General features: G+C 33.9%; 17 protein-coding genes and 1 long non-coding RNA gene across 21 annotated transcripts; 9 read left to right on the top strand and 9 right to left on the bottom strand.

Moving 5' to 3' along the window:
* The first annotated feature begins 2,918 nt into the window (after window positions 1-2,918).
* Window positions 2,919-7,367, top strand: LOC126812400 (nicotinamide N-methyltransferase). Its single transcript, XM_050538778.2, has 3 exons — window positions 2,919-3,527; window positions 3,781-3,985; window positions 6,465-7,367. Exons 1-3 carry the CDS (start codon window positions 3,377-3,379, stop codon window positions 6,886-6,888), a joined length of 780 nt encoding a protein of 259 aa, XP_050394735.2. The 5' UTR covers window positions 2,919-3,376; the 3' UTR covers window positions 6,889-7,367.
* Window positions 7,368-10,739: 3,372 nt separating this feature from the next.
* LOC126812398 (vitamin K-dependent gamma-carboxylase) lies at window positions 10,740-54,724 on the bottom strand. The gene is made up of 16 exons (XM_050538775.2): window positions 54,571-54,724; window positions 34,309-34,522; window positions 27,961-28,116; window positions 26,892-27,057; window positions 24,259-24,337; window positions 23,598-23,704; window positions 21,104-21,267; window positions 20,383-20,567; window positions 16,239-16,361; window positions 15,603-15,734; window positions 14,604-14,755; window positions 13,850-14,031; window positions 13,295-13,425; window positions 12,843-12,993; window positions 11,850-12,006; window positions 10,740-11,478 (listed from the first exon to the last, which is right to left on the bottom strand). Exons 2-16 carry the CDS (start codon window positions 34,493-34,495, stop codon window positions 11,355-11,357), a joined length of 2,196 nt encoding a protein of 731 aa, XP_050394732.2. The 5' UTR covers window positions 34,496-34,522; window positions 54,571-54,724; the 3' UTR covers window positions 10,740-11,354.
* A 36,772-nt stretch (window positions 54,725-91,496) lies between these two features.
* Window positions 91,497-95,130, top strand: LOC126812403 (uncharacterized). The gene is made up of 2 exons (XR_007675914.2): window positions 91,497-91,548; window positions 94,928-95,130. It is a non-coding gene; the product is annotated as an uncharacterized LOC126812403 (long non-coding RNA).
* Window positions 95,131-109,151: 14,021 nt separating this feature from the next.
* LOC126810715 (phosphatidylinositol 3,4,5-trisphosphate 3-phosphatase and dual-specificity protein phosphatase PTEN) lies at window positions 109,152-128,431 on the bottom strand. The gene is made up of 9 exons (XM_050535922.2): window positions 128,040-128,431; window positions 124,403-124,487; window positions 119,616-119,660; window positions 118,795-118,969; window positions 118,405-118,512; window positions 115,673-115,814; window positions 114,627-114,793; window positions 113,835-114,017; window positions 109,152-113,270 (listed from the first exon to the last, which is right to left on the bottom strand). Exons 1-9 carry the CDS (start codon window positions 128,116-128,118, stop codon window positions 112,845-112,847), a joined length of 1,410 nt encoding a protein of 469 aa, XP_050391879.1. The 5' UTR covers window positions 128,119-128,431; the 3' UTR covers window positions 109,152-112,844.
* A 2,554-nt stretch (window positions 128,432-130,985) lies between these two features.
* Window positions 130,986-143,756, top strand: LOC126810753 (zinc finger protein ubi-d4 A). 2 transcript variants are annotated; one of them, XM_050535989.2, is made up of 10 exons: window positions 130,986-131,041; window positions 132,282-132,463; window positions 132,833-132,949; window positions 133,585-133,781; window positions 134,804-134,882; window positions 135,761-135,880; window positions 138,861-139,016; window positions 139,551-139,663; window positions 141,218-141,299; window positions 142,101-143,756. In XM_050535989.2, the coding sequence occupies exons 1-10, from the start codon at window positions 130,995-130,997 to the stop codon at window positions 142,166-142,168; spliced, it is 1,161 nt and encodes a 386-aa protein (XP_050391946.1). In that variant the 5' UTR covers window positions 130,986-130,994; the 3' UTR covers window positions 142,169-143,756. The 2 variants fall into 2 exon arrangements, with proteins under 2 accessions (XP_050391946.1, XP_050391945.1); XM_050535988.2 differs by having other exon boundaries at window positions 139,548-139,663.
* A 2,414-nt stretch (window positions 143,757-146,170) lies between these two features.
* Window positions 146,171-155,972, top strand: LOC126810694 (calcipressin-1). Its single transcript, XM_050535889.2, has 4 exons — window positions 146,171-146,481; window positions 147,361-147,534; window positions 148,337-148,505; window positions 153,905-155,972. Exons 1-4 carry the CDS (start codon window positions 146,392-146,394, stop codon window positions 154,030-154,032), a joined length of 561 nt encoding a protein of 186 aa, XP_050391846.1. The 5' UTR covers window positions 146,171-146,391; the 3' UTR covers window positions 154,033-155,972.
* A 5,944-nt stretch (window positions 155,973-161,916) lies between these two features.
* On the bottom strand, window positions 161,917-179,385 carry LOC126812492 (TBC1 domain family member 15). Of its 2 annotated transcripts, XM_050538911.1 has the most exons (16): window positions 179,247-179,385; window positions 177,028-177,126; window positions 176,448-176,571; window positions 176,021-176,237; window positions 175,380-175,491; window positions 173,600-173,791; window positions 171,680-171,808; window positions 171,327-171,430; window positions 169,252-169,346; window positions 168,895-169,011; window positions 168,538-168,638; window positions 168,230-168,329; window positions 167,743-167,840; window positions 166,929-167,045; window positions 165,699-165,873; window positions 161,917-165,015 (listed from the first exon to the last, which is right to left on the bottom strand). In XM_050538911.1, exons 1-16 carry the CDS (start codon window positions 179,262-179,264, stop codon window positions 164,987-164,989), a joined length of 1,827 nt encoding a protein of 608 aa, XP_050394868.1. In that variant the 5' UTR covers window positions 179,265-179,385; the 3' UTR covers window positions 161,917-164,986. The 2 variants fall into 2 exon arrangements, with proteins under 2 accessions (XP_050394868.1, XP_050394867.1); XM_050538910.2 differs by lacking the exon at window positions 161,917-165,015 and having other exon boundaries at window positions 165,027-165,873.
* A 196-nt stretch (window positions 179,386-179,581) lies between these two features.
* On the top strand, window positions 179,582-187,184 carry LOC126812494 (ras-related protein Rab-21). The gene is made up of 6 exons (XM_050538912.2): window positions 179,582-179,883; window positions 181,675-181,734; window positions 181,989-182,096; window positions 183,735-183,853; window positions 184,142-184,230; window positions 185,063-187,184. Exons 1-6 carry the CDS (start codon window positions 179,743-179,745, stop codon window positions 185,185-185,187), a joined length of 642 nt encoding a protein of 213 aa, XP_050394869.1. The 5' UTR covers window positions 179,582-179,742; the 3' UTR covers window positions 185,188-187,184.
* Window positions 187,185-187,585: 401 nt separating this feature from the next.
* Window positions 187,586-196,147, bottom strand: LOC126812491 (tuftelin-interacting protein 11). The gene is made up of 17 exons (XM_050538909.2): window positions 196,054-196,147; window positions 194,884-194,999; window positions 194,605-194,756; window positions 194,241-194,362; window positions 193,907-193,964; window positions 193,162-193,374; window positions 192,781-192,928; window positions 192,046-192,211; window positions 191,347-191,469; window positions 190,572-190,719; window positions 190,181-190,365; window positions 189,797-189,993; window positions 189,265-189,483; window positions 188,903-189,109; window positions 188,560-188,708; window positions 187,994-188,059; window positions 187,586-187,846 (listed from the first exon to the last, which is right to left on the bottom strand). The coding sequence occupies exons 2-17, from the start codon at window positions 194,990-194,992 to the stop codon at window positions 187,673-187,675; spliced, it is 2,436 nt and encodes an 811-aa protein (XP_050394866.1). The 5' UTR covers window positions 194,993-194,999; window positions 196,054-196,147; the 3' UTR covers window positions 187,586-187,672.
* Window positions 196,148-200,024: 3,877 nt separating this feature from the next.
* Window positions 200,025-202,900, bottom strand: LOC126810477 (26S proteasome non-ATPase regulatory subunit 10). Its single transcript, XM_050535564.2, has 6 exons — window positions 202,739-202,900; window positions 201,661-201,759; window positions 201,242-201,388; window positions 200,812-200,978; window positions 200,405-200,486; window positions 200,025-200,211 (listed from the first exon to the last, which is right to left on the bottom strand). Exons 1-6 carry the CDS (start codon window positions 202,838-202,840, stop codon window positions 200,140-200,142), a joined length of 669 nt encoding a protein of 222 aa, XP_050391521.1. The 5' UTR covers window positions 202,841-202,900; the 3' UTR covers window positions 200,025-200,139.
* A 57-nt stretch (window positions 202,901-202,957) lies between these two features.
* On the top strand, window positions 202,958-209,958 carry LOC126810476 (uncharacterized). Its single transcript, XM_050535562.2, has one exon. It carries the CDS (start codon window positions 203,584-203,586, stop codon window positions 205,810-205,812), a length of 2,229 nt encoding a protein of 742 aa, XP_050391519.1. The 5' UTR covers window positions 202,958-203,583; the 3' UTR covers window positions 205,813-209,958.
* A 2,982-nt stretch (window positions 209,959-212,940) lies between these two features.
* On the bottom strand, window positions 212,941-217,845 carry LOC126812395 (N-acetyltransferase 9-like protein). The gene is made up of 8 exons (XM_050538772.2): window positions 217,694-217,845; window positions 216,155-216,344; window positions 215,773-215,882; window positions 215,527-215,598; window positions 214,783-214,863; window positions 214,475-214,534; window positions 214,147-214,241; window positions 212,941-213,466 (listed from the first exon to the last, which is right to left on the bottom strand). Exons 2-8 carry the CDS (start codon window positions 216,229-216,231, stop codon window positions 213,350-213,352), a joined length of 612 nt encoding a protein of 203 aa, XP_050394729.1. The 5' UTR covers window positions 216,232-216,344; window positions 217,694-217,845; the 3' UTR covers window positions 212,941-213,349.
* Window positions 217,846-218,025: 180 nt separating this feature from the next.
* On the top strand, window positions 218,026-226,396 carry LOC126812393 (transmembrane protein 104). Its single transcript, XM_050538769.2, has 10 exons — window positions 218,026-218,264; window positions 219,173-219,294; window positions 219,631-219,703; window positions 220,527-220,590; window positions 220,716-220,756; window positions 221,089-221,119; window positions 221,458-221,557; window positions 222,639-222,747; window positions 223,582-223,675; window positions 223,976-226,396. The coding sequence occupies exons 1-10, from the start codon at window positions 218,220-218,222 to the stop codon at window positions 224,734-224,736; spliced, it is 1,440 nt and encodes a 479-aa protein (XP_050394726.1). The 5' UTR covers window positions 218,026-218,219; the 3' UTR covers window positions 224,737-226,396.
* LOC126812392 (nuclear pore complex protein Nup85) lies at window positions 226,383-264,819 on the bottom strand. 2 transcript variants are annotated; one of them, XM_056099173.1, is made up of 22 exons: window positions 264,461-264,819; window positions 236,622-236,721; window positions 236,244-236,345; window positions 235,939-235,999; window positions 235,773-235,843; window positions 235,485-235,598; window positions 234,576-234,697; window positions 233,804-233,929; window positions 233,129-233,254; window positions 232,740-232,871; window positions 231,904-232,010; window positions 231,407-231,496; window positions 231,202-231,267; window positions 230,923-230,973; window positions 230,400-230,500; window positions 230,120-230,205; window positions 229,650-229,681; window positions 229,206-229,306; window positions 228,666-228,765; window positions 228,107-228,158; window positions 227,843-227,932; window positions 226,383-226,779 (listed from the first exon to the last, which is right to left on the bottom strand). In XM_056099173.1, the coding sequence occupies exons 1-22, from the start codon at window positions 264,500-264,502 to the stop codon at window positions 226,675-226,677; spliced, it is 1,977 nt and encodes a 658-aa protein (XP_055955148.1). In that variant the 5' UTR covers window positions 264,503-264,819; the 3' UTR covers window positions 226,383-226,674. The 2 variants fall into 2 exon arrangements, with proteins under 2 accessions (XP_055955148.1, XP_050394725.1); XM_050538768.2 differs by lacking the exon at window positions 264,461-264,819 and adding an exon at window positions 238,458-238,519.
* Window positions 238,518-246,704, top strand: LOC126812394 (ketimine reductase mu-crystallin). The gene is made up of 8 exons (XM_050538770.1): window positions 238,518-238,716; window positions 240,412-240,562; window positions 240,905-240,967; window positions 241,268-241,369; window positions 242,508-242,685; window positions 242,997-243,118; window positions 244,304-244,388; window positions 245,751-246,704. The coding sequence occupies exons 1-8, from the start codon at window positions 238,550-238,552 to the stop codon at window positions 245,804-245,806; spliced, it is 924 nt and encodes a 307-aa protein (XP_050394727.1). The 5' UTR covers window positions 238,518-238,549; the 3' UTR covers window positions 245,807-246,704.
* Window positions 248,810-254,440, top strand: LOC126812397 (centrosomal protein 20). Its single transcript, XM_050538774.2, has 5 exons — window positions 248,810-248,907; window positions 251,760-251,957; window positions 252,679-252,763; window positions 253,596-253,714; window positions 253,986-254,440. The coding sequence occupies exons 1-5, from the start codon at window positions 248,880-248,882 to the stop codon at window positions 254,036-254,038; spliced, it is 483 nt and encodes a 160-aa protein (XP_050394731.1). The 5' UTR covers window positions 248,810-248,879; the 3' UTR covers window positions 254,039-254,440.
* LOC126812396 (mitochondrial glycine transporter A) lies at window positions 256,978-262,790 on the bottom strand. The gene is made up of 10 exons (XM_050538773.2): window positions 262,441-262,790; window positions 261,126-261,235; window positions 260,842-260,923; window positions 260,518-260,588; window positions 260,075-260,180; window positions 259,751-259,820; window positions 259,494-259,592; window positions 259,070-259,233; window positions 258,595-258,687; window positions 256,978-257,868 (listed from the first exon to the last, which is right to left on the bottom strand). Exons 1-10 carry the CDS (start codon window positions 262,456-262,458, stop codon window positions 257,839-257,841), a joined length of 843 nt encoding a protein of 280 aa, XP_050394730.1. The 5' UTR covers window positions 262,459-262,790; the 3' UTR covers window positions 256,978-257,838.
* Window positions 264,820-275,097: 10,278 nt separating the features above from the next.
* LOC126810972 (glucoside xylosyltransferase 1) lies at window positions 275,098-278,771 on the bottom strand. Its single transcript, XM_050536425.1, has one exon. It carries the CDS (start codon window positions 278,555-278,557, stop codon window positions 277,178-277,180), a length of 1,380 nt encoding a protein of 459 aa, XP_050392382.1. The 5' UTR covers window positions 278,558-278,771; the 3' UTR covers window positions 275,098-277,177.
* Window positions 278,772-288,358: the final 9,587 nt, after the last annotated feature.

The following is a 288,358-nucleotide window of genomic DNA, read 5'->3' as shown; positions in this document are numbered from 1 at the left end:
TGACCCGTGGAATATGTCTAGCCTCGTTCTTCGAGTCCCTTGTTACAATTGGGTAAGATCACAACATCAGTGTTGATTTAAATTGACAAATAGTTTGTGTTTTCAATGTCGAAGACTTCGGATGATAATGAGTTAGAGACTTAGCTACTTTAAACTACAAATAATATCGTGTTTCTAATGTTACCATTGCGTGTTAATCTTGTATTTAAAAGTACTAATATATTCGCTTTCTTTGTGAATTTTTGAAAATTTTGAAATACAATTAACTAATTTTAATGATGCAACAAATTGTCGGTTAGCGGCAAGTTATTCAGAAGCGGCATTTAGTTGATATATACTGAGCGCCATGGAAAACGCATCACTTAGTTTTTCGTATAATAAAATGATCCTGTAAACATATCTTATTTATTTTGCTTCTTATTGTGAACAATATTCAAATGGGAACACATCAATAACAACACATTTGTACATATTTGGATGTTTAATCTGTAATCAACGGTACAAAGTCAAAGGGGTCAACACCAAAAGTACGACACAGATGTCAGTAGCGCGTGTGTCCTCCACGGGCTCCTACGCACGCTGTGCAGCGACGTCGCATGGAATTAACCAATGTTTGAAAGAAGGCCTGGGGCAAATTGTTCCATTCTTGGACAAGAGCAGCTTCTAAAGCAGCAATGGTGTGCATCTGTGGTCTCATCCCAGACATGTTCTATCGGTGCCATGTCCGGAGACATGGCTGGCCAGTCCAAGACATTGATGTTGTTAGCAGCCAGGTAGTCCATACTAAAACGGGCGGTATGCGGACGTGCATTATCCTGTTGGAAGTGCTGAAGTTGTGGGTGCGCTCGGAACAACAATTGGTTGCAAGACATCATCACGGTAGGCTACAGCATTAACGCGACCCCTGCAAATGTGTAGGGCGGTCCGGTGATGAAATGTGAAGCCACCCCACACCATTACACTTCCCCCACCCCATCGATTCGTTTCGAAGACGCAGCAGTCTGCAAAACGTTCCCCAAGACGTCTCCACACACGTTGACGGCCATCAGCGTGATAAAGATGAAAGGACTCTCATCACTGAAGAGCACACTTTGCCAGTCTACTCTTCTCCATGCCTGGTGTCCTTGAGCCCATATCAAACGCCGCTGACGGCGATGATCCCTGAGGATTGCTCCAACATAAGGTCGTCGTGCACGGAGTCCTACTTCTCTTAGACGACGTCTTACGGCACATACTGGTCCTTGTCTTCCGACGACTGCTGCAACTGTTCGAGTAGCTGGGCGGAATCTGTCACGCAGATGAGTGACCCGGATCTAGCGGTCTTGAGCCTGAGTTGTAACGCGTTGTGGACCAGGACGTTGACGGTCAATTGTTGATCCAGTAACTCGAACACGTTCCACCAACCTTACAATAGTGGACTGATGACAATTGAAGTGTCTGGCAATAGCACGTGTAGACATGCCAACCCGGGACATTCCCATGGCTTCATTCCGTTGATTTTCAGTAAGTCTTGGCATGTCTAGCTCGATTCCTTCACACGTCCAACAACAAATTACGACAGATTGACGTTTCACAGTTCATGTACTGCACATTTGGTTGAAAACATGCTTTTAAAGGGCTCACACACAATGCTGCACGTGAATATTGGGTTTTTCATGTGCATCTCGTGCAATTTTTTTTGTGCGCACGGGCCGATATTGTTTGCGTTTGGGAGCATTGTGTGAAACAATAGTTCATAGTATTGCATAATATTATATATACAAAACCACCTAGTAATAAAATATTTGGGGAAAAAAGTGATGCGTTTTCCATGGCGCTCAGTATATTATTGCAAGGCAATACAGTAAACACGATTCCAACATGATCTGTCATCTCGTTACAACAACTCAAGAATATCGTAGTAATGGTTTTGCCAAAAAATAAGAATGGAAATCGGAGGATTTTCATGGTGGTGGTGACTGTCAAATACAATCTATTCTTTTAATCAGGTAGAAGAGATCCACGAATGATTCCCTTAACTGTCCAATCAGTTTCCCATAGCGACATCCAAACCGTTGTCTGCATAAGGCCAGTGGGTAATCAGCTGGTCCAAGATGACATTTAAGATGACCATCTACTATTAAAAATGGCTATTAGCCATTTACTCTTCACATCTGTGTTGTAACTGCGATGTTAAAGAAATAAAAAAGTAAAAAAGAAATGGTGGTGTAATTCATCTTATGTAATCAAAAAAGATATCGCACATGATTAATGCTAACCTTTAAGCACGCACAAGCCCGGGGATGGTACATGTATATGAAAATACATGTACCCGATAAATCTTTGGTTTGAAATTGGTTATTCTGCTATTTTGGAGCATTCTATGGTGGTACTTTTTTACAGTTTATAAAACGTTAGTTGTATATCTCACATGGTTTGGATATAAACTTAATGCTACGAACTACAGTATGAAACTGTCCTAGTTAACTAGATCTACATTAAAACCCATCAAAGCTAAATGAAGGGGTGGATGCAGTAACATGAACTTCGTGTCAAAGGGGAAATTGCACACCAACTGCACCTCCTTCTAAATAACATAACGGTGAAATCTGCCACCTCCATCATTATTTTAATTTTCAACACAAGCTAAGAGCAGGCCATAAATTATATTTTTACATATATACAGAATGAAATAAAAGTTATATTTTATTTTATTCAGGAGTGTTGACTTAATTAGTATCATATTCAGTTTGCGCATGTCTTGTCGCCCTAGTGTAATCAATATAAGAGGTTGGGGGAAGACCACCATTAAATATCACTCTAGCTGTAGTTCTAGTTCGTCTATTTATAGCAATTCCACCCCACCCCCACCCCCCTCTCTCTCTATCTCTCTCTCTCTCTCTCTCTTTCTCCCCTTTTGCGTGCCCATTTTTGTTGATTTTTGGTCTATGGTCTTGAATGGACGAAGGGGGTTTGAATTAACATTTTCTGCCAGGTTTGGGTAAATCTTCATGATTTAGAGACGGAAGAATAATATACAGAGTTAAAAGGTTGGTTATGGTTATATGTACGTCGAATAATTACATGTTTTTAGTATGCTACTTAAGGTTGTGTATCTCAAACTTTTGGTGATCAGCCTCATAAAAATTCTGGTGCTAAGACATGACCATTTGTTTCTCTGTCTGTAGTGAAAAGCATCCAGCCCAACGAAAATTTGGGGAAAAGTTGGAGCCGGGCAAAGAGACCAAAATGAACATTGACGTCAATGGGAAACTTAGTGGTGGTCTATCTCCAGTTGAGAGAATTCAATCCCAGCGCGTTTATAATAATATAGTATCCTCTCAAATGTGGGTCGGTGGCAGTTGTGGGCTAATAACCTCAATAGTATCAAACTGCAATGGAAGATAACGTTCTGTTCGGTGAACATTATAATACGCATTTTGATCCTGATGTATATGTTAAATCTTTTTTTACTGTTTTGGAAGATACTGTTGAGGGTGGATTAGCAGCCTTTATATTAAAAGGTCTACAGGATGTTTTTAAATCAGGTCAGTAGTTTTGTAAGTAACATCGAGACGTTAATATAATTGATATGGAAGCCTGTTGTCGACATTTTATAATCTCGACTTCATGTGTGCGGGAGTGTTGAACTTGAGGAAACAGGATGATAAATCTAGAATCTCACGCCGAGAACGCGAGATTAAATTTTTACTCGAATTCTCGCACAGGAACTTTAACTTTGAAAGTATTTACATGTATTTTGCACTGAAATGTTATGAATGCTGAATTTTTAATCTTTAGGTGATGTTAAGGGCACACGACTACTTGACATTGGAACTGGTCCTATTCCACATTCAGTTATTCCTGCAGTTCCGTTTGTTCAAGATATATACCTAACAGACTTCTCAACGGTTAATAGAAAATATCTACAAGATGCTTTGTTTGGATCTGGTAAACAAGACTATGAAAATGTATATGATTTTTTTGCAAATCTGGGCGATAAAAGGTAGCATTATAAATTACTTTTTAACAAAGAAATAATATACAATCTTTAAAAATGGAATTTGCTGGGACATATTCGTATCAGTTTTTGTCGAAAATTGACATCTCTATATCCTCAAGTGATTAGTAGCTAAAACTTTTACATTGTAACAGTATCACTTTAATCTAACGATGCATCATTTGCATTTTTCGCTTAATATCAAATTTCTAACGGCTTAATAATGTACGCTAATACAGTAGAGGTCGATGAAATTTCAACCAATATCTTACACAATATTGTACTTTTCCAGCAATTTATTTCGCTAAAATGACACAATGGGAGTTTAACTGACAACGTGTAATACCTGTATTCGCATGTGTTAGCCCAGAATACATATACATGTATACATAATACCCCCGTGGCGATGGAAATTGGTGTTAGAGCGCGTCAAGATCGCCATAACCGTGGTAGAAACGCCAGCTATCGTGCTGTGGTCTCCATGGTCGCCAATGATCGCCGGGTCACGCGTTTGTTTTGGGCATGAACTGGAAAGCTATGAGAATGCGACTTTTTTTCAAGTTTGTACGACCGCAGCAGCGCAGTAAGGACGCCACGCCGGTCTGACGGGGGCATTAGGAGGTATTTGGTCACACAGCAGTCGTTTACAGCAGTGTCATTTAGCTCTCGATTTGACCACATTTACTAAATTGACGAGCATTAAGTCTTCTGGGCCACCCTACTTTTGGGTAGATAGCATTTGTGACTTATTTGTCATTATATTCAAATCTCATTCAAAGGATCTAAACCTGTAACTCAATATTATCCATAACATTCAAAACTACAACTGCGATGCAGTGATGACGGGTTTCACTGCTGCCACTTTACTCTTGAACTGACAACATCATAGCGTTAAACAGATTTCCTTTGCAGAAATGTTATAAAATGGACGCAGAATTCACCAATAAATTCAGCAATATCAGATACATTTTCAGCGATTTCGGATAATTACTGCCAGAGTTGTGGCCCTTGATCACTTCAAAAAATCTTGTGGGCACTCTAGAGGCTAAAGTTAATATCCGATTGACTTTAAACTTATACGCAGTGTTTGAGGTCATGAGACGAAGAATCTTATTGATTTTCAACGATTTCCGATAATTACTGCCAAAGTTATGGCCCTTGATCACTTTGAAAAATCTTGTCAAGGCTCTAGAGGCTAAAGTTATCATCAGATTGACTTCAAATTGATACACAGAGTTCAAGGTCTTGAGACGAACAAGTATATTGATTTTTAATTAATTTTTATAAAGTGAACAGCTAAATCCATGATATTAAAAGTTTTGTATACTAAATGTTAGCATGGGGCAGAACTTTATAAAAACCAAACAAATACTAATGGTTTTCTGATAATTACTTAATGACTACCGGTGATGTGTGCAGTCGCAGTACTGATTATTTTCATAAGCGCAGAAGTGTTTCAGCCGAAGGATTTCGGCATTAATTTCGCTTAAAGTTGCATTTCGAAGTGACGTTTCAAAAGTACTCATCATATTCATGAAATCAAAAGATTCCCCGAGATCTTGCTAAATAAAGGTGTAAGCTAAGGGGGGAGAACTGGTGCAAGAGTGTTTTGATCAGTCATAATTATTAGACATTCAATTGCATCGGTGGCTTTAATTGGTCGATAAAACCAGGTTTTTGCAAAGTAATTCATTTTGAATACGCAATTTATGTCCATCGGCATAATTTAATTAGTGTGTTCTGGTTTGATAGAATCTTTCTGTCGACTAGCTGTGTTGGCGTGTGCGCGCTTTATTTGCATATCAACGTCGTTGCTGCGTGTATATACTATGCAGAAAGTGTAAATGAGATGTGGCTGAGCTCAAATTTTATTTATATTAAATGCATTGGATGAAATATTCCGGGGATATAGTCACGTTATAATAAATAAAATCGATTAGGCAATAAAATATATGTGGTTCGAAATACTGCGGCTTTTTAGATTTCACTTTGTCGTGGTCATTAGAGTCATTTTGACTTTATAACTTTAGTAGAGCACATAGCATTGGTAGGACGAAGAACCGATGAGGGGTAAGCGAAATCGCCATTGCCCGAGCAAAATTAACACACTACATAGTGTTTTTTACCCGTCTTCATTAGCCCGGTTGGTACAGAAACGTAGGATGTTTCATTTCTATTCTCAGTGCAACAGTGAATATATACTAAACTAGCCCTAGTCACAATTTTATTTTATACGATGTGCGGTAACTTAACCTGCAATATTGAACCTGCCATAACCGAGTCACATGCAATGTAAAAATTTCATGCCATTAAAAGATATGGGACGAAAGACCGAGGTCCCTTGTACACATTAGCGTGCACGTAAAAGATCCCTTGGAAGTAGATATAAGAGTAGACTGTAGTGCCGCTACCCGGGTACAATTACCCACATAGAACACAGAACAGTAGGACGCTAAACCCCATTTCATTTAATTTCTAATTTCAGTGAATCGTGGAGAAAACGTTCTGACGATTTGAAAGCCAAAGTTTGTGGTATATTTCCGTGTGATCTGTTGCAAGATGATATTTTTGGCGGGTCGTCCTTCCCCTTGTTTGACGTCATCACATCAAGTCTCTGTATCGAGGCTGCTGCTCCAGATGTAGAAACGTATGGAAATATTGCCAAAAAAATATCAAAATATCTTAAAGTTGGTGGGCATTTGGTTATCGTGGGGGTGCTGGGCCAAAATTATTATATTGTTGGAGAACACAAATTCTTTTCTGTGTCTATTAGTGAACATGAATTGAAATCATGTTGGGAACAGGCTGGTTGTACTATACAGGGTTGGAATCATCTAAAAGGATCAGAAGAAACTGAATACGCTGATTTGGGTTCTGTTTTTGTTATGGATTGTGTTAAAAAATCGTAATTGGAGACTGTAATCATTTTCTAATTTTACGCTGCCTTCACGGTTGCGTTTTCTCTTAAATTTAAAGGGACCTAATATATTTGCTATTTTGCAATCTGATTAAAATACAGATTTATATTTCGTTTCGGTTTTTTTTTATATACTTTCGATGGCCTACACTACATGAAGATCTGACAAGTTGTGTCAGTGGTCGTACGAGCGGCTTTTGATCCTAATCCATCAGCGTTGAAGTTTCTAGTGGTTTACCCACAGTCCCGTTCATGGCACGACAAGGAGTCGCCGTAACAGACTGTTTCATTGGCTTATCCCTCACTTTAACCAAAACGCCGGTAATATAACAACTCTTCCAGATCCTAGTGTAGTAAAGACAAGTAATTTTGAACTATAAAAAACGAAACGAAATGGGATCTGTGTTTTAATCAGATTGGCTTTTTTGGTGTGTTTCTCAATTGCAAATAAAATTCAAAACTTAAATGAAATGAATCTGTCTATTTATTGCAAATACGCTGTCCCTTGCGAGGCCCTTCTTCCTACACCACTGACAAAGAGCAACCACACCGGAAAATCAACTAGACAGCAAAATTTCAGAAATCGTCTATGCTGGCTTTTCGAGATATATTACCGTAAACAGACTAAAAATATGGGGAAATCGGGTTAGGGTAGGCTCGCTGCGCACACATTAACTTCTAAATTAGCTTTGGTGGCTCCAAGATCTTTGTTTCACCAAATGGACAGCTGTGTAAGGTGTGAACATGCCACATTTCATTAACTTTCTATATTGGCGTATCGAGTTATATCATCGCAAAGTTACTAGTACCCGGATTCGAGCTCACGCTGCATCACAAAGCACCCAAACAAGCTTTGGTGGCAAAATGTTGGGGGTTTTTATTTCACAGAATCAAGGGATGAATAATAAACTACTACACTGAAAAATTCCAGAAGCCTCCTATGCTGGCAGGCTCACTGCACACACATTAACTTCTAAACTAGCTCTGGTGGCTCAAAAATCAGCGATTTTGGCTAAATTAAATAGTGTCGGTCGGGGGACTTTGAAGTTTGGCCTAAGAGTGTGTACTATGTATTGGGTGATAAGACGCGTGCTGAAATTATTGACATTTAGAATGGATACGGTGCAAACACCAGAAACCACAAACTTTTCCTGAAATATTATATATACTAAACAGCAAAAAAAACGACTTACTAGATGGATAAAAAACAATTCCAAGGCATTAGGGGAAAGTTTAGAGTCTGTACACAGTCTATACATTAGTATCTGGTGTGTCCACCGCGTGTGTCAATAGCGTCTGTACATGGAGTGGACCAGACGATTGGTGACCCCCATTAGCACCCGAAATCACACTCTCAGAAACGCCTGGCGCAATCCATCGGCTGTGTTTGGTCTCGGTACGAAGTTATTAAGTCTCCTCTGAATTTCATCCCAAAGATGTTCAATCGGGTTTAAGTCCAGACTGAGGGCTGGCCAGTAGATAACGTTGACATCGTTCTGCTGTAGAAAGTCCCGAGTAACTCTGACGGTGTGGGCATGGGCGTTGTCATGCTGGAAAACGTTGTTTCGGTGACGTGCGAAATGTGGTATGACGTGGGGTTTGAGAGTTTGTTGTGATGCCGCCTCCTCTCCCTGGACCAAGATTTTGGAACACCACAGGATCCACTCTCTTGTTCGGGCCGATTCCACCCCAAACCATTATGCTTGGACCTCCCCATGAGTCTCGTTCCATGACGCATTTGTTGGAGGCCCGAAAGCGTTGCTGACGCCTGTAGATGGTCCGAACATTGACCTGGAAGTGATTGGCAACGGCTTGGGCAGTGTGATCAGCGTCGAGTCTTCCAAGCGCCTGGTTCCTCTGAGCTGTCTTGAGTTGTGGCATGCTGCTGACGTTGTAGTGTGAGGATTCAACCAGGTATGAGGGTGCATTTTATAGGGCTGGTCCCGGTGAACAGCACGTGCAGCAGGAGTTACATGAAAATCATGGAGAACACATTACCATCTCAGAACTCAATTCTGAGTTTTGGAAGGAGCCTTATTGCTCAGGTAAAGTTGGAGATGTGGTCACAAATATACAATAAAAACATTTGGCAAGTTTTATACAATGCGTCTATTCAGAGTAACATACCAAGCTGACGTTTCTCTGAAACAGAATGTCCTAGAATGCGGAAAATAACTCGGGGACGGATCTACACCACTATAGTGATTATCTAGGTTATGAGTAGTTAATCGAAAATTTTGATAATGATACCAACCAATGTTGTAGTTGCGGCTGCTGTTATTGTTCAGATACCTTTGGCCTCCCACGAGTACCTCTATATTCTGGTTTTGATTACTGTTATTCACTATAGAGTTATCTCCCCCGCACTCAACCTTCCCATGCAAGCTGGTTACCTGTTTTAATCTTTCATCAATTGATAATGTGTTGAGAAATCCCTCTCTGGTCATTGCTGGATTGGCTTCTTTTTGAGCTTTTGAGGGAGTGTGTCTATTCTTCCCGTTCAATCAAATCTCTCCCAAGTACAGGAACATTACTACAGCCCTTCGTTTAATCTGGGGTTGTATCTAAAACTTTGGACAGTGATTTAAAGTATTAAAAACGGCGAAAGTATTGTTCGTCTTCAAGCAGTATTGTTTCCATTGAGCCGTTTTGGTAGCCTCTTTTGTCACGCAATTAGGTTTTCTGAAATATTCCGCTATGCAGTGTTTAATTGGGCGCAAAATTTATCGTAACGTTATGTAAACATATCTGGGGCCCTGTTTAATTGAGTTAGGTATTGGGTTGTTAATCTGACTATTGACCAGTCATAATTTGGAAAAGAAATTTGCTTTCGTTACAGCAGTGTTTGAGTTGGATTAGGTCTAATCAAACGAAACACTGCGAGGAGTATGGATAGAGGCTAGTTCTCATCGATACTGACTGACCCACGAGGTTGGACAGGCGACCCTACTCCTTGTCACGTACAACCGGGGATTCGAAATCACGCCAGTCAACTCAATGACAGACTTTATGATACAGCGCGCGCACGTTAACCATTCAGCCTCCCACCTCCGTTTGAACCTATTAAAACATGAATTTGGGTATTGAAAAAATAAACGAATAGTATACGTGATGAATAAATTTCCTTTTTGATATATTGGGGTCTGATGGTCACGTTTTTTGTACCATTTCTTTGCTTGCTTAAAAATATTTCCTGTCAAAATCATGTACATCTGATTATTATTACATCAGTAAAACTAAAACATAGGAATTGTATTTGGTACTTCATATGTTGTGTTAGATATCAGTTTCTGTGTTTTAGCAAAGTGACCTCTAGTTTGTCCCAGGGCACGTAGGGCACGAAGGGTCCTGTTGCGGGCTCCGACTGTGACTCATCGGGTAGGACAGAGTGACTCATTCCGAAGGGCCCCATGATGCATTTTTTTTTTTTTTGAAAATCGCATTACCGCAGCGAGTTGAAGACCACTTTTCTGTCGGTTTAGGTGGGAATTTGTTATTGGCAATAGAAATGGTGTGTGTGTGTGTGTTGTGGGGGGCACTGAAGTCACAGGTCCTTTTCTGAGATTCAGGGGCCCTTTTCGCGGCCTTGGGGGCCCCTTCAAAGGATTCATGTCATATTGATGAGAATAACTTTGGAGTTTATTATACATGTTCCAAAAATATGAAAAGAATTAGTTTGAGTTCCCTATCTCTATTATTACAACACAAATGTGTCACTACTAATCAGTAAAGAAAACTCAAGAGATGGTAGAAGAAAACCTTTGGACCTAAGGCCAGTAGTCAGCCCTTCTTAAAAACCACTTGAACGAACCACCAGATTAGCTATTAACATAAAAAAAAATCTCTTATTAATATATATTTATTTCCAGCATATATACAATATTTACATACAGTGAATAAAATTAGGATTTCATAAATGGAATAGCCACTTTAATCAGTGCATATACAAGTAGGCCTATGTACATAATATATTTTATTAATTAAATCAATGAATTTCCATGCAAACATTTAATTAATCCTTTTACATTTGTATATATACATATGTTTAAAAACATAACAGATCTATAAATAACATTTACACTCATTCCAATATGTTGTGTATTTGCCACAAACTGACTAAATGTCTGACTCGTCTGTCAGATCTACTAAATATTTATATTAGCACATTCAATGATTATTTTCATTCTTTAGTATCAGAAATTACAATAAATTTCTATAACTATCATTAATGATTCTCTATAATTGTCATTCATTGCCATTATATTTAGGATTACATTTCTCTTTTTTAAAACATTTGGAAGCTGTCAAGTTCCTTTTAGGTGTGTTGAAGGCTTCATATCTTTTTCTAAATGTTCACATTTTGTCAATATATAATCTTTTCAGACAAAACAAAAATTAGGTCAGTTAATAATGTTTCCTTGAATGGAATGTACAATAATGGATGATATTGAAGCATTATTATAAGTCAAAATCAACACTTTGAATTATAGAGTCCCTCTCCAGTGAATATGTATCATTTAGGAATTCTTCAAAAGGCCTTTGTGAAAGAATACTATGTAATGCTCCTGTTGTAAACCTGAAACTAAATATACAATGAATATTGAAATTAATTACTGTTCTGTTCAAACATGTTATATGCTTGCCAAGGTGTCCATAAGAAGAAGCATGTGCATTTTATAAAGCACTGTAATTAATGGTTCGTCTTTTAAAATTTAAACACAAATTTTTTTTTATCAAACATCCACCTCATCATTCACATGGGAGGTTATTTAGTCCCTTATTTTTTTTATTTTCTTAATAAGAAAAAAATAATATTTCTTGAAAAAAGGTGCTTTTAAGTAGTGGTTTACATTAAATTATATTGTACAAATCGTCTAGAAATATAATAGATTTAATTTTGAATACATTATATTATAAATCCTTCTAAGGGCTTTAATTAAATGATATACAAACCTTCTAGAAAATATAATATATTTATTTTTAATAAATTCTGTTAATTTCTCCAATAAAGTCTGTTCTTCTTGTTTTTTCACAGCTTTTTTAGCAGCCAGTGCTTGCTTATATTGAGCTAATAATGGATCACTTTCAAATCTTGACAGAGCTTTGTCCGCTGTAAGCAAAGACAATAATAGTCAATACATAATCCAAGAGCCATATTAATTACTATCATCCTGATAACTTGGTATCTGCTTTAGATACAGGAAAAGTCAGAAAATTTCTGACCTTCAATATTGGCCACAGATGGGCAAGAAACTTTGGTCCATGTTTTTGATGTAATTTCCACACCTTCAGTGGTGTGTTATTTTTACACCTATTTTGTGGATGCTAATAAAGAAGACAACACAACAAATTATAAATATATCTATCAAACTTTATTCACAATCTTTAAATTCATATTCTCTGTGGCCAATTTTTTTTTAATTAAATTTTATTTTCAACAACTTTACAGATTTTGACATCATAGTTGAACTTCTTGCCTGAGAAGATTGCTTTATTTGTGTTCCCATTTTTTCAAAACTAATGGGGTACAATTATGAAAGTTGCCAAGTGCTGGACATTCCTTGCAGATAAATGAAATGTGCGATGATCTTCATATATAAACATGACAACAAATATTCTATTTGTTTACAATGATATGATAAGATGGTGATTTTTGGCTTTATGATATGTAACAATAATGATGCATTAAATCACATGCAAGCATTTTATTTTTCACACAAGCTTTGATTTCCTTCACAAGACAGTGTAATGGAATCAATTAAGTAACTTAAATGTATAATAAAAGTTGTCTTTAGAGTTTTTGTATAACACTCACATATTAGTCAGTATCAAACCAGTCATTTTTGTCACTCTCACTATTGAAAGAAAGACTGGAACCAAAATTCAGAAATTTTCTATAAATTTAAAATTATATACTTTCACACAAAATATAAGTAAAATACTTACCAATTCCAATATCTAAGGTACCATTTACTGCTTTTTCATATTCTATAAGATTTTCCATGAAATTAACATCTGTAGTATTAACATATATATACATATAACATGAAGGAGTACTGGATATGGTATGCACATTGTGGAAATTTCCTGCAGGCACCTGAATGAAAAGAAAATCCTTTTATATTACGATTAAATTCCTTAAAAAAAAAATTAAACAGACAATTCCTTAATTGCAGTAAGCTGCCGAAGATCAAATTTTAGGCAGTTCAGGTGTCAAATGGTCTTCTCTTTTTCAAATCCCAATTTAGCCAAATGAAGCCTTATAATTAGTTTTTCAAATTTTAAGTGCAAGGTTTATCATTTTATTCTTTGTTTTCTATAGCTTCCATAAAATGTTTTGTAGCCTTGATATTGAATTAAGATTATATAATACAATTAGTAAAATAAAGTTACAATACCTGCATGCTCTCGCCTTCCATTAATGTATAATTTTTATGTTTATCTACCAACTCGACTAAAACTTTTCCTTTTAAAACTGTTATACTGGTATTGCCTAAATCTTCCTGTACATAATTCTCTAAATATAACCCTTCAATAAGTAAAAAAAAAAAGTATTAGGCCTGTATGTTAACATAGGCTTACGGAAACAGCAATTTTTATATTAAATAAAAAGATATATATTAGTTTAAGCTTAAAAATGAAATATCAAGTTTCAATCGTTTATTGGGTAATGTTTGTAAAGACAGAATAATTGCAGACACAAATATTCTTAATGCCTATTGAAGATGTACATGCACTGAGTGACATGGAATCAAGAAATAATAAAAGATACATTTGAAGATAAAATGAAATGGGGTTTAACGTCCTACTGTTCTGTTCCGACTGGGCTAATGAAGACGGGAGAATAAAATGAATTGGATGACAAAAGATAATTAGTTTATGAAGAAACAATAATCCATACATATGAAAAACTAGTTACAACACTAATTTTTGAAATTATTATTAATTATTACCTGGAAAATCGGCAACAAACACTACATCTGCTGATTCTGAAGAATTAACTGTTAAACTTTTTTCTATTTCTGCCAGTTTTCCTCTCCAATCAGATAGATCTACCAATAAAGGCATTAACCAGGGAGTTTCTTTTAGTGGACTCCATTCTACTGATTGTATATCGACTTTAGGATCGAACATTCTACAAAATAAATTTAATATTCATATGATATCATTCAAATTAGTATTTCTAACAATATCATATAACTCATTCTGATAAAGTTCAAGGCTGAGAGCAAAGAAATTAACCAAAGCAGAGGAATTGGGTTACATCATGCAGTGGAAAACATTACATAATTTCACATGCACACAGGAATCTATAGAGGTGAAAGAAAGGTTAGGTTGTGTGATTTTGCACTTTGTCAGAGTCGGGTGAAACTCTGTATGCCTAGATGACAGATCCATTACCTACAGTGTAATATTTTAGAACCAACAAACCTAGCTTAAACACCAGCAACATTAGGCTTAATAGCACAAATATACATCGTCCTTTAAACTAGAAGTGACTGAATAACACATTTGGGTGAAACTCACTATGCATAGATGATAAATCCATCAATCATCCTAGCTTTAACTGCAACAACCTTATGCCAAATAGCACAAATACACATTGTCCTTTAAACTAGAAGTGACTGAATAACATTAAGTTACTGACTAACATTAAGTGATAGAGTAACGCCCATAAGAATTATTAGTTGTAAATATAAAACAAACCTCTGTTGAAATCTCTCATTTAATGATTTCCAGATATCAAAGTGTAAAGCTACATTAGTGATATTATATGTTTTAAGATGACCAGCTATACATTGAGCATGTTGTTTTAACATATCTGCATGAGAACTCCATCGTCGCGATCCAACCCAGGCCTGAAATGATTAAATAAATCCAATATGAATATAACTTACATTTAAATTAAAAAGTTAATATTCACATGTCTAAAACTTTGATACTAAATAATTTTATAACAGATTATACCAACAAGGATATTTATAAAACAATAAAACCACATCACTGTTGACATGTTCTTGGTGTTAAATCTTAAAGAGAAACTTATGGGAGATTAGATAAAGAGTTGACTCTTCTCGATATAATGGTTAAAAAATAGATAACGTAAATAAAATATGTTGAAAATTTCAGTCAAATTGATCCACTCTTAACTGAGATATTAGCTTTTGAATTTTAAGCCTAGCCTCGATCATCATTCCTAAAGTCGGTACGATAAAAAAAACATAGTCTCGATTATCCATTTTTTGATTTAATCATCAATGAGTGTTAAGCAGATCTGATTCAAATCCAGTGAAAATCTGACACATAAGATGACATCGAGAGTTGATTACGGATTGGATAAGTTAATTAATATCTAATTAATAGTTTATATAACATTTCAGGCCTAAAGAAAGATCTGCAATAGGCATATTTAGCTCTTGCATAAAGTATGTTTAAGCTTCATACAGACGCTTAACTTGAAAGTGTGTCCCTAATTCTTCAATCTAATTTGGATAGGTTTGTTGGTGAATCGTTCAATGGTACGTTTGGAAAAGGCAGAGGGTAGCAATATAAGAATTTGGGAATTTTTCTCCCAACTGCACATCATATGGCTTAATGTATAAACTAAAAACTTTACACAGTATTTAGCTCTTCCATATTTAAAACTATTACAGGGTTTCTTTTCATTGTGGATGAATTTAATAAATATTTCATAATAAATCCTACCTCAGGATTGAGATAACCAGCTTCTCCCGTATCTTTATTAACATAGGTTATACGAATATGTTGAACAGACCAGGAATGAACCATCATATCCCATGAATAACCATATAAACCATTTGTCCAATTATTATAACCCTACAACAAAATATAAACCGACAATAGAACAACCTATGGTATAAGTTTAAATAATAGAAAATATTTTAAAATGCTCTAAAGATTATGAACAAATTATGAATAAATTCTTACTAAATCACAACCAAAACTAACTGAGAAGTATTTGTATGCTTATTGAAATGAAATGGGGTTAAATATCTTACTTCTCTACACCAATTGAGCTAGTGATGAAGTCAAGCATACGCAATACAGTGTACTATGGGAAAAATTTTGCTTGGACAGCTGTGTTTTTGGCTACTCTTCATTGAATTCAAACTGTTAATGGAACCGAAACCGAGATCTCCTGGTTAGTGAGTGAGTGTAATGCTCACTGAGCCAATGTAGCTTATTTCAGTAAAATTTGTAAAAACAATGTCAGGTTCAGTTATAGTTAACTTCTGAGACAAAGAACTAGACACTTAATGAAATAAGAGTTATTAGTAGTACAGAGTTTTCAAATGTTGTAGTATTTTTAGAGTAGCCTACCTTAGTTATACCATGGGAATATGGTAGGATAAGTTGTAATATAATAAACAGGAAAGTAAAACAAGTTGATATCTTGTGATATAATGTTGATTTGGTTGGTGGAGCTTTACCACATTTCATCCCCTAAAATTGAGAAAAATCTTAGGTAAAAAAAAAAATGTGTCAAGGGAGATAACTTCTGAAAGTAATCAAAATAAAAAAATATACCAGTAAACTGGTTTATTCCTTAGAGATATTATTATAAAATATATACGAATAAAAGAACAATAACATTTACCAATTAAAGACTGAGCCGATTTTAGTGCTATAGAATCCCTTGCAAACTACAATATATTGTGAAAGTTGAATCTCTGATAGGAATATCAGTCCAGAAATCATTAAATTCTGCTCAGCTTTTACAAAAAGTATGACAAATTGAAAATTCCATCAATCTATGCTGCTCCCTATGTACCAAGACAGATGCCATCTTTATTTGCTGTGAATCTAACTAAGGGGCCTGTTTGAAATCTGATTGAATCCAAGTCTGGAGATTATCTAGCATTGGTATTTAGATTTTGTTTTTTTAATTAAACATACATTATGCAAGAGCTAAATCTGATTATTGCAAGTCTTTATTTAGGCTTCAGATGTCATAGAAATTATAAATTAGATCTTTATTTACACAACAAGCACAAAATCAACTCTGTAGACCCACGGATGGCTTGGATTCGGCTTGGATTTAAACAGTTCGATATATATATGAATTTTAGATCGAGGCTAAATGATAGAGTGTACGAAGCGAGGCCGCTGTTGAGCGAGGCGGCATGTCAGTAAATTTGATTGAAAGTTCGATATATATACGGCCTTGATATTATGTTTAGTTGTGGTTAAAATGAGAGTTTGGATGTCGGTATTATACGCACTTTTGTCACTTGCGTTTACAGAAAAATTATGGAAATTGATAAACATCGCAGCTAACATCACCCCAGTTGAATTGTAGCCCCATTGGATCACTGTTTCCTATATGTCTGCTTCGGGAGTTACGTAGGCCTACCAGTTACAGTACAAGAGTACACGCAGCTAACAAGAAGTCGGCTATAATTATGCCTCATTGATTTGGTCCATTCCTTTCAAACTTTCGCTTCTTATCTATATATTAAAAGTCTTATTTTTAATTTGTAGTAAAAATAAATGTGATACAAATTGAATTGCAACCCCGTCTCAAACTGAATATGCTAACGGTACCACGGCCATTGAAAACGTTACTTGATAATCGAGATTATGTAGGTGGAGTAAACGCCTGTCAATCAAACGATCGGCCATTCTCGAAGAAGGTGAAGACAGAGTTGACTCCTACTTTTAGTCAAAAATTACAATGGTGATAACTTTGTTCAGAATAAAGTAATCTGACTGAAATTTTGAATATATTTTTGAACTGATATAGCAAGCATGGCCATTAAAATCTCCCATAATGTATCTTTAAATTTTAAATAATCAATTTGCGTACAGTGTGGATTAAGCTGTGAGGAATTTAATATTTTTTGGAAAATGCAAATCATGCATCACTATACATAATCAACAACACAAATGGTTTTTCAACTACACACATAGAAAAAAAATCCATACTGTGACAAGGGAGGTAACTCTTTCAGAGTAAAGTCGCTGGAGTTCTAAACATGTTCAGAAGTTCTAGAACCAAGATCTAACAAAGCTTTTTAATCAATCTTTTCTTAATTACTGGTTTGTCTAGACAGAGTAAATTTATTTAGACATCTTGTTATATATTTATATTGTAATCAGGTCAATATTGACATTTTCATCCAGACTTGTTTTTCACAATTTCTAAGAAAAATTGTCACCATTTAATAATAGGGTAAAATAAACTGTCTACAAATTTGTAGTTCAGATAATAAATCATCATTTATCTATGTCAAGACCTTTAAATTCATGTCTAAAGTTTCAAATCAAATGCAATATTAGATACTGATGACGCATTAACATGTTGAAGTTTTTTTTCTGGCGGGTAAAATATTTTCAATTTACTGTTATTTGACTATACAATTACATCTGGGTGTTAAATTAAATTGTATGCCAAATTTGAGACTAATCTTTCAAACCATCACCAAGATATAGATTTCCCAGGAGTTTAATAAATACCTTGCTTGAATTTCTGTTGCATTTCTTCAATTTTCAACAAACTATTATTGGTAAGTCTTTAATTTGGTGTTGTATTTCTTATTTATTTCCAAATTCTACTTCTTTTAAAATTATGATTAGGTCTAGTACTGTACTGCATATTATGTATAAGCAGCATTTTACTTGCAAAAATATCACAGGCAGCTTTATTTGTAATTTTACGATAGGTTGCCAGGCAACAAAAATATCACGGACAGCTTTATTTGTAATTTTACGATAGGTTGCCAGGCAACGAAACATACGCCCACAGCAGCTAAATCGTACGGGCAGTCAACAAGTATTGTCGCATATTTTTACTTTTTTTGGTAATGAAACATTTATAATACACTAAAATCTGATTAAGATTAACAACTCATTAAGTAATTATCAATCTGAAGTCAATCGGATGATAACTTTAGCCTCTAGAAATGAAATGAAATGAAATGGGGTTTAACATCCTACTGTTCTACTCCTATGCTGGGCTAATGAAGACAGGCATACGCCATACAGTGTGCTATGAGGGAAATTTTGCCCGGGCAGCGGCACTATCGCCTACTCTTATATCGAATTCCAACTGCCAAGGGATCTTTTATATGCATTCCAATGTATACAAGGGACTCGGTTTTTCGTCTCTTCCGAAGGACTAGACAGCTGTCCTTGTCAGGCCCTCCGTCCTGCATCACTGACAAGGAGGAACCACGCCGGAAAATCTGGATGAACTTTCTCGGCCAATGCAGGGATCGAACACCCGACCTCCAGGCTTTAGCCTCTAGAACGTCACAAGATTTTTCAAAGTGATCAAGGGCCATAACTTTGGCGGTAATTATCAGAAATCGTTGAAAATCAATAGGCATCTTCGCCTCATGACCTTAAACACTGTGTATAAATTTAAAGTTAATCGAATATTAACTTTGACCTCTAGAGCGTCCACAAGATCTTTTGAAGTGATCAAGGGCCATAACTCTGGCAGTAATTATCTGAAATCGCTGAAAATCAATAGGATTCCTCGTCTCATGACATTAAACACTGAGTATAAGTTTAAAGTCAATAGGATATTAACTTTGACCTCTAAACCGTCCACAAGATTTTTCGAAGTGATCAAGAGCCATAACTCTGGCAGTAATTATCGGAAACCGTTGAAAATTGATAGGCTTCTTCGTCTCATGACTTTAAACACTGTGTATAAATTTAAAGTCAATCGGATATTAACTTTGACCTCTAGAGCGTCCACAAGATTTTTTGAAGTGATCAAGGGCCATAACTCTGGCAGTAATTATCGGAAATCGCTGAAAATCAATAGGATTCCTCGTCTCATGACCTTAAACACTGTGTATAAATTTAAAATCAATCTGATATTAACTTTGACCTCTTGAGCGTCCACAAGATTTTTTTGAAGTGATCAAGGGCCATAACTCTGGCAGTAATTATCTGAAATCGCTGAAAATCAATAGGATTCCTCGTCTCATGACATAAACACTGTGCCTAAATTTAAAGTCAATCGGATATTAACTTTGACCTCTAAAGCATCCACAAGATTTTTTGAAGTGATCAAGAGCCATAACTCTGGCAGTAATTATCGGAAATCTTTGAAAATTGATAGGCTTCTTCGTCTCATGACCTTAAACACTGTGTATAAATCTAAAGTTAATCGGATATTAACTTTAACCTCTAAAGCGTCTACAAGATTTTTTGAAGTGATCAAGGGCCATAACTCTGGCAGTAATTATCGGAAATCGCCGAAAATCAATAGGCTTCTTCGTCTCGTGACCTTAAACACTGTGTATAAATTTAAAGTCAATCGGATATTAACTTTGGCCTCTAAAGAGTCCAGACGGACGGACGGGGGCGACGACAATATACGCCCACATTTCAATGTGGGCGTATAAAAATGAAGTACAAGGTCAAACCAGGTATCAAGTCAAACCTCGACATTGGTTGTCATTTAGTTCTAAACCAACTGAGTAGTAAAATATTGAGTAAACAAACCTACTTGTTGTTTATTATCTTCAGATTTGACATCATCTTTACCATAAATACAGTGACTACTAGCATGTATTTCTTCTTCTTCTGGTGTAAACAGTTGTAAACTGGTAGGAATCATTTTAAATACACGTCTCGGCCAATCAGTGTGACAAAATAATACTTGTGTTGCTAACATCATCCATGGAAACATACCTAAATTAAATACAATATAATTGACCACACGAAAATAGTCAATCATTGGCCGCTGTTTGCCTAATTGGAGGAATAAACAATTCATTGATTTTCCAAGTGTATTTCTAGTAATCTTAGAAGTCTCAACCCAATGGAATATCTCAGAATCAAAATTTCGTCTATACTTTGTACAAAACATTTCTATTCACTTAACATAATATCTTTATTAGATCATAATATGTATATAAATTACATCACAAATACAAAGTAGTGTCCATGAATTTAAATATTCTAAATCAAGGACAGCTGTCTAGTCGTTCGGATGGGATGGAAAACCAAGGTCCCATGTACATATTGGCGTGCACATAAAAGATCCCTTGGCAGTTGGAATTCGATATAAGAGTAGTCCGTAGCGCCGCTGCCCGGGCAAAATGTCCCTCATATCACACTGTATGGCATATGCCCGTCTTCATTAGCCCAGTTTAGGAGCAGAACAGTAAGACGTTAAACCCCATTTCATTTCATTTCATTTCTAAATCAGTAAATAAATAATTTACCTATACTGAACATTTGAGAATTCATTAAATGAAAGCTGGAACAAACAAGAAATGCCAGGGGTCTAGTTTTGTCGAAGAAGAATAAAAAGCCAATAGATAAATCGATGGTCAGTCCTCCCAAATGTACTACAAAAAGGTCAATTTGCTCTTCAGTTAACATAAACCTGAAATAGATATATGATGTATAGACAGTTTCTCTGATGATAGATAGCACTGCTGATATCTCTGTACATGTAAGGTTTTAATACAACCATGGTTTGTTCCATCTCTCTCTCTTTCTCTTTCTCCGATCTGTGTTGAGTGTACTTAAAAACTCTCAGTCTCTCTCCCACTCTCTCTGTCTCTGAGAGAGTTTAAGTCTACTCAACACAAATCAGGGCCCTTATTCACGAAAACTTAAACTAAGATACAATCGAAATTTTAAGAAATACTGCAATTCGATTGACTGACCAGTAAAATCAATTTGCATATATGCAATGAAGTTGCAGTATTTCTTAAAATTTCGGTTGTAACTTAGTTTAAGTTTTCGTTAATAAGGGCCCTGGTCATTTTGGGACTGACAGTTTAGGTCCACTCAACACAAATCGGGTCATTTTGGGACTAACATATGGAACAATCTTATGTTAATAAATGTTGATAACCAAGAGAAAACCCACAAGGTTAGGCTGGTGACCCTACTCCTTGTCAGATCTAAACAATGTCACTTGCCAAATGACAAGCGTAGGTATTGGACCATTTGGCCACCCAACTCCCCTGGATAGTTCTAATGAGACACTTATGTTTCTTACATTTATAAGATTCTAATAAGAAAATCTACTTCAGAAATAGAGTATTCCTTTCATTTATAAAATTAAACTCCAAACTTTTTTAATTATAAAGAAGGGTTACAAATTGGATTGTACACTTTGTTCATTTAAGTAACTTAATTATATCAATTTCTAAACATGTAAACTAAGTGAGTAGCTGACTTCTGAACGCAAGTTGGACATTGACTGGCAAATACTAGTTAAATATGAGCCTTTTCTGAATATAAATATAGGTGTCTCCTTATACTTTAGATGCATTATTATTGAAATTTTCTCAATACAAAAAGAAATGTCTATCAGCAGCCAGTATCATGTTTTATGACAAAAGAGGTTCTGAATAATGCCATTGCTACAGTAGACATGAAAAGACTTATCAGCTGTTTTTATTAATGTAGTCTTAATAGAACTTTTATCTACTTCAAAATGGCTAAGTATAAGCTGTCGTTTGAAATATCAGAAATTATGATGTCATGTGAGCAGAAAACCGGAACAAGACATACTGTGTGATTCTATTTCATTCCATAAGTTTTGATAAAAACCCATATAAGTGCTTTGTTTCCTTCTATACAATATATTAATCCTGTTAACTTCGGTGTCTGAAAACAGTCTGAGAACTAAGAAACGATTTCATTAAACTAAACTACTGAAGGCTGTGATAACGTTGTTGCTTTGGCTACTATTAACAGCCTTCTCTAGTCATATTAACCTTTTAACCATATTAGAGCACTGGACAAACCGATATTCAATTAGCTTAAAGGTTAATGCTAGATTAACCAGAGAAATCTGCTCAAATGGGAGCACCACATGGGACTCAGTCATATAATTCAATAAATACTGAACTTCAATATGCTTAACAAGGTTTAGTAAGGTTTTATATCTGTTACTGTTTCTCAATGTTAAATCAATGATGGCTGGTGCTAATCCCTTGCAGAACAAACAATCTATATATAAATATTTCTATTAAATATTAGACATCAATAAACCACTATTGTTAATTTATTGGTCTGTGTGGCACAAATATGGCTCCTTTATCATAATATAATTACTGCCAAAAGCTATAAAGTTTGTTTAATTATGTATAATAAAAAGTAACCAAGAGAGAGAGATAGGTTTCACTGTTATTTTATTATAATGAGAAGAAAAAACAATTATCTATTATTGCATATTAAGTATGATAAATTAACTAAATATGTAGTGTGGAACAACTATATATTTTAATGTGTTCAATTACTAAATGCCATTCAAACAGAATATCTAAAGTCATCAAGTTTCTATTGCTTTCAAATCAAAATGCATATTTTTAGGCTTTTAAAACACTAGATGATATTCAATGTATTTTACCTGTTTATTAGATATACTTAAAAAAGACTTACTGAACAATTTACATGCATACGATCTTAAAAATAAATGATTGCTTTCGCAATGTAAATATCATAATTTACTGTTAAAAATCAATAAACTGAAGAGTACATACATCAGATGTATCCTCGAAGGTATAATTCATGTACCAATAATCAAAATAGATAAAATAACAGAATTTCTTTCGGACATGTAACATATTGACTGGTTGAAAGCTTAGATTAATACCAAGCAACTAGGGAGAAATAATATCTGGTTATATTCACTATTTCTAGACAAGCATCAAATTACAATAATCACAGTGATTATCTCAAACATAATAAACTTACTTTAACGGATCAAATACCCAGTGTCTGGAGAGATTCTGCATTGAATAACCATAAACCCAATCAAAATCTAACTTCTTCAAACCAGCAATAAAATATACTAAAAATACCTGAAATTATTACATATCATTTTGAAAAACTGCAGAACATTTTATTAGAAAAGAAAAATGATTGGTATTAAGTATTCACTTGATATAATTCAAACTATTTTTTCTTAAAGGGAGGGAGGGAGATGGGGGTTAACACCAACTCGAAACAAACTAGGTCATTTCGGGACTAACATATAGTTCAATTTTATTTCAACAAGATCTGTCAATGAGTTAAGCAATGTGTTTGCAGGGGTCAACTGTCCAACCTCATTGATTTTCTTTGGGTCATCTGGTTTCCTCCCACTGCTAAAGACCTATACCATATGTTACGCCTGAAATTAATGAAAGGTTCTGGTTTGTATTGAGTGGACATTAAAGCCCATTTCTCTCTCTCTTTCTCTAGCCTAATCAAGATGTCAATATCAGTCATCATGAACAGAACGAATACTAAATATTCAAATGAAATAGAAAATGATTGGTTTGACCAAAGAACACAGGTTAATTAACCATTACTAGATGATGGCTCTGGTACATGGTCTATATAATTCATCTTACATATTATAGTATCATCTTACCTGTAACCTTAACAAGGTATAGTTCCATAATGGTACATGGGTATTCCTCTTATTCTTCGAGAACAATCCATCTAATGACCTACAATTATTTACTAGTATCTAAAAATGGCACCATCTCTTTGATTATGGTCAAAAATAAAACAGTCTAATTAGTTTGATTTTGTGTGATGGTTTGATTATTAGGATAACCTTCTGTCTCTGTTGAAAATTTTACATCTACTGATAATGCCAGTGTTGAGATATAACACATTTTGTGTTCCGCTGTCGACACAGTAGCTTAAACATGCATTATGCAAGAGCAAAATCTGCTTATTACAAGTCTTTCTTTAGGCCTGAAATGTTATCTAAATTATCAATTAGATATTAATTAACTTATCCAGACCATAATAAACTCTCGATGTCAAGGCTTGCCTTCAATGTTGGCTGGATTAGATTCCTATATGCCGCTAACGGTCATTGATAATTAAATCCAAACAAGCCAACAGTGAGGCTGATGTCCCCCGCCGAATTAGGAAAATAATTAGAGGACACATATAAATTTATCACAAATTATCTTTTACAAAGTATTGAACAATCAAACAGTATATCTTTACTTATAGTCTAACAATCAAAGTAGGAGAGTTATTGTTTTCCAAAGTCTCGACCAATCAAATTGCGTATCGCTCTGCTTACCCTGAGCAGAAAATGCTCATTATCAAACTTAGTCAAGGTATTACTGTAATGAAACTATACACCAAGTTTCATCAATCTCACTTAATTAGAACTAAAGTTATCGTGTCCCAAAGCATCAACCAATCAAATTGCTTATCTCTGCTTACCCTAAGCGGAAAATGCTCATCTTCGAACTCCATCAAGGCATTGACCTAATCAACACATACACCAAGTTTGAACATTCTAGCTCAATTAGGAAGAGAGTTATCGTGCCCCAAAGTATCAACCAATCAAATTGCTGCTTACCCTGAGCAGAAAATGCTCATTATCAAACTTAGTCAAGGTATTACTGTAATGAAACTATACACCAAGTTTCATCAATCTCACTTAATTAGAACTAAAGTTATCGTGTCCCAAAGCATCAACCAATCAAATTGCTTATCTCTGCTTACCCTAAGCGGAAAATGCTCATCTTCGAACTCCATCAAGGCATTGACCTAATCAACACATACACCAAGTTTGAACATTCTAGCTCAATTAGGAAGAGAGTTATCGTGCCCCAAAGTATCAACCAATCAAATTGCTTATCTCTGCTTACCCTAAGCGGAAAATGCTCATCTTCGAACTCAATCAAGGCATTGACCTAATAAACACATACACCAAGTTTGAACATTCTAGCTCAATTAAAAGTTATCGTGTCCCAAAGCATCAACCAATCAAATTGCTTATCTCTGCTTACCCTAAGCGGAAAATGCTCATCTTCGAACTCCATCAAGGCATTGACCTAATCAACACATACACCAAGTTTGAACATTCTAGCCCAATTAGGAAGAGAGTTATCGTGTCCCAAAGCATCAACCAATCAAATTGCTTATCTCTGCTTACCCTAAGCGGAAAATGCTCATCTTCGAACTCCATCAAGGCATTGACCTAATAAACACATACACCAAGTTTGAACATTCTAGCTCAATTAGGAAGAGAGTTATTGTGTCCCAAAAAGTGTGACGGACAGACAGACGGACGGACAGACGGACAGACAGACGGACAGAACGGACAGACAGACGGACAGACAGACGGACGAACCCATTTTAATAGTCCCCTGCTTTCTTCGAAAGGCGGGGGACAAAAAGTGGATTATCGAGACTATGCTGTTTATATTAATGATTTTATTAATGATGACCGAGACTATGCAAAAATTTCACCCGCTTCTTTCTCGGCTCATAGGGGATCAATTTGACTGAAATTTTCAGCAAATTACCTTTACACTATCTAGTTTTTAACTATTATAGCGAGAACTGCCATCTCTTTATCTTATCTCCCATAATGTATCAATGTCAAAAATTAAACTAAAATCAGAAAACAAGCCAACTTCTGTTAAACCTTTCAAAACAAAAATTGAATTATAGAGCATGTCTAATTACTGATCGAAATAACAAATGAGATCTACCCAAAGAGTCAATATATATGGAGTAATAAAAACTGATCAGTATTTTTAAGTCTAAAGCCTGCCACAGACCAACTAACATTTGTTGGCGTCTAACAAAAGAAATGCTTTACACCTTTTTAAAGAATGTTCAATGCAAACCGACCAACATTTGTTCAAAAGAGACTGACGATGATGTCACATGATTGATCCAAAAATCATGAGTTCACAAAATGGTGACGACAGCCATTTCCATACCACATGATCGTTAATGAAACACTGACTGGATGTCCATATAATATGGTTCGCTCTTTGTAGAAATTCAACGCAAACAAGAACAACACAAACATTTGTTGGCCGAACAATGTTTTTGAAATCTAACATGTTTGACCTTGTGCTAACTTTTGTCCGAAAACATTGTTCGGCCAACAAAAAGTTTCAACTAATCATTTGACTATCAAAACAAAATGGTGAGAAATGGTAAGAAATTTGTGGTAAATGGGATACAAGATAATGGCATATCAAAATAATATACCTCAATAAAATGAAAGAAACTTACCAATATCTGTTAGCATCAGAAATGGTCAGTAAAAATCCCAGAATACCATATAAGTAACTATGATTGTTCCATGATGTTTTATCGAGAAAGAATATATACCAGTATGGTAGTAGAAAACATATACAACTAAAACGGAATAAAAACCCAACCATAATACCGGCAGCACCTAAAATTACAAAATAACATTTTTACCCATAATCATTTATACCTTGTATAATTCTTTGTACATGTGTCTCTATCTATAAAGTACAGAGAAGGTGTGGACTATCCAAAAGAAAATAGATATTGAAGAACATCTCAAGCAGATATCCATTTATTTCATACTTCAAAGCTAAACACACAACAATTTGAAAGACATTTATGACAAATTAAATATAGTTTATGGCGAATAACTCCTTAGTATAAACAAAATTTGGACAGCAGAAGGAGCACTTTTGGGCAAGGGTATTTAAAAAAGAAACACCCATGAATAATTTTTCTCATAATTTGAACTGCGTAATGCCCTTAAAGAACTGATTTATCACTTTCAGCTGACTTAAGAGCTTCCTCTCGAAAATGATCAGGAAAATCCTTTGGAAGAATAAATCAATGAATATTTTCGCAATCATACAGGGTTATCTATCATAAATTGTTTCTGCCTATCAAAAATTCTAATTATTTTGTTTAAGGTCTGTCAGAAAGGATACCATAATCGTTTAATATTACTTTCTTATAATTTAGACTTCCTGTTGACCTCACATGTTGATCAAAAGTAGAAACTAATGAGCAGACGATACACTTGTAATCAATACAGAATACCAGGAACCAGAGACAGAAGTAACCATTCCATAATTATAATGTAATTATAGATCAAGCGGTTTTATAATACTATTCTCAAATCACTCCGTCCACGACATAGCCATTTCTTAATCATGGCTTCATGTTTACTTTCTCATTATCTAAATATCACATTAAATAGATCGCTAGGTACCGACATTCAGACGGTAAGCCGAGTGGAATATATGCTGCTATCAAGCGTAAAATTTGTAATGATACCAAACTGTGTTTTAAATAAAATCGGAAATCTTACCTAATAACATGACAAAGTAGACAATATACATCCATTCTAATGGTAACGGTTTGAGAAAATTAAAGAGAGGGAACCGACATTCATCATTATTACCCCATCTTACATCAGCCATTCCAAGTCCTCTTTCTTGTGGTATGTCCAACAACATCAAAAAACCTGCAAGTAAAAATATAAAGAATTAAGATGTAATTGTTTTAATTAATCTAAAACTGTAATAATCACAATGCTTAAAAATTTGTTTCAGTTCTCAATATATATATACAGACTAAAGAATCCTGGTCGAAACGTTGTTCAGTAATAAGCAGTAATTGTAGTCCATAGAAGTGTGACCTGTGTAACCTGTGTATTTCTAGTTCAACTACCAAACGTCATGGAAACAAATTTTCTCATGTGTTCATTCAAGAAGCAGAATCGCACTGATTTACAACAAAATTATGAATAATCTTCATGAGATGCTTCAATTCAATTCGTGATGTGGCAAAATCTATACAAATAGATTTTCTAAAAAACTTGGGCTTAGTTTACCCATGTAATTTTTTAACGTGGAGCGCTTCCTTCTTCTCTTACAAAATAACCTGACAATTTCATTATACTTCTCTAATGTTGAGAAATTCCAACTGTGGTATAAATACATCAGTAAAATCATCTAGGGGGAATTTATTCGTAACCACAGCAGTTAGGATTAACTTTTTATTGGGACTCTCTGTATAATAAACAAGCGCAAGAAGTGCTTGGTAGCTTCAACGGGCTAGAGTTAGGGTTAGGTCATAAATGCTTCAAAAGTATTTAAGAGGTAACAGTAATTGTAATGCATAAATACAGTATTTATGAGGTAATCTTTATTCATAAACAGTGTGGTTATGAATAACCTTATCCTTATTTTAAACTACTGGTATACAGATTATAGTTATTTTTAGATCATTAATTTGATTTTTCTATAGATATATACTTTGGACAACCCACACAATTCAGTCTCGTTCCAAGACCTTTTATCTCAGTCAATTGTTGGCAATTATTTTTCTATTAAAGACAAATGTTTTAAAATGAGAAAAATATATTTGGTCAAAAGAGGCCGACAAATTTCTTTTTTGTCATTGCATAATAAACACTGGTTGCCAGGAAATGAAATATACGCCCACCCCACTACCAGTTAAAATCGTTATTTGTAGTTCGAATGGCTTAATATGTATATTCATATTGAATATTTGAAATAGAGAGAGAGAGAGAGAAATGGGGTTTAACGTCCACTCGACACAAACTTGGCCATTTCGGAACTAACACATGGTTCCATTTTATTTCAATAATTCGCTTGCGTGTAGAGGTCTTTAGCAGTGGGAGGACCTGGAGAAAACCCATGAGGTTGGACAGGTGACCCTACTTCTTGTCATGTACAACTGGGGATTCGAAACCATGCCAGCTGACTCAATGACAGACCTTATGATACAGCATGCACTTGCTAACCATTCGGCCATCCAACCCCCCTTATTTTAAAAAAAATAAAAATAAAAAAATTTAACAGCAGATAATTTACCGGATTGGATTCAATTCGATTAAAACGGGATCCATCAAATGTTTTGAGCATAAATTATATAGGTGGTATTGGCTGGTTTTTACCATTAATAATACCGCCTATAAAGTTGTAGCAAATTTCATAACAAAGGAGAATAACTCTGTAGGTGATTCTTGAAAAATGTTAAAGATAGGTTGCCAGGCAACGAAACATACGTCCACAGCAACTAAATCGTCCGGGCAGTCAACAAGGGTTGTCGCATATTTTTACTTTTTTCGGTAATATTTATAATACACTAAAATCTGATTAAGAGCAACAACTCACGAAGTAATTATCAGAAAACTATTAGAATTTGTTTGGTTTTTATAAAGTTCTGCCCCATGCTAACGTTTTGTATGCAAAGCTTTTAATATCATGGATTTAACTGTTCAAGTCATAAAGATAGGTTGCCAGGCAACAAAACACACGCCCACAGCAGCTAAATCGTCCGGGCAGTCAACAAGAGTTGTCGCATATTTTTACTTTATTCGGTAATGAAACATTTATAATACACTAAAATTTGATTAAGAGCAACAACTCAGAAAACCATTAGAATTTGTTTGGTTTTTATAAAGTTCTGCCCCATGCTAACGTTTTGTATACAAAACTTTTAATACTGTATCATGGATTTAGCTGTTCCAAGTCATAAAAATTCATTGAAAATCAATATACTTGTTCGTCTCAAGATCTTAAACTCTGTGTATCAATCTGAAGTCAATCGGATATTAACTATGGCCCCTAGAGCGTCCTCAAGATTTTTCAAAGTGATCAAGGGCGATAACTTTGGCAGTAATTATCAGAAATCTTTGAAATCAATAGGATTATTCGCCTCGTGACCTCAAACACTGTGTATAAATTTAAAGTCAATCAGATATTAACTTTAGCCTTTAGAGCATCCACAAGGTTTTTTGAAGTGATCAAGGGCAAAAACTCTGGCAGTAATTATCGAAAATCACTGAAAATGAATAGACTTCTTCGTCTCATGACCTTAAACACTGTGTATAAAATTTAAAGTCAATCGGATATTAACTTTAGACTCGAGAGCGTCCACAAGATTTTTCAAAATGATCAAGGGCCATAACTCTGGCAGTAATTATCGGAAATCGTTGAAAATCAATAGGCTTCTTCGTCTCATGACCTTAAACACTGTGTATAAATTTAAAGTCAATCGGATATTAACTTTGGCCTCTAGAGCGTCCACAAGATTTTTTGAAGTGATCAAGGGCCATAACTCTGGCAGTAATTATCGGAAATCGCTGAAAATCAATAGGCTTCTTTGTCTCATGACCTTAAACACTGTGTATAAATTTAAAGTCAATCGGATATTAACTTTGGCCTCTAGAGAGTCCACAAGATTTTTAAAAGTGATCAAGGGCCATAACTCTTGCAGTAATTATCGGAAATCGCTGAAAATCAATAGGCTTCTTCGTCTCATGACCTTAAACAATGTGTATAAATTTAAAGTCAATCGGATATTAACTTTGGCCTCTAGAGAGTCCACAAGATTTTTTGAAGTGATCAAGGGCCATAACTCTGGCAGCAAATATTGGAAATCGCTGAAAATCAATAGGCTTCTTCGTCTCATGACGTTAAACACTGTGTATAAATTTAAAGTCAATCGAATATTAACTTTCGCTTCTAGAGCATCCACAAGATTTTTTGAAGTGATCAAGGGCCATAACTCTGGCAGTAATTATCAGAAATCGCTGAAAACCAATAGGCTTCATCATCTTATGACCTTAAACACTGTGTATCAATTTAATGTCAATCGGATGTTAACTGTAGCCTCTAGAGCATCCACAAGATTTTTTTAAATGATCAAGGGCCATAACTCTGGCAGTAATTATCGGAAATCGTTGAAAATCAATAGGTTTCTTCGTCTCATGACCTTAAACATTGTGTATAAATTTAAAGTCAATCGGATATTAACTTTGGCCTTTAGAGCATCCACAAGATTTTTTGAAGTGATCAAGAGCCATAACTCTGGCAGTAATTATCGGAAATCGCTGAAAATCAATAGGCTTCTTCGTCTCATGACCTTAATATAATTTTAAAGTCAATCGGATATTAACTTTGGCCTTTAGAGCATCCACAAGATTTTTTGAAGTGATCAAGGGCCATAACTCTGGCAGTAATTATCGGAAATCGTTGAAAATCAATAGGCTTCTTCGTCTCATGACCTCAAACACTGTGTATAAATTAAAGGTCAATTGCATATTAACTTTGGCCTCTAGAGCGTCCACAAGATTTTTCAAAGTGATCAAGGGCCATAACTCTGGCAGTAATTATCGGAAATCGCTGAAAATCAATAGGCTTCTTCGTCTCAAGACCTTAAACACTGTGTATAAATTTAAAGTCAATCAGATATTAACTTTAGCCTCTAGAGCGTCCACAATTGCTTGTGGACGCCGGACCGACGGACCGACGGGGGCGACGACAATATACGACCACATTTCAATGTGGGCGTATAAAAATCAAGTCACCTTTACTTCAAGATACCTTCCCATGTCCAAATGAAATAAATTGAAATGGGGTTTAACATCCTACTGTTCTGCTCCTCTGCTGGGCTAATGAAGACGAACATACGCCATACAGTGTGCTATAAGGGAAATTTTGCCTGGGCAGCAGAACTATCGCCTACTCTTATATCGAATTCCAACTACCAAGGGATCTTTTATATGCATTCCAATGTATACACGGGACCTCGGTTTTCCGTCTCATCCGAAGAACTAGACAGCTGTCCTTGACAGGCCCTCCGTCCTGCATCATTGACAATGGGGAACCACGCCGGAAAATCTGGATGAACTTTCTCGGCCAATGCAGGTATCGAACACCCTACCTCCAGGCTAGCGAGCCAGCGTCTTACCCACTTAGCCACATGATCCCGCCCCCCCCCCCCACGACCAAACTGGGTAATTTGATGATATATTTGGACTACAAACGTATTTAAACTAATTAATCTGTCAAAATTTTGCTTCAAATCCTTTTCCAAACATTGTACGCCTGCTATCAAAAATCTATCAAAAGAGATCATGTTTGTGTCATGTGACTTGGCTGATGCGAAGCCGGAGGAAGGTACCCAGCAACGGGTGCGAAGCCGGAGGAAAATCATTGCATATAAGACGATGTTGTCTTTAATCACTGTCCATTTATCATAAATATTGAAGCCTAATTAAATTCTTGGATTATCCACTGCCCACGTCTTTTTCCATGGTTTTTTTCTCACCCACGCCGAGAGATTAGACAATCGTCACGTACAACATTTAACGTCACTCAAGAAGACATCCTTAATCGTCAGGCTGTCAGTTAGGGAAACCCTTACATTTTGTCCTGTATGCACTCCATGGAGGTTTTTCTGGGAATCCAGTATTTTTGTAATAAGATTGGATGTTTCTACTTTCCATATATACCAAAATTGCCATACTTTTATTGGAAACAACCACTCGATAAATACTTTTGTGGGAAAGTATCTTTAAATGAGATAGATAACCCAAATGAATTTGAAAAACACATATAGATTATTGTCACCTCTATTGTGCTAGAGATGTGAATGACAAATAAATGGATATTGTAGCCTCTATATGTGCTAACAGGTAATGTGAATGACATATAAGTGGACATAGGGGACAGCAATATACAACCACATACAAATCTTGGTGTATAAAAATGGTTTATCTATAGATTGACCTATCAAATACAAGCTGCTTAATTCTACAGATGGCTGCCTGTAAATTTATGAGTTTTCTCTACGTTCTCCAGGTTTTATATTAGACATGTAAATGAAAGACTGTCAAACAAAAACACAGAACAATATAGATAATTCAAAATGTCAAACTTAATAAGAAAGACCTTTAAAAGAAATATTGAGCAAAAAGTGATTATATTAATGCGATTCGAAAAAAAACCTCAAACATTAAAGAGCTCAGCTAGAGAAATGAAATGAAATGAAATGGGATTTAACGTCCTACTGTTCTGCTCCTAAACTGGGCTAATGAAGACGGTTCTCAGCTGGAGAACAAATATTTTCTCTCTTGACAGAATGGAAATGTTATGGGTTTTTTTTACCAGAAACATTTAGATATTTTCCCTTTTTTGTACAAACAAAAGCTTAAGGTTTCTCTGTAAATTGAATAACATGTACTTATCCCTATAGTCATTAATAAGTACACAAAGTATAATTGGATAAGCATCAAAAACGTGTTCGTCATCCCTATAGTAATTAATAACTGCACAAAGTATACTCGGATAAACATCAAAAACATTGACTCGATTAAATGCATTTATCTTGTATCTTTATATTAGGTAATATAATCAGATATATCTACCTAAGGGAGATAAATTCTTTTACGTAATATTGAAAAAAAAATAATCTACATTATATAGATCCCATAGGATTATAGTAAAGATGGCATAGTTAAAAGAAATAACTTCAATAATAAATCAAATCAACTTTTATCAACCTGATTTATGGCTACTTTTTTTAAAACTGGGAATCGTCTGTGCTTTTGATGATGTAATTACATGGGTAGATAAATTTCAAATACTTTCAGACAAATATATCATCATTTTATTCCCAAAGTTGCTTGATGAAGCAAATAATTCTAACGTTTCTTTATACCCTTGCCATTTATCAATAATGTTTGTATGTCACACAACTGAATACATCAATGAACAGCAACAGAAGTTAGATACCGCTTTTATATTTCTATTTACAAAGTCTATTATGTATTAAAAATTGATTTAAATATTTCTAATATCTAACTGTCAGCACACACTAACAATTTATATGGCTTTCTTACCAAAGAGAAACCTGACAACTCCAAGACAAGCTGGATCAGACGGCCTACACAACAACTTGATCACTGCCTGGGGTGATTTCAAGTCTGCTGGGGAAAAACCAAACATCTTGTTACACCAGCAGATTGTGCTGTCTGGGGTATTAGTGTCTGTTTTTCCATTCTCAGTTGACGGCTTTTTCTTTCCCATTTTTATATCACCATTTAACCTATCAACCTGGAAAACATAAAACCAATTACAGTCAGGATTTTTAATTCAAGTATCATACAAGAATATAAAGAATAACTAAAAACATATTAGTACAACAGTTGCCACAACAATCAGACAAGAAAAATGACAACCTTAAAAACATTAAAAGAGAGTATTCATCAATCTCTCTATTCTAATCAAAGACAGACAATGACAACATCAACTCAGATTTTCTTTTGGAAAAATTCTAGGCATCCTCATTCAAGTGCTACTCTTACCACCATTCAAGTGCTACCCTTACCACCATTTAAGTGCTACCCTTACCACCATTCAAGTGCTACCCTTACCACCATTCAAGTGCTACCCTTACCACCAATCAATTGGGATCAAGTTCCAAAGCTAGAAAATGGAAATGGTTAATTATAGTAAACCAGTCAAACTTATTCTCTGGGCATGTTTCTATGCTTTTCAATTACAAGTGGTGATGCCTTCAGTGAGGTCTCCAAGACAATCCACCATTGAGTGTGTAGTTGAATTGTTTAAAAGTTGATTCAAGTAACTGTCATCCTTCTCTATCTATTGTTAAAGCATATCCGTGGGTTTTTTTTCTGCCTAAGCACAAGAACATAGAATTCAAATATGTAAATATGTTTACATGAAATGCTTCAAAGTTACAATTCATATGCATCGATGCACTGACATAAAAAAGACTTGTATAGTTTTTCAGTCACTTGTACAATGTACCTATTGATCAAGATATAACTGATTATTACCATGGTGCAACTATTGCAGAATGAGAAATACAAAACAATTGTATCCATACATCTAAAGTATAATAGATAGAGAAAATAAATTTTGTATAATAAATTCGATTATATCAAGTAAATACATTAACAAATGTAAAGAAAATTCACATCAAATATAGTGCAAATGATGGGATTTGTAAAATGTGAACAGGAAAATTGATGTTATGATCCACGAAAAGATTTTTTTTTCTCAAAGAAACAAAACTGTGTAAAAATATTATTGATTTTTTTGTAATCTACATCCTTATATGACATGTATTTCATAACATTTGATTTGTGCTGTAAGGATGTCTTGAAACTTGTTTGTATATACAAGGTCATGGAGGGCAGAAAAGAAATGAAATGAAATGGGGTTAACCGTTTAACGTCTTACTTTTCTGCTCCAACTGGGATAATGAAGACAACATAAAAGAAAAGCTTCACTAAGTACAGGAACAGATGCTATGATGAAAAGCTGGTTGATATTTTAATTTTATATGTAGCAGTCTGGATCTTAAAACCAACCCTTGCATCCTGTACCACCTAGGTCAGGTCATTAGGCTGGCCAGTCTTACTCTTCAGATTAGAACCCCTTTACCCTCATTACATGCATCTAATCTTATTGGGTGACAAGACACTGGGATAGCTGTTTCCTTTGACAATAAATACATTTTCTACTGTTGTGTTAAAAACTGAAACCAGTTTTAGACAACTTCATTTTTATTTTTAAAAATCACATAATAGTGACGAAGGCAGGTGTTTTGAACATCCATTTCTATGTGAAACGGACTGTTCTGCTCCAGTAACTGAATTTAGTTTTAATCCTGTCTCATACATTTTTTGCAGAAATAATAAAGTGACAGAAAGAAATATTTGTACTTTTTGAAGATTTTAATATTTTTAGTTAAAGTTTTATTTCTACTCTTCTGGCGAAGGATTATAGTCACATTATCACATTCAAATAGTGATATTATAACAACATTATGGGTACATATTTTCACAGTTTGTTTTTTAAAAGGTAAAGGTTGAATCATTATATTCTTACGTTTATTGCTTCATCGCCTAATTTTTTAAAAAGAGCCTATGACATTATAGTGGTATCAAGAATTACTGTAATGACATTTATTAATGAACAATAAAAGAAATTGTTCGTATCTGAAGAGGTCAATCGATAGAATGAAACCAGAAAGACAATATGATTAATGGCCTGAATAAACAAACTGTTGTTAACATTAGATAATCTAAGATTGTCAGTGTAACATTCAATCTATGATAAAGCTACTACAAATTTTTGCATCAACCATCAATAACAACTTTCTGATAACAGGAAAGTTTTTGCATCCATCCTAGATGGATATCTTTGATGATCTGTCTCTACTAAGCCCTATGTTAGAAGAATAAATAAAACTTAGCTAGGAAATAATGAATTATTGTCTTAAAGGATTCGGACAAGAGAAAAATATTGAATTAAAATAGTCTAGCTGCCATGAATTTCTGTTCATTGGACCTAACTTAATATTTCACTCCCTGGACTGTCCTTGAGCATTTTTATTGTGTTAAAAAAGGAACAAACAACCACCCTGAACTTCATTGTTTAAGAAAGATATCTAGGGAGTCTTTTGGTTTTTTTTTAAATATAAGAAGTTTTATTTAATATAAATTTGATTGGTTGAACATGAATACAAGTGACTTGATCTAAACTAAGAACAATGCAAAATTGTTCAGAAATGGCATAAAGCTTTTAGAGGTACAGCTGATCAGTGATCAAGTTTCACTCAATTCAAGGAGAAATACTGCAAAACTTTTGTTTTAGTTTAAGCCTTGCCATACAAATGGTTGGTGTCACATTCTAGATAACTTTTGTGCTCTTTTGAAAATACCTAACACTGCTTTGTTTTTACTTTTATAGACTTTGAATTCAGTTTGAATGACCTTTTAGACCAATGGTACTTTTTTTTTATAGACACATGTTCAAGTATCAACTTAAATTCATTAACTCAAAGTAATGGTTTATAATATTTTAAAAATTTAATATCTTATATAACAATCCCTAATGGATACTTTCGTTCAGATATGGCTTTCCAAACACACTTCATTTGGTTAACAACATAAAATATCTTTGATCACGAAAGGTCTATTGAATTTGACATAGAAAATGAAATGTATTAAGGGTTCTTTTTATGTGTTTTAAACCGACTTTGTATAAACATCAAACGAAACATACAAACATAAACTGGTCAAATAAATCGACTCTTTATTACAATTGGAAAAGAAATCGGACATTGTGTTCGTGTTGCGTCAGAACTAATTCTTCTTGCTCCTTCAATTGCCAATTCAATCAAACCGAACAAGACACAAAACAATTCTCATCAAAGAAAGTAAATCAAATTGATTAACCTTCTATAAATTCAATTTGTAGACCTTATAGAAGCTTACATAAAACCGCTAAGTGTACATCAACTTTTATCATGAAGCACAGCTTTTAGAATATCCTCCATTTTCTATTTGTCTTGTAGCTGTCAACAAAGTTGAAATGAAAATGTCAAAATATTTTTCATTTGCGTTGATTGTGTTCTTAAAATCAATACTCCCTTCTGTAAATAAATGAAAGGAAAGCTAAATTAGACATGTGAATAAAAAGGGTTGGAACGGATGTCTTGACCATTGGTTTCTGTGAGACACAATTCATCAGTAACAACAAAGCAGTTCTGACTTACATGGCCCAGACTGCCTGACTCTCGCTCTTCTGGTGATGATTGATTTTCATATAATAATTCATGAACAAATCATCTATATCCACCCATATATTATATTTCTATTCTCTCTTTTGTAATTTATCTATTGTAAGTTTTATTGTTTCCTTTAAGTCTAGCTAAATAATATTCTATCTTTCAAGAATTCTTCCTGTATCTGACAACTGTATCATGTTCTTATAACTTAAGATAGCACAGTAGCTACAAAACACAATGTGCCCTGAGGAATACAAATACAAAGATCTTTTCTTTGATCAAGTCATATACATGTATGGAATAAAATATTTCCCAAGAATTCATAAAACTTGTGGTCATATTTAAATTGCGGTTACATTCAGAGTTCTAAGTCTAAAAGTATTGTTTCTTGAAGACAAAAAAAGAGATTTTATTTCTCAAAAGAGCACTGAATGCATACAAACTGATTAAGCTATACATTTTTAATATAGTTTAAAGGTTTACTTTTGCTCGCTTCCTCTTCACAATCTCACCTGCTACCAATGGATGTTAAAACAGGGTTCATGTAAAGTCAGGCAGATATTCACTGAGTGTTCTTGACCATTTATTTAATCAATCAACAACAGTTTTACAAGTGACATGTTCGAGCTGGTCAAAAGTGCCTTGCGTAAAGCATTACTTATCAGACCATTCCATTGCCTAACCATGAGGTTTATTTAAAACCCCTTCCAGATCCTACGAAATAGGAAATGAAATGAAATGGGGTTTAACGTCCTTCTCCGACTGAGCTAATGAAGTCGGGCATACGCCATACAGTGTGCTAATCAAATCCTAAAAAGATAGTACCGGTAGTTTATCTGTTTGTGTTCTACTCTTTATTACAGAATGTATTAGTGATGATGTCACTACTATCAGATCTTTTAAAACAGGTTTCTCCATGCTATTTGGTGCGTTAAAATTAACTGTTAGTTATGTTTCTACTCATTCCAATTATCAGGTGCTAGTACTGGCTATGCCAGCGACGACATCAACCATTGTTTTAGTGTGGGGATTTGAATGGAGTTGTCTTGAAAGTTTTTAAAAATTTGATCTCAGTAGTCATCTATATATCTATTATAGATATTTTAAGCATTTTCAAACATTTGTCATGATTTCCTAAACACTGATGTATTTTAAGTTGGGACATGCACAAGAATGTTGCTATATAAACATAAGAATTTCAACAACATGTCTATTTTCAGCTTCCTGTGTGTCATTCTTTGGTTGGTCATTCCATGTCAAGTGGACCAGTGCTTGTAAAGTGACCTCAGAAAATTATGAAAAAAATATATGTTATAGTTCATGCAAATTTATGTAAAACTGACTCTGGCATTAATATTGACTGAGATATGGCCTTTTCAATAGGGGTACCCTTTTGCAAGTTTTGAAATTACTATTACATTATGACTCGATTTTTGTGATCTGATTTTATTCCTTCTAGTCAGTCTATATTCTTGAGTATTTGAGGTAACTCTTTCAACATTCTAGGTCAATTTTCCAGAAGGGCAGGCACAAAGCCCCCCCCCCCCCCACACTCCCTCCCCGCTATACCCTGGTTGGAAATCTCATCAGATTTGAGTGTTATCAACCAATCCCGATTTCTTTTGTTTTTGTTAATAAACTTTTCTTATCCACGTCTATGTACCTTGTTACCGAAACAAAACTAAAAAAATGATGACATTCTGAGAAGCTTAAAATCTTCATAAATAATTTAAATTGTAAAATACAAAATCTTTAACCTCGAAAATAATATATTGGTTTAAGCAATACTGGTAATTTGGAAGATATTGTACAATTTAAACCAGCTAAAATCTATACTGTTATATAAATTTCAGGGTGATCTTTTATAATTCAATATTTGCGATCACTGGCCTTAGAATATTTTGTTTCATTAATACAGAACTTAAAAGAAAATAATGCTTTATTTTCTAATAGTGAATGGCTTGACAACCATATCATATCTGATCACACACTAATTGGAACTCATCTTCTTAACGTCCTCTAGTAGACGGGCAGAGAGACTAAAACAGATTCTATAGCTGTAGAAAATGGACAAACCTCTCCATTATCTTGAAATATCATCAATTGTAGGAGGAAAACTATCAATATTAAGTGATGCGTTAATGACGCTCTTTAAATCGTGTCTGTCTACAATATGTAAATCACCGAGATCACATGGTCAATCAATATTTCTACTAGTGTACGTTCGTATGTCATCGCTACCTAACACTAATACTAATAACTCACACCAGTTGACAAAATAATTGCCTTTAAAATGTTAAATGTCAAAGCTGACACAGTTCTGGATCATTAACAAAAAGCTGCTTGAAGTGTTTAGGTTGAATGTATAATTATCTACATTGCATGGACAAGAATATCCAAATTTTTGAGAGTGAGAGCTGTATCAGATGATTATGCCTTACATGTTTTGGAGAGAGAGAGAGAGAGAGAGAGAGAGAGAGGGAGAGAGAGAGAAAGAGAGAGAGGGGGTTTAAAGTCCACTTGACACAAACTAGGTCATTTCGGGACTAACATATGGTTCAATTTTATTTCAATAATTTGTTCGTGCGTAGGGGTCTTTAGCAGTGAGAGAAAACCGGAGGACACGGAGAAAACCCACAAGGCTGGACAGGCGACCCTACTCCTTGTCACCCTACTCCTTGTCACGTACAACCAGGGAATCAAAACCATGCCAGTTGACTCAATGACAGACCTTATGATACAGCAAGCAAGTGCTAACAATTCGGCCACCCAACCCCCAACCTGTTTTAAGAATGAGATAATTGCTATACTAAAGTAATGAGGACCTTTGAAAACTGTATACTAGTATCTAACATTTTTGTAGATGTATATATAGACAGTATTGTAATCCTTACAGTTGCATATTATGAATGAAACTGACTGATCAGGGTTATAGACTCTTTCAATCCTTTATCCATGTCTGAAGCTCTGTGATACCTTTTTCGAAGAAACACAACCTTTCAGTTGCATGTGGTGTTGGTCTGCTGGTACATTATTCAAAACCTTTTGTTTATCTCATTAAACTAATTTTAAAAATGTTTTGACCCCTAAGATCTTGCATATTGTGCCAATGGATCTTTATGTTATCGAAAATAATTCTGTGTGCATCAATTTGTTGGTTTCTTTGTCTAGAAGGTCAACTTATCTTAAATCCAAGAAAAGACAAAAAAATGCTATAGATAAATTTGTCATTTGAAATAATTCAAAACCACTTATTAGATTCTTCAAATTAAATTTTTACAACGAATCTCCAAGGGATTTGACGATAGTATATAGATCTGCAAACAGCCAGTGATGTTTCAAGTAGATAAATAATGAAACATCTACACTTGATCAATCAATCTGAGAGCAAAGAAAATTTTAAATAGAGTAAAGCTGAGTTGAAGGAGTTTTTCTACTATCTAATTTGATTGAATTTCATGATCTGAGAGATATCTAATAATAGACTATCAAAGACATTCGTAAGAAAAGCATGCAAATGAAAATTAGGAAAAACCAAAATTAAACTTCAACCAACTTTAGCATTTCAGAATTGATTCAAATTTGTAAATTCTTGTCAACAGACGGTTTAATTGCTCTCTATGTGGGTTGACGGCAACACAATATTACCATATCTTAATCAACTTTGCCATATTTTTACTCAAACTGCATCCATAATGAAGTGATTTCAATTTGTTCTAAACTTTCTTTGAGTGTAATCTTGAAAGCTTGTCGGCTCAGAAAAAAAAATGTTTGTGCCCTCTAAGTTTACTACTCAATCATATTAAATCGTTAGCGAATCTAACCTCCAACTTAATCAATTTAATTAACATCGCTCCGTCTCTTAATTTCGACAAATTGATTGATCAGAAAAAGTGGTCCCTGTACACAAGATAGATTATCCTGCCACCATTTCTCAACTTCTACAGGTCCAATATTGAACATCTTTCGTTTAACTAATGGTTTTTCTATAAGGGAAGCACAGCATCAAGGCTGCGGATTTAATCCATTGTACATGTTTGGCTGGGTAGTTTAGGGTTGGCGTCACAGTAGAAAATAATAACTCTGAATTAAATGGTTTCCATGGCCCGTATTCTTTCATTAAAATGGTCGGTCATCACTAAAAGAACTTTATTAAGAAGGAAAATGTTAACAATTGATCATTCTATAGTTTTTGGCTGGCTACCTGTAATAAATTTAATAAATTTGAAAAAAAGCTTTTTATTGGCTTTTTATTTAATAAATTTGAAAAAAAGCTTTTTATTGGCTAAAATAGTATACATTAAATAGTTTATATTCTCATAGCTATTACCCAAAACCCACAAAAGTCTTCATAATGCATTCCATCTAATTAATCACTACAAATTAAATCTATTTAAGACACCAAAGTTGTTAGATATAAAACTCCTCAAATGAGAAGTGGTATCAGATGTTTGTGTTCTTGAAAGTGTACCTTATTGTCATATAATACTTCAGTCCAAAACATACTTCTAAAGGATAATTATAAAACAATATGCACCTATTTACTGGAACAAACAATTATAAACATGTAGAATCAATAATGTGGACTATCAAAGTAGCACAATTTGCTACCGCTGGGTCAAATGTAAAAATATTTTCAAGGTCTACTACACAGAGAAGAGAGCAGAATGACCCAGATTTCCCTACTGGCAAATATATCATATCTATTTTGTTGATCATCAACATATTTTCTTGTATATATATAAAATGGAAATTTTTGTCTTGCCATTTTGGCACATCACGAGTATATAATTAGCAACCATAAATTATATAGACGTTTTTTTCACCTACTTTGTTTAAAAGGTAACACACTCGTCCAACTCAATCTTTTTTTACATGTCTGGTGACATGAAATAGATACTTGTAGTTGTAAAAGTTGTTTTTGATGCCAAGATATACATAAATATTTGGATTTTTCAGTTTGTCTGAATAACTTTCAAAAGATGAATCTGAATGTCAGGGCTGCCAAATCTCAATACTATATTATTCTTGCATGACAAACTACACAGGCTTTTATGGTTATTTTATTATAGTAATTACCATGACATTTCAGATGATATATTAAACAAGAATGCACATACAATGTAATTTTTAGACCATAATAATACTGTTATCTTGGCAGGATTGCATTTACTGTCATGGTTACTGGGCAGATTGGGAACTCAAATTCACTTTATTTTTGCAGTAGCAATTGGAATTTGGGGAGTCCTAGCACATATTAATTTCTGGATAGTGCTTATCAAGTTGATGTTCAAGTATCTGGGTATCAAATGGTTACACAAGTGCTGAGACAATCTCATCTCTACCCATTCTGATCATTCAAAAGAAAACTGGTTAGTTAAAAGATTGTGTATTTTGTCCAAATTAAACTGTCACAATCTGACTAATTGTTAAATGAAGTAAAAATATATATTATTTGCCGATTCAAACTCAAATTAATTTATTTTATATATAAATAATATTTTATTCATCATGAAGAACCGGCAATACTATATACCGGAAATAACCGGAAAACTACCAGAAAACACCATGTTATACTGAATACATGGGGAGTCCTAGCACATATTAATTTCTGGATAGTGCTTATCAAGTTGATGTTCAAGTATCTGGGTATCAAATGGTTACACAAGTGCTGAGACAATCTCATCTCTACCCATTCTGATCATTCAAAAGAAAACTGGTTAGTTAAAAGATTGTGTATTTTGTCCAAATTAAACTGTCACAATCTGACTAATTGTTATATGAAGTAAAAATATATATAATTTGCCAATTCAAACTCAAATTAATTTTTTTTATATATAAATAATATTTTATTCATCATGAAGAACCGGCAATACTATATACCGGAAATAACCGGAAAACTACCAGAAAACACCATGTTATACTGAATACCGGAAAACCACTAAATACTGGAAAACACATTAAATACCGGAAAACACCCTAAATGTTTGCGGGAAGTTAGGGTTAGGGTTAGGTTTTTCTGGTGTTTTCCAGAGGACCAGTGGTGGGTTAGGGTTAGAGTTAGGTTTTTCTGGTGTTTACCAGAGGACCAGGCTCTTAGTTACCTATTTAGGATGTTTTCCGGTATTTAGTGTGTTTTCCGGTATTTAGTGTTTTTCCGGTGTTTTCCGGTATTCAGTATAACATGGTGTTTTGCGGTTGTTTTCCAGTATATAGTATAGCCCATGAAGAACAGGCATGGCGTAAGATCATAAGGTCTGTCATTGAGTCAAGTGGCATGGTCTGAATTCCCTGCTTGTATGTGACGAGGAATAGGGTCACCTGCCCAATCTCGTAGGTTTTCTCCGGGTCCTCCAGTTTCCTCCCACAGCTAAAGACCCCTACGCGAAAGCATATTATAGAAATAAAATTGAAACACAAGTTAGTCCTGAAATGACCTAGTTTGTTTTCAGTGGACGTTAAACCCCATTTATCTCTATATATTCAAATTCAACCAAACTGTATATGTGTGTACGGTAGGTCCATTTGACTATTGATTTAAGTATAAACACAACAAAAAATCACTCGTTTAAAATTTTTTACCATACATGGATTCCGCAAATCTTTTATATTTTGACTAAATTGTGAATGCGAAATACTGATTTGCATCATTTGCCCGGAGAATTCCAGAATTTGCAGGATTATCATCAATAATTAAAAGAATTTCTTTCTGTAAATATGAATCAAATCAAGCGTGTTTAGCTTTTAATTAGGAATAGAACAGTGCTCAAGTTTGTTTCTATGGAAACCAGAGAGATGTAAGATAGATCTGTTAATGATTGTCATGATGTTGAGGCGCTGACAATTACCACTCCTCTTTACAAACTGCCACTAGGGCTCATGATTACTCATTGATTAACTGTCAATTAGAGATTATCTTATATATAGTAACTATCATCAATAAAACGGAGTGTAATAATAATAGTCAACATGTATATAGGTTTCCTGACAAATAATCTACCGCACCCCATTCATCATTTCTGGCCATTTAACCACAGGGGAAGGAAACGAAACAATCGCTATAAATAATCTAATTACCATTATACTTTAACAAAATCATAATATGCATTTTTCGGACAATATCCAATTTTTCAGGATTTAATCCATGCTAAAATGTACTCTGATTCATTAAGTAACATTTAATTAAGAAAACAAAATCTAAATATCAAATATAGATAATATCCAGGCTCAGATTAAGGATTAGAAAGAGGCCCATGAAATGATTTCATCAAAAATGATAGGTGGCGCTTGCTGGTTTTGATCATATTATATATCGTCTGCACTGGATGCCAAATCGTCAGTGAAGTGTCAAAAGGGTGTATCTTGGGAAATTAGTCAAATACACTAGTCAAAGCTGTGTATCTCTATGCCAATTAGAACTGTTCTGGGTATCATGTGTCCAAATGTTTTATCTCGATTTGTGGAAATTTTGAAATGCAAAAGGTTTTATTTCTTAATGTTTAGAAATTCTTAGATACACCTTTTGGACACTTCACCGACGAAATGTTGACAAAATTTCAATTCAGCATATCTTTGTACACACTGAAGAGAATATTAGGACTGATATTCCTTTAAAGGGACAATAACACTCTTGCCGGCTTGAAAGCTCCAGAAAATAAATAATATCTCTATCTAAGTACATGTACTAGGTGTTTAAGTGTCCTACCTGTTGTGTAAATTATCCATTACATCCTATTTTACTTGTCCAGAGGGTTCGAAAATATTTTTAAATCGAAGTTTCATTTGAAAAGGTTTACGTTAGACGTTTCAAACCATTATGTTGAATTTTTCAAAATTTTTAAATAAGGTGTGTTAAGATGAAATTTGTATCATCAATTAATTGAAATATTCTAAAATAGTACAATTTGTCGACCAGAATAAAGATTGGGACATATTATTCAGTTACAACAAGAGTGGTATTGAGCCTTTAAAAGACTTTAAATTGAGAGTTTACGCCAAAGACCACGTCTGAAGTACTATGAAATCAACTCAGTTAACAGAACAGTTGATCATAAAAGTTTTAACATGGACAATTTTAGCATAAAGGTTTAATAAAGAATGTTTTACCATAAAAGAGTTAACATGGACAGTTTTACTATAAAGGTTTAATAAAGAAGGTTTTATTATAAAAGGGTTAACATGGACAGTTTTAGCATAAAGGTTTAATAAAGAACGTTTTACCATAAAAGGGTTAACATGGACAGTTTTACCATAAAGGTTTAATAAATAAGGTTCTATCATAAAAGGGTTAACATGGACAGTTTTACCATAAAGGTTTAATAAGGAAGGTTTTACCATTTGAGGGTTAACATAACAGGGTTATATCATAAGTTTTATCATAAAAGGGGAAACATGGACAGTTTTATCATAACAGGGTTAATATGGGGAGTTTTATTATTAAAGGGATTAAAATGGACAGTTCTATCATAAATAGGGTAGCATGGACAGTATTATCATAAAAATAGTGGGTGGCAATAAATCAAATATAAATCTATAAAAGAGCACTATATTTGTAAGATGTTTTAACAGCCATAAATATTAGTATTTGTTATTTTTTCATCTGGCACCAAGACATATTCTGTCACTCCAACCTTCTGTCAATACGTTCAGTATGGTCTAATCAATGTTTCTCTAAGTGCTATTCTATGATTAAGTGTTAATAATGATTGCTTACAGGCCTTTGGGCCATACCATGTAGCAAGGCTTCTAGAAGATACAAATATAGTTTGCGTACCATCCACCCAAATCAATACACAAAACACGTTAGTACAATAAAAACTATTCGCTTCATCAACTGGAAAATCTATACTCTTTGCGGAAACAAATCTAGCTGTCTAAAATAAAAATCGTTGGATTCCGATGTGTCTTAGAAGAAAAATGATATCTTATCTTAGGAGTTTCTTGAAATGAATCTTGCAGAAAAAATTGCGTTGAAATGTTTTTTCGTGGAATTACCTTTTTCTAGTAGATTTATCAAATTACTGAAGTTGGTTTAAATAAGAACCCACAGGATTGTCAAGCTACAATAAACACTTTGAAATAGGATCAATTTATCACAATGACATTTGGTTCTTTATATAGAACAATTTACACAAAATATAATATTTGAGCTGAAAAAACTTTGGATAGAACTTATTACTTTTGACATTTTCATCTCAATATTTTTGGCAAGATCGGTTTAGATGTAGAAGGATTTTAGTGATAGATGTGTATTATGACGGTTAAACCATTCCTATCTTATAACTTATCATATAACAGTCCTATAAATCTGTCTTCACTTATATTTATTCAATATTTCCCACTTCTCATAAAAGATGATGCCATCTTTCCTTAGTTTTCTGTGTTCAAATATTAATAAATCATCCCTCTCACACTGCTATCTCTCTTGTCCATCCAAGAGTGAGCCAGTGGTCTGCTGCCTTTTCGAAAAGTACAAATGCACGACAAATGACCAAGAAGTCATGTGATGAGTTTAAAAAATGAGCTTATATTAAGCAATTTCTTTGCCAAAACATTATATTTAAAATATTTACCTAAATATTTATTTTCAGAGATCCTAGATGAATAAACAGATACTGGCACAAGTGACATATTGTTTTTACAAGTGGTATATTTTACTCATAAACACAAAAGCTAAATACAGAGTAAAACTCTTGCTGATAGAATTTTGATCTGTTCATTCTTCTACAAACCTTTTTTTTTTGTAAATTAGGAATAAAGCTATTAATCCTAACAACCTATATTGTACATCAATTAATAATTAAGACAGTGGAAAAAGGGGGAGAGAAATGGGGTTTAACATCCACTCGACACAAACTAGGTAATTTCAGGCCTAACATATGGTTCAATTTTATTTCAATAATTCGCTTGCGCATAGGTGTCTTTAGCAGTGGGAGGAAACCAGAGGACCAGTAGAAAACCCACGAGGTTGGACAGGCAACCCTACTCCTTGTCACGTACAACCAGGGAATTGAAACCACACCAGTTGACTCAATGACAGATCTTATGATACAATGAACAAGCACTACCATTTGGCCATCTGACAATAGATATATTTACAATTGGTCCAACTCTTTCCAACCGAACTATTGTTTTAGGCTTTATGCAGTACGTTATAGATAATATTCAATGTGAGAGCCATAAATGAAATGAGGTTTAACGTCCTACTTTTCTGCACCAACTGGGCTAATGAAGACGAGCATTCGCCAAGCATTTTACTATGAGGGAAATTTTGCATGGACAGCGGCGCTATGGCCTACTCTTATTTTGAATTCCAACTAGCAAGGGTTCTTTTACGTGCACACCAATGTGTACAAGGGACCTTGGTTTTTCATCCAATCCGAACAACTATACATTGTCCCTTGCCAGGCCCTCTGTCCTACACCACCGAGAAGGGGAGGGGGAGAAGCGGGCTCCCACCTTGATTCACCACTGCTCGCAAGAATAAGTTCTATAGTTGTTAATTGTATGTCATCTGTTTAAGTTAACACATATTATCATCTACATGTAGTACAGCATCACATATATTTGTAAATTGGTCCCTCAATCAGCTCAATGTATTTAAATATGATCTGTTTAAACAGAATAAGATAGCTAACTGTCTCTTTAATTTTATATCATCTGCATAACCTCTTTTTCCTGTGATACATAGAATCCAAATTAATATTTGTCCAGGCTATAAATCATACAGAAATTATCTTTTCTGGGGAACTTTTCACAATGTAGTACCAAGTGCGTATTGGGTATTGACAGTGTAAACTGTGCATTTTCTACAATAAAATTGCAGCCAGTTTCTAACTTGGTGTAACAAGTATCACTGAAATAAACTGTAAATATGGATGTCTTATTTAAAGTCAATCGGATATTAACTTTAGCATCTAGAGGATTATCAAGATATTTCAAAGTGATCAAGGGTAATAACTCTGGCAGTAATTATCAGAAATTATTGAAAATCAATAGGCTTCTTCATCTCATGACCTTAAACACGGTGTATTACTTTAAAGTCAATCAGATATTAACTTTAGCCTCTAGAGCATCCACAATGGCTGGTGGATGCCAGACCAATGGACCAGGACAACAGAGAGAAATGGGGTTTAACGGCCACTCGACACAAACTAGATCATTTCGGGACTAACATATGGTTTAATTTTATTTCAATAATTTGCTTGCGCATAGGGGTCTTTAGCAGTGGGAGGAAACCAGAGGACCCGGAGAAAACCCACGAGGTTGGACATGCGACCCTACTCCTGGTCACATACAACCGGGGATTTGAAACCACGCCAGTCGACTCAATGACAGACTTTATGATACAGCGAGCGCACGCTAACCATTTAGCCATCCAACCCCCCGACCGGGACAACAACAATATATATTCACATTTTACAATCCAACATATCAACTGCATTAAAATCTATTTATGATCAATTACCATCTGAAAGAACTAAATTTCAAATACCCTTCTATTATAATACTTTAGCTTCAGTACCAGTTTATAAATCTTTTTTATTTCTGATATTACAATAAATAGCATCAAGTTATATAAACAACAATTTAAATGTCATTAAGATTCTTGTGGGTTTGATAAGACGTAGGTTTAAGATTGGCATGGAATTGACACTTCTTTTATATTGTTGGGTTTCCCTATAGCAATTTCTCATAGATATTGCTGTCTTTCTGGCACCATAGATAGATGATCGATATTACTCAAGAAACTGGAAAAAAATTTAAAACTTAGGTTGGTGCCATAAGTGACAGCCATACTTTATTATTTGTAAAGGTCACTTCAAGGGGGGTCACAAACAAGGAGTAATTATGTGAAAATGACACGATATTAACTTGATTTAAAGAGAAAATCGGTGGATTTCATGCGATAGATCTCATTTTCTACTAACCTTTCCACTACAAAGCTATTAATCATTATTTCACCATTGATTATAAAATAAGTCATTACAGAATATTACACAACACGATCGATGTGCTTTCACATTTTTTTAAAACTTGCGCACAATCTGATGATGTAATTATTCTGCTATAGAAATGACAAAATGATTTTTATATTCACTTTAAGAAATCAATTAGATTTCTTCCTTGTATTGTTATGTACTTTACTATCAGTTTACCCTTGGGCTATGAATGTCACATCTTATAATGTTTTTGACATTCGTATTTCGTGCTATAAATGTAAGCTAGAGTATATCTGAGACACTACAGAAATTAGAATTTATACGTCCTATATAATTTAGTTCTTTCTTCCGCTTAATACCTATTATGTATGTAGCAAGAATGTAATTGTATATAGATGCTCACAGCAATTTTGTTTATATATCATCTGTGGATCCCTGGACTGTACTATCTCAATTTTAAATCGGCATCCCAAATTGGGCAGTGTCGATTCAGTTTGACTCATGATATGGAATCCAAGCAAAGAGTTGCTTGTTTGATTCTTTGCAGGGTCATCCCGTCACTAATAAAAATCAAAATGTAAACTCTATTATAAATAGGTGATTTGTTTCAAAAGATAAATTTTGTATTAATGTTGGCAAGACTTTTAACAACATTTTTATCAAATGAACGGAACCAAAATTAAACTCTTTGTTTCACATCATGGGGTCACATTGAGCAAGTCACAGCAATTGAACAGTCCAATGGTATCAAATCTCCTGAAGTAGAAGCATATCCCTCAAATATTCAAAATGATATTGTCTTTAAATAATTTTTAAACAACTCAGCACAACCACCCCCTGTTTAATATCAAATAAATTGAGGCCCCACTGCAAAGCATGTCAAATAATCTCAAATGTAAGTCAATAAAATTGGTAGCAATTTTAACTGGACATTCTGGATGAATTGGACTTCTGCTGCCATGGCAAAACACTATATTACTTATTACAATTTGAAAATAGCTTTCAGAATTCCTTATGTGCCGCTGAGTCTGTTTTTTTTAAACAATTCATTAAGATGTACATCAAGTACCAGCCGCAGGAATAATATTTTTGGTGTGTTTATCCAACCCTTGCCACCTGGTAAGAATATAGAAGATCTAATTTCTCTCAACTAATAAACATGACTGTGTTTTTTATCATTGTTTTGGCTGTAGTAGGTGTTCACCTTTCTCTTTACACCAGTGTTTATTTACACAAGTTATCTGACGATCTGTTGGTGTGAAAACTTGTAAAGGGGGTTATAATACCTTATAATACCAACATTTACCATGCGTGTTACCTTAATAAAGTTCTCCACTAAAATCTATAAATCTTTCGTTCTAATTTTGCAATACATGTAATATGTTTGTTCCAAAAAATTTAACGTAACATAAACAAAGAAAATTTGAAATTGAACTGAACCAGTAAGCCAACATCTTGTCAATTATAGGTAGTTTGCCATAGAACCATTTGATTAACCAGTTCTCAGCCTTCCTATCCGTTTGATGCATTTTGAAAATGAAACTAGTATTTAACCGCCTTCCTATCTCCTTGATGCATTTAGAAAATGAACCTAGTATTTAACACTAATAGCTTTAAAAGAGTGGTTAAACCACCTTTCTGGGTTAATGGCCAGGTATTTATCTTTTCCAAACTTGACAGAAATATCTTGAAAGGAATGAAGGTTGTATTCAATGCCAACCAAGCATGTTTTCATTGTTGATGATTCCAGTCTTTTCTTGGGACTGTTTGATCCTGTGCTAATTGATGAGACTGAGTATTGTGCAACTCTGACTCTCGGGAAAGAAATGACCTCCTACATTTCAACAGCTACCCGGCTAATGAAGACGGGCATATACCATACAATATGTGCTAAGAGGAAATTAATTTCACCAGTACAGCAACTGTCAGGGGTACTTTTACTAGATAACAAACCTTAATCTCTCAACCCTCCATGTTTCGAGATAAGGGATGATGCCATTACCTTCAATGTAACACATGCGGGAGCGATTCGCACCCAGCATTTGTAAACAAAATGACAAAAAAACGATTGGTTATTGTTATTTATAATATTTCTGCCACACCCAACTACAATTAAGCATATAATCCTACCTGAAACGGGTACAAATCCCCTCTTGTTAAATCGAAGCGACAGTAGATTGCTTTTTCCGACATTTAAAATTTACGTCTGTAACACATTAAGGCGGGGCCTCGTGTGCAATAGCCAATCAAAGTACCCATCTGATCAGAGTTGCGCAGTAGTAATATGGCGTAATTATGAACGTCCGAATCAATTTTGATAAAAACAATGCTTGATTTACTTTATTGTCAATATTTGCTGATAAATGAATGTTGTTTCAGTAGATTGGACTGCGTATGTGTAATAAGTACTAATAGTATAAAATTAACTTATTTTTAAGATGGTACATACATTAATAAAGAAATTGAGTTTGCCACTTGGAACTAAAGGCATCCAATCGTAGCTAAAAACAAGCACATCAGATCTCAGCGTTTTTAGTTACATTCTCATAGCTATACTTTTACATGCATGCCAAAGTGTATACAGTACCTAAGTTTTTCTGTCTCATCTGATTGACTAGACACCTTCCTTGCAAAGCCCTTCATCCTGCACCACTAGAAATTCGAAATTACATTGAAAAATCCTTGAGAACTTTCTCTGCCAACATCAGAATCAAACCTGCGACCCCAAGAGTACACATGGTAATTTCAAATAGGATTTGTAAAACTAGTAAAACTACCAGTCTACAGAGACCAGTACAGTCATTATACCTCATCGTCAGGCCGTATAAAATCCTGAAATGGTGGATAATTCCATGAATGGTGAAACTGAAGGAGACGGGGGGGGATAGTCAGTGATTTGCCTCTTATACTTAGACTGTATAATCCAGCACCAATTGATATACTTCAGTAAATGTGAGTTATTATAACTAACACTGATCATCAGGAACATCACAAGGCATGAATACATAGACTATACATATGTATGTTGCTGAATATTGTACATCTGAGAATGTAATATCTGAAACCGAATATCTGAACCTTCAACAGAACCCCAGCCTTTCACATAAAAGAATGTTAACTATGTAATTACTAATTAGAAATCATCAATTAAATGCATGTTTATGTTTACAGCAAAAAAAAAAAAAATTCTCCAAAAATATGTTTTTGTATTTGTCAACAAATATTGACTCTTAAAAAATCATAAACGGTTCTACAAATCATCGACAAAAACAACAATAGAAATTCTTTTGTCACTAGCGCTCAAAGTATTGCAAGAAGTCACTTAAAAGGAAAGATATATTATATGTACATTCTACACATCATATCCAAAATTTAAATGATTTCAAAATTTTTTTTTACAACATTATGGATGATTGAAAGCTTGACAAAAGCACCGACAAGAGTGTTTTTTTGGTCAATAGCTCCCAATATATTTTTTAAAAAGTGACCAACAAGGAATGATATGTTATATATCTGCATATTCTACACATTATATCCAAAATTTAAATGATTTCACAGAACAAAACAAAATGTGGATGATTGAAATTTTAACAAAAACAGTCCTACTAATCAATTTGATTTATCCACAAAATTGTCAGTTTTGGATATTATGTTTAAAATATGCATTTCTATAATATATCTTACCTTGTCGGTCACTTTATGCAATGCTTTGGGAAATATTGACAAACAAGGGTCCTTGCCAGTTCTTGGCAGGGGGAATATTGCCATACAAAGCTGCCCTGGTAAAATTTTAATGTGCATATTGTTTATTGTAATCATCCATCACAACTGAAGGTAAATCACTAGTTTAAGTTTTTAAATATCGAAATATATAAGACTTGATGTACCGGTATGTCAAAGAAAATGATACACAATATCTGTAATAAAAACTTTCTGTCTTGAATATTAAACAAATGGAAATGAAAATATAGCATAGTTTTGGAAACATATTGTATCTCCCCCGCACCCCCCTCTCGACGAATAATAGTTATACCAAATAAGTTTTTACAGGAAACGCAATGTAGAAAGTAGAAAATACTAGAAATTTAGTCTGTATAATAATAATCAGAAAGTTGTAACGTGGATATCTCTGGTCACCTTTCAATACTTTCATACAAAAAAAATCCGTGGTTTTAACGAATATGTTTATATGTCACGTTCAGTACACCCGAACGAATAATGACTATTAGCGCTGAAGTGAAAGTTAATCCCGGAGAAAACTGAAAGTAGAGTCGTTACTAATGTCACTGCCAACAAGCTTCTAAATTTACGCGTGTACTGGCAATGAAATAATTATGATACCGTACTTATGAATTACTCTTCCTACAGCAACAATAAAGCATAAAGTGCATGCCAACCAATATACCAAATATTGTAACATAAAAGTAAATAAATCGAAGATATATGTCATATATACGACAGGCTACTTGAGTATATTGTTGTAAACAATTCAGCGTAACAGGATAGCACATAAACAGCGTATGTATACGTGCGAAACTGATCTTTAACGGTCGACATGAGACGTGAACTGGGATCTTATCAAACTCTCAATAACCATGCTTAGTTCAGTAAACACTAACCTTAAACCAAATCAACTGATAACGCAGAAGAAATTAAGTTGATACAGCTTTATTCTGCCTACGTCTTCCACGTTTCACCACTAATATTCAAGTGGCTTCGACATGCTGAGATTCTGATACTACGACCATAGATTCACACTCGAGCATGCGCGCCACTGTGGTTAGTTGATGCGAAGTTCCTTTATCTGATAAGCTATAAAACCATGTTTAAAATGTTGCATCCGGCTTGAAATAACTTTAATAATTCTTTATGTGCAGAATTTATGTTTGGTTATATTTAACAATAAAAATAATGTTCTCCTGACATTGATAACCCATTAGAAATTGTTTGCGTGTATAAATCGATTTATCTTATACTTGAAGAACACTATTTCCTTTTAAAGGAACTTGTCATAGATTCTAACAATACAAATTGATAAACGTATGAAAACCGTACCGTGAATAATTTTAAGGACACAGTCATTGTTAATGGGGTTGAACGTTTTTCTTTCCTGGACGGACCAGCCTAATTGTCGAAATCTTTGGACATCTGGATTTCTGCCTATATAGGTGGATCTGTAATTTATAATTCCAGCCTAATTGTCGAAATTTTTGGACATCTGGATTTCTGCCTATAGGTGGATCTGTAATTTTTAATTCCAACGTTTTTTAAGACTCTGGAACCGTTGCGTGGTGCGTAGTTTCTATTGTGATTTCAATAAGTATATCCATAGATCTACTTTTCGCTAAAAACTTTTTTAGAAGATTGAATAATACATAATATTATGACATTCGATGTCAATTTTTTGTTTGCTTTGCCAAGCACCAAGATACTATGTATGTAATAACCAGATCGTTCTAAGAATAAGAATTATATATAGAATTATAAATTGAATTAACATTCAAAATCTAGATGTAATAAAATATTGTTATTTATTACATGTACATATGTTTATATTGTGTGCTGTCCTCAATGGATGTTTCGATACAATAAAATCTGATCTTATTTTATATACAACACCGTGAATTGTGAGGAACACCTTGATTTGAACGGGTCTTGAAATTAAGACCAAATTTAAAACAAGTGCTTATTATTGATAATGGAAACATCCTTTGAACGTATCTGTACAACATGGTGTGTATTGAGTAGATTTAGATTGAACATGCCTATTATAATGATAGTAATGGTATTCTTCTAACTACCATTTCTTAACCCTTCAATGGGGTTGACAGCACTTTGCATATATTTCCTGGAGATGTCGGTCCTACTAATCAGTCAAGAACCGAAAAGAGCGGGTGGGGGGGGTGGCAAAAGGACCTTAAGTATTGCAAAAATGACAGACAAGGAAAAATATGTACGCATATTCTACATATCATTTCCAAAATGTAAACAATTTCATAGAAACATTGGTCAAAATTATGGATTTATACCTATTTACTGTGAAACAACATAGGCTTACGATATAAAAATACTTACTCTAAAGCATTTATTCAAAAGAATTGGTATACCGAAATAGCATCCTGTAAATCGCGATTTGAAAATACGTCAGTGATTTCGAACTTGAACACGTGGTATCATTGGTGTTCAAGTAGGAACACCATGAGTTCCGGGTGGAGTTCCTGATTGTAGTGTTTATATATGGGATCATAAAAATGTTCTCATTTAAGTGTAATGCATCCTATTAAGAACACGCACCACCGCGTCAGGCATCCGTTGGGTTTACAATATGATTTTCGGTCTGATATGCCAATCCACAAAGTTTTTAATGTTGATGTATATGATTTGGTTTTATTTTTGTAGAAAGTGAAAGAATGAAGATGCGAAATCGTTATGGACGGAAATAATAAGACAGATTTTTCGAGGTACTGTTGTTTGATCATGTTTATGCAATAAAGAAATGAATCATCGTTTGCTTGTTTTATGCCAGGAAAATTAAACACATTTACTGTTATTAATTCCGGAAATTGAATTTGGTTTATTAATATTACAAACAATAATTTTCCTTTCAAGCATTCACATAAAACAAGGAAGCGATATCATATGCCCAGGGAAGATATTAGATATTGTTTCCTCATTTCTCATATGATACAATGTCATAATGCTTTATCATATTGGGATCTAGTGTTGACAATGTTTGTTTTATGGTTTTTTTGTGTTTTTTTTTGTGGGGGGGGGGGGGTGTTGTTGTTGTTGTTGTTGTCTTGTTGGGCTTCTTTTGTTCGAGGGTGGGGGGGGGGGGCTATAGTTTATTTTTGTGCCTGTTTTGGCTATCATCTGCGATTTTGTAGAATTCTGTCCTTGACCCTAAATTTCGCTGGACTGTAGTTGCGATAGGTGGATGAGTGTCCCGCAGGAAAAATGGTGTGTTTGTTCTTTCCCGCACAATTTATATCACTTAACGCTGGGATCATCGGAGGGGGGTGGGGATTGCCACGAGACGGATTCACATGGTCAGCAGCTTGGTTCGCTTCGGCATCTTGGATTTTGGGGTTGACACTTTGCATTATTTGCATCTAATACTTTGGCTTTGTATTGTATTTTACTGTGTTTTGTCTTTGTACTGTGATGATATTGTGTTTGTTGTGTGTTTTACCTTTATGTAAGTCGAAATGAAATGGGGTTTAACGTCCTACTGTTCTGCTCCTATACTGGGCTAATGAAGACGGGCATACGCCATACATTGTGCTATGAGGGAAATTTTGCCCGGGCAGCGGCACTATCGCCTACTCTTATATCGAATTCCAACTGCCAAGGGATCTTTTACGTGTATTCTATATGATGTCAACTGAAGACAAAGGCATCATGTTTTGAAACCACAAACTCTGTAATACAATATTGAAACAGGGTTAAATGCACACGTCATCTCCTCGGGATTATGCGGAATATGTGAAAGGCAAATACATTACATAATTACATTTCTCGAAATAAATAACAGTACCAAATTTTCCAGAGCCTATACAGACGGCCAACCATCAAAATATCCTTAAAATATATCACTTGGACTAAAGACGAAAAGGTGGGTTAAGGTTTCAGAATTTTTATTTTTTTTATTTTAATTTTATTCTGTAAATGTATATGGGTTCGCTGTTATTGACGTCTTGAGCGGCCTCAGCTCATGATCAGTAAAAACATCTCAGTACGCCAAAGGAATTTAAAACTCAAGGAGAACTTATTCTACTAGAAATAACAACTAATCGAATTTCCTTGAGATTTGATTCAATGACACAACCGTTGCTTCATGTCCCATGTTGTTCAAACTTGAAAGCGAAAATGCGATAAACTCATTTTTAGCTGCTGAAGGCCATCGCATTATGTGACAATAATGTTCAGCTCAATGATTCTCTCTCATTAAAGAAATGTTTCCTCTTTCATGCTGCAACCCTAATCATATAATCATAGTTCTTAGCCCAAGCTTGCTTCGGGTCGACAGAGATCCATAATCCAACTGCTGAAGGCATTGTGTAATGACATAGAAAGCATTACTATCTAAAACCAGAAAGTTTGGTCTAGTCGGCTTGTTGGCACTTTTCCGTACTCACTTCCGTTCGATGTCAATCCTTTAATACGTACATTTAACCTCTCGAGACTCGATATAGTTAAAGAGTTTCCTATCGATGTACAAATGACAAGATTCAATAAAAACTTTCTGAATGTAGCCAAACGTGAATTAACGTTTGTCTGTCGTGTGTACCATTTCTTTTTTGGTTTTTTAAATTGGAAAATAATGAAACATTAACGTATTGGTAATCTAAGGAATCCAAATTTAAAGGGGGAAAAAGATATATTACGATCTCAGATGGTTGTGGCATGTTGAAATAACCGCAAGAACAGTCTTTCCTATTCTGTCTCAAACTCATTTACAAGCGAGTGCAGCAATTGAATCTAATATCGGAGTCGTGATCAGCGTGTTATATTGCCTGCACAATTTACGTCTTCAGATAGTATCAATATTTCTATCATTGACACTTCATCACCTTCAACACTGCAACACAGATGTGGCTCGAATCATTCGTCATTTGTTCTTACATTAAATTAAAGAAGCTAAATCTCTATTCTTTAGCAACTAGAAATGGACACAAATGGGTCGCAACTCATGTAATAATGTAGTATGAATGTATATAAACTGATTTACATTCAGTCGTTTCTGTTTTTACTGTAATTTCTAATCAGTTAAAGAAGCTAAATCTCTATTCTTTAGCAACTAGAAATGGACACACATGGGTCGCAACTCATGTAATAATGTAATATGAATGTATATAAACTGATTTACATTCAATCGTTTCTGTTTTTACTGTAATTTCTAATCAGTAATGTTCGGCGAAATACGCGAAGAGTCCAAATTAAATGGTAGCCTTTCGCATCTGATTATTCCAGTCTACAACGGAAGTACTCTTTTGTAAGTTATGTTTAGCCTCGTTCAGCGAGTCGCTTCATCACAAATGGCGCTCGAAATCATTCTGGCACGCGATTCGTGTGACAATTTTAAAATTTTCATTTTGTCTTAAATATTGGATATCAGAAGCGCATCTTTTCACGGTAAGATAACAACATCAATGTTGATTTAAATTGACCAGTAAGTCGTATTTGCAATGTTGAAGACTGTGGATGACATTGACATTCTATTTGATTATAGAAAATATTATTTGTATCATGAAGTAAATTGATTGGAAGCAATTTCGTGGGACATCTACGTCATTTCTCCATTGTATGGCATTATATATACTGAGACGCAATGAAAATTGGTAGTACTGACTAGACAAAATGCAGCAAACACGACAATCAACAGCAACACACGGAGGCTATCACAACTGTACTTTACGGTGAAACGTATGCCCAAGGGGTAGAAACCAAAAGTAAGATGTGCATCTCTCGAACCAGACGTACAACCACCTATTCATAAGCGTGGCATATATTTGCTTGGATTCTGTAGACATCCATTTACAATTTATGTACCTCTCATGACAATCAAATAAAAAAAGACCCAACTTGTTCCCTTGCCAAACAGCATAGCCTGTGCAATGAATTCTAAAAGTTGACAATAATTCCAGAAGTAGACTTAATCTGTTGACGATACGAATTTTATTAGACATCCAAATACCATTAAAAAGACCAAATTTCCCCTTTTTTATTAAACTATCTTTAAAGGACAAAGAAAATGTTCTTTGAGTTTCAAAGCGTGCTAGCTTTAGCAAGAAATTGGATGTTATAAAACCAAAAGAGCAACAGGTTACAGAACCATAAATTTCCAAACTAAAGTCGGGTCAATTATCGTCTGCTTGTACATAAGGATAGAGCCTACTTTGATTGTCTCTGTACATGTAATTATGGTGGCGTAATCAGGCGACTTAATTTTACACAGAAGCCCAGATCAAAGCTTTCAAGAGAAAGAGAATAATCGTCTCGTTGTATAGCTCGACATTTTCAAGTTCATCAGTATTATCACGCACATTGAGTTCTTGGCAAAGATGAAGGAAGGGGACGAAATTGATTCTAATGACACTCTAATTAAAGCGTTTTTGCTTGTAATCAGCCATTTTTGGTCCATTGCCTCCTTAGCCAAACTACCCCAGTTCTTTATTTCTCTTGAAATTGATGGAAAATTATGTCTAAACTTTACGTTCTGCTGTATTATTACCACGTACTAATACATTCAACGCCAGTACTCTGGAGAATATGCATGAGATTTATTTATTTTTTATTTTTTTATTTTTTGTTACTGTGTAGGGAATAAAATTACTGGTTTATATAAAAAAACAAGGAATGCTCATTATGTTATATTTGAATATGTATTTGATAGGATATATCATAAATCATACCATTATTATTGTTGGCTCGGAATTGTGTCTGATCTTTTTGTTTATATCATCTATTATAAATCTGAAAATTTGTGTGCTTGTTTTCATGTGGACGAGCGGTTGATACGTATTTTCACCCGTTCCAATATTGTTACCGTCTAGAAGGGGATAATAATAACGAACTAAATCGGCCTATAAGGATGTAAACGGCAACCCTCATCCTAGTTCAGCGCTTATGTGGAGACTTAAACTCTTCCTCAACTTCTTAAACTTACTCCCCCCCCCCCCCCCCAATATCCTAACCCTAGCGAAACATAGGTCCACCACGCACGCGGATACTTTAAATCCAGTCGAGATAACTCCACAGAAAGAAAACCAAGCCTAAAACATACGCATCATACCATAAGATAAGGGATATTCTGGAAAGTGGGCCTTTATGTCCATATTATGATGGAGGTCATAGATTTACCGCATGGTAAAAACGTCTTGCCGTTTACCTCCTAATATCCCGATTTATTTCGTTATTATCACCCCCCTTCTAGGCGGTAATAATATTGGAACAGGTGCTATTTTTGGAATAGATTTACACAAGCACGAAGACTATTTGGACATGTGAGGTGGCATCTGTTGTTCTGTTATTTTGTTCTGTTGTTTCGATTTTACTTGTCTTTACTACACTTGAATCTGGAAGCGTTGTTATGTAACTCGTGTTCTGCTTGAAATGAGGGGTCGGCCAATCAAATGGTCTGTCGAATCAAGCGTTTTACCCTTTTTGCGCGGAACTGTGGGTAGACATTAGCGGCAATAGAAATCAAAACAAAGCAAAAGTAGATAAAAAATACATGGCGGTCGCTAATTGGTTAATCGAATGACTGACGTAATCGGGTCAAATGTCGCTTGCTTTTTACCCGACGTCATAGAACGTGAACTCCCACTATAACTTGTTAGATCTTCATGTAGTGTAGGCCATCGAAAGTATAAAAAATGAATATAGATCTATATTTTAATTTGATTGTTTTAAACATCATTTGATCTAGCCATCCTGATCTGTCACACAAGTACACTTTACGTATTACATACAGAACAGTGGGCAAAGTTATTTATGTAGGGTTGAAAATAAGTTGTTTTTGGTAACAACTATTTCTCTGTTCGTCAAGATAGGTATTCCAATCGAGGAAATACAACTGTAAATGGTGTCTTAACTGCAGATATATAACACAGATAGGTTGCCAGGTAACGAAAATACGCCCACGACAGCTAAGTTGTCCGGGGAGTCAACACGTGTTGTCGCATATGTTTTTCTTTTGTTAGTATAATGAGAACATTTACAACACATGAAAATCTGATCATCAGTAATAACCCATCAAGTAATTAGAAAACATTAGAATTTATTTCAATTGTTTGTCTCATGACCTTAAACAATTTTAACTTCAGCCTCTAGAACATCCACAAGATTTTTCAAAGTGATCAAGGGCTATAACTCTGACAGTAATTATCGGAAATCGTTGAAAATGACTAGGAATCTTTGTCGTATGACTTTAAACACTGTGTATAAATTTAAAGTCAATCGGATATTAACTTTAGCCTCTAGAGCGTCCACAAGATTTTTCAAAGTGATCAAGGGCCATAACTCTAGCAGTAAATATCAGAAACCTCTGAAAATCAATAGACTTCTTCGTCTCAAGATGTTAAATACTGTGTATAAATTTAAAGTCAATCGGATATTAACCGTAGCCTCTAGAGCGTCCACAAGCAATTGTGGACGCCGTACCAACGGACCGACGGACCGACTGACAGACAGACGGACGGGGGCAACAACAATATACGACCACATTTCAATGTGGGCGTATAAAAACAACCTAGGTGTAGTTCATAGAAGTGTGTGGTGGTATTCGAATGATTCTTAAAGAGATGAGCTTTTATGTGGTCACTATCATGCACTTCCAATAGAACGTGTACGAGAACTGTATTGGATAGTAAACAGATAGTGAATCAAACCCGACGTTCAAGCAGAAATAAATAGAGAGATAATATGCATATCTTATCTTTTCCTTTAAGCCAAGTTTCAGTTTCCTACTGAGATGGCTGTCATAATTAATACATAATGAGAAATAGAAACTTACGTTGAGAAAGTATGGCACTCGCACAGTTCTTTTATCCACAAAAAAATAAATCATTAATATGAAATACGTTTGGTGCCTTATCCTGTTTAAATTACTACCGCGTACATAGAAGTAAACATTAATAACATGGTAATTGGCACCCGTAGTTCAATGTAACTGCAAACAAAAGATAACCTTCTCGCCTTTCATCTATTCTATATTATAAAAATGATACAACAGAGTATGAGACTGGGTAACTAATGTCGTCAGGTGTCAAGAGGATGCTCTCTCAAAGTTTAGCATCCTCAGTAATGGCTTTCTTTCATTACAGATATATTTTGATGTACATTATTTCAAAGAATTAAAGAAGCTATAACAAAACAAAAAAAAAGTAAGTTATTCGATAATAATACTGTTCATATTGATCTGAAAGAATTATTAATCTATTAGTAAGTTCTGAAGGACTTCAACCACAAATACCCTCAGTGCTTTTGTTCAATATACAACCTACACGTTTACCGGGACACATGAAATTGGTTCAGTTAGAACCAGACGTGTTTATTCCAGACCACACTGAAATCAATTGCTCTGAGTTATGGATTCAAAAATTGTCAGATTCCTTGGTCAAGGTATAATGCTGGTATAAAATAATCTCTGATTAGTATCTTTACCTTCGCTCACCATAAACTTTGATATAAAATGACCGAAATGTACCTGTATATTTGTATGATATAAAGGAACAATTTAAATGACGTCAATTAGATAGAAAATATTATTATATCAAAACATGGAACATACGTTATGCCAGTGGGACGGATTTTTTAGATGTTTCCCGGGGTTTCAGTTTACAGATTACAGTATTGTTGTTTGTGGATAAAATTGGCACTTAAAGATGCATTATATAAGATTTAAATAAAGAGCTGGCCGTTCTGACTATAATAGTTCAAAAATAGTGATCTAATATCGTGACCACCAAATAAAACAATTTTGCTATAACCGATGGAACTGTGTTCGTCTAGAAGTTAAACACATACAAAACAAAACAATAAATACAGCTGTTTCTGCACCATAATAAATAAGGTTTCATAGATCTAGTATATTGGCGGTATTTCCTAATGACACTTTGCTTTTCGTTAATTTAGTTTTCTAAATTTTATCTTGCTCACTATGAGTACATATAGAGAATATATACCAAAGTTATTATCCTTTTTGTCATCTTGAAACACAAAAACAGGAGGAAACTACCAGGACGACCAGGGATTTTTTTTATCTGAATTAAAGGGTACAGAAATCCCACTATGGCACTAACTATAGTGTGGCTGTTTCTGGCAAAAGCCTTGCGATCACATCGTCAAAAACACATTGACCACCAGGTTTATCTGTCTTTAATAATAAATCGATAAAAGAAAGACGTGTCTAAGATCTGGATCTTAAACTGACAAACACAGAGACAGGGTCTCTATTTTAAAGTCTTTAAAAATAGATTTTAATGGGACTTGGTGGATGAAACGGAAATTTATTGATTTGGCCGGGGGAATGTACATTTCGATATGTGCCAGGTAACTTCAGATTTTATATAATTAAGTGAGTATCCAGTTAAGGTCAAAGATATCAGTTCTCTTTGCAGTTAAAACTTTTATTTTTCAATTTCAAGAACAATCAATGTCATTTGGGCATATAAAGCATTTTTAAAAAGGTAATCCGATTCACTAAACTCTGGCCTAATTCCCATCAATACTATTGGAATTAAATTGATTGGAATAGGGATGAAAAACGTACGAATACTATGTTTCGACGTTCTGCTTGGGACATTGCGTCGTTAAACACAGCAGTGGTATTTGACAATATCCCTTTAAAGCGAGAATTTCATATTTTCTAAGAAAGTCAAAACATAATTATTTCTATTTCTTTAGCTCAATAGGTTGTCAACTCACTATTATATGATCATAGGTATCATTCTCCTACTTATAAATCCTTGACCCCTGAAATAATAACACAATTACCTCCCTTGTTTTTCTATTCCCCCTATGGAATAGCTATCTTCAAACGTTTGGATTTAAAGTTGAAAAATTACATTTTTGCCAATTTCTCAACTGGCAATAGTGAATTTTAGGATTAATAGGATTATTCTTTAACAAGGTAGGACTTTTTATAGATACCATCTATTTTAAGGCTTTATTTTAATACATTTTAAAAATATAACTTAAAAAATATGAAATTGCAACTTTAACTTCAGAAGTATTTTAAATTAAAACTAACGAACTGGACAGTACTGGCTGTAGTTTATATGTATACCCTTAATCTACAACTTAAAAGAATATCAACAAGCAACAAAACAGAAATAGGAAATCTTTAAAATAGGAAATCATAGATTAAAAAATCGACATGTATCAAAACATATTGTGCTAATGTAACAATTCTGATTTTTTAACAGTTTTCTAATAATGCTCATTTTACCCTTGCCGTTGGACATGTCAGATTTCTTTCTTTATTCTGTTATGGATTTTCAAATTCTGTTTTGACCTTCAAAATCTAATCTGGGCTCAATTTTATCAAATATTTTTAACCCACGGCGTTTCAGTTTGAGTGAAATTTTCATTTGTTCGAAGTGTCAGAAGGCTGGTGGTTAGTCCGTGACGAGATGATTGGAGTCCCGATCAACACGTTACAGTTAATTATATTGACAGAGAATATAGTGAACCATGTGAAGTTCTGGCTTTAAGACTTTTAATGAAAGAGAAGTAGATGTTCTATTGCCATTGGCTGTATCCGCTTTTTTTAAATCAAGAGAAAGAAATGTACATGTATTGATAAAACACATAGAGAAATGAAAAGGGTGATTGGGGTTGGTTATTTTTACGACTGGACCTGGTAAAAGCTACCAAGTATTTTCAAGAAAGCTAGAGGACGCCTAGGGCTCCCCAGGGTCGCCAAAGATGTTTATATTTTATATTCTTTTAGATCTGAAAAGGAAAAGGGGATTAAGAAACAAGTCGACATTTAGACCAACCTATCACTCAGGAAGAAAATAATATGTATAATATAATGTAATAAAATCGTTTACTGCATAAAATGTATATTTGTTAGTACAATGACGAATTCAGATGATTAGTAAAACTTCTTTGCATTGAAAAATGATCGGTAGATAGCCCTAATTTTTAAAGGAAGATACGCCGATATGTACCTCTTCGCTTCTTCTTTAGTTGGCGTTAACTAAGTTCGAAGGCAAATGGTCATAATCTCGCTCCGCCTCCGCGAAGGCAAGAAGAAGCGAATTGATTTCACTTTGCCTTCGGTCTGTATGTGTACTCGCTCTGTCTTGCCTTCGTCTTCCGTTTATAGACTCATAGCGAAGCGAGGAAAGAAGTCTAACCATTCCAGGAGAAATTTTTCTGACAAATATGTTCTCCCTTTGTAACACTAACAGGACGCGCCTTTTAATTGATTTAAATGACTAATTACATTGACAGCTATAAAGCTTATTCTAGACCCTACTTAAATCTACATTTACGTAACTATCAGCAAACGAAATTTTTTGTAACCTACGAATTTGATTAAAACATTCATGTGCTCAGTCGCATTAAAAGAATATAATTCACATTCGGTATTACCACGTAAAACGTGCATGAAGTTACTGGAGACTGAAGGACACAAGAATCGTGAAATAGAACTTTGATGAAGCCGTTATACTGTACAGCGATGTCGAATTTATTGCCGCTGTGAAGACATAACATTATTGACATGAAGCTAGAAGTTCGACTAGGAAATAAGATTGGATTGTGTTGTTGTGATTGAAAGCCATATAACCATTGTATTACATTCTTTACAGGACCACTCTTTTAGTTTATCATCTCGTATTTTATACAATATTGACAGTCATTCAACAATAAAATACTAGTAAACTATCAGCTTGTACTTGAACGTTGTTACCTTGATGTTTTCACAGATTTCTCTAGTGGTGTGGTGGAAAAAATATACCATAAATTTAATTATTTATTTCTTGTAAGAATTGTACTTTCGTATCTCAAAGAATAATATTTGCATATTATTACTCACGCTAAATATTACTGGCGTCAATTCTTGCAAAACATAGGGTTTACTTGATAATTATGAAATCGGTCTTAAAAGCAAGAAGGTTCAATCCGATCGACACCGTTTTTAAAACGAATTTACCACAGGCAATGGAAAATGCTGCAAGAACGTAAGTTCATAGAAAACAAGGTTACATCAGTCTTTTTAAAACCGTTGAATCCCTGGTGCTTGGTACATTTAAATATTGAATTAGATACTTCAGATATAACATATCCCTGTCAACTGTTATGGCTTTAAGGTTGTACAAATAAAGAATCAATACGCTTTCACTTTATGTTACCTATTTTTTTTAGATCAGAGGAGTTGCTTTAACTGTACATATCTAAATCTGTGTCAGAATCTGTGATGCTGGAAAAAAAGTACTTCAACACTATATTAAATATAATGTATTCATTAAAATAATAAATATATATGCATGTCACACAAATATTAAGAGAAAATTTTAAACCGAAGAAATATTTTTAAAAATGTGTATTTAATACACAAGTAATAAAATATCCACAATACGACGTATTTTATCAAATGATCAATACCTTCTCTACGAATCTGCGATTCTCTTAGTTATGTCACTGCTGTTTAAACTCATTACAATCTTACTGTGTCGTTTTTTATGTTGGCTGTAGCAGCTGTGAAAATAACGCTAAATGAAGATTTATTGGAACAAAATGCAGAGAAATAGATTACACCAGGCTTTCAATAAATGGAAAATCTTCTTTAGTGGATTATTTTGATATTTTTCTTTTGTGAAATCTATAGTCAAAGAACTAAATTTCGTTCCAGTATTATTTGATCGACACTTAATTTTGTGCCCTTACAGAATAACCTCCTGTCTGTGGAAAATTCATTCATGTATTAGTTATTTCATAATACTGTACTAATTCGATATTTTTGTGTTCATAGATTGTGAGCGAGGAGAAATTAGATGTTCGCAGAGTTTTCTATAATGACGACCCGTCTTCATTAGCGGGAGTGGAGCCGAAAAGCAAGATCGACTAACGACGCAATTCCAAACAAATCTGGACAATAAATACACCCAGTTCAGAAGTTCTAACCGTGGTTTAATAAAGAGAGAAAATAAAAAATAAAAACATGTACACACATTGCCTTGATAAGTGAGGAAGCAATTTTTAGAAAGAGTAAGCATACCCAGTCACGTGTACAATTCCCTTGGCTACGAAAACCTGAAAATTGGATATGTTAGCCAATCAGCCATTCTTCCTTCCTTAGACATCATTATGTTTTTAGGTGTATAAAATGGTTCAGAAAACTATTTTCCCATTTTCTAGGTTGTCTGGTTTGGGAGCAATAAAACATTAGTTAATTGTAAACTGTTTTTTAAGGACTGTTTATCGCCATAAATATATTTTGGTAATCAAATTGTCTCCTGAAATAGAATCAGTTATTGCCAGACTAATTTAGTATTTTGGTACAGGTTCAGATTAAATTCCAAGATTCTAGATATATCTATTAGAGTTAAACACACTTAATCAGGAAACATACCGTCGATTGGATTACTTTGTGAAAATGCATTAAGAGTAGGGTCTGGACATAAACCTATGTTCTGGTGTCTTCACTAGAGTAGGGTCTGGAAATAAATATACGTTCTGGGGTCCTCATTGGAGTAGGGTCTAGCATAAACCTACGTTCTAGTGTCTTCGCTGGAGTAAAAGCTGGAAAGAAGCCGACGTTCTGGTGTCTTCTCACTAGAGTAAGATCTGGACACAACCTGCGTTCTGGTGTATTTACTGGAGTTGGAGCTGGGAACAAATCTACGTTCTGATGTCTTCACTACAGAAGAGGCTAGAAATAAATCTGCAGTCTTCACTAGAATAGAAGCTAGAAATAAACCTACGTTTCTGTGTCCTCACTAGAGTAGAAACTGGACACAATCCTACGTTATGTTGTCTTCACTAGAGTTAAACACAATCGGGAAAGATACCGTCTATTGGATTACTTTAAGAGTAGGGTCTGGACATAAACCTATGTTCTGGTGTCTTCACTAGAGTAGGGTCTGGAAATAAACCTACGTTCTGGCGTCTTCACTAGAGTAGGATCTAGACACAAACCTACATTCTAGTGTCTTCACTGGATTAGAAGCTGGAAAGAATCTGACGTACTGGTGTCTTCACTAGAGTAAGGTCTGGACACAAGCCTGCGTTCTGGTGTTTTACTGGGGTTGGAACTGGAACCAAATCTACGTTCTGGTGTCTTCATTAGAGAAGAAGCTAGAAATAAACCTGCGTTCTAGTGTCTTCCCTAGAAGACGCTGGAAATAAGCTGACGTTCTGGAGTCTTCATTAGAGTAGGGCCTGGACACAAATATACAGTATATTATATTATATATATCTCTATATATATAACACCTACGTTCTCGTGTCTTCACTAGAGTATAGGAGCTAGAAATAAAACTACGTTCCCATGTCTTCACTAGAGTAGAAAATGGACACAATTCTACGTTATTGTGTCTTCACTAGAGTAGAAGCTATAAAAAACCTACGTTCTCGTGTCTTCACTAGAGTAGAAGCTGGACACAAACCTACGTTCTCGTGTCTTCACTAAAATAGAAGCTAAAAATAAACATACGTTCTCGTGTATTCACTAGAGTAGAAGCTAGAAATAAACCTACGTTCTTGTGTCTTCACTAGAGTAGAAGCTATAAAAAACCTATACTACGTTCTCGTGTCTTCACTAGACTAGAAGCTGGACACAAACCTACGTTCTGGTGTCTTCACTAGAGTAGAAGCTGGAAATTAACCGATGTTCTGGTGTCTTCACTAGAGTAAGGTATGGAAATAAACCTACGTTCTATTGTCTTTACTAGAGTAGGATCTGGACACAAACCTACGTTCAGGTGTCTTCACTGGAGATGGAACTACAAACGGTACAGAGCGGTACAGAACAAACACAACTTAAAATAGTCAACGTCATGCAATCACATATCTTCTATAGACCTCTTACGCACAGCGGTTAGATCTATATGTCCATCGAAAGTATAAAACCCGGAAGGTTGCTAAGTGTGTGCTCGTCTGCGATATCACCCGTGACGTAATCGGGCTTTAATCGTTGATGAGAAGGGAACTGTCTCTGTAACCAGGAAAGTTCTGGGTTTGATTCCGGTGTTCAATGAGAGAGTACCATGACATTTTTTAGTGTGGTTTTCCCTTGTCATTGAAACAAAACAAACATTTATATGGAATACAATAACTGGTTGCTATACATAATATAGCACTACATTTCAACATGAATTCCCATATCGTTTTCAGGCACAAAATTTGTGCCATTAAAGGATGACCACTGCCCATTTCAGGTACATTTCTGCAGATTGTTGGAAAACTACACGCTTATATTATATTGTAATATTTCTATCGTTAATAAGAGGGTGATGTGTTGCATTGTTTGCACGAATTAAATATACAAATAATGAGTGAACATAAGTATTTACCTTTGAATGCAACAGAACATCAATTAGAATCAATTTTAGTTTTTCTGTATTGGGTTTTTTTATGTTTCGTTTTGTTTTGTTTGTTTTTTGGGGGTTTTTTTGTCTTTTTTTTTTTGTCGTTATTAGTCATGAATGTATTAATACTTATTTCAAGTAAACGAAACTGCTTTGAGACAGCATTAGTAGCATATCCAAAATCAATATTCGTTTATAAAACCATACCAAAATGCATTTCCAAGAATGGTGGAATTTGTTTTAGGCTATATGGACATTTTATCTTGTCTTGAATGACCTGTCAGTACATAGAAAATAGTTGCTAATAAACACAGACAACAGGACACTGAAACAATGTCGCGCAGTTCTTGTACGACCTTTAATCACTTCTTATCTCTGTACAAACATGCCATTTTTATGTTTTCACGGACAAATAAATTTGATCGTTTTCACATAGTAAAATCCTTATAAAGGTTTCATTACTGTGCTTTCACGTCATAGATTTATCTTCCATCGTTTTCCTCCATTCCTTTCATTCACCCAAGTAAAAGACTAGATGTTTAGTTATAGTTATATTGTAACCAACGAACCCGCAAATTCCATAATTCCATTTCCAATAAAAAAAAAATCACAAAGGTGGTCAATATAAGTCGTTTATAAATCAGTATGAAGATGCATTGTCAAAGAATCCTGGAATTTTGGGAGGCTATATATGTGAAGGTTATATCTTGTCTATTGAATGACCTGTCAGTATTATAGAAAATATGGGATGATAAACACTGACAACAGGACAGGGGCACAATGTCGTGTAGTACTTATACGACTTTCAATCACTTCAGATCTATACAATCTAATCTTTTCATGACAAGTCCTCAAGATCCATGCCATTGTCATGTCTTCGTAAAATTAATGAATTACGTTCACTTCCCTCATTAAAATCTGTATCAAATTCCTTCAAAATCCATTTGTTAAAACGAACGTGTTTGTAAGTTCCCGACATTAACAGCTTGGTCATTTTTTACATTTTGTAATTTACTTTTGTGCTATTATTTATTGTTAAACCGTTTGTCTACTAACACTTTTAAAACAAATTTATAAGATTAAAGTGTCCTTACACATGGCATAAAAGTGCTGTAAAAAAAAGAAAATTTCGTTGTTAATAGAAACTGTCTATTGGTATTGTAAAGGGGAGACATTGATATTATCTATAACGCATGCATTAGTTAGCTTTAAACGAGAACCATGTCTGATATCCAGATTTGTGTGAAATCCTGTTTTTATGAGTTAATAAATATTGAGACGTGATTGTTATAAATAAACTAAAATATCCTAACCATCGTTACTAAATAATTTCCCATCTAACTATATGAACGTGGTTAGTTATATTTGATGAAGCTGTTTAAACTCAAGAAGAAACGTGAATATCTGTTGATTTCTATAATAAATAATAAACTGAAATCGTGTATGATATTTTAGGGTAAATATTAATCAAGATAGACAAATACATGCTTAATGTGTATGCTTTCAATTTAAACAGTAAATAAAATCAAGTGTAGCATTCTTAGAATTATATTTAGTCTTATGGCCCCTCATATGATCTGGCAATTTGAAAAGTTGAACGAAATTATGAGATAATAATAGGCATATTAGACAGTAGTCCAGGCAGAAGTGGAGAAGCACCATATAATATTAGACATTATTTCTAGCAAGAATGCGCGTTTACCAGTGCCTAACATTTCAGAATAATAAGTTATGAGGTAGAAGGAAAACTCGTGACAATGGCAGTAAGTTAACTATATGTCTTACCTCGAGTCAATGATCACGAAAATAATCACAAGTGTTAACGTTTATCTAACTATCAATCATCTCTCAAATTGTGCCATCCGGGCTGAAGAAATGAAATGGAATGAAATGGGGTTTAACATCCTACTGTTCTGCTCCGACTGGGCCGGGCCAGGTAACACGGAATGCCGAGATGAACCATGCAGATTAAATAACACAACAAAAGTACATGTTAAAAAAAATAAATATCACAGATACATTTTTTCTCAAGAAATACATTACAACATTTTATTTTTATTTTATGAACATTCACACATTCCTTAAATTGAGTCTTATAAAATTCTATACACAATAAAACTATCTATTTAAAAATAGGTATCACAGACTACGGCACACATAAAACTTTAACATATCTAAATAGTGAATAAACTGCAGGTATCAAGTTCAATCAGCCAGGTTAACTAGTCACAACGTCCCGGGTTCAAACCTCTTGTTGGCCTAGGAAGTACCTCGGCATTTTCCGGCATTGTTTATCATTGTCAGTGGTGTATGAGGTGGTTGGGGGCAACCAGGAACAGCGTCTAATCGTACGGATGATAGAAAAAACCAAGGTACGCATTGGCCTGCGAGTAGACGAGTCCTTGATAGATCGAATTCGAAATGATAGTAGGTCGTGGCGCCTCCGGTTCAAGAAAAATTTCCTTTTTGGCCCAGAAAAGTTAGGCGGACGTTAAGACACATTTCATTTCATCCAGTAAACTTCAGTAGGCTAATTGTGACAGTTCAAAAATCTTAATTCAGCATGCCTGTCCTACACAAACTAATTCCTCGCTACTAAATCAGACTTTTTTTTTATTAAAAAAAAACCCGTATTTCTATCAAATTTATATATCGAATTATTTTTACAATAAAAAAAAGTAAATAAATAAACTGGTTATTAAGTGTACGTAATGTTCTTTTCTTCAATCTGTTGTTATTTTAATTCTTGGTAAAGCACCGTCTGAGTGGTTTTATCAGATATTTTCTCAGAGATCTAAAGAAGCGTCGTAACTTTGACTTTTTTCTCGTGACAATTGTTTCTGAAATATAATTTAAGAAATATAAAAGTATCAAGTTATATTCTCTTTTCATTATCTATTTTAACTATTATAGCGAGAACTGTCGGCTCTTTATCTTACCTTACATAATGCCGCTTGAACTATTTACTGTTACTTTTTAAAGATCCAGGAATGTAGTGGGGGAATCGTGGTGCCCGACTAAGTAAAGCACTGGCTCGCTAACCCAAAGTCCTGGATTCGATCGCGATGTTAGCCGAGAAAGTTCCCCTGGATTACCATCAGATGGTACGAAAATTGAGGTCAAATGTACAGCATGCACGTAAAAAGACCCATGACAGCTGGAATTGAAATGCTGTCCGGGTAAACATTTGTCTCATAGCAAATGAAATGGGGTTTAACGTCCTTTGTCTGCACCTACTGTCTGGGCTACTGAAGACGGGTGCCTCATAACTGTATGGCGTATGTCTATCTTCATTAGCCCATTCGGTGCTGAACAGTTGGACATCAAATTCCATTCACTGCATTTAAATTTGTTTAGTTACCATTAATATCTTCAAATGGATTCAAGTGTTTAGGATAATCATCTGCGGGTATGCTGTTTTCAGATTTTTCGATAGGTACTTTTATTTCTGGAATGTCCGAGTTCAATTCAGAGCAAACCATTTCTACTCCTGCATCCAAAGTAGCCAGTACATCTTTATTATCTGTAATTCGGAGATAAAAAGTATAATATCACATTTATCCGGTTGTGTAGAAGTGGTGAACAGTGCCTTATGCAAAGGACACTATACGCGCTCTACAGAGGCATTTATCACTCTGGGATAATTATTCTATTAGTGAGTGCAGGGGGACTGCACCACACATAATAATTATTTACATAAAAAAATACATGGACAAGACATCATACTCAGAAACCACAAATAAACAAACAATTAAAAAAATTGAATGGATCCGGGGGCTAGCCGTAAGCGTCCTCTGCGCTATACAGTCCCGGGCCTGTAGTGACACAGACTTCACTCAAATTTGAAAACAATCAGGAATACAAACCGAAGAAATCATCGTGTAATGATCTGTTATATGCTACAAGAAATACGAATGTAAGCATACTGTAGTAAAATTCAACTACACAAGTAACCATATCGGTGAAATGTATAAAAAAAAGTTGTCTAGAAACTAAATGCTCTAAATCAATAGAAACGTTTCAATGGAATAGAGGTAATTGAATACATTTTGGGCACATGTTCCACCCGTCACAAAACAGAAAAAAACTGAATATAAAGAAGCGAATAGGAAATGTAGATGTTTGTTAAACGGTGCGAGGTAAGCAGGAGGGGAAGGCTGTGGTATTTTTGTGGATTACTATTGGGTTAGGGTGGAGTGGGGTTGAGAGGCAACGATCCCCTCCCGTTACTGGGCCACACTGAAATGTAAACTTATATGTGGGCCCTTCCGTCTGCGTCAATAAAACGTTCGCCTTTACTCTTTAATCAATTCGTCAATTAGAGGTATATGAAGAAGTAGAAGAATGGCTGGAGTCATCTTCTCGCTAATTGATCATTATAAATTAATGATAGCGCAATGGGCTAATAATTTGTACCATGCAAGGAGCATTAAAATACTGAGAAATCTTACCATTAGCAACGGGGTCGGGGTCAATATCTTCATTACTCTTTGAGAATTTCTTATCTGCAGAGGAAATAAAAAATGGACAATTTGCTTAGAACATTATATCATATTTCCCTTAGTTAAAGTTACAATTTCATATTTTAAGTTATATTTTTAAAATGTATTAAAATAAAGCCCTAAAATAGATGGTATCTATAAACAGTCCTAACTTGTTAAAGAATAATCCTATTAATCAAATAATTCACTATTGCCAGTTCAGAAATTGGCAAAAATATCATTTTCAACATCAAATTCAAACGTTTGAAGATAGCTATTCCATGGTGGGGAATAGGAAAACAAGGGGGGTAATTGGGAGGTAATTGTGTTATTATTTCCGGTGTGAATATTTTTAAGTGTGAGAAAGATAACCTATGGTCGTATAATAGTGAGTTGACAACCTACTGAGCAAAAGACATAGAAATAATTATGTTTTGACTTTCTAAGAAAATATGAAATTGTAACTTTAATATAACAAGTTATCATTATTATTATCAACTATAAAAATATACAACGCTGCACAATGTGTGACCGGCAGATTGAAATGTGTGTGTTTTATTATCTTTAAAATCAGATTTGAAAAATAAAATTTAAAAAAATCTAACAATAAAATGAAATGGCTTAGTGTCTTGCGGAACACAGTTACCTTGAGAATTATTTGTCTTTATAAATATCTTCTCAATATTCTGTAAATATTTGAATTGAGATAAAAATCCCTGGTCGTCCTTGTCTTCTGTTTCTGGGTTTTGAGGTTTTTCATCCAAAACGCTAAAATATTTCGTTTCAATTCGTTGGTATTCTTCAACCGTAATAGGATCAAACTCACAGTAAGGTATATGACCGAAAGAATAAATAACTCTTGGCATATATTCTATCTTTTTAGTCATCTTGGATCTACAACATAGAAAGTGAAATGCATTATTTCAACTTATATAAATAAGATCAAAGATATATGGTCCCGTGGATGTTTTAGGCCATGATTTATGAAGGTCAACGTTACCGATCAGTCGAACTGGGCGAAGCCGGGTATCCTGCTAGTATAAAATAAAGACAAAGACGGTATATATGCTAATGTATATGGGGAATATCTATTGAAAGACGGTTCTAAGCCAGCAGGATTTTAACACAAACTACAAATAAATAAATAAAATTTAAATAGATCTAATATTAAATATTCTTTTATTGTTATTTTTTCTAAATACATTTCTTAAATAACTTTATATAGTGATACTTTTAAATGTATAAATCAATACCACTATTTTTAAAATGAAACAATACATGATATTTTTTGTTTATCAAATAAAAAATACAATGTAAATACATAATGTATTTAATGGTTTGTGTTTGTCAATGCTGCTAATGTTGTTTTGGATCGCTGAACTAAAAAAAAAATGAAAAAAATAGAGAATCTGGTCTAGGATTTCTAATAATTATTACTAAAGTTCAAGCATTGTTGTTCCGGTATACCACACCTTCCTGATATTAATAGACTTAAGCTAATATCCGTAACCATGGACTTAGCCTAAAAGTAAAATCGCCGCCATGTTATTACATTAGGATCAATGATTTTGTTTTCCTTGAAAATTCGCGAAATTGGGTTTTTTTCGGTTTAAAAAAACAAACCTGTCTGAAAGTCTCCAATCTGTGTGTTTAAAAACATATCATTTTTTTACTGACCTGGGTTACCTTCGCTAAAAATCTGTAAAAACTTGAGAAAAACGTGAAAACGTCAACCAGGTTCAGAACATCTAGCACTTGATGACGTATTTTCATTGTTCTGGTGTAGGTTATACCATTATGACGTTATTTGATTGTGATTCCGTGTTGATATTTCATTGTTTCGTTTTTTATTAATGCATATTGCTCCACCATCTTTTTAAACATTTTCCGTATTTTAGAAGATGTATAAAAGGTTATAATATCAGGTAACCTCCGCTATCTCCACTGCGCACCCAGTATCAGCTCTATGCGGTTCCTCTGCCGCATCCGAATTCATAGCCATCATCCAAATTCTATATACGGTTCATTCAAACATGTTCAAATATACGCCCTGGATGTTATATAAATCATTAAACATTTATTTACATAATCAATTCTCTAGAACGTCGGAGGGTTGGGATTTTCAACAAATTTTAACACGATTTACAGTTTAAAAATAAATTTAAAAGTGGATAATCGAGACTTTGTTTATTATCATAACAACGGAGGCAATGAGAATCGCGACTATGCTATTCCTCAAACGATCATAAATTCGCTCAGAATACAGTAATTTGACTGAAATTTTTCAATATATTCCCTTTTTGTAATCTATTTTTGAACTAATAATATAGCGAGAATGGTCGGCTCTTTATCAAAGATAATGCATCTTTAACAATATCCAGCTGGCAACCAACTAAACAAATCTTTTGGGACCCTATCATTTCAGCCTTAACAGTAAAAGAAACAGCTATGCGCTTCATAGAAAACATATATCCTGGACATTCAGTTCAAAGTTAACATCCTATTATTGTGTGTGCATACATTGCAGAGATTGGTGTTTTGTGGAATAACGGTGCGAAAACGTGTCAAAGGATTGTGTGAATACCGTTATATATTTAATTGTACTGACACAACGTGACATCGTTACAAAATAATTAACATCCCAGCTCACCATCTACAAGCTTGATGTTATATAACTCGTGGTCGTTGCTTCAGGAACATGAATGTTCACAGGGATTATATACAGGGATTGTTGTTAAGATCTAAGTTTTATTGCGAAAGCGATAGTTCAAATTTGCAGTTTGGCTTACAAAACTTTTACAATGAAAGAGAAACGCAATCTTATTTTCCAGAAAAAGCATACATCGCCATTAAGAAGCTTTAATCCTAAAGTTTTTAGTTTATGCAGACATCCTGCGTGTGGCAATTTTACAATTTTATCAAATTCACTAAAATGGGTCCCACACTAAAACAAAGGGCCCCGAGCATACCATACTCTTTCTCGTACCATCCCTGAAATCTGAAGTCAGAAGTCAGGGCTAAACATCCGACCAGCAGTTTAAAAACAGCAAGGGGTAAAAAGACCAACTTACACCACCAAGGATTTGCGGGTCAAATAAATGAATACGACCTGATATCCTCGTAGTCTTTAATACAATTTCTACTTTTAAATTGAACTAATTGTTGACAGAACGTAGTCTACATAATTTTTTTAGGACTTTGAAACTGTTGACGGATATGGTCTTTTCATGCTTACTAAGCTATATCTTTATTAAACACGTCATAAAGACGGCGTGTTAGAAATCTGATCTTGATTAATGACCCTCGTTAAAATTTTCTCTGACAATAAATTCTTCATAGATAAAACCGTGATCTAAAATAAATCACAAATCGATACATATATAGCCAGAAGCATTTAGCTACAAAAAAAACGTAGTTTTGAAAAAATCAAAGTGAAAGATTTTAACTGGATTTAGAAAAAAAATCAAATTGGTTTACATGGTAATTTAAGTTGAATAGAATATAAGTTGAATAAATATAGTTATTTTACACTAAGAGATGGAACAATGTTTTGTGGAATAACGGTGCGAAAACTTGTCAAAGGATTCTGTGAAGACCGTTATATATTTAATTGTACTGACACAACGTGACATCGTTACAAAATAATTAACATCCCAGCTCACCATCTACAAGCTTGATGTTATATAATTCGTGGTCGTTGCTTCAGTAACATGAATGTTCACAGGGATTATTCACAGGGATTGTTACGATCCAAGTTCTATTGCGAAAGCGATAGTTAAAATTTGCAGTTTGGGTTACAAAACTTTTACAATCAAGATAAATATTAATCAAGATAGACAAATACATGCTTAATGTGTATCTTTTCAATTTAAATAGTAAATAAAATCAAGTGTAGCATTCTTAAATTATATTTAGTCTTATGGCATCCTATTATAATCTGGCAATTTGGAAAGTTGAACGAAAGTATGAGATAATAATAGGTATATTAGACATTAGTCCAGGCAGAATCGGTCAAAGAGAATGGCAATGAGATGGAGAGGGGTCTGCTGGCGGTTTTTTGTTTTTTTTTTTGCTTTTTTGTTTTAAGTGGAGAAGCACCATATAATATTAGACATTATTTCTAGCAAGAATGCGTGTTTATCTGTGCCTAACATTTCAGAATAATAAGTTATGAGGTAGAAGGAAAACTCGTGACAATGGCAGTAAGTTAGTTAACTGTACGTCTTACCTCGAGTCAATGGCCACGAAATTAATCACAGGTGTTAACGTTTATCGAACTATCAATCATCTCTAAAATTGTGCCATCCGGGCTGAAGAAATGAAATGGAATGAAATGGGGTTTAACATCCTACTGTTCTGCTCCGACTGGGCCGGGCCAGGGAACACGGAATGCCGAGATGAACCATGCAGATTAAATAACACAACAAAAGTACATGTTAAAAAAAATAAATATCACAGATACATTTTTTCTCAAGAAATACATTACAACATTTTATTTTTATTTTATGAACATTCACACATTCCTTAAATTGAGTCTTATAAAATTCTATACACAATAAAACTATCTATTTAAAAATAGGTATCACAGACTACGGCACACATAAAACTTTAACATATCTAAATAGTGAATAAACTGCAGGTATCAGGTTCAATCAGCCAGGTTTACTAGTCACAACGTCCCGGGTTCAAACCTCTTGTTGGCCTGGGAAGTACCTCGACATTTTCCGGCATTGTTTATCCTTGTCAGTGGTGTATGAGGTGGTTGGGGGCAACCAGGAACAGCGTCTAATCGTACGGATAATAGAAAAAAACCAAGGTAGGCATTGGCCTGCACGTAGACGAGTCCTTGATAGATCGAATTCGAAATGATAGTAGGTCGTGGCGCCTCCGGTTCAAGAAAAATTTTCTTTTTAGCACAGAAATGTTAGGCGGACGTTAAGAAACATTTCATTTCATCCAGTAAACTTCAGTAGGCTAATTGTGACAGTTCAAAATCTTAATTCAGCATGCCTGTCCTACACAAACTAATCCCTCGCTACTAAATCAGACTTTTTTTTATTAAAAAACCCCAACGTATTTCTATCAAATTTATATATCGAATTATTTTTACAATAAAAAAAGTAAATAAATAAACTGGTTATTAAGTGTACGTAATGCTCTTTTCTTCAATCTGTTGTTATTTTAATTCTTGGTAAAGCACCGTCTTAGTGGTTTTATCAGATATTTTCTCAGAGATCTAAAGAAGCGTTGTAACTTTGACTTTTTTCTCGTGACAATTGTTTCTGAAATATAATTTAAGAAATATAAAAGTATCAAGTTATATTCTCTTTTCGTTATCTATTTTAACTATTATAGCGAGAACTGTCGGCTCTTTATCTTATCTTACATAATGCCGCTTGAACTATTTACGGTTACTTTTTAAAGATCCAGCAATGCAGTGGGGGAATCGTGGTGGCCGACTAAGTAAAGCACTGGCTGGCTAAACCAAAGACCTGGATTCGATCCCGATGTTAGCCGAGAAAGTTCCTCGGGATTACCATCAGATGGTACAAAAATTGAGGTCAAATGTACAGCATGCACATAAAAGAACCCATGACAGCTGGAATTCAGATGCTGTTCGGGTAAACATTTGTCTCATAGCAAATGAAATGGGGTTTAACGTCCTTTGTCTCCATCTACCTGTCTGGGCTACTGAAGACGGGTGCCTCATAACTGTATGGCGTATGTCTATCTTCATTAGCCCATTCGGTGCAGAACAGTTGGACATCAAACTCCATTCACTGCATTTAAATTCATTTAGTTACCATTAATATCTTCAAATGGATTCAAATGTTTAGGATAATCATCTGCGAGTATGCTGTTTTCAGATTTTTCGATAGGTACTTTTATTTCTGGAATGTCCGAGTTCAATTCAGAGCAAACCATTTCTACTTCTGCATCGAAAGTAGCCAGTACATCTTTATTATCTGTAATTCGAAGATAAAAAGTATAATATCACATTTATCCGGTTGTGTAGAAGTGGTGAACGATGCCTTATGCAAAGGACACTATACGCGCTCTACAGAGGCATTTATCACTCTGAGATAATTATTCTATTAGTGAGTGCAGGGGGACTGCACCACACATAATTTACATAAAAAAATACATGGACAAGACATCATACTCAGAAACCACAAATAAACAAACAATTAAAAAAATTGAATGGATCCGGGGGCTATCGGTAAGCGTCCTCTGCGCTATACAGTCCCGGGCCTGTAGTGACACAGACTTCACTCAAATTTGAAAACAATCAGGAATACAAACCGAAGAAATCATCGTGTAATGATCTGTTATATGCTACAAGAAATACGAATGTAAGCATACTGTAGTAAAATATTCAACTATACAAGTAACCATATCGGTGAAATGTATAAAAAAAAAAAGGAGTCTAAAAAATAAATGCTCTAAATCAATAGAAACGTTTCAGTGTTCAATGGAATAGAGGTAATTGGATACATTTAGGGCACGTGTTCAACTAGCTACGAGAACGTAGCTAAAAATGTTGAGATATACTGATGTGTTTGTTTTTAGCTACGATTGGCAGCCTTCAGTTTGACGTGGCAAACTCATTTAGTACACGCCCTTTTTACCATATCCTGAGGTCTGCAATTTATTATCAGGTCCAAAATTGCCTTTTTGATTGGCTGTTATAAAAGCCTAATTTAGCCCCGCCTTCAAAATGACATATTATACGGTCAATATGCTGTTTAAAAAGATGGCGGTCTTAGTAACGGCTTAACGCTTCGATTTTAAATACGACGATTTGTACCCGTTTCAGGTAGGATAAAATGCTTAATTGTACATGGGTGTGGCGGAAATATTATAAACAACAATAATCAATCGTTGTTTTGATGAAAAATATTGTCAATTTTGTGTAATTGATGCGGTAATGAATCACGACCGGACCTGCTACGTTGAACATAATGGTTCAAAATCTTATCTCGAAACATGGAGGATTGAGAGATAAGGTTTGTTATCTAGTGTTCCACCCGTCACAAAACAAACAAAACTGAATACAAAGAAGCAAATAGGAAATGTAGACGTTTGTTAAACGGTGCGAGGTAAGCAGAAGGGGAAGGCTGTGGTATTTTTTTGGATTACTATTGGGTTGGGGTGGATTGGGATCGAGAGGCAACGATCCCCTCCCGTTACTGGGCCAAACTGAAATGTAAGCTGATATGTGGGCCCTTCCTCCTGCGTCATAAAACGTTCGCCTTTACTCTTTAATCAATTCGCCAATTAGAGCTATATGAAGAAGTAGGATGGCTGGAGTCATCTTTTCGCTAATTGATCATTATAAATTAATGATAGCGCAATGGGCTAATAATTTCTACCATACAAAGAGCATTTAAATACTGAGAAATCTTACCATTAGCAACGGGGTCGGGGTCAATATCTTCATTACTCTTTGAGAATTTCTTATCTGCAGAGGAAATAGAAAATGGACAATTAGCTTAGAACATTATATCACATTTCCCTTAGTTAATATAACAAGTTATCATTATTATTATCAACTATAAAAATATACAACGCTGCAGTGTGTGACCGGCAGATTGAAATGTGTGTGTTTTATTATCTTTAAAATCAGATTTGAAAAATAAATTTTAAAAAAAATCTAACAATAAAATGAAATGGCTTAGTATCTTGCGGAACGCAGTTACCTTGAGAATTATTTGACTTTATAAATATCTTCTCAATATTCTGTAAATATTTGAATTGAGATAAAATTCCCTGGTCGTCCTTGTCTTCTGTTTCTGGGTTTTGAGGTTTTTCATCCAAAACGCTAAAATATTTCGTTTCAATTCGTTGGTATTCTTCAACCGTAATAGGATCAAACTCACAATAAGGTATATGACCGAAAGAATAAATAACTCTTGGCATATATTCTATCTTTTTAGTCATCTTGTATCTACAACATACAAAGTGAAATGCATTATTTCAACTTATATAAATAAGATCAAAGATATCTGTGTAGCCTATATATATTACATTATTTGGTATCAAATTAACCAGTATGGTCCCGTGAATGTTTTAGGCCATGATTTATGAAGGTCAACGTTACCGATCAGTCGAACTGGGCGAAGCCGGGTATCCTGCTAGTATGAAATAAAGACAAAGACGGTATATATGCTAATGTATATGGGGAATATCTATTGAAAGACGGTTCTAAGCCAGCAGGATTTTAAAACAAACTACAAATAAATAAATAAAATTTAAATAGATCTAATATTAAATATTCTTTTATTGTTATTTTTTCTAAATACATTTCTTAAATAACTTTATATAGTGATACTTTTAAATGTATAAATCAATACCACTGTTTTTAAAATGAAACAATACATGATATTTTTTGTTTATCAAATAAAAAATACAATGTAAATACATAATGTATTTAATGGTTTGTGTTTGTCAATGCTGCTAATGTTGTTTTGGATCGCTGAACTAAAAAAAAAAATGAAAAAAATAGAGAACCTGGTCTAGGCTTTCTAATAATTATTACTAAAGTTCAAGCATTGTTGTTCCGGTATACGACACCTTCCTGATATTAATAGACTTAAGCTAATATCCGTAACCATGGACTTAGCCTAAAAGTAAAATCGCCGCCATGTTATTACATTAGGATCAATGATTTTGTTTTCCTTGAAAATTCGCGAAATTGGGTTTTTTTCGGTTTAAAAAAACAAACCTGTCTGAAAGTCTCCAATCTGTGTGATTAAAAACATATCATTTTTTTACTGACCTGGGTTACCTTCGCTAAAAATCTGTAAAAACTTGAGAAAAACGTGAAAACGTCAACCAGGTTCAGAACATCTAGCACTTGATGACGTATTTTCATTGTTCTGGTGTACGTTATACCATTATGACGTTATTTGATTGTGATTCCGTGATGATATTTCATTGCTTCGTTTTTTATTACTGCATATTGCTCCACCATCTTTTCAAACATTTTCCGTATTTTAGAAGATGTATAAAAGGTTATATGATCAGGTAACCTCCGCTATCTCCACTGCGCACCCAGTATCAGCTCTATGCGGCTCCTCTGCCGCATCCGAAATCATAGCCATCATCCAAATTCTATATACGGTTCATTCAAACATGTTCAAATATACGCCCTGGATGTTATATAAATCATTAAACATTTATTTACATATTCAATTCTCTAGAACGTCGGAGGGTTGGGATTTTCAACAAATTTTAACACGATTTACAGTTGAAAATTAAATTTAAAAGTGGATAATCGAGACTTTGTTTATTATCATAACAACGGAGGCAATGAGAATCGCGACTATGCTATTCCTCAAACGATCATAAATTCGCTCAGAATACAGTAATTTGACTGAAACTTTCCAATATATTCCCTTTTTGTAATCTATTTTTGAACTAATAATATAGCGAGAATTGTCGGCTCTTTATCAAAGATAATGCATCTTTAACAATATTCAGCTGGCAACCAACTAAACAAATCTTTTGGGACTCTATCATTTCAGCCTTAACAGTAACAGAAACAGCTATGCGCTTCATAGAAAACATATATCCTGGACATTCAGTTCAAAGTTAACATCCTATTATTGTGTGTGCATACATTGCAGAGATTGGTGTTTGTGGAATAACGGTGCGAAAACTTGTCAAAGGATTGTGTGAATACCGTTATATATTTAATTGTGCTGACACAACGTGACATCGATACAAAATAATTAACATCCCAGCTCACCATCTACAAGCTTGATGTTATATAACTCGTGGTCGTTGCTTCAGGAACATGAATGTTAACAGGAATTATTCACAGGGATTGTTACGATCTAAGTTTTATTGCGAAAGCGATAGTTCAAATTTGCAGTTTGGCTTACAAAACTTTTACAATGAAAGAGAAACGCAATCTTTTTTTTCCAGAAAAAGCATACACCACCATTAAGAAGCTTTAATCCTAAAGTTTCTAGTTTATGCAGACATCCTGCGTGTGACAATTTTACAAATTCATCAAATTCACTAAAATGGGCACCCACACTCAAACAAAGGGCCCCGAGCATGCCATACTCTTTTTCGTTTCATCCTTGAAATCTGAACGTCAGAAGTCAGGGCAAAACATCCGACCAGCAGTTTAAAAACAGCAAGCGGTTAAAATACCAACTTACACCACGAAGGATTTGCGGGTCAAATAAATGAATACGACCTGATATCCTCGTCGTCTTTAATACAACTTCTACTTTTAAATTGAACTAATTTTGGGGGGGCTTTGAAACTTTTGACGGGTATGGTCTTTTCATGCTTACTAAGCTATATCTTTATTAAATACGTCATAAAGACGGCGTGTTAGAAATCTGATCTTGATTAATGACCCTCGTTAAAATCTTCTCTGACAACAAATTCTTTATAGATAAAAACCGTGATCTGAAATGAATCACAAATCGATACATATATAGCCAGAACCATTTAGCTAAAAAAAAAATGTAGTTTTGAAAAAATCAAAGTGAAAGATTTTAACTGATTTTAGAAAAAAATAGATCAAATAGGTTTACATGGTAATTTAAGTTGAATAGAATATAAGTTGAATAAATATGGTTATTTTACACTAAAAGATGAAACAATACTCTTATCAATGGGAGATAAACTAATGCAGGTAATAAATTGTAATTTATTCCGATATGAGATTTGTATGGTCTAGGGGGCCAAAGGTAAAAGAAAATCACCTAGCCGAAATTCTATCAGAATCATAGTCCAAATGGTCATCACCGATAGATTCCTATTCCCATTCGATTTCCATAATTTCACCACAATGAGCAGCTCCACACAGACAGCTGCATTACTTCAACTCAAGTGATCTGAATGCCGACTTCCAAAACATATGTCAGATGTTAATACAGTACATACAGAATTACCATTTGATCAAGCGGTCAAATTTGTGTATTGATAATTTATTGAAAACTGAACATTATCATCTGCTAGTTACAATCTTGGAACACGAGATACACACTACGAAGTATTTGGCTATTGTGCTCTGAATACGACTGTTCTATTTCTAAATAATTGTCACCCTGTTCATATACGAAACCGCATAACTAGTTTATATTCAAACCCACGTCTTTATTTCTGTGGAAAACTCTAAATACCTAGTTGAAAATAGAATTTAACCATCGATTTTATTACAGATATAAACGGTTGTAATATTTTTTTAGGCTGTAACAATTACAACCTTACCGAAACGTGGGGTGCGGGTATGGGTAGCCAATTCAGAGAAGGTGCATTTTGCATTTGCTCTGGGCCGATTAAGCCAGGCTGAAATAGTTGATACTCGCTAGACATCCAAAAACTCACTGGAAAGTGCCATTTTCGTTTCTTTCTGATCGATTTATGGTAAATATTTAGCCTTGTTTGGTTTAGAGTGGATAAATCAACCTATGATCCGCCCACCCTATTTTATAAGGGAATTGGGATTTCACAGAAAGAAAGATTCAGTTAATGGATCATACAGCCATATACACCTCCCAGACAGAATTTTAATAAATAATTATTGGATTGATATGGTGACTTTCGACAACTCATAATTAGGGAATTTGGGGACTAACACTATTATATATCTTCATTTCAATCATCCCTTTAACAGTATGAGCAAACAGGAGAAACCAAAACCATATGCAGGCAATGTCCTAACTTGGGCGAATGCGATAATATACATAATTATCACTCGAAAACTTATTATATATACATGTAGCTAGCTAACTAGCAGAATCTAGTTCTCTGCAGGTAGCTTTTCTCGTATGTTCAGAATGTGTGATAATGAAGGTATATTGCAGTTTGTACAAGTTGGATCAAAATCCATTCACTAGACATAAAGTTATTGCGTTTCAAAAACCGTATGATGGTATGACAAACAGATGGTCCAATTTAATAATCCCTACCACCCCTATCGCTGTTATTTTATTTTTTATTTTTTTCAGAGATAAATTAATGGTGCATGACGTGACCATAGTTGTTTCCTAATATTTCAACACAAATTGGATAATTATATGTAAGTATCAATTATAAGCTGCGGTAACGATCATTTTCAGGTTATTTATCATTGCCACATTAACTGTAATAAGACAAATGAAATGAAATGAAATGAAATGGGGTTTAACGTCCTACTGTTCTGCTCCTAAACTGGGCTAATGAAAACGGACATACGCCATACAGTGTGCTATGAAGGAAATTTTTCCCGGGCAGCGGCGCTACGGCCTACTCTTATATCGAATTTCAACTGCCAAGGGATCTTTTACGTGCACGCCAATATGTACACTGGACCTCGGTTTTTCGTCCCATCCGAACAACTAGACAGCTGTCCTTGTCAGGCCCTCCGTCCTGCATCACTGACAAGGGGAAACCACGCCGGAAAATCTGGATGAACTTTCTCGGCCAATGCAGGGATCGAACACCCGACCTCCAGGCTACCGAGCCAGCGTCTTACCCACTTAGCCACGTGATCCCCTGTAATAAGACAAACATATTAACGCTGTTATATTTCCGTTAGTTAAAGAAATTAATGTTGAAAGTATATTAAAGTTAAATACCTAAGAGGAATTCTTACAAAAGTTCGAAAACTGTGGGGTTTTTTTTAAATAGTTTTAGCAAAATAGACAGTATAAAGGGCGCTTTGTCAAGTATTATGCGCTCGAACAGAGAAAAAAACAATACATTTTAAATAACGAAAGGGCAATTTATGAAGTCTAGCCAAAACATTAATAAGATAAGAGTGGTATATCAGATGACTGAACGTCACATTTATTAAGATGGCGGTGACCACAGTTTCTACTTGTTACTGATCAATCGAGAATAATTTGAACAGACGTGATTAATCAAATGGTTCCACCTCTCCTTTACCACAAATTACCAATAGGAAATAGAAATACAGACGACTTGTGGATTGTTGACATTTGCTCGAAGATGGTATCGCTTCGAAGTCCACTTTCATGAATAATAACGTTCTTTCCGCACCCGTGAACATTTATCTGAACAACACATTTCAATCCTTTAATGTGAGACCTGACTGCTCTTGATTATTCTTTTTATTGCTATGTTTTATGTGAGTAAGTCAACAGAATCAACGATAATGACTAGAATCGGTTAGTTCAATTATAAAATCATAAGTGGCTCTGATCAGGTCTGGTTTCTCAACTCTATATCAGACATCAAGGTTGTTACAGACGTTTACTGTAAGAGTTCGATAACGTAATTTGTAAAAAAAAGATTGCGGTTGGGGGGAGGAAAGGGACTTGCTATACAAATCAACGTTTGGTAAAACTGACAAGACATCTTTCATCAGGGTCAAATGCATAATAGTCAATTTCATTGGATTTAATGAATTGAATATTTCTAAAGTGGTTCAGTCTGTTGAATATTTGTACGGGATCTTACTTCTGTTGTTTGAACCAATAATGGAATTTAAATTAGCAAACCTACCTACTTCTGCTTAAACGAATAAAGATGCGTACAATCACTAATCGAAATTACACATCAGATCAACCCAATCAAATGCTTTATCCCAAATGTCACATTTTGAAATTCAAATCTCAAACAACACCTAATGAGTTTAATGAAAATAATTAACGTTTTACCGTGAGAATACGAAGACATATAACATAGATAATGTACGTAAATCTGCCGAACTGTCCCTTTCCACTTATTTGAGTCCTAAAGGGGCACTGTGTGTGTGTGTGTGTGGAATAGCTTTATTTTACGTCCGCTTCCACCAAGGTGATATCGCAGACAATAGGGGCAGTGTGATTTGCATTGTTAGATAGCAGAAATGTAGGGGAGTCGATGCATTGTCGAAATTACCTGGCAAAACTGAAGGTTTAAACAAAAAACTCGAATTCGCAAAATCATATCATAGAAAAAATTCAAAAGACTTGGGATGCAGTAAACTCAAGATTAAATCAGTAATGATACTATTTGTTTTTAGATTTTCTATGAAATATCGAAAGTTTATACACTCATATACCAGATTGACTTATCTGCAGAGAATGCACCGGTGGACGCTGACACATTAAATTATCGAACCATTTTACTCTTCTATAACGATTTGATACCACTTCTTAATTTAGGAGTTCAGATAGCTTTTCGCATATGTTCCATGGTCATAGAGCACACGTTGTAACGAATGAATACATACGTTATCAAGTTATTTTAAAATAATTGTATTGTACATAACGATTAATAACATTAAATACAGTGCCCATAGGTCTTCCAGCTGTCTAGAACTCAACGCCCAAGAGAATCTATAATGAACTGCCATTCAACGAGACTGCAAATTGACTTAACTTGATATATGTAAAAGATGGTCTAGACGAAATACTGGATCAAATTTTAGGAAAATATTTTAATTCGTCCGAAGCAGGAATAAAATTGTCATTCTCAAACATGAACTAATTTTGGAATATTTTTTTAATGGATTCAATTGGTCGTTTAATGCAGAAAGAAATGACCCGACGAACTTATAAAAAGAGTCCTAACACTAAAGTCTTATCAACGTTTGGACAATAGTTTCCTCAAGCTGCAAATTGATTCACTAGCCTGCAGGAAAGCTTTTATATGATTAAATTGATTCCTTCCCTGTTTCCATCTCAGACTGAATGGAATCCGGAATCTTAAAGTCAACATCGTGTAACAACTTCTCACGCTGAGCATTTCACTGGCACACATCACATATTTAATTCCCAGTAATTGGATTGCTTGATTAAAGGCTGTTTGTTCAAACGTTTTAGTCGTTTTCAGTTAGTGACGTTAATGAAATTAATGATGCTCTTTGCAACTTTCTGTTAAATAGCGAGGTTAAGAATGATTCTTTTATTTATTAAACATGCTACCAGCAACGGTATAAGTTACTTAAGTTATCTCATTCTATGTACTTTATGTCCAAAATCCCGCAAGTCCGGTGAAAGAGTCCTTTCTTAATCTAGAACTCAACCAAATGACTGTGTTCAGTTACACCTTTTTAATCATTATCTCAGATTTGATCTTTTTGTATTTCTGAAAATAATTATCGGAATCTTTTTCTGTAAATCACACTTTTGTATTCCACTACTCTTTGACATTGGTTATTTTTATTGCTAAGATTCAGATGTATGTGTTCCCATGTCCTGCTCCTGTCAGGATTAGTTTCTTCCCGTTGAATCAAGTATTGTATATTATATAACTATAGACTTTAAAAGGGAGCAGTAAAGAGTAATACATTCTCATCTTCATTCTTCGTATACCTATGTTTAAAAGATTCCATAAACATATCATATCAAATATCTGACATTTATAGAAAACTACATTGAGTATTACATCGTGAAAGAGGAAAACTATACATTTTTGGACATGGACATCACTTATCAGAATCTATCCACCACTCATATAACCAGTATAAAAGTCCGGGTAAGCTTTTGGGTGTTAGAAAAATGGCGTTGTCAGAAACAGATATACTTTATAATGTCATTCAGAAGAGCAATACCTTTTCAAAACGTGTTTACGCGGTGTCAGTGTCAGGGACAATAACTCGGCATAACATCAATGCCTAACCCTGGATGTCTAGAGGTTTCTTCTTATGCTTAGCCAGTCAGTACCAGCAAGTTTTAAGAACACAACCACAAGTGCAATAACACATTAGCAAAACAATCACAAGGAGTGCGATTATGATATTCGATGACAGGGACAATGGCTCTGCGTAAAACCGGCGCACGACTCAGAATTTCAATAGGCCTTACTTGTGGGACAAGGTTTTGTGACCACGTTGTTTCTGGTCTTATAAAATTAAGACTAAGTCAAAGTAACCTCTATGTGATTTATTAAACATAGATAAATCAACAAATATTTACAAGAAAGAGAGAGATCCGATCTGTTCTAAACCATAGCTCACTCTATGTTTGAAATACAATTCTACAAAATATATAATAGACAATTATGACACATTAAACTATAAAATATTGCTTCTAAGTTGAAATCTAAAACAATAGTTCGTTTTAAAGAGAGTTTGGTTAATGACCAATACTTAATCCCTCCATTGTTTAGACTGTAATGCTTCGTCTAAATTATATCTGGCTGGTTTAATAAGGTTCTATAACCCAGGGGCCAGTTGATATTTGGTTGTAAAGAGTTAATTGACTATGTGTTTTCATAAGAACAATATATCACTCATGCCAGTGTCTGTTTAATTCAACACGTATCTTACTTGAGAAATAATTAGGTAAATAAAATATATTTAAAATATATTAATGTTGTCAAAGATATGTTTACCAAAATGGGAAAAGTAACATTGGTTTTTAATATATAGAAATCATATGACTTATGTCGGTCATAGTTTCCATGACAGGAACATCAACTCATTGTAAAGTCGACGCAGATTATTACAGTGTTCACAAAGATTTAGTGACTGAGACAACATTCCTCCGAAAATCAATGCCAAACTTTGGATTTCGTTCTTTCGTGAAGGTTAACGCCAGCTCCAACCTAGGACTGATGTCGCAGACAAATCTTTGGATTTCGGTAGAATTCCCTTTTATCCCGGAAAGTTTGAGGGGTTTGCGAATCAATGGACTGATAGACGGACACGGGTTAGGACGTTCACATCACGAGCGTATATAATTGGACCGATTCTGAAATCTGCAAGTAAAAGAACGCTTGGCTGTTGGAATTCGATATAAGAGTAGACCGTAGCGCCGCTGTCCGGACAAAATTTCCCTCGTAGCACACTGTATGGCGTATGTCCGTCTTTATTATCACTGTCGGAGCAGAACAGTAGGACGTTAAACCCCATTTCATTTCATTTGCATTAAACACCAAATCATAAATGGGTTTATTTCTTAATATTTATAAAAGAAAATGTATTAAATTTGCCTTCCAATAACAAAAAACGACATAGAACATCATTTTTTTGACGTTAAATCCTTGTGGTGTCTTGAAGTATATACTACGCCAATGTCACATAAAGGAATAATGGGCACGAAAAAGCTTCTTCTTGCAGGTGCATGTATATCTAATACGAAAACAACAGGTTCAAAAACAGATTGGAAAACAGGTATCTATTTTAATTTGTATTTAAACCGATGTCATTTAATAGTCTGTCTATTTTTGGTACAATAATTTCTTGCTTTCACGACTTATCAACAGTTATTCCATACTTCGTCTCAATCGGAAGTTCCCTTTTCACCGCATTAAGTCTTCGTTGATAGCATTCGTCCTTTTTTACATTTAAGCGGATTTCTCCGTCAAATGATTTGGATTTGAGGGCGTGTGACATGGAGATTTGCGTAATGGAAATAGACCAAGCAGAACATGAGTAAGAAACCTCACAAACACTATCTTTAAATTGTTCTTCTCGGTGTAACTATCAATTCACGCAAAAATAGAAAGATGTGCATCCATATATGAACAAATGCTGACGGATTTAGCCCCACAGAAATTACATTTCAAATATAAAGAGTCAGTGGTGTATTCTGCGGGCGTGGGCAATCGTTTTCGCGCCTACGCTTCTAACATTGAGCCTTGCGCATTTAAAGGCAGCAAAATGGGTGGTCTAGGTTTACAATAAGCAGCTTTGTCGTCCTCGTACTTTTAAATTTGTAGAGGGGGTGGGCGTCAATTGATTAATTGCCAAACAAAATATTTCACAAGGCTTCTTGCTGAACAGTACCTGACAGCAGAGGCATGATACAGCACTTCAGGGTGGGGGTGGTGTCCAGCGCCTGGAAATGTTTGGTACTGTAGCACATGCTAGAGTCGATCTGACGATATCTGAGCCATGGCATACCATAAATCATCTTATAAAAGGCCCGTCTTCATTAGCCCAGTTTAGTAGCCGAACTATAGGACGTTAAACCCCATTTCATTTCATTTCATTTCATTTCTTATAAAAGTCTTGATCTCGCTTTAACTCCGTACATCTTATCAAACCCTTCACGTAATACCCTGCATATTCCGTCATTAATTACGATTGGCTACTGACCTAGCTGGGCACCTCTTAGATTACTCGATAGAAAATAGATCGCGAATACTAAATCTGGCGCTTTCCAGCTAAAATGTATAACCGTGATAATTGAGTTGCAAAGATTGGTTCAATGTCAAGGTTTCCGTGGAGGTCGCCATGTTTAATTTGAGTGTGTTTGTGTCATGACCTCTAATTGAACAACGCTATTGTTCGCGCGTCTGCGGTAAAGGGGGTTAATGTTCCTGTATGTTCGGAAATATCAGACAACGGCTAGATATTGTAAAACTCGTGGTCGTTGCTCCAGGAACATCGCCATACCTTTACAGTTGTTTGACGTTTGTTGATTAAGTCCCGAAGATCTAAACATGAACATAGTTATTAACAACCAAGAACTAAACTACCTACGAGTAGAGAAAAACAAGCATCAGAAGTGACTGGTATTCCTTACAAAGAATACCTGCCGAGTTCATTCGACAATGTTCGCTAATGAGGGAGGAGTAGCACTTAAGAATAAACTGATACAACCCCAAGAACAATGGCCCCGATATAAAGAGTCTGCTTTAACCCCGTTGACCGCGTTGTAATTTCCGATAATTTTTTTTTTATTTTTCTAAATTCTTTTATCGAAATAAATAAAACAAAGATTCTGAATGTTATGGAAATATTAATCCGACTGTGAAATCGAATCTGGAAGCCTTCAGTAGAAATGGATTGAATGTTAAATCCCAAAATCTTGCAAACTATCAGCTCGGGTCGTTTTCTCCGACAAACAAGTACAGTTAATTACTACTGTTTTCAGGGGCCGACTGCCACTCCCACTCGGACCGAGGGCCCAGAAGGTTCAGTGGCACAGTGGCCCAGATTGAAAAGAAAAGAGAATTGACATATTTATTTTAAAATAAATAAAATTCATCTTCGCATCCAAAAGAAAATATAGTGGCCTAAATCCAAGGTGAAGGATGATATTTCAGAATAAGGTGCAGAAATAGTTTTCTCGTCATTTCGCGATTGTGGCCCAATGACGCAAGTTGGTCCAAGGGCGCTGGGCTACCCAGTCCGCCCTTGACTTGTTTGATGAGGGGCTAAATGCTGAATTGTGAACATGAATATTGAATGGTTGGAAACTGCTATCTTTTTAAAATCGAAACCGAAATCAGAGAAATAGCAGCCACATTCAGTCGATCACCAGCAGCGTTGAGTGGTTCCCAGTCCCACTGAGGATGAAAGCCAACCATTGAGCGCGAGTGGTTTATATTAGTATCGCAGGAGCCGGCTTGAACAAGGGAGGGCAACAGGAAAAGGGGCACAATATTATCATCAGGGCAATGGGAATATGACGACATTGACGCGGACATTTCCATGAGGGGCTAAATGCTGAATTGTGAACATGAATATTGAATGGTTGGAAACTGCTATCTTTTTAAAATCGAAACCGAAATCAGAGAAATAGCAGCCATATTCAGTCGATCACCAGCAGCGTTGAATGGTTCCCTGTCCCACTGAGGATGAAAGCCAACCATTGAGCGCGCGTGGTTTATTGGTATAGCAGGAGCCGGCTTGAACAAGGGAGGGCAACAGGAAAAGGGGCACAATATTATCATCAGGGCAATGGGAATATGACGACATTGACGCGGACATTTCCATGAGCATTTGGGGTAACTCTTTCGAAATTCAAGGGTACTTTTTTCATAATGGAGGGTACTATTGCAAAACGGGAGAGCACTTTTTCTAAAAGGGGAGGGAACCTTTTCAAAACGGGAGGGCACTTTTTCGGAAGAGAGGGTGCATAGCCACCCTGGTTGGAAATCTCATAGGATTCTCAAAGCGTTATGAAATATTTCCATTTTCTTTTGTTTTTGTATTTATGACAGTTGCCTACACGCCTCTGTCTGACAGATTTTAAATTCAAAAGAAAATTGAAAACGTTTTGTAAAAAGACAACTGTCACAGCAACTTTCAAAAACAGTAGAAACGAGACCAAATAGCATAATTCAAACTGACAGCGATCCAGCTATTATCGGCATACAATTCAGGTGGTTGTACCGGCCGAGGAAGTAACATTATCTCTGCATGTTAAATATCAAGAAACGCCAGCTCGTCTGAACTCTATCCAGGCCCGAGGGACCTGTGAACACCTTCCTACAAACTTCCTAATTCATATCTGTCAAAAAACTTAGTCGCCCAGGAGTCTATCCAGTTTCATGTCCAATTAAAACTTTCTGCACAATGTACACCATTAACAATGAATATCAATTGTTGGGGATTAGCAGAACTTGAAAATGAACTCACTTGAATTTCGTTTAATTGGATAGACCTATGGTCGTTTTACGTTTTAATTTTTAAAACGATTAAGCAGATCTCGGTGCTTTTTACCAATATACATTTGAAGCTTAGAGCGCTTCAAAAGTATGGAACAGCCAAGCGGACATATTGACTATGTGTAATAGATTCGTTTGTGCTTTATTTATAGATAATAATAGAAATTCGATACCATGTTTTACCCAAATGGATCACAGTGGTAGCTGGTTACGGCAATCCTACGCTGGACACTTTGTGATCATGTGCATGTCTGGTCCATCAGAATGGCCTTAAGGCTTAAACCCGCTATATTGTAGCCTTGATTATCAAATAAAAGGAAATAAAAGATCAAAGGGACTATTTCCCGAAACGGAAGCGATTCGTTTTGATCAGTTTGAAACCGCATCACGTTAATACTAGCCGCCAGGGGCGTAAATGTGGAGGGTGTGGGGGGGTGGTACCCCCCCCCCCCCCCCCAGGAAAAAAAATAGTCGGTCGCAAAATCAGTGCAGTCGGTCGCAAAATAAGAGCAGTCGGTATCAAAATAAGTGCTCACTGCACACGTCACGCTACTCACGCAAAACTTCAGTATAAAATAACCTTGTCAACTTATCATGTTTGAAAAAATGATGTGTTTCACTCTTATTCTGTTGTGAGTATGTAGGTCCAAGAACAAAATTTCCCCCACGGAGAAAAATAGTCGTCTCAAAATAAGTGCAGTCACTGCAGTCGGTCTCAAAATTATGCGTCGCCGTCTTAATGAATTAATGAGGTAAACAAATAATGCCAGAATAGATCCCAAATACTAGTCGGTCGCAAGATCAGTGCAGTCGGTCGCAAAATAAGAGCAGTCGGTATCAAAATAAGTGCTCACTGCACACGTCACGCTACTCACGCAAAACTTCAGTATAAAATAACCTTGTCAACTTATCATGTTTGAAAAAATGTTTTTCACCCCATGGCAAAAAAAATAGTCGGTCTCAAAAAAAGTGCTCACCGCAGTCGGTCCCAGACTAAATAAATTAATGGGGTGTTTTCTGACCATCAGAATTCTGCAAAATCTCTCCCCAAAGTCCAGGGCATTTCAGAGACCAAGTAAGCGCCCCATTGAGGTAAAGTGCCCTCAGACCCAGTCCTCAAAAATGAAAAGCTCAGTTTACATATCGGCGCTCAATTCCATTATGCCATCATTCTTCAACTCCTTCTCTGTCTTATACTATCTCGTCACTATCATATTCACAGTTAAAGTGAATCGCCCAGTTAGTAGTACCACTAGTGAGTGAGTCGTGGATCCATTTGCCAGGACAATGACTAAAATTGTCAGGCCCAGTCCCAAAAATTAAAAGCTCGGTTACACATCTGAAATTGTTTCGCGCCTGCGGCGCTCGATTCCATTATAACATCATTCTCCCACTCCTCTGTTGTCTTATACTGTCTCAGCACTATCATATTCACGGTTATACTGAACTGCCTAGTTATGTTAGTAGTACCACTGGCACTGGTATGTGGGTCGTGGGGCGTCAGACTATACAAAAGTTCTGTCAACTCTTGCAAAACAGGCGGAATTGACAGGGGCGGATCTCGAGATTTTGTCTAATTAACTCACATTTCTGGTCCTCTCGTCCACAAGAATTTCTTCCAGCAATGACCTCAAATGCCAAGATATTGACTCAATTTCTGAGGTTGCTCAGTGTTATAGGCACAATCATATATGACATAAACTTTATGTCAACTTAAATAAAACTGCTTTCCAGCGAGACAACGATCCGCAAACAACTATATAATTATACAATACCATCTATGTTCTACCGGGACGCTTAATGTTATAGCCAGTATTTTGTTGACATTCATTGTGGGGAGGGATTGTGGCTGGGGTGGCGCCCTAGATTTGGACCCCCTCCCCCTCCTACCCCTATCTAGATCAGCTACTCCACATGGCCCCTACAAAACTCGCACCTGTGGTGCTCGGCTCCTGACTGCGTCACTCGAACTAGGGGTATGGGCATCAGTCGGTCGCATTTTGGCTAAACACCCCCCCCCCCAAACAAAATCGTTATGTACGCCCCTGCTGGCCGCTCAAAATATTCTATGATTATTGTATGCCATACTAGGCTGGATAGCATCTTCTAAATAATAATGTCAGTATGTTTGATAGCTGCAATATTTGTAGCGTTGGTAGCCTACTTGCCTTATCCACCGCTACAATTGATATCCTCTACAAATAGTCCAAGAGCCAGTGACGAAAAAACTGCCTCATAAGTAATAGAAGGTTTGACCATATTAATTGGCAGCTATTGATAGGGCAAATTCAAAACACCCAGTCTTACGAGGTTCCAGTGGGGCATTTGGCTGGGAGGGGCAGGATCGTTCTAAGGAATTCCATTGAGCAAGTATTTAGTCATTTGACTACAAAAACGTTACTGGCCTATAACTCCCTTAATTTCCAATTAAACGGATCCCAAACTGTACTGCACATAGCTTAACATATAATAACCTAATTCCCGTTGAAATAACGGCGAAACGTACCACATAAAGGTTTTAGACCAAGAGCCAGTGACGAAAAAACTGCCTCGTAAGTAATAGAAGGTTTGACCATATTAATTGGCAGCTATTGATAGGGCAAATTCAAAACATCCAGTCTTACGAGGTTCCAGTGGGGTTTTTGGCTGGGAGGGGCAGATAAAAAGGGCCAAAAAGGGCTAAAATTTGCCTCATAAGTAATAGGATCAGAATTATTTCTAAAATGTTGCCATACAATGTATGAATATAAAAAATATAAATCTGACCGGAAAAAGTGGGGCCATGCCCTTTTCTGACTGCCTTAAAAAGTGCCGACGGGGGCCAAAATCTGACCACTTAAAATCTGGCCGATCTGCCACGCCCACAAAAAAGGTCCAAATTTGCATCATAAGTAATACGATCAGAAATAGTTTTGAAATGTTGTGGTGCTATATCTGAATCTTAAAATGCAAAATCTGACCGGAAAAAATGGAGCCACGCCCCTTTCTGACTGCCCTAAAAAGTGTGGACGGGGGCCCAAAAATGCCTCATAAGTAATAAGATTGAAATTGGTGCCAAATGTTAGCTAATTATGAGACTTTTCTAAAAATATCAAATCTGGCTGGTTTCATTGGGGCAAACCCCAAATCTGACCACTTAAATGTGCCTAATCTGCCACACCCACAAATGGGGTAAAAATTTGCCTCATAGTCATAAGCAATATGACTGAAACTGGTGCCAAATGTTAACTATGTATTAGTCGGTTCTAAAAATATCAAATCTGATGGGTTTCTGTGGGGCAAACTCCTAATCTGACCACTTAATTGTCACTACCCACCCAGAGGTTGAATACTCATGCTGACCAGTTTGACGACCCCATTATTAATTTGCAGTTTTCAACAACATAGTGGAAATTCAATACAGCACGACTGACCTCCATGTGGTATCATTCTGGAACTCAATATCATCTCCAGTTTTCTACATTGCAAACAGGACTTAATGGTCAATTTAAATCAACATTGATGTTATTATCTTACCCTTGAAAGTTGGGCTTCTGATATCCAACATTTGTATGAAGCGACGCGATGAACGAGGCTAAACATATCCCATGTAGGCGAATACTACCAGCGTAGACTGGAATAACCAGATGCCAAAGACTGCCATGGCATTATCTTTTTTACAAGAATCTATTTATTATTGAAGACGAAAACGTATACACAACAAAAGAACTGTATAATCAGTACATTGCAAATCTGTTTTCGGAGGATAGCAGCAAAGATAATAATATATTTGGTGATTTTACTATTTTCAATTTTGAAACGAAGATAGTGAATTACTTTGAATCAGAGAAATTGACATTATTATCATCAAATACTAAAGGAAATATCATTTATAACAATAGAATGAATGTTGAGGAGGCCATTAAAGAGGTGTTCTTAGAAAATCATCGATAAATGCAAAGATTTGTGACATAGCATACGTATTACGTAAGGAAATACTAAATGTACCAAAGTCAAATTTGTCATCAAAATTAACAGTGCAGGATATAACTCAAGGATAGCTTTCTGTGCCAGATTTAGTAATCGACTTTTTACTCATTTATTAGGAGGGCCCACCCAGAGAGAAGAAACGCAGAAAAAAATGTAAGAAAAATTGCATTAATTTCTCAAGATTTTGTGTAGTAAAATTAAAACGTCCAAACATTTGACTCTTGTAATGGCGATGAAGAGTATAACAGGAAGCCGAAGAAAAGTAATTGATATTTTAATTTTAAATCGTGTTAGTTACAACGACATCGAAGAACTGGAGATGAATTAACATACAGTTCACAGGAAGAACAAAGTATGGTTCCACATGGATTACAGAAGATATCATTGGTTACCTGTACTGCCTGTACTGAAACAACTGACAATTATAACCAGCTTCCTGTTTGTCGGACAAGATGGTCATTTACTCCAATCCTTTTAAATCTGGAACCATATAGGAAGAAGCTTAGTATGACCAACAGTGGATTTATCACAGAAGATCTATTATTCCTAGTAGTTGTGCAGATGGCAAGATTTTGGATGTCATATGGATGATATCACATGCATTAGAAACTACTGATACACAAATGTGGGTAGGATGGAATTCACTTGTGGTAAAAGATAACCTTCCTCAACAACAAATATTTTATCTTCCTTAAATCAATCAAACTCCAACCTCCCTCGATTTTGTTTTGGAAACAATGACGAGATTCCAACAGAATGGTGAAGAGTGTAGTCAGGAATACATGATAGTGACATATAACTTGGCTATTGCAAAGATGGCATATACAATTCAGACTGCAGAAAGTTCTTTATTTGACAACCTCTTCATTAAATGTTAGATAGTGCTTTTGAACAACCAGTTTGTTGGATATTTAGTGCTTTATAAATAGATTATTATTATTATTATTATTATTATTATTATTATTATCAAAGGCATATTTCAAAACTGTTGGGAAGCATATTGGAGAATCTGAAGGACCATTCGTAATTGAGGGAAGCTGGGATAATAGCTGATGGTTCTCTTACTTGGTTTTTAGTAGGTACCCACTATAATCGATGTAAACGCATCCACCCTTTGCTAGCTTTATCTTTGGAGGTATTACATTTCAGACAGTTTTGTGAACCAAATTCTTCAACAGCTACAATGTTTCCAAAGAAATTAATGAAATAATTGATTATGCACAAAAGACACTGGCCTGTGAACATGGGAAAACAGTCAAATATTGGTACACGGAAGTGAAAATAATTCGAATATTCCACTTTTTTCACGAGGTATTCGTGTTGGTAACAACTTATTTACATACTGCCGCTTTGAAATGTCAAGTTTATTCTTCAGTTTATATCAGCCAAACTATGGCAGATGGATTCTCTGGTTGCAACACATCCTGGAATATCTGACAAATTCCAAAGAGGTGTCCTTCCCATACGTAGAACAGACAGTTAATGCAGATGCTGCTAATTGTTTTTAAGGTATTAGTATCACCATAGAAATTCCTTAGCAGCTAGACAGAGATTGTCCATATCTCAATAAATTATATGAGGGCAACTATAGTTGGAGTTTGAACATTTAGGCATTTCCAGACCTAAAGATGTAACTTCTGAATTGAGACAAGCTAATATTCAGAAGAACACAGCACATAGCATCAAAATTACTGAAGGAATACTAAACATGTCTAATCCATTCAAGAATAATGCGGATCAAGATATATTAATTAACATTAATCAACAGATTTCCTTTTTAAACGTTTCTGAAAATGGTAACATGTCTCGTGACAAATTTATTTCAGAAGTAATTGTAGAAACCTCCTGATTTGATAAACCCATAAAAGCGTCAAAACCAAGCCCAATTGCATCTAACGGTACCTAAAACAAACAAGATGTAGGCTACAGTTGAAAATGGAGAAAGATATAATGAGTAGATTGCTTTATCGAAAATAAATTAGACCTGATGATTACTATATCTTATCCGCTCACACAATGCCATATGAAACCATGATATCAAATCAAACATCTTTGCTTTTGGAGGCCCTTGAAAGTAGAATAGCCTAGTGAGCCTAAATGGATTGACTGTATAGTGATAGATGGAATGGTTTTTCTTCATCTACTTGGAGACCTCGCAGCAACAATTGGTGCAATTGCTCATTATATTTTGGTTGAAATATTTAGTGTGTCGAGTCAAGAGACCCATGCTGTATTTGACAGAACCATCACAGCAACAATTGGTGCAATTGCCCATTATATTTTGGTTAAAATATTTAGTGTGTCGAGTCAAGAGATCCATGCTGTATTTGACATAAATTAAAAACCATCGATAAAGGACATAGAGAGAGATAGACGTGCTGGTTCCCTAGATCTAGACCAAGAATACATCATTTCAGGTCCAAACATCAAATTACATCAGGATTCAAAAATGACAAGTTAAAAAAATCTCTTGTGCAGTACATAGGTAACAATTGAATGAGTACTGACTATTTGCCATTGTATGTAACTCGGGACGGACTGTTATGTTTTACAAATGTAAACGGGTCTCTTCAGTGTAACAAGGATTCTACATTGACATGCATGCACGAAGACGCAGATTCAAGAATGTTTTTTCATATAGCTGCGACAAACCTGCCCAAAAATAATATTGTCCGTTCCATAGCAACAGATGTTATGATCATTCTACTTGGAAATCCTTGTGTTGGAAATGTGTGGATAGTGGTTGGAATACAGTCGCAAAATAATTTGATATATATTGAGACAATTAGTTCCCTCATTATGCAGTGATGTGCTAGCTGTTCACTGATTCACTGACTGTGACTACACTGCTGCATTCTTCAGAATGGGGCAGTTTTGTCCAATAAAGGTTGTTAGGGCAATTCAGAGTCCCAAGAATAATTTTCCAACTTTGGATGCCACCAATATATGAATGACGAAGATATACCTACAATAGAAAAGTTTGTTTGTTGCACATATGGATTATGTCATTTAACAAGTGTAAATTAGGCCAGATATATAAGTCAAACAGAACCTACTCACAGACATTTGACACAAATTTGAATCATATTTCAGTTCGTGGATTTAACTTTTAAGTGATAACAAAATGTGTATTCACCTTGCTGGTGTGGTGGGTTGTGATATTTAAGTAGTCAGATTAGGGATATGCCCCACTGATACCAGTCAGATTTTATATTTTTAGAACCGACTAATACACAGCTAACATTTGACACCAGTTTCAGTTATATTACTTATGAGGCAAATTTTGACCCCATTTGCGGGCGTGGCAGATTAGGCACATTTAAGTGGTCAGATTAGGGGTTTACCCCAATGAAACCAGTCAGATTTGATATTTTTAGAACAATCTCACAATTAACTAACATTTGGCACCAATTTCAATCTTATTACTTATGAGGCATTTTTTGGCCCCCGTCCACACTTTTTAGGGCAGTCAGAAAGGGGCGTGGCCCCATTTTTTCCGGACAGATTTTTCATTTTAAGATTCAGATATAGCACCACAACATTTCAAAACTATTTCTGATCGTATTACTTATAATGCAAATTTGGACCTTTTTCGTGGGCGTGGCAGATCGGGCAGATTTTAAGTGGTCAGATTAGGGACGTGCCCCGCTGAAACCAGTCAGATTTGATATTTTTAGAATCGGCTCATACATAGCTAACATTTGGCACCAATTTCAACTATATTACTTATGAGGCAAATTTTGGCCCCCGTCGGCACTTTTTAAGGCAGTCAGAAAAGGGCATGGCCCCACTTTTTCCGGTCAGATTTATATTTTTTATATTCATACATTGTATGGCAACATTTTAGAAATAATTCTGATCCTATTACTTATGAGGCAAATTTTAGCCCTTTTTGGCCCTTTTTATCTGCCCCTCCCAGCCAAAAGCCCCACTGGAACCTCGTAAGACTGGATGTTTTGAATTTGCCCTATCAATAGCTGCCAATTAATATGGTCAAACCTTCTATTACTTATGAGGCAGTTTTTTCGTCACTGGCTCTTGGTCTAAAACCTTTATGTGGTACGTTTCGCCGTTATTTCAACGGGAATTAGGTTGTTATATGTTAAGCTATGTGCAGTACAGTTTGGGATCCGTTTAATTGGAAATTAAGGGAGTTATAGGCCAGTAACGTTTTTGTAGTCAAATGACTAAATACTTGCTCAATGGAATTCCTTAGAACGATCCACTACTGTGGCTGTAGCAAGAAGGAGGACATCAGTAGTGGTACCATTTCTATATGTCTGATTGCTTCTAAGGCTAAGGAAAATGCCGTTTACCAACTCACTTCAGCACGAGACTGGGGTTATGCTTGGGAAATAAAGGCTCAAGGGTTTTTATCTGAAGTCTATGTTTACATGTACGTTAAATGAGAATATCCCAGAATTCCAATAAGAAAAATCATGTTTTCTTATAAAAAAAAACCCTACCCCGGACGAATAAAGAAAAACTTTCAGAAGAATAATCCCAAATTCCCATGTATATATTCCAATCCACCCCGACTTTCAGACCGCAAGTTGATCCGGGTATAGAATATACCCCAAAGATCAAAGATATTTACCGTTATAGGTTTATAATCCCAGTTAGGAAAGGTTGATGCTGGAGAGCGTAATAATACTGCTTTGCTAGTGTTATGTTGTAGCCCCCATTATAGACGGAGCTTGTGATTGACCCTCAGGTTATAAAAACAAAGGTATTAGTTAGTCAATCTTCAGCATTATATTGTGTTTTATTTGATATCAGAAAATTACGTCGTTCATGCTGCTGATGTTTAATTAGCTAGATTAAAAATGCCTTTAAAGATATATTTGGACAAAACGATATTCAAACTAATTTATCTATGAAAAGTTTGTTTAAGATCCTCTCTAAACATTTAATCGCAAGAAAAATACCCCATGCAGCAATAATCTATTGTTTGTCACATGACTTGCTTGAGGGATAATCCAAAATTTAGCCTGTATTTGTCGTTAGTCGCTGTCCATATAAATATTGTAGCCTACGTAAATTCATTAGCCCATTTTATCTTTAAAAAGATATTTCATATCATTTTTAATTGCCTTTTCTTTAGGTTCATTGTTACTGTATAACAAGGAGTCGCGGTGGCTAAGCCAATAAGACACTGGCTCGTTAGCCTGGAGATCGCGGGTTCGATCTCTGTTTTTGCTGAGAAAGTTCATCGGAAGTTTCCGGCCTGGCTTCCCCTTGTTAGTGGTGAAGGACGGACGGCCTGACAAAGACAACTGTCTAGTCGTTCGGATGGGCGAAAAACCGAGTTCCCGTGTACACAATGGCGTGCACCTCAAAGATCCCTTGACAGTTGGCATTCGATATAAGAGTAGGCCGTAGCGCCGCTTTCCGGGTAAAATTTCCTTCGTAGCACACTGTATGGCGTATGTCCGTCTTCATCAGTCCAGTCGGATCAGAACAATAGGACGTTAAGACCCATTTCATTTCATTTCATTTTGCAACTCCGTACATCTTATCAAGGCCTTTACATAATACTCTGCATTTTTTGGCAATAATTTCGATTGGTTACTGACCAACTTCATATCTTAGTCCAAACCTTTCTAATTTACTTTTTGTTCTTCCATTATGTTAGTAAGCAGTGAGTTTTTCAACTAAAATGAAATCATTCAACGATTTTAAACAGGTTTTGTTCCTTTACGTAGGCTATTTGTATCGCGTGTCTGTGGTAAAGGGAGATAACTACCTAAACGTTTGGGGATTTCAGACTAACGTAGTAACGGCTAGATATTGTAAAACTCCTGGTCATTGCTTCAGGAACATATAATTAGGTGGAAATTAAGAAGAATACCACACCTTGCCCTAACCCTAACTGAGAGATGTCAATCAATCTGTAATCATGAATAAATATGTAAACTGACTGTGGGGGCCCAATCTCTTCCATAATTTTGAAGGATATGATATTTAGCATCCATGGTTTTACCATCGTTGCCATGCCTTTGCAGTATTAGTCTCAATAATTCCAGCCGATATTCTCTCTTTACTATTCATGCACTCAACAAACCTCGGCAGATTCCGGTACTCTACAGTAGCATCGGCTGTATGGCGGTAAGTAATATGTACCTACACCTTTACAATTGCGATGTGGCATCGGTTTACTTACAAGGAAAACTTGCCGCTTTTAGAAAGAAGTTGTCAAAATTGAGTCGTTCGAAGAGCGTGTAGAATTTTCCGTGCAAATTGGTCCTTGTTTAATGAAAATCGGATAAACTTGAAAGAAAAACAGTTTCAGACTTTGAAAGCGTTGTATGATAAAACATTTTTCATAAGTCGTCGTCATGGGCGCCGCCGTTGGTAATCCGGGAACTTGAAAGTAGTTTCAATGGTGGACTTCGTCATACAGCCGAGACGAGATGTGGGACTCTATGGCGACGGTCGGTGTCACTGTTTGAGTATACAGTGCACGCAATTTGAAATATTTTCTCTATCCACCAGTTAATGAATTCTGCACATTTGAAATATAAGGAATAGGTCACCCTGTCCAGACGATATTCGATGCAGTGTTAGCGGAGGTTGAAAAGACAGAGACCAATGATTTAACTAAGTCTTTGCTGAAAGCAGACTGATAGCAAATAGTTCATTTGGTTGACTACACACATTATCTATGGATACAGGCTTATGTTATTACGTACATGTAGGTAAAGTGAATTTAAAAATATAGTCTGCTTACTGATTAGTTCGTCTTTATACGCTTGATAATTTCCCTGTCGAATCTTATAACCAAAATAATCTTAATATCAGATACCTTGGAGCCATTTTGAACTTAACTTGCAGACAGAATTTATCTGCTTCAGCGTTCTATTATGCATCTAATATTATATTGTAGGCCTACTCCTGTAAATAGAAACGCCAGGGGTTATCGTTATAAAATCATTACTTGATACAGACATTCACAAGTTGTCGTTTTACTATGGATTCAATGAGAAACTGACAAACCAAAGTGGGCGGATAGAAAAGTCCATTTGAGGTGTTTATTAGGTAGAGCCAGAGAAACACAGTCATGTTTGGGAATATTGAAGGACCTGATTCTAAAAAGTCATCCAAAAGCTTAAATAAAGGGAAGTTATCACTCCCACCAAGCTAGTGTTCAACATAACCTTAGTTAGACTCGCCAAATTATCGACAATGAACACCCTGGCCAACTAAGGAAGACCCTGGCCAACTCTGAGTATGGTATTTTTAGTTCGTTCGTTAAACGCTTTGAAAGCCACAAAAATATTATGTGAACTGGAAGTTTATACATTTGCATCTCAGTTACGACCAAACATATTTCCCTAACATTTAGCGTACAATCAATTTGAATGTCCCCATGGACGATAAAAATGTAAGTGCCATTACCCACGCGTGCTACAAATACATTGAACTAAACGAAAACAATAACGAAAGATTTGATAAAAATATTTCAATGGCCCATTTTCAGTGAGTTTTTGGTGGTCTAAAATTTCACGTCTTTCTCCAGTAACTGCATTTTTTAAGTCACATCAAAACACATTTTCTTACAAACCGGTGAAAATCTCCAAACCTCAAAATTACTTTTCCAAAGAGGTTTCTACAACTTGTATGTTGAAAGTTATGCTGCCGTTATACTATAGAGATATCCTTGTCGCAAATAAATTGAGATAAAATATTAAACTGAGTAATTCTCGGATTCTCTTTTACCTTTCTTAAAAAAAACAAAAAAAACCCCCAAAAACTTTTAGTTGTTGTTCTTCTTCTTGGTGTTTAACGTCCACTTCCACCGAAGGTGATATCGCAGACAAGTCTTATTTTTACATTTTTATTATTTAGCGCACGCGCAGGGGTCTTTCCTGTGGGAGGAAACCGGAGTACCGGAGTAAACCCACGAGGTTGAGAAGGCGCCCCTGTCTCCAAGCCGTCAGGAATCGAAACCACAACCACAAGTCAGGGGTGACTGGCCAGCTAGAGGTCGAAGCGCGGCACTCTAGAACACTAATCCCATCCCCGTCCCCATATTATTTCATTGTCAGGGGCTTATATACAGAAACAATATGTGCATATTCCTGATCGAATACAGAAACTGCAGGACGTTAAACCAATTTCATTTCATATATTTTTGATCGAATACAGACCATTATAAATAAAGGGAGGTAAATCTTTATTTGGAACTAAATTCCAACTACTTCACATAAACAAAATCTATAAACATTTGGTCCTTCCAAGCATGCTTCGAGCTGTTACTGGCCGGTCACCTCTCCATGGCTTGTCTGCGATATCATCCTCGGTAGAAGCGGACGTTAAACACTAAGAACTACAACAACGGATCTGTATCATTTGCTTGATAAAGACGAGAGTATATTAGTATTAAACTCAGTAATTGTGTATCCATAAAATTATACCTTGTGTCTTTTAAATTTGTTTGAAATTCCTTGACTCGATTTGCTTTATCAATTATGTGCGCAGACCCGCTTTGTAGGAACTATCAACTTGAAATGAAATGACATAGGGCATAAGCCATGCAGCATGCTACGGCCTACTCTTTTTTCAAATTCTATCTTTAAATGGTTTTTTCCCTCTTGCACCACTGGTAAGGGAGGGGTTTAACGTCCACTCAAAACAAACAGGTAATTTCGGGACTAATTTCAATAATTCGCTTGCGGGTAGGGGTCTTTAGGTGTGTGGGGCGAAACTAGAGAAAACCTACGAGGTTGGACAGGCGACCATACTTCTTGTCGCGTACAAGCAAAGAATCGAAACCACGCCAACTTATGGTGGCACAATGGGGACACTTATCTATACGTCCCCCTAGGGACGCCAATTATGGCACCCTAGGAACACTGAATGATGTCTGGAAAAAATTAACTCGCGCTCTTTAATTTATATAAAATGTTTGACTACGTCGGCTATTACCATTTTTGTTAAGTTTTTTCGTTTGGGCACCTTCTTACGTCAACTTTATTGTATATAATATTGGACTAATCTGTATACCCGATTTTTGGACAACAAACAGTACCACATTCCCGAAAAGGATAGTGACAGAAATGTCAGTGAGTTAGTCTAAGAAAGTTGTAGAATAATACAAGGTACCTACTTATCCCAGTTCTCGTTGTCACAGATTTATTTAACCACTTCAATATATTAGACAGGGCGCCTTTCATAGAACTGAAATAACCCCTATATAGTAATATATTATAAACTAACGCACACGCGTTACAAACGTTTAGAATAAGAAATAAAAATTTTGGGAAAATGTATACATTTGCCCCACATGGGCGAAATTTTGGAGAACGTGGGTCTAGATTCCCATGCATTAACATGTGTATATGATATCTACAACAAATTGCGTATTTTAAACATACATTTTAAACTGCCATATTTACTGGATTGGAATTCGATCTGCTGCTCATTGGTGATTAAATCAGAAAATGGATAATCGAGACTATGTTGTTTTTTTTATCGTACCGACTTTAGTAATAATGATCGAGGCTAGGCATAAAATTCAATTGCTAAATTCTCGGTTCAGAGTGGATCAATTTGACTGAAATTTTTAGCAAATTCCCTTTAGATTATCTAGTTTTAAACTATTATAGTGAGAACTGCCAGCTCTTTATCTAATCTCCCATCATAATGTATCTTAAATGAATTATATTTAGAACTATAACATAGCATTATATGACCTGTATTGTTGGATGTTACTATAGATTAAAAGATTTATTTATACTTCCTTGTTGATTGATGTCCATATATATACATGATAAGATGACTAACATATCACATTTCTACTAGGTCACTGGGTTAGTGGTAAAAGGTCGTATTGACATTATTAATGCATAAATTATATGGTATAATGGTTGCTATAGCATGTGATCTAGTTACATATTTATACTGTACTTATATAATAGTCGTGTCAAAGGACTTGTCTTAATCAAATAATCCCGTAAGACTTCAAGCATAACACGGACAATTAGGCTATATATCACGTTCTCTATTACTTATAGCTAATTTTAATTAGAGTATTATAAATATAGTTGATTTGAGTCAATCCAGTAATATATCCGATTATTATAATATATCTTAGAGGAAATGTCAGCAGATATTACTTCCAAGCAAATTAAACTGGGAAGAATATCCAAGGTATATTGTATTCCTTAAACGTTTCCTAAAAAGCTATTCAGTTCAATTCTCTTATGGCATTGGCATTGTCAAGGAAGGAGTGCGACTGGGGTGGAGGCAGATTTGAAAATAGCCCAATACCGTTATGATACAGGTAATTATTACAAGGACATGTCAAAAAATCTATATTCTGGCATTTTGGGGCTTTAATATGTATACATTAACAGTATATTATTTTTATTTTTTTTGACAAAAAAGGGAGATTTCTTTAAGAAAATATTTATTACATATTGGTACATTGTTATCATAATTAACAATAACACAACAAACGACATGGTGGTGTAAATTCATCATATGTATTTCTACATTACTCGATGGTTGACCTATTTATAAATTGAAAAAAAAAACAAAAACATAATTGATAGTAATGATAATGTCAGGCAAATTCATTTTAGTAAAAAGATGGGACATATAAATACCTATGATGAATCTATATAAGTACCCTTTCTGACACAATGAAATTGTCTTGGAAAAAGGATAAGCTTTAAGTCAATTGACAAATTTTCGGGATTGGGCCCCTGCTAGGGTAATCTATTCTAAGACTCAAATAAAACTGCCTTCATTTCACTAACGCAAAACTTCGCTGTGAACCTGGAAGCTCAGCAAAGATATTCCCAATTGGGCCGCCCAAATTGGATATACTGTAGTACCTCATCTGCAGGGTGTTTACAACTGCAAATGAGGATATTTTGTTTATTTAGTGAAATTTTATGTGAATCTAATGTAATGGAAGTCAATGGTAATAAATTCTACATAGAATATGGGTTATGAAATTGTTTAAAGGGTAAGTTTTCATATATTGGTCCAATTAAATGATACGATTTCAATATAAATTTTTACCTAAATACAGGATCTATATATTTATTTATTCTTGGCGACTCATCATACTTTGCTTAGCTGTAATACTTTATGCAATCGGAAGCCTCAATCAAAACAATATGATATTCTACTGAAGTCATGTATTTTAATGATTAATGATATTAAATAACGATCTTGAGATGATGAAAAAATACAAAAGTGAAATTTCATCAGAAGAGAATTATATTTAACTTCTAAAATATGACATTCTTCTGTAAAATATCAAAAATAACGCTAACCAACAATATATCCTTCTTTCTTTGTATCATAAAACTTAGGCTGGTCATACACCACTTAGGATCTGTCCGGGAGTGATCTTTTATAACTAGGTGCGGGCAATAGTGACTCTGTATTTGACAAGCACTTAACTAGGATAGCTCTTCACAGAAAACTAAGTGGTATACAATGGCCTTTTATTGATGCCATTTTGTTCACATTTCTATAAATTTAATTTTGGTACACATTCTTGTAACAAATTAAAATAATTCCCACTTATTTACAGTGTGAGAGTATTTCGAAATAACAACAAACAAATCAAAACAACAAACAGTAATAACAAATTCCTTTTCTAAAGATTTTTTTCTTTTTTTTTTTGGCATTCAAAACACATTCAACCCAGGACAGAAGATACACCATTACAAGACTACCACAGAAAAAGGTCTCAACAGCACTTTAATATGAGTAGTAATATTACTAGCACTTTTATACTATTACTAATGAAGAAAATCTCTCTAAATATTTAATTATATTTTTTTTTCTAAAAGCCAGATTATAATGAACTGATCAGATTATTAACACATTAAAAATGGATCACAGGCTAAATCGGCTTGCTAGCTTTGCTGAATATTTCCATGGATTATGGCAGTGTGTAATCACTCCATAATTTTAATTAAAACTTTTTAAGAATAATCAGTAGAGAAACATAATTTAGCCCTGGTTCAACAAAGCATTCTCAGACATAAGTTAAGAATTCACTCAACATTTAATCACTGTTTATGAGAAATATCTTTGATCCAGAAAGACAAAACTTTTCACATATAGTTTGCTCGATAAAGATCAGAAAACCCTTGTCTAAACGTCGCCAGAAATTAATCTTTCAAGTAACTTGTATTCCATATAATTGTGTTTGTCATGTGTTATAGAGTTTCTTATTGATGTATCTGATACATTCAAACAACAAATGTTTTATAAAGGGCTATATTTTAGTTACAATAAGGAGAACAATTTTGAGTAAATTCTTAACTTTAAGTTTCAGAATGTTTTGTGAAACTAGGGCCTGGTAATATAGCTTAGAGAAAAAACTTTCACATTACTACTCAAAAGATAGTATATTCTACTACTTTACCTGATTAAACCCAGAAAACTGTGTATTTTTTTTAATAAAAGGAAGAATAATTTATTGTTAATGTTTGTAGTTAAATAAATATTTTAATATTTCAACTGAGATAAAATTGTTAAGTATTATCAACAATATTACTTTACTTCTTAAAATAGCTGCCATCGTCTTCAATTGCTCTGAATAACAAATGATTCAACATTTAACAAAGAATTGGTGAACAGTATATTTATATATATTTTTGATTTTTGGTTCCGTTTAATGATATTAATTGAGATAATAATATATAAATTTAACAGACTCCTTTAAAAAATATTTAATGTAGTCTTTTTTCATTGACTATTACAAACTATGTAATCTTTTCTCCTTGATAAATATTGAGCATGACAACATGTACATCAACAGGAATTCATACAATTTATCTTTTTATAACAAGAACTCAACTACTGGTGAGAAGAGTTAATTCTTGTATTATAAAAGATAATAGAACTAGACTCAACTAGTATCAGCGACCATCTATAATACTTAGGAATTTAAAATTGTTCATTTCTAAAGCATTTACTAATACAATAAAACAATATTTAAAAAAAGATGTACACTTTGATTATTGTTACAAATCTACACTGTACAATCGCTATTATATACATTATCTTATCCTATATCTATATACAAATTACTTGCATTATATATATACAACCAACATATACTACTAACAGTTGGCTATTATAATTCACTAAGAGACAGATAATATTAATACATACTTTATACTGAGTTGCACCACTTTAACAATAACACATAAGTACACAGAACAGTTCAATTTTATGACTTGGACTTTCATTATTTACCTGTATTACAGACTGATCTTATAAAGCCCCCCAAGGATACTGGGAATGAGATAGGTTTGGGACTAACAAGAATTGCTGTTGAACAACCATATAAATTCCACAAAAAAAGTATCAAATTACTACATACTAACTACAAGGAGCCTTACTCACATAAACTTAAACTAAAATATTTTAAGAATGCAGCCCTATCCCTTGCCAAGAACTTAATTTTTACTAGGAGATAAAAGATCTCAACCAATACAAAGACAAGATCCTTAGAATATATTAGTTCAAGTCCTCAGAATGATAAAAAAAACCCAATGCTATTGATATTTTTCTCAAATTCAGATTATGAAGATATGGAAATTTTTGAGTGTTCCAAATATTGCTAAAGTATGACTCCACCAGGTCATAAAAAGGTTTGTTGCCAGGCAACAATATATATGTACCCAGAATGTGGGCGTATAAAAATATACATGACAAGTACAATCAAGTCTAAATGACAATAATTAGACTTATTTATAAAAAGTATTTTAATTAACAAAAGCAATAGTATTGTAATAATTATTTAGCAAACTACAGAAAAAAAATGCAATTTAATCTACTCTTTTTTACTAGCAAAAAATCATAAACTGTTTTTTAATTTGCATTAAATTAACCTAAAACATATGACATTATTTCTAATCTAATTTCATTAACTAGAATAAAAAATATTCAATGAACTAATTAAAGGAATAAAAGCATTTTTTATGGTAGAAGGTCTTAAAGACATCTGTATCTATTGCCGTCTGTCTGGTTCTTTATAATTTCAACTGCTGTTAAAACCCATGTGTATTGAAAGTTGTTAGTCTTTAATTAAAAGTCAAATTAATCACTAAAAGCATGAAATGACTAAACTTGAGTGATCTCACATCCTTCCCACTCATTTTCGGATTCAGTGTCTGACAAATCATATTCATTGTCACTTGTCAACCCGCCCGATACTTTCTCAACACTACCCCCTGATACTCGCTCAACACTACCCCCTGATGTGGATTCTGAACTACAGGTGTCGCCACCACGCCGACTGTGATTATGATGACCTGTCCTAGAGTGGGGTTCAGGGGTCAAGGATATATAACGTCCACCAGATAGAGAATTGTCACTAGAACTAATTTTTTTACTAGATTTTGGTACCCACAGTTTGTCTGAGGTTTGTGATCTAGTTTGAAATTCGTCATTTTTACACTTGGAGGGGGGACATATCACATCATCTGCACTTCGACTTCTTTCTAAAGATGTGTCCGATTCTTTCATATTTGAAAAATATACTTTTATCTGAAAAACAGAATTAAAAATTGTATAATCGATCAAAACTAATACTGTATTCAGGTTTGGAAAACATGCTTTTTTTTATCCAATTAAAGGGTACTGCCTTACTGGTATAACTTAATTTCTTAAATCTGATTACCGGTAATTCTTAAAGTTTATAAATGTTAAAAGATGCATTATGTAAGAATTAAATAAAAAGCTGGTCCTTCTTGCTATAATAATTCAAAAAAAGAAAATGTAAAATGAATATATTGAAAATTTAAGTCAAATTACTTTATTATGAGTGAAGTTATGAGTGTTTGAAGTTTTGATTGTCCAGCATTATTGCTACAAGAGGTGATTATGGGATTGTCATTTGAATAAATGTCTAAATAGTAATTGATACAATCATTTGAAGCCAGAAAAAAGACTTGTAATTGACAGATTTAGCTCCTTAGATGTAAATTTTCATAGTCAGCTTATAATAGCTTCCTCTTACAAAAAGAGGAAGTAAATCCATCTTAGATTTACTTTAAATTAATATAACTTAATTGATTTCATAAGGAAGTGAAAAGAAGAAAAAAAACCTACCCTAAAATTTGGACTAAATAATTTATGAGATTTATCTTTATTCGCTCTATCAAGCTCCATTTTTGGCAAAGTTAATGTGAGGTAATAATGTCTGCTACCGTCGTCACTAGATGAACCATTCTTCTGTATTTCCTCATGTTCTCGTACAAAGTATGTATTAAACCAAAAGTGAAACATTTTTTCCTGAAATGAATTAAAATAGACATGCTCTCATTCTTCTGTCATAATATGTGGTTGATAAAACCCCAACAAGACCAGTATAGATTACTAGAGTTAATTAAACTCCTTTGTCATATGTACAACTATTTACACTGATGTACAATAAATACAACAAATTATAGAAAATGTAAAACTAAAGAACAGTTCCTACATGTATATATCAAGATGGAGAAAGATAGAGAGAAATGGGGTTTAACGTCAACTCAACACAAGTTAGGTCATTTTGGGACCAACATGGTACAATTTCATTTCAATAATTTACTTGCTTGTAGTGGAAAGAAGTCAAGAGAAAATCCATGAGGTTAGGCAGGTGACCCTTCTCCTTGTCACCTACAAGGCTGGGATGGAAACCATTCCACTTGACTCAATGACAGACCTTATGATCTAAAGTGCACATATTCGAAAATTCAGTCACTCAACCCCCATATATTAAGTTTAAATTCTAAAACACATTTTAGAGAAACACAAAGTTTATCCAATTCAATTCCAGATTGTCATCAGTTTGGTTACACATTATGGTTAAGATTTTAACCAGTTATGGTTACACTATCTAAGTATGTCAACACTCCTTACCTTTTTCATCATCTTGGTTTTATTTACAAATTCTATCATTATATCATTACATAACGGTACAGGTTGTGTAACTGGCATATAAAAACTACTCTCTCCTTTCTTAACACCTTCATATACAGGTGATGAAAATACTTTTACTTGAGAATGGTAAATTTCAAAAAAGGGAGCTGTAACATGATATAAAATATATATATATATACACCAGACACAAAGAACTGGTAAGCAGCCCTTGTATATTTTACAATGACTGGTTATGCAAGTGTTGTCATAAAAACCATGATAACTAAATCATAGAAAACGGAAGGTGGATTGCTAGAAGACAGCTATAACAATCAAAAAAATAAATAAATTGTTGATCCTGTTTTGAGATTTTAATCATGATTTTCACAAAAACTCAGAGGCACTGTTTTATACAAAATCGGTAGCCATAATATGTGTGAAGGGTTGGAATTCAAAACAAGTTCTTTTCAGTGTATATAACTTTATAATGATTTAAATAAATGTCCATTTGTAAAGTGCTAGATCCACAAAGCATGCTCAAAGCGCCTGACTCATGCTCACATACAAAGGTTCAATCATATACCTCAATCTATGCTATTATTTACTAATAGAGCCCAAACAGGTATGTCTTTAGACAAGATTTAAATTCACTCTAAGTCGAAATGGATCAAAGTTCTTATGGTAGAGAATTCCATTTTTCAGATGCAACTGTATGAAAAGGTTTCATTTCTGTTTTTGGTCAACTGAGTTTATTTTGATTATTTGATCATAAGTCTCTTGGGGCTGTGTACATTTGCATATAAGACACATAGATATTTAGGGGTTAAACCATGAATACAATGGTATGTTAAAGAAAGAAGTCTGAAGTCAATTCTTGCCAAGACTGGAAGCCAGTGCAGTGTTTTCAAAACAGGTGTAATACTAATATGACACGTAAGTCTACTAAGCTACAATCATGTACATCTATACTAAAGGAATATATTATAATTTGTTCTAAAACTTGATTCCATATCATATAATTATTAATAATAATAAAAAACACTTACTACATGTAGCACCATTAAACATAGGTATTGTCTCAAACTTGATTCCACATAATAATAAACTTGTAGGTTTGTACTCTAAATTTTTTTTAACTAATATTTCATAATACTTTACATAACGTCTTTGACTTGGTATTGTGACACCCTGAAATCAATATTTTCAATAAATAGCCTGATATTAATTTCAAGTTTGGGAATTTTATACTGCATGTATCATATGTTTAACTTCACTTTAATTATTGATCAATAGTGCTCAAATATATATTGCATTCGAATTATATCTCAAGGTTATTTGTATATAATTTTTTGTATTCATATGGAATTTGATCCGATTTTTGTCTCCTATACAAAATCCTGCCAACTACTCTTCAAAATTAAATAACCATGTATATGTAAAATTTATTTATTTGAAAGATTCACAATTTCTAGAAATCTGAAAAATCACCAAACACAATGCAAGCAATGAATGATCATTTAAACTGAATCGAATTTTCAAACTAAGACTTAATTCTTTTAATTGTAAAATCCGCATTCGATGTTACCACTATTCATCATATAAAGTCAAGTTACTTATATGCTCAGTTTCAATGCAATAGGAAGGTATGGGGTTTTTTTTGGTCATATCAATCTTATCATAATTCCCAATAATGGAAAACCTCATAATAAATTAGTTGTCAATGCAAATATATTAGGAAATTTATAACTGTAGATTAAGGACTTGATAATTTGGTTGTCTTGGTAAAATACCATTGAATGAAATACTCTACTTCAGCTTGTCCATCAGCACTAGACTATAACCTTTCAATAATAGGTCAGTGGGTGAAGACTAGCCTGGGGTTCAGATATACAGAATACATGTAGACATATAATTACAGAAGAAATCCTGGAGATAAATGTCAATAGGTTTAAAGACAGTAATAATATCTATTTTAGCCACTCATGATGTAAGAAGTCTGCTAATATGGCTATATCTAGAATCCGTGAGATGAACAAATTCAGGTCAATATCACTCAAAAAATCATTTTGTATTTAATTTCAGATATAGCAAAATCTCTTCCATATTTGTAGTTCAGATACAGGGTACAAAACAATGTCCTTTGGGCCAATGTACAATTTATTTGATTTATATCGCAGAGTCTGCGTTTTCATGGATGATGCACAGTATGAATTGGATTTTAAGGAAGACCTTCAGTATCAACACTGAAAATTAACAGTCTTCACTTATTGACAGTGAAATTGAATTAGTGGAGAATTTACCTATCAGTCAATTTACATGCCATAAAGTTAGATATACTCCAAAGAAGCATGGGTGTCACACATGGGGGGGTCCGAGCCCCCCCAATTGTTTTTCGGGGGGGAAGGGGGGTCTGAATATACTTGGACCCCCCCCAAAAAAATTACATAGTAGGCCCAAACTCCTATTTATTTACAACAATTATTAAGATTAGTTAAGATTCTATCTGTATAAAACCTGTACATATCCCAATATGGTTTATACTGCTAAAATTAAACACAGAGATAATCATCCTGGAAACATGTGTGAAGTGAAAAGTACCTGTGTTCCATAAAATTGTGTCTAGTTAGCCTGTCAGTAATATTTTGTTAATTTTTTCCTGCCACTTATCAGAGTGAATCGCATGTAGGTACCCAAAAACATAACCGCCTAAAACAAATATTTATCGCCCGCTCAGCCAGCAACGTAACCATAATGCTTTTGCACGTGGTGTCTTGGTAGACAGCATGGCCACATGGTGTTTGTTTATATTTTTTAGGAGTTTTAAAAAATGGGTTAGGGTTAGGGTTGCGGACCCCCCCAATATATATTTCACGGATATGCCTCTGCAAAGAAGATGACCTTAAAACACAATATGTGTATAAACACTTACAAACTGATTCACAAGTATTCGAAAAAAGAATTTCTGACTAAACGGCATTAAACAAATTATGTCAAAGATAGGTTGCCCGGCAATAAACATATGCCCACAGCAGCTTAGTGGTCTGAGCAGTCTCCAATAGTACATGTAAGTGCAGGGGGACTGCACCATACACAAACAATTACACCAGACAACTTTACGGACAAGACACGATACGCAGAAATCACAAATGTACATATCAGATTTTTTTTTTCTTTAATTAAAATCTGATTGGCTTCTAGTTCTTCCCGATGTTTATATTTATTATATACATGTATGTACCAGTAATCAAATGATAATTTTAGCTGTTCCAAGTTATTGGAAATTATAGAAATAACTTCTTCGTCTCATGAACATAAACACTCTGGATAAAACATGGTTTAAAACGACCTTAAACACTGTGTATTAATTTTAAGTCAATCTAATGATAACTTTAGCCTGACAGAGTTGACAACAATATCTGACCACATTTGAATGTGTGTGTATATAAATTAAAAAGAGAAATCCCTAGTTTATATATAGGCGACAATGGTTTCTTTCATTAGGAGAATGGGTACTTGTTAAGCATAATCTACTTTCCTGTCATTTGTTGTAAGCTTAGCTGAGAATATAACTAAGTGAAATCATAAACTAATTCAAAACAACAATCATAACATTCATAATACTACCAGGTGAAGGTTAACAATGAATTTTGGGCACAATTTCACCACAATAATAGGTCTTACATTATTCAATGTCTGAATTTTATTTGTACAAAAACCAGTTTCAAAACTTTGTAAATAAACTTGAAAAAATTTAAATTCTGAAATTCGAATACAGTACCTTATGATCTCTTGTTCTAGTTTTGGCATAATATTCTAAAGCCTCTTCAGCTGTATGAAATTTATCTCTATGTAACATGTAGGCACAGATCATAACACCTGTCCTTCCCTGAAACAAACATTATATATTTACATACATACATGTATGTACATTTTATATAATAAACCATTAACAATTCTACATGGTAACAAGGAAGATTTTAAGCACTCATTATAAGTAAAGAGCTGACATTAATTTAAGTTAATTATTGGCCAGGAATGGGTAGAGAATTTAATTTAGAAACAGGCATGATAGATTTTCAGCTTGTAGCCTCACTTAATGATGTTTATAGACCTATTACTAGTTAATTATAATAACAGCTGACCGAACTCTATTAACTTTATATCCTACCTTGCCAGCCTTACAGTGGACTGCAGCTACATTATGTGGATCTGCGCTCAACCAGTTGTCCAGATCTATACAGAACGGTCTAATTAATTCTAACTGGGGTGGATTGTGATCTTCAAAAGGATAACTTGCTACTCTAGAGAAAAATTTAGTTGTTTCATACTTTCTCTCTGAGCATCTAAAATAAAATATAAATGTGTTTGAGTTAAGTTTTTCATATAAACAATTTAATCGTAATCCAAAGAATATTTAAAGATAGGTTGCCAGGCAATGCAACATATGCCCACAGCAGCTAAATTGCCTGAGCAGTCGACAAGAGTTGTTGTATATTTATTCTTTTGTAGTTAAAGGGAGAATTTACAAGACACTGATATCAATTTCACAGCGAACGAATGACAACTTTTGTCTTTAAAGCATTCACAATGTTCAATAAAGTGAAACAATAACTCTAGAAGTAATTAATGGAAATTGCTGAAATTCAATAGGCTTTTTCGATTTACTAATATAAATAATGCATAACTTTAGTCGTTAGAGTGTTCACAATTCCGTAGTCAATTAAATATATTTATATTTATAATTTTTGTTAAATATCACTCTGAATTTTACAAAAAATGCTACTTTTTCTAAAAGTAATAGATCCACATATTGGCATATGTACATGTATGTAGTCATTATTAATTCCTGCGAATTCAAAAAACACTATTTACTTTGTACCTATAAATGCAATATCAGAAGTGGGAGGAGGCAAGAAAAAAGAAATGCTACAGCAATATTTCTAGTTTGTCAGTCTCTCCACTGATATACTGCATGATTTTAATACTTACAAATTATAAACTTTATAATGCTCTCTATGACGATCTTCAAGGAAACTGTAAATAAAATAAGATATATATTGTAGTGAAATAGATTACAAACAGATCTATTGGCCCGTGGAGTCAACCTGTTAACTCTCCCTTCTCAGAAAAGTCAATGTTCGGAAATATTATTCCCTGATACATTGAACAATTTGAACTTACGCAAGTACCTGTTAATTAAATTAAAATATTCATGTTCCAATCAACCATGACCTGATATCTCATTCCTACTCTATAAATATAGTATACTGGCTTTACATGTAAGAAAATCAAAAGACACGAGTGGCAACCTAATTATACTCATCATACAGTAATCTCATATACACCCTTATCTTTATACTCCACCGGTGATCTTTTAACATACAAATATTTAGAAACAAATTTAATATCTAAATCAACACATTTTGTTTTTCCAATTTACAGTTCAAACTAATTTCAATATTAATTTAATATGTTCTCATTGTTAGATTTTATCTCGTTATTCATCTACCATATTTTGAAAATAATTAATAACAAATGTAACCCACTTTATATATCAGGTTGTTTTACTATTTATAGGGCGATAATAAAACATACCGATATTTTTTTTGATCTATATATACATGTAGTTACATTAGCCTACTTTAATCTGTAGTTTACAGAAAGATTTAAATATATGAGACATACAAGTACACATATATGTACATGTAGCCCTTCCACTCTAGTAATTCTTCATGTTGTTCAAATTCAACACACGTTTTCATCTTACCTACATGTATATACGCAGGTTATATAAACATTCTAAAAATATTAGATAATCTCTTAAAGTACACACATGTGACATATTCACAAAACAATAGAAACAGACATTGTTGGCTCAATAACTATTGACAATAGCAATTATAAACTCTAAGTGTAGGCCTACAATGTGCCCGCCCAAAAAATTATTCATATTGATATGAAATTGGTAATTGTTTTTATGACATCTCATCCAACCAACCAAGTATAAAACTTAAACAACTGTCTGATGGTACATGTTCATAATTGTAAAGATATTTATTTTAAGGGCATCTTTTTTATATTCAAACAAAATATACTCTATTTCATTTCTTGCTTTATGTATTGCAGCATGAATACAGAGAAATGAAATGAAATGAATTGGGGTTTAACCTCCTGTTCTGCTCCGAACTGGGCAAATGAAGACTTGCATATGCCATACAGTGTGCTATGAGGGAAATTATGCCCGGACAGCGGCACTACGGCCTACTCTTATATCGAAATCCAACTGTGTACACGGGACCTTGGTTTTTGATCCCATCCGAACGACTAGACAGCTGTTCTTGTCAAGCGATCCGTCCTGCATCACTAACAAGGGTGAACCACGCCCAGCATGAATACATTTACATAATGTACATGTACAATGTACATGTAATAATCTTTAACCTTGATTTTCCACACAACTTAATCAATACAACTGTTTAACTGAATTTCTTGGACAGGAGAACAGGGTATTATTCAAAGTTAATTCTATGATATTTGTTAAAAAATGTCATGTAAATTGGTGTGTTGCCTACATATTTAAAGAAGAGTGATAAAAAATTAAACAGACATGATTATTATTAACATTAAACTGAAGAAATTGTTATCATAGAAGGAAAGTTAGCATGTAATTTTCCAGAGATAATTTGATTTAATATTTTATCTAAACCCCAACAGTCCTGAATAAAGGTCAAACATAGAATTTAAGACCATGCCGTCTACATGTATGTACACAATCAAAAGTTCTCTTATTTTGGTCCAAAAATGAATTAAATTAGTCAATTATAACATAAGTTATGGTTATTATAGTTTCTATTGGTATCACACTACCATCTTTTACTCTCTTAGATAAATAATGTAATAATAATTTTGTTTATCTTTTTCGTACAAAGCAGCCTATTCTACACAATTTACTCAATTTTACATACATGTAATAACAGAAATCTTTACATAGATGTAGTAGAACATATTTGAAATATATGTGAACAATCTGTGTTATTGTATCTTTAAATATAAATACACTGTGACTAGCCATGATACAAATACAGACTATCTAGCATTAAACCCCAGATGTCAGTGTGGATGAAGGAAGTTCAACCTATTATATACATGTAGATCAGTATTTAAAGTGGTAAACTAGTTTTATATTTTCCTCTTCTAGTCTTCTGTAAAATGTCATAGGTTAACTAAGCTAACTAGATACATCTAGTTGTCAGTGCATATAGTATGATAAACGTAGTGCCATCTATTTCAAGTGGATATACAGGAACTCTACACAGAGGGGTGCTCCCAGAAAAGCAATGTGTGTTTGTATACTAATCCCATATTCCCGAAACAATAGAAACAAAAATTTTTTGTTCAATAAATATTGCCACATATATCACAGCAATCATGTGCAATTCAATTGTTTTCATATCTTTATTAATCAAAATAGTTGATACAACCTGTTGTTTTTACTAGAGCTTTTACTGGTATACATGTACATCACTCAAATGGACATCAGTTGTGCATTTTAGAAATGTAAAATATATTTCAAACCGTGTAGTAGCAGCGAAATTGTGAATTGAATTCTTCAGGCAAATGTATCAAGGCATACCAAGGCTCTGTTCAAATCTGTTCAGTTTACCGCAAAGTGGATATGTGGTATCCGAGACCTGGGGGAAGATAACTAATGAGACACATCACTTTCCCCGTACCTAGTAAGTGTAACAGTGATTAATGAGCTGATAATAATTTTAACTATTGCTTCAGGAATCAGGAATATGTACTAAAAATGCAAGACTCTTTCTATGGGCTTTTCTTGAGCTATTTTGATTGGAGTGTAGCATACAGAGAGTCCGAACAATTATATGCAATAGGTTTGTCCTTTCTTCAATCTCGCAAGATTCAAAGATTTTGAGAATCCTTAATCTTTCATATAAAGACTTATATAATCACTGTCAATGGAAGGATGGGAAAAAAACCCACACATTCCATACATGTATCCCCATGCCTGGGCTTGTTCATATGGCGCTACATGTACATCTAGCTACAGTAGTACATGTACCAAACTAAAATGAGAAGAAGGATTGACATACTCTATTGGAGTTGTTCATTTTAATAAGATATCTTAGCAGATTATTAAAACTTTTTCAGTTAATTAACCTTTCTATATCATGATTAATGCCATCAGTCCTTAATAAATCCCAACAATAGAAAGATCAGGATATACAAATTTATTTTAATCAATATTGTCATTATTACTCACTAAGCTTTATGGTTGATATTAAAGAGGATCTTATATGTGTAGAGCAGGATTCAAACCTGGAAATCCTGTCACAGATATTATCCAGCACAAATTCAGATTTCATCTGATACAACCCTTTTGGTGCCTGTCGTTTTGTTCAGCACAGATTTATGTTTTTGCTGTGTTTTTATTAATATTTTTAATACATGTCCGACACAAAAATCAAAATGTTAGGTACATGTACTAGTTCATTGGTGTCTGACAGTTTTCAGACCGGTAAATTGTACATAGGAAATTTAATTACTAGTCCAGATACATGTACAATGTACATTTTAATGAATGCAAATTTCTTTTTTTTATGATCTGTGTTTTTGTACAGTAACTATGTAAATTAAAATATATTTTCACATTGAAGTTGGATGGTTATATAGACACATCTTCAACTTCTAAAGATGTTCCAAACTAATACATATATAGTTCTTTCTTTATAGCCCCAGACATAACTAAACTGGTTGCAGATTGCCAAGATATTGCCATGCCTTCCAAGATTGCATAAACATCTCCATGAACACAAAGTACATGTACAATGGTAGGAGATTTAACTAATGTTACAGTGAATCACTAACTATACACTTGAAAATTTACACCTGGATCTGGATTCATAACCATTTAACATACATGTATTTCATCTACCACTTAAATCAAATTGATCAAAAAGACAAATTTAATTCACAGGAACAATTCTAAAGAAAATACAAGGTTACTGAAGGTTGATACTATGACTTGGGGTTAGGACGCATAGTAGACCCTATGGTGGATAAATTCAGAAAATTTCAATAAAAATTAAAACTTAGATTTAATTAATTAATTTAATTAATATCAATTCCTAGGGATCTTGGTGAGGTAAATGTACATGTGTGGGCTGTGTACAATATTGGTCTGTCAAATTAGACCCGAAGATCTTTTCAGTTTAATTAGTTTAATTTTAGAATCCACAGGAACTACATGTGTAATTATTTCATGGATTCGTCATGTCAAATTATGTGTACGTGTACATTCATTTATTTAAATTACAACTAAAGCCCTTCCTACATGTACCATATATAAAATGCACGTCATACATTGTACTTGTTAAACTATAATTAAATCGGTTGCTATAATAAAATGTGTTAATTCAATTATCTATTCTAGTACAGAAAAGTGTATTTATATATTTTCTCTTTCACACAGTCTCACAGTTACCTACTGACACATTTTAACATCATAATGCAGCTGATGGGTTTGTAAAATGAAACTGTTACAAACTGTTCCATAAACAGATGTCTAATATCCTGACTACTGCTGTGGAATATTTTTTTTATTTTCTTGGAAATATTACGATAAAATAAGAATTATCTTCCTCGGTTTCAAAAATGAAAAATACCTGATTTGGTTGTAAGGAAAATGAGTAAGGAATGCCACACATACTGGTATATACATGAATATAATGTAAATGTATAAAATAAATACTAACCCGACAACATCATCAATGTTGTTCCTGTATACACCTTCCAGCCTCATAGCTGGAAAACCCATTGCGATGATATTAGGGTAGATGTCTATAAAATTTGTTAAGGAATATTTCAATCGACTGCTGTCTAGCCCCAAAGCAGACAAAATATGAAGAAAAGAAAACTTAAAAGTCTCTGATTGCCATTTGAGGGATCTTTAATCCCTTGCAGTTGCGAACTATAATACATTAACATTGAAAGTTGGATAAAGGGAAATCACCAGTTCAAAATGGTTGAATTCCATTCAGCATCCTATGCAGACAACATAATTATAGGATATGGTCAAAATAAGCCAGTGCCACCTAGTCTTAGTTAAATTAAATTGATGGGTCTCTTTATAATCCAACTTAATATTTATTATGTTAAAGATGGGTTCCCGCGTACAAACTGGGTGATTTAATGGTATATATGGACCAAAAACATATTCAAACTAATTAATTTGTCATAATTATACTTCAAATCCTTCTCAAACATTGTAATTGCGAAGGAATGCCCTGCTATTAAAATTCGATCAAATCAGGTCATGTTTACGTCACGTCTTGGGAGTCAGAGGAGAATCCATTGCATACATAAGACGATGCTGTCTTTAATCGCTTACTATTTATTACAAATATCAAATCCTAATTAAATTCTCTGATTATCCACTACCCACGTCTTTTTCCGTCATTTTTATCTCAGAAAGTGTTGTACGTCTAACTCTTCATAAAGTTTATCAACTTGTACATCAAGCGCTCAATGTTCGCTTGTGACCTTTGACACCACGCGTGTAGAAGTTTTTAATCGTCGGGCTGTTGATTAGGGAAACCTGTGTACATTTTTGTCCTGTATACGCTCCATGAGTGTTTTTCGGGGAATCCAGTATTTTTTTAGTAAGATTGTATATCTCTACTTTCCATATATACCAAAATTGCCATACTTTTATTTGAAATAACCACCCGATAAATACTTTTCTGGGAACCCATCTTTAAATAATCATTTTGAGTAAATCAAAAATGATATATTGACCAAGAAATTCAAATAAAGATCAGCAGCTTTCATCAGTTTTTGAGTGCCAGTATACTGTAATACATGTAGGACATATATATCAAATCTTGTGAAATTTTGCAAAAAGTATATTCTGGTACTGGTAATTATTTTCTGTAAGTTAATTGTTAACATATAATAAGATCTGATAGTAATAACAATTCATCTACATGTAAGATTAAGGCAATTCGAGTTTCAAAAGCCACAGACATTTTACAAAAATACATGTAAGATTTAAATTAGAGTTTCAAAAGCTGTGCAAACATTTTACAAAAATACATGTAAGATTAAGATTGACACAATATTTTTAAATCAGATTTTTCATCTGAAAGGAAGACTCACTCTTACTACATGTATAGCAATAATTGCCGATCCGTAAAGATGTTTGGTCGAGTGGCAGGGCAACATAACACATGATTTGACTATACACACAGTTCAGATACATGTAATACCTTTTCTCATGCATGGTCACATCATTTGAAAGATCATAATACTACATTTATATACATGTACATACATTCTGATTTGTAAACCTGCTGGTCGAGACAGACAAGATTATATAGCTTATTCATCCTAAAATACGAACTAATGACTTGAAACGGCAAGATTGCTTTGAAACGGTTCTTTGACACACATTATCAAAATTTGAACACTATCGAACATCCTCCTTACAGAAACAAAAAGATTACAGCAAACACATTGCCAAATAGATTCACTTTACAATGTCACCTTTTTGTAGTACTAAAAAAATCTCTATCTTGGTAATGGAACTGCAAATATAACTTTCTTGATATGGGTGAAAAAAAAATTGAAAACCACTTAACCTACATGTACAAGCAAACCTAGAATTACATATAAAGACTGACTTAGGATTAATTTTCAATTAGAAATTCTAATCAAAATACATGTAACACACTGATCAGTGACCCTCCTAAGCCTATTTTAACCTTATTTGAAGATTTCCAATTGATGCGACGATCGATTTCAATTGCCGTAAATTGAAATTTATTTTTGTACTAACTGGTGAGGACCTGGAAAAGAGGCAGTGTTAATGCCCATTTAAATCAAATAAAGCATGGCGTACATCGAAATGGCGGCTGGAGAGACAGATATAGAGAAATGGGGTTTAATATCCACTCAACACAACTAGGTCATTTCGGGACTAACACTTGACATGGTTCAATTATATTTCAATAATTCGCTTGCGCTTTAGCAGTGGGAGGAAACCGGATGAACTGGAGGAAACCAATGAGGCTGGACAGGCGACCCTACTCCTTGTCACGTACAACCGGGAAATCGAAACCACACCAGTTGACTCAATGACAGACCTTATGATACAATGCGCAAAGCGCTAACCATTTATTAAAGTGAAAAATGCAATTAAAAGTTGATTCATTGCAGTTATTTTTCGTTTTAGTTTATAAATCTGCAATCGTGAATAGGGACTTTTGCACATCGTAACCCAAATATCAGTTGTATGTTTTTGAGTAGATACATGTAAGAGACGGTGCTATATAGTTCCATGTAGCAAAGCCCAACACAAATCACATGGGGCCTCAGTAAGCGAAATTGACAATATTTTTCATCAGAACAATGATTGATTATTGTTATTTATAATATTTCTGCCACATCCAACTATAATTTAGCATATAATTATTATAATCCTACATGTACCTGAAACAGGTATAAATCATCGTATTTAAAATCGAGGCGTTAAGCTGTTACTAGGAATGCCATTTTTAAATGGACGGTGTATGTCGGATAAAAACAACTCTTCATCAATTTAAACGCGAATATTTGGAGTTGGGCGATAGTTGTGCCACTACATTGGTCTCTGTAAGTTTAATTAGTCATAATATTAATAGTATAAAATCATCAAATTTTTAAGATGTTACATGCATTAATAAAGAAATTGAGTTTGACACTTAGAACTAAAGGCACCCAATCATAGTTAAAAACAAGCACATCAGTATATCTCAACGTTTTTTAGCTACTTTCTTGTAGCTAGTTTTTGAGCTGTCAAGACCGCACTTAACTAATTGGTATCATTTGCATGCTACATTGTGGCTTGCTATACTCAGTTTGCAATACATTTGTTTCTCATGGCAACAGTAACTCTAAAAACCGCACATTAAATTAAGCCACCCTTAGAATTTCTTTACAATTGAATATTGGTCAAAACATTGGTAAAAATGACCAATTATCGGCAAATATTGATAACGCATTTGTCAGTCGGTACCGATGTATTAACCCGTGATCAGCTCATGTCTAAGTATGCTTAACCTATCTAAATTGACAGAAGAAAACCAATTATTGAATTAATGACCATGGTTGGAACAAGATTACCTGTTGGCTGTACCTCTTTAAAATATCGTAATTTGTCAACCCTTAAATTACAAACCCAAATTTTAAACTAAATAAACACTTTGGTCTGATCTACACCCACAACAAAAACTGGTCAATATCTGAAATTGTTTGAGGCAAAATCAGGCCTAGTCTAATAGACTCTACTACTATTTACTAGTACCAGTAGTTTACTGCCTAGACCGTAATAATTTTGTTAAGGGAAAAGGATACATGTCAAGTCCAAATCATATCCATCATCCTGATAACGTCGTTTATTCTTACTCACTAATCCTTTAAGTTTATTAGCCATTTTGAGTCCTAAATTAGTTCTGTCCACACACGACCTGAACCTTCAGTTAAAAACTCTGGAATTTAGTTAATTCAACCACTTGATTTTCCCAAATTTCCTTCACTTTTTTTTTTCACCGAATTTCAACAAATTCAATGTCAGCATAGGAATGTTCATAAATCTCATTATAATAGTTTTGATCCATTGAATTCTTTAATTCATCCACTCTAATCAACTAGATTTGATACAAATCCTTCTAAATATCTCATGGAATTTTTGAGACATAGTGGTTCAAGATTCTTCTCCACGGAAATCAAGACTCCATCATGGCGGCTTCCTGATCATTTTACATATCCTGCAGCGACTGAAAGTAGTTCTTCATTGAAATCCCTCCTATAAGCAGAACAGACAACTTCGTGAGATTGTAAAGTGATTTTTGTTAGAATATGTTATATTTTCCGAATTTATTCCCCTTCTGATTTTGTATATTTCATTAAATTGATATCTTTTCAAATTTACTTCCCCTCTGGCGAACTAGGACATGTCAAGGGTTAAATTCAGTGAAGACCGTACGTCCCACTTCTCTGACCTCTGTTTGGATCGGGAATTAGGTCATTGCGGTACGTCACAGCGTAATTGACCTAGTGACCGTATGTGTGACCGGTTCATCGAATAAACACATTGTTTATAACTCAAACAGTAACGAGCTTTTCCATTCATGCAATAATTTCTAATCATGTTGTATAAAATATTTCAATTAATGAACTATAATAAAATGTGTAAGCATGGGATTAGTTTTACATATTCTAGCGCTATAAGATTAGGATTGCTGTATCCTAGAGTCATTTTCTAGTATATCATACTATATCTGCTGGAAATATAGATATGTACTCGTTTATGCATTCATCGCTGGAGATTATTCATATAGCTCTATTTTGAAGAATGCAAAGATAGGTTGCCAGGCAACAAAACATACGCCCACAGCGTGGTCTGGGCAGCCGACAAGTGTTATCGCATATTTTTTCTTTTGTCAGTAATGAGAACATTTACAACACGTGAAAATCTGATCATCAGTAATAACCCATGAAGTAATTATCAGAAAACATTTAGAATTTGTTTCGATTGTTGGGTGGCTGAATGGTTAGCACGTGCGCGCTGTACCATAAAGTCTGTCATTGAGTCAACTGGCGTGGTTTCAAATCCCCGGTTGTACGTGGCAAGGAGTAGGGTCGCTTGTCCAACCTCGTGGGTTTTCTCCGGGTACTCCGGTTTCCTCCCACTGCTAAAGACCCCTACGCGCAAGCGAATTATTGAAACAAAATTAAACCATGTGTTAGTCCCGAAATGACCTAGTTTGTGTCGAGTGGACGTTAAACCCCATTTCTCTCTCGTTTCGATTGTTTGTCTCATGAAAAGGACAGCTGTCTAGTCATTCGGATGGCACGAAAAACTGAGGTCCTATGTACACATTGGCACGAACCTAAAAGATCCCTTAACAGTTGGAATTCGATATAAGAGTAGGCTGTAGTGTTGCTGTCCGGGCAAAATTTCCCTCATAGCACACTGTATGACGCATGCCCGTATTCATTAGCCCAATTCGGAGCAAAACAACGTTAAACCCCATTTCAATTTATTTCATTTGTCTCATGACCTTAAACAATTTATATTAACTTTAGCCTCTATAGAGCGTCAACAATATTTTTTAAAGTGATCAAGGGCCATAACTCTGGCAGTAATTATCGGAAATTGTTGAAAATGAATAGGATTCTTTGTCTTAAGTAACCCTAAACACTGTGTATAAGTTTGAAGTCAATCAGATATTAAATTTAGCCCCGAGAGCTTGTAAGAGATCGAGGGCTATCCGGCAGTAATTATCGAAAAGCATTGGGGCTAGGTCCAGGGTTGGGGTTAGGGTTGGGATTAGCGCTAGCTCTGCTTACATCCCGTGACCTATGACGAAAAATTTAGCTGGCCTTATCATTTTGCATTAACCGGCGCTGCACGGGACGTGCCTGTAACTCCGAAACCGGAAGTGATAGACCAACGCCTCCTAGCCCATGTTACTCCCCTGTCCGAGCTACCACTATCCACTAACTTTCAGCCTCGGGACAGTCCTATATAGTGTAGCCGCCACCCCTGAACAAACAGATAAACAGACAAATAATAGTATAGATTCATATAACCTGGAGGGACAAAACTAACCTATTAAGCTTACTTACTTATTTCTTTTCTTACAGACATGTATAAGATCTTATACATTTTGGCCATCATTGCACACCCCTCCCAAAGTGCTTTAAATATAGGCAAAGAAAAAAAAAAAAAAAACAACAAAAAAACAAAAAAATAAAACGTGAAGGGAGGTGAAACAAAACTTTCATAGATGAACCACATAAAGCTTGAAGAAATATAAATGAAACAAATATACATAAATGGAAATAGAATAAAATTAGTTCATGACACGACTGCAGGTTTATTTAAATACAATTTTGAAACGCATTCTAAATATACTGCAGACTACGTTTTCCGATGCTTCTTAAAACAATATTGGTGAATTACAAGAACGTAGACCGTAGTGCAGTTTTATTACATAACAATGGGACCTAACTATTATGGTTGCACACCAAACGATCTTTGAAATTTATCAGACGATTATCGCAGAGTTTTTATAAATTCTAATAAATCACTCAAATTGGATGAGGCTTAATCATTTAAAACATCCGATCAAATAACTTTTTTTTTCAAATAAATACATTATTCTACATTGTCAATAAATCTTATCGTACGTTAAGCGTAAGCTACCTTATTATAATGGCACCTTAGTGTCTCCATACTTTTATGTTACAGTACATGAAGGGAGACAAATCCATTTTTCTTAAAGTAAAGACAAAGAATCCAAGATGGCTGTCGTAGTTGATGTTGATACGAGTGCTTTGGTTAAAAAAAGGTTATTTTTGTATACTTTTCACATCATCCGCTTAAAGCTAAGATAGTAGAATGTAAAATTGTGTAACCAGATAAAAATCCCAGGGACTGGCGTCCATTTCGATTACACATTTTCACATAGATCTACCGGTCCGTTGGCGTTCCGCGTTATCTAAAGCTGTTTCACCCCGGGCTGTTTCATCTCAGAGATCTGGGCGGCTTTATCTTAAATTTATGGGTCGTTTCATCCCATAAAAAATAACAATAACTACTGGTCTTTTCATATTTATTCACCATTTCCCGTTGTGTCCATACAAATTGTCCACGAACCCTAAAAAGACCACTTTTACTTTTAGTTAAGGATCCTTAAAGGAGCTAAATCGCTCACATTTGATTTGGGACCTAGAAGTAGAAATTGACACAAGTGGGTCGGAACTCATATAATACTGTAATATGTATGTATATAAACTGATATACATTTAATGGTTTCCGTTTTTACTCTTATTTCAAATCAGTTATGTTCCGTGAAATAAGCCAGCAGTCTCAACTGAATGCAAATTTCTAGCGCCTGGTTATTCCAGTCTACATAGGCGTTTGGTTTGGTGCAATATATCTAGCCTCGTTCCTCGAGTATCTTGCTAGAACTGGGGCTGAAACGCATTATGGTACACGATTCGTGTACCAATGGTAAAATGTTTATTTTGTCTTAAATATTGGATATCAGAAGCCCATCTTTTTCCGGTAAGATCACAGCATCAATGTTGATTTAAATTGACAAATTATTTGTGTTTTCAATGTTGAAGATTTTGGATGATATTGAGTTAGAGACTTAGCTACTTTAACTTATCTTTTATGATTATTATTATAGCCTAGTTTATTTTACAATATAGATAAATGTGGGCGATTCGTCCAGTTATCCCAATTTAGAGTAACTAGTTTCATTGGTATTGAACTCTTCAGACTGATTAAACTCACTTAGTGAGGTTCTATTTCAGATCCTGGTGAAATCAGCCACACACACCATGCAATATCGCCGAATGGAGGAGATAAGTGTATCTTTCTACACTGTTACACTGTTAAAATGTTGCCTCCAGACAATCAGAAAGAATAATTTGGTCGATAATTTCATGCAATAGAAGTCCCTCAAATTTTACAATGTAGTCTGAAGTATATGCCCAATTCACAGAAATTTAACCTGTGATTTTGGTTTGATTATACCAATTATAATTATTTTTAGTAATTTTCCTGTATCTTAATTTCAGTATGGCCAGTATGGCCAGTATGGGTAGTGAACAACTTTATAAGGAAGCTATGGAACAAACAGCTAGTTGTAATACAAGATTATCAATGGAGAGAAAATTAAGAATGCCTTTCCTTGATTCACAAACAGGAGTAGCCCAAAATCATACCAGTCTTTGGCATCCATATGTTCATCGAATGCCAGGTAAACACTGAATAGTAATGTTCCATTGTAATCCTTTTCCTATAATTCTGCCTCAGATCTACTATGAAAGAGAGAAGATAGGCTCAATTATAAACATGCCTAGTGTTTAGGATTCCGATATTGTTAGATTTTAATTTTCTAAATCTAAGACTTACAAATGCATATTTCTGCCAGACAATTTTATTGAAGGTTCAAAATCAGATTGCCCCCATATTTAATACTTATATCCTTTAAAAACATTTTGTGTTTTATGACCCAGTCCACTAAAATCAATACAGTACTACATGTATATGTACGTACATTTGAAGTGATTTTAAAATAAAAAATACCTTTTTTATTTGAATAGTAAGCTTACTTTTTATACCACAGGTCAAAGACATGGCCAGTTATATACATATCCTTGTAAAAGATGGAAGAAAAAAAAACATTCTTTTTTCTCTCAGATGGGGTCATCAAAGTTGAGTGATTTGGAAACAGGAGATGCAGGTAAATAAAAAAATAATGCCCAAAAAATCTCTGTGAATATTGTGTTATTTGCAAAGATGAAGAGTCGAACGCAGGCACTTGTATAATGAAAAATTGTTTCAAAATTAACACGAAGCTGAAACTAAGTATTAGGCCTAAAATCTTTTATATTCATATTCATACATGTAGCAAGATAATCAAATTCATGGGGGCAAATAACTCGCCTGAAACTACGTCTCAATCACCTACACCATCTTCCTTAACTTTCTCTAGTATCATCTCCATTCAGCCAACAATTTTTTGTTTTCCTATTCTTTATTATCATTGTACTTTGATTTCCTCCCCAATAATACTCGTTATGATGACATAATTCTATCGTTATGGCAAATCGGTACATATTTTTAACAGAGGATTATGGGAATAATTTTCAAATTGACCTTCCTTCAAATAACTGACAATTTCATTGGCTGAAAATATTTTACTTTATTTCATATGGTAAACAGTCCAGAAATAACTGTATGGTCAATTCACATCAAATTAAAAGAATTCCCTTTTTCAACCAAATGGTGTTCACCTTGAAAGTACACCTTTTGCACTGTTTTCACATTTTGTTGTGATATTTCCACTTAAAACATATTGTATTTATTACTCAATAGATTTACACCATATAAGTGCAGTAGAAAATCCTGCTCATCGACATGATGATGAAATAGATTTAAGAAATGAATCTCAAGATAGATGGTATTATGATGATATAGATCCATTAAGTGATCCACCAGATGCTGGAGAAATAGTTGATGATAATTCAGATATCAGTGATTATGAAGAAACGATCAAGAAGAAAAAGAAAAAGGTGATGATATATGATCTGTTATTTAGTCGTTATTTAAAGAAATGTTCCCACAATAATAATAATATTAGAACACATGTTGGACCCTTACTTTTATTTGAAAATAAGATATTTGTAATGACTAGGAAAATTCAAATTACTGATACAGAATAATACAGATAGATTAGTCCACAATAAATTAAACAATTATTACAGAGTCTGATGCTGCTATCATTGCATGCTTATTTATTACTCACAGTTTATATGGCAATACCTGCCCTTATATATTCAAGTGAAATACTGGTGGAAACATTAATATTTGTAGATTGATAGTTTCCTTGGGGTATCACTAAAGATACAATGGTTTAGATACAGATATATTGTTGGATATAAAATTGTAACCACCAAGGAAATATATCTTTAATATCTGTAAACAATTTTGTATATGTATTATTCCAAAGTGAAAAAAGCCAGGTAAAAGATCTCATCACAATGGAAAATGAAAAGCTTTGCATTACACACCTACAGTAACCATAGGTATATATGTTACAAGTAGCTTGTGTCCACTTAAAGATACATTATGGGAGATAAGATAAAGAGATGGCAGTTCTCGCTATAAAAGTTAAAAACTAGATAGTGTAAAGGTAATTTGCTGAAAATTTCAGTCAAATTGATCCACTATGAGCCGAGAACGAAGCGGGTGAAATGTTCGCATAGTCTCGGTCATCATTACTAAAATCATTAATATAAACAGCATAGTCTCGATTATCCACTGATTTGATTTAATTATCAATGGCCGTTAAGCGGCATATAGGAATCTAATCCAGCCAACATCGAAGGCTAGCCTTGACATCGAGAGTTTATTATGGTCTGGATAAGTTAATTAATGTCTAATTGATAATTTAGATAACATTTCAGGCCTAAAGAAAGACTTGTAATAAGCAGATTTTGCTCTTGCATAATGCATGTTTAACCGAGTAAAAGTATTGTCTTTCATAAACTGTAATCACCTTTCCTTTTCATTAAAAAATAAATATTTTTAACAGGGTCCTGGAAGAGGTAGAAGAAAAAATATGGATAAAGATGGTATGATAGATGATAAAGATAAACCATATTCTTGTGAAGGTATGCTTAGTTTGTTAGTTAACAATTTTTAATTCAATGTCTAATTTAAATATTTTTTTTACCAAAATCTAGATATATATGAACTTACTTCCTGAAAATCTCGATAAATGCATGGATGCTTCCATAAAACCACAGGCATAGATAATTTTGACTTCATCCTAAAAATCTTGATAAATATCCAGATTCATTCTAAAATCTTGATAAATATCCAGATTCATCCTGAAATTCTTGATATATATATATCAGCACACATCCTGGAAATCTCTTTTAAATATCCAGATACATCATTCAAAACGTGGGGCCACGATGGCTAAGTGAGTAAGATCCTGGCTAACCAGCCTGGAGGTCTTGCGTTCTCTCCCAGTGTTAGCCGAGAAAGTTCATCAGGAATTTTTGGCGTGGTTTTACCTTGTCAGTGATGCAGGACAGAGGGCCTTACAAGGACAACTGTCTAGTCATTCAGATGGGATGGAAACCAAGGTCCCATGTACACATTGACATGCACATGAAAGATCCATTGGCAGTTGGAATTCGATATAAGAGTAGGCCGTATCGTATTTTTCCCTCATAGCACACATCTTCATTAGCCCAGTTGGAGCAGAACAGTAGGACATTAAACCCCATTTCATTTCCTTTTTTTATCAAAATTGTGATAGATATAATCGCACATTCTAAAAATCTGACTGGATATCATCAAACATCAATAAATTTTTTTGTTTAAGTAAATTTTTTGTCAATAAGTTTGTCGTGGTTTGACATGAAAATAATTTGTTTCAGTGAGGTGGCGTTGATATTAATGCTACCATCTGTAAATAGAGTGTAAATATTATGTACATAGTAAGTGTGTGTTTCTCATGCTTGTTTATTTGTTGGTTTAGCTTGTGGTGCCCGCTACAAGACACGGCCAGGCCTTGCATACCATTACACACATTTCCATAATGGCATGATAGATGATGACATTGCACCATCTCCAAAAATACCCACAAGAGCATCGAAAGGCAAGTCAAACAATTTATCTGTGTATTAACTTTCTCTTGCTTGTGCTTTTATTTATTTCTGATGCATTTACTAAAGTAAATTCTTAGCTTTTCTAAAATTTGTAAAAGTCTTTGTAGTTACTAATAACTTGATTTACTTCATCCAATAGTTTTAATCATATTATCTTCAATCACTTTTTTATTCTAGCATTTTCTTTGTTTCTACATGTTTATTAATCAATTAAATTGTGTGATGAATTTTTGCTAATTTTGATTTATTTTAATCAGTTATTGAAATGGTTTTCAAAATTAATAAGCAGCATGCCAATGAAATATGAAGTATGGCATTCTAACATCTGATATCTTACCAATAAAAATTGTTTAAGATGCCAGTTTACATTGACATTTGTCGTTACATATAATTCTTCTGAAAGAATACATGGGGGGATCACGTGGCTAAGTGGATAAGACGCTGGCTCGCTACCCTGGAGGTCGGGTGTTCAATCCCTGCATTGGCCAAGAAAGTTCATCCAGATTTTCCGGCGTGGTTTCCCCCTTGTCAGTGATGCAGGACGGAGGGCCTGACAAGGACAGCTGTCTAGTCATTCGGATGGGACGAAAAACCGAGGTCCCGTGTACACATTGGGGTGCACGTAAAAGATCCCTTGGCAGTTGGAATTCGATATAAGAGTAGGCCGTAGCGTCGCTGCCCGGGCAAAATTCCCCTCATAGCACACTGTATGGCGTATGCCCGTCTTCATTAGCCCAGGTTAGGAGCAGAACAGTATTTCATTTCATTTCGAAAGAATACATTCTGTTAAGGCCTTTGCATTATTTGGACAATGTCTAATGTTTCATGGCTTAATTTATGCTGAAATGTGCTCATATTTAACATATATTATTAAAAGATAAAAATTTATCAACGGTAGATAATCTCCTGGCTTTGTTTTCAGTCGGATTAAAAAACTGCCCATAAAAAGATTTTAACTAAGATTATAGGTGACTCTGGCTTGTTTTGGCCATATCGTGTTTATATTGTTTACTGTGATACAGAATGTTGGCAAATTTTCTATTCATAATATATTTATAAATTTTTTGGACTGTTAATCCTTTTAGAGATTGAGCTTTCAAAATATTGTGGTTGGCAAGAGATTAAAAATCTCATATATGACAATCCAGCCTCTGTATTTCCAGTGGTATCCTCCCATTATACTCCATTAACCCCTGCATCCTTTCACAGAGTATTCACAAATTCAAATTATTTGCTCTTGATGATATCATTGGCCACGTAGGTTGTTTCTACGAACCAATCAAAAAACAGATTACATACCAGTCTTAGCATCATTGTTTATGTTCACCACAATAGAGCAGCTTGTACGTTCGATTATGAGAAAGTTTGCAAGAAATTTAATATCAAAGAAGTGACATGCACACAAACAGAGGCCCTAAAGTATTCAGTGATCTTAGTTTAAAAAAAGTGTGAGTTACATCCCTTTGCCCACTCGCTTTCTATTTATGGAATTTTGGGATTGGTCGATAAAACAAAGTGCGAGTTACTTCCCTTTTCCCACAGTGTAGAATAGATGGCTACCACTGGGGATACAGAGGATGATGACGAATAGAGACTTTAAGAAACGTGTGATTAAAAACATTTTAATGCATTTTATTGTATATTTCAAATTTTCTTATGACAATGCTTCGGGTACCAAATTAATTTTCTAATTTGTATTGAAGTATTTGTGAATTTATGATAGATTAGATGTATAATTTATTTTTATTCATTTCTTAGCTATACTTGATTATGTACATACTACATAGATTTCACCTTTATTTTTTATGTAATGTTTAATGTAATTTTTATTGCTGTATATAGTGTATTGTTATCTAATCAATAAATAGTGAATTATTTCAGTATTCTTGTTTATAAGATTATATTTTAAAAAAAAAAGAAAATATTTTCTAAATTAGCTTGCTGCATGATGATTCTCCTCACTTCCTCTATTTCTGCTTTCTCTCTTTATTTTTATTTATGCTAGATATTGGTAAGTACTTCTGTCACTTTAATAGAGTAAAACATGAAATTATTTAAATACATTTAACTGTAAAATTGATGTCAATTGACAGTAATATTGTTACTCAAACATCTTTTAATTGTTACTGAAGATAATTTTTATATGCCTACATTGAAATATGGCTATACATTGCTGTCAACCTGTGCAACTGTCATCCACAGATGATAGTTATGGGGGGCTTATGTCGACCTTGCAACTGAAAGCACCTGGCGTTTCCGCAACTGAATGCAACTGAAAAAGGTCGACCTGAGCGCCTATTACAAATCAAAGCAACTAGCGGCTATCAGTTCCGAGTCGACATAAACACTCCAATTCAGTTGCTCTCAGTTGTCCTTAGTTGCTGATATGATCGACATAAGCACACTTTCAATGGACTGCAAATACATGTAGTTTCTTTGAGATGCAAAGTCGACATAAGCCCCGCTTAAATTTATACAGACAAAGATGCTTATTGATTTTCAATAACTTAAACAGCTAAAGTTATCATCTGATAAGTGTTACATGTTTTACATAATGATGTTACCATTATAAAGAACAAGAAGCCGTTCAAATTCTAATTATTTCTGCTAATTTCTTAACTTAAACAATTTTTAATATAAAGAAAAATATGGTCCTCAATAAACCCAGTGAAAATAAAAAGCTATTTTTTCTTCATTGTTATGGTTTTTTGATTTTGGAACTACATGTAATGTAAATTCTTTATTTATTGTGTCAGATCTATAATTGACTTCGTTGGGGCTAAAACATTGATATATGCTGTACAATGTGTATTGAAGGATTATTAAACTGTAATTGAAAATAATATGTTTTTTGGAGTGTAATTTATTACATTTCCATTACTCATTCCAAGACCATTTTTTCAAAACATGTAATGATTACATTCCATTATCATTACCCCAGGTCTGCTACATGTTTAAATTTGATTACAGCACGTTCAGCACCACCAGTACCATCTGTCGAACCAGTTGAAACTTCTAAACCTTCCCCTAACAATTATTGTGATTTCTGTCTTGGTGATCAAACAGAAAATAAGAAGACTAACCAGTCTGAGGATTTGGTGTCATGTAGTGATTGTGGTAGATCAGGTAGATTTTAATATGTTATTGATATATTGAAACCTAACATTTAGTACATTTCTAATTTGAAATGAAATGAAATAGGATTTAACGTTCTACTTTCTGCACCAACTGGTCTAATGCAGACAGACATACACTAGACAGTTTGCTATGATGAAATTTTGCCCGGACATCTGCGCTATGGCCTACTCAGCCTGAGTCAGAGCACAAAATGCCAGTGTCAAAGTAAATAAAGCAGTTGGCTGCTTGAACTAGTTATTTGCAGCTGGCTTTGTTCAAAACATATTGCTATATTACTTTTAGATCCAATAGTTAAGAGAGAGAGATCACAAGGTCTGTTATTATTGCAAGTCCCAAGTTTGTACATGACTAGGAGGAGGACTCCCTACCATAACCACTAAATTATTGAAATATAAATATAACAGTCATATCTTAGTCCCAATATGAACTGGTTTGTGTTGGAAGTGGTTGAACATTTTCTTTCCCTTTATTTCAGAACATAAGGAATATTGTATTGATTATAAAACATTTTTCTATGAGCAGGTCATCCATCATGTTTACAGTTTACAGATAATATGATAGTTTCTGTAAAGAAATATCCCTGGCAATGTATAGAATGTAAATCTTGTGGTTTGTGTGGAACTTCAGATAATGATGTAAGTACATAGTATAATATCTTTTTAACTTCTCGACTTTGTCTTTCTGTCAAACTGCTTCAAGATTCTTTATATGAATAAGATTTAACATACATGATAGTCACTATGATCATAAAATACCACATTTACAGACCTGGATAAATTTATGGGGGAGGGGGGGTCTGGGCTGCAGCCAGGGGCTCCAATGTAAAAGGGGCCCCCAAATATTAGCCTTAAAAAATTGTTTGTGCCATAAACAAATATGTCATTTGTGACTTGTAAATCATCTCCAATACTGACATACAAATTGCATTTGTGTGAGTGTGTTGAGGAATGACCAGACTATTATGTCATTATGCCCCTTTTTTACTGTTGATGCAGGGTTTCTGGTGACATTTTCAGCTAGGGGCCTCGGTACATTTTTAGCTGGGTAGTGCCCAATCCAAGCTTAATCAGGACTTGGCCACTAACACTGAATGAACATCTCAGATGGACAAATTAAAGATGGGTTGACAGAAAAGTATTTATCGGGTGGTTATTTCCAATAAAAGTATGGCAATTTTGGTATATATGGAAAGTAGAGATGTCCAATCTTACTAGAAAAATACTGGATTCCCCGAAAAACACTCATGGAGCGTATACAGGACAAAAATGTAAGGGTTCCCCTAATCAACAGCCCGACGATTAAGAATTTCTGCACGCGTGATGTCAAAGGTCACACGCGAACATTGAGCGCTTGATGTACAAGTTGATAAACGCTATGAAGAGTTAGATGTACAACACTTTCTGAGATAATAATGAGGGACAAAGACACGGGTAGTGGATAATCCGAGAATTTAATTAGGATTCGATATTTGTAATAAATAGTAAGCTATTAAAGACAACATCGTCTTATGTATGCAGTGACTTCTCCACTGACTTCCAAGACGTGACATAAACATGACCTGGTTTGATCAAATTTTAATAGGAGGGCATTCCTTCGCAACTACAATGTTTGAGAAGGATTTGAAGCATAATTATGACAAATTAATTAGTTTGAATATGTTTTTAGTCCATATATACCATTTAATCACCCAGTTTGTACGCGGGAACCCATCTTTAAAGATATCTCCAAGTGTGTTCATCTTGTCAGATTGACCTAGATTCTTCGAATCAAGATTATTTTTTTCATGGTCTCAGTTCAAAGTTTTACTAGACAATGATTATGCTTGACCTTCATTTGACCTTTTTATTAGACAATGATTATGCTTGAAGTAATTTTAGTTGTCTCACAACATTGTTTTTAGAAGGAACCTAAATCCCAGAATCTTTTTGTAGGATTTGCTTTTCTTTCTATTAACACTAGGTGTGGTTTGTGTATTCCCACTGTGACTGAAGTATGTCTTCATTATACTCTAAATTCAGAATCTGCTTCCTCCTAGCAGGTGCAGGTTTCACTATGTATTTCATTCTCAAGATTGACATGATGCAATCTCAGCGATTGTACAATGTTAATGCTTATCAACATTATGAAGTATTTCCCCACCTACTCCACTTATTATAGTTTGTAATTTGTCTATATATTTATTTGAACAGGATCAACTATTGTTTTGTGATGATTGTGATAGAGGTTATCATATGTATTGTTTAAATCCTCCTTTATCTGAACCACCAGAAGGTATATTTATAATTATATTATTAAAGATGTATTATGTAAGAATTAGATCAAGAGCTAGCCATTCTTGCTTTGATAGTTTGAAAATAGATAATAAAAAATGAATATTTTGAAAATTTTCAGTCAAATTATTAGACTAAAGTTATGAGTTTTTGAAGTTTTGACAAAATGTAGCGTACAGTGTTTATTATTGTAGCCACATTACTTGACAATCAAGACTAAGCTTCATTTTGAATCACATTCTGCATGCTTTCATTTACATTCTCTGTAGGATCAACTATCATCTCAGTTAGTAATTAATAGGTATATCACAAACCAAAACATAATCTCACATAACACCTATTTTAAAATCCTTACATTGGCTCACAATTCCAGCTTGCACCAACTTTAAGGTCCTGTGTCTCACACACCAGTGTCTAAGGAATCTTGCTACATATCAGAGCTACTAACACTATATCAGCCAAATCCGTCCTTGAGATCTTATAACCAGAACACTCTTCCACAGTCAAAACTGAAACATTTTGGTGACAGTGACAGGTTTAGCGTAGTTGCTTTAAAATTGTGGAATATTTTACCTCTGAAAATTCGAAACAGTGAAACTTTGACTACTTTCAAATCACAGTTGAGAACCACTTATTTGTGGAATGCTATGAGAATTAGACTTTCTGTTCACTGTGTATATAACTATTGTCTCATTGCACTTCGAGAATGCTTTTGGATGGATTTAACGCTCTACAAATGTACATTATTATTATTATTATGTCATAATTCTATGGTTTGAATGTTTTTTCTATTCAATTAAAGGAAATTGGAGCTGTCATCTATGTATTGAAGAATTTCATGGTGGAAAGAAACCACAAGGCATGAATTAGTTTCACCTGGTTCAACCAATTCTATATTTAAATTTACTTCATTTTCTTATATATCAATTTGTTCATTTATCATTTTAGCATTGTTTCACATGTCATTTTCAAATTGTTTATGTAAATGGATAAAATTTGAGATTCAATACATAATAAGGATAATGAATTATAGCCCTAGAATTTGTCATTATTCATTCTTTAAATTCTAGTCCCGAAAGATAAAAGTAATTCTCATTTGAAAGAAAACATGAAGCATTGAGTGTTTTGTATTAGAGTCATTCCATGTCAAGTGGACCAAATTCTCAGAAAGTTGTAAAGTGACTCAGCTTTGAAAATCGACTCACACAGGAAAATAGTTGACATTACTTTTTCTGAAAAATGTAACGGTAAATTCTTAATCTGTATAACATGCTCTTACAAACCCCATAATTTCAAGAATATAACCTGTCTACAAGGGAGTCGACTGGCGTGGTTTCGAATCCCAGGTTGTACGTGGCAAGGAGTAGGGTCGCCTGTCCAACCTCGTGGGTTTTCTCCGGGTCCTGCGGTTTAGTCCCACTGCTAAAGACCCCTACGCACAAGCGAATTATTGAAATAAAATTAAAACATATGTTAGTCCCGGAATGACCTAGTTTGTGTTGAGTGGACTTTAAACCCCATTTCTCTCTCTCTCTGTCTAGAAGGAATAAAATCAGATCACAAAAATCGAGTCATATAACAGTAGTTTCAAAACTTGCGAAAGAGTACCCTGATTCTAATGGTCATATCTCAGTCAATATTACTTCTAGAGTCATATAACTTTGCAGTTTTACATAAGACTGTATGTACTATAACATATTTTTTTTTCTTAATTTTCTGAGGTGGTCAGTTTACAAGCACTGATCCAGTTGACATGGAATGAGCCATTAGTCTCCACATACTGTATACCAGTAACAAGAATGAATGTTTTAAATGCAACATATCACCATTCACATTAATTTCAATACCTGTTTCAATTCTCTTAACATAAAATACAGTGCATTGTTGTTAACTTCTAGACCAATCAGGCATTGTAAAACTTTGAACTCTTCAAAATAATTTACTACTCAATGGTTATTAGTTAGATGACAGACTAATCAATGTCTTTGATAGATGACAATGATGTCATTATCTGTTGTATGTTAAAATTACAAGCCAATGATTGAAGAAAAGATTATGTTACTGTGTTTTACATTAATTTCAATAAGGGTAGACCTGAGATCTTGTCTACAGTATTTGCATTTTACTTAGCTGTGCAATATTGTAATTTTCTTTTTGTAAAGCAAAAATATATCATTATATCTATTAATCTGAATGGGTATTATAGTCAGAGTTGGTATTGTATAACCTTATACAAAAAAAATGGTTTATTGATAAATATTTTAATGAAGTTTTTCCAAGAAGATTTATATTTTTTCATCATTCACAATGTAAAGCCTATTAGGAAATGTAAAAATATGCTACTTATGTTATTAGGCATATTCTTCAGATACATGCATTAAGAAAATAAAGACTTTATTGTGTATGTTTAAGTATGCTAATGTTTACATATAGTCGGTTTATAAATATTAAATATAAAGCAACAGAATTGTTTATTTGTTGAGTTTTTACATGTTAAATAATAAGATATTTAGCTGAGATGGAGAAGGGTAGTCTATAGTTCTTAGGCTGGATTAACCATGTAGGGGCTTACTGAAGAAAAAGGTTCCAGTCAGTCCTCTCACGAAATATTTTGAAAATTAGATTTGATTCTGTGCATTCTGGGCAATTAACACAAGAATCTCTCGTTCATCCAATGGAACCTTTTATTTTGTACTCCACCGAAATAGCGTATGGGACAGTCCTCCTCCAGAAAATTTAAAAAAATAGATTTGAGTGGTGCATTCCAAGGTATATCCTGGGCAAGTAACACAAGAATCCCACGGCCATTCAATGGAACTCAACCAAAAATGTGGGTTGGGGGCCACAGGACATTTGTCTCCGCACCACCCCGCCAATCCAGTACTAAAGACTGTCTTAATCTTTGCCTACAGACTAAAGCTGACTTGGCTACAAGAATATAGTGAAGGACATTGAGATGAAGTGTTGGTTTTTACACAGGGTCCAGAGATGAGGTTTTTAAGGCTGACTCTGTGGATTCAGGAGCTGAATGACAATTTATTATTAGTTATTTAGATTAAACCACACACTTGACCGACCAAACTCAGTCACCCTGATTCCCTCCAGTTTTGTTAGACTTTAAGTCCCCAAATTGTCTTTTAAAGGAGTTTTTGTTTGAGACCGATTAAAAGTGTTTGAAATAGTTAAAATGGGAATATTTATAAAAGCTTGAAGTAAGGCACAATATAGTTTAAAACATAGCCAATCCAGTACTAAAGACTGTCTTAATCTTTGCCTACAGACCAAAGCTGACTTGGCTACAAGAATAAAGTGAAGAAAATTGAGATGAAGTGTTGGTGTTTACACAGGGTCCAGAGATGAGGTTTTTAAGGCTGACTCTGTGGATTCAGGAGCTGAATGACAATTTATTATTAGTTATTTAGATTAAACCACACACTTGACCGACCAAACTCAGTCACCCTGATTCCCTCCAGTTTTGTTAGACTTTAAGTCCCCAAATTGTCTTTTAAAGGAGTTTTTGTTTGAGACCGATTAAAAGTGTTTGAAATAGTTAAAATGGGAATATTTATAAAAGCTTGAAGTAAGGCACAATATAGTTTAAAACATAGCCTATTGTGTCGTCCATCAGTTGTCAAGACTACCAGATTTATCCCATATTTTAGTTCAGATGTTACAAATTATTGTAAAATAAAGCCCTAGTAACCACTCAAGTTTCTGAAATATTCCTATGCGTGGGCGGTCTAGGTCTCAATGAATCAGATAGTGTCTTGTAAAACAGATCTCAAGCTATTATTATGTTATAGAATCAGGGCTCTCACATAGGGGGCCATATGCCCGGGGGGCGACACTTCTTGGGTTGTGGGGGGGGGGGGAATTATCTAAGTACATACCAGAATTATTCAAAGGGCCCGTCTTCATTAGCCCAGTCGGAGCAGAAAAGTAGGACGTTAAACCCCATTTCATTTTATTTATTCAAAGGGGGAGGTCAGGTGTTCGATCCCTGCATTGGCCGAGAAAGTTCATCCAGATTTTCCGACGTTGTTCCCCCTTGTCAGTGAAGCAGGACAGAGGACCTGACAAGGACAGCTGTCTAGTCGTTCGGATGGGACAAAAAAACAAGGTCAAGTGTACACATTGGTGTGCACATAAAAGATCCCTTGACAGTTGGAATTTGATATAAGAGTAGGCCGTAGTGCCGCTGTCCAGGCAAAATTTCACACATAGCACACTGTATGGCGTATGCGTCTTCATAAGCCCAGTTCCGAGAAGAACAGCACTTTAGGACGTTGAACCCCATTTCATTTCCTTTGGAGGCTGAAATAGCAAACCACCAGATTTCAAACCCCTAAATCTGTGTAAACCAGTTCATATTTCAGCAAATAGAGAGAGTAAAATTATGATTTTTCCAAGATAGATAATTTTTCACTCAAATGAAGAGTTGAAGGAGAAATAAACATAAAATTTTTACATATAGGTTGATGTAATAAATAGTTAAGAGTATAAAAATTGTATTTTAAAATTTCTTTAATCAGAGAAAATCAATTGAGCACAGGCACTGAACAAAGTTATAGTAACAGTTAGGCTACAGTAGGCCTTTGCATGGGCACTGAAACTTTTGCCCTGGGGTGCCAAATAGGCTTGTGAGCGTCCTGTATCTAATATGATCAAATATGAATATTATAAACATTGGTAGTAATTAATAACTACAAGAACTGATTAAATACACTAAAGGTGTAAAGATTGGTTTCCACTTGGCATGCCAGGCAAATAATAAAAATGCGACTTGATATTCGAGAATATCTGACGATGACGTTAGTTTGGGAATTCCCCTACTTATTCACCGGGTTTGCATTGACGTCATAATGATAAACAGCCTTCGCGACCAAAAAAAGATTTTTTGCCAGTAAATTTAGCCTGTTCACTATATTAAAAGTTACAGCGTATGAGCGCAGACGGTTTTTATGACCCTTATTATTTTCCGCGATTCATTTACTACAGCAATCATTTGTGGTACGAAGCCTTGACCAAAAAAAAAAAAAAGGATAATAATATTCTGAAATCTGACTCTGAGTCATTCATGATTCAATGAGAAAATGGCTGACCACATTGATGTTACCGATTTGCCCGATGCCTTGATCATTACAAATGTTGATGTTAGTGTCTTTGTAGATGATAAATCAAAGGTGAGATATGATTTTACTTTAATTGGATCTTTTTGTGACATAATATAAATTGATAAAGTGGGTACATGATTTGATGGAAGCCATGCACTTAATCCATTTCTAATAAACCGTTGGCTTTATTGCAGGCAATTTGTTCATCCATGTAGAAAAATAATTGCATAGACCTTGTAATAATATTATTTATATGGAAATGGTTAAATCTCATTTTTCATTTCTAGATAAAATATTCATTTATAGAATTAATGAGGCATTATATGCAAGAGCTAAATCTTTCTACTGCAGGTCATTCTATAGGCCTGAAATGTTATAAAATAATGTATTACTTAGACATTAATTAACTTACCAAGACCATAATCAAATCTCAATGCGATTGGATGGCTGTGGTATAAGTAGATTTAAATACGTTTTGTAGTCGATGCCGTTACCATAAAAATGGATAATCGTGACTCTGTTTATTATCGTAACAACGGTAGTTTATCAAATTTGGTGTGAAGCATTGCAGTCGTGAGGGGGCATAATACCCCATCTAGTGTTTTGCCTGCCTTTTAAAAGATTTTTTTGTAATTGAAGACGCCTACACATTTGATGTTTTTTCTTTTATTGTTAGTGGATCAGCAATTGCTAATTCCTTCTGCATTGTCTTATTTTTTTTTTTGATTTATTTGGCTTATAACTTATAATTGACTCATGTATTGATTATAAAATGTTCATTGTGTCTTAAATATTGGATATTAGGATCCCATATTTTCACGGCAAGATAACAATATCAATATTGATTGAAATACTGAATTCTAATTTTTGTTTTTATTTTCGAATATTATGGAAAATATTGAGTTAGAGGTTTAGCTCCTTTAAATGAAGACATTTTCTTCATTCCAGAGTGAGTTTGAATCTGTGTTTTTAGAATATGATGGCGATGCACAATTTTTATACCTAAGAAACTTTCATAGAGCCAGAGTGAATTTCTCTTGTCCGGAAAGAGCAGCTAAAGCGAGAATTCATCAGCATGAAACCCATGTTTGTGGGTCAAAAATTAAATGTTATTTTGCACAGGTAATTTGTTTTTTCTTTTTATAAATAGATTGAATCATTACATTGTAAATATAATTTGTTACTGGGTATGGTTACCCTATAGTGTTAGTTGTCATAATACCCATTGTGCCTAGCCTGCTCCTAAACACAGAACAAACAGTAATATGGATCAAACTGTTGTGCCTGTTAAACACCCACATGAAACTAAACATAACAAAATTTGTTATCAGATCGAGTGAAAGTCATTCAGGCGCATGTTGAGAGAGGGGCAAGGTGTGTATATATGTATATTGTTCCTCCTACATTTATCGAAATAATGTCTAACCAACAACAAAACTCCACTCAAATCCTATACATACATGTGTGTACCTAAATGAGCAGAAGTATCAGAGCAACCGATTTTATCAAATTTTCAGCTAATCCACTAGACCTCACCCCAAACTTTATGTTATCTCTTCCCTGGACCCCCGACAAGATATTGAGTCATTAGTCTATAATGAGCTTAGAAATTGAAGTAACTATTCAAATTGGCTTTAGATAACCAAAATCATCAAATGTTCGTAAAATGGTTAGACTGTGTTGATTTAGGTCAAAAATATTTTTATTCAATTTATATTATGCATTGATTTGTTTTGTGGGATGATAGTCTGTCTTAGCTAAGACTTTGATATTCAGATAGTCCACAGAAAAATGAATCTAAAATTGGTAAACAAAATGGAAATCACACATCAGATTAGCCCAGTTCATTTGTTGTTGTTTTTTTTTACCTAAATCAAAAAGACTTAGCTTGTTTAAGATGGTAAATAGTAATTTATGTTTACAGTTAAAGGAAAGTCCTACCAATGATTCACCACATTTACATCCTCCCAAACCAGATAAACAGTTCCTGATATCACCACCAGCTTCACCTCCTGTAGGTTGGGAACAAATGCCTGAATCTAACCCTGTTATAAATTACGATCTTCTCGCAGCTATGGCACAATTAGCACCAGGTATTGTCCTATATTTGGTTATTTTTCTGTATTGATGAAATATGACCCTATCCAATCCAACCAGATTTGTTCAATAATTCAATAGGATTTAGGAAATACTTAGAATTAAAAAAAAAAATTAATGTTCAAATGATATCAAAACTCAGTGATGGGATGTCAGTATTATTGATACATTTACAGAGCCATGATGATTTTTAAAATTGTGAGTCTGACAAATGTACATGACATTAACTAAGAACTTAACAAAAGAAAGGGAAACTGTAAATTGTTTAAGGCCAGGCATTTTTGATGTGATAACATTGAAGTGCCAGACTATTCTGATTATCTAGTAATTAAACTTCAAGGGGTTGGAGCAGGTAAACAATATGAGATAAACTGTATATGTTGAAGAAATTTCAGTTTTATTTCACTTTTTATATAGCTTTTAAATTCAGTCAATATCTTCTTAGGTATGTCCATCTTCATCAGCCTGGTTGGTGAAGAAAAATAAGACATTAAATCCTATTTCGTTTCATTTCATCTCTTAGCTATGAAGTTTTTAAAATAATTATATCTGGGCAAAATAGACAATTTTTATTGAGGTTTTATCAACCAAGCTTTTGGCAGACATATGTTTCATTGCCAGGCTATCTTTGTTTTAAACAGACTATGAGTATGACACAACAATAACTTCAAACACCTTGGTGTAAAAAATTTTATCAATGTTATACAAAAGTTCAAATGCCAAGCTCTATCACATCATCTAGCATAATAATGGGTACATTTATATAAATACACCTTTTTCGGTGACCACTGAACAAATTACTCAATTCAAAATTTTAAATTCATTGTTAATGGAGTATAACCAGAGGTTAGCAAAATAAATAAAAAAATTAACATGTTTCTTTGATCTGGTTTTCTGCTTTTTTGCTTTTTCCAAACATTTCAAGCATGAGTATCTGTTGGGATGGCTACTCATTTAAATACTGGTCTAGTAATATTATTTTCGAATAAAATAGGTTCATATTCAGATAATGATCTACAGTCAGACTGTGATCAATATATAGTTCTATAAATAACAATAAGACGATCAATTTATTATGCTCTCATGCTTTCAGAAAATTAATAGGCCAACTTAAGGAAAATATCGATGGATCCTTTGTTATAACTGTCGGAAACAGGGTATTGGAAGATATTTCCTTTGGTTTATCTTTCGAGTTTGAAGCCGTAAAAAATAAAAATTGAATTCTCACCCAAACAGTTCTCCTATGTTAATTTAGTATTTAAACTGTATAATTTATATCAATTGAAGACATAAATATAATGGAATTGGATGTAGAATGCGCAATTTGATAAAAAATCAGAAACCAACTAACTGTATAAATGTATGCTTTGTACAACATTCACATCTGACATATTTTCTTTAAAGACAGCTTTCAGATCACATGATCTTATTGAATAATCAAATTGTCTGTATTTTGGGAAAATTGTGGGGGTTGGATGGCCGAATGGTTAGTGCATTGAGTCAACCGGCATGGTTTCAATTCCCCGGTTGTACGTGATAAGGAGTAGGGTCGCCTGTCCAACCTCGTGGGTTTTCTCCAGGTCCTCTGGTTTCCTCCCACTGCAAAAGGCCCCCTATACTCAAGCGATTTGCTGAAACAAAAATTGAACCATGTGTTGGTCCCAAAATGACCTAGTTTATGTTGAGTGGGCGTTAAAACCTAATTGAGGGAATTTTAAACCCAATCCAAGAAGATTGATTCTGGTGGGTTATATATTATAGTATGACTGGAGTATCACGGTTGCAGTGACCTACTTGTAAATGAAATTGTAATTTAATTCGAATTAGATTGAAATAGTGTGGGTCCTGTAGTTTTGGGAACACCCTAAAAGTCTCCATTACCAGAAACTTGTAAATGCCTAATTAATATGATGGTATTATATTTTAACATTCTTTGTTAACTTTGTGTGAAATTTCGGGGGATTTTTTTTAATTTAAGTTTTCTCAATTTTCTTAACAAAAGATTTTTAACCATCTCTAACTCTTTTAATTACTAACCGCTTGAGGATATTTTTGTTGTCCTTGCATAATATAGACCATTTTGGAGAAAAATTGATAATATTGATTTAAAACATTTTAAGACAACATCAAATTTTTAACCAATTTCGTTCAGTGTGGATTTTTTGTTGACTGGCTACCCATGTTTGTATGTGGGTTACCATTCTTTAATAAACATTAATTCATTGTTGTTGATAGATTTTACTGTCTTGTTAGCTCAGCCTAACTTCTGCTCTTTCCATTCATCTTCTTATAATTAAACTGATATGTGATGTAGTTATTGGATACGATCATTACGATGCTTACATTTTCTGTAGACTTTGTATTGAAATATAGTTATGTGTAGGTTTCATGACAATAGACAATTTGTATTGATCTTAACTATGTATGTTTCAATGGCGATGTATCAAATTACTGTTTTCACACAAATAGCCTAATACATCATTCTTCTATAGGAACGAAAATAAATCTCTTCAAATCATTCGACAATATTTCACTTATTATTCATAAAATTCACAGAATTTATAAATCCTTTGAGATACAGAGATAAATACAGATGGAGATGATAAATTTATTCTCTTTTTATTAACTAATTGATAGGATGTGCGTCATTGATACAAAAATGAACACAGGCTCACAAACAAAGCTTCACATCACAGGTTGGTTATGCAAATATTGGGTTCATTTTTAATAAACAGTGTTGTTGTTTTCCTTCGGGAATAAGACTCATATCTGCCACCCTTAGGGAAGATGGGATGATTTCAAAATAGACAAAAACACATAAAAAGTTAAAATAATAGATTTGTGAGTTTAATTAGTAGGAGTAAACATATTTATATTTACTTATGGTAATACTATTGTTAGAACCATGTTTGTGAATGTCAGAATGAATATATTATACCATTACATGAATAAGCTTTTAACTTTTTTTGCTGTAACACAAACTATTATTAGTCATCAAGTCTAATTTTAAAACTTTTAATTCTTTGTACTGAGAATTTCTAACCTGTATTTATAAAACATTTTATTTTGGAACATATAAAGGAAGATATATTAGGTGTTTTAAAATACTAAACAGAAATAACTTGGTCTTTTAGGGAAATAATGAAGGTGTGGTTGTTATATTTTCACAGTATTATTCAGACACATCAACTGTAGGTAAAAGCTAAACATTTGCGGTTACTTAAAGGGCGAATGACTATTCTTTGGAACCTTAAAGTAGACTAAAATGGTTCTAAAAGCACACGTTAATGTAATATGAGTGTCTATAAATCGATTTATTTTCAATTTTTAAAAAAATAGTTTGTAATTCAAATCTAATACGGGAACAGTCCAAATTGAACGGCAGTCATTTGCACCTGCTTAATCCATTCTATGCGCTTTGTTTTTTTGTCGTTTATGAATCAGCCATTTTTGATTACTTCTGCGTTGTCTTCTGGGATATATTTTTCTTTGGTCATTACAAATGGCGGGCAAAACCATTATGTCCATAAAATACACAAGTCGTGTAGTGATTTAAAAATGATCATCGTGTATGTATTGGATATTAGGATAACATATTTTCAGAGTAAGATAATAACACTAATATTGATTGAAATAGACCAATATTGAATTCTAATTCTTGTTTTTAATTTTTAATATTATGGTTAATATTAAGTTAGAGGTTTACCTCCTTTAATGTGATAAAAGAAATCATTTTTTGTTTTATACATGGTAAGATCTGAAGACAAGCATCAAGATTGTTAGTCGTTTGATTTAATTCACTGCTTTGACAAAATCCCCAGCAATGTATGTCTGAAAAAAAATAATTTCAAGGAAGTTTAATCACATGACCATAGGTTTTAAATTAAAAAAGAACCAATAAGACAAACATGCAGAGAAGACAACCTACAAAGATATTGCAATAAATAAGCAATAAGTATTAATTCAAGTGAGCTGTACAGTCCCGGACCTATAATATTACAGACTTCACTCAAAAGAAATAATGCTATGGGTCTTGACTGTAGTCGTCTTCTGCTAGTTGATGTCATTAATGAGAAGTTCAAATTAGAAGGCTGATGAGCAAAGAGAACATTCTGTTTAAACTCTACTCTAGTAAGTGCAGGAGAACCGCACTACAAGAAAACAAATAAGACAAACCTGCGAACAAGACAAACTACACAGATATTGCAATAAATAAACAACAAATATCAATTTAAGTTTATGGATCCAGGTGCCAAAGTAAAGACTTTTACAGTGTTTATGCATCTATATTGCATATGAGATTATATTGGCATATCATTTCTATGACGGACATCTTTAAATCTTGATGCGAATTTTTAGCTAGTTATTAATTAGTAACCTGTATCATAGAGTACTCTAACACTCTAGTCTTACCTATCTTTATTGATTTAATTAGGTTAATTAGTGCATTTATAGAAGTCTCAGGTGTTGATATATGTATTAACCATTATTTAATATGTGTTGTCTCAGGTGCTATGTACTATATTCAATATTTTTTTTATCATCTATTAAATTATACTGAACTAGTCGCAGTAGCTGACATTTTGAAATATATCCTGGATATGTATTAAAGATAGACACACATCAGCTATGTCTAAAAAAAAGAATGATAGCCATAGACAGCAACTTATCTTAAAAGGGAAATCTTGTATGTTGACCAAATTTGATAAGGATTCTGATCTCTATCCTGTTTACATGCTAGAAAAAAAAATGTATTAAAATTGAGCCTCAGTCAGTTACACAAGGTTTTTAGAAAAGCAATAGTAATTCCTAAACGGAAGGTTGCTGAATATTAAAAATAATCTATTTAAAACTTTAGCTTCTATCCTGTCCAAAGGGTTTTGGGGAAGAAGGGGGGAGGTGAATGGTAACTCAAGAATCGAAGGTCATGGAATACTGATTATCAGTAGGTTTCTTCCTCCTCTCATGACCCCATGTCACATGTGTACTGGGTTTAACAATGCTTAGCTATGGTCTCCATGGCAAATTGCATGTTGGACACAATGAAAATGTGTATTAGTTGAACATAATTTTATCAGTAGGGTTCTTCCTCCTCTCATGACCCCATGTGTATTGGGTTTAACAATGCTTATGGTCTCCATGGTAAATTGCATGTTGGACACAATGAAAATAATGTGTATATATTAGTTGAACAGAATTTTGTTGTCACAGATCTCGCCTGACTTGACCCTTGTCCATGGCACTATGTACACTGATGTTGATTGGGACAATTAGATACAGTCCCCCTCTGGTATATTCTGTAGTCACTTCTTAAATGCTACAGTACATGAGTTCACCAAAATCTTTTAATTATCTGTAAAAAAACCCTACAATATATTTGTTTTGTTTTTTCAAGGCCAAGCTCACGAACTACATCCAGCAACAGAAGATCAACCAGGAATAGTTGTCCACATCTGTGAAGACCCAAAAGGCTATAAAGAACAAAACATTGTTCAAACAAAATGTCCAGACAGAAGCACTTGAACAAAATGTCCGACCTATACCGTAGGTTCACAATTGCGTCACTTTAAACGTGTAACAACAAAATAAACACCAGTGCTAAGAAATAATGATGCTTCCATTGTCAAGCAAACCAAAGTTAAATCTTGCATTTGTGAAATATTTATTTGGTATAAATATGAAACAGACATTCATATCGGATGCCAGATTCACCAGTAAAGCAGAGAAAGACAATTCCAAAGAATTGATGTAAATAAATTGTTTATTAATATTATGTGTGTATATGTGGGTATACAACTACATGTATATATTTGTATGTAAATATTTGAGACATGTACCAGGGTTTTATGAACCAGTAAATGATAATTAAATATAGAATTCATATTGTATACAGTGTCATTGTAATGTTATTATATTCACGTCTGTGAAGCTGAGTTTAATAGCTTATCATGAAGGAAAAGTGGATGTTTTGAAGCGTCAGCAGGGCTGGATTGAGCTTGTGCATGGCCTGTAGCATACATGTATGTTATAAAGATGCCCTAGATTAAAAATTGCACATAAATATGACCAAGGGCCTGAGGCTAGGTGTATCACATTTCCTTTTTATCTTTGTGCTGCGGCTATGACTTGAGTTTTAAATAGATTTATGTTTGTCACACAGATACCACTTTTATTTACTGTGTCAAAATAATATCACCAATTATGGTGATAGTTGGCTAAAATTGCTAACCTCCAACACACAGTAATAAATTGGCTATTATGTTAATTCGGCACTGAATTCCTGTCCAGTGCTCTTTTCACAAAGATTTATTATGATAATTGATGAACTAATAACTTAATGATCTAGTTTCCTGAGGTAAATTAGGTCAGTCGAAGGCAATTAATATAGCCTCAATTGTCGAGACAGCCAGTTTTCAGTTGTGGCACTATCCCAGTAAATTTGCTGTAGGTTTTCTAGACAGTTCATTCAGCCCTTTGATTTGTTTGTCTAATGTAAATCCAATCATTTTTGTAAGAGTTTCAAATTATTTTCACCTGTTATTTTCATGATGAAAATTCTAAATATTTTTGTAGAGTTTTGCAGAAATTAGTGAAGATCTTTCATATAATCACACGCCAGTGGAACCAAGTATATAGATCTGAATTGTTGTACATGTACATGTATATCTTTTGAATTCATTTTAATAAACCTTAATGGAACCTCATTTTCAATAATCAAATAATTTAGCAATAGATAATATTTGAAATAAAAACTTTTTGATTGAAAAACAGAAATTGACAGACCTATGACTTTTGTCTTGGAGACAGAAGAATCTAAGATTATGTATTTCTATTTGTTTATATATGATACTGTATCATATGTTATTTGTTATTCTTTTTTATTTATACATGACAGAAATCCTTTTAAGTGGATGTGTTCTATGGAATTACTTGCCTGTCTGAAAGATATTAATTTACAGAGGGTGGGGGGGATAGATCATAAAGTCTGTAATTTAGTCAAATGGCCTGGTTTCGATCTCAAGCATATATGTGACAAGCCTTGTGGGTTTCAATTTGTCCTCCAGTTTCCTCCCACAGCTATAGACCCCCTACACCCAAGCAAATTATTGATAAATTAATTGCTCATTCTAAATTTTAGTAACATACTGTATGTAAAACGCTTAGTGATCAGGCAGTGTTAGTGTTAAAAAAAAACTGCTGTAAAACAATTTTAGGACTAGAGATAATGGAGAATTGAAATTAACCGCAAAATTTACCTCTCGAAAGAATTTTCAAAAATAATCGAAACAATGCAATTAGAATGTTTTTTTTATTTTATGTGAACAGAATTTGTTTGATTTCATGTACACTGGGTTAGTTTTTGAACAAAAATGTTTTTGACATATCAGTTTATTATGTATGATGTTGTTTCTGTTTTAAGTTTTATTTATTTCAAATTTGGAATTAAAGATGGTTAAAAATGAGACATTAGATTCTTTTGAATTCATGAATTACAACATTGGCAAGGTCATTGCCATGCATGTACATTTGCTAAGATACTACAAGAGAAATGAAAATATGGTTATTTTCCAGGATAGGGAGGGCTTCTTCCATTTAAATGAGTCAGTCAGGAGTCAACAAGGTCAAAGTTACAGATCTGCTTATGATAGACCATAGACACACTTATGAAAATAATATCAGGATTAAAGCATAATAATCTAAAGATCTGGACTTAAACATCTCTTGTATCACTGGGATCACAAGATCCTGACTTCTAGTCTATCTTGAGAATCTAATTTCTTTGGGATATCAGGAATTGCGAGATAATTATTTCAAATTGTTGGGATCTTCAGTCAGTGATAAGATAATCTCGACAAAATCAATCGAGTGACCCTAAAATGCTTCTGTACAAAATACATCAGACATCCTTATTTATAAAAAATTGTATTTACATGTATATTTCCTTTCCACTCAACATAATAAAATTTCTTTCAAATTGGATATTAAGGAATATCTTCGTTTATGGGTGCTATATTTACCATTATTATGTTAGATGAGTGGGAAGTGAATATCATTTCAGAATTTGATCAATAACGGTGGTTTCGTTAAGCAGAACCAAAATGAGCTATTATATTCATTATCTGAAGTGACTCGGGGACTAAGTTTTACACCCCGAAAATCGAAGATGTTTGGGTAACGATGAGAGAATTTCCCCCAAAAGAAGAAATAATCAAACATATTTGAGGTTTGGTGCCCCCTTAGTAATGGGAGAGTGGACAAACGCTGTGCTTAATGACATACTATAGGTTCTGTGGGTTACATGGAGTAGGGCACACTGATCAGCAATGAATATTCGCTAGGCCACGACAATCACTGAAAAGGATGACATCGATGCGACTAAATGAGCCACAAATATTAACTTTTTGCCTCCGACAAATTAAATTCTAAAACATTTTTTTATGTATTAGAAAAATAAATAAAGACATTTGACGTATCTGTAGGTAAAAAGTAATTCCTATTTTAGAAATGAGTATTAAAATGAGTAGAAGACTCCATTCCGCACGAACCAGTAACGTCTTATGTAAACAATGCACGGGCCAATGATTGACGCCACGTGATGAGACGTCACGTGTTGGAGGTAGTCATCTTTTACAGAGATATTAGAAGAGTTTCGTAATTCTCTGTGAAACAGATTGGGAGTAGGGGTTGCCGACTTGCCCTCCTGCACGCTAACAAATTATTGTACAAGAAGCATTATGTCAATGACCCCCCCCCCCCTCTCTCTCTCTCTCTCTCCCTCTTGTCTCTCTCAAAATTGTTGTTTTAGTCTTCATCAAAATTGGACGGAGATATTCGTGCGCCACGTGTTTAAAACTGAAAGTCGTTCTGTCTACTTGAAGTAAAATGGCCCAGATTGTCAATATAAAGAAAGGTTGGATTGTTACGGTTGTTATATTATTGATTCTAGGAGGATATGTAACTATATTACAACATCAATATCTCATTAACACCAAGAACAATGGAAGCCAACATTTAAAACCAGTCACCAATACATTACGAAGTAAGAGGCAAATTGAAAATGATATAATATTACAACACATCAAGGCTGAGTATGAATATTATTATGCGGATAGAACCCCCACACCGCAAGATTTAAAACTCGAGAAATTAAGATTAAAACTCTTTCCTGTAGATAACGACACAGCATTTAACAAATTCTTCATCGATGTTAAAAAATCTCATAGCATTCCTGTCAAAAGACGTATTCCCGACACGAGACCCTTCGAATGCCGAAAAATTTCTTATTCCAATCCAACTTTTCCAAAAGTGAGTGTTGTGATACCCCTGCATGATGAACCGTGGTCCACCTTACTCAGAACAATTCACAGTATTCTAGATAGAACTCCTGATAAATATCTGGAAGAAATTCTCTTGGTCGATGATCAGAGTAAACTGGAATTTCTAGGAAAAAATCTTGAAAATTATGTGAAAGAATTACCAAACGTAAAGATTATCCGTTCCAATAAAAGACTAGGGACGATGAAATGTCGAATTTTTGGCGCCAAAAATGCTCAAGGTCAAGTTGTAATGTTTCTCGATTCTCATACAGAGGTCAACATTGGCTGGGTCGAACCAATATTATGGGAAATCTACAAGAACAGACGAACTGTTATTCAACCAGCCGTGGACGTCATCGATACAGATACTTTTGAATACAGGAAATATATGGAAAACATGAGGGGTGATTTTGAATGGTCAATGGACTTCACCTTCGCGCCATTACCTCCTAGGCAGATGGCGGGAAGAAATCCGTCTGATCCAATCATAACACCAGCCATTGTTGGTTGCAGTTTTGCTATAGACAGAAATTATTTCTTCGAAATTGGGGGATTGGATTCTGGAATGAAAACATGGGGCGCAGAAGATGTGGAACTCTCGATTCGGGTGTGGTTATGTGGCGGTAACGTCAAGATTTTGGAATGTTCAAGGGTCGGGCATATTTTCAAGCGAGGGCACCCCTTCCATGTTGAGTATGCAGATTTGTTGTTCAATGAAAGAAGGATAGCTGAACTATGGTTAGGTGATTATAAGGATATATTTTATAGTGTTCATCAAGGTCGTATTAAACCACCAGCTAATTATGACGATTTTGCGGACATGTTCAAGCTCAAGAAAAAAATTAAATGTAAAAGCTTTGACTGGTTTTTACAAACAATATACCCTGAACTAGAGATACCACCGGCATCAAGTGTCAAATTTGGTAAAATGAAAAATGAAGGAGGATATCGTTGTGTTGGTTTAGCTCAAGTTATGACTGTTAGTCCATTTGAAATGAGAGAATGTTGGGGATATGAAACTCAGAATATTGCCCTAACAAGAAATGGTATTTTGATGCTGGGCCAGAAATGTATCAACGTTTATAACAATTATTTGATTTTAACGTCCTGCAATCAAGTTAAAGCACAGATGTGGCGCTACAATGAACGGGGGCAGATATTATGGATGGATGGACGTCATTGTGTCATGCAAGTTATAGATCCTGATATTAAAACAAATAATAGACAAACCATTATGCTGATGCCATGTGATGGTGATGCCAGTGTTATTAAATTTTCCAAATGGACATTCACATACAATCTTGTATAATTATTATTAAAAGTGGTAATTTGGTTAAATATTTGTCTTTCTGTTTCAATGTGTGCCTATTCATTATTTCAGATTAAGTTTTGTGTTCATCTTTGTCTAATTTCATGATAAAGAATATAACATGGGCTGGTTTCACTCAAAGTTAAATATATCACTTTATTCCTCTGCCAGGAGATTTCTTAAAGATGCATTATGTAAGAGCTAAATCTGCCTAATGCAGATCTTTTGTTTGGCCTCAAATGTTATATAAATCATTAATTAGACATTCATTCACATGTCAAGCCTATAATCAAGACTTTGGACCATTGGATGATTTTGATTTTCAAATGATTTAAAAAACGATAGCTAGTTAACAGTTTAATTTAAAAAAAAGATAATCGAAATTTTATTATCATAACAATAGCCATGACAATCAAGACTACACTGTTCTTCAATCGTCAATAACTCGCTTAAATGAAGTTTTCTATATCTTTTTTAGCTATTATAGCGAGAACTGTCAGCTATCTTACATGATACGTCTTTAACTTTGAGATTATATTTTGTAGTTTTCTTTAAAAATACCAAACACAAAATGATTAAATTATATGTGAACTGGAACTCAATGAGTTTGGTGCTGGTTCGTTAACCAGGAGATCCTGGGTTCGATCTCGGTGTTGGCCGAGAAAGTTGCTCTGGATTTTTCGTATGGGTTTCCCTTGTCAGTGGGTCAGAACGTAGAGCCTGGCAAGGAACAGCGTCTAGTTGTCCAGATGGGGAAAAATATGTGGTCCTGTGTACACGTAAAAGATAGAGAAATGGGGTTTAACGTCTACTCGACACAGACTAGGTCATTTCGGTACTAACATATGGTTTTATTTTATTTCAATAATTCGCTTCCGCGTATGGGTCTTTAGCAGTGGGAGGAAACCAGAGGACCCGGAGAAAACCCAAGAGGTTGGACAGGCAACCCTACTCCTTGTAACATACAACCGAGGATTAGATACCAGGCCAGTTGACTCAATGACAAGCCTTATGATACAGCGCGCACATGCTAACCATTCGGCCATCCAACCCCCCCACACGTAAAAGAATGCTAGGCAGTTGGAATTCGAAATAAAATTTCCATCATAGTACACTGCATGGTTTATATACACTACCCGTCTTCATTAGCCCTGTCAGTAGTATGTAAACTCCATTTCATATCATATATTAATTATTTACTGTACATGAAATCTCTCCTTCCTTTGAAATATGGGCAGTCAATTTATTTTGTTTCTATTTTTTTTTTACCAGACATGACCAACAATTGCCTAATATAATGCTAGATGGGGGCTTAGTAGTCCCTTTATATCCCCACCAACAACAAAATCATCTATAATAAATTTTTGATCATTGTTAACATGTCCCACAGAGAAATTTTAAAAACTATTAACACTGTACTAAGCTTTAAAAGTGAGAGAGAGAGAGAAATGAGGTTTAACGTCCACTCGACACAAACTAGGTCATTTCGGGACTAACATATGGTTTAATTTTATTTACATAATTCGCTTGCGCGTAGGGGTCTTTAGCAGTGGGAGGAAACCGGAGGACCCGGAGAAAACCCACGAGGTTGGACAGGCGACCCTACTCCTTGCCACGTACCACCGGGGATTCGAAACCACGCCGGTCGACTCAATGGCAGACTTTATGATACAGCGCGCGCACGCTAACCATTCAGCCATCCACCCCCCCTTTAAAAGTGAACATGTGAACTGTGTTAAAATTTATGATCCTTAAATTTTGAAATTCAATCTGACCAAATTTTAAAATAAGAAAAAACTGTGGATCAAACTGGTCACTTGACTAGAATGTCATAGTGGTCAGTAAAGAATCTTTAGGATTTTCCAAGTCCAGTGCTCACCTGTCAAAGGTGGCATCTACGAGCAGGACACAGAGTTGTTCGGAGCTTCATCTGTGTACACATTGGCAAAACCATGAAAGTTGGAATGCTCTCTGGACAAAATTCTATCCCTTGCATTGCACACATAACGATTGAAATGAAAATTATCACATCATAGTCTCAAATAACCAAAGTATTGTGTTGAAATGACATTAAGTACTATTCACATTTTAAGAATTCTATTGAGAACATTGTCAATATAACAGTCAAGACATAAACAGAAAAATACTTAGCAAAATGATTTTGGAATTTACCATCCAAAAGTTTTGAAATGAACAATCTCCCCATGATTCCTCTGTGTGGAGTTCACAAGCTTAAAAGGTAAAACTTGACTAGAAATATAAAAGGCGAAACACATTTGTAATTTACAATCCCACTGAGTTTTTAAAATATTCCATTAAGAACTGTGTCCTGTAAGGTTGACAAAGAACAGTATTCCTCAGAGCAGTGGTTCTCAACCTCTTTTTGCCAACGGCACATCTTGAAACACATGAAAAATTAGCTGCACACCTGGCTAAATATACAGTATAAGAAAAATATTTGAATTTTGTAAAATAAAAACATGGAATACAACCGTTGACAAAGAATAGTCATAGACACATAGAATGACCCAAATTAAATAAAGAAAAACACAGTTATGAACTTATCAGTAGACACCAGTGAATACTCAATTGGGATCACATGGTTTTTCACATTTTCTTAGTGTGCCGTTCAAAATTTCGTGGCACACTTAGGAAGATCTCGCAGCACACAGGTGTGCCGCGGAACATTGGTTGAGAATCACTGGCTTACAACATTCACAAGAACATTTTGACGACAAAGGTAACAACAACAGTGTCGGTTTGCAGAAAAAATGAACATAGTTTTGTTTTTATCAGGACTTTATTCCATGAGGATACATCTTTATTTACATGTTTATAAAACTCTATACATGTCAATAACAATAATATATTATATAATGATAAAAGATAAATAATGTATGTAACTGAACAGTAGGTAATATAATAAAACACAATTCAATGACTGGTACTGTAAGGACTTTCCAGAACGGGGGAGAGGGTACATTTTTTCTCTCTCAAAAACTCTTAGCAGATTACTAGTAAGTCCTTGATAAGGAACACAATCAAATGAAATAATTGCATCATACCATCGATCAGAAATGGGGAAATATGTCTAATGGGTCTTGGATATGTCTAGCCATTAATTTATTGTGTAAATTGGATAGGGGGAGCACACATTACCCCATCGCCAGTGCAATGATGGTAATAACCTTTCATTTAAATTAAATTAACACTATTAACAGTTAAGCACAAGTGCAATGTAACACTCTTTTAAAACCAAGCTTGAACCAGGATTGGTGTAAAAAGTATTCTTGCCCATTATCTCCGCCAATCAAAGATGAGGATTAGCAATTCCTTCATGCAGTATGTAAATAACCTAGAAGGCAGATAGGCAAGAGGACATTTTATACCAACCCCTAATCCATATATCCATTTTTCTTTTCTTAAAATATAAAGAAATACTAAATTGGCAAGTTTATTTACCAATACCTATTTACATGTGTACAGAATCACATCATTGTATTGCATACATTATAGTTAGGAATGGACTGTTGTGTTGCACAAAATATATTTGAAGAATACAAATAAAAACTAATAGTAATAAAATCACAGTTTATACAATATTACATTAATAAATAGTGCACTGCACCATAAAATTAGTTCTTTACCCTAAAGAACAAATCTATCTACATTGCTCTGCTAGCTAGCGACTTGGCATTACAGATATGTATAATGAACATTGAAAAATGTATACAATTTTGATGTAGCAAGAAGAAAAATTACCATAAAAGGGACTGAAAATACTAATAAAAAAAGTTTGCATTATTTTTTGTTTTATAATCTAATTACCATAATACTAAATCTTACTTCTGTTTATTCGGTTTTGTCACTCCATTAATATATGAAGATATGTTTCCGAAAAATGCATTCTGGACCTATAATAGTGCAGTACATTTGACTTGATTACCCAGTCCATTAAATTTCTGGAAATTTAAAGTTTAAATTTTAAACACTTTCATCTTGTCTGCTCTATTAACCCAGGTGGAAGCAGACATTAAGCTCTGAGAATAAACTAACAAACCCTTTTATACATTTCATTTATCCCAGATTTTGATTGTTGGGTTGTTCTTGCGTCTGGCAATCATATTCTGTGCATTACTGAACACATCCAATATAGAAAAGCCTTTAGAGTAGGCTGACCAACCAAAATATGAAACAACTAAAATTTAGTATAATATTAATTAGAGTGTGTTTTTTGAAATCACAATTATGTACATGATGGTGGTTTTAACGTATAAATTAAAATCCAAAGTTATGATTTAGACAAAAAACTAATTAATACTTGTTTATTTGATGGATTCAAATAATGAAAATAACCATAAAATCAAGACAAAAATAAAATAATTAAAAACAGAATATTTATAAGATACAAATGAAATTGAAGTATTTCTAACAATAAAATAATTATATTTTGTTTACACATTATATTAAACTAAAAGGAGATTTTAGAGGAAGATATACAGAATGGATAAATTTGATTTTTATTCTATTTGGTAAATTTGCTTTTATTATATAATCTGGCATTTTCACATATCTCTTTCATCAATTCATTCATACTGAAGTTTGATCCCTTGAATAACGCTCATAAATATTATGTTGTTCTTCACGGATAAAACTGACAAACAACATATTTTCCAGACAGACATTGGTCAAAAATATATGTATCTACTTCCTCATGAGATATTTTGGACACAAGGTCCAATTATATTGGATTATCGCATTAGAAATAGTATTAAATGAAAGGATGCCTTGGTTAAGTCAGTGACGAACTGTAAAATAGACACCATGAGCATATAGATAAAAGTTGGGAGTTAGTGGAAAGAATACTAGCATCAATTAATTTACTAATATTTTACCTCTATATTGTTATAATCCTGTTGTTTATTGTGTCATATCTGTGAACAAATAAATTCACTCTATCTATTGCACTTTTGTACATTTATATTGCATTCATGATAACAACTGTGAACAGATTTTTGTTAATAATAGATCCATATTAAATTTGTAATCCTATATGCAAAATGCACCATACTGTTATCAACTTTTTAAAAATATTGTGAAGAGTAATTAATGTATTTGTGGTAGATCTATTACAGAATAATAATTACTAATCACATATTTAATCAAGCACTTTAAACAAAACATAATGGCTGTAACTCAAACATGCAATACTAAATATACTTTTAGATTTCAATTAGTTTTTACTCATCAAACTACAAGAAGCTATAATTATGATAATTTTCTAAGACATTCTCATAGGCAAAAAGCTCTACATCTTTAAATATCATGGGTCTTCAGATGAATTTACATGACAGTTTTCATAATTCACTCTTAAAATCACACTCATGCGTATTGTTTTTACATATAAATACAATCTTTCATACAATTACAACAAAATCTATAATAATAAGATGGTAAATAAGTGTCTGTCAAAAACAAAACATCCTCTTTCAATCAAAATCAGTTTGAATTCAGATTTAAAAAATAACATAGACGAAAAAAAAAAAAAATTATTAATGTAAAAATTAAAGTAGATGAAAATGGAATACATAATGTGTATTTTTTCCAAATTTGAATCACTCTTCAAGAATTCACATTATTTTTAAGATCTCTACCACCATTTCAACAAATTATGAATTTTAACAATTTTCAACATTCAACAATTACTTCCAGTATTTTAGTCCAGAATACTGGTTTGTTTAAAGGTTAAGTAAGTATTGAGGTATCAGACTAAAAGAAACTGGTATCTAATGTTGTTAAAAAGAGAATTTAAGAGGAATAATGTTTTAATGAAAGACACTTACTTACTTATTTACTGGCTTGAATGATCGGAACCATCATCTGAAAGCAAAAATAAATAGCTTAATACAGATAATCTAAATCTTGATAGTAATATCTATTTACAATGTGTAAAGAAATAGGCTAGTGTTGCGTAAAAACAAATAAAACAAGTATTTATGTTGAGGCTAAAGTAGGTTCTGGTTTGTGATAGAAAATACACTCTGAATAGCACTGATAAAATCAATAATATACAATTGAATGACAAGCTCACAACTACATTTTTTCACTCAGTAATTGGTTTTCCAATTTGAAATTGACAATACTTCTTAAATTGCATATTATTACTGTATCTAAGCTGATTTTTTTTTCTTATAACAGAGATTTCAATGTGTATTTTTTATATTTAATTCAAACTTTAAGTCTAATAGAATATTCTGTAATTAAATCTCTTTGAGGTAGCGTAATTATTCCTCATAAAAAGAATATGGCCAAACAACAATGATACACAAATGACAGTCTATTGCCATAAACCTACACCTACTCAGAATGCACTAAATAAACTTGATGTAAAAGTCATCAATGATAATAATTGTTTATTGCTGAATCAACCGTATCTGTTAAAATTTCAATGCTACTGTCATCAGGAGTGGTAGCAGCAGTTCCACTACCAGAATTATTCATTCCATTACTCATATGTAAGGGTAACTCTAATCGAGGACTGTTCTCCCGGTTGACAGGCGTACCTGTAGGGGTTGGATGAGCTGAACTTGAACTTGAGTTATTAGGTGAGACATCAAGACCTAATATTTCTTTGATGTCATTAGGTAGTTTCTTGTATTTCTTTAATTGTAGAAATATTCCTTCTGCTTTCTTTAACGTATCTTCTAAAGGTATTGAAAGACTTATATCATTGATATGCTGTAAACACACACAAAAAAAAAATCAGTTAAGTGTAATTTACATCTTTTGTTTGACTTCGTGAATCAATTGGTAACACATTTTATTACCCTGTTCGACATAGAACATACTATACTGATGGGTTTACCTCCCTTGAAAAGTGATTATTTTTTTACTTCTTTGAGACAGAAATGAAATGAAGTTTTCAATTCCTACTTTTTGGCACCAACTGAGCTAAGGAAGACAAGCTTACTTAGTCCAGGAAATTTAGCACAGAAAGTTGTCAATTGTTTTTTATTTTTATGTGCACAACATTGAGTACACAGGTGGACCCAGGTTTTCTGCACAATCCGAATGACAAGATTCTTTTTTCCTTGTCAGGTCCTCTCATCCTGCACCTCTGACAAGGGGGAAACAAGGCTGGAAAATCAAGAGGGATTTTCTCATCCATCACCAGGATTGAATGCCATGCCATACTCAAATATCCAACTTGATTAGGACTGATAAAATTATACAATCACATTTCAATGTGGGTGGGCATATAAAACGATAGGTTGCCAGGCAACAAAACATACACACACAGCCGCTAAGTTGTACGGGCAGTCAACAAGGGTTGTTGCATATTTTTTCTTTTGTCAATAATAAAAACACTTACAACACAATAAAAACTCTGATTACGAGTAATAACCCATTAAGTAATTATCAGAAATCATTAGTATTTGTTGCGACTGTCTCATGACCTTAAACAATTTATATTAACTTTAACCCCTAGAGTGTCCACAAGTGATCATGAATCCTATTCATTTTCAACAATTTCCAATAATTACTGCCAGAGTTATGGCCCATGATCACTTGTGGTAGCTCTAGGGGTTAAAGTTAATATAAATTGTTTAAGGTCATGAGACAGTCGAAACAAATACTAATGATTTCTGATAATTACTTAATGGGTTATTACTCGTAATAGAGCGTCCACAAACAATTGTGCCCGCCAGACAGATGGAACGACAATATATGGCCACATTTCAATGTGGGTGTATAAAAATGAATCCTGGATATAAAGCAACACTTATACTAACCTTTAAAATTTCTGTAAAACCAAAATTATTTTCCATTAGTGTTGATTTTTCAGAATCTAATATTGCCAGGCTTATTATAAGATGGAAATTCTTACATGGTTTATCTGTCCACATCACCTGATAAATATAAAATTTATAAACTAAGAAAAATGGACACACATTTATTTATTAGAATCATAAGATATCAGACTATTTGTGGAGAACAAATGCTTCACTAACAGAAATATGCGAAGAAAAGGGTTTGGAAACTATATGCACTTCTCTTAGTTTAGAGGTTTTAACTTTCTTTATTTTAACATTTCATTACTGCTTGTACTTGTTTAAATTTTACAACTAAAATATTCTGTAATTACTGTAAAACAAGAAATTGATATGTCATGAAATTTATAAATGTATACTGAAATTTTAATGTCACCCCACCACCATAATATTCTCTTTTCTAATATTATGACTAGAAATACACTAGTGTAAATATCTGACAATTACATCATTGTTATATTGATTATCCAATATCATTTATGATTGTCATTAATAATTATCAGGCATGCGTACTTAATAAATTAGCCTATAGCACATTTATTGATTCATTCAAAAAACATTTTTATAGTGTTACTTCCTATAACACGGGAAGAAACATTTACGTATGGTAATTAATGAGACAGTTTTTATCTTTTAAGATAAAAATGGGTCATGCAGCCCTGATAATTGGAATATTTTTTGTACATGGCCTTATTATTTTATGAAAATGAGACTTGTTATGTTTGACAACAGTGCTGCTCTATATTTGTGAACTAATAAAAAAATTAAATATTACCTCCCATAGCCTCTGAATTTCATGAAAGTGAAATTCTCTTTTGAACATGATAAGAATCCATCGAAAACAAAAATAAAAATTTCCCGAATCATGGCTTTCTGTAAAAAAACAAAAACAAAAAATGTCTGATTAGTCTGAGTATGAATTTACTACTTCATCAAAAAATCACTTATATATTGTATCATTTTGTTTCAAACATTCTGTAGGGCACCACTGTTAGGACAATGAGAGAGAGAGAGAGAGAGAGAGAGAGGGAGAGGTGTTTTAACATCCATTCAATACAAATTAGATCATTTCCAGACTAACATATCACACATTTTTATTTCAATAAGGGGTCTTTCGCAGTGGAATGAAACCAAGGAGCTGGACAAAACCTTTGAGGTTAGACAGGACCACCCTCATCGTATTTATGCCATCTGATAGATCACAAGATCTAGTAAACAGAAAATACAGTACTGATTGTGAAATGTTGTGTAATAATACCAACCTAGGTAATGGCACAATTCTGGATCATATACAAGCATTAATTTATGTATTTGAGCTAACTGTACTTTCATACCATTCTGATCCATTTCAAAATTTCCACACTGAAACAAAAGCAAGCATGAAAATGATAAAATTGAAACAATTCTTATCCAATTTTATTTGAATTGCTGAATAATAACCAGATTTAATATGAATATTTAATGTTGTAATATTGATTAATACTATTCCTAATTGAAATCTATATATTTATATTTATGGATCCAATCAATCAAAAAAAAACCAAACACAAAATCATATGAATTATCATACCAATCGTTCCATTAAACCAGCAAAACACCAAAAAGCATCAACTTCATTCTCCATGACAACAAGAACTGGTGACAATAAGTCACTCATACCCTGAACATATCCTAAAATTATCAACAATAAAACTATATTCAAATATTTAATGTCACACCAATACTGTACATAGGTCATTTTAAAACTAACTGAAATATATGACAATCTTGTTTTTAATCCTAATGTGTGCAAAGCATAAGAAAAGAGTTTCAGTCAAATCCAGAGATCAGTTACCTTGATGTTTCATCTAATTGAATATTTCTTCATACTAGAAAGTCTAGATGAACTTTATAAAACTTTGCTATAATTAATAAGAATATTACTCACCTAGATCAAAGTTATACATACAGTATGTCATAAGAATATCATTTAATACAAGTAAATTCTGGTTATTTTCACCCTGGTAAAACTTCTGTGTTCGATCAGTTCTCGTAACATCTTTATCTGTTGAAAGTAAAAACACAACATATTTTTTGTAAATAAGAACTTTATTTTAATAATAAACACAGATTTTATGGTATAGATGTATAGATCTGAATGACACTGCATTTAGAAAGCGTTTACAAAAATCCTATAATTTCTCAATCTGATTAAAATACAGATCTATATTTCATTTCGTTTTTTTTTTAAAACTTTCGATGGCCATTTTGGTGTATTTCTGAGGCTCCAAAATATGTAACTTACCAATTAAACCTTTTCTTTCTCTTAATGTAGCAAATCTTTTTTCTTGTGCTGCACTAATTGTCTTCCATTGTAATTTCATTCGAAAGTAATCGTCCCTACAAAAAAATATCATTCACAATTATAACATTCTAAAGTAATCATCTCAATGGCCATACAAGAGTACTATCTGAACCAGGAACCAAGCACGATATCATGATATCATAGTAGCTATTTTAGAAGAGGGTCATCTAAAAACACATAGAAAACTACCAAATGTATGCAACCAGTTCCATGTTCCAAAATAATACATTCACAGAAAATTCATCTCTATTAAATGTAACTTGAGTTAAAGGAAGAGCAGTTTATACAATCGAGTGTGTAAAAGACATCTATATATATATTTGTGACTGTCGTTTGTCTGTCTGTCTGTCTATCTGTTCAGGTTTGGCGGCTACACTAGGTCTGCCCCGAGTCTGAAATTTGGGGTATAGGGGTAGCTCGGACCGGGGAGTAACATAGGCAGGTTGGCATTAGTCTATCACTTCCGGTTTCGGAGTTATGACCCCCGAGCGAAGCCGGGTATCTGTCTGTCTGTTTGGGGTTAGCGGCTACACTAGGTCTGCCCTGAGTCTGAAATTTGGGGTATACGGGTAGCTCGGACCGGGGAGTAACATAGGCCAGGTGGCTTCAGTCTTCCACTTCCGGTTTCGGAGTTATGACCCCCGAGTGAAGCCGGTCTTTTCAGGGTTGGCGACTACACTAGGTCTGCCCCGAGCAGGGCTGTCGGTAATTTTTCACAGTTGATTAGCAGCACTGCTAATCAAAAAGTCCAATTTTGCCAAATTTGATTAGCAAATTTAAAAATTGATTAGCAGTTTTTCAGTTTCAACGTAAAACACCTAAATAACAAGATATTACTTTAATTCATAACGAATTGAAATATGATTAGATTCCATTCTGACTATTCTTAGATTTTTTAGCACTGCCACAAGTACTTGTGACAGTTTGTGAATGTGATGTAGACATTTAGTTAGGTCTTATGTCTGAAGCCAATTCTTGACAGTGACTTCCGAAGCCCCACTCATTTTAATTGTAATTTTTTTGTTACGTTAGAAATCTTCGTTAGAAAACAATTTCGTCTGCTTTTTATCGTGTATTATTATTTTTGTTCAATCGGGCGCACCTCGATTAACTAGACACACGCGATATAAACAATAATATTTTACGGGAATTTTTACTTTGATTTATCATTTTACAATACGTTAACATGTATTTATTTTTTTTATATTTTATTTACAATACGTGGGAGATACACTGGATTTATTTCTTTCAAAATGAATATGATATAATTACTTGATGTCTCACAACGTGAGTGGTACTACTTGATTCCCTATTTCTGGTTTAATAGTCCCTATTCATAGAGTTATGTCCCTGTGTTATATAGTATTGTGTCTGGGCAGTTCGAGAAGAAAATGACACACGGAGAATTCCGTTTTGTTTCTAAAATGTTATTCAACATTTTATACACGTTGAAAGTGTTGAGTAAGCCTTCTAGTCTTCAAAATGTGGATTATTCTTGTGTCAATATCCAAAATGACAGGCATATTAATGATTCGCAGTAACTGCGAATCAAAAACGTTAGATTTTAATTTTTGGTTAGCAACGGACAAAATATGTATCGCAAATTGCGCTGCGATACTGGTTGTCGGCAGCCCTGGCCCCAAGTCTGAAATTTGGGGTATAGGGGTAGCTCGGACCGGGGAGTAAGATAGGTAAGGTGGCGTAAGTCTACCACTTCCGGTTTCGAATTATGACCCCCGAGCGAAGCCGGTCTGTTCGGGGTTGGTGGCTACACTAGGTCTGCCCCGAATCTGAAATTTGGGGTATAGGGGTAGCTCGGACCGGGGAGTAACATAGGCCAGACGGCGTTAGTCTACCACTTCCGGTTTCGGAGTTATGACCCCCGAGCGAAGCCGGGTATCCTGCTAGTATAACATAATTGATAGACTAAAAAGCTTTACTGCCCAAATAATTTAACATTATTCATATCATATTCTATAATTATAATGTCTTAATTACAATATGAACAAACTTACACATTTCGCTTTCTTTGTTCCTGTCTTGTTTTATGATTTGAGTCCCAAGTATAATAACATAATAAATATTTCCATACTTCAATACGTATAGATGGTTCTATTCCCTGAAGAAAAAAAACATTATTTCTATCACCACTATTTTTTGCTAGAGTTTTATTCATATCTCATATAGTTATAATTGCTAAACCAACCATAATTCAGCACAAAAGACAGCCCCGCCCCAATATAGAAAATAAATTCCTGATACATGGATAGTGGCTTCAGAGAAATATGTCAGATGTTAATACAATAAAACATAGAAATAAAGATAACTAATATCTGAAGTAAAATATTTGAGTAAGACTTCTACGTACCCCTCGGAATATTCTTTCTAACAGATCTTCTTTATTTTTAATTTTACCCTCACTGTCTAGATGTAGTGCCCATTGCCCTGGTAACAACGCATCACCTCTAGCTACTGTCGGTCTAGGTGGTAGTTTAGTCTGAAAATATAATTATCAATATATTAACACATTTAAGCAACCTTTTGGTACAAAAAAACATCAGTTCCCCGGTAAGATACGCCCACATTTTGCAAGAAATGGATAGAGAACAAGCTTAAATAAACAAGCGGTTGCCATGCAAGATACGGCCACATTTTGCAAGAGGTGGACAGAGAACAAGCTCAAAAAAGAAGAGATTTTTCGTACTATCAGGGGCCATAATCCAGGAAGTTACGGTCTGATATGCGTGAATATCTACAGGAACCTAGATCTTCAGGATATAAACATATTTTAAGTTTCATCAAAATCAGATAAAAATTGTGACCTCTAGAGGGTCCACAACCTTAATATACCATATTTTTAAACTATTGGCATATAAGGGGCGGCCATTTTGTCCGGCAGTTTTGGTACAATTTTCACAAAGTACAAACTCAACCAACATTATGGTGTAACAGTGTTATAATGGAACGTTTTTCTTTTAATCAGATAACAATTGTGACCTTGTGAGGGACCACAAGCTAAAAACGCCATTTTTCGTACAATCAGGGGCCATGAATCAGGAAGTGACCTTTGGATTATAAACATGTATTTTAAGTTTCATCAAAATCAGATGAAAATTGTGACCTCTAGAGGGTCCACAAGCTAAAACCGTGATTTTTCGTAGAAACAGGGGTCGCAATCCATGAAGTTATGGGCCAATATATGCCAGTATCGAAAGGAACTGAGATCTTTGGGAGATAGACCTATATTTCAAATTTTGTCAAAATCGGATAAAAATTGTGACCTGTAGAGTGTACACAATCAAATTGTGGATGGGGAGGGGCGACAACATAATATGTCCACATGAAAATGTGGGCATATAAAAACATGATTTTTTGTACAATCCAGGAAGTTTCGGTCTGATATGCACGAATATCGAAAAGAAACCAAGATCTTTTGGATATAAACCTATATTTAAAGTTTCATCAAAATTAGATCAAAATTGTGAAATCTAGAGGGGCCACAACCATGACATTACATACTTTAGCACTATTTGCGTACAGAGAGCGGCCATTTTGTCCAGCAGTTTCATTCCGATTTTCACAAAATTCGAACTGAATCATCTTTATGGTATAATTAATGATGATATATTCGAACGTTCTTTTTAAATGTGATAAAATTGTGACCTCTAGAGGAATTACAAGCTACAAACGCTATTTTTCGTACAATCAGGGGTCATAATCCTGGAAGAAACGAAGATCTTTGAGTTATAAACATACATTTCAAGTTTCATCAAAATCGGATAAAAATTGTGACCTCTAGAGAGTCCACAAGAAATAACTACAATGTAAGCCTTGAAATCAAAAAATCATGCTGAAGTGATATGCTTTTGCCATATATTTTGCGGGAGCTATTCAACACTGTCAAATTTCTATCCGAAACAATGCTTTTTATAACTAGTTTACATTAAATTTAAAGATGTATAAATTATACATAAACACTGTTTATAGGCTATAGGCTAAATGTTCATAAATAAAATGTAGAGTGTCCACAAACAAATGTGAACAGACGGACAGACACTTGGACAGACCGGGGCGACAACAATATACGTCCACATGAAAATATTGGCATATAAAATAATTTTTACCAACATTTCCTTGCACTGCTTCTAACTTCTAAGGCATGTTTGAGGATTTTTTAGTACAATCAAGCAGTGAAATGGAATGGAGATTACCAATGTGTAAACAAAGCTTTTGTCCCATCTAAATGACCTTGTGCATTGTACAATATATCAACGAAGCACAATTTTACCTTTGTTATCATTTCAAAACCTGATTCTTGTTGACTGATTTCCATACCCGGTATATCCTCCTGTAATATATCAGCTACTTCTTCTTGTGGTCGAGTTGTCGGATTATCTTCTAGAATTAACACATTGCGTAAAAAGTTGGTCACTTTAGAAAATCCACCCATAGTTGCTGTGTAGGGGTCTTTGATAAATTTCTATGAAAAGAAAATATTAATTTTAACAACATATCTGGCATCGTTTCTGTATCAACAGTCTTAAAATATGCCACCCACGAAAGAGAACTGCTAAACTAACATTTCTCAACAGAAGATATTAAATCTATACATGATTGAAATAATCTGAAGTGATCAAATAGCACTAGTGAATAAAACCAAATGATAAAATTGTTTTTAAATCGATACTGTTGATACACAAATAAGCATCATTTAATACAGTAAATAAAACCAAGAACAGTAATATTACTCCTTATTATGGTCTTCATCTTTTGCTACACCAATATAAACACTGAACAATAATATAATCTAAAGTGAATTGTATTAATTAGGGTCACACAATAAACTTCGCATTTACATCCTCAACTACATATATAAGTTTATATCACAATCATCCAGACTCGAAGTTCAAGAAGACAGTCTCTGTAATATGATATCAATGTAAAACAGTATATATATATATATATATATATATATATATATATATATATATATATATGTGATTGTGTACTATGTACTATGTTAATGAAACCATATATATATATATATAGTCCAGATAAATGAAATGAAACAGTATAAAAATTCTTAGGATGAACATGAGATTAACAATAATATTGGTAATATCTAATTTCAATTGTTGTTATAATAGTCTAGGTGATTTATTTCCGTTTTTGATGGACCATAATTTAATCAGATCACAGTAAACATCTTTGACATTTAACCGTTAAGTACTATGTTGATAGTCATTACCAAAGAGTTACAGACAACCACATAACTTCAGCCTCTTAAAACAAACTTCAAAGCTATAGCTATACCTAACAGTAGTTACCGATGTCATGCACAAGGCAAATACTGTACCTTAACCAAGGCAGTGTACTTACATGAACTGTATCTTAACCATTTTCGAACTAACTAGAGCCACTTTAAATGCAGAAGATTTGAATCCAAAACCATAAGTTGTTATAAGTACAGTTAAAAAAATGTCTACTGATTATGTATGTATCTACTGATTTGAATCCACAACCATAAGTTATTATATGTAATGTAAAAATAAATATGCTAATTAATCTTAAAAATATGTCTACTGATTATGTTTATGCACTACATTGTACCAGTGGTCAGTTTCTTAAATGTTAGTTTACCATCTTATTTTTTTTATGTATTTTTTTAAAAAATGGATTATGTAAGATTTTGAAAAAAGAGCTAAGCATTCTTACTATAACAGTTCAAAAACAGATAATTAAAAATGAATATATTGAAAATTACTTCATTCTGATAATAAGTGAAGTTATGAGTGTTTGAAGTTTTGACAATATAGTGTTAATTGTTTAGTACCATTACTATGATAATAGTCTTGATTATCATGTTTACATAATGTTGTAGAGAGTTGATAATGGGCTTGTCGGGTGAATAAATGCCTAATTAATAACTTATATAACACTTAAATCCCCCCCCCCCACGAAAAAAAAGACCTGCAATAGGCAGATTTAATTTGTTCATAATCATAATGCATCTATAATGTCTATTTTGTTAAAAAAAAAAAAGTAACAGTAATAAATTTGTATACTACCGAAACAAGATCTCCAGAGGAGTCCGAAAATAACTGTAACTCATCAAAAGATTTTGACAACATTTCAGGGTCATGTTCTATCACAATAAATAATCGGCTATCATTTGGAGATCTGCAAAAAGAAATCAAACATTGAAACGAATCATGATTAATTGAAATCATTTCTATACTAATTATACCTCAATCAACTCACAATCTTGATACATTTAGATAAGACTCATAGTGCTATAAATAGCTACACATAGAATGATTACATAGTACTTTATGTGGAATCTCCTAATCATTGTTAATCTTGATAATTTAATTACATTACACATATCTCTTACATATCTGTATTATATAATTAACACCAACATGTGTATAAAGTTCATTCACAGAATCAATTTAATAAACAATTGGGAAGTACATGTAGTTTAACTTGTCATCAAATATGGTGATAATATGTTTGTCTTTGTAAGATTTATTACAAGTCTGAATGTGTGTAAATATTAAAATTGGAAGTCTGTCTTTTTTTTTTAAAAAAAAGGAGTTCAACTTCAATGGACTTTCTAAATCTCTGTCAATAGACATTTCTTTGATAAATAAATTACATTTCTGTTGATAAATGGTTGCATTGTTTACATATCTTTAAAGGGGCCTACCTTCTGATGTGGACATATTTCTCAAATTCTTTCAACAAGGCTTTACTGCCACCATTATGAAAATGCAATGCTGGAAATGTTGTTCCATCTTTCAGGATAAAAATGATGTATGCCCATCCGTGATTTGGTGCACTTCTTTTAAAACTTTTAAGATCCAAAATATCAAAACTTATATTATATTTTCTTCTGGAATCCATTTTTGCATTCATTGAAGACACTGTATAAACAAAAAAAATGACATAGATAGTTCTAATAAAACACTACCAGTAGTCTAGACATTTTGGCTACATGTAAAGTTTTTACGTATTGATTTTGAATGGTATGTCACATCACACATATAGATTATTTATGTTAAATAATGGATCAATATATTCAATGTTTATTTTAAACTGTGATAGTAAATATTATAGCTTATTAAGCTTATTACCTGCATCTGAATCTCTATCATTTCTGTATGCTACAGATCTAACCATAGTCCAATCCTGATCACTTTGAGCACCATCTAATGAAATAACTTCTTCAGCTTTCCATTCTAAATACACGCCTTCGGGCTACAATTGTACATACAACAAAATAAACATTTACAGTACATGTAACTGTTATAACCTACTTTAAATAGCTTGTTGTGGTATTTCTTTTTCTTTTTTCTTTAATGTGTTTGACTTAGGAAGAGGACAGATAAATAAATCAGCAGGCAACTATTCATAATAAATTAGTATCTAAAACCTAGCAACCTTGATAATTTTTAAAAAAAAAATAAACTAATACTACACAGTAGTTATTGACCTCAAACTATATTTCAAGTGGTAAATTAATGAAATTTGTTTCAAAAACAAATCATATATCGTAATGATAAATATTAACTCAGCGCCATTGAGCAGTTTACTGGATAATAGACGCTATATAAATACATTATTATTATTAATGAAAAATTGTTTCTAAATAAAATATTTTAAATATACAGTTACAAAGATTTAAAGGTCAATTAATATGCCTATAATAATAACCTTGTTCATAAGAAAAACTCTTCCTGGTATGTGAGCATCTTTATCCTTAGCATCTGATACATTAATGTGAATAAAAACACTCTCTTTTTCATACTGAATCTGAAATAAAACATATGAAAAGTAAAAATGGCATGTTTCCATCTCACAGAAAATAACCAAATTCTCTATAATACTATAGGATATTTACAGGAACAGTCACATGTTTAAACACAGAGTACAGGCTTAAAAATGAACATCTCAAATTAGGTTATGTTTCTGGAATACAGGTCCAGATAACCCAAAACTGACATGGAGAATTCTGAAAGAGGATTGTTAGTCTAATCAGTCATACAAACAACACAAGTTTTGGAAAAATCCAGACAGATAAGGACTGTCTAGCATTAATTTTTAACTGTCAAACAACTCAACAGTTCTATCATTAATAATTATTAGAAGCAACAATTTAACAAGATTTTTGACACAATTCTAGAGATAGTCTCACTACTTTAAACATATCAGATGAACACAATTCAAAACTTTATTATGATCATTCATTATTCAAAGATCAAGGTAACTCTTCTTTACACTCATTTACTCAAATAGTAAGTGCAGGGGGACTGCACCACACAAAATTTACACAAAAACAAATACACAGACAGGACATCATACTCCGGAAAACACAAACATACAGACAATTAAAAAAAAATGAAAGGATCTGGGGGCTAGCCGTAAGCGTCCACTGCGCTGTACAGTCCCAGGTCTGCAGTGACACAGACTTCACTCAAAGTTGAAAATAATCAGATCGCTATTTGTACTTTTCAGATAAAACCACATTTTTGAATGTTTAACCCAGGCTAAAATGTACTCAGATTTATTTAATATCATTAAATTAAAAGAACAAAAAATATAAATGGCAGTATTTTTTCTAGGCCAATTGAAAGGTTTCACCAAAATCATAGATGGTGCTAGCTGGTTTGCACCTAATCGGCAAAACCTATGTATCGTCTGCAGAGGATTTTCAATTTAACACATTTTTGTAAATACTAAATGGAATTGAACCAATTTTGTACTGACAATCCTTTTATAGATTCAGCTTTCGCAATGTTGTAGTTTGTAAGGTAATATTCATTTCTCAAATGACGACCAGAGACAGTATTATCAAGTTGGCAAGTTCCATATCTAGACTACACTAGGACACAAAATACAACTATGACACTGTACTGAGAATGAGAATCATTTTCAACCTAAAACCAGATTTAAACAACACTATAGTAACTTAGAATCAAGTTTATTGTTAAACTTTTGATGCAGACAATTTAAACCAGTATTATAATAAGTAGAAATGTACATAATAATAGTTGAATACAAGTAGTCTCTTACATTTTTCATCTTTTTATTTGAATGGATTTAGAAATAAATAAACATAAAAACAATATTAATTGCTACATGTATGCCCTAGATCATACTATGACAATTAAAGTTGTGTTCCCTTGGGCAAAACTTGGATTATCTGTTCAACCACCTACTTTTTTTTATTATCTGGAAATGACGATATTTTTAATAAACATGACAAATCAAAATATTAACTCAAATTGTCTAATAAATAAGCATCAACTACTGGCACTGCTGAGCATGCATTTCTCATTATACCCTACCGTAATATTGTACTTGAACCTACACAAGCACTCTGTTCAGGACTGTGAGTGTGACTGTCAAAAATTTATTTATAAATTATTAGCGTTCTATATCACATGACAGACACAGGGATGTGTATGTGTCTATTAAGATTTGATTTGTCGATGAAATAATTCCTTTTACCCGACTCAATGACTGTCCTGGTAACAATTAAAGTACTAATAATTATAACTACTATATACTATCAAATTATAAATAAGTAGCTAGAGTACTACAGCAGGTTTAACAACAAGAACATCAGCTAAATATCACCCTTGAAGAAAAACGCAATCATTTGCTTTTGGGTCAATGAGTCAGGGCCTCCACATTAATACCAAACCTGTCAAATTCCATATCCTAAGATGATATTAGATTGATTGACTAAAACCTTACGCTGGTGAAACAACCTGATTTTACAATCCAGTCGCATTTAATTTTTATTGGCACCAACAGAAATTCACAAAACAGATGTTGAAAGTTTGCCTCCAAACTCAAGGGTTTAAAAGCAAAAAACGTTACAGATGAAATCAATATAAAAATGAAAATTGGGGAACATTTCTACATACCTGGTTATGAGCCGTCATCCTGGATTATAAAAACTTTGTGACAAATAAGTGATTGACTTGTGAATCCTCATTCAGTCTGTGGTATATTTTGGAAATGACGTCACTTCCACGAGGCCGCATACGTACCTGCAAATATATTGATTTTACATGTTTGACTTTAATACATAAATAGAACATGTATGATTCATCAAACTAAATTGTATCTATATCCATTTATTTATATAAATAAGCACCACACAAAGTTAGGGAATATCAATTAGAGAATCTACATATTCATTTCAGCCTTTTGTTTATGTTTGTTATTGATGTAAGCTTTGTTATCATTACCGCGTGACCTGTGACGTATTATTGTGTAGAAGCCATTTTCATGCTGATTGTATGGGATGAGTTAAATGAAATTGCAGGAAGTGTTAAATATTAAAATCAAATTATGTTTTTTCGCTAGAGAGGAATCTCAATAATTAGTTTTAACTTTCGGTTGATCTAACATTTAAAGATGGCAGGTCATAGCACTGGTGGTGGAAGAAATTACAATTTTAAATGTGTCCTACTTGGGGAGGGTTGTGTTGGGAAAACTTCTTTAGTTTTACGTTATGTCGAAAATAAATTTAATGACAAGCACATAACGACATTGCAGGTAATATACATGTTAATTAACCTAGAAACATATATGTACTATATACGACCGTATTGATATTGATAATATTGTTATTTTTTGGCCCTCGTTTTTTGATAATAGAAACATACAGTCATTACACAACATCAGTGGCCACTGCCCTGACAAAGTTTTGTGGTTGTATTTAAAGTAGCTAAGTCTCTAACTCAATATCATCCAAAACCTTCGACAATGAAAACACAAATTATTTGTCAATTTTAATCAACATTGGTGTTGTGATCTTACCGGAAAAAGATGGGCCTCTGATATCCAATATTTAAGACAAAATAAACATTTTACAATTGGTACACGAATTGTGTATCATCATAATGCGCTTCAGCGCAATTTGTAACAAGCGACTCGGAAGAACGATGTTAGACATATTCCACGAGTCATGTCAAACAGTGACCCCATATTCTTCTCTGAAGAGCATGCGCAATAAATACTATCGATGTAGACTGGAATAACCAGACGCTAGAGATTGCCATTCGATTGAGACTTCTGGCGTATTTCGCCGAACATAACTGTTTTGAAATTCGAGTAAAAACGGAAACAATTAAATGTAAATGAGTTTTTATACATTCATATTACATTATTATACGTTGCGACCCATTTGTGTCAATTTGTAGGTCCCAAATATTAACGATTTAGCTCCTTTAAGTAAAGCGGATTGAAAAACGCATATCATGGAATGTAAATACAAATGTGTCATTTGTGAATGGTAAAGACCACATGTAGAAGAGCGGTAAAATATATTTGGCTTTCAGTACCACGAATCTGCTGTGTCACTTAGACTTACAGTGTGACTGTGAAATCGTGTATTTCGTAATCATTGTCTTGAAGTCTTTGGAATTTGATGTCTTTATATTATTTTGAATTTAACTCTTCAGTTATTATAATATATTTTCTTTAGGAACTGTCTCTGATCGTACGATGCCCGCTGACAGTTCCTATCCGTCCCTATGTAGCTGCAGTATGAAAATATGTACAGTAAAATACTGCTCTTCCCCACCTTTATTCTCAGGCTATTTTGGAACCCTTACCTTCTATTTTTCACTGTGATTCTTTATATTTCGCACAAAGGAATCATTTCTCACCATATCTGACACAAATTTATAATAATACAACCCTATTTTCAAGTAGAATTTAGTGATTAAATAAACGTGCGGTGTGCGCATGTTAGAGTCTCGCAACGGCTGATCAATTCAAATGTATTTTGTGTATGTTTTAATCGCGACATTCTACTTGATAATAATGTTGAATTATTATAAATTACGGTGAAAAATAGTGAGTTAGGATTCCAAAATAGCCTTAGAACAGAGGTGAGGAAGAGTGGTATTTTCATATTGCAGCTATATAGGGACAGATAAGAACTGTCAGCGGACATCGTCCAATCAGAGACAGTTCTTAAAGGAACTAACCTTTACTAACCATATTAGAGATGTTTGTTAATTTCTAGTTTACAAAAAATGTATTATTTTAGTGGTTTTCAAGGAGTACATGTATTAAATAATGCCCTTGAAAATACTTTACTCAAAGTCAGAGAGTTTTAGATATGATGTTGTTTAAGATTAATTACATTTATTTGCTTTGCGACAGTGATAATGTCTCATTAAATCACAAAATGTACAAAGTTGAGATGAACTCATTGTGTCAGTTTTGTTAAATAATACACATGGCCATGAAAATTACATTATATAGACAATAATTGTTCAGTCGCTGGTAAATGACAAATTAAAGCTTATAAGGTTATATTTATGTGTTTTATTGTAGGCATCGTTTCTGAATAAAAAGTTAAACATTGGTGGAAAAAGAGTAAATTTATCTATCTGGGTAAGCTAACTAAGAACAAATTGTATTATTTATTAAGTGTACAGTGAATAATAAATGTACTTTGGACAAATACAGTATTTTTAGTCATGAATAAAAGTAATATACCGACAATTGACAGAGATTATTGATCAGGCAACATCAGCCTAATCAGATTATTTTGAGTGAATTTATTACATGCAACATATTCTAATATTATGAGAATTTCTTATGGATGGCATTCTGTATTATTTACATGTGTACATGATTTTCTTTAGGATACAGCAGGACAAGAGAGGTTTCATGCCTTGGGTCCTATATATTACAGAGATAGTAATGGGGCAGTGTTAGTGTACGACATAACAGATGAAGATTCATTTCAAAAGGTAACATTTATCTTAGTGTTTCATGTCATCACAAATCATCTTGAGACTTTCTGGGAATTTCTATCTAATTGTACCATGTCTTTTGATCATTTGTTCTCTGTGGGTTTTTTTTTGTGTTGTTCTCCTGTGTTTGCTGTTATGGTTGCCTGAAGCTGAGTTTTTCTGTTGTTCACATGTATTGTTCCCATAAAGCCGCTGGTCGTCTTTGTGGAATATCACCCGCATTTTCGTTCAGTATTTATCTAGATATACAGAATTGAAAAGTTTGCAATATTCATCATTCACTGCAACAGATATAAACAAGCCAATACCACCTATACGCAATGCAGGATGAATCCAAGCATGGGAATTATCTATCATTAATAATTTGGTTTTGTTACATTATGCAAGAGCTAAATTTGCCTATTGCAGGTCTTTCTTTAGGCCTGAAATGTTATATAAACTATAAATTAGACAATTATTAACAAAACAAGACATATAATCAACTCTCGGTGGCATTGGATACTCGAGATTTTAACTAGATTAGAATGGTTCGCCATTTAAAAATTTAATTTAAAAATGGGAAAGCAAGGCTAAGCCTCGAATATACCAGTGCCCTGGTTACCACAATGCACACATCTTGTCAAAACTACAAACAGTGATAAGTTGGCTCAGAATGAAGTAATTTGAATGAAATTTTCAATATTTTCATTTTACATTATCAATTTATATCTTTATATAAATGTTAAATGCTAAAGCAGTGGACACATTAGCCGAATTGTTCGGCCGAATCAATCGGCGCCGAATTTTATTCGGCCGAATGGGTGGACACACTAGCCGAATGCTTCGCCCGATTCAACCTGCCGATTGCATCACCTTTCACGTCACATGATTAAACATGGCGGCGTCTATGTCTTCACTGTATCACGTGACTTCTCGATATGAGTGGTGATTGGCTAATGAATGCTATATACAGCCGAATGCTTCGGCGAAGCGGACACACCAGGCGAATATAATTCGCCCGAATATATCAAACCTGTTTGATTCGGGGGAATCATTCGGCTAGTGTGTCCACCGCTTTAATTTGAGTACATTTTAGTATAGATTCAGATTCAGCCATAATAAAACATTAGAGATTTTCAGAAAAATGCAAATGACACTGAGTAGCTTTAAAATATAAATATAGCTTAAGATGGTGTATGACAGTTAAATAAACAGGCATTATGTAAGAGCTAAACCTGCTTATTGCTGGCCTTTTTGGGGGCCTTAAATGTTATATAAACTATTAGACATTTATTAACATGACAGGACCATAATCGACTCTCTTTGCCATCGGATGTGTCTGATTTTAATGATTTACCATAAAAATGGTCTAGTGAGGCTTAGCCTGGAACAACCAGTACTGTGGTCACAATTAGTGCATTCAAAGCCTAATATCTTCGCTAAGAATAAAGTAATTTTCAATATATTCATTTTGCATTATCTATTTTTTAACTATTATAGCAAGAAAGGCCAGCTCTTTATCTAAATCTTACATAATATATCTTTAAATTATTGTATTGCCTAGGGTAAGGATTAAGTGACTACATGTATTGTGTCAATGTAACACAACCATAATTGATTATAGTACTTTATAGATAAACTGTTATTTTATTGTAGGTAAAGAATTGGGTAAAAGAGTTAAGAAGAATGTTAGGACAAGATGTATGTTTATGTATAGCTGGTAATAAAACAGATTTAGAAAAAGATAGACATGTGACTGTAGCAGAAGCAGAAACGTAAGTTATTCATATTGTATTTGATCAAATTATACTTTACTATTTATAGCAGGCCATCCATAACAACATTTGCTTTGTTAATAATCATTTCGTAGTGTCAAATTATACTTATGTTTTATGGTCATGTAATCTCATTGATCTGGTATCGGTAATAAATCTGTTGCTGAATAGTTTTGGGATGTCTCTGTTATGACAGAAGATATACACAAAATCAGAATCATGTCAATATTTGTAAGAAGATAATGCTCATGCGAACAAATTATTTAATACATTTTTTTTTTAATTTAGATATGCAGCCTCTGTTGGAGCTAAACATTTTCACACATCTGCTAAACTGAGTCGAGGTATTGAAGAGTTATTTCTAGATCTCAGTAAAAGTAAGTTAATTTATGTCATATTTCAGAAAAAGATAATAACTATTTAGAAAGTTTCTTAGGTTTGCATTCATGTGGATTTGGGAAAAAACATTTTGCAAGAAATTTACTTCACCATTAATCAGACTTATCTTTTGTCTTTCACTAATTGTTTTGCATACAGCAAATTTATTTAAAACATTTCATATATAGGATTTAAGGGCACATCCAGCTTACTGAGAATTTGCAACGTCAAAACAAATAGACAAATTGCTCCTTTTCCATTGCACCCCATCATTTTACTGCATTTACCCATTTGTTACAGACATTTCACCTACATGTGATTGTCCGCCTATTTGTATATTTTAATAATTAATAGACATAGGTAACAATGACAGCTATTAGATTCAATATTTAAAAGCCTTCTGGATGCATCATTCAAAATGTCACTGACTGAATTAAAGATTACATTACTGGTAGAACCAGAACTAGCAATTGTCAATTGGAAAGTGTAGATAAATGACTCACAACGAATAGTTGATTTTAACACACAGATGCAGATAATTAATAAGATTTTCGCCATTAACCCTTGAAACCCTGGATTGAAAGGTCTAGTAGTATTGATGAAATCAATAACACATCTTTAATTCAGGGTAGAACTTGGCCAGGGGCATCTACAATTTTTCCGAGCATATAAAGAATATAGAAACAGATGGACCATATTCTTCTTTAGTGTTAGTGTTTTACAAAGTAACTGTAGCTTAATCAACATGTCTCCCAGAAATTGGGGAAAACTTTTTCCATAGCAATTGAATTTGGTAGTTTACATGTTCATGTTGTAATTTTGAAATTGTAGGAATGATAGAAAAAGCAGATGAAGATTCAGCAACAAAGAATAATAAAAGTGGCGCTAATAGCCGGAGAAGTGTTGTAGTAGTGGATGATGAACAACCAACACAGAAGAGTGGGGGGTGTTGTTGATCTATTTTTATTATCTATTTTGTATATTATTATAGATTTATGATGTATATGTATTATACTTATTGTCTTAGTTTTGTACAGGTTTTTCATTCGTAAAGATGTGTACACTTTGAAGAATTTATTTGTAAAATGGGTTATGCGTTAAATTGGATGGACCCATAGAAATATTGGAAAAAAGTAAACATCTTGTTTTGGAACTAAACTCTTCCCTTTTACTAGGCATGAGTAATGGTACATAACAATTCTGTGTAATTTGTGATATTTGTGAATTAGATTATATATACGTCAAAATAGCTATATAAGTATTTATCGAAACAGCATAGCTGATTAGCACTCAGTGTTAAATCTTTTTTATTGTTTAAGATTTTTTTTCATTCTATAAAAACATGTAAATTTTATCACCATGATCATAATGCTCATAATCTTAATATTTTGCTCCAACATTATAAGCACTTTTCTGCATTTTGAAATGTTGACTGCCGATACAGTTCACCATTAACTATATAATTAAACCCAGTTGGAAAGGAGACCTTTTAGTTACATTTAGCTTGTTTCACATTTTCTGGAATTAAAGCAACCTAGCACAGTAATGTATAATGGCTGATTTTCCAGCATAAGTTACTGTGGCTTAGTTAAAAACATTCAATCTAAAAGCAAAAAAATAGATGAAAATAGTCTCTATTTGCCAATTTGAAATAAGGGGTCTTAGTCATCGATTTTTTGGTTGTTTGTTTTTGGTTTAACTTGCTTTTCATAATTATTTTCATTAGCATTGTGTTGAATAATATTGCCTCTGATTGTAGTATCAAATTACCTGTACAAGAACTACAGGTAATATGTGTACACTAGTCGTTAATCCAGACCGTTAAGTTAATTATACCTGGGGCCTGGTCAACAAAGAGGGTTTTTTTTGCATGTAAATATGTTTTGTTTGCTCTGTGAAATAGTTCCTTTGTATAAGCTTTCTTGTACAGGACAGGAACTTTTTCCAAGTACTGGTAACTGATAATTGTTTTTTATTTTATTACTCCAAAAACTTAGGAAGCTTTATTTTGTGGTTCATAGTCTTAAAAACTTTAAAGAAAATAATGCAATTGTTATCTGCAAATGTAACCAAAAGAGATAGAACATGACTCAATAAAATATCAGACACAATTTGAAGATGTTAATTTAATATTGCTAAAGAGGAAATAATCTGACTTAAAGGGGCATTAATAAGATTAGATAAAGAGCTGACATTTCTCTCTATAATACTTAAAACTAGATAATGAAAACAGAATATCCTGAAAATTTCAGTCAAATTCCTTCACTCTGAACTGAGATATTGGCAATTCCATTATTAGGCTAGCCTTGAATGCCATTACATACTTTGGTGCGATAAGTCTCGATTATCGATTTTATACTGGAAATTAAAAGTTGTCATGGTAGTAAGTCAGGTCTTAAATAACCCCTTCTTATGGTTATACTGGAAATAAAAATTGTCATGGTAATTATCTATGACTTGAATACAGTCTTCTAATAGTTACACGGAAATTAAAAGTTGTCATGGTAATAGGCTATGAATTAATTAAAAAGCTATGACTTAAATAACCTCTTCTAATAGTTATGCTGGAAATTGAAAGTTGTTATTTAATGTTTTGATCTAACAGAGAACTGAACAAAGATTTTGTGTAATTATATGTTATAGATACTAGAAATAACGGCATGCAATATTCTACCAATGTATGTAAAACATATAAGTCATGTAGCTTTTTATAGATATTGCTTCTATTTTATCACTTCAATGTGTATATATATTTTTAAAGTGAGTATATTGAAATATTTGTTGATATGTTACCATGGTTATTTATTATCAAGTATATCCTATAAACAACCAATGATGTACTACTGTTTGACATGGAAAATTGATTATAATGTAATTAATGGTTGTTATAATCCAGTGTCAATTCTATACCACTGTAAATTATGTATAATAATTAAAAGATGTATGCAAGATCCTTTAGATTTATGTAGAAATTTCATATTTTGGTAATTGAATTTGATAAAAGCTGTGACTTATTCTTGGCATACTGCACCATACATTCTGTTGGTTTATCCCAGAAACCACGACTGTGTTCGTATTGGGAAATAGTATGAAAAGACTGTGGTATTAGACCACTGGCATTGGCAGAGAAATAGTGTTTAAGTTCACACAAGATCAAGGCTAAGTCAACTAATAATTGAAAACAAACATGTACAGTGTGATTGTGCATAAACTGTAACATGCTCTTCATATACTGCTCGAGTTTGACTTTTTATCGTAGACTTTTTAAGTAACCCCATTTATGGATAATAAATAATTCTTTTTGGGTCAACTCAAATATAATTCATAAGGACAAAAACAAGAGGGAAGAACAAATTGATTTTCATATTCTTTAATGATGGTCTGATGAAGATGATGATGGATTGTATTATATACACTTAGCACTGTCTTTATTATAAAATGTCACTTAGCATTATCTAGTAAATGTTGTAAAGACACTGGAACCCATTGTCCATTTTCTAACATAAACACCACATTTCTGTCAAAGTATATCTGCACATTACCAAATCTATATACTTGTTTACCTTCTCTGAACTTATTAGGTACTGGTATTAAAGCAATACCTTTAGACATTCCCTGAAAATATACAAAATTAAAATTTAGATACTAATTTGTATACAAAAAATAGTAGTTAATATTTCAAATGAACCAATAGACTACAGTTTGAATTTCCGAAACCTAAAAGTTTTCAATAATTGTAAACATTGATAAAATAGAAATTACCTTCTGTTCAATTAGTTCTCTAAAACTACCAACATTAGACATACTAATGCCACGACCAGCTCCAGTCTGTAATGTAACAACAAAAAACCTCATTATTAAAACTGTACAACTAACTTTTGGTTCAAATTACTCCTTACTATGTTAAGTATATTCTATGAATTTGAATGGTGGATATAGAAAATCTGTATTGCATGTTTTTAAAATTCTTTTACATCACATTTCGTAAGTTGTAGTGCTGTTTTATCTGCATTTTTTGGGACAAGTGAAGCACTTCAAATCTTTGCAAGTAATTTTGATAGGTCATTTGAGAATCTTTGCTTGTAGTTTTGGGCAGCATATTGAAATACTTGCATGGAAGGTCATGGTTTAAGAGATGAGGACAGGAAATTAATAAGCATTTGGAAAATGTTTTACTTCTACATTGCATTATTGGTGGTTTCTGGTGTTTTAAGATGCATATTATTTACCTATAGTCCCCCTACCACCCATGACCCACCACCCACTCTGCTCTAAAATAACAAACACAACCATGTACAATCATTGAAGTATTCTAAGACAATATTTACATTTGATGACGGTTTTGGGGGTGGTGGAGCAGTTGCCCCTATATTTCGTCGTTCTGTCATTGTAAAATAAGCCATATTCTCTTTTGCTCCTGGTTGAAAGTGTCCAGAAACTGCTTGGTTCATTAACTCTAAAGCTTTATTAAAATGTTCTGTAAAGAAAAGGATAATCAATTGAAATATATTCCCAAATATACATGTCTATATTTAGATTAAACTAAGTGGTGTGGTGTTCTGTTATTAAAAATTATCAATTGATAATAACAATTTCCTTGTTAATGATTTTAATATTTAGATAATTAAAAATAGATTTCCTCATTTTATTAGGATTAGATTCAAAACTAACCTTTAATACATGGATAAGACATGTAAGATTCAGGAAATAGAGATTTCCATCCTTTGTACCATTTGGTTATCTCTTCAAAATTAGGCATATTAGATAACCAACCACATAAAACTTGTAGCCATTTTGGAAAAAATGTTTTATCAAGCATTGCCACCATACTCTGAATGGGCATTAAATCTTGCCATGCCATCACCCATCTCCACGGATCTACACAATAATTAACAAGAATTGCATTCAATGTACTAACTTCAGATTAGCATTACAGGGAATCTATTCAATCAAAAGAAATTCTGAGAAATCAAAGATATATATAGTCCTTTTTTCTTAAATGATTTAAAATAGACAAGGGCAATAAATCTTACCTAGAACTTGCTGATGTGGATTTATAGAAAACTCTGTTAAGACCATTGCTAGTTTAGGTAAGATATTTTTAACCAAGAAAGCATCTGTATGACCTTGTTTGAAAACACCAACCCATGGTTGAAGAATAATCTTTGCTGAAACATCAGATGGATGCCAACTAGTCAGAGCATTAGCTAATTTATGTCTTATTGGTCCATACAGTGGCTCTAATTTAGTTCCTGAAAAATAAAAAAAATAATGAAAGATTAGTACAATCATTGTAGTCAATGTAATAAATCTTAAATTCCTATTATTAATCGCTTTAAAGACGGTCTATTTAATTCTTTACCTTTCAAGGAATTTTCATCTTGTTTTTTTAACATTAATATTCTACTTGTCTGCTTTTTTAAGATGTGTGTTTTAATTTTATTTATTTGGATCTTGTTAATGTGATATGCAGTTGACATACTAATGAGTTACATCATACACTATGCACATGTTAAAACTTGACAAAATATTATAAAATTAAAAGGGTTTAAATATTCAGTTTACCCATTAATGGTAACCAAGGATGAAGCCATGAATGTATTGGTACTGTATCTGTTAATGGATTCCAATCTTCTACGTCTTGCATAAGACGTGGAAAGACTAATTGATCTAGTATATTTTGTATAATCCAGCTTGGTATAACAGGCGTCCAGGTATCTAATAGATCTATCATATGTATACAATCTCTTACATTCCATTTTCTAAATAATAACAAAAATATAAAATAATAGCGTATGCTTGTCTTCATTAGCCCAATAGGATGTTAAATTTTGTTTCATTTACACCACTCCTCAGATTAGGAAATTTTAATAGTACACCTATTTAATAATTAACATAGTGATGTATTAAAATTAAGTATTGTGGAGTAATTATATACAATATACTTACAATACAGTTTGTCGGATATGAGGTAACCATATTTCCCATATTAATCTTTGATAGGTGTCCATATTATTAATGTCTTCATTATAATTTTGTGTTTGTTCACTAAGTAATATCTTCCATTGTTTAACAGTATTTACACCATAGTTGGGATTGTTTAAAGGATCCCATATTAAGAAGAAAGACTTCATCTGTGGATGATATAAAATAGGTTTAAGTTCTCTATAGAAGAGCTCAGCAGTTGTTACAATTGGCAAAATAAAAATAGCATATTGTCTGTCTTTCATGATACAGCTTTCAAAATAAAGGACAGATTTTGACTCCAGTATTTAAAATAATCATTTTAATTTGCAATAAATTATTAACATTCAATCTTATACAATTTATTAATACTCACCAAAGGAAAGACAAGAGCGATAGCCAGTGCTGGCATATCATATATTTTATATTCTTCATAATATTCATCTTGTAAAGATTTAAATATACCAACACACTCATCTAATGTTAGGGGATTATCACTATCAACTTGAGTTCTCTTCTCACAACTAAAATATACATATCATATACTATGTTACTTTTGTTTATAGGCATTTGTTATTGTCATTAGCATTTAACAAGGTTACATACTTAATAAATGAGCCTACGCCACATTCATAGATTCATTTAAAAAAATTTTTTAGAAATACTGTAACCAGATTAAAAGGTTGAAACATTTATATACGGTTATTAATGAGACTTTTTATTTTTTGAAATAAAAATGGGTCATGCAGCCCTGTTTCAGTGATGCAAGATTATCTGAGAATTGGAATATTTTTTTTTATCACCCAATCACACATTCTACAGTAGATATCTCTCTACTGAGCGATATCATATCTCCTAGGAGATATTGCTTTCAATCAATACCAAAGAATTATATTTATTTATTTGAGCTTGTAAGAAAGGGTTGGGTCATAAAATCTTCTACACATCTTTTCTGATATAAGAAATATATCAACACTCGTCGATAAAGTAAAATAAAACACTCGGCAAAACCTTGTTTCTTTTTACATTACTGACTTGTGTTGATATTTTTCGATATCAAAAAAGACGTGTAGGCGATTTTCTATGACCTAATACATTTCCTGGAACAAATCAGTATATCTATTTTTATCAAAGTATCACAGCTTGCTTACCTTTCAACAATATCTAGAATTTTTTGTAATCTAACAGTTTGAACTTCTTCTTGGTTACAAACAGTTTCTAATCTTTCTCTTTCAAACTTCATATTAACCATATGATCTTGTCCATGTCGTAATCTAAACATAAAAAAAACCCATAATTATTTCTCAGTACAGGATAATCTAATTCTTAATTAGGAAATCAAATTGATCATTATAAAATTGGAATCAAAGATCTGATATCCCTGAATAAAGGGTATAAATAGAATTTCAGAGCAAACACAATGATAAGTAGTGTTATAAAAAGTATATTGGTCCAAAAAGTTTTAAAATTGACAAATCCTAACATAAGTTATGGCCATCTAAAGTTCACATTACTTTCTCTTCGATTTCGGACTGCCATTTTTAAACTAAATAATATCTGTTGATGTCTGATGGATAAAATTCCTACCCATGAACATCACGGCCTAGAATCTAGCCTTAATTGTTTGTTTTAATCATCTAAATTACATTCTAAAGAACATTTTCAAACTCTTATATCTGGTAAAATAAACATGCTATCATTTTATATGTTAAGCTCTGACTGTAACAGATAATTTCAGGAGTTGTAATATCAAACAGATGTAATTCTGAGTGAAACTAACATTCGTCCCAATAGTTTTAACTTTTTTGGTGAAACAGGGTGTGAATGTCCAGGAATTAAACTTAACTCACTTTCTATCATTTTGTATTATATCTTCTTCAGCCATATCAACTAATAAATTCAGATTATGGAGTAATTCTGGCATATCAAATGATCGTGGTATATTTTCATTCTGTAGATCAATAACATCTTCTTCTTCATCAGGTTTATCATGACGTTGTGCTATAGCATGATAACCTAAAATATATTTTATTACATTTATTAACAAACAGCATGAATCAATACCTGAACTAAGAAATTTTGGAAATGGCTAGTCGTGCAAATCATTCATCTACTTGCCATCTGTTTGCTTGTGGAACTGGAGATTTTTTCACAAAGAATTCTGAATTTCGATGGAGTTCTTCCTTATGAATAATTCCTGAATTTGAAACAATCTGCCTGGAATATTAACAAGTAGAGTGTTGACAGACAGCAGAGCAGGTGACGACGAGGTACTATCACATTAACAATGGGCAGATAATTAATACTTTTCAGTGAGGCCCCCGCAACTGTACAGCACAGTGGACACTCACGCCTAACTCCTGGATCCATTCACTTGATCTTATATGTGAGTTTGTTGTTTGTGGTGTCTGTATATTGTGTCCTGTCCGTAGGTTTGTCTTGTGTAATTGTTTATGTGGTGCGGTCCCCCTGCACTTACTATTTACTATGAGCAGTTCCCATCCAATACTGTTTGAATTTTGAAGTTTTTAAATTTACATGGATTAACCTTGATACAAATAGGATGATGTTAATATATATCTAACCTGACAATACTCTTTGTTCTCTACCAGTCATATCAATAACCTTGACTTTAGACATTTGTGTTTTATCTATAACTTTACGTTTTTTACCAACACCAGAATCTATTAACTCTTGTGCTGTTTTATAATTATACTTTGGTTTCTTTTTACCCTGCAAAAAAATGGTTGAAAACGTTTTAAGAATATTTGATTATTTTGAAGATAGAAAGTCAGTTTTGATTACAAATATATCTTTTGGTTTTAAAAAATGACCTTTTTATAACTTTTAATGACCTTACATTTACATATTTATCGTAGCAGCTCTATTCAATAATTAAACATATTAGAGGTAGGTAGAAAATCATAATACTTTTTTAACAATATTAATATCATCAATGCATTTACCTCTGGCTGTCTCTTCCATTGTTGTAATTTCACCTTAAATTCTTTTTCTTCATCTTCATCAGAGTGTGCAGCAGGATAGTCTTTAAGTGATCTCTCTGATCTTTCAGAACCATGATAAGCTATTGCACCTTTACCTTTACGTTTTACAGCTTCAACAGGTGTTGTTATACCTTGACCTGTTTTACCTAAACCTTGTCCGGCCACATAACCCATCTATAATAATACATAAACACTTTATTAAGTTGTCACATTTCAGGCATAAAGATACCAAACATGAATGTTATGGTAAAAATAATCTGCTATAAAAAGTATTATTTGTAACTATGAATAGACCGAAAACTAATCTACTATAAAAAGTATTATTTGTACCGTAACTATGAATTGACCTAAAACTAATCTGCTATAAAAAGTATTATTTGTAACTATTAAATGAGCTTCAACCCATAACTAAATAAGAACTCTTTGATTTCTGACTAAATTTTGACTGCTATGCATAACAGTACTTGTGACTATGTGACAAGACAAAAACGAAAAAAATATGGTTTAATGCGAATAATAACACGACTATATTATTTCAGGTCTAACAAGATATATCTTTATTTCAATAATTAGCTTGGGGAGCAGGGTTCAACAATAACCTTATGCCAGTATAGTAGTAATAATTAGCTTGGGGAGCAGGATTCAACAGCATCATAACATTATGCCAGTATTTGAGTAATAATTATGCATCATAAAATATACTTACTTTTTGCAGTAATTTCTGACCCATTCCTCTTGTATGTTTCTCCCATCCTCCAAATTCTCTAAAAATATCAATGTTATACATGTATTGTAATTATAAAATTTTATCTCTCTATACATGTATGGAACAATACATATGTTACTATATTTTTTATAATTTCCAATTCCATCAAAAATAGTGAGAAAATGGAGTACCAATTACCAAAAATACTGCAAAGTGTTGAACATATATGAATGATATAAAAGAATATTTATTTCAATTCACAGCTAATTAGAAATTGAAATCTTTAATCTACAATTACAAAAAGCAGCTATAAAAATATTGTATGAGAACTTACTTGTCTGGTCTATGTCCCTGTAAGAAATGAGGTACCCCTGATGATCTTTGACTTGTGTGCCCTTTCTTGGGTTTGAAACTCATTTCCCGTGCTGAACTCTGACTATCACTATCATTGGACCCCTTTTAAATATACAAAAAAATAAATATACCATTTATTATTATATTGCATGGGGACAAAACTAATCTCTTTTTAGGGTCTTAAAAGTTCGGGCCATTCAAAAGGATTCAATCCAGTGTGTAGATTATGTAAACTTACAAGAAAAAATATTTGTGTATGATATTTATCTTTAAAATCTTAATCAATATAATTTAATATAAAGATATATCTGATCTGAAACATGTTTATGAATGAATTATCTTACATCATCATCTTCTTCTTTCTTCAGCTTTGCCTCAGCTTTAAAACCACCACTTATAAAACTAATAGGTGCTGAGTAATCTTTCTTTCTTCTAGTTCGCCCACCAAAACCAGCAACCTCTTCTTCCTCATCACTGTCTTTATCAGCCCAGATGCCTGAAATTAATTAGCATATTGGATTAATTATTGCATAAATTAACATGGCGTAAAACCACCAAAGACTATCTTGGATGTTAATCAAGGACTGAAGGTTGAAGAGTTATTGGTCAAATCTTTTACTTACCATATCTGGCTTGTTCTTTACTCTGTCTAAATCTTCTCGCCGTCGGATCAAAAATACTCTCTATGTCATCTTCTGTAATTTCAAACCTTTCGACCTCTGGAGACGACATCCTTATCCTGTAGTTAAGTACATATTTATCTAGTTAGTCAGCCCTATTGAAAGATCTAGGAAGTAGTTCGAACACTGCATGTGTATTTTCAAATGACAATTGACAGGATGAATGTTTCCAGAGAACCTGTAAACTAAGTACCCGTACTTAGACTTGACATGTAAAAACTTCCAACCAAAATAAAACTAACAGAAAACAGGCCTGCCAAGATTCACAGAATTTCAGTGAGTCTCATGAAATATGGACTGAACTCCCATCCTCACGAAAAAGTTTAAAACTCTCATGGAATTCCTACAAAATCTTCTCAAAAGTCTAAATCTCAAAATACTAGACTATTTAATGTACTGATTCATCACTTAAGAACTGCATAAGCTTTCAGCTGCAATACATGTTCGTCCCTGACAGACCTCTGCAAATAATCCTGGTCACAGCATTGTAAGTTATTATATCACTCCGAAATTTATTAGCGATTCATTTATTAACATTGTGTCTCATCTACTCATGAAAAGTTACATAAATCAAATCATGAACCTAATAAAATAAGGTCCATGATAAAATATTACTATTTTTCTAAGAAAATTGACATAACCTGAAATGGAAATTTCTTCTTTGATTGGCATTTAGTAATTGAACATATTAACACAAGGTACAATTTTATGGATACACAATTACTGAGTTTGATACTAAGTTATTGTGTATCCATAAAATTGTACCTTGTGTTCAGATGGAAATTGTTGTCTGGAGTGGAAATGCCTAAAAACGTCTAAAATTCTTGAAAATCATTGGGCAATATTTGTCCCAAAATCTAAGGAAATATTTTACATAAGTTTAAGTAATACAAATCTACTAATTGAAATGAGGTGAGTGAAAAAATGGCCCAATCATATAGGCTCGGGACATCGTCCGCTCAGAGACAAGTCCTGAGTAAGGAACTAGCCGAATCCCACAAAACTCTCAATACACCCAAATTGTGTGAAATTCACAAAAAAGCCAACCTAAAATAACAAAGTTACAGACTACAGTGGTTTATAGGGACATATTTTGATGTTTGTGTATTTTACCGTGTGTGTTCAGTGCTAAGTTGCTGTACTGTCTTATAAAATCAAAATGTTTGTCAATAAAACGTTTTACTGGTGATTTCCGAAGCCATTTTGTTAAAAATACGACAGAGTAACCTCCCTTGAATTAACTCTATTAACCAGACTGATAAATGAACAGTCAAAACGTTCATAAAATTGCGACAAATTGTCTCGTGAACCCAATACATCGGTAATTTTGAGACCAACATATAGTTTCGTATGTAATGCCAAGCATTTCCAACTGCTCTTACGTGCATATTGTAGCCCACACGAGTGGACCCCGTTTTTGTCCCATCCGAACAACTAAGCACACCTTGCTTGTGCAATGTTAGCTAGGATAATGTACATGTAGCTTCGATGGTGGTGTTCAAAACTTCACTTCCATTCCCAACTGTTCAGTTACGTGCACATAAGTATGCTGAACACGGGTGGACCTGGAAGGTTTCTTTTCGTCCCATTTGAACGACTAGGTATAATTTCTTTGTGAGACAAGATGGACATTTTAACATTCTGATTATTTACGTCAATTGAGTAAAAGTGAAGATACTCATACACCTGTAGTAATTCTAAATAAAACCAGTCTTCAAGCTCCATGTGGAAAATTAGTTAAAATCACATGGAAAACGGTAACAATAGGGAGAGAGAGGGCGAGAAATGGGGTTTAACGTCCACTCGACACAAACTATGTCATTTCGAGATTAAATAACAATCTAACATATGGTTCAATTTTATTTCAATAATTCGCTTGCGCGTAGGGGTATTTAGCAGTCGGAGGACCCGGAGAAAACCCAGGAGACTGGACAGGCGACCCTACTCGAAACCACGCCAGTTGACTCAATGACAGACCTTATGATAAAACGTGCACACTCTAACCATTTGGTCATTCAACCCCCCAACAATAATAGACCTATGTGGGGTAAGTGGTAACGGTATTGAAGAGCGGAGCGTGGGCATACACAAAACGGTCTTGGGATACTATTCGTATCCAAAAATAACTCCAAAGAATGGTTTGGTAGGCCTATATATGTGGTCTGAAATTGCAAAATGAAATGAAATGAAATGGGGTTTAACGTCCTACTGGTCTGCTCCTAAACTGGGCTAATGAAGACGGGCATACGCCATACAGTGTGTTTTGGGGGAAATTTTGCCCGGGCAGCGGCGCTACGACCTACTCTTATATCGAATTCCAACTGCCAAGGGATCTTTTACGTGCACGCCAATATGTACACGGGACCTCGGTTTTCCGTCCCATCCGAACGACTAGACAGCTGTCCTTGTCAGGCCCTCCGTCCTGCATCACTGACAAGGGGAAACCATGCCGGAAAATCTGGATGAACTTTCTCGGCCAATGCAGGGATCGAACACCCGACCTCCAGGGCGACCTTCGGATGTAGACTATGGTCGCGAATACAGTCTGAACCAGCACCAAAACGCAAATGGCCCTAGCCATTGACTATTCAATATGGTGGCGACCATGTCAGTTGTTCCGCCTGCTATAATTATTTTCTCCTATTTACTCATGTATTTTTAAAAACTGATTAATTTTCCATACTGTGATGTGAAAGCAAGCTTAAAATAGGTTACAAATAGGATTAGTCAATATCAGAATATTTTCCATTGGATTTATGTCACCCAACCAAGATCATTTCACACGTATAGTTTTTTTGTCGTGTGCCTATATATATTCGAATAAGAAGATCCTAATCTGTCAAATTCATCAAAAAAAGACGAAAAAAAAATCAAATTTAACATCTATACTACAATGCCCATTCACTAACTTTCAGGTGCTAACATGGGCCCTATAATACCGACCCAGGTGTAAATAACGCAACGGCAATCGGCAATTTTATTATATTTTTCAGAAAATCTTCTCAAGTGTCAGTTTTGTCAGCCAACTTTGAACTATCCCGACCGTACTTTATCGCATGGTACGGCTTGTCACGACCACTGGTTGAACTAAATGTAATTCGCATGCAGATGGTTCGACTTTAGTACGAAAGTCCGTGCAACCGAAGGTCGCCCAGGCTATCGAGCCAGCGTCTTATACCCACTTAGCCACGTGATCCCCGTCTGAAATTGCACAAGATACATTCATTGCTCCCGACTTTTGAACATGTAGCCTATACGAGTAACGAGAAGAGTTTTTGGTTTTTCGAAGAGCTATTCTCTTCTGACTTCTGTAATCAAAACCCCGTAAACACACTACTAAGCGTTTTAGGATTGTTGTTCTAAATTAGTTGTGTTTCATATCAAAGTTATTGCCCTTACCAAAGAAAAATTGTAAACACTACGCATACTTATTTTTTCTAGATGATTTTGAAGGGTTTGTTGTATTAACGGGCGTGTGGGAGCTCCATACCTTGTAGATAATTATAATATTGATTAGTTTATTGCTAGATACGATTTAAATAACATTATTTTTCCTGAATAGGTGTTGTCTTAGATGACTATTATTGGTATAGCCCTTCGTAAGAAATAAATGTTTTGTATCAAGTATATATGAAGCGAAGTGTCCTATTTTTCTGCACCGATTTGGCTAATGAAGACGGGTATACGCCAAGCAGTGTATGAGGGAAATTTTGCCCGGACAGCGACGCTACGGCCTACTCTTATATCAAATGCCAACTGTCAAAGGTTATTGTGTATCCAGGACCTCGATTTTTTGTCCCATCCGAATAACAAACAGTAATGTTGTCCTTGTCAGGCGCTTCATCCTGCACCACTGACAACACGTATATACACACACGTCTATAAAGTAATAGTAAGTGCAGGGGGCCACCGCACCGCAAACAAACAATTAAACAAAAAAAACCTACGGTCCGGACACAATGTACGAATATTGAGATTTCTTGTAGCACATATCCGATCATGAATCACACCAGTAACTAGTATGATACGGGAGTGCGGTGGCTCAGTGGGTAACACGTTGGCTCGCTAACCTAGAGGTCCGGTCTTCGATCCAGGTGTTAGCCGAGGGAGTTCATCGGTATATTTTGTCGTGCCCCCCCCCCCTTAACAGTGGTGCATGACGGAGCGCCAGGCTTGGGACAACGTATAGTCAGTCGTACGTCTAATGTGTACAGCGCAGCGGATAATTACGGCTAGCCCCCGGATACATTCCCACTTGATCTGATCTGTGCATTGAAGGAAAAAACCTTTTATAAATAACTGATTTCGTGAAATTTAGTAAAAAGTCTGGGAAAATTAATGGTAACTTTTGAATATCAGATCTGGACGTATCATGATGCGTAGCAATGTGTATACCTGACCTGGCAAAATTAGCACATACGGGATATCCAAATGTCCTATAAAGATATCTACAGCTTCTAGGGATAATGCAAACTTCAATGCCAAGGGCAAGATGTTCCCTTTATTATGTTCGCTCGACATAGCTTGAATCACAACCAATCAGTCGCAATATTGATTTGCACGGTAACTTTTAAGATTGTGTATTGTAAAGTATGAGTTACATGTATATTCCCTGCGATATATTGTGTATTCTGAAATATTGGTTTTGTGTATTCACTGTCAGATGTGTAGTATGGGTTTAAATGTATATTCAATGGGTTATTGCAGAATGTACACACTGCAAGACGGTACATCGATCGGTTTGATTTGTATATTTAATGTGTACTAACCGATAGGCTCAGTAGGATACAAATGTAGATTTAGCCTTTTTAGTACATGTGTATAGAATTATGAATACTCTCAGGAAAGGGGCTTTCTTGGTTGTAAATAATTTTATAAATTGCTCATATTCCTTATATATGCAGTGTATGTATTACTATAGTAACAATGATATTTAAATACATTGTTTACTTTCGGAAGGTTTCATTTCTAATCCCTTGTTTTGTTCCAAATTAGAAATAGGGTCTGGTTCCTTGGCTCTCAGTTAAGCTTGACAGTACTTGTTTTTATTCTATTACATGTACATAATAATGACAATGCCAATATATGATCAAATTTTTTTAATGTCAATGTAAACAAGAAACAAATATGCGAAATGAATGTCAGATAAAATGGTGAGAAAAAAACTCTTTAACTGAAGATGTTTTCTACCCATAAAAATTAGCGTTCAACTAAATTTCTTAAGTTTCTTTGACTGCCAGGTGGTAAAAATTCTAGCGCTGTCTGCTTTTCCTAAAAAAGAAATAAATTGAACTAAAGGTTATATTCCAATTTATAGAAGTATTTAGGATATTTCAATCAGCATTGAATGTAAACTTGTTTTACCACAAATACAAAATCCTTTTCCATCCACCAAGTTATTGTTCATAACACAGATCAGAGTAAGCTTACTAGAAAATGTTTAAATTTATATTCATTTATATACCTTATTCAAAATATCTGTTCTGGCACCACATTCTATTAATAATTTAGCAATATCAGGTCTTTGTTCTTCACAAGCTAAATGGCTGAAAAATAACAGAAAGGACAGAATATCAAGTAATGGCAATCTAGTCTGTTGTTTTTATCAGTTAGGTTTATTCTAAAATCGAAACTGAAGAAATTTCACAAGACTTTTGCTATGGCAGCAGCAATACTGGTCTTCTGACATTTCCACATGAATGGAAATTTATCAAAAAAAATTGTAATATTAGTTACATTCTAGTTCAGGAAATTTTACAGACTATTGTCAGGCCAGTGGTAATTGCCTACTGTTGATGTATACTTTTTAGTTCACTCCCCAATTATTCTTTCGTTTGCACACTAGAAATTATACTGAAACATAAACCTTACAGGGGTGTGTTTCCTTCTGAGTCTACAACATCTAGTTCAGCTTGATGATCTATGAGTAATTTTGTTAATTGTAAATGACCTTTACTCGCTGCTCTATGAAGTGGGGTATGACCATTTGAATCTTTTATGTTGCAATCAGCACCATTTTGTAATAAATATTCTGTTATCTGCAAATAACATAAAAAAAAAATAATAACAGGTAAATAATATTATTTTCATGGAAAAACCAATTCACTCCTAATTTCAAAGTCACCCGATCAATATTTGCATTTTTGACTGTTTACACTATTTTAAAATCTATCATCTTTAAAGAGGGATTAGTGCTCTGGAGACCTTTGCTGGTCAATTTCACTAGGAATGATTAAATTAGGGGATTCTAGGGTAATCATATACTGATGTGATAATGTCTCTTTAAAAGAACCAGTATTACCTCATATCTGTCCTTAGATGCAGAATAATGTAGTGAACACTGTCCAGTCCTGTTGATGGCATTAACTTGTGCTCCTTTTGATACCAGGTCTATAACAATCTGTGTTCTTCCAGCAGATACAGCAATCATCAAAGGTGTCCAATTTGACTATAAGTATTTATTAAAGTACATTGCATTAGTTTGCTTTCATATTCACAGAAAAATATAACAATGTTCAAATTATTGTTATGGATAAAATGGGTTTAATCCGGACTATGGTATCACAAACATATGTAATTATTTTCTTAATATATAGTCTACATAGGTTTGGAACAGGGAGGTAGAATTTATAATCTCAGTTTGTAATGAATATATTACGTATATAATACTAATATCCGTATTTCATTTAAATAATAACATTTTCTCATCTGTTAGATTACCTCATCTCTAACATCAATATCTACATTTAATGTGGTGAGATATTCAACAATGTTTGTATGTCCACCTGAAGCAGCCCAATGTAAAGGTGTCCGTTGGCTCTGTCAATACAAAAAGGAAAAGCCACAGTTAAGATTATTGTAATGTAAATATTGTAAAGATTGATTTAATTGAACCTATAAAAGAGATAACAATAATTGAATATTATAATGTTCTGGGCTGTTCTATAGATATCTAATTTAAAAGAAAGCCAGTGTAACATTTTGTTTGCCCTAGCTGTAGAAGGCATTTGACTTCTATCAACTTATCAAGATTGTTGATTGTTAATAATGTTAAAATTTATATTGCCAACAGCATGCCTCGACAATTTAACATAAATAAAATATATCAAAGGCAGATTATACTAATTATTGTTTCAATAACAAAAGCAGAATAAATGAATCTACAACATCTAGGTTATTTCACAAGTTCCATAAAAATAGACATATAATTAAAGGAGCTAAGTCGCTAATATTTGGGACCTAGAAATTGACACAAATGGGTCGCAACGCATATAATAATGTAATATGAATGTATATAAATTGATTTACATTCATTCGTTTCTGTTTTTACTGTAATTTCTAATCAGTTAGGATCGAATTTCAATCTCTAGCGTCTGGTTATTCCAGTCTATGCCGATTGTATTTATTGGGCATGCTCTCCAGATAAGAATATAGTAGCGTCACCGTTTGACATGACTTGTGGAATATGTGTAGCCTCGTTCTTTGAGTCCCTCGTTACAAATAGCGCTGAAACGCATTATTTGGTACGGTACACGATTCGTGTACCAATGGTAAAATGTTTATTTTGTCTTAAATATTGGATATCAGAAGACCGCCTTTTCCCGGTAAGATGACAACATCAATGTTGATTTTAAACCGACAAATAAATCGTGTTTTCAATGTCGAAGATTTTGGATGTTGTCATATTCACTTTTAACTTTTTAAGATTAAAATTAATTCATATTTTCTTTGGCTTTGCCTTTGCACTGTAGAATCTAAATATTTATTTTTAGTTAAGATAACGTGGGCGCCCAATTACTTGGTCAATTTTTGATGCTAAGGCTGAATTCTGTTGTATTTTCATTTTCATTAATCCATATTTTCCCTCAAAAGCTAACTGGCAAACATTTTCATTCTCCATGATGATAAGTATTTTCTTCGCAATAACATAGTAGTCTTTGATATACAAGTCACATATCAATGAAATCATTCAAGAGTTACCTCCCCGTTAAGTGAATTACATCTGGAGAAACAAGTCTAAAAAATAATGGCCAGGGTCGAAATTATAGGAATTTTTATTTTGTTTACAAGAAAACAACTTTTGCATTGTTTAGTTCTAGTATACTGTTAAGTTTTTTTGAAGAAAGTATAAAAGCGAATAAGGATATTATTGCACTCAATTGAGATTTATAAGTATTGGACTAAATACTGATGGGGAAAAGCCCACCAAGTCGGTGTCATCATCGTTTACTTTCCATTCAATACAGTGCCAACAATGCTAATGGGAGTGCTGGGTGCATGGGTACTGGAAATTGAACTTTACTGCGTAAGATCAATTTCTTTAGTTGAATTTATGTTGGATCAAAAATTACAAAGGAAAAATGGAGGAATGAAATGAGTAGGCCTACTCATGTATTTCCATTTCTGTGTCTGTGAGAATTAAATAATAATATTATAGTGCAACTTGTCATATTCCAAGCTAAATAGAAGTAAAAAAAAAGATGAAAATGGCAAAGTAAAACAATCCACTAGGAATAGATCTGGATGTTAAAATCGAAAAAAAAAAACCCCAATGGAAAAGAATTTATAAAATTATGAAATTTTAAAGTCAAGTACAATATATCAACACCTGGGACCAAATTATTTCCAAACGGATAAACCAAAATGTCTCAACAAGTACGACAGTCGTTGGAAAAATATCCTCACCATAAAGTGTTGTTACTGGCTATTGCTGTATCAGTTCTGGGCCTTGCATGTATTCTTGTGGCGATTGTTGGATTTACTTTACGTGTTTGGGGACATTATATGGGAACAGGATTATGGTGTGGTACAGTTATATTTGCGGCAGGTATCAGTGGTATAATATCATCACAATTTAAAGGCGCTAAAAGTGTGAAATGTTATTTTGGTTGTTCTTGTTTTGCTATTGTTATGTCTCTTATTATGATTGTTATGTCGTCTGCTGGACTAGATTACAGCAGCAACTTTTATAAACATGTCGCATATTTCAAAGTCAATCACCAAAAATCAACATTTTATGTTCATGTGGCAGCTTTAACATTTTCTTTATTAAGTTTGATGGGTAATATCACAGCGTTATTTTTATGTGCTAGACATGATGGTTTTTATCAACGGAAAAGTAAAAAATATAAAATGACATGGAGTTCATCTAGAAGAACAAATAATCAAAGTGACTATTTACGAGCAAGTACCAACAGTAGATCTGACTTACAAGAAAGAGAAATTTCTAGTGGATCTGCGGGAGGACCAAATAGCAAAGAAACCCCCAAATTAGGAACTATAGACAGAACCAGAAGGAAAGACTCTAGCAGCAGCAGACGTTCTAGTTCTGATCAGCAAAACCGTGGTTGTAGAAGTGAGAAAAAACACAGTCGACGGCACAGTCAGGGTAACCCACCAGGGCCAAAACAAAGAAGTGAATGCTCAGTACCGGTACATAAAGATTCTTTAGATGATCAGAGAAAAACTAAACAACAGAGTTATAGGTCTTTACCTCATCGTTCACGTCGACCTAAGTCACGACCTCCATGTGAAGTTGAGGCCAATGCTGAGTTACTACCCACAGCATTCAATGAAGATGAACTGCCATCTTATACAGATGCTATTAAACAGCCACCACTTCCGAAAGAGAGGATCAGGAATTATGAAGAAGACAAAGCAAATGAAGAGTTTCAGTTACAAAGACGTCTTATTAGTCCTTTGTACATGGAGATTCAGGATCGACCACAGCTCAGTAGAAGAGACTCACAAAGAAACCGAGGAAATGTTGGTTATAGTGAACCTCGCCAGTCAGATGAGCTTAGTCATGAACTCAGACAAAATCTTCAAAATGAAGAAGCTGAACAAATTCAAAATGTAACAGAAACTGACAGTAGTATCCCATCCACTCCAAGACTTTCATTTAAGAATTATATCACTGCCTCCCCTCTTGGCAGAGGTTATGACATTACTTCGGTTAATCCAAATGTGTTAAACATTCGTGCATACCCGGACAGATATCCCCAACCACAGATTAATAGATCTCTGACACAAAATTTGCCTGAGTTACCAGCAGTTCCTAATCAGAATTTGGTTGTTGAGCAGAACAATATTCCTGAAAATCATGATGAATGCGTAGGCGCACCTGGGGAACAAGCTTGTGACATGAATGTAATGCCCATAAATGATAAGAGACCGGCATTTAACGCTTTGAATTCTGATATAAATATTTCTCCTTCATTACCAATAACTATAGGTTCACCTAGATCTGCTTTTAGACCGGTCAAACGCAGATCATCACAAAGATCAGTCAATGAATCGCATCTGGAAGAAGGGGCAACAAGTGCTTTAAGCACATCACCTGAAACTAGGGGTGTAAATAGATCAATTAGTGAACCAAATGCTAATGTATGGAAAAACATTCTCTTGCCTTCAACAGTCAGACCAGACAGAAATGGTGAACCTGATCTTGATACTTATACTCATGCTGCAGCTGATAGTAACTTACAACCAGCTGATCAAGGTGCATCATTTTCACCTGATGTCAATCATCATCATAATATGTCATCATTTAGTGCTAATATGTCAGCATCAAATCAACCACATCTTATACGCTCCAACATACATCATCATGGTATACAAGAATATGATCATCATTCTACAGTCGGTTCCCAGTATCGACCAATACCTACCTCAATATACAACACTCTTCCTATTCGATTACAACGAAATGCACCACAGATTTCTTCAAATTCAACTTTAATGGCATATCGTGTTCCATTAAACCGCCACCATGGAACACCACCATTAGAACAACCTTATAATCGACAAAATCAACAACATATGGATCAATCACAAGATAGTGATTTACCTTTTTATAGTCAAATACTTTAGGCAGTGGTTATTTTATTGATTCTTGTACAAGTATTTTCATAACTGGACGATGCACTATGAAAATGGTCATGCTGTGCTGATTATCACACATGTATTGTTAGTGGTTAAATTAGTTGTTATTAAAATACAGATGTGATGTCATCCTTTGATGTTGGCAAACCATCATTTCAAATAATGGTACGGGCAGTGTGCCAAGCATATATTATTTATACTAGTTGAAATTTTGGACCCGTGTGACATATATCATTGCAAAATACATGTGAGTGTCTGTATTTTAAGTTGTTTAATGGTCTCGAGCTTAAGATGTTGGGTAATATATCGAAACAACACGAATGCCTCGCTCTCGACCATTAAACCACACTTAAAGTACCGGTACTAGTGAACAATAAAGTACAACAAACTTTAATAAACATGCCTAGAGATTTTAAGTTCCTAGAAAAGTTCAATGGATGTGAAGTGATATATCATCATTATATATTATAGATAACTACTGTACATAACTATTTACTGGTTCTCCGAATATCAGTGCTTACAGGTATAATCTGGATGCACTTACATGTAATGGAGAAATCTTTTTTATACACAAGTTAGTGATATGGACCATGTTTTTTGAAAAGTGTAATTGAAGGTAAATACATTGGGTAAATTAGGATGATTATTTACATAGCTTGCTGTTTTAGACTTTGCTCAGTTTATATTTTACTTACCTGTTAAAAGTGATATATTGTTTTTGCATGCCCATATTTAATGTGGATGCATATTGTTGTCAACTGTATCCATCTGTCCATCCAACTTTCCATGTGAACGCTCTACATTTGCAGGGATTGTTTATTTGATCGAAAGTAAGACCTAAAGTGAAATCAAAAGTTTTAGACTAAGTAAATTGTAGTGTCCTGTCCCCATTTACATTCAAATTTATGAAAGTTCTTGAACAGAATACAGGACAATTCTTAATGGAGTTTTAGGGTATAACGATGATTTTTTTACATTTTCGTTACGTAAAATTTTGAACTTGTTCTGCCAATTTATATTTTTGGTTATATTTTGACTTGTAAAGCATGTTAAGTTCTTGATGGAATTTTTAAAAACAAGGTAGCATTGTTCATTTGGAGTTGTGTTTCTGTTCAAATTTGGACTGTAAAAGCTTGTGAATGTGATGCAGAAAAAAGTTCTCAATGGAAGCATTTAAAAACATGATGGGATTGCTCACAGGGCATAAGGGGAATCCATTTGAATATTAGGATCATATATTTCATCAAACGCATTTTGTCAAGATATTTTTCCATTTACATATTTACTTCTAAAACTTTCTATAGTTCAAACAGACTTCAGAGTTCATAATAGATTTGTTAAAACTTGTACTGTGGGATTTTTTGACAATGATTTTAGATTTAGCACTAACGACTTTGCTGCTAGAAGGTGTATAGGGGGCCTGATAAGTCCCCTTCTATGTTTTAAATTTACTGTATATAATTAATTATTGTGCCTTTCATTTGCATTTTGAGCAAAAAAATTATATATATACTTATATTTTAATGACCAGTATATTACATGTACCAGTATATTAATGGTCACACAAGTGCTACAAAGTATTTGCCCTTTCACTGGCATCTGCAATATAGCTGTGTGAAAGATATTGTAAGGTTCCCTGCCTAACCATGAAAGTTTTTATCCGGTTTCCACACCCACTGAAGATTAGTGTGCACAAAAGAATTATTGGACTAAAGATGTGCTGACATATTTTAGTCCCAAAATGACCTAGTTTGTGTTGAGTAGACATTGAATTAAACCGTATTTCTTTAACACTACAAATGAAAATACAAATAGCCATGTTCGCTGATCGCATTCCATTACAAGCCATTGTTGATTAGGGATTGAATATTCGTAATTTTCCACTTGATAGTTGTAAATAGTTGGTGCTCTGTTGTATTTATTATGATACATAACTGACTGAAGTGATACTCAAATTACTGCAGATAATACGGTTGTGGTGTAGCTCCAGCCGGAATTATCTCCAGTTTTGTCCACCTGTATTAGTCCATACCAAATAGCCTCATTTTAACTGACACTTGAGAAATTTTGGTCTGGAGTTATCAAGACTAATTGTTGTGACAAAGATTTTGCAAATGTAAATGTGATCCTACATAATTTTAGGTTTTTTAACAATAAATATCTTTTTAAGTTTTATTACAGTCGCAGGTTTAATGAAATTACAATGAACAATACTTTGTTACGAAATTTAATGTTTAACTGATTTTAAAACAATTCCCAATCTATACCAGTACTCATTTATATGGTTTTGAAATCAGATATTCTGATAAATAACTGGCGAGTGCTTAAAAGCTATAAAATATGGATATGTCATTAAATTTTCTGAGGTAAAATGTTAATATTATTAGTAACAATTACATGTATATGTATACAAAAGGTAGGGTAATTGTACTTGGTATAGATATTAAATTTGTGCCTCATTGCCAACGTAAACACATCATTAAATGTATTGGCAGAGTCAGTTATTTCTCTTTCTTTTATTTTGTGGCAAATACTGTATTACATAAACCAATTTTATGTTATTGAATATATGAAATGACTGTGATTATAGATTTGCTTTGTCTGTGCTAAGACCAGTATAAACTGCTGAGTGATTACAAATCTGCTTTACCTAATGTATTCATGAACATCTATATAGACCTGTAGAGCCTACAGACAAAATAAATTATATTACAAAATTTATTTTAAGTAAATTAAGATTGTAGCACATGCCCCATCATGGTTATTTCTACATGACGTGATAGAGATAGTTGACATGATGAATCAAGATTTTTTTAAACTGCCTTAAACAGGTACAGCCTTAACTATTATAAGCTTTGTATGGAGTTTTATATGATATGTGTAGGTGTAAAAAAGAACCACACCTTTATTTGAATGCATGCAGTACTTCAATACTTTATTTTATATACCTGTATGTACAATAGACTAAAGTTTGTGAACTCATGTTATAAATAGTGTAGTTAGAACATGTGATATATTTAATTTAGTGTAACTTACTAGTCAATAATATTTATTGAAATATGACACAAGATCAAAAGACTAACATTATTTAAGTGTAATTAATTACTATGCAAATACTATGCCTACATGTATTATTTACTAATCAGTCTTTCTATTTTCTGAAATTCAAAATTGTCATTGTTGTTTTTTTTTCCTCGTATCTGTTTTTCTATTCAATTATGTATTATCATATATCTATATTTATATTATACATGTAGGAATGAACTTGTAATGAATCTGGTTCGGTTCTTTTTTTTTTTAATAATTACTCTTCATATCTGTCTCAGTCAATCTAGTTCTACTGATATTTCTATTTGCAATAAATTTATTGATATTTATTTAGTTTTAAAACATATTAACTTCATGTGAAATAATGTGATTCAAATGATATGATATGCCTTTTTTGAATTTTAGTTTTCCTGGTATATTGGGTCAATTGTGCATTACCGCATGCGGCGGTCACAATAATCTGCATAGATAATCTTAGTTGGCTTGGATTCAATCTGATTAAAAAGAGGCCGTTGAAAAAATTTACCAACACGTGGTACTGGCCTGTTTATATCATCTGCAGAATGTTACGAAATTGTCAGTTCATAACTTTTAAATATTGAACGGATTTAAACCACTTTTGGACTCGTCATCTTTTTGAGACTTAACTTTTGCAATATGTAGAATGCAGTGAGAAATCTATGTTGGCACAATGGAAATAAAAACAGTTCAGGACTTCAAATGGCCAAAGTCAATACCCTACGTTAGGGTTGATTGATTTGAATTATTTATAAAATGATATTTGGGGTTTTTTTTAAAGATTGTTTTACAGGGTGTGGTCCTAAACTCTATATTTGACTTTTTATCTGGCTTGATCTCCTTTTTATTAAGAATATTATAAATTTTGTAGATAATGCTTTCTTTGTCAAAAACAAATTTTCTATTGCATTTCATAATTTTAGGCTGTATAACACATACTAACAAATTTTTGATAATCTTATGTTATATCATGAACTAGGATTGTAGTCTGATTATTGTATGTATGTATTATTAGAATAAATTATGCATATCAGCTTTTATAACAAAAAATAAATCATATCAACATAATTTTCATATATTGTGGTTATTTAAAGTCATAGTATCCAAAAAAAGATTAAGCTGGCGACCCTACTCCTTGTCACAAAAAAATCCTGGACCGAATCAATGACTTGCATAGATATCAGATTTTTTGAACTACAGAGCATGTTACACCACTTGCCCACCCAACCCTGCAAATAGCTGAAGCACTTCATTATTCAACAACAAAACAGGTAGGTTGGATTAACTAGCAGAACTGACAAGAAATCCAGTGATTGCCAGGCAAGATATGCCCACATTTTGCAAGAGATGGACAGAGAAAAGTGATTTTTCGTACAATCAGGGGCCGCAATCCAAGAAATTATGGTCTGAACTGCGCGAATATTGAAAGGGACTGAGATCTTTGGGATATAAAGATATATTTTCATCAAATCGGACAAAAATTGTGATCTCTAGAGGATTCACAACCTTCGTATTTACATACTTTTACCCAATTTGTGGAAAGGAAAGACCATTATGTCGGGAAGTTTCGATTCAATTTTTCACAAAATTCAAACTCAACCTTCATTATGGTGTTATATTTAAATGTTCTTTTAAGATCTGATAAAAATTGTGTTGTTAGAGGATGTGATTTTGCGTACAAGTTATAGTCTGATATGTACAAATATTTAAAGGAACTGAGATATTTGAGATTTAAACATATATTTTAAGTTTCATCAAAATCGGACAAAATTGTGACCTTTAGCAGGTCCACAACTTTGGTGTTACATACTTTTACACAATTTGCATTCAAGAAGAGGCCATTTCGACAGGCAATTTGAACTCGATCATCATCAGGGTGTAATGATGATATATTTAAACGATTTTCAGAATCAGATAAAAATTCTGACCTCTCAAGTTAAAATTGCTATTTCTTCGTACAATCAAGGGCCATAATCCAAGAAGTTACCCCCCGTTGTGCATGTTATGCGTGTATATCGAAAGGAACTGAGATATTTGGGATATAAACACATGTATTAAGTTTCATCAAAATTGGATAACCAGCGGTTGCCAGGCATGATACGCCCAAATTTTACAAGAGATGGATAGAGAACAAGCTTAAAAAACAACAAAAAAACGCGATTTTCTATACAATCAGAATCCAAGAAGTTATGGTTTGAAATGCACGAATATCAAAAGGGACTGAGATCTTTGCAATATAAAGATAAATTTTAAGTTTCATCCAAATCAGACAAAAATTGTGACCTCTAGAGGTCTACAACCTTCGTATTACATACTTGTACAAGGAGCGGCCATTTTGTTGGACATTTTTGGGTTGATTTTCACGAAATTCAAACTCAACCGTCCACAAGCTAAAAATGTGATTTTTCGTACAATCAAGAAGTTATTGTCTGATATCTGCTAATATCAAAAAGAACCAGGATCTTTGGATTATAGGGGGGTTGGATGGCCGAATGGTTAGCACATGCACGCTGTATCATAAGGTCTGTCATTGAGAGAGAGAGAAATGGGGTTTAACGTCCACTCGACACAAACTAGGTCATTTTGGGACTAACATATGGTTTTAATTTTATTTCAATCATTCGCTTGCGCATAGGGGTCTTTAGCAGTGGGAGGAAACCGGAGAAAACCCACGAGGTTGGACAGGCGACCCTACTCCTTGTCATGTACAACTGGGGATTCGAAACCACGCCAGTCGACTCAATGACAGACTTTATGATACAGCGCGCGCGCGCTAACCATTCAGCCATCCAACCCCCCCTGTCATTGAGTCAACTGACATGGTTTCAATTCTCCGGTTGTACGTGACGAGGAGTATTGAATTATTGAATAAGTGTAAGTCCCGAAATTACCTAGTTTGAGTCGAGTGGATGTTAAACCCCATTTCTCTCTCTCTTTTTGGATTATAAACATACATTTCAAGTTTCATCAAAATCGGATAAAAATTGTGACTTCTAGAGTGTCCACAAACTTGGTATTACATAATTTTACATTATTTGCGTACAAGGAGCGTCCATTTTGCCTGGCAGTTTCAGTCAGATTTCTACGAAATTCGAACTCCACCTTAATTGACGTGTAACGGTGATATATTTAAACTTTTTTTCAAAAACTGAATACAAATTGTGACTTTTAGCGGGTCCACAAGCTAAAAAATACGATTTTTTTAACAATCAGGGGCCATAATCCAGGAAGTTACATTCGGATATGTGCGATTATAGAACGGAACCAAGAGCTTTGTGATAAAAACATTAAATTAAAGTGTCATCAAAATCAGATCAAAATTGTGGCCTCTAGGGGTCCGCAACCTTGCTATACCATTGTTTACACTATTTGCGTACATGGGGCGGCCATTTTGTCCGCCAGTTTTGGTCCGATTTTCACGAAATTCGAACTGAACGGTGATAAATCGAATAATAATTGTGACCTTTGGAGGGACCACAAGTTAAAAATGCAATTTATCATACAATCGGGGGCCATAATTCAGGAAGTTACGATCCGATATCGCAGGGAACCATGATCTTTGGGTTATAAACATCCATTTCGTGTTTTATCAAAATCAGATGAAAATTGTGACCCCTTGAGTGACCACAAGCTAAAAACGTGATTTTTCGTACAATCAGGGGCCATAATCCATGAAGTTATGGTCTCATACATGCCAATATCGAAAGAAACCAAGATCATTAAGAGACAAACCTATATTTCAAGTTTCGTCAAAATCGGATAAAAATTTTGACCTGTCGAGTGTCCACAAACAAATTGTGGACGGACAGGGGCAACAACAATATAAGTCCACATGTTATTGACATCTTATTTTTAGCCCTGGCAGCTATGTTTCTCTGTAAAGATATGTTCTTATGGCATCTGTGGGATGTTGGTAAATGTTATTTTTTTTTTTGGTAAATGGCCAGCCTACAATTGTGCCAAAGATCACATTTCACCAGCACATTCAGTCAAATTAGTTGTGCATTTTCATTGCTTATCAGTATATCAAATTTTGTAGAAAACATCAACTGGTTTCTATAATCTCTTTATTGTATCATAACAATAAACATAATCTGGTTTCATTCATTGAACATGTTATATACACAATACAATATTATATACAAATACTTGCATATATATACTTACAAAAGAGAAACCTGAGTTTTTCTAAACATATTCGCCTAGAAAAAATAACCTGGGCTCATGAAGATCTATATCCGTAATGTCAATCTAGCTTGTGCATTATTATGATATAATCTTAATTATAGTACAGCACATCTTTAACAGACCTCTTAATCTTAAACAGCACACTTTCAATGATAGAGACAGTGACTAGTGTAATGATTAGGAAGTACAACTGATAGAAGTTTGTCTATATTATCACAAGAGAGTGAAGACAGAACATGCTATAACCACAAAAACATTATGTTATATAGTATTAACTGCCCTGAACATCTATTCTATAAACTGGTGTATTTTCTAATATCATCATTTTATCTTCATCTGTAAGATAAAGTTCAAGTGTCACCTCTTCAAACACATCACTTCTAGATACCTAAAATATCAACAACAATAAATATAAGTAACTTAAAGAAAATCTGAAGGAATAATTATTACTGCACTTGACATAATCAGTTCTTATAGTTAGCCATGCAAAGTGTGGAAATATGCCCAACAAGCAGCAATGTCTTGACAGCAGCTTATCCAAAAAGAAAACTTTGATGCTGACCCAATCTGATAATCCGGCAACTGAAAAGAATCTGTGCCAAACTAAAGCCTCTGTTGCGTTCGAAAGGTTTTCAGCAAAGGTGGTGGGGTAACTCTGGTATGGAAGGTTGCAGAATGCTGATTATTGATAGGTTTCATCCTCTTATGACCGCAATGCTTCACACCATATTTGAAAAGAATCTGTTATAATCTGTAGCCTTTATCACAGTCACAAGGTTTTCGGCAAAGGGGCATAACTTGGGAATGGAAAGTTTTAGATCACTGAATATCGATAGAGTTTGTCCTCTTATAACCAGAATGCTTCAAACAGAATCTGAAAAAAAACCTGTTAAAAACTTAGCCACTATCGCGTTCTCAAGCCAACTGTTGATGGGCGGGCGGATGGACAGGGGCAACGACTATATACACCCAAAATACATGTGGGCGTATAAAAACGATATAATAATAACTCCTTCTTGGAATACTGTGATTGAAATTTCAGATAAAATGCAATTTTATTTAGCTTACCTCTTCAAAACCAAATTTCTTAAACATACCAAGACTAGGTTGATTATTATAACCAATTTTAGCAATATATTTATTTACATGTAGAACTTCCATACCTAAAATACACACACCAGTCAATCAAAATGCAAATAAGAAAAGATAGGTTGACTGGCAACAAATCACAAGGAAACAGAATTGAAACTACAAATCATCCTTGAGATTCTTAACCTTAATAACCTGGCAATGAATGCTTAATAATACTGAATCAATTCTTAGCCTAGTCCTATTACTTGATGAGAACCAAGATCTTGATAAAAAAAAACTTGAGTTAATAGAAACCGATACATACCGTATCTCATCATAGAGTTTAACGCTTCTTTACCAAATCCCTTTCCTCTTGAACCAGCATCTAAACATAAATATATAAATATCTTACCATAAGTGTACACCAGAGCTGAATCATTTTTTCAGAAAAAGAATAATAATTTTATTTCTTGATATAGATGGTAAAATTATAGCTTTTGTATTTTGTATTTGCAAAATCAAAATACGAGTTGATTTGTATCTGGTAGTAAAACTGCACCATAGAAATGTAATACAAAACAGCTTACATGCATTCCATTTCTAGTTAATTGTAATTTGTTATATTTATTATACCTGCTATCATTATTTCAACTTCAGCTATATCTCGACTTTCTCCTTCATTAAAAAACAGATTAACATCACCTATCATGGTATCTGAAAAAGAAACAATTCACATCTTCATTATACAAATACCCTAATCATATTTAGTCAAAGCTCTCCATTTAAAAGAGCTAAATGGATGAAAATGGGTTCAAAAGTACATGTAATATGCGCGTTAAGGTCTGTCATTGAGTCAACTGGTGTGGTTTCCATTCCCTGGTTGTATGTGACAAGGAATAGGATCGCCTGTCCAACCTTGTGGGTTTTCTCCGGATCCTCCTGTTTCCCCACACTGCTGAGGACCTCTATGCACAAGTGAATTGTTGAAATACAATTGAACCGAAATGATCCTCTCTTGCTAACAGAACTTACAGTGCTATCAGAGATGAAAATGAACAACAAAGTTGTGTCACGCTGGAGTACAACTAAAATTATGTATATTTCAGCTATTCTTAAATTTTAAATGAAATAAGAAGCGTCTCAAAAGACTGCTACAGGGGCCCTCAATTCGGAGATTAAATAGACTATGTTTGTTCCTAAAATTTATTTCAATTTTTTAGTAGAATATGATCCCTCCACTTCCTAGTTTCCCCCCACCACCAGTGAAAAAAACCTATAAATTTTATTAAGCATTTCATTCTACACATTTATGAAATTTATATTTCACACCCTCAATACACAATAAACCACCAGGTCTCAAGCAAATAAGAATCTTACCAATTTCTTTATCTTTTAATCCTCCCTGATGACGTTGATAATTTTTCAAATCAAGAATTATAAATGTACATTCTGAAAGAAAAGAAGAGATAAGGAACTTAAATAATATTGATAAATCAGACATGATTGTAGCATTAAAAAAACGGGCAGTTAGTAGCAATTTTGACAAGGCAGTAGCTTATCTATCATTTGACTGCCACTATGCCATAAGAAATATATCTATATATAATTTAGTATAAGACTCACTATCATTGTCTTCCCTCCAGTGCTTTTGCATCTGATATTCTTCTTCAAGCGTAAGCGGTTCTGATGCTGTTAGGCGTTGAAGTTCTCTCCCCTGCATCCATGCATGGTATCTGAAAAAAGTTGAAATTTGAACAGGCACATCGTTACCATACAACACTCATTTACACACAAAAGTTATCAGACATATACCTTTATTCAAAATCATATTTTTATATAAACAAGTCACTTATTGATTGAATTCTCTATACAAACTGGATGCATCAATAATTACTAGTAAAATACAATTTTGATGCCACTACTGTCAAATCTTGCTACTTAAATTACATAGCTAGGTAAAATGATTAAAAAGACTTAACAAAAATAAATTATTTCTCTTACTTACTTTGGTACATGATGTGACTCATAAGGTACAAGAAGAACTTTATCTCCATAGATCACTGTATATTCATTAATACGCATCTTTTTGAACAATAACAATCTGACAAGCACAATACATGTATGTCTCTAAACAAAATATACAGCTTTTTTAAGTTGGTTCTTGTTTCATTTCCTTTCATGAATTTAATGGAGTTCTGAAATCAAAGGTAGATCAAATGAATATAATTAAACCATGTTGTGATGAGATGGGTTTCTTCCCTATTACTTAGTACACTTCTACTGGTTAATACGTTTTACATATTGTTCAATATCAATACTATAATGCAATACCTGTATATCACAATGTTGGCAGGCATAAATTATATGATAATAGAAAATTAAATATTGCTTTATATACCCGAGTCAACCGATTACAACAAAATAAAAATTTCATTAGACTGCATCCTTCTGTTTGATTTGAAAAAGAATTGCATAATCAGACGTCATTTCTGAAGTACAAAATTGACCTACTTCCATCAATCTGATTAAAATAAAATATCCAACAAATTGTTCATATTTATAATTCCAATATAAAATAGAGTTAAAGAAAAAAAATTAAAATTAATAAGTAGCAAATATTCAGGCCTTCATGTTGGTAAACTCCAGGAGAGATAGGACAAGCTGAACTTAGAGAGGTATTTTCATTCATTTCATATTGCCCGGACAGGAACGGTCAACACAGGACTTCTTCTGTTCATGAGACCATTCAAAAGGAACTAAGAGTAAGACTAAAACTCTGAACAGAAGAAATTCAAGAATTGTCCTTGCATGCCTCAGGACGTCACGACTACACTTAGCGGAGAATAATTTGTCCTTTAGGTTATCTTGTTTATTTATTTATTCATTTTTTTTTTTTTAGCAAAATGCATATTAGAACTGGTATTTAGAGGATAGATTAAAGGAGCTAAATCGCTAACATTTGTGACCTAGAAATTGACACAATTGGGTCGCAACGCATATAATACTGTAATATGAATGTATATAAACTGATTTACATTCAATGTTTTCCGTTTTAAATCTAATTTCAAATCAGTTATGTTCGGCGAAATAAGCCAGCAGTCTCAATCGAATGCAAATTTCTAGCGTCTGGCTATTCCAGTCTACATAGTATTTATTGCGCATGATCTCCAGATAAGAATATGGCGACGCCGTTTGATTTGGTGCAATGTGTCTAGCCTCGTTCCTCGAGTCTCTTGTTACAACTGGGGCTGAAACGCATTGTGGTACACAATTCGTGTACCAATGGTGAAATGTTTATTTTGTCTTAAATATGTGATATCAGAAGTCCATCTTTTTCCAGTAAGATCACAGCATCAATGTTGATTTAAATTGACAAATAATTCGTGTTTTCAATGTTGAAGATTTTGGATGATATTGAGTTCAGTAAGAGACTTAGCTACTTTAATGCCTGTCCTCAGCAGTCCTGTCCAGTTTCAAGAGTAACTGGAACTGAGTCGAAGACACAAAAACAAAAATTGTCATGTCATGTTGTCTTGATATTCACCACAATATTTGTCTAGGTTAAGGAACCACCACCAACTTCTCTTCAAATCAATGGCAATCTATACTAGGCCTAGAAAGAGCTAATGAAACTGCGAAAAATGTAAATTTTGTTTTTCGTCGCCTAACTGTACAACACCATTTTGAATTGCTATGTTCGGGCGACGGTCATAGTTATCATGAACAATACGTTGAAACATAGATTTCGTGTAGCAAAAATGGGTTTCTATTATGGCTAGCGACACAAAAAGTAAGGACTAGGTCTATAGAATAGCGCAGAACACTGTCACAATGGCCAATAAAACAAATTAACATTTCCTATCTTAAAAAAAAAACATGAACGCAGCTGTAGTCCACACCCGACCCTAGCCTTAGTAAAATTAGTGATCACATGATCTGTCATGTGGTAAGGACTGTAAACATGATGGTAGGGAAGTTGACAGCCACATGAGTGTGTGGTCAAATGGATTAAAATAATACATCAGATGTTCATTGGATTGTGTACATGTGTTTATTTCATTATATAAAAAATGGCAGACGAAACAACCGAAAGTGGTACACAATATTCCACATTGGTAATTATGTTTTTATTTTATTTTCAATAAGAATCTTTTCTCTTTATTTAGTTGAACATTGAAAATTGACAAGGCCCAAGGCACAAATTAATATTAATAAATACATAGAGGATATTTGTTGTTTTAGAGTGAATAACATATTTTATTTCATCGAGAAGCAAGAAAACTTATATTTTCACGAATGCCACGACTAAACGACAATTTAAATGTTCTATTTATTTTATGATTTTACAATCATTTTAGGTAAATACAACTAGCCAGTAGAATAACACTTTTATTTCACTGATAAAACGCGGTATTCCACTACTGATCATAAAATAAAAATTTATAATACTGAACTTTTTTTTTTACTTTTCTGAGATTTAGAATTCTGAAATTAAATAAATAAAGATTTACAACACCGACCTGAAAATTAAATATAAAAAGATTTATAATACAGTACCGGTACCGGGCCGTAGGGGAAATGAAATAAAGATTTATAATAATATTCATTGGAAAGTACAACTTGTCAGGCCTAGCTCTATATTATGTTTGTTTTTCTCAATAAAATATTGTACAGTAAGTGTTATTTATATGGTTATAGTGTTTGAGAGAATTTGTGTAGTTTGTGTAATTAAATATAAAAAGATTTATAATACAGTACCGGTACCGGGCCGTAGGGGAAATGAAATAAAGATTTATAATAATATTCATTGGAAAGTACAACTTGTCAGGCCTAGCTCTATATTATGTTTGTTTTTCTCAATAAAATATTGTACAGTAAGTGTTATTTATATGGTTATAGTGTTTGAGAGAATTTGTGTAGTTTGGATAGGAGTTATATTTTTTTAATAGTCGTGTGATTTGAGATTTTGATTTGACCACAGAAATAATTTTAATTTTTTTTATATCAATTTACTATTATTTAGGTGGGTGTTATTTATGTGTTCAATTTAATAGTTGGTACAGGAGCTCTGACTATGCCTGCAGCATTTCATAGTGCTGGATGGCTAGTTAGTTTAATCCTAGTCATATTTCTGGCATTGACAAGGTAATCTTTTATACTATTACTCATTTTTTTAAATCTGTAATTGATTTTTAGAATTTGTTTTAAATATAAAACTCTACAAGATCCTCCTTTGGTGGGTTTGGTTGAATTTATTTTAGATTTAGGATTAGGTATAAAAAGACGTGACGATATTGTTCATGTTGAATATTTTATCAAAAACTATTTATTAACTCACATAATCACCATAGTTCACAAATTATACTTTAAAAAGTGGTCAGATATGTGGGCCATTTTGATTGGTGTCTGTAATTGTAAACAAATGACTGTAATTATATAAATAAATCAAAGCCTACAAATTTTGTATTTTTTTTTCTTAAGTTTCATAACTGTTACTTTTGTTGCTGAAGCCATGTCAGTTGCAAATGCCAAAGAAAAATATGCAAAAGTAAAGGTAAGCTTATACAATATTGCTACATTTTCAACTTTTCAAACCAGCTGTTTTGTGAGTAGATAGATTATAAACTCTTTGCTCACATTTATGTATTAGAAGCCAGTGGCGGTTTTACCATTAAGCAAATAAGGCATGTCCTAAATCCAGGCCCCAAAAAATAAAGAAAAAAAAGTTGTAATCTAGCTACTGTAATCTTATATACAGTACTATCAAAAAAAATGGTTATGAATTTTTTTGTCATAAATTTTCTGTTAAATTTAACTTTCTTCCTTTTATCGGTGAACCAAAAATATCTGTATTTTCAGGCCACCTATCAAAATGTGCCTTAGGACCAGCAGAGCTTTAAACCGGCACAGTTAGAAGCCATCTATAAGTTTTATATAACATCAAAACATTATTGACCTTTTTTCTCTCCTTGTCCTGTTGGAACTTTAACTTTTAAAGTTTTTTTTTAATACCCCCAACAAAAAAAAAACCCACCCAAGTCTTGTTTTTTGTCTTATTCTTAATGGGGATTGTATTTGTTTTATTTCAGCTTGGTTTAAATGAAATAGATGGGGTCCTGTTGGAACTTTAACTTTTAAAGTTTTTTTTTAATACCCCCAACAAAAAAACCCCCACCCAAGTCTTGGTTTTTTTTTTCTTATTCTTAATTGGGGATTGTATTTGTTTTATTTCAGCTTGGTTTAAATGAAATAGATGGGGTCCTGTTGGAACTTTAACTTTTAAAGTTTTTTTTTAATACCCCCAACAAAAAAAACCCCACCCAAGTCTTGGTTTTTTTTTCTTATTCTTAATGGGGATTGTATTTGTTTTATTTCAGCTTGGTTTAAATGAAATAGATGGGGTATCTTCCCCTCTTCTTGGAGCAAGAAGATCAATACAAGGTGAACATTATTTCAAAAAATAAAAAAAATTGTTATGCAAATGTAAAGTGGTATCAAGTCAAATATGTACTTCTGTTTGTTTTTTGTTTTTTGAAAATTAATAAGAAACCTATTTTATATTGTAGATGGTAGCAATGTATTTGATATTACACAGAAGATTGAATTGGTAAGTAAACTGTAAACTACAAGTGTGTAAATCGTGTACATTCTAAAGTCTAGTAGTCCAGCTACAGGCAATGCATTTTTTAACCAATTTAGCATTCTTAACCAATTCAGCATACTTAACCAATTTAGCATACTTAACCAATTAAGCATACTTAACCAATTTAACATAAATGAATATTAGAATTCAATAGAAATATAACCATATAAGAAATAAACAAACTAACAAAGAAATCAACATGTATCCCTTTAAGGCTATAATAACAGATCTTTGTTTTGTAAATGAATAGGTTGACTCTATTAAAAGATACTTTTTCTTTTGACTTACACTTATAGGGAAGAATGGCAGAGATATTTTTCAACAAAGGTTTGTGATATTTACATCATTATACTTCTATTTATAAATATTACTGAGACTATACCAGGTTCAGTAATAGTATGTTAATAGTATTATGTACTATATATTACAATGCAGTGAATGCACCATATTTAAAAACTCACTTATTGTAGCAAACAATCACAAAAGGTTTTAAGTTAAAGAAAATCTGAAACAAATGTTGACTATTTAATTTATGTATTGTAAGGTTAAGCCACTTTCCATATTTGATTTGATGTTTCCTAAGAAATATTATATTTGAAGGTAAAACATAGTATATTGCATTTTGAAATGAATTTATTTTCTATTTGTTTATTTTTATGATTTAGTTGGAGAGAAGTTATTCTATGCTTGTATAGTTATTTATTTATATGGAGATTTATCTATATATGCTGCTGCTGTACCCAAATCACTTAGGGATGTATCATGGTGAGTTTACCACTACGACATCAGTCATGATATAGTCCAGTGGTTCTCAAGCTTTTTTATGCCGACAGCAAACCTGGCTAAATATATATGAAAAATATTTGAATTTTGCAAAATATAAACATGGCAAGTCATAGACGGCATACAACCGTAGACACAGACTAGTCATAGGCACATAAAGTGACTCAAACTAAATAAAGAAAAACATTATAGCTATGAACTTACCAGTAGACACCTGTGAATACTCAACTGGAGTTACATGGTTTTACCCATTTTCTTAGTGGGAATCATTGATCTAGTCAACTGTAAAATTTGGTAATGCACATAATATACTAAAGTAGGGGATTGTGGTAGCTCAGCTGTAAGGACACATGACTTTTGACTAGAATGTCCTGGGTTTGAATCCCCGGATGGGTTGAGTGGAACATAAGTATACCGGACAAGTAATTTGTAAAACTTAGGTCGATGTCAAGACATTGACATGCACATAAAAGAACCGCCGATAGTTTGAATTTGATGAAGTGTAGTCAGAAATATTGCTGCCCAGGCAAAATTCTCCCCCCAGCCTGACCACAGCAAAAACCATGTTACCATAGTCATAAACTTTCACAAATATTGTGTAGACAAGATATTAATCTCAATTCCTTTCACTATACTTAAGGTGTATATAACTTTCAATATACTTTAAGGCATATATAACTTTCTCTATACTATAGGTTCATGTAACTTTCACTATACTAAAGGTGTATGTAACTTTTACTATACTAAAGGTGTATGTAACTTTTACTAAAGGTGTATGTAACTTTTACTATACTAAAGGTGTATGTAACTTTTACTATACTAAAGTATTTTTAACACTACTACTGGCATGACAAGTATTTAACGCAGCAATACATGTATTGCTGGCTATTAGTTGACATTTCAGTGCTTTTAAACATAGAAAGTTTAATTTGTTCCATTTTCAACTAACCCAATGTTTTCAAGTGCCTTCATTTAGAAATAAAATATTCTGTCTTAATCTTTCATAAAAAGTAATTTGTTTTTCATAACACTTATTTATTAATTATTTATATTGTAATTTCAGTACATATAGATTAGCTAATAATACAGATTGCAATAAAACATTAAGTGAAGATGATTTATGTTGGGATAACAGTAATATAACAAGGATGAATGTCTATAGAATGTTTGTGGTGAGTTTTAAATGTATAAATTTATAAAAGAAAAGGTTTGTTTGTCTGTTTGCAATACATGACATGTAGGAAACCAAATGGTCAATCTTCCAAATGTGGAAGTCAAAAAGTCTATGTATTACCTACTTTGATCATGCATAAAGCTCTCACCCATATCTACTTCAGTCATAAACAACAACTGATTTATTATCAATACATTATTCAATCTTTTTTATTAAACACATCAATACTCTTCACTCTTCAATAAGTATTGATCTCTTATGTTATAAAACCATATTAGGTCAATGACCTGTACTTCCATTGTCTATTGAACCAAAAACAATTTCACCAATTACAAGTGCATATCATGAACTCAGGAAACACTTGACACAAAGACTTCATCTGTTGTCCACAGTCCATCCATTATTATCTGGATGACAGTATCCTAGTGTATATTTATTCAAATCAAGTTAAACTGAAATTAAACTGAAACAGTTGCTAAATTTGAAAGCACCTATCCCTGTAATTCAGGATAGATTTTTAGACTGTTCCAAATGAATTCAAGACACAGTTTAAAGAGAAATTCAATAAATTAGCATAATTATTAAATTCATTCCTATATACTTTATATTACACCATTTAATATTCCCTTTAAATCATAAAATCATTGTAAAGTTTAAATGCTTGATGTCAATTCTTTAATTTAGAAATAATTTGAATGAATTATATTATGTTGTTGTTTATTACAAAGTTAACGTTCAATACATTATACATGATATTATGGATAGGTTGATATAATTACGGTAAGTTAAAGGAGTAATAAAATCAAGTTAAGACACTCCTTTCTATTTATAGGCAATATTTCTAGTTTGTTTGGGACCATTTACATTTTTTAATGTACAGAAAACCAAATACTTACAGATCATAACAACAATTTTTAGATGGCTTGGTGAGTCAGTTACTATTTATTGGATTTTTTTTTATTTATTCATCTTTCATAGTGTAAAGTTTATGAATCAATTGACCTGGACAACTAGTACTTTCTTTCAAGATTCTATCATTTTTAATGATGGTGTGCCATGCAGTTGGCTAATGCTATTGATAGCCTTATTGTAAAGATGAATCTATTCAAGATTAAAGAATTATATAATACCCTTAAACAGACAAAATGGAAATGAATGGCTGTTTGCTTAATATTAAAAGACAAGATTATAATATTGTAATTAAATTTTCTCTTTTTTTAAAATAGCTTTTGGAATCATGATAGTATTAGCAGTCATGAAATTAAGTAATGGAGAAGGTAAAGGACGTCCTGCCGTAGGAAACCTTGCAGGAATACCAAATTTATTTGGCGTCTGTGTGTATTCCTTCATGTGCCACCATTCCTTACCGTCACTTATAACGCCAATCAAAGATAAATCCAGTTTATATAAAGTATTAGGTGTAGATTATCTATGTATTCTCATATTCTATGCATTGTTATCATTTACGGGTATTTTTGCATTTGCAACCCTTGAAGATCTCTATACATTGAATTTTTTCAATGTTAACTGTGAGACAAATTCTGTTACGAATATTAAATTTATTCAGTACTTTTTAGCACTATTTCCTGTATTTACACTAAGCACAAACTTTCCTATTATATCTATAACTCTACGTAATAATCTACAAACTATGTTCTCATCTCCAGAAAGAGAAACCAACTGGGCAGTTCACAATTTATTATTTCCTTTGTTAGCCCTTCTACCTTCCGTGGCCATCGCATTTGGAACGAATCAGGTTGAAATTTTAGTTGGTATTACGGGTTCTTATGCTGGAGCAGGAATACAATATGTTATACCAGCTCTATTGGTTTATTACGCTAGAAAAGATGAGGTGTGCACCAGTGGTCATGACTATAAAAGTCACTGTTCGCCATTTAAACATAAAATATGGATTATTTTGGTATTAATATGGTCTGCATGTTGTATTGGTTTTGTTACTGTTAATCATATTATAACCAGACAATGATGATAGCATTGTTTTATAGTTTATTTACCGATATATATATATATATATAATTTTAATATCTACACCATATGTTGTTCTAGTAACGTTTAGTTACAGGGTCTGCATATATTATCTTTATTGTATTCAGTTATATTTAAATAATTATTGCTGAAAAATTAATAAACAATTAGATAAAGAAAGGGACATTATTTATATACCATATTTAAAATAATCTTAGATGCTCCTTATTATCGAAAAGATCAGCACTGACCATATTTGAGTAAGGTACTTTGTCAGACTGTGTGTGAAACTGTAACTGTAGACTTTTAGTCAAATTAAAATTATATTTTTTACCATTTAACAAAGACTGCCAAAGTGCTAGCCCTATATGATTAATTGTTCTTTTTATATTATATTATGCGTTTAGAATCAATATACATTCCTTGATGATTCAATCCAGTTAATGGTTTGTTACTAACTGATTATTGTTCAAATTCAGAATTCTTTTAACTACTTTATATAATATTTATTTATGTTCATTCTCTTGTAACATAATTTTGTTTATTGTATTTTGTTATGTGTGATTAATTGTTACAACTGTGTTCTGTATTTATGGATGTTCTGTCTATTCATCAATGTTATTGAACCATGCCCTTACTCATATTTAATTTGTGTTCAGCAAAAGAATGTTCTTTTACTCTGTTTATTTTGAGTATAATATACAGTACTCAAAATATCTCATCTTATAAGTTATCTTTGAAACAAATCAAACCTTTCATATTTTGCTGAAACCGAAAAAGTTGTGTGCTTATAAATACCGGTATATATATTTAGTATATAAAGTCTGTTTATGTGTTGATGGATCAAGTTATAGCAAAGAGATTAATTGCAACAATTACAAACCTAGTTACAAGATCCAATTCACAAATAGCTTTCTTAGTCAATTTTTTTTCTTTTCTTGGTTAAATCTTAAAGCCAATCTCTAATTAATATACCAAAATAAGCTAAAAGTGAGGCCAATGTTTGAAGCCTCGATTCTAAAATAAATAGGTGATACCCATTAGTTACTTGTATTTACATTTATATTTTAATAAAGCACTGAGCATTCAATTTACTTATCACTCTACTTAACCTAAGTCATTTCTCATTGTTGATGCAATGAAACAATGCACCAAGTTTCATCACTATCACTCAATTAGAATCAAAGTTATAACGTCCAAAAGCATCATTCTACCTGAATTAGAAGCAGAATAATTATGTTCCAAAAAGTGAGATGGATAGACAGATGAACCCATTTTAATAGTACCCTGCATTGTAAATCTGTAAAAACTTTTACAAAACAATTTTCCCTTTGTTTTATGAACAGTTGTTGTGAGAGAGAAATAAGGTTTAACATGCACTCAACACAAACTGGGTTATTTGGGTACATGTTTATTTCAACAATTCTCTTTCACGTAGGGGTATTTAGCAGTGTAGGGAAACTCAATCTATCCTTTTTGTATTCTTTTAATAAGTGCCTTAATTTCTTTAGTTGTTCACACTTTTGGGTATTACTTTTACCACAGTAATATTTTTAATATAAATTTTACTAATGCATCACATTAGTGTTCATATTGTATATTACAACATCAATAAATTGTGTTATTATTGACAACAGAATAAACAAGTAGAAATATACAGATTTTTTATTTTATATTTTACAATTGTACAACATGATTACAATATACATAATACAACAACAGTAGATTCTAACAAAGGATTTGATTCTTTCAATGAATTGTTTTGGCAGTGAAATGCTTTGTATCATGTTATATGAAATCCAGTTTAAAATTCCATTGTTTTCACAAATTATAATGTCTTTCAGTTTCTGGGTCACACAATATGATCTTATAGTCAAGTTTCACAATAACAAAATATAGCTTATTTCACATAATCAATTATAGCACAATAACAGGATTGTCAAGATGTTTTAACTGTACCTTCAGCTTTAATAGCCTTTGATAAATTTCTTGTTAAACATAGTTGAAGCAAATCCAATTTATCCTTTTCCATATCTGTTAATTTCTGTAAATAAACAATTAACAGTTGATATTGAATGGGGAAAGTGAATATAAATAAAAATTGTATTTTCGTTGGATAAAACTAAAACCAGTCTTGCATAAAATTCAGTCTTGCACAAAATTCAGGCTTTGGCAAAATTCAGCCATATAAGGACTATTTAGTGCTAATTGTTATCTGTCATCAACAGTTATTAATTATTACTGGCAGCAATTATTGATATCATTTCCACCACTTTTTTGCTAACAAGAATTTCAACATTGTGACCTTATACTTATCAAAGAAAGTCAGATTTTAATAATGGTCTATGACCATGTGCTATACAATTATAACTATGATTTACGTCATTTTGTCTGTGTATCATGAGAAACAAAAATGTCTCTCCCTGTTAAAGGGTCAGAGATTGAGAAATGTAAATTTAGGTATCAGACAATCGGATTAAAACACGGATCCTGTTCGTTTCGTTTTTTTTGTTCAAAATTTTATTTGACTTGTCTTCACTACACTAGAATCTGGAAGAGTCGTTATATAAGCTGCATTCAGGTTAATGTGAGGGATTAGACAATGAAGCTGTCTGTTAATAGTGTTATGCCGAGTTCTTGGCGTCCTGTGCACAGAACTGTGGGTAAACCACTAGAAGCGTCAACGCTGGTTGATTAATCAATGTTTGACGTCATAGGGTCAAAAACCGCTCATATGACCTCTGACACGACCTCCCACTACAACCTGTCAGATCTTCATGTAGTGTAGGCCATCAAAAGCATAAAAAAATGAAACGAAATATAGATCTGTATTTTATTAATCAGATTGACAAATGGATTTCTGAAATGTTTTTGGAGTTTGGTATATTTTTTTTTTCCAAACATAACTAGTCATCAAGAAAAACTATATAAAAATTTAGAATGGAACATTAATTTTGCTTCTGCTTTTTTACTGAGCAACACTCTTAACAAAGGTGTTGATAGGAACATTTTTTTTTTGCTCATCAAGGTTAAGTGTGCACACTAGATTCAGGCACACAAAAAAACTGTTTGACAAAGAGTAAAGTTAAAAGCCTTTAAGAACTCACTTGTGATATATCTGTTTTAGCATCTAATTCATGTCTCAATTCTTCTAAACAATGCATTAAAACATATGTCTGACCACTATTAAAAATAACCTTAAAAAAGCAGAAAATAAATTGCACTATATTTATTCATCCATACTAAAAAAATTTGAAAGATTTACATCAATTTGTACAGATAATTTAAAATAAAAATATTTATCTTGACAATTATGTTTAATCTATATGGAATTGAATCTTCAAAACTGGAATACAACAGCAAATAAATACCTTTTCTGATTCAAGAAGCGGTGTAGCATCTTTAAACAGTGTTATCCAGAAACTGAAATAAAATCAAAATATATTTTATGTATTATTTACACCACACAATTAATGAATACATCCTAGTATGCTGTCAGATTCTTTAATCAGGCATAAGAGTGGTTTGGTAGTAGAAAACCCATTTTGGATTTTGAAGTCTCCAATATGTTTGCTCAAGTCTCCTGAATATTAAATCTTTGACATGCTGGAACTCAAAATGCTCCATAAATGTTGAATGTTGATCTTTATTTGATGTTTCTGACAGCACACTTGAATGACTTTTCTATCGAAAATCTCTTATATCCTTTTCTATCGAAAATCTCTTATATCCTTTTCTAAGACTGCCAGTAGGCAGTATCAGACATTCCAACCTCAACATTGACTTTTACAATCTAGTTGAGTCAAGATCATCCAGATATCCTTATAATATTGAAAACATAAAACAGTCCAATTCGGTCATTATGGAACATGGTAAAGTAGCTAGCATTACAATAGGACGTATAATATAGCTAAAACAAATTCAACTTACGTTCTAGGAGCTAATCTGGCTTCCAATAAAGATAATAATAAAGATGCTGCTTTATTTGTTTCACCACTTTCATATAATTTGTGGAATTCTCTGTATTTTACTGTAAATATAACCATAAATTGTATTTTAAGCATCAGCAGAACATTTTATACAAATTACATTTTATTTTCATGTCTACATTTTGCACTTCTATAGCAGATAAAATGGATGGCAGAGTGTTATTGTTTCAAAACACAGGGGGGGGGGGGGGGGGGGGGGTGAAGGGGTGAAGGAATTGAGACTTAACACCCACTTTGGGTTTGACATATAATCCTTATGCAATTATGCCGAGACAGTGCTCCTCTCTAAATTCAAACTTTCAATGTTTTTTTTTTGTGCAGGCCAATGTATTCTTTCTGAATAATGTATCAGACTTACTTTATTAGCCACACATAAATTACCCCTAATAAGTAAAATTTGATAACCCAAAGAAACACATTTTAGGAATCAAAATCTAAATGAAAGATTCAAATTATGCTAATAAAGTAAATGTTATAATACCTAAAAATGTTAATCTGTTGCTTAGAAACATGGCTGGTCCGAGATTGTCTAATATATCTGTATATTCAAATTGACCCGTTTTACTGTACTCCATTATCAATCTGTATAATATTAAAACAGGTAATTATTAATCTGTATAATTTTTTAAAACTAAAAGTTAATATTATTAAAAGAAAACTTTCAGTTGTTGATAAATATGTTGTGCATATAAGGATAACAGACAATGATGATTGAACCAGAAATATTTGAATTTTCATTAATTAGCACATATAATGTTCATAAATGATTTATGCGAGAGGTCATATAGGCCATGCCTGTACCTCAATCCCTTTCAATTTTTGAAAATATTGTTTGAAAAAAAAAAAAAATAAAAATTAAGCACACAAGCAGTTATTACATCAACTACTGTAATAACAAATTTAATAGAAAATACATTTCATTTACCTTTCTGTTAATTTACTTGTAGCTGTCACATCCTAAATAAATATAAAATATTATCTGTAACACCTATATTTCAAATTTAAACTAAACAGGGAGCAACAGTGGTTCAGTGAGGAAGGCAAGAAAGTATCTCAGGATTTTCCAGCTTGGTTTCCCCTTTTCAGTGGTGCAGGAAGAAGGGTCTAGCAACGGAGGAACAGTCTAGTCATTCGATTGTAAGTTGTGTGTACAAGTTGGTGTACATGTAAAAGAACCCTTGACAGATGGAATTCGAAATAAGAGTAGGCCGTAGCATTGCCAGCCAGGCAAAAATTCCCCTCATACCACTCTCCATGGTGAATGCTTGTCTTTATTAGCCTGGTTGTTGTAGAAAAGAAGTTCGGACCCTAAACCCCCATTTCATTTTCATTTAAACTAAACAGAAATGGGATATTCTATTGCATAAAAAAGTTTGAATATTTAATATTACACACCCTTGATCGTAAAAACCACGATAATGCTGCTCCTAATTTACCTCTTCTTAAACTCTTCATCCCCATAACTTTACAGATTGTCTGAACTATATAATAGTAAACAAATATAGTTTTATCATCATGTCATTTGAACAAACAAACAAATGATAATTAGTTGATTCTTATTAACATGGCTTTTTCTACAATTTACATTCTTATAAAATACTTTACAATATAGTAAACGTAAAATGTAATTTTAGAGTTTACAATATTCACAATATTAACTAAATCTATTTCTCACCTTCTTCCTGCATATTCCTTTCTTCACATATATGTAGTAGTTTATGAGCTTTCTTTTCATTGTCTAGAGACATATGATTTATAAACTGTGTTATGTACGTTCTACAAATAAACACAAATATCAGCAAATCTCTTTTACTTGAATGATAAAATATATTAAAATCATTATCCTCTATAAAATAACATTTTCTTTATAAGGATGCTAATAATTATTTTTTTCATTTTTCTTGTATTGCAATTAACGTATTCTTTAGTATTCCAACATTGAAAATTGCATTATTCATATATCAAAGAACTATTCCTTTGACACTTTTTGCATGACCATTGATAAGAGGATATATCCAAATTTCTAGCAAACATATATTTGCTGCAACAATAAACTCCACAGGTATTTGTGGGAATACATTTTCTTTTAAAAACCTAACTTAAAGCTACCACATTATTTACAGGCGGTGAGCTACACCTCTGCATAAGCTGTAACCTTTGACCTCCAGTTCAAAAAGAGAACATATCTTTCAACTCACCTGCCAAATACTGAACAATAATCTAAATAATCTATTCCAACTTGCCATAAACTGTAATAGAAGAAAATGTTAGAGATAGCTTTTTTTTAAAATAAAGAAATGTAATCATGCATAAGTACTTAACTTGATTGTAATAAAGCATTTCTAACTGAGAAAATAAGGTTTTCCACAAAATATTGATATATAATAAGATTGTTTAGTTATTTTCAAATTGGTGCAGTATTTACCGATGAAATTGACAATTAATGATTACTACATTATGGTAAATACAAACATTACCTTTTATGAGACATAAGACTTGAGGCATATTCTAAAAGTAAGAACTCTCGTAGATTGGACCCATATCTGTGAATGTAATATTCAATATAATAAAACAACGAGCAAGAAGGTGGAAATCTGAGACATTAACCCAATCAAAAACCTAATTCAAGAACACTTTGATTCAAGATATTTAATGGTTATAATATAATAAAATAAAACATACGCCAAGTTCTGTGTATCTAGTTGACCACAATGATGTAATAAATCTGTAAAGTGTGACACAAACCACCAACTTCCTGTACTAAGAAAAGCACTGAAAAAAAACAACAAAATTTAAAGATCAATAATTTCTTTTAAAAGTACCATTTATTACCTTTAAGATGCCTTCCTGCGTACAAATTGGGTGAATTGGTATTATATATGAAATAAGATAGGTTACTCCACAACAGCTAAATCGTCCGGGCAGTCAACGTGAGTTGTCAAATATTTTTACTTTTGTTGGTAATGAAATATTTATAATACACTAAAATCTGATTAACAGTAACAACTCATTAAGTAATTATCAGAAAATCATTACGATTTGTTTGGCCCATACTAACATTTTGTATACAAAACATTTAATAACATGGATTTAGCTGTTCAAGTAGGTTATTTTCCAGTTGCGGAAATAACTAAACCTTTCACTATTAAACAGGTGCCCCATCAAATCAATAATTTTACCTGCTGTCTTTAATAACTTGATGAATATCAAACTGTATAGCTGCTAATAATATATTATCTAATTCACCTATTCTAGTACCACTTAAACTAAATTCTTCCATACAAGCCTATAATATATAATGTAGTATATCATTAATAAGTTGTTTAAGCAGTTTTAAGGATTCAATGAGACACTGTGGATAATCAACATTTTGATTATGATGACTACTTTTCTGAAATCTTGAATTAAAATTTCCCATTAATTGAAAAATACAACACTTTTGTCTGTCCAATAAAGATTTCAGAGCAATTTAACTCAAATGCTTTTTTAGTATGTCTTTCTAAAACATAATATACCATTTCTCATTTTAGTTAAGTTTACATAGATGAATTAAATGTGGTTTAACGTCCTACTGTTCTGCTTCGACTGGGCTAATGAAGACAGGCATACGCCACACAGTGTGCTCTAAGGTACATTTTGCCCAGACAGTGGTACTACCACCTACTTTTATATCAAATTCAAACTTTCAAGGGTTCTTTTACATGCACGCCAATGTGTACATAGGACCTCGGTTTTTGGCCCCATCCGAACGACAATACGTTATCCCTTGCCAGGCCCTCTGTCCTGCACCACTAACGCAGGGATCGAACATGGGACCTCCAGGTTAGCGAGCCTCCCTTACATAGATAAACATTTCTGTTGTATTACTCTTTCTAGAACACATTTTGCTACTTTTCATTCCACTGAGATGTTCTCACAGCCAACAATTTGTATTGTCCCGGCTAAACAATATGTTCAATGTAAGTTTAACATAACAACCTTTATTTTCAGGAAAACTTAAAATATTAAGACATACCTCAGCATGGTAATGAAGATCTGGTGCTCTAACAGTAGGATTTTGATATAACATCTTTGATACTAATAAATGATACCAACTACCACACATATCTTTCATTTCTGTAAACACATTCTCATCACCACATAATACCTGGTAAAAAAAAACCCCAAAAAACATTTAACTATGAACTATATAAGTCTTACCAATATAAAATTCATTTGGTACACAAGTTTAATTTCACAACCAGATACACTGGGTTTAATATTCCCAGAAAACCTTCTTAATCACGAAAGACAAAAAGAATATTAGACAAATATTTGCCCTAGTCCTATTTTTAAATTTGCCTTTAATTATTCTAAATCTTTTAAAAGTCGAATGACAATTCTCAATATTTTTTGTTGACTTACCATTACTAAAGTTTCTAGATTAGGAAAGGCTGCATAGTGTCCTTCTTCTAAACGTCTTTGACATTCATCTCTCCAGTGACGCCATTTCATATCAAATTCAGCTGCAGACAGGGCATGATGATAGTGCTGTGAATTATATACATAATATGTTATCAACATTTAATTTTCCTACAATTTCAGGCCATCCCTTCAGTAAACATACATTATGCAAGAGCTAAATCTGCCTATTGCAGGTCTTTCTTTAGGCCTGAAATGTTATCTAAATTATTAACTAGACATTTATTAACTTATCCATACCATAATCAACTCTCTATGGCTAGCGTGCAACATTTATTGGATTAGGTTCCGATTTGTTGTTCGACTTCCATTCATAATTTAATCATGAAATGGATAATTGAGACTATGTTTTTTATCCTATCGACTTTAGTAATGATGATCCAGGCTAGGCCGAAAATTCAATCGCTAAAATCTCGGTTCATAGTGGATCAATCTGACTGAAATTCTCAGCAAATTCACTTTACAGTATCTAGTTTTTAACTATTATAGTGAGAACTGCTAGCTCTTTATCAAATCTCCCATAATGTATCTTTCAGTAATAAAGGTAGTTGCAAAGAAACTTTTATACAATGAGAGGATAAATCTTGTATCAAAAAATAGAATAAAATAAATACTTACCGCCCATTGTGGCATTTTTCTTAAAAGTTCATCAACACTGAGGAATGCTTCATTTTGATTAGAATTGTTGAGTGACAGTAATTTTCTTACGCTGTCAACCTCACCTTGTAACAACAAACGAAAAATCTGCAATGAAACAAATAAAATAATATAACTAGAGGTTAGCAGCAGTGTAAAGAATAGACAATTATTGTGTTCATTAATATTGTAGTTTTTTCTTAGGATAGTTAATCACTTTTTTGTATTTTTCTATCAGATTTTGCTTTTTTTTTCTTTCGAAGTCCCTATGCACACAAGTTTACAAACAAGAGAGAGAGAGAGAAATGGGGTTTAACGTCCACTCGAGACAAACTAGGTCATTTCGAGACTAACATATGGTTTAATTTTATTTCAATAATTCGCTTGCGCATAGGGGTCTTTAGCAGTGGGAGGAAACCGGAGGACCCGGAGAAAACCCACGGGGTCGGACAGGCAACCCTACTCCTTGTCACGTATAACCAGGGATTCGAATCCATGCCAGTCGACTCAATGACAGGCCTTATGATACAGTGCGCGCACGTGCTAACCATTCGGCCATCCAACCCCCCTGTATACAAACAAAATATTCAGAATAGTAAATTAACTCTTTGAAAATCTACATTTGTAACAATTTGAATTCACCTTGTCATAACCATCCTGGGTTCAGTTCATTAGTAATTATGAATTAAGCATTTTCTGTTCCAAGTTTAGTAAAACTATTATCTTCATTAAAATTAGCTAGATAATAACTTACAGCTTCCCAGTAAGCAGGATGTTCAGCAGGTACTTCATCATGTAATATATCTACAGCCAATCTTTTACCATCTGTAAAATGCCACTTAATCCAATCTAATAACTGGTTCAACAATAATCCATCTATAATAGAAAATAATAATATACAATCAAACGATAACTTTAATAACATAATTTGTTACATGGATGGGAAATCTTCCTTTGTTCTCTTTGTTGAATAAACAGATTGTTTTCCCTCTAGTAGATTGGGTGGAGCTTAACTGTGCAATAACTAGACATGTTCAATGTTATTGCACTTTTGCTGGTTTACACTAGTTTTAGTAGAAATCATATAGAGAAGTGAGGTGGGTTTTCTGTGCAATAACAATAAGAATGTTGTGCAGTTGTCAATGTTACAAGTCATTTATAGCATGCTTCATTCGTTAACAGGTTTAACCCCTCGGCCTTTGGCCTCTGGTTAAACCTGTTAACTCATGAAAGCCGTGCTATAAATATAACATAGTTCCCGTAATTTACCCACTATATTTATCAACTATTACTTCTTTCCTTCACTTGCAAAACATGTTAACACAGTAACATTTACAGTGATAAAAAAGCACACAGGTAAAAAAGAGAAATAAACAGGCTTTAATGTACCCTAGATATCAAAAGAATGGTGATATGTAGAGATTGGGATATTACAAATAAATCATCATTATTCCAAAACTAAAACATTCTCTTTGTGTGTTATTACTTAAAACATAATGATGAACATGTATAAAGTCAGCATTGAAGGGATGTGATTTCACTACCACTTGACTGACTTGGAACACATAGTGGCAAATATGTTCAAAGTTAGAGTTGAAATAGGAAAGAAAGGTGCCTAACCAATTATCAGATCTGTTGTTAATATTATATCAAGATAACTTACCAGGTGTTACTTCTATAAACAAGATCTGGCAAAATCCCCAAATAAGCTGAATCATTTCAAATATCTGTAACTGGTCTTCACATGACTCTCTTTCATCTGAATCTTCACATGTTTCTGTAATAATAAAAATAAATGATAATTTAGACTTTTTCATAAAACAAAGAATTTACTTTTGAATAATACTGGAAATTCTTTACTAAATTTCGCTCTGTACTTTGAATTGGACATATAAAATGAAAGCAATGATATGGATGTTTTAGCGCAATTATTTAATTATCTTTTACATACCCGCCATGTGCATTAACTCCATGCTGCAAGCTTTTAGTATAGCTCTGTACTGTTTACTACTCATTACCATTCTACAAAAACAAATAATCATATCAAATGCAATCTCATTTATTTCTGACAGAAGTTTAATTACATTCAAATTGTAAAGAATATAAAAAATACTTACTGTGATTGTAAGTTGGAGCCTGTGGAACTAGCTACTTGACCTTGTAACATCACAAATACATCTACAATACAAAAATATTGTAATAAATACACTATTTAAACAAAAGATGTCATATTTCTGACTTAACAGAACACAATTATAGATCAGGCCAAACGTTCTGTCATTTAAATGAAAGAGTGATAATTTGTCAGACTTAACGGTATGATCATAAAAGATGCTATTCCAATCCTTTCCTAAATATTTATCATACCGTTACAATGGATTCCATTTCTTAATCGGTTTTATTTTGAGCATACATAACTTACTGTGGGTTTCATTTACCAATTTTCTTGTAATAAAAGTGTGCATTTCTGTGTTCCATCTTACATCACAGATATCACTTGAGACACGGTTTTCAGCTGGTCTTCCTGTTATTACAATCAAAATAAAAGTTATAGAAACTATAAGTATCAAATATGTATTTTTATATCGGCTAACTTAAAACAAAATAACCTATATTGAATCATTTTTAAATTGTAAATACTTTGACCCATAGTCTATCCATTGCCGTGACTCTATACTGATGCAGAAGACAACAGATATTTCTTTTTTAACCTGTTAGCAAGTATCAGTAATACTGGTACCATAAATGCAACTTTAATTAATTCAAACTGTTTAAAGTACATCTACAATGCATTCATTACCTTTGCTTCGTGTGTCTGGAGTGCTTCCTGAAAAGGCAAACAATTGGTTACCAAGTCCCCATATTGCCTGAAGTTTACCATCTGGGCATCCTTCAACATTCTACAACAATTGAAATTAAACTGTTGTTATTCTTTTGTGATCATATTATACAATGAAACAAAAATTAATAACTTTATAAGCTCACATAAGAACTGTATACAGTTTAGTCAAAGGAGATTTTAGTCAATTTTGAATGAAAGTCGAAAATAAGGTCTTTTAATTTCTCAACTAGTTCAGTATTAAATTAGGTCTGTATATCTTCACTACAAGTCTACCCAAGATTTTATACATTCCTGCAGTCTGGTGGCTTGTTGAACTAGAAACCCAGTAAATTATTGGGAAATTTTTTACGCTTCCAGGGGCAGATAATGAAAACTAGTTAAAAATCTCTATAAATACCATTTCTTGACTTGTAAGAGTCAATCTAGTGTGTTTGTGCATGCTTCACAAATCAACACAAAGGACAATAAGTTTGCACAGCCTATAGCCACAAAATAGCCTATAGTATGAAATGCCTTACATGGCAGATCCTTGGCGTCTTATAAGGTAAGAGTTCAAAGCGTAGTATCTTAATGCAAGATGGCTGGATAATATTAATGGATCTATCTTATAGAATTTCAAAATTCAGTCGTTAACAAAAGTTGTACATTATGGATTAGCAGAAAATAAATTAACTGGTGTTTAATAATAGGAAGCGCTTTAGGATAGGAAGGAATATCTTTGTTGTATATTGCACATTTGTTGCTCAATGAATGTTTCTTTGGGTTGGAAAATTATTAAAATGGCATGATGACAGTCATGCACGTTATGTGAATGATGTGACTGATTCTTAACCGATAAAAAATTGGAATATTGTATGATCGCAACTGACAACGGTACAGAACTAATTAATGGAAAGTAAATAAGAAATAGGCTAAACATCAGTCATGAAAATCACCTGCCAGGGCCAAGCGATGTATGTTTGACAATTTCGGAAAATTTTCATGGAAATAAAATACGCAGTTGGGGAGAGCAAAATCAGTGAATACAGAGGACAGAGGAGAGCAATAAAATATGCTTCTAGTCCAGTAGATTGGGCTTTGGGTGAGCAAGGTCAATGGAGTGCGAGAGCAACAGCATGCCTCAAACTAGTTCAGCTCTGAACGTAGGTCTCATTACTACATACGCCCTGTACGTTCAGCATGTTGTGTTGTACATACTGACTCTAGTGAAGTAAGCATGGTCTTTTTTTCTCACTAAAATGTTCCTTTACACTCAGGCATTCACAGAAGGACACACTATGGTACAACCGTTTAGCAGTAAAAATTGACTAGGGACCGATTCTTTTTCGACAAGGATTCAATAGGACGGTTCCTGAATGTACTGGGCAGGTGTAATGAGACATGAGACCTACGTGTCGTTCAAACTAATCAGAGCTGAACTAGGCCTAGTCTCAAACCTCAAGTCCTGCACCAGGAATGAATAGAACCTTCTTTTTAAAACCTGTAACTAATGAAGATACACAGACTACAGTGAACTACAAAAGGGATAAAGAACTTTAACTTCTCCACAGAAATTTTAAACATTATAGATACTGGAACTGAGGTAACATGAATGAAATGAATTTCTCAAAAAACAAAAAAAATAATATCTCGTCGCTGGTCACAGACTTGTGGCAAACACATAAAAATAACATTCGTATCAAATAAAATATTCTCAGAATCAATATTTAATACTTTCTTAATATACCATAATTCGAAATGGCATAATTTAATTGTTCTAAAGCACTAATAAGTTTGGTAAACAAGAATAAATACCAAATGAACAGTTTCGCTTTCCCGCTCGGTAGCCATGTTTTCAGCAAGATGTAAAGAGTTATCTGTTCTTACGAGTCACGTGATCTTACAAAATGGCAGCCTGCGTAAAACAAATTTCGTCTGCTACTGTTATATCCGTCCTAAAATATGAAGATCTCATTCCCGAAATGGAAAAAGCCATGTCTAAAGTGTCCACAATGGAAGAATCTGGTGTAGACCAACCTGTTAGGACAATTGTCAAGATTAAACCAGCTGATGGGTAAGAGAGACGCTGAATTAATTGACAATTGACTTGATGAATTGTCCTGGTAATATATCTATCAATCTTTAAATTACTATTAGTTATAGTATTAGTAGTGTTATTATCTATCTATACCATATGGAGTTCATACATAGAGAGAGAGAGAGATAAATACGGTTTAACGTCCACTCGATACAAACTAGGTCAATTCGGGACTAATGGTTCAATTTTATTTCAATAATTTGCTTGCGCGTAGGCGTCGTTAGTAGAAATGGTTCCGCTTGCTCCAACAACAGTAGTGTAGTTGTTTGAGCAAATTGACTACAAAAAAGTTACTTGCCTATAACTCCCTTAATTTCCAATATCACTGAGTGCGACACTGACCCCAATGGTCCAAACTGTACTGTACATAGCTTAATATATAATAAACCAATTCCCATTGAAATAAAGGTGAAACCTTACCGCATAATTATATGATTTCATTAAACCCAACTGCTATGCAAAATTTCTGTTCATTTTAAAATGGCATAGCAAACTATGATGCATATACAATATTTAAATAGGCATTATGCAAGAGCTAAATCTGCCTATTGCAGGTCTTTCTTTAGGCCTGAAATGTTATGTAAATTATTAATTAGACATTAATTAACTTACCAAGACAATAAATCAACTCTCAATGCCATCAGATGGCTGCGATATTTAGTAGATTTAAATACATTTTGTGGGTGATGTGGTTACCGTAAAACTGTATAATCAAGACTTTATTATTGTAACAACAGTAGTAATGACAATCGAGGCCAGACTTTAATCGTATCATCAATCTAGGCTCAGAGTGAAGTAATTTGACTGAAATTTTCAGCATATTCTCTTTTCATTATCTATTTTTATCTATTATAGTGAGAACTGTCGTCTTCAGCTCTTTATCTTACCCAACATCGCCTTCATGTAGCCTACATGTACCAAACTATTTTATAAAGTTATCTAGTCTACAGCAACTGACCATATTGTACTGACTGATTAAGTTATTCATAGTCATGTGCAATTACAAGATGAGTGGACATACACATGTAACAATTTTCTGTTATCTTTATATAAATGTTAAGTATGTGCCTGATAAATATACTGTGCATTGTCTAAGCTTTAAATAAAGAACTCGTTGTTCTCATTATTATAGTTTGAAAGTAGATAATAAAAAATGAAAATATCGAAAATGTCAGTCAAATTACCTTACTCTCAGTGAAGTTATGGATGTTTGAAATTTTGACAAGAATAGCGTAGTCTTGATTTTCCATTATTCGTTTACCGATTAAATGTCGCAGATGGTCTAATCCAATTAATTTCCAAGCCATCCAATGGTCAGAGAGTTGAATCTGGGCTTTTATTGTAAATAGATGTCTAAATAATAATTTAAATAACATTTGATTTAAAGCCCCCCCCCCCCCCCCCAAAAAAAAAATAGGCACATTTAGCTCTTTAATGTTCTACTATATGAAATAACATTCGTACATAGTGGCCCTATAACCATATTGGAATTAAATATATAAGAATCATAATAATTATAATTTTGTATAAAATTTGATCATTATCTTGTTTCAGTTTTTTTTTAAAAAAAACAACTTAAAAGCCACTAATTTCTTTTCAGCACACCTTCTCGTGGCATGTAAATTGCATTTTGTATTTAACAAATATATTGTCATGTGTTATTTATTTCAGTTATTTGGGTGTTATGCCTGTGTATAGCCAATATGATAATCTTTTGGCAGCTAAACTTCTCTGTTTTTATCCACATAATTCATTACAACAAGAACCATCACATTATGCCATTGTTATGGTATTTGATGCAAAAAATGGAGCACCAAAAGCTGTATGCTATTATATTTTATTATAACTATTAGTTACTTATCTTTATTATTTGATCTTTTCTAAACATTGTTTTTATCAAAAATATGTTACAGCTAATAAAACGTTTTTTTTTTATTATTTTAATTCAATGCTCTATAGTAAGCTGACAGTTAACTCCCACAAATGAACTAATTTGCTTTGAAACAATTTAATAGATTCTCAGTACTGTTTGTTTAAACCATTTCGACTAATATAATAAACATAAAAACTATTTTGTTTTAGGTCAATTTTTGGAAAGATAGATCTGACATCTAAATAGCTCTAATCAATACATTGTTAATTATGAAAGTGCCATTTTTTGCAGATGGTGGATGGTGATATTATAACAGAAATGAGAACAGCAGCAGTCTCAGCTGTAGCTGCTAAAGTAAATAATTAACAATTATAATAATATTTTTTCACACAAACAAATTTGTTCACTTTACTTATTTTAATTTAAGTTCTACATAACATGAGCACTCTTCTTTCAAACTGAAATCATACCCCATAATATTTAACATACATATTCTCATTGATTATGGTGGTTAGGTTTTATTTCTATTTTTGATGATAGAACATGAAAATAGATATATTGTTATAAGAATATTTTCTTCAAAGATTTAAGTGTCCTATATTGAATATCACATTAATTAGTTTAAACTCTGGAGTTTTTTTTTATCTTGTATAGTACCTTTCACCTGCAGATCCACAAGTTTTAGCCATTCTTGGTTCTGGTGTCCAGGCTAGATCTCACTGTATTGCCATGAGGAAAATATATCCATTCAAAGAGGTATAATGCTATAAACAAAGTTTATGAATAACTTTTAGTTTTCTAATATGCTTTCTTTTACATGCCAAGAAACTCAACAAAGATGTTTTATTAGGAATTTTGTTGTTAGTAGCTTTCAGTTTTATTTAGTTGTTAACCCTTTAACAGTCAGATTGTTTGGGGGTTTCAGCTAGGAAAAGCATATAGTTAAGAATATGTCCTCTAATTCTTTATATTAAGAATAAATCATACCAATGTATATATTTAACATTTTTTGTCATCTTTACTTATAGGTTAAAGGTTCAATACCACACACACACACACACACACACACACGTGCACGTCTTGTTAGTATAAAATTAGGGAGGACATAAATAGAAAAATATGTGCTCTTTCAGACCCTACAGATCCATTCTTTATAACCATTTATACCAACATGTGGGGGGTACGTTGGATGGCCGAATTGTTAGCATGTGTGCGTTGTATCATACGGTCTGTCATTGAGTCAACTGCATGGCGTGGTTTCGATTCCCTGGTTGTACATGACAAGGAGTAGAGTCGCCTGTCCAACCTTGTGGGCTTTCTCTGGGTCCTCCGGTTTCCTCCCATTGCTAAAGACCCTACGCGCAAGTGAAGTATTGAAATAAAATTGAACCATATGTTAGTCCCGAAATGACCTAGTTTGTGTCGAGTGGACGTTAAACCCTATTTCTCTCTCTCTCTATATCAACGTGTCTTGCATGGTATGCAGATGGCTTTTATTAGTTAAAAAACTTGAATAATATCTTTATTTAAAGATGCATCATGTAAGATTTAGATCAAGTGCTAGTCGTTTTTGCTATAATAGATAGATAATGAAAAATGAATATATTGAGACTGGTTGAAGGTGAAGCGTAGATCATTTAATATTGTAGTATCGTTACTTGACAACCGAAACTAATTCTCAATTATTCATTGTTTATCATTAATTTAAATTCTCAAGGGTGTTTGAATCCATCCGATGACAGTGAGTTGATTATATGCTTATGTGAATGAATGTCTAATTAATAGTTAATCTAACATCTGACGACAAAAGAAAGACCTTTAACAAATACAATAGTGTAACAATAAAAAACCCATCATTGATGATGTATTATTTGCTCCTAACATTGTATTTTAGGTAAGAATATGGAGTAGAAATTTTGCCAATGCAGAAAAACTAGCTAAAGAAATGAATGGTATAGCATTTAAAACAGCAGAAGAGGCTGTGTCTGGAGCAGATGTTATTAATACAGTCACATCATCACCTATACCTGTTATTAAACTAGAATGGGTTAAACCTAGTGCACATATTAATGGTGAATAAAATAATGTCTTTAACAAATAATCAAAATTTCCTAATGTTTTGGTGAATAAGTGGTCATAACAGGTGAAGGGGGAACGTGGTAGTAGTTGTGGGTAAATAATAAGTTAACATTAACAACAAGTTAACAATTCTAAACTGATGGTCGAGGTAAGTATATAGTGAGTGTATTTTCAATAATTAAAATATGCTGGAGCTATGAATTTCTAAGCTACTCCTGAATATGACCTATCAAAACACTGTCTTTAAGCAACTTCACCTTTCTATGCTTTTAAATTACGTTATAATAATTATTTTATTTTTAAGCTGTAGGAGCCTGTAGATATGATTGGAATGAAATAGATCCAGCTATAATGCAGGCAGCCGTAGTATATGTGGATAGTAAAGATGCTGCTGTTAAAGAGAGTGGAGATATTATTATTAGCAAGGTAAATAATTTTGAACATAGTGTTTAAACATGCATTGTGCAAGAGCTAAATCTGCCTATTGCAGGTCTTTCTTTAGGCCTGAAATGCTATCTAAATTATTAATTAGACTTAGCAAGACCATTATCAACTCTCGATGTCATTGTTAGCTTGCGATATTTAGTGAATTTGAATACATTTTTTGGTGCTTGATTTAACGTAAAAATGGATAATCAAGACATTGTTTATTATCGTACAAACCGTAGTAATGTTGATTGAGGCTAGCTTAAAATTAAATCGCTAATATCTTGATTTATAGTGAATTAATTTGACTGAAATTGCAGCATATTCGGTCTGTTTACATTATCTATTTTTTAACTATTATAGCGAGAAATGTTAGCTTTTTGTCTAATCTTACCTAATGCCCCTTTAATTTTCTGACCATCTTAAATGTTACTCTTATCCATTGTTAACTGGGAAAATGTTAATCTAATATGTTGATTGTAAAGTATCAATTAATAAGATGTTTATTTGAATCATCATAAAGGTGACATTTGTATAAGACATTAACAAGAACATACCGGTATATATTTACAGTTGTAGACTACAATATTGAAAGTGATCAAAAAAAAAAAAACAAACCCAAGGATATGATAGTGGTATATGGGTACATGCTAGGTTAGCAGGGGTCACAGTGGCTAAGTGGGTAAGACGCTGACTTGCTAGCCTGGAGATCGGGTGTTCGATCCCTGCATTGGCCGAGAAAGTTCATCCAGATTTTCTGGCCTGGTTCCCCCTTGTCAGTGATGCAGGACAGAGACCTGACAAGGACAGCTGTCTAGTCATTTGGATGGGACGAAAAACTGAGGTCCCATGTACACATTGGAATTCGATATAAGAGTAGGCTGTAGTGCCGCTGTCCGGGCAAAATTTCCCTCATAACACACTGTATGGCGTACGCCCGTCTTCATTAGCCCAGTTCGGAGCAGAACAGTAGAACGTTAAACCCCATTTAATTTCATTTTTGTTAGGTTAGCAACATAAAGGTCTTTCAATGAATTATTCGTCGCAATATTATTTTATTTCATATTAACGCATAACTGGTCAGGTTGAGATTTGCTTACTGCTGTCATCTGGTTACATTTCATTACATCACAGGAAATTGTTGACAATTGTTAATACTAAATGTATCGAATGTTTTTCCTGTAGGCTGAGATCTATGGAGAATTAGGAGAAATGATATTAGGGGTAAAACAAGCTAAAAGAGATCAACTCACAGTTTTTAAATCATTAGGTATGTTATATGTTTTCAGTGACTTCATGTTGATTTTTTTATACGTCTGGGATATAAACATATATTTTAAGCTACATCAAAATCAGATAAAAATTTTGACCTCTGGAGGATCCACAACCTTGGTATTACATACTTTTACACTATTTGCACTATTCGTCCCTTAAATTCCAGAATTATGGCCCCTGATTGTACAAAAAAAATCACGTTTTTAGCTTATGACTACTCCATTTGATTTTAAAAAACCTTCATTTATATCACAGTAGGACGTTAAACCCCATTTCATTTCATTTCATTTATATCACCATTACACTGTAATTACAATTAAGTTTGAATTTTGTGAAAATCTGACTGAAACTTCCCTTCAAAATGGCTGCTCCCTTTGCACAAATAGTGTTAAAGCATGTAATACCAAGGTTGTTGACCCTTTGAAGGTTACGATTTTTATCTGATTTTGATGAAACCTAAAATGTATGTTTATATCTCAAAGATCTTGTTCCCTTTTGATATTGACACATGTCGGACCGTAAAATCATGATGGCCCCATATTGTATGAAAATTGCCTTTTTGGCTTGTTCTCTGTCCATCTCTTGCAAAATGTGGGCATATATCTTGCATGGCAACAGCTTCTTTTTAACATCCACAAAATGAGATTTATCCAAGACAAATAACAAACCAATTACTTTCACTTCAGAATAAAATCCTGAAGAGTCAATAAGGCTTTTTATACGAAAACATTTTACTCAAAGAACCCTATGCCTTTACCAAGACTCTGTCTTTAATGAGCTTAGTATTCTCATAATTCTAACTCTTTGATCACAACGGTGACATGGTCCCTTATTCCTATAAAATGGTTATATAAAAACAGTAGAAAAATATTAACAGTATGTCAAGCAACTACAGATTCTACTACAGTTTTTGCTATTAGGTATTCCTTATTTTAAGGAACAGTTATGTTAGCAGCTATTTTAAGACTCTAGATTATGATTCTTTATTACAAAGATGATCTTGAATTCATTGCTGTTGGATAGATTAGTTTCTGGCATTGTCCAAAATGAAATATAGTGAAATACATTTTGTCAGATTAAACAAGTTTGTAAATCTCAATTTTTCACTGATACAGGAATTGAATATACAAATGTACTTTTATTTTTTATAATTATTATATCTATAAACATTAAAAGGTCACAATTATGAATGTCATAATGATAATCTGTCGTTTGTGTTCAGCTGATGGGTGGAAGGCAGCTATTTCAATTTGATGTTATATGCTGATCATTATAACTATAACTCCTGCTTATTATGGGGTTTTACAAAAACTCCTCCTGACTTCCTAGATCATTAACTTTTAATTTATACTTTCAGGTTTAGCAATACAAGATGCTGTAGCAGCTAAACTGGTTTTAGAAAAAACTGAATAAACAATTTGGTCAAATCAGGATAAATTTACCCAATATTATATATGTTATAAAATTAAATAAAATGTGATAGACATATTATTATAAATGCAATAATTTGTGACAAATGAAAACTTTTATATTAGAAAAAATAATGAAATGGGACACATAGTATTTGTAAACAATTAATTTGTTATGTATGCCAGTTGAAAGTTATCTCACTTTATAAAGTACTATCCAGTACAGGATGAAGAATACCATCCTATCAATATACTGGCATTATATTTTTCACATCACACCATTTTTGACATAATTCTATGTAAAACTGCATTGTAAACATAACAAAATATCTGAAGGACTACATGTAGTGGATGTGCTAGTTAAAAAATATTTGATGGGTGAGGAGGTGTCAAAATGCCACAAGATATTACATGGACTTTAAAGTTTAAACAGTCCTCTTTATGAATTATTAAATGATGACTAATCATGCAATATTTATATATGAATTTCTATATATATATATATTATACACACCTTTATTACTGTATATAAAGTATCTTTGGATGGGATTTGGGGATTGTTTTAATTTAAAGATGTATTGAAATAAGATATAGGTAACTTTTTTACAAGTTCCTGTATAATTGTTTTCATCATATTATTTAAAATGAGTGAACTGGGTTTATCTATCTATACTAATATTTGTGACTAACGTTTGTCTGTCTGTCTGTCTGTTCGGGGTTGGCGGCTACACTAGGTCTGCCCCGAGTCTGAAATTTGGGGTTATGACCCCCGAGCGAAGCCGGGCATTCTTCTAGTTTTATATAAAATTACAATTTGGAGTACATTTTCGTTTTTGTCACAATCTTATCCTATGCAATGATTATTATGTAATTCATCAGAAAATAAAAACAATAAATAAATATTGTAAAGCCTGCAAATATGTTCCCAACAAATATCAGAATATTAAATAGATTATTACATCAATCTGTTTATATATTAATACAATCCAATGGCAAACCGGCTAGGCATATACTCTTTACAAAATGATAGACCTCTCTGATTTAGGTTAAAGTAGCTAAGTCTCTAACTCAATATCATCCAAAATCTTCAACATTGAAAACACAAATTATTTATCAATTTAAATCAACATTGATGTTGTGATCTTACCGGGAAGAGATGGGCTTCTGATTTCCAATATTTAAGACAAAATAAACATTTTCCCATTGGTACACGAATTATGTACCATAATGCATTATAGCGTCATTTGTAAAAAGGGACTTGAAAAACCAGGCTACGCATATTCCACAAGTCAAGTCAAACGGTGACGCCATATTCTTATCTGGAGAGCATGTGCAATAAATACTATCGGTGTAGACTGGAATAACCAGGCGCTAGAGATTGCCATTCAATTGAGACTTCTGGCGTATTTTGCCGAACATAAATGATTAGAAATTACAGTGAAAACAGAAAAGATTGAATGTAAATCAGTTTATATACATTCATATTACATTATTATATGCGTTGCGACCCGTTTGTATCAATTTCTAGGTCTCAAATATTAGCGATTTAGCCCCTTTAAAGGAGCTAAACATTTGGGACCTAGAAATTGACAAAAGTGGGTCGCAACGCATATAATACTGTAATATGAATGTATACAAACAGAAAAGATTGAATGTAAATCAGTTTATATACATTCATATTACATTATTATATGCGTTGCGACCCGTTTGTATCAATTTCTAGGTCTCAAATATTAGCGATTTAGCCCCTTTAAAGGAGCTAGACATTTGGGACCTAGAAATTGACAAAAGTGGGTCGCAACGCATATAATACTGTAATATGAATGTATACAAACTGATTTACATTCAATGGTTCCCGTTTTTACTCCAATTTCAAATCAGTTATGTTCGGCGAAATAAGCCAGCAGTCTCAAGCGAGTGCAAATTTCTAGCATCTGGTTATTCCAGTCTACATACGCCATTTGATTTGGTGCAATGTGTCTAGCCTCGTCCCTCGAGTCTCTTGATACAACTGGGGCTGAAGCGCATTATGGTACACGATTCGTGTACCAATGGTAAAATGTTTATTTTGTCTTAAATATTGGATATCAAAAGCCCATCTTTTCCCGGTAAGATCACAACATGAATGTTGATTTAATTTGACAAATAAATCGACTTTTCAATGTTGAAGATTTTGGATGATATTGAGTTTGTGATAGATTTAGACTAAAAACATATTCAAACTAATTAAATTTTAAAACTTTTGCCTCAAATCCTTCTCAAAATATTGTATTCGAGCGGGAATACCCCTGCTATAAATAATCTATGAAAAAGAGGTTGTGTTTGTGTCACGTGACTTTGCCCACGTGTTTCCTGACAATTCATTGCATATACATTACAATATATAAGGTGATGTTGTCTTTATATATATTTAAGTACTCTCCTTTTATCATAAATATCAAAGCCTATATAATTATAAATTGTCAGATTATCCACTGCCCACGTCTTCTTCTGTGTTTTTTTATCTCAGAAACTGTTATCGTTTCAGCTCACCATCAAATTTATCAAGTGCCCAATAATTAATGCTGTGAGATCAGACATGCAATCTTTGCGTGCAACCTTTGACATCACTCAAACCATGGACCTTATAATACAAGGTCCATGCTCAAACAAATATCCCTAATCGTCGGGTGGCCGGTTTTGGAATGTGCTCCAAGGGTGTTTTTTTAGGGAATCCAGTATATTTTTCTAATAAGATATATATACCAAAATCGCCATATATACTTTTATTGGAAATAACCACCTGATTATACTTTTGTGGGAAAGAATCTTTAAAATAAAAATGACAAATGACAAAAGTTAAAAATAAAATTTGAAAAAATGGTGGTTTTGGATATTGCGTGAATTGTAGTACTCCACAAAGGCGATTAGATGTCAACATTACAGATTTGATAGAAAATGGTGCCGTTTTGACTTGTGTTGAACTAGTTCAGCTCTGTTGAACTTGAAGTATGGTCTGCCTGGTATGATCAAGGCTATCGCTGTGAATACGTCATAGGTAATTGTGCATTACGTTTTTCACAAGCGCTTACTCCGAAATGGCTTCTACAGATGAACTCAAAGAAGGTTTGAGACAAAATATTACTTATTACACGTTTAAAATAACTAATATCGATTACATTAGAGATTAAATTAATCATAGCAAACTAATTGCTGCCAATACCATTGTAGAATCTTCGGTATATGACAAAATTTGCACACAATTGACGAATTGTCAGTGAGAATAATAACAAGTGTCAAACAAACGTCAAACAAAAACAAGTCGAGACAAATCAGTTCAACTCGGTGCACTGTGTGGAAATTTGACAGTTTTGAAAGACGCCAACAAGTCAGAAATATCAGTAGTTACTTTAGTAACAGATTCTTATCGGACTCTGTCCTCTATCCGTTACTGCCTCAGCAGTGCCTGATCCTTAGCTAGTATTACGACTAGGAGATAATCAGATTGAGATATAAAAAAAATAATGATGTATTTGTTTTTAGCTATGATTGGGTGCCTGTTTTTTTTTAGTTTCACCTGGCAAACTTAATTTCTTTACTAATGCATATAAAATCTTAAAAATAAGTTAATTTTATACTACCGGTATTAGAACTTATTAAACATACTCAGCCCAATCTAGTGTCCGTGAAACAACTTTTGTTTATCAGCAAATATTGTTCATAAAGTAAATTTGTATTAAAATTGATACAAACATCCTGTATTAGTCCTGCGCAACTCGGATCAGGTTAGTACTTTGATTGGCTATTGTACCCTTTATGAGGTAAAAATGTCAAATTTAAAATGTCGGGAATGCAATCTATTATCGCTTCGATTTAATAGAGGAGATTTGTACTTGTGTCATGTAGAATTATATGCTTAATTGTAGTTGAATGTGGCAGAAATGTTATAAATAACAATAATCAATAGTTGTTTTGAAGAAAAAATTGTCAATTTTTCCTATTTGATTTGAAGCCCGATGTGATTAGTGTTGGAGGTTGCCAGTTGGATCTATATAGTACCATCTCTTATCTTGAAATATGAAGAGGTTGAGAGATGAGGTTTCTTATCTACCTGATCCTATACATACCTCGGTTCTAAGGCTATTTTGGAATATTTACCGTCTATTTTTCACTGTCATTCTTCTTTGTTTACCAAAAGGAATCATTGCTAATAATCCAACGCTATTTTCATGTAGAATTGTGTAATACAAAAACACAAATAAAATTTGTTTTAATTGATCCGCGATTATGAAACTCACGCCGGCACAGACCAGAGGTCACAGGCCACAGGTTCATAGCTGCACTCAGCCAATATTCCATATTTAGGAGTGGAATTTTACTGTAAATGAAAACTCGTGCTCTACATCAATTAAACATACATTATGCGAGAGCTACATCTGCCTATTGCAGGTCTTTCTTTAGGGCTGAAATGTTATTTAAATTATAAATTAGACATTAATTAACCAATCCAGACATAAAAAATACTGATCCTATTTATCCATGCTTGGACTTGGGGTGACAAAACCTCCAGTACTTTTGGCCATGGTAAAACTGTAATTATAAAAAGTTTGCTCAAGTCTCCTTCTCTGATCAAATTGGCAGAGATTGTCTCAAATATAAAGGCTACTACTGAAGAGGTGGGCAGTACACATATAAATATTTTCTGTTTATTGTATGGAGGGAAGAAGGATGAAGTTTTTGTGTCACTAAGGTAAGGGAAATATCAAGTAATGATTGTCACTAGTAAAAAAATAGAGTCAGAGAAATTGCCTCCCACAAGTAGGGCACCTTATTTTCATGCACTCAAGGGTTCACCTCCAGGTCGTCTGTTGGTCTGTTGGAGTGGGTGTGGAAAATTGATAGAGGGTATGTATCGGACCAAAACTTCGTGGAATATGGACCCTGATTGTTAAAAAAATTATGCTTTTAGCTTGTAGACATCCTAGAGGTCAAAATTTTATAACCCAAAGATCTCGGTTCCTTTCGATATTTGCAAATATCGGATTGCATCTTTCTGAATTATGGCCCCTGATTGTACAAAAAATCGCGTTTTCTAGCTTGTGGTCCCTCTAGATGTCACAGTTATTATCCAATTTAAAAAAAACGTTCGAATATATCACCGTTACACGGTTTTGCCAGCTAATTTCGTGAAAATCGGACCCTTTCGATATTCACACATTTCAGACCATAACTTCCTGGATTTTATGTAAAAATTGTTCATGTATGTTGAATATAAAAACTTTAGTGGTATCAAATAACAAGTTAAGTCCGTTAATTGATGTACAGCACAAATTATCATTTACGGTAAAATTCCATTCTATATATGGGATATAGGCTGATCGCAGCTATGAACCTGTGCAGGTGTGAGTTTCATAATTGCGGATCAATTCAAACCAATCCTGTTTGTGTTTTTGTATTGAAAAATTCTACATGAAAATGGTGTTGGATTATTATAAATTTGTGTCGAATGTGGTAAGAAATGATTCCTTTTGGCGAACAAAGAAGAATCGCAGTGAAAAATAGACGGTAAGGATTCCAAAAAAGCCTTAGAACCCAGATAGGGGGAAAACCTTTTTTTTTCATATTAGTTGTGTATAGGATCAGGCAGTAATGGATAAAGGACAGTCCAATAAGAATCTGTTACTAAAGTAACTAAAATATCAGGTGTTAATCATGATTGTCAATTTTTAACCACAGTTATCAGGTACCTTTTCCCTATCGATAAACCGTCCAGTAGGTTTGCCACAAGAAATAATTAGGCTGGTTATACCTACTGCAACATACAAATATTATTCTTACTCTTTTTAGAACACGGTAACACCTAATACCACTTCTTATTGGATGAGTTCAAGGATTAACTTGACTCTAATTTTCTGAATCCTCTGAACTTCCCCGAGTCCAAATGTATATATTCATACATCTGTTTTTTTATTCTTCAGTATTAAAAGAGAGCCTTGAAAATAGAGGTGTTTTAGGCCAAATTAAAGCCAGAATAAGAGCAGAAGTCTTTACTGCTTTAAATGACCAAACAGAAAATAAACCACAGCTTAGTAATGAAAACGTGTTGATAAATGAACTTATTAGAGAATACTTAGAATATAATAATTACAAATATGCTGCATCTGTATTGGTATCAGGTAACTATAGTAATTATTGCTTTATTCAGGTATTGAATTGTGTGTTCTGTTTATAGTCAACTATGTTTATGCAGGCTATTATTTTTGTTTATTCTTAACTAAAATTTAGTCTATAGTTACAAATTACAAAGGACCTAAAAATATACATAGCAATAAGTTTATGGAATTAGAATGATTCTACATTGTATTAAAAAAGAATGGTATTTTAATGATTTATGTCATGAACAATTAACAAAAATGTCCCCTAGAATGCACAAATTATAGATCATTTACAAGTATTTGCATTAGTAAAATTAGGTACAGCACAAAATTACAGTTTATAAATTATGAAATTTACAGTAATCTTACCAAAAAGCATATTGATCCAAAAATGATCAATCATCATTCAATCATCATTTAAATTTCACATTACTTTCTATTGATGTCAACACATTGTTTTCCCAAGACTCAATCAAGGGGTCAATGACTGATGGATAACTCACAGATTATATCCATGAACAAACTCAAGATGGTATCTAGCTACATGTATATTTTATTTTTTTGTTTAACTTGTCCAAATTACTATCTTAATAGCCTTCTAATTTTCAGCCCTGAATTTTTATTAAATTTAGTTATGGAAAATGATAGTTAGCCTTCTGGCACATTGCAACTTTAAGAATATCGAATTCATTAAATACTGATAGAGCACATAGAGTATATGATGTGATTTTTGTTTTATTAGAATCAGGAATGCATCCATCACCATTGGATAGAGATTTTTTAAAGAATGAATTGAACATAGTAGAAGATGGACCATCCAGATCAGTGTGAGTCATTTTATTATCAACATAGGTCAAATCAGGGAGGTAGACTGAAATATAATAATCAACCTCTGAAAAAGAATAATCAGTTCATATGTATTACTCATTGCTTTAATTATACAATTAAAGCAGCATATAGAAATTAGAAATGCTCTCATTTTCATATTCTGAAAACCTAAGACAATCGTAAAGATTTGAGAGTTATATTTTGATCTGTGACAATTGCTGAAGTTAAGAGTTAGAGTGCCTCTTTGATGTTATCTAAATGTAACTTCTGTAGAAGAAACTTACAAGAAATATAAAAAAGTTTGCCATTATGTAAAATTTATATTTTGCCATTTACCGTTAATAACATGAAAAATAAACAAAATGAATTGTTGTCTGTAATTCTATATAGTTACCAGGATTGTAAAAATCCTCTAGCCCGATGCCCTGGGCTACCAAAAATAACTTACGGGCTAGTGATCTATTTAGCCGTACTAGTCCTGGACTAGTGCCCTTTCACTGGTTTGTGAATTAAACTAGTGACGATATAGATAAATAAACTGTAAAACATCCCACATTTATTTCTCCAATTAGAGTCGTATGGACATTTTTTGTACCCTTTCTATTCATTCTTGACATTTCATTTCTCCATCTTGCACGCTTTGAGATTGACAGGTCACGGATAAACCAGTTGAAATCGGGTTGATTTAAAAACAAAATCCCTGGGCTAGTGGATTCAAAATTTTTTATGCCCCTGCTAATTACCAAGATCTCAGAATGTACAGTTTCACTTGTTATTTGTGTGTATTGTGCTCATTATAATGAAATATATGGATATTTATTTTGATTTCAGCCCATTAATGTATAGTTTAATATCTACATATAGCAACCAACACCGACCTAAAAATAAACAAACAGGGGCTGGCAAACAATCCAAAACAGCATTTTTAGAACATATAGAGAAAGATTTGGGTAAGAAAACAGTATTATATCTTGCAACTAATGACATGATTAAATACATTAAAAAAGGAACCTACTGGCTCTTTTCAGGTATAGGACTGGATAACAAACATGGATATGAAAGAAAAATTATGTCTTCTGAACTACACAATGTATTTAAATTTGGTGGAAAATGTATCTTAGATTTTATTTCACCTTGTATAATCCATCTCATTTAAGCTGAAATTATCCCACAAGAAAGATACCCAATTAAAACAATTTCAATTTGCTTTATATTATTTAGGTCCAGGAGTAAGTGAAGGAGACCCAGTTTTCGTTAAATCAGGAAGATTGTGAACTTTTTTTTACATCGATGGATTTTATTTATTACTTGGCACCAGAAAAATTCTGGCATCTTAAATTAATTATTCATGCAAAAAATGGAATAATATTTCAACAAGTAATGGCAACAAACATTTAATGCCCTGGCATCTTTCCGTATAGAGAAAATAAACAAATGAGTTGTTTTGTAATATTATCAGTATGCCACAATGTGCACCATATTCTGGCTGTGATTCAATATATGCAAGTTAAAGGAATGGTGGTGGTGTATATTTAATATATGTACTTCTTGAAGCTATTTATCTAAACTGTAAGTGTTAATGTTCTGTGATAAATTGTATGTTACCATGGCAATTATAATTATGGATTGTAAATTATATATTATTTACATGTTATTATTAAAGGAGTTATAATCCCCTTTGATTTAGGACAAAATAAAACTTAGAGTTCCATTAATCTAATAGTTTGATACAATTAAAAAAATTTTTCCAAATATCAAATGGAAGATGGTTTGTTGACTGCTTTTAGTTTATTGGTAGTTTTTGGCTTTAATATTACACCAATTCTTTAATTTTGTTATCCAAATCAAAGAAATGTAATCCTTTTAAAGTTATATTTGGTTTGATATTTAAAGATCAGGTCATAATTTCAGCAATCAAATTTATCTAAAGATTTAAAGATACCTTTCCGCATACAAACTGGGTGATTTGATGATATATTTGGACTAAAAACATATTCAGACTAATTAATTTATCAAAATTTTGATTCAAATCCTTTCAAAACATTGTATTCGCAAGGAAATACCTCAAGCTATACAAATCTATTAAAAGAAGTTATGTTTTTATCACTTGACATGGCTGTCACTGTTCCTAGCAACAGGTGCGAAGCCAGCGGAGAATTCATTGTATTTAAAAGACGCTGTCCATTTATCATACATATCGAAGCCTAAAGCGGTGGACACATTGGCTGAATCACTTGGCGTCAAATTGCAGCCGAATGAGTGGACACACTAGGCAATCCTTTGCCTGATTCACCAGTCGATTGCATCACACTTCACTCCACATGATTAAACATGGCAGCGACCATGTCTTCAAACAATCATGTGACTTCTCGATATGAGTGGTGATTAGCTAATGAAGACTACAAGCGAGCAAATGGTTTGGCGAATCGGACAGACCAGGCGAATGTTTATATTGCGTTAATTCAAGAATGACATCAGTACCAGATCCATTGGAAGGAGCTTTGCAACCTAACAAATGCATGGATGGTCACAAATGGTTGTCTTTCAGGTATCTGTCATGAGAACTGTGCAATATCTGTAGGTATGAGGGAATAATAGCAGTGCACTTTGAAGTAGTAAAAGAATCTGACGGGTTGAAGGAGCAGCCCGCAATGTAGCAATCATGATCTTCACAAGAATGACCAGTTGCAGCAGTACTTCAGGGTGACTGGTTGGACTATTGATTCTTTATGGTGGGATTTGATATCATTAAGTTGATCAATGCCTGATCATGAGGGGTTTCGATCAATCTGATTCAAACACAGATCCTATTTCGTTTCGTTTTTTATAGTTCAAAATTCCATTTATTTGTCTGTACTACACTAGGATCTGGAAGAGTTGTTATATAACATGCGTTCTGGATGGCGTGAGGGATAAGCCAATGAAACCATCTGTTACAACAACTTCTTGTCGTGCAATGCACTGATGCATGGAACTGTGAGTAAATCTCTAGAAACATCAACACTGATTGTTCAACCAATTTGTAATGAAAGTGGGGGAACACAGTACAATTTGATAACTTTTGTTGTTAAGAGTGTTCGACAAAGTGAAACAAGGGGTCATAACTCTAGAAGTGATTTTAATCACTTCTAGTTCTAGTATAAATTTCATACAGATTGGATGATAATTTTTGTAGTTGGAGTGTTCACAGGGTGCAATAAAGTGAAACAAGGGCCACAACTCCAGAAGAAATTAATGGAAATTATTGAAATTCAACAGACTTCTTTATCTCACTAATTGTGGATGGACAGACAGGAGTGACAACAATATGCGACCACATTTTCATGTGGGCGTATAAAAATAGATAATGAAAAATAAATGGATTGAAGTTCTCAGTCAAATTACTCTATTCTGAGCCATTTTATGAATGGCTACTTTTATCTGTTTTTTTTTCAGACAGCGGATGCAATTCAATTTAACATAAAGCTGGGTATAACTGCATTTCTAGGCCTTTTGTCAGTGATCTCTGTAAGTGACATTTGTAATACATGTACTATGGTCCTTGTGACCATATTGTATCTTTAACTAATTATTTGGTTCACACTTTCTATGGTCAAATCACAGTACTTAATGAATTGAGTGGTATATTTATATGTAAAAAAAACAGTGATATTTTGGTAAAATCCTTACCATTGTCAAAATATCCATCAAATACTATCTTGTTTATGACGTGTTTGGTAGACCAAATAAGGTAATGTTGTCCCCACGGTCTGTGTAGAATGGGGATGTTTAATCCATATTTGGGAAGGAAATTAATACCAAGGTCAGTAAATGACGTACAGAAATTAGGAGGTTATAAAAGAGGGTGTTGAGCGAAATTCATCAGAGCTCACCAAGATATTCCGAGCAGATATCATCTATGCTTTATTGAGAACGAGGAACATTGAAGCCAATTAAAGTTGTAGAATCAAACTAACCTGTAGTTTATTAATGATCACAAAGGAAACACAAGGAAGTCTGATATTACTAAACGTTATGCATGTTCTTATTTCCACCTAACACATATATAGCCGTCGTTGTCTAATCCACTCAATATTTTAGTCATACGGTGGTTTAGAGAGTTGATTATGGGCTTATGTGAATAATTGTTTAAATAATATTTTTTGTAACATTATCTCACATAATGCCTGTTTAATATTTGTAATTTATCTCTGAATAAGAAATAAAGTAAAAGTTTGCAAAATTATTTAAAATTTTATTACAGCTACTAATCTCACATTTGTAGTGCATAATAATGATGAAATGTATAAGATTTAAACTGATGTACAGTTATATATATACACTATACATCGGCTATAGAAAATTATGTACATGTGTATATGTATAAATTATACTCAAATTGTCAAATCGAGTTCAACAGAAGATTCTTCTGATAGCGCCTATCCAACATGCATCTGTGGGTGTATACAGCATTAATATTGCATAAAAATGACACCAATAAAGTCCACAATAAATAATATATTCATCATAGAACTTTTAATAAAGTACTGGTACAAAAATAGAATAATATTAATCATCAAAAATGAATAATAGAAATTATCATAACATTAAAAGTAACAATAAACATATGGCAACTTCAAATATTTCACGTAATTGCTTATAAAGAAAATATTTCTATGGATTTTACAGAAAACAAACATACGTAATTATTAACATAATATCAAATTATTAAAAGAAAAAAAATATAATCTATATACAAACAAATGATAATTCACCTTCCATCACAGAATGCTTTCAATAGTCAAAATGATTAAATGCAATAGACTGGAATTCATTGCACTAAATTTATGCCTAACCACCTAATCACAATTCTCTCTCACAAAGTAAAAAATAAATAATGAACATCCATAACATTTATAAAGTTTCATTTTGTTAATAAATTCAACATCACTCGCTCAAAAATGCAGGAGTAGCTGACACTATATTCATTATTCAATGTTGGCATTAACACATTTTAAATCCACTGATTTTACACCTGTTTATGAAGGTTAAATTTCATGACAGCATTTCAATAACTGTTGTTGAGATTTACAAGTTATTTTCCCAAGCCACAGTTTTTCATGAACTGAAATATAAAAGAAATATGTGTGAGCGAAATGTTTTGTGAATTACCTGCTTGGCAGATATGGTTCCAAGAAAAGCTACTGTCTGAACTGTCGTAAATCTTAAACAGATTTCTTCAATTGTGAAAAAAATACTTAAATTTGGTTATCATAAACTTACCTGTGTGTTTGAAAGCAACTCCCATTAAATAAAACCCATTGCACAATTAAATATCCCAAAGAATAAAAAAAGTTTTCTCTTGAAAAGTTTGACGGATTAACTTGTATTTTCGACGGAGTACAAGACAACATGGTTTTCATCACCTGTTGGACAAAACCAAAGAAGCTGTTGCAGGGGTGGTTAAAACTTTGACAGAGTTTGACAAACCACATGTTGCAATCAAAACAAAGCATGATCATCCCTTTATACATGATGATCTCTCCCGAAGAGTGATGTAATCAGCTTCCATTTTAGTATTGTTCGATGTCGAAAGTGTGTGGGAATTTAATTTTACAAGAGAAAACTTTTTTATTCGTTCGGATATTTAACTGTGCAATGGATTTTATTCAACAGGAGTTGATTTCAAACACACAGGTAAGTTTATAACAACCAAAGTTAAGTAGTTTGTTTATAATCGAAAAAATCAGTTCAAAATTTACACCGGTCCGGACAGTAAACTAAGTGTTACAGTTACAAATCAAAACAAAATATCAATCTTAATAATAAATAATACATAAATTATATATACCTCTTCATAAATAGTCCACGCCATTGCCGAGATAAGCGTCCTTCGAATAGTTCGAGGAATGAGTCCTCTCCAAAACCCAACCATACCTTCCCTCTGATAAAAGAAAAATATATATAAGAACTTTGATCACTCTGCAGTTTTTAAATTACTTCAGACACTTTCCTTGCTCCACATTTATACATATTTATCTCACAATTATTTCAGATTTAGTGAACAAAACTGCTTTATTTGGATGTAAGGCTGTACCAAACCTAAACACCTATTTGTATGCAAATAGCTGATAGTCTGTGATACTTTTCCAAGGAAATACAAACTTTCGGTCTTTGAAATTCCATGATATATGTAAGTGTCTGGATAACAAAGTAAATAGACTATATCGCTGCCCCTGTCATTTGATTTACATATTTAAACCAACTTTTATCTTGAGAAATCTGGGTCTTGCCCTTTAATACATTATGATAAACTGGATGTTTACCTCAAATACGTAAACCACAGCTGATCTGATGTTGCCGAACTTCTGTGGGTTTAGCTGCATATGTGTCTTTATTACATCTGCTGGTTGGGTTACCAATGATGCCAGCATTCCAGCAAGAATACCACATTGAAAATGGATGATAGGTGAGCCATTGTGGAGAATATCTATTAAAAGAAAAAGATTATTTAAATAGTATTGAAAATGGGGTAGGTGCTGTCAAGGAATTTTTACCAACAGGCATGTATAGTTCAATGAATTCTTTTAAACCAAACCATAAGGTTTTCACCATATTGAAGTAGCCTATTCACTTCTTTATTTTGTTAGTTCCATTGTCATAAGAAATGAGTGAGATGACCTTTCTAAATAAAAGAAAAATAGTAAAGACTCAAACCTACGACTTAATAAATGTATAAATATAACTTACTAGGAGGTAAACTTTTCTTGATCTGTGAATAAAACATCAAGTAGAGACCAGAGAAAGGGGCATCTCTTAATAAAGTTGGTGCCAACCCACTGTATAACCCTAAAATAAAATATGGTTAGTGAGAAACAGAATATTCAGGGGTTTTATTTCAAATTGATGTGACTGAACTAAATGTAACGATTATATGGTTCACTTTGCAAGGAAATTTATATTATAAACACTGAAGTAAATTGATACAAAGATAAATGATACCATACCTTTTAGTCCTTCGAGGGAATAAATACCAATTAGAGCTTGTGATACCCCTCTATAAGCGAATGTTCCACTCTGTAATGGAAATAATTATTATTACATTATGCTTAATTCAAAAGTAAAAACAATTTAAATATGGAGATCAGTGACTGAGTTTTTCTCCCTAAAGATTTATTGTATTTTTACTGGCTGGGCTAATAATGACACTTGGCCCATTTACATGATGGATTGTTGTAAAACATTAATACCTTGGTTCATTTACATGCTTAAGCCCGGATCAAGATTTTAAGACTATTGAAAATAAGCAAGCAAACTAAATTAATCTTTACCTCATATCTTGTTTTAACAACAGTGAATGGTAAGACTGAGACACCAGCAAAACATCTTGCTAAAGCTCCAAGGGTTAATGATTCCAATGGGTGAGGATCTTTACTTCTGAAAATTTAAAAAAAAAAGTTGATTTTTTTTTTAAAAGTCATCGACAGCTGTACTATAGCCTACATGTATGTACTCTTTATCAAACTCCAACTATCAAGGATTCTTTTATGATCAACAACATAGACAGGACTTCAGCTTTTATTTTTGTCCCATCCAAACAATGTTCCTTGCCAGGCCCCCTCCATCCTGCACTGCTGACAAAGGGAAACCGGACAAACTTTCTCGACCAACACTGAGAGCAAACCCGGGATCTGGATAGTCAACCAGCACCTTACTCTATGAGTCACTGTGGTCTCCCGTCTTAAAATACTTTATTATAATATATAATATTTACCCGTAATTTGTTCGCAAGTAGTGAATAGTAGAGAAATAAACGCCTACACCTGGTACACATCTTGTTATTGACTGAAATATAATCAAAGTTACTTATTAAAATAATTGGCACTATTTATACCAACATTTAATACTGTCATGTATTGACCGGAAAATCTTTTCTTTAAGATATTTTGCAGATAAGATGACACATTTAAGTAAAGCTTTGTCATAAGCTGATAATCTCAATCTGTGACTTGACATCTGGGCATTTGTAATGTCACCCCTTCACATAGATCAATATTCTAAAAATAAGACTGTAGCAAATGTGGTTATAATAACATACCGGTATTAATCCCCGCCATAATCCAACTAAAGTCTCATCTTTAACAACATTGGTAAAGACTGCGACCATACCCACTTTATTTCTGAAATAAATTAAAATTCAAAAGTTTAATTTTATTATCCTCATTCTGGTTTTCTTCTAAAAAAAAAAACAAAAAAAACCTCTTATGGTCCAAGATGGCATCTGATGATCCGGAAATAGTAAGCATGACTTAGTCTATGTCAATTTGTCATGCTTATAGCTAATCATTGGAGTGATAGTTTGAGGTGTGGGATTTAACTTACCCATTGGTTATTGATGACTGCACCCTAGTTTTTACTAGGTCCAGTGGTTGGAACAATAATGTTGAACATGTTCCACTAAAACTACCAGCAAGAAATGACTTTGCAACAGGCTGAAAAACATTCAAATAGGAAATGTAATGGAACATTCAGTCATTTACATTAATCAATATACTAATTTTTATCACTCCTATCAGATAGACCATGACCATCACACTAAGGGTGTCAATGGCAGAGTGAACAGTCTGCAATAGAGATCATAATGTAAACATTGGTGGCAGTGACGTGGTTTCGATTCTGCAGCCTGTACGTGGAAAGGAGTAGGGTCACCTGTTCAATCTCATGGGTTTTCTCAATGTCTCCTCGCTGCTAAGACCCCAATTATGCACAAGCAGGCTATTGAAATATAATTGAACTATATGTTAGTCCCAAAATGACAGCTTCTGACAAATGGACGTCAAACCCCATTTTCTATTTCTCTTTTACATCTTATGAAGTATTCTGTCAGTACCCGGTATTGGCGGTAACCTTTTGAATTTTCATAATAATGAAGTAATGTAGATTAGGTATTCGGGTGGTATTGAGCAATATCTAATGTGTCGCTCGGCAAGTTGCTGGGATAGCACAATTTACGCATATCCGCCATTATTTCAAGACAATAATTCATATTGATAAATGATAGCATGCAATTCTTCATGCCAAATTAATTGATGATTTTAATTTACATGTGATGTACAATCGTATTCGTATTTCGTAATTCATTGACAATTTGTTGTCAAAAATGCGCCCAAATAGATTTCCAAGCAAGTTTGGAAGTTGTAACCAAATCCACTCTAACTCATATTACAATAATTTGATAATAATATAGGCCTACTGTAAAGCTAAATTGTCATTTTATAATCATAATCGTAACGATTTTGTGTCAGTTCCCCCTCAAAATTCGACTTCCGATAAATGAAGTTTTAACCAAGGGACATAACTCGTGTATTTGCACGAAATCTCTTCTTTGGAAATTGCATATTTATTTTGAGGGACATTTTTTTAAACAAAAACGTTACAATTTTAAAAATTGGACATGACAATTTGACTCAAAGAACAGTATATTATCAAATATAGACAAATAATTGGGGTTTTAGGTAAATCGTGATACCGAGTTGATGGAATTGCCCTTCCTTCATCCTTGATGTTGATATGATAGTTTCACGGCACGCGCCATGTCAACAAGAAAAACGTAACAGTTTTAAGGGGTCTATTGTATTAACCAATTAAAATAAAACATTAACATAGGTCTATGAAACGTCAACGTTCTAGTACTTACAGATAGGCTTATCTCCATTTGACTGGCAGCAGTATGAAGGTTGTTGTTATTCCGCTTCTCCAGTTGATTTCTGAACGAAGACGAAGTCAAAAACTGTTGTTCAAACACAGTAATTCGCTTGTTAAATAATTAATATTCCCCCGTATACAAGATGTGGACGCAATATTATGCTCCACGGGGGGCGCTTAGACATCCATAGTCCTAGGTAATATAGATCAAAAGATAAAGTTCTTATGGTCGAAATTTTCAAAGACCCAAGTTAACACTATTGTACACGTATTATAGTAACCATGCGGCTCCTTGTACAGTTAGGTGTAAAATGCGGAGAGGAGATGTGTGTGTATCGATACTCGCGATCTAGTGAGAAGCAGTTCTAACCGGTTTGACTCAGTTTTGTCTAGTAGATCGCCCAGCCTTCACAGTTTGTTCGGCGACTGACATTATTTCAGCCAGTGAAAAATAAGTAGAGCACAAAAACATGAAAATTTAAGTACAAATGCGAGCTATTTAAAATTTACGTGTAACTAGGCCTATAAGTACTCTGTATTTTAAGGTACTAAATTTGAGATACACCTTGACCTCGGAATAATTTATAATGTTGTTTTTGTTGTTGTTTATAATTTAGGAATAGGAGAGGGGAGTGTATAGTTCCCCAGAAAAGTACACCGAGTTAAGGTCTATCCATTCCTTGTTTCTATTGATAAGATAAGATAAGATTTTATTGAAGGCCTATCGAAACATCCATTGAGGACAGCATACAATATAGGCCTAAACATGTAGCCTATAGCAATATGACAATTAAATATCAAAAAATAAGACAAACGGTTACGGTATTGATGACATAGTTCGTGGACAGGGTGGTCAGTATACCACGACCAATTTGTGCGTAGCCCTAATATCAATATGACCATGTAATTTAACCCGGGTCTGTTCAATATTTTAATGTTCAATTAAGTGATCGGTGGACCTTTACTGGAGACCTTATATTAGGTGGATTATATCCTAAATTCTTTGGTCAGTGTGTGACATTAGGAGTAGGTCAACGACTCCTATGTGTAATATACATATATCACACTAATTAGTAATTACCAGAACCTAAATAACCCCGACTAGCCTATTTTGCCGTGTAAAATAAAAAAATATATATATCATAGCCTAAATAATTCCGACTAGCCCATTTTGCTGGGCGCCGGATCAACCATGTAGGCTAAGTACTAAGTAGGAACTGGTTGGGAGGGGGCTGGAAAAGTGAATTTTTATTTTTCTTGGGGGGGGGGGGGGGGCTGAATTCTCAGGCCCATAGCTAGCTCAAAACTGAGGGCGCCGCGATGTACCCATAGGCATAGGAGCTCAAAGTAATTCAGGGGGGCATAAGAGAAAATTGCCCGAAATCAATACCGTTTTTTTCGGGCATACATATCATAAGAGAGCTTCGGGCATATTTTCGGGCATGCAGTGGACAAGAAAAATACAAGAAAATACTTTTCGGGCAGTGTGGATCTCATAGAAATAAATTAGTTATATTTTTTCTCTAAACGTTAATGGAAAAAAAAGGTCGTCGAATTTTTCATTGCCCGAAAATAAATTTTCCAAAATAAATAAATGCCCCCCCCCCCCCGGCGAACGGCGAACGGGTAACGGGTGCTCCCCCCCCCCCCAGGAAATTTTGGAAAATAGGGTTTGCACCATGCAGAGGAGAGGAACTATGAAAATGACGAAAATTTCAATTTTGAGGCTGACTTTGCGATATTTGTGTATTCTGAGATTTGAAGTCCGTCAACCGATGCGGAATTGTTCAAGGGACAATCATGCCATATTAGTTTCATGTCCATCATTGCGTCCCATTTTCACTTAGTCTTTTAGCCCCTATTTGGGACTATTGTTTTTGCGCAAAGCTTCAAATTCATTTTAAAAGATCAGCTGATCTTTACCTTGTCGGTACATGTTAAGGGTTCTCTGTTATATATTTGAAGTGAATTATTGTTTGTAAAGCAAAACCGAAAAAAAGAAATTTTCTTACCTTCGCCGATGCATATGCCCCCTTTGGATAGCTTCCTAGCATTGTGCGGAACACACACCTAGTGACCTATAATAAATGTCTAGTTGAACACAGTAATTACCTGCATCTGTTACCCCCATGGAAAAGTACGCACAGTAGGCCTAAAAGAACAGTTATGTCTCCTAGAAGATCTCGTTCAGATAAGTGAAAAAGACCTTGCTGATAAGATCGATCTGATTAAAACACGGATCCTATTTTGTTTCGTTTTCTATATAGTTCAGAATTTCGTTTTACTAGAATTCGTTCGTTCGTTTCTGGTGTTTTACGTCCACTTCCACTACTAGAAGCTGGAAGCGTGATTATATAGCCTTGGTGGTGTGAGGGATTAACCAATGAAACGGTCTGTTACGGCGAGATTTTGGCGTGAGGTGCACGGAACTGTGGGTAACCACCATGGAGAAACATCAACACTGATTGGTTAATCAAATTTCTGACGTCATAGGGTCAAAGGCTGCTCGTATGAATTCTGGCGCAACCTTCCACTACAACCGGTGTAGTAGAGGCCATCGAAAGTATAAAAACAAACGAAACGAAATATAAATCTGTATCTAATAGATTGTGATCAGATTGAAATGGTCACACTAGTAGGATTTTTTTAACTTGCAGCTCATCCAAACCTTCTACTGTCAATAGGCCTATAGAGATTTAAATAATTTATTTTGTTGGTTTTTGATTTACATATTCCGGTTATGTGTGCTCTCCCGTCTGGCTAAGTGGGTAGGACGCTGGGCTCGCTAGCCTGGAGGTCGGGTGTTCGATCCCTGCATTGGCCGAGAAAGTTCATCCAGATTTTCCGGCGTGGTTCTCCCTTGTCAGTGATGCAGGACGGAGGGTCTGACAAGGACAGTTGTCTAGTCATTCGGATGGGACGAAAAACCGAGGTCCCGTGTACACATTGGCGTACACGTAAAAGATCCCTTGACAGTTAGAAGTCGATATAAGAGTAGGTCGTAGTGCCGCTGTCCAGGCAAAATTTCCCTCATAGCACTCTGTATATGGCGTATGCCCGTCTTGCCCGCCGTCTTCATTAGCCCAGTTTGGAGCATAACAGTAGACGTTAAACCCCATTTCATTTCATTCATTTCTCCCGTCTCATGGAGAATAAACTGCGTGGACATAAAAAAACGCCCATGTTTCCGGGAGAATAAACTATGTGGATCTAAAACATAAACTGAGCAATATTTTTGGTTAGTCAGAATGTGTCAATTTTAACCATCTCGGGCGTTAACTAGTTCAGAAATAGAAAAAAATCGGGTCTGTGTTCAAGACCCGTTAGGTACAAGCATAGTAACCAGCTGATGCGGACCATGGCTGATTCGCACCTGGCTGATTCGGACCAGATTCGTGGCTGATTCGGACCAGACATTTGGCTGATTCGGAGCATGACAAGGCTCATTCGGACCATTATTTAAATGACGAGAGTATTTAAAATATGTTTGCATATATTTGATAATAAGACAAAAATGACAGTAAATAGTGGAATTGGTGATTGATTACTTCAATACCAATGAGCTAAATTACGGAAAAGATGCTTCACATTCTTGGCTGATTGGGACCAGATTCTTGGCTGATTCGGACCATGATAAGGCTAAATCGGACCATTATTTGAATGACGAGAATATTTAAAATATGTTTGCATGACAATAAATACTACCCAGTATTTTCCAATTGTAACCCAATATCAAATGGGTGCATACCAGTATAATTACTGTAATGAATGAAGTTGAAATAAGGAAAGACAACTAACTGTTCTTGGTATAATATATTAATCAGTAAATATCATTTTATGGGTGCGAAATCAAGTAATCGAGACATTTGGCGGTCAAATTCAATTCCAATACAAACCAACATTTTATAAAAATATACACATATTTAAACATATTTTATGCTGGTATTGGTTTTCAAATTAGTATGACTTATAAAAATTAACATAAATTTGTTTAAACAGTATTTCTATAACATATAATTACACATAATATATATAATGGATTCGAATTTCCGTTATGCCACTGTAGTTTTCAAATTTGTATGACATATTGAAATTAACATAAATTTGTTTAAAAAGTATTTCTATAGCATATAATTACACACAATATATAATATAATGGATTCTGAAACAAGCTATGAAGTTTATAAAATAAAATAAAAATGGCATGGTTAAATTGCATAAAACGTATAATAATTTACATAATATTAATGAGATAATCTCTGTCACTGTGGCATCAAAAATGGAATATAAACATAAATTGACGTACATAAAAGCACATATAGTCACGCTATAGCCTAGATAAAACCCCTTTAAACTTAATTCAATATCAAAATCTCAGTTTCTAGTATTTTTTTTTATCGTGTGGTCCGAATCGGCCTCATAGTGGTCCGAATCAGCTTAGTGGTGGTCCGAAAAAGCTTTGACTTTTGTTCCGAATCAGCCATGGTCCGAATCAGCTTGGTTTCAGGTACTTAACCACGACCGAGGTCGTTCATTGCATTGTCCTCTCCATTAAGGCTATATCATGTAATTAATTAGATTAATAATAAAAAAAAAAAATAACCTAGGCTAGATCCAAAATGAAATTTGCAGAAACTGAAATTATAATTTTTGTGATTGAAAACAAATGGGTTACTATGTTACTTGGGATGATATTTGTATTTTATTTGTGGATAATTCTGAAAAGTTATAGTAACACCCAAGCTCTAATGATTTCCACTAATCACTATTGAACATAAACTCATTAACAAAACATGTGATTAAACTAATGTAGATCAATCTGAAGTCACTACTTTTCGACAAATTGGTATTTTAATCTCAAAACCAACATGAAGGGGTAAAAGAACTGGAATTCGAAAACAAAATTTTTCTGACGTCAACTCATTTGGTGACAATTTTGGTTAAAAATGATCAATTCAAAAAGGTCACTTGTCCCGATAAACTCATTTCACAATCTAAACACACTAATATTAAACTAGCACTTTGGAATGCAAGAACTGCCAGAAATAAAACTGAAGCAATATCAGACGAAATTGTGGAAAATAAACTTAACATTGTGTTAATCACTGAGGCTTGGTTAAAAAAGATTGGGAATGACCCAAAACTGAATGGATTAACCCCACATGGTTACTCCTTTACATGGTTACTCGTCATTTACAAAACTTGTAGTGGTTGCATAACAACTTGAGGTTTTCAGGTCTTTTGAATCTGTAGAATTTTTAGTAACAAATGCGTCTCAGAAGATTTGATGGTGTTTATAGATCTCCATCATGTTCCGTGTTTGAGTTATATCCACAATTTCCCCAATTTGTGTAAAACGTGGCCAGCTTATTCACCTTGGAGACTTTAATGTTCATGTAGATTGCCCAGACAAACCCGAAGTGAAGAAGATGGCGACTTTATTATCTATTCACAATCTTACCCAACTTGTTAAGAGTTCTACATAAAAGTGGCCATATTCTTGATTTAATTGTAACCCGTTCTTTTGAGAAAGCAATCAAATCTTATGATGTAGTAGACAATCAGATGTCCGTTCATTTCTGGATATTTTCATCACTTGATTTTGAATATCTGTTAGATTTTAGTAAAGATCTGACAGAATCCGAACTGCTGAAGACATGGATCAACTTACAGATCTATCTTTACTGACCAACGTGCTGGATACATGCCCAAAATGCACCTAAGCATGTTAGAATTAAGCCTAGATCGCCATGGTATTGTGATACCATATCCCTAAATAAAAATGTGCTAAGGAAAACAAAGAGACATTGGCGAAAATCCCGTTTAGAGATCCATCGACAAATCTGTCAGCTGCTGAAATGATGTTAATAATCTTAAGTCTTCAAAGGCTGAATGTTGTAAAGAACACATAACACTGACAATTCTAAAGCCCTTTACTCTTTAAATGGGCAAGTGCGATGAGGTGAAGTCCCCTGATGTTGTTGATAATGATACAGAGTTCCTCGCCACCACATTCAGTAACCTTTTCTACAATAAGATTGTCACAATCCAGCAGTCGATAAATCAATATTATACGATGATCACAGTTTAACCTCTAATATTCCTAGTTATTCTTGTACTTTGATGGGAGCTTTTACACCTTTTACTGATTGTGACATTCAGAAACTTGTGAAATCCTCAAAACCAACATCATTCGAGCTTGATCCAATTTCGCCTGTTTTAACATACCTGGACGTTCTACTGCCAACCATCACCAACATTATCAATAAGAGCCTCGTGACTGGTACTGTTCCCTCACTCTTCAAATTAGCTGTGGTAAAACCTTTACTCAAGAAACCATCCCTCGATCCAAATATTCTTAAAATTACAGACCGGTTTCCAGTCCGTCGTTTTTATCAAAGATTCTAGAAAAAGCTGTCAAAACACGGTTATTTGACCATCTTGAGATAAACAACCTGTTTTATGAATTTCAGTCAGCTTATAGACCCATCATGGAACTGAAATAGCCTTAAACAAAGTCGTAAACGACCTTAAGATGTGTGTCGATAAGGAGCGTGTTTCACTGCTGATGTTATTAGATCTTTGCACTGCTTTCGACACAACAGACCACCCAAAACTGCTTTTCCAACTTCAGAAAGACTTTTGTGTTAATGATGCTGTTTTGGAATGGTTTAGATCATATCTGTCATCTCGCCACCAATCTGCGATTGTCAACTCAGACAAATTAGAATGTGTTCCTCTAGTGTGTGATGTTCCCCAGTTGACGATACTCAACTTTTAGATTCATTTAATCCTGGATCAAACAAATGGCCATTACAAAAATGGCTATATATGTATTGAACAAATTAAACCCTGGATAATTTCAAATAGCTTGAACCATTTTCGGCCGCAAAACTCGTTTATCGGATCCGGACCTATCCCACTTAAACTTGGATATGGGAGATATTGAATTTCCGTCAACATCAGTGGTAAAAAGATTAGGCGCACTATTGGATAGTGTCCCGAGTTTCACAAAACAAGTTGATAATATGCTAGAAAATGCTACGGCCATCTGAAGAACACCAGTTCCATCCGACATGTTTTCACACAGGATTGAGATTCAGATCCAGCTCTATCGCGATCATTAATTCTATCCTGACTAGACTATTATAAAACATGTAGTCTTTTTACCGGGCTACCTCAAAATCAAATAAATTAGTGAATCCAAATCTCGCAGCAAGAATGGTCACGAGATCTCCATCTCGTTGTCACATAACCCCAGCCTGGAGCGTGTGCAGAACATGAGCAAAGGGTGTGGGGGATCCGTGTTCCTTTCGATATTGGCATGTATCGGATCGTAACTTCATGGATTATGGCCCCTGATTTTACGAAAAAGCACGTTTGAAGCTTGTATACACTCTAGAATTCACAATTTATATCAGATTTTGATGAAACTTGAAAGGTATGCTTATAACCTAAAGATCTCAGTTCCTTTCGATATTCGCGCATATAGGACCGCAACTTCCTGGATTATGTTCCCTGATTGTACGAAAGAAAGCGTTTTTAGCTAGCGGTCCCTCTAGAGTTCACAATTTTTAACCAGTCAGAATAAACGTTTGAATATATCACCGTTACACCAAAATGGCGGTCGATTACGAATTTCGTGACAATTGGACCGAAACTGGCGGATAAAATGGCCGATCCATGTACGCAAATAATGTTAAAGTATGGAATATCAAGGTTGTGAACCCTCTAGAGGTCACAATTTTGATTCGATTTTGACGGAACTTAATACGTGTGTTTATATCCTAAAGATCTCGATTCCTGTCGATATTTGCGCATATCGACAGGAATATGGGCCACTGATTGTACGATAAAATCGCAATTTTAGCCTGCGGGGTTTAGATGGGCTTTAACGTCCACTCAACACAAATTAGGTAATTTCGGGACTAACATATGGTTCAATGTTATTTCATTAATTCGTTTGCGCGTATGGGTATTTAGGAGTGGGAGGAAACCGGAGGACCCGGAGAAAACCCACGAGACTGGGCAGGCGACCCTACTTCTTGCCACTTACATGTAAAACTATCTTAGTGACAACAGAGATCAGTTTAGTAAATATATGATTTATTTACATCAGGTATATAAAACAGCCACAGTTACATACATACAACAATACAGGAACTTAAACTAATATACAGGAACTAGACTACGACAGGAACACATATAATATTAAATCCACCATTCTGCCCCTCTGCCAAAGCAGTGGCTGAACTCGGGTAAGTCCATACGCCAGTCTCTCCGTCTCCGCTCTTATCTAGTCGTCTGCCTAACTATCAGCAAACTCCTCGTTATATACCTAGCAAACTCCTCGTTATATACCTTTAGACAATAGATAAGACACATAGTCATACATGCAATTGTCTCTTTTATCTCGTCATGGCATGCTTACTGACCAGTGCGTATTCCTTTGAAGTAATGCGGAGCTTGTGCACAGATCATAATGTAGTTTGTAATGACATATGGGATTAATTACATGTTTAATTAGATCATAGCCAGTTCGTGCTTTAACAGAAGTTTAAACACCAAACATTGGTGTGTCTAGTCCTATGCTAATCAGAAATGCCTTACAAAAAACTACTGACTGTTCGCTGGCAGTTAAACAGTGGATGAAAGCGAACAAACTAAAATTGAACGACGATAAAACAGAGGCTCTTTTAGTAGGTTCATCACAACAACTCAAGTTACTACCTGATCTTAAAATCACCATTGGTAATTCAGAAATAAATTTCTCCAAAAATGTTCGAAACCTTGGAGTGATATTTGATCCTTCTCTGACAATGGACGCTCAGGTTGATATGGTATGCCGTACATGCTACTATCATCTACGCTGTATATGCAACATCAGAAACTATCTCACTGCTGACGCTTGTAAACTACTTGTGAGATCACTTATTTTATCAAGGATTGATTATTGTAATAGTTTACTCTATGGAATCCCACAAGCATTTCTAGCCAAGATCCAAAAGGTTCTTAATACTGCAGCCCGAATAGTAACAAGGACACATAAGTTTGATCACATCCAGAATGTGCTGGCTTCTTTACATTGGTTACCTGCTGAGGCGCGAGTCAAATACAAAATACTAACATTAGTGTATAAATGTCGCAATAATGCAGCTCCTCAATACTTATCTGAACTCTTATATGACTACAACCCTATTAGATCACTTCGCTCTCAAAATAAACAGTCACTAGTTGTTCCAAGATATAATTTGAAGTCATATGGGTATAGGTCTTTCAGTTCAGCTGGTCCTAGATTATGGAACGAACTTCCACAACAGATCAAGAATCAACAAACTTTTAATCAATTTAAATCCGCACTAAAGACTTTCCTGTTTCAACAGTTTTACCAGTAGAGCCATTACAAAAAGCGTTTTGAGCATGTGTCAACATGGAGAAGACGCTATATAAAACTTCATTATTATTATTATTATTAGTTGAAACGTCAATAATATATTATCAAAATACAGCAGACGTCATAAAGTTCTAAGCACCTAAATGATCGTTCAATTTGATGAAAGTCATAGAGTACTTTGTCACATACAACCACGCCAGTTGACTCCATGATGAACAGTAGGACGTTAAACTCCATTTCATTTCATTTCATGGCTCCATGACAGACCTTATGATACAACGCACACGCGCTAACCATTCGCCCCCCCCCCCCCCCCGGTTGCCCTTGAACGCAAGTAGTGTAAAAGTTTAGAGGTCACAACTTTTATCCGATTTTGATGAAACTTAATTTATATGTTTATATCCCAAGGATCTCAATTACTTTCGATATTTGCGCACATCAGACCATAACTAAACCTCGTGGATTATGACCCCTCACTATACGAAAAGTCACATTTTTAGCGTGTGCACCATCTAGATATCACAGTTTTTATCCGGTTTTGAAATCCGTTGAAATATATCACCGTTGCATCGTAATGAAGGTTGAGTTCGAATTTCGGGAAAATTAAAACGAGACCACCCGACAATGGCCGCTCCTTGTACGCAAATCGTGTAAAAGTATGCAATACGAAGGTCGTGGAATCTGAGGTCACAATTTTGATGAAACTTAAAATATATCTTTAAATCCCAACGATCTCAGTTCCTTTCGATGACTTCTCATGTCCAGTTTTACCATAATATGAGATGACCTATATCGACATCACGACTTCCCTATGGTATTCAATATTCAGTTATTCACTCATATGAGTTCTATACATAAATCTGTTTTTGTAGTCAACACTAAAATATCTTGATCTTTAATGGAGCATTCGGTAAGATTAGATACATAGCTGACAGTTCTCGCTATAATAGTGAAGAAGGGGATAATGAAACAAAATATGCCGAAAATTTCAGTTCAATTGCTTCACCCTGAACCGAGAAATTAGCGATCCAATTTTAGGCTAGTCTCGGTCGTCATTACTAACGCTGGTATGATAATAAACAAAGTGTCGATTATCCATTTTTACGTTAAATTATCCATCACAAAAAGTATTCAAATCCAGTAAATATCGCAGGCTTACGATGTCATCGAGGGTTGATTATGGTCTGGATAAGTTAATTCATGTCGAATTAATGATTTAGATAACATTCCAGACCTAAAGAATGACCTGCAATAGGCAGATTTAGCTCTTCCTTAATGCATGTTTTCAACATGAAATATTTCAATAACACAACAGTTATATTGATAACAATAATCAATTACCGTATTTCTATTAAAGCTACGTTTCAACAATGATTCTCTTGTCGTTATTAAGTACAAGACCGAAACAGACACTATATATACACTATGTACAATCTAAACATTCAATGAAACCATTTAAAATTAGGACAGGGGCGGATTGGGCCATCGGGCGATTGCCCGAAGGGCCGGTCGGACAAAAAATGAAAAAATAATTTTGTTCAATTCGTCTAAAAAACCTTTTTTGTGCTGAAAATTATATGGGGGCCGGGGGTATTGGACCGGCCATGGAGCGATGATGATCATGTTGTATGTGGCCGGTGGCTTTAACAGGCCGCCACGCCATCACTGGAGTCTGGAATGGGCTGGTATAATAGACTTTCTGGGCCGGGTGTGCTGGGTGTGGGCCGGAATTCGGAATCTTGCAATGGGGATTCCGAATTTCATCCGAAAATTTCATCGGATTCACCCGACAATTTACTAATTATTGAGTCACCTGCACCCTGTTTGTGGGGATACGCCAGAAACGTCTGCCAATGGTTCGTATATCAAAAAAAAATTCAATTTTAAGGCCTCAGCAAAATTTGGTGATAGCTAGTCTTCTGGCTGAATTTGACAGAGATTATAATCAGATATGCCACCAAATCGCATATTTGGGGTTCATTTTTCAAAATTTTCCCGGGGGAGAGCACCCGGACCCCCCGTCCGGGCTCCGCTGCCAGTAAAAGGTTCCCGGCCCCAATCCGCCCCTGAGTTAAACCTTTGATTGTGTCATTGAACGTTTAGATTGTACATAGTATATATATAAATGTATATATTTAGTTCCATCTGTCTGTATCAAAATTGTGCTAGATCACGACAAGAGAATGATTGTTGAAACGTAGCTTTAATAGAAATACAGCTATTGTTATCCATAGAACTGTTGTTTTTATTTTAACGTGTTCAATTACTAAATGGCATTCAAACAGTATATGAAATATTTCCGGAGGTTCACTATTATGTGCTGTATACATGTATGTTGATAGAAAGTAGCAGGTGCATGCTGATATTAACCACTCTTCCCCCATCTCCCGGAAAAAAAACCCTTTGGGATTAACCCACGACAGTTAAATAAATGACTGTCCTTCAAATAAATCACATCTGGTATTACATCCCCCATCCATCGTGTATGGAACAGAAACATAATTTATCGAATGGATAGTAAAAATGACCAGCATCATATTTTCAGAATGGAACAGAGTGATGCTCATTATGCTATGTTTGATCTACTGTAGAGAGACTTTATAACATATATAAAGCTTTTAAAAAACAACTAAAATTTGGAATTATTTACAGTTTATAAAAATTATATTCTTTAATCATCAAAAAATAATAATCAATTATTAAAATGCTTTACAAATTACACAACAAAAATAAGCAATGTTTATATCATAAAACCAATAAAAAGCTGCAGGAAATAAAGTGATCAAATTAAAAGAGTTTGCACGAAGCCAGTTTGATTATATACCCTATGCCAATTACATACATCTATGGGATATATGACTGTTTATGTGCCACATCCTCAAAACACTTTTCAGTTGTTTGATTACACTAACATAATATGCACTGTTTGATAACACTGGGACATTGCATGCAGGACATGAACATCTGCCTATGTTTATTCACACCACAATTAATCGTAAGCTCTTTTTCCTAATCACGACTTTTCCCCAAAATTTGCCAATGAAAAGTTAATATGGAATGAAACAAATACGACATTGGGAATTCGATCTAGAATGTTCATTTTTTTTTTTAAAAATGTGTCCTTATTTTGATTCAGTGTATTTTGTGGCTATACACTGTAATAGGAAAATGTGATTTCATGTTTGGTCAAAGATCACGATATGTAAACAGAGCTAGCAATATTCCTAACCCTAAACCCTGGACCTAGACCTAATGCTTACCCTAACCCTAACCTACAATCTCGCCAATAATCACACATTATTTACATCTCAGCGACCATGACGAAAATTGATCTGGCCTTAACAAGTAGATTTAACCTATCCAACCCATAGGCGCTACTTCACTCCTACTTGCCGTTATTTTTCGAGATTTTAGTACGGTTATTTTATTTCTTCAAGTAGATCCTCGTTGTGCAGAATGAGGTTTTTGTATCTTTCATTGTTATATCTTGTTACCATTCAGGTGGTGAACTGCAGTGTTTGAAAACGTCATGGAATGAATTCCCTGGAGTTTTTAACATTATTTATGACTATTTATTCATCATTAAGTAGTAAAATATGTTAAATAACATAAAAACAAAACCAGTTTTGAATATTTACGCTACATATCATCCAGAAAAATGAAAACCGGGACATATCGGAGTATGTTCGAAAATCAGAAATATCGCCCAGCTCAACATTTGAATAAAGAACCAAACCTTTTAAAACTGGTACACATTACACCAGCTAGTTTTTGTATAATGTAATGTATATTGGTGTAGAGCAGAACATAATTCAATAAACATTTGACCGCTGTGATGTCATATATATACCCTGTGGGAAAATCTAATATATCTCGATTAATTATGAATAGATTAAATTAAACACCTTTAAGCGCATGTCATTTTTATGTGTTTACTATATGTGCATTTATCCAATAAATAGGACTAATTTTGATTAACGGTAAGTCAGATAGTTACAATAAAGAGGGGAAATATCATATTTTTTACATACACTTTATTTTTATCAAAAGAAATATTATGTGAACCTTATTATACTAAACTAATTGCTTCATAGCTAATCACCTATGCATTGATTGACCAGTGAAGTACCAGGGGAGTTAATAAATGTTTTAACCAAACATGTTTAACGCTTCACAACTGTGCAAAGCATGGAGTCAAGTTGGGTAGTAAATGAAATGAAGTGAAATGGGGTTTAACGTCCTACTGTTCTGCTCAATGCTGGGCTAATGAAGACAGTTATATGCCATACAGTGTGCTATGAGGGATATTTTGCCCGGGCAGCGGCACTATCGCCTACTCTTATATCGAATTCCAACAGCCAAGGGATCTTTTACATGCATTCCAATGTATACACGGGACCTCGGTTTTTCGTCTCATCTGAAGGGCTAGACAGTTGTCCTTGTCAGGCCCTCCGTCCTGCATCACTGACAAGGGGGAACCACGCCGGAAAAAAGTTGGGTAGGGCTTATTAAGCAGATTCTCTCTAGATGTGTAGCTATTTGTTGTCAGAATCACTGTAGCTATTGGATGCCATAATTGTAATAATGTATGTTGTGTCACACTTTAAATGCTATAATATATTAAAGATACATTATTGGAGATTCGATAACGAGTTAGTAGTTCTCACTATAATAGTTAAAAACTTAACTATGAACTGAGAACTAAGCGATTGAAATTTCCGCCTAGACTCGATCTTCATTACTAAAGTCAGTACGATAAACAGTATCCATTTAATCGTTAAATCATGAAGGAAAGTTATGCAGTAAATCGGCTCATAATTCACTAAAGATCGCATGCTAGCGATGCCATCTAGAGTTGATTATGGTTTGAATAGGTTAATATACATGTATGTCTAATTAATAATTACATAACTTTCTGGCATAAAGACCTGCAATAGACAGATTTAGCTCTTGCATAATGTATGTTTAATATCTTGTTTGATCTGAAGTGTTAGCCAATGATCAAAACAAATAAATTCAAATCTGTTTACAAATTTAGGTTCTCTAACAAGAGGTGAGTTATTAAAGAAACCTAAGTGACTAGTTTTGGTAATAATTATAGAATATGAAAATAACATTAATTAACAATATTAATCTGTACACATGGAAATATCAGCTATGGTTATCTACCAGAACATTTCACTAATTTAAGTTTAGTTTTTGGGTCATACTTTCAACTAAAAACAAAATTATCCTAACCTTGGCATCCAATGAGGAAAGAACCCACATCCTTTTAAAATTAAAAATCCTTCAAAACCATTCCCTCATATAACATTAATATTTAACAACAATTTGATCAGTTGTTCAGTTTCCTTTCTATATTTTCACAATATTTTTCAAGTTGCTTCGTAAATATAGATGATAGTTTACCACAATTTGTCGCCATAGTGTCTTTTAAAAGTCTCTTTAAATGAACAAGTAATCCATATTCAATAGTGGAAGAAAATTTATGATCTAGAAATGCTTTGTAAACAGCTTTGAAAGCTGGTTGTTTTTCGTTGTGCATCACACGTCGACTTCCGTGTAAGAGATAAACCCCATGTATATCAATCCCTTTACATACACTCATATACATACAATGATCGGGTCTATAGTTCCATTCACATGGATAAATAAATAATTCTTGTGGATGATAATGAAAGTATATATTAATGAGATCTTGGTCACCCCAAGTGATTTGCATTTTATATTGTTTATAATATTCTATTAGATCATGCAACCAATTACTTTGTCTGATCCGGGTTAAATTCATTAACATGACCCCAGAGTTGACCCCTAACAAGCCATAATAAGGATGTCTGGCAAAGCGATTGTACCATCCTGTGGCTCTATCTTCATGTTCAGGAGCAAGGGCAGCTAACTGTGTTGCATTAAATTTAGAAAAGAAACTATAAATTTCTTCAATTGGAGACAGAAACAGAACATCAGTGTCAACATAAAGGAGAGAATCTACTTCTGTCAACAAATCTGGAATAAACATTCTCTGGGAAGCACATGGTTTAAACAATGTTTTCCACTCCTCTGTATTTTCTCCTGGTGGAAATGTTATATCATAAATATAATAATCAATCTTTGATCTGTACTTTTCAGGCCAAAATTCTAACTGATCTTTAAATTTAAACTGGATATCTTTTTCACAAAAAATATGGAATTGTAAATGCGATGACGTTAATAACACTGCAGATTTTAGAACAATCACAGTTTCTTCAAAGCGATCTCCACAAGCTACGACAGAAAGATGTATACCTCCTGCTTTCATTTGATCTGTTGATGAAAAGACTGGTTTGATTCTAAACTCATTAGTTTTTTTAGGCTTATAATTACTACCTTCTTGTATGATGTTGTCATTTATTTTAACTTCTTTTTCTTTGGGGACTATATAGTTTGCATCTTTGTTATTTTCATTTTTTGAAAGGATTTCCAACTTTTTATCTACAGTTTCTGCATGTTTTTTATTTAAATTTTGAACAGTATCATGAATATGGTCATTTTGAACAACTTCATGAGGTTTGTTATTAATGACATCTCCTCTATATTCATCTTTGGCCAGTTTATCTAAATCAATGTTATTGTGTGGTTTTCTACTTTCATTTTTAGTTTCTATCAAAAAGTAAATAATAACTGCCACAACAACTATCACCGTAACTCCAAACTTGAATATCATTCTTAATTTCATTGGAACTGGAACGTATGACCGACGTCAATCGGTCGAGTCACAGTGTCACATTTACTTGTCACAAGATGAATTATTAACCCTCTATAAACACTAACAACATTCAAAAACTTTAGTCAGAATATTTATAAACTTATTACTATATTATATTATTATAAATATATCATCTTGCGAAAACCATAACTTTAAAGACTTTCCAAGTTGAAGAGCTGACATATTTGACCACGTGGTTCAATGTTTACTTTTCCAACTCGATTTTGTAGACTCGATTAACAGCTTTTTGTACGGCTGGTTGATAGATATAACCTAAATGTTATAAAAGAGATCATACTTAGAAATTCAAAATTTACGCCAATTTTCAAAAGCAATCCGCACATCTCGTGCAATATGATTAATGTTTTAAATCCCCCAAACGAAATTGCCAGTCAGGTTGTTTCATATAATATATAAGTGTCTCCAAGAAAGAGCATCAGAGTTACCTGTTAACCAACACCCCAGATCAATATAATAATATGTTTATTATACTAATACTTACGGTAGAAATAGTTTGTTTATTTTTCAGGCTAGTTTAGATAATTTTCGTTTTAGCTCTATACTGATTCTCATTATACCGACCATCTTTTAATGCCTATAGACTTGTTATATCACATTGTACATCCATAAAGGATCACCCCAGATGTTATGACAGTTATGTTACAATTGTATGATCAACTTTTGTTTAAACTGTGTATGCTGTCCTTGGTGGATGCAATGATACAATAAAATCTTATCTTATCTTATCTTACTTCGAGAACAGGCGCGGATTGAGGGTGGGTGGGGTTGGGGAGGATCAATTATGAGCCCCTAAGCAGTGGCATGGCGGTTAAGGGGGCAAAGGCACGCCCTTCAACTACGGGTAGGAGGGCCTCCCCCAGAAATTTTAGAAAAACAGGCTGCCGGAAATGCAGCCTGGCAGTATTTCAGGCACTGATCGTTGAGATAAAGTGTCAAACGACCGAATCTCGACGAAGCCCACTCACGAGCGCCAAAGTAGGGAATCACGAATTTTTTTTTTAAAAAAAAAAGACTGTCGGAAATGCTGTCTGACAGTATTTAGACACCGATTGTCGAGATAAATAGAGCTGATCAGATACCGTCTGTCGCCAAATCAGAAATCACTAGTTTATCCGACCAGAGAAGAAAGTGTCAAACGGACGGAGTGAGAGAATCAAAGTGAATGAATATTTTCTCCACGATATTTTGTGAAATAGAGTGCCGGAAATGCAGACGGGCAGTATTTCAGAAATTGAGCTGACCAGATACTGTTCGTCGCCAAATCACCAGCTTATCCGAACAGAGAGGGAAATGTCAAACGAACGGAGTGAGTGTATCAAGTGAGTGCATATTCTCGCCGCTTTGAACCTATAGCCTATACCCAAAAACTTCGAGGTTTACGTGTAATTGTTTATAGTAGGTTTACAGCAAAAATCACTCAGCAGGCTGTACAACGTGCAAGTCTATGACTGAGTGGCGGTGTGGGATTTAATCACCGTAGAAGGTATTGATTACCGAAACGCATCACAAGTAATGTTTTTTTTTATTTTCCAAGATTATTGGCGGGGGGGTAAACAGAGGGCAGACCAGATTTATGAGCCCCCCCCCCTTTTCCCCACCCCACTTGACGCCGCCACTGCATCTTGGGTCCCAACTCTACCAACTCACTATCTTTTTATATGCCCTATTATATATATGGATATATATGTAATAGATTTCCGCGAATAAGTGTCTATAGGAGATAAAACATAGATTTTTTAAACGAGAAGTATATCTGAACATATTATTTATTAGTATTATACAACAAAAAGCGCATATAGCCTTATTCTATAAGAAAAATCAAAATGAAAGATACACCAGATAAAAGCCCTATTAAACATATTTAACTTGCATTCGCTTTTAAAGGAGCTAAATCGCTAATATTTGGGACCTAGAAATTGTCACAAATTGGTCGCACTAACCGCGACATGTGTTTCGGGCATATTTGTTTCATCAGTGACACTTCTGGTGTCATGTGAATGCAAAGACAACAGCCTGCAGTGATTGATTTGTTGATTGGAATTCAGATGTCTTCATTAAAATAGACCACTTTCAGGTTGCCGTATTCACGACCTGCAAGAAAACGCGTTTTCCGGCTTGTAATTTCCATAAATTTTCTGGGGGAGACAGGGCCCAACAAATCCCCCGACGGTGCGATTCACCACTTCGGCACTCGACAGTGACCTTTAAGAGACGTCGAAAACCATTTAAAAGACAGTAAAAGTCATATCTTATGAGATTATCGCTGGTCTTGTCGGTAAAATGCCATTTTAAATTTGACAGTCATTTTGAAAGAAATGCCCGGCGCTACATGGGTGCAGATCCCGATGGGGACACCGGGACGCGTCCGCACCAATATTTTTAGTGGTGGGGACATGATATATTGTGCCCCACCACTTATTTCCGATGTTTTGTTTACTGTTTATTTTTTGAAATCGAAATCATTCCAGAGCTTTTATTGACATTTCAGAAAGTGTAGAGTTGGTCCCAGGCACAGAGGCGTAGCCGTGAAATATATATTGGGGGGGGGGGGGCCGCAACCCTAACCCCTTACTCATCTTTAAAACCCCTTACCCTAACCCTAACTCATTTTTAAAACCGCGTGCAAAAGCATTATGGTTACGTTGCTGGCTGAGCGGGCGATAAATATTTGGTTTAGGCGATAATGTTTTTGGGTACCTACATGCGATTCACTCTGATAAGTGGCAGAAAAAATACAATTAACAAAATATTACTTACTGACAGGCTAACTAGACACAATTTTATGGAACACAGTTACTTTTCACTTCACACATGTTTCCAGGATGATTCTCTCTGTGTTTTATTTTAGCAATGTAAACCATATTGGGATATGTACAGGTTTTATACAGATAGAATCTTAACTAATCCTAATAATTGTTATAAATAAATAGGAGTTTAGGCCTACTATGTAAAATTTTTTGGGGGTCCAAGTATATTCAGACCCCCCCCCCCCCCGAAAAACAATTGGGGGGGTCGGACCCCCCCCCACCCATCTGTGACGCCCATACCCAGACACTTGAGGCAAAGGTCCTTGAAGTTGTACAGCTGCACCCGGTGACCTATTTTTATTTAACAGAGAATAAGTGATAATTCATATTATAACAGTAAATAATTAAAATATTCCATAGGGATTATAATATGTATATCATGTAGGTGTGCATATCTGATACGCTGGGTATTAAAGGAATAACTGAGATTTTGTTTTTATCTGGTATATTGGATGATAAATCACCTAACTAAAGGATTTAGTTTGTATATCAGGGGAACCTTCATTGCTAGATTTGCCGCCATACTAAATAAACGTATTTTTAAAGACTGGTTTCTATCTCTCTCTGTGGAATATAAGCAATTAAATCTAAAATTTAAGACCCGAGCCCTCTATTTTTTGGAGTACAGTAAGCTGAGCCAAGAATCGTGTACTTATTATCGGAAAAGACATTTTTTAAAACCTGTCATGGGCCGTCCAGAAAGAAGACAAAGGAAAAGAAAGGGGCAGAGTGGATATAAGTGTACTGTTCTTTAGTTTTAAATATATTAAACACTTTATTGAATGGGGTTTTTTTTCGATTAAAAAATTGCTCTCTGAACTATTTTGTTATTGGTAAAAACTCCTCAGAATCGCTGAGAATGCATATTTAAACACCATTTTGTAACAAAAATTTAAAAAATTGTAAAAGAGACCCCCCCACCCCTAGCAGCTCGCGCCACCGGCGTTCGGTTATATAGTCGGTCCTTTTGTTTTACAAACGAACCCGCCCACCTTGCTTCCAGCCTACAAACTCTGTATGAACACTTATAAATTTCTAAAGAAAATATTCTTTAAATTATTATTAGGATCTACACTGCGTCGTGGAGATGTCCCAGAATAAAAAACAAAAGCCGTTAGGCCGGAAGATATACGATATTTTCAAGAACAGCAAGAATAACACAGCGTGGCCAGCCCCTTGGCCTACAGTTACTTCGGATTCTTCTGTTTCCGTATCTTTGGACGATATCTGTGAAAATTCATGTGAGGATGATATATATTCTAGGACAGATAAATCTCCGGTTTGTAGTACAAGCTCCGATACAGGAAAGAAAGTACCTGTACTACCCTTACCTGTTACAGATCAGCCGTATCAACCAACCGATTTGACTTTCATGACCACACTAACAGTGAAAATGGGCGGTAAAAGCCGGTGATAAAACGAAGAATTTGAGTACATGAGAGAATAAATCGTGAACGGTGGCTTGAAAATTTGTCTTTAGATTAGATTTCGTATCATTTGCTGCCTCAGGGATTAGAATTGTTTGCCAGAAAATGATGCTGAAAATACCCACAGAGTGCGTTTTAGAGCGTCTAGTTTTCAAAAAATTGCGGGGGAGGACCGTCGAACCCCCCTCTTTACCAATAGTCGCCCGCGCATGGACTGTCCCCACCACTAATTTTTGGCGATCTGTGCCCCTGCGGCGCTATATATATGTGAAAAATATATTATCGGAAAAGACATTTTTGGCAGAGTGGATATAAGTGTACTGTTCTTTAGTTTTAAATATATTAAACACTTTATTGAATGGGGTTTTTTTTTCGATTAAAAAATTGCTCTCTGAACTATTTTGTTATTGGTAAAAACTCCTCAGAATCGCTGAGAATGCATATTTAGACACCATTTTGTAACAAAAATTTAAAAAATTGTAAAAGAGACCCCCCCCCCACCCCTAGCAGCTCGCGCCACCGGCGTTCGGTTATATAGTCGGTCCTTTTGTTTTACAAACGAACCCGCCCACCTTGCTTCCAGCCTACAAACTCTGTATGAACACTTATAAATTTCTAAAGAAAATATTCTTTAAATTATTATTAGGATCTACACTGCGTCGTGGAGATGTCCCAGAATAAAAAACAAAAGCCGTTAGGCCGGAAGATATACGATATTTTCAAGAACAGCAAGAATAACACAGCGTGGCCAGCCCCTTGGCCTACAGTTACTTCGGATTCTTCTGTTTCCGTATCTTTGGACGATATCTGTGAAAATTCATGTGAGGATGATATATATTCTAGGACAGATAAATCTCCGGTTTGTAGTACAAGCTCCGATACAGGAAAGAAAGTACCTGTACTACCCTTACCTGTTACAGATCAGCCGTATCAACCAACCGATTTGACTTTCATGACCACACTAACAGTGAAAATGGGCGGCAAAGCCGGTGATAAAACGAAGATTTTGAGTACATGAGAGAATAAATCGTGAACGGTGGCTTGAAAATTTGTCTTTAGATTAGATTTCGTATCATTTGCTGCCTCAGGGATTAGAATTGTTTGCCAGAAAATGATGCTGAAAATACCCACAGAGTGCGTTTTAGAGCGTCTAGTTTTCAAAAAATTGCGGGGGAGGACCGTCGAACCCCCCTCTTTACCAATAGTCGCCCGCGCATGGACTGTCCCCACCACTAATTTTTGGCGATCTGTGCCCCTGCGGCGCTATATATATGTGAAAAATACATTTTTTTAAATTTTTGTCAAATTCGGTTTTCGGCACATTTCGCCTCTATAACCAGTTTGTGCTTGAAAAATTTAAAAAGAAATTATTTATTCCCCCACCACTAAAACACACTGATTAATTCCGAAACATCCTGGTTTCTTTTGCAATTTGTTTGGGGTAAGACGTTATCACTCCCCGGCTATGTATAAATAATATCAATCTATCTAATATATAAACCACACAAATTTAAATGATACAAATGCATGTTATTCCACAGGTAGACAGACAGGCCCCCCTTTGAAGGGGCTCAGTGAAGGGGACGCAGTTGGTTTAGAGTTTGTCTGACCCCTTTGAATATTTGCGCCCCATCTCAAATGAAAACAATCATGTTGCTCTGATGCTGTTCTCAACCAGTATCAAACATATATCGTACCTGAGATTTGTTACAAATCGCCTCTAGCATGTTCCACACAACCCAACATTTATCGGCACCGGGATTAAGGGTATATATCTTTGTTTCTAACGCTTACTGGGAATACGTCAAGGAAACTATAATAAAAACTTGTTTACAAAAACATTCTAAAGAGTGAAAACTGACATGTTTCAAGCTTTACTGTATTTAAAGAAATTATTTAGATCAGCCGACAGAAACCCCATCTCTGCTATTTGTTCATTCTTTAGGTATAGTGCCCGTTTCCACCGAAAATGATATCGTAAACAAGTGTTCAATCTATAAAAGCATACATTCCTATATAAAATGTTTCTTTAGTCAATTAGTGTAACAAGAAAATTCATAACTATGCGAGGTTGGGGTGAGTAAATTCGTGATAACAAGTCTGAATAGGCTAATGGGACACTAGAACATGTTCACCTTGATGTTGACCATATGAATTTAACTAAAACCATATATAATATGATTCAGCTGTAAAGTGATACATGTATATGCATATATGCAGCATAGATAATTAAAATCAATATTCAAGTTAAACCAACTGTATATATTTATATTTAAGTCTTACGTCGAGCTGAATAAATTATATGATTTATTGTCATTAAAACATCCGTTGGTGGTTAACAGTGTGTAACTAAAAACTAAAATTGGATCTTTATCATTGCCAATGCTTTAATGTACCTTGTCGCCTCAAGTTTTATTGCTGTCATCATAGATTTGCTTTGACGTGAACTTTTTCAAATGAAGATACTTAATCACAGTTTGAATTCGATATAAGAGTAGGCCGTAGTGCCGCTGTTCGGGCAAATTTTCCCTCATAGCACACTGTATGACGTATGCCTGTCTTCATTAGCCCAGTTTGGAGCAGAACAGTTGGACGTTAAAACCCCATTTCATTTCATTTCATTTCTGCATTCGGTTTTCTCAAGTTTTAGAGCAAATGAGAGGGTCATACTGTTTGACAGATATATAAGAAATTTTAGTACATGTAATTCACGACTTAGCCTCGTTTGTCCAGTACCATTGCTACGATAATAAACAATCTGCTCTACATCTTCCAACACTCATAACTTAGCTCAGAATAATTTTCATCATATTCATTTATATTATCTATTTTTTAATTATTATAGCAAGCACGACCAGTTCTTTATCTAACTATTACATAATGCATCTTTAAGATTACAATTAAAGAGATATGTTCACTATTGCAAAGCATATACATATATATAATTTGATAACTTTAAAATTGACTTACATCTGGTAAAATAAAAACAGCAGCGTTCGTTATATTCTCCAAAAGCCACTAGTTTGGCCATGTGTAAAATTTACTCAAAAAACGTGTACTCTCAATTTGTATTCATATTGAGATAAACAAAAACATGTTGTTTGTTAGCCAGGCATTGCTGGTATTTAATAAATGTTGTAATGTTGGTAATTTACAGAGACAGAGTGCGTTTTGTTCTTTCTTGAACATCGGATACCAATCCTCATTTATTTCTAAGCTTACAAAATTCATGTTGTTGGCGATACAAATAGCAAATCACAAGTTGGATATTTTATTTATGGTTTACTGTGGTTCCGAACGGAGTTCTTTTGGATAAAGGGCCCCGTCCTAGTTTCCGTTTTCCATGTGCGTGTATAATGTAACCTGCGAAACCCACCTGGAATATGGGCTTAACACATACAAAGTTTAAACGAAACTACGTACGCACGTGGGTTGTGCCTTTTGCTAATTGAAATTTCTTAATTTTAATTTCCATGCAAACAAGTTTGACTTAGTTTTTTTTATTGATGAGTCATCTCAAAATTTGTTCCACGTTCAATGGATATTGTTTTTATCAACCTACAAAGCGTTATACACTGTAATATTGTTAGATGGGTTCGGTTGATATACCGTTTTCAGTTTTAGTTTTTTTCTGGTAGACTGAATATTTTGACATATATACAGCTATTTTAAATGACATGAATACAAATTTATTAAATCATGTGACCGTGACATGATATATAGCATGAATTAATGTGACAAGTGGAATGAATGAGTTGGTAATGCTTTTCACAAAAGCATTTTTTTTTTAAAATATATTTATTCTCTTTGTTTCCTATTGGACACCAAAATTATTCTACAATTCAAATTAAATACTAACTTCCTTCTGATGGATAACCATTTTGTTGTCTACCCTATTTTTAAAGTTCTTCTCGACCTTTTGGACAACTTGAATCAGACAATCTCCGTTTGTTAATTAGTGCAACTAGGAAATGAGGTCCCGATATGTGGGAATTCAGAATATGGTTTAGGTCATCATCTTTTCTGATATTATTTTCAGTTTGATTTTATTCCTATTTCCATTTGATCTCGATCTGCACCAAGAAATGATTACATATGCTACATGTACATGCAGAAGCTGATAATTTCAAAAGAGAGCACCCTGGCTTGCTGCGCGGTCTGCTGGACCTATATTAAAAGGGGTTGATAGAAAATATCCCAGACTAGAAATGTGTTATACTAAAAAATTTATATAATAGACCTAACGTTAACTTATATAATAACCGTAACTATGTCAAGTTAACATTTTATAAACGACAACAAAAACAGGTCACGGTATATACACGACAAAAACATCTATGGTCTATTAAGGGTAGCCTACACTATTTCTGTAGTTATTTACAGCTTGTAACACGCACACGTAGAGTGATGTATATTTTTTAAAAAATTATAAAGACGCTATAACTTTAAAATAAAAGAAACTGGTTCTGCACTTGCTGCATCGTTTCATGATTAATATGACAAATATTCTCATCGAAAATTGACGACCCCGTCCGGTTACATGTTTGCTAATCTTTTGAACCTTAAAATAGACGAAATTGGGTCTAAAAGTACATTAATGTACTATGAATGCATATAAAGGATTTATATTCATTTTTATACGCCCACATTTTCATGTGGACGTATATTGTCGTCGCCCCTGTCCGTCCGTCGGTCCCTCCGCCCGTCCGTCCGTCGGTCCCTCCGTCCGTCCGTCCGTCCCCAATTTGTTTGCGGACACTCTACAGGTCACAATTTTTATCCGATTTTCACGAAACTTGAAATATAAGTTTATCTCCAAACGATCTCGGTTCCTTTCGATGTTTGCACGTACTGGGTCGAAACTTCATGGATTATGGCCCCTGATTGTACGAAAAGTCACGTTTTTAGCTTGTGGACATTCTATAGGTCACACATTTCATCTGATTTTGAGAGTGTAAATATATGGTATATCCAGGTTGTGGGCCATCTAGAGGCTACAATTTTGATCCGATTTTGATGAAACTTTCAATTTATGTTTATGTCACAAAGATCTTGGATCCTTTCGATAATCGCGCATATCCGAAAGTAACTTCCAGGATTATGGCCCTTGCTTGTTCGAAAAATCGCATTGTTTAGCTTGTGGAAATTTGTATTCAACTTTAAAAAACGTATAAATATATTAATGAAGGTTGAGTTCGAATTTCGTAAAAATCTGACCCAAACTGACGGACAAAATGGCCGCCACTTGTACGCAAATAGTGTAAAAGCATAATACCAAGATTGTGGACACTCTAGAAGTCACAATTGTTATCCGATTTTAATGAAGCTTAAAATGTATCATAATTATAATCCAAAGATCTTGGGCCCTTTCGATATTTGCCCATATCGGACCGCAACTTTCTGGATTATGGTCCCTGATTGTACGAAAAATCACGTTTTTAGCTTGTGGACCCTCTAAAGGTCACAATTTCTACCCGATTTTAAAAAAAACGTTTGAATATATCACCGTTACACCT

Source organism: Patella vulgata, chromosome 2 (genome assembly GCF_932274485.2).
Source record: "Patella vulgata chromosome 2, xgPatVulg1.2, whole genome shotgun sequence".
NCBI lineage: Eukaryota > Metazoa > Mollusca > Gastropoda > Patellidae > Patella > Patella vulgata.
Note: the sequence above shows the minus strand (reverse complement) of the source record. Positions and strands in the feature narration are given on the sequence as shown.

Excerpts from the sequence above, each read along its gene's own strand:
- LOC126812400 (XM_050538778.2), top strand. The coding sequence starts at position 3,377 with ATGGAAGATAACGTTCTGTTCGGTGAACATTATAATACGCATTTTGAT. Across the intron at positions 3,528-3,780 it reads ACAGGATGTTTTTAAATCAG|GTGATGTTAAGGGCACACGA; the intron begins GTCAGTAGTTTT and ends TTTAATCTTTAG. Across the intron at positions 3,986-6,464 it reads GCAAATCTGGGCGATAAAAG|TGAATCGTGGAGAAAACGTT; the intron begins GTAGCATTATAA and ends TTCTAATTTCAG.
- LOC126812398 (XM_050538775.2), bottom strand. The coding sequence starts at position 34,495 with ATGGGAAAGAAAAAGCCGTCAACTGAGAATGGAAAAACAGACACTAAT. Across the intron at positions 12,994-13,294 it reads TGGAAGGCGAGAGCATGCAG|GTGCCTGCAGGAAATTTCCA; the intron begins GTATTGTAACTT and ends CTTTTCATTCAG. Across the intron at positions 12,007-12,842 it reads TACCTTAGATATTGGAATTG|CGGACAAAGCTCTGTCAAGA; the intron begins GTAAGTATTTTA and ends CTTTGCTTACAG.
- LOC126810715 (XM_050535922.2), bottom strand. The coding sequence starts at position 128,118 with ATGGCTAATAAACTTAAAGGATTAGTGAGTAAGAATAAACGACGTTAT. Across the intron at positions 118,970-119,615 it reads CATTATAAAGTTTATAATTT|ATGCTCAGAGAGAAAGTATG; the intron begins GTAAGTATTAAA and ends ATTTTATTTTAG. Across the intron at positions 118,513-118,794 it reads TCCACTGTAAGGCTGGCAAG|GGAAGGACAGGTGTTATGAT; the intron begins GTAGGATATAAA and ends TGTTTGTTTCAG.
- LOC126810753 (XM_050535988.2), top strand. The coding sequence starts at position 130,995 with ATGGCTGTCGTAGTTGATGTTGATACGAGTGCTTTGGTTAAAAAAAG. Across the intron at positions 134,883-135,760 it reads TAAACCATATTCTTGTGAAG|CTTGTGGTGCCCGCTACAAG; the intron begins GTATGCTTAGTT and ends TTGTTGGTTTAG. Across the intron at positions 139,664-141,217 it reads GTGGAACTTCAGATAATGAT|GATCAACTATTGTTTTGTGA; the intron begins GTAAGTACATAG and ends TTATTTGAACAG.
- LOC126810694 (XM_050535889.2), top strand. The coding sequence starts at position 146,392 with ATGGCTGACCACATTGATGTTACCGATTTGCCCGATGCCTTGATCATT. Across the intron at positions 146,482-147,360 it reads TTGTAGATGATAAATCAAAG|AGTGAGTTTGAATCTGTGTT; the intron begins GTGAGATATGAT and ends TCTTCATTCCAG. Across the intron at positions 148,506-153,904 it reads TATGGCACAATTAGCACCAG|GCCAAGCTCACGAACTACAT; the intron begins GTATTGTCCTAT and ends TGTTTTTTCAAG.
- LOC126812492 (XM_050538910.2), bottom strand. Across the intron at positions 176,572-177,027 it reads GAGTTTTTCTTATGAACAAG|CCCGAAGGCGTGTATTTAGA; the intron begins GTTATTATTATA and ends GTACAATTGTAG. Across the intron at positions 171,809-173,599 it reads GTTTTGAAATGATAACAAAG|ACTAAACTACCACCTAGACC; the intron begins GTAAAATTGTGC and ends TTATATTTTCAG.
- LOC126812494 (XM_050538912.2), top strand. The coding sequence starts at position 179,743 with ATGGCAGGTCATAGCACTGGTGGTGGAAGAAATTACAATTTTAAATGT. Across the intron at positions 179,884-181,674 it reads AGCACATAACGACATTGCAG|GCATCGTTTCTGAATAAAAA; the intron begins GTAATATACATG and ends GTTTTATTGTAG. Across the intron at positions 181,735-181,988 it reads GAGTAAATTTATCTATCTGG|GATACAGCAGGACAAGAGAG; the intron begins GTAAGCTAACTA and ends GATTTTCTTTAG.
- LOC126812491 (XM_050538909.2), bottom strand. The coding sequence starts at position 194,992 with ATGTCGTCTCCAGAGGTCGAAAGGTTTGAAATTACAGAAGATGACATA. Across the intron at positions 194,757-194,883 it reads TAAAGAACAAGCCAGATATG|GCATCTGGGCTGATAAAGAC; the intron begins GTAAGTAAAAGA and ends AATTAATTTCAG. Across the intron at positions 187,847-187,993 it reads GAGAACTAATTGAACAGAAG|GGAATGTCTAAAGGTATTGC; the intron begins GTAATTTCTATT and ends GTATATTTTCAG.
- LOC126810477 (XM_050535564.2), bottom strand. The coding sequence starts at position 202,840 with ATGGAGAATGAAAATGTTTGCCAGTTAGCTTTTGAGGGAAAATATGGA. Across the intron at positions 201,760-202,738 it reads TAGCATCAAAAATTGACCAA|AGCCAACGGACACCTTTACA; the intron begins GTAATTGGGCGC and ends TTGTATTGACAG. Across the intron at positions 201,389-201,660 it reads ATATTGATGTTAGAGATGAG|TCAAATTGGACACCTTTGAT; the intron begins GTAATCTAACAG and ends AAATACTTATAG.
- LOC126810476 (XM_050535562.2), top strand. The coding sequence starts at position 203,584 with ATGTCTCAACAAGTACGACAGTCGTTGGAAAAATATCCTCACCATAAA.
- LOC126812395 (XM_050538772.2), bottom strand. The coding sequence starts at position 216,231 with ATGCGTATTAATGAATATACAGTGATCTATGGAGATAAAGTTCTTCTT. Across the intron at positions 215,599-215,772 it reads CTGGAGGGAAGACAATGATA|AATGTACATTTATAATTCTT; the intron begins GTGAGTCTTATA and ends CTTTTCTTTCAG. Across the intron at positions 214,242-214,474 it reads AAACTCTATGATGAGATACG|GTATGGAAGTTCTACATGTA; the intron begins GTATGTATCGGT and ends TGTGTATTTTAG.
- LOC126812393 (XM_050538769.2), top strand. The coding sequence starts at position 218,220 with ATGGCAGACGAAACAACCGAAAGTGGTACACAATATTCCACATTG. Across the intron at positions 218,265-219,172 it reads GTACACAATATTCCACATTG|GTGGGTGTTATTTATGTGTT; the intron begins GTAATTATGTTT and ends ACTATTATTTAG. Across the intron at positions 219,295-219,630 it reads ATATTTCTGGCATTGACAAG|TTTCATAACTGTTACTTTTG; the intron begins GTAATCTTTTAT and ends TTTTTTCTTAAG.
- LOC126812394 (XM_050538770.1), top strand. The coding sequence starts at position 238,550 with ATGGCAGCCTGCGTAAAACAAATTTCGTCTGCTACTGTTATATCCGTC. Across the intron at positions 240,968-241,267 it reads TCTCAGCTGTAGCTGCTAAA|TACCTTTCACCTGCAGATCC; the intron begins GTAAATAATTAA and ends TATCTTGTATAG. Across the intron at positions 243,119-244,303 it reads GAGATATTATTATTAGCAAG|GCTGAGATCTATGGAGAATT; the intron begins GTAAATAATTTT and ends TTTTTCCTGTAG.
- LOC126812397 (XM_050538774.2), top strand. The coding sequence starts at position 248,880 with ATGGCTTCTACAGATGAACTCAAAGAAG. Across the intron at positions 252,764-253,595 it reads GATGGACCATCCAGATCAGT|CCCATTAATGTATAGTTTAA; the intron begins GTGAGTCATTTT and ends TTTTGATTTCAG. Across the intron at positions 253,715-253,985 it reads ACATATAGAGAAAGATTTGG|GTCCAGGAGTAAGTGAAGGA; the intron begins GTAAGAAAACAG and ends TATATTATTTAG.
- LOC126812396 (XM_050538773.2), bottom strand. Across the intron at positions 259,593-259,750 it reads TTCCCTCGAAGGACTAAAAG|GGTTATACAGTGGGTTGGCA; the intron begins GTATGGTATCAT and ends ATTTTATTTTAG. Across the intron at positions 258,688-259,069 it reads CTGTGGTTTACGTATTTGAG|AGGGAAGGTATGGTTGGGTT; the intron begins GTAAACATCCAG and ends TTCTTTTATCAG.
- LOC126812392 (XM_056099173.1), bottom strand. The coding sequence starts at position 264,502 with ATGCTAGGAAGCTATCCAAAGGGGGCATATGCATCGGCGAAG. Across the intron at positions 227,933-228,106 it reads CGCTTCTTGAATCAGAAAAG|GTTATTTTTAATAGTGGTCA; the intron begins GTATTTATTTGC and ends TGCTTTTTTAAG. Across the intron at positions 226,780-227,842 it reads CTAAAACAGATATATCACAA|AAATTAACAGATATGGAAAA; the intron begins GTGAGTTCTTAA and ends GTTTATTTACAG.
- LOC126810972 (XM_050536425.1), bottom strand. The coding sequence starts at position 278,557 with ATGAAATTAAGAATGATATTCAAGTTTGGAGTTACGGTGATAGTTGTT.